We start from the raw sequence: 288,358 nt of genomic DNA on the forward strand, positions 1-288,358 counted from the left end.
TTAGATGTAAAGTTGTGTCGAAGTGTATTTCGTGCCTTTTTCTCAGGAGGCTGCTCAACTATCCCTCTAGAGGTCTTCTCTAACCATCCTGTCCTGCCGAAGAGGTCTCGCTCACGTAATCTCTCATCACCTTATGTGCATTTCCTGCGAAGCCTTACCACAATCTGTCATTAACTTGTTTGCCTGAATCTGTCTACCCCACTAGAAGACAATCTTCTCAAAGAGCAGGACCCTGGTATTTCTCCAGTGCCTTGAACCTGGTGGATCTCGACAGATATTTCGGAATTAATGACAGGTCCGTGTCTATCTGATATTTAACGGACTCTATATTCCTCCCCCCTCGCCCCAGCATTCTTCCCGGAAATCATTTCAAAATCACGCGTATGTATTTTGGAAATAAGGCTTTCAAGCATTTCAACCACACCCGCTCACCCGCCGTTGGCTGCCACTAGGGCCCACTTACCCAAGCCCACTTGGCGGAACAGATTAGAGGTGACCGGGACAGGTGCAGCCTTGAACGGGCACGCGCATCAATTTACATTCTCGGTCCCTGTCCTGGGGGCGGAAGGGCTGGGCAGGCCTCGCGGGCCCGGAGGAGCCACTCGAGGCTGCCCTGGCCTCCGCCCCCACCTCCGGCGCGGTCTGGCAGCCCGCGGTGTGGGAACAGGGTGGCAGGGGACTCTTCCCACGGGGCAGCGCGCAGCTGGCCGCGAGAGAACCGGGTACACCTGGCCCTCAGCCTGCCCGAATCAAACCCGTCCCGCCGCGCGCGCCGCCGCGCCCACAACTGCTTCCGGGTGAGAGGGTCGCCGACCCTGTGGCCCCGCCCCTCCTCCGCCTCCGCCTCCGCCGCCTGCCTCTCGGGCTGCGGCTCCTCCCGGGGGCCGGTTCCCGCTGTCTCAGCCGCGGCGCTGAGGGGACACCGGCGTGACTGACTGACCGGCCGCCGGCGCCGGGATCCGCCACGTCCAGCCCGGCCTGCCTGGCCGGGGACCCGCGACCGAGTCCGCCCTCCGCGCCCCTCGCCCTTCGCCCCGGCGGGCTCCGGGCCGGCGAGCCCCGGGCCGGCGAGCCGCTCTCCGGCCCTTCCCGGGCGGCGCCGCAGCCACAGCCCGCGCCCGGAGACAGGTAAGGGCCGCTCCTCCCTCTGGCCCGGGGGAGAGCAGGGAGCGGGACCCCCTTCCCGGCCTCTGCAGCCTGGCGAGGTCCGCGCTGTCGCCGACCCCTGCTGGGGGCCGGGCCCTCGGCGGGTCCCGGGGTCGGGCTCGCCCCCTGCCTGCAGCGTCCTCCGGCATCACTCCCGGGCTCCAACGCCCACCCTCTGTCTGCCAGAGGAGAAGCCGTTCCTCCTATTGTGGGAGAAATGGAATTGGGCCGCTGACCCTCCGCTTCGGGTGCTCGAGGCTCCTTCTTCCCGAACGCGGCACTCCCTTGGTTCTGTCCTCGGACCGGCACCCTGGAGAAAGGTGTCAGACCGGTGGAGGGCGTAGCATTTTTATGGAATTTTTTTTTCCCTTCCTCCTTGACCCGAACTGAAGCGCGGGCATAACAGGCGTTTGCTAGGAGTGTCAGGGTTAATGCTTGACTAATACAAGGTGTTATTCACACCCAGATTGTTAAATTACATAGCTCCAGCCGGGCCTGCTTCTCTTGCCTGTCGATATCCAGCAGGAAGCAGGAGGACCTGAGGAAACCCATCTCTTTTTCTTTCTTCGGAGGGAAAAAAGTTCAAGTGTTTGCTCTACTTTTTCCACCGTGGGAGATACAAATATGAGGCTGCGGCGACCTGGCTAGGGAAATACTGTATCCTAAACTTCAACTATTTGAGCTCGTTTTTGCTGTTTCCATTTAATGATTCAGCATTTCTGCAGTAAACAGAAAAACTGTAGAGTAGGTTCATTGATTAAAAAGATGTATATTAGGATAACAGTGCCCATTACATTTTTATGGTCTCACAATGGGAAGAGAATGTGGATGCAGTAATGAAACTAGAAAGACGGAGAGCAGGGTGTGGATGGATCAGTTCTTAATCAGAGTTTGAAATAACATTATTTCAAAATATCATTTTAAGTGATGAATCTGTAGGGAAAGGTGCAGTTGTTGGAGAATGCAAAGTGTAACAGGTAAGAGTTAGTTCGCAGGGACTTGAGATTTACTGTGGTTTGAAGATCTTGCAGAATTAACCTCGTTTTAAGCAACATCATGTTCTGTTTAACACATCTGTAGAGATGATGACCCAGTATTATACCCAGTAGGGTAACAATTTCGGAAAGTGTGATTCATTTAGGAAGTTAGGTCACTCACTTTGTGAATCATTGATATGGATCTTAAAATTGGAATAGAGGGAAGCTAGAAGTTTGTTACTGCCTGTTTAATTAGATGCCTTCACTCATGGAAAGTGTTGTATTAATGCTTTCTTAGGTTCATTGCTGGATATTTATTGTCACTAAGTATGGTAAGGAAATAAAAAGTGAACTTTGGCAAAGTGGTTGGATTTGAGAGTTTGTTAGTTCCTAAGCGGGTTGTTGTGATTTTACCCATTTTTTGTCAGACGTAGGAGGATAAATGAAGAAAGATAAATGTCTAGAAACAAACTAAGTGTCAGTGAAAAGGAGAGCTACCATCATTAAGGAAGGAAAAAAGTTCAATAAAGAATCTGTGGTACATGAAGCAGTCTTTTGAGTGGAAGGCCTTACCCATTTTGCAAAATCTATCCTTAAAAATGTGGAATGAGACTACACTGAGTTCATATTTAAATTGTATTATAGAGGAAAGTGTGTATTGAAGTAGCGATTCATTACTGGAATGAATTCATTTAAAACTAGAAATAACTTCATTGCTGAAATGTAATTTGATCGTGTTTGGCTTTTCAAGTGTTGTTATGCAAAATGACTTTGAATCACAGAGTTCTTGATACTCTTAGCCTTGTTTTCTTCTTCTTTTTGGAATTGAGCTTATTTTTAACCTTGATTTTGATTTATAAAGAACTTTAGTTATCAGTTGTCAAGTAATGGTGAGTTTATTCTGTTGGTCTTGCTTACTAAATTCCTTTATTCTTTGACTGAATTTTGGTGTCTTATTTCCTTGGATATCCATTCTTATATTCAGAGCGTTCCTAAATGTTGCTTTTGATTTTTGTCCAGCTAGTAGTGACTTAAGAGTTTCAGTTCCCAGTAAACAGAGATTCCCCTTTTGGAAAATCCCTTGTGGAAACCACCTGAACTGACAGTTTTGATGGCTGGATATGCAAGAGAATCCTTCTTAGATCAGGATTTACGTAACTTCATGATGAAGGAAAAAAGTGATATGGAGAATATATTTGGCAAAGTAGATTCCTTTTCTCTCAAAGTGAAAACAAAAACAGATCTTTACTAGAAATGAGAGGGAGGGAGGCATATCTTACAAAGCTCTTTGTGAATTGTTTACTCTGCTCCTAGTGTGAAAAGGAACAGAATTGATAATATATAGAAAAAAAAAATTTCTCCCTGCAGCGTACTGGCAATGTTGATGAGGATCATTTTAGAGGAAATAAAATCCTTCTGTCCTCACCATAGAAGCACTTTCCATTGTACCCACAAAGTGGACGCTATCTCATAGTCTTTTCCTTTTAGATAGTTGCTTTCTCACTGGAGAATCTGAATGGAGAGATGGTCCTTTAAGTGGAAAAATGTACCACCTTATCCAGTTTGCAAATAAAGACTTTATGACCATCATTCAAAACTTAACTTTAAAAACTTCAGAAGGAAGGAATTGAGCAAAATTTACCCTGTGAGTAAAATAACTTTGCCTTTTTCTCCATTTTCCCCCATAAGACAATAGATGACACTGTTAGAAATGATTTTTTTTGTGTTGCACATTGTACTTTCACTTTAAAAACTGTTTGGCCTGCAGTGAATTAAGCCAGACTTAAAAGGAATCAAACATAAGGCTGCAAACTGGTTTTGTTGTAGGTTAATACTTTTTCATTTGTTCCATTCTTTCTTTCTTTCTTTTGGTGGGGGGATGGAGAGAGAACTCTATTTCTTGGCGAAGGTCTGAGATTTGCTCAATATGTAGGCTTTTGTTTTGGTCCAGCTGTAGGACGAGCAGTTGATCAGATACAAGTGGTGAAGAGGGAAGAAAAGGCACACACAGAAGAATGCCTACTTCATGGCTTCAGTACATGTTTGTGGGACTTTTCAAAATTGATAACACATTTAAAAAGAAGATGTAATATGGTGAAAAGGAAGTTTCCTTTCCACAATAAACTTCTAGCATTCCCCCACACCCTCCATAAGCCAAGCAACCACTGTTAATGGTTTCCTGTGTATCCCTCTCTGGATTTTCTCTGACATATGTAATCCACATACGTATGTTAGGGAGAAACGTCCTGTACCTTTCATTCTTACCCTTAATATGCCTTAGAGATCATTCTATATTAGCACAAACGTCCATCCTGCCTGGTGTAACCATAACTTGTTCATTTTACATAATTTATTTTAAGATTCCCTATTAACAGATATTTAGGTCATTTTTAGCTTTCTACTAACACTGCCATAATGAACAACCCAATATATGTCTTTGCACTAGTGTGGAAGTATGTATATGGAATATATTTCTGAAAGTGTGATTGCAAATTAGAGGCTTTAATTGTGAAATTTAAAAAATGTATTTCAGTCCTATGTTAGGATTTATTTTATAGTAGAAGTTAATTTTTTTTCTTAACCTTGTAGAAGGAGAAAAAAGCATTTAGTTACTTTATAATCTTTATCCTACTTGCAATTAAAAATATGATACAAGTGTATTTTATAAGGCAATTTTAAACGTTTTTGAGTGACAGCTAGGTAGTTTTATTTGTACTGGTAAGGGTAAAAATACTGTACCTTGAAGACTGCTATTATAGATGAACTACTTCATTTATATTTGATAATACTAGTTAAATGAGTGCATTTTGTAGTAGCTTGATTGTTTCAGGATTTTATGACCAATATCAATTAAACCATTGTATTGTATAGTTTCACTTCTTGCCCTGCAGAATTCTGCTGCTATATTATTAGTCACATGGGAAATAAATAGCTCATCTCTCTCTTCCTTTATCTTCCATATCCCAATTAATTCATTAAAATAAACCTCTGTGGAGTTTGAAATCCAAAAAATCCTTTTGCAAACCAGAGTGCTATTGATGGATTAATTTCTCAAGGCAGAAGGTAGGTCCAAATTCAGTCTTTATTATGCAGAGTGTTTGTGAGCAGAATGAAGGAGGTTTAAATTTTTAATTTCAGTGTTATACTGACCAGGAGGAGGTTCAGGAATCTTTGCCCTTTTAAAATGAGAGAGACTAGAAGGAAAAAAAAAGTGCTTAGGGACTCATACATGAGGATGAAATTGGAACTTGTGAGTGGCAGTTTCCCTGGCCGGTGCCCAGGGTCTATTTTGAGGCCTTGTCAAAGCTCGCCTGACAGAACCTACCACATAACCATAATCTGTCTTGGCACCACTACAAGTCAGGAAAGCCTGCGGTTTAGGAAAGGTGGCAACCACGGAAGAGGGAGTTGATAAAGGACATTTACCTTCCGAAGATTAAGCCTAAGTATTGGGGTGAAATTGTGCTTTGCATGCATATCCTAGGATCCAGTTTTTTGTCTTCCTTTTTTTTTTTTTTTTTTTTTTTTTTTTTAAAGGAGTGAGTGTGATTGAGGAAAACTAACAAGGAGAGTGTTTTAGAAAAATGTGCATGAGGAGGAGCACAGGATTGTACCAGTATTGATGTCATGTCTGGTTCTGAGAGTATTTGGCAAGGATCAGTCAAATGTTTTACAACAGGGAAAAAACATTATTGTTACCCACATGGGGAGGCCGTGCCCCTAGTTGAAAATAGTCTAGTCCAGAGACCTTCACACTTGTCACTGGGATCAAAAGGACAGCAGGAATGATGGGCTGTTTTGCAGGATTATTCTGAGTTCATACTGAGAAATTAGCTTCTTCCCAGATCCTCATTCTCTTCTTCTTATTGAACTGTACAGTATCACGTGTAATATCAGGAGGTTATCTCTTTAAACTCTTGGTTATTGCCAGATACCGTCTCCCAGCATAGCTGCCTTCCTGTACCATGTGCTTTTTCATGAAAACTTTGGTGTTTCCTATGAGTAGTAAATAAAGTGCTTGAGTTTAAAGTTCTTTAACTGACTCACTTCTTAGCTAGAAAGCTGTTAAAGAGCTTAGTACTTCATTCTTTTGACCAAGGTTCATGTCACCATATTTATCTGCAGCCTAGTATTAGAGTGGAGTGTATAGAGTGGAGTTTGAAGAATTCGGTATACAGACTTAATTTATGGATGCCAAAGCTACAGATGGTTTCCTTTCTTTTGCTTTAGATTAGGTTGGCACTCCAGGAAATTTGATTTTTCCTTGCCCTTAGCATTTGATGATGATGATGTATTTAGTACTCAGTGTGAGGAGGAAAAATAACTGAGTATTTTTCTCTCTTTATTTCTATTATCTGTTTTATTTCTCTTATCTTACTATGTCCCTTTCCTCCTCCAAAAGCAGAATGAGATTAGAACAGAGCACAGGAGCAAGAGCGGAAAAGAGGCTGGGAAAATCTTGGAGTGCAAGGGCTTGTCAGGTGTTTTTATTTTCTCAAAAGTAGATTATTAAAACTCTTCTTAAAAAATCAGTTCATTTCCCCATTGTTTTCAATTTGAACCTTCTATATCTTAGTTTTCCTTCATTATGAAATACCAAAATTTTAACTGGTTTTGATGTAAAATATCTTCACCTGCTTTAGGAAATGAATTTAACTTTTAAGTTGCTTGTTCTGATCACTTTGTTATTCTTTCTACATCTCCCACTTTCCTCAGTAGAAACATTTTAACATCTAGAAGCAATCTTTTGACTCTGATTTCTCAATTAAATAGAGTAGGCTGTGGGCAGAGGATTAGATGTTAAAATATTTCTCTGTTAAATGGTTTAGCCATTTACAATAACAATGTAATTATTGTATTTATTGTAACTTATTGTCTTGTTTATTGTATAATTATGGTATAATTAGTAAGCATACAGGTTGTTGCTATTAAAAAAAAAGTACTCCATTTAAGTGGTCTAAGGATTATAGGACTAAAAATAGAAAAACAAAATTCTATTTTCGATTTTTTATTTTAGATTTTTTTTCCTCCTCCATGGATATCACTATGTCTAAATGAACAGTTAAGATAATGAGAGGGTCACTGTCCTCCTGTCTTACTGTATTTACCCTTTGCTACCTATATCTAAAGGTTTTTTTTTTTTTGGTGGCAAAATATACATGACATAAAATATACCATTTTCAACATTTTTAAGTGTACAACTTAGTGGCATTAACTACATTCACATTGTTGTGCCACCATCACCACCATCTACCTCCAGAACTTTTTCATCCTCTCAAATGGAAACTCTGTGCCTATTAAACAATAACTCCTCATTCCCCCCAGCCGTTGGTAACCACTATTCTGTCTTCTGTCCCTGTGAATTTGACTACTCTAGGTACCTCGTAAGTGGAATCAGGTAGTATTTGTCTTTTAAAACTAGTTTATTTCCCTTAGCATAATGTCCTCAAAGTTCATCCATGTTGTAGCATGTATGAGAATTTCACTCCTTTCCAAGGTGGAATACTATTTCATTGTGTGTGTGTGTGTGTGTGTGTGTATAAAACATTTTGTTTATCCATTCATCTAGTGATGGACATTTGGGTTGCTTCCATCTTTTGGCTATTGTTCTTTTTTTTTAATATTTGATGTTACATGTTATTAATATTTGAATGTGCATTCAAATAAACACATACAGACTTGGGTCTATGGAAATGAAACTAAAACATTGTTCTAGTTTAAATCTAGTCTGCTCTTTTCACAGTTAGTAGCTAGGCATCTTTTTAAAAAATATAATATCTGTGTGTAGCAATCATGTGTATTCTCTTGTTTCTAGGACTTAACAACTACTTTACAAATCCATATATGTAGTGAACTTCATTTATTTGCACAATCATTCATAGTGAATATTATTCATATAATATTGTTCAAAGGCATTCTTTGATATAATCTTGGTATAAATAAAGAAATAACAAGAAATAGAAATTATGGGTTTTACAGAGCTTATTTTCAGATGACATTAACATATGAAATAATTCATTAGGACATTGTATCTGACATGTCACTCATTTGTGAACTATCTTCATGAATTATTGACACTCTATTTTTATTTTTTATTTTCTTAATTTTAAACATTTTTTATTGAGTTATAGTCATTTTACAATGTTGTGTCAAATTCCAGTGTAGAGCACAATTTGTCAGTTATACATGAACATACACATATTCATTATCACTTGTTTTTTTTGCTGTGAGCTACCACAAGATTTTATATATATTTCCCTGTGTTATATAGTACAATCTTGTTTATCTATTCTACATTTTGAAATCCCAGTCTGTCCCTTCCCACTCCCCTGGCTATTGTGAATAATGCTGCTATGAATGCAAGTGTATATCTGTTTGAGTTCCTGCTTTCATTTCTTTTGAGTATATACCCATAAGTGGAATTGCTGGATCATATAGTAATTCTATGTTTAATTTTTTTTGAAGAATTGCCATGCCCTTTTCCATAGCAACTGCACCATTTTACAGTGTATAGGGGTTCCAGTATCTCTGCATCCTTGACATATTTGTTATTTTCTATCTTTTTTATATAATAGCCATTCTGATGGGTGTGAGGTGCTACCTCACTGTGGTTTTGATTTGCATTTCCCTAATGATTTGTGATGCTGAGTATCTTTTCACGTGTTTGTTGGCTGTCGGTGTATCTTCTTTGGAGAAATATCTATTCAAGTCCTTTGCCCATGTTTGAATTGGGGTTTGTTGTTGTTGTTGTTGAGTTTTAGGGGTTCCACATATTAATCCCTAATCAGATACATGATTTGCAAATATTTTCTCCTATTCCATTGGTTGCTGTTTTACTCTGTTGATAGTGTACTTTGATACACAACAGCTTTTAATTTTGTTGAAGTCCAGTTCATCTTTTTCTTTTGCTGCCTGTGCTTTTGGCATCATATGCAAGAAATCGCTAAATTCAGTGTCAGAAAGTTTTTTGTGTATGGACAGTTTTAGCTCTTACATTTATCTCTTTGACCTACTAAGAGTTAATTTTTGTATATGACATGAAGTAAGGGTCCAGTTTTATTCTTTTGCATATGGATATCCAGTTTTGCCAGCACTGTTTGTCCAAAAGACTATCTATTTCCCATTGACTGATCTTGACACCCTTGTTGAAAATCATTTGACTGTTTATGCAGGGTTTTGGAGGGCCATCTGTTATGTTCTGTTGGCCTATATGTCTCTCTCTATGCTAGGAACATATTGTTTTGATTACTGTAGCTTTCTAGTAAGTTTTGAAATCAGGAAGTGTTATGCCTTCAACTTTGTTCTTTTTCAAAATTGTTTTGGCTGTTTGGAGTCCCTTGAGATTCCATTGGAGTTTTAATGTTGGAATGGGTTTTTCTATTTTTTTCAAAAAATGTCGTTGGGCTTTGATAGTGAAAGCATTGAATCTGTAGATTTCTTTGGGGAGTATTGACATTTTAACAATATTAGAACTTTTCCAATCCGTGACAGGAGGTGGCTTCCCATTTATTTATGTCTCCTTTAATTTCTTTCAGCAATGTTTTGTGGTTTTTAGTGTGTGGATGGATCTTTTGCCTTCTTAGTTAAGTTTATTCTTAGTATTTTATTCTTTTTTTCTTAAATTGTAGATGGTGTTGCTTTCTTAATTTCCTTTTTGGTTTGTTTATTGTTAATATATAGAAATGCAACCAATTTTTTTGTGTTGATTTTGTATCCCTGCAACTTTGCTGAATTCATTCATCCACAGTTTTAAAAGCAGTTGTATTTGTTTTCTATGTTGTATGACAAAGTACACAGACTTAGCAACTTAAAACAACATACATTTATTATCCTATAGTTTCTCTAGGGCAGGAGTCTGAGCACAATGGAATTGGGTCCTCTGCTTAAGGTCCCATGAGGCTGCAATCAAGGTGATGACTGGGCTGAATTCTTACCCTCAGAATCAACTGGGGAGAAATTTACTTCTAAGCTCACTTAGGTTTTTGGCAGGATTAATTTTCTTGTGATTTTATAACGGAGATTTCTTGCTTAAGAAGTTACTTGGTTATCCAGAGGGTATCTTCAAGCTCCTGAAGGCTGCTCTCAGCTTTCAGAGGCAACCTGAAGTTCTTGACCCTCTGGTTTTTCCTAGTATGACCACTTTATCAAGCCATCATGGAGAGTCTAGAACAAGTCTGCCAGCTAGACAGTCTTACATAATGTCACATAAACATGGGAATAATATCTGATAACCTTTGTCATATTCTATTGGTAGAAGCAAGTCATAAGTTTTGCCCGCATTCTTGGGAGGCACTTACACAAAGGTATGAACAGCAGGAGTGGGGAGGTCATGGTGGCAAGGCCACCTTAGAGTCTGCCATAGCTGTTTACAAAATAGCACATATTTTATAAACCCATTTTTGTGTAAAAAACTGATATGTGCACTTGAGAGTATCTTAAGATGGTGGCTTTTATCGTTATTTTATAGTATTTCTTCTTTATTTCCTGCCACTTTCTCTCTCTGCCACTTTCCAGTTTTGCAATTTAAATCAATAGTTGGTGTTTTCATTATAACTAAATAAATATTGCTTACTACTTAGCCAAGAGTTGTTCCATGATTGTTTCCTTTCTTAATATTCATTTTTTTCCAGGAGGTTAACAATTGCCTTTTTTTTTTTTTTTTTGGCTTAGTTTTCTATTTACCTTATTTTTCCCAAATGCTCCAACAGATTTTTCAAGTGTCCACTCTTTCTAATTTATTTTGAGCAAAATAATTAATGGTTTACTTGTAAAATACATATAGAGAAATAGAAAACAAAAATACAGTTTCAGGAAGAATAATAAAATGAGCACCTGTGGTCTCATTACTTAGGTCAAGAAATTGAACATTACAATATTCTGAAACTTTCTTGTGAATATCCTTAAATGGCACCATTTTCCCTTCCAGGTAATCACAAGCCCATTTTACATGTTAATCACTCTTTTGGGACCATTCCCTGCCTAATCTTGCAATCCCATCCCTCTCCCCAAATATGTATTCCTAATCAATATGTGGTTTAATTTTGAGAAACCGAATAGTTTGGCCACCTTTTCGTGTCTATTAGTTGGGATAGGCTAACCTGCTGTAATACACAAACCCAGGTTTCAGTAGTTGAACATGTTAAAGCTTATTTCTCACTCACATCTCTGCTGTGAGTTGGAAGGCACTGGCCAAGGAATAAGTAATTGGTTCCACCAAGTCACCCAGGGACTCAGCCTCCTTTCATCTAGTGACCTGGGGCCTCAGTGATTTTCACACTTCAACTGAGCTCTGTGCATCTGGCTGGCAAATTCAAGGGCAAAGAGAGGGAGTGTGGTAGATTCCATAAGCAGTTTGATGGGCCTAGACTAATACATACATCACTTTTGTCCACATTCCATTGGCCAGCATTTAGTCAAATGGCTGCATTTAATGCAAGGAAGGCTGGAAATGTGGCAGAGCTGTAGGCAGAAAGGGGAAATGACTTGGTGAACAATAGGCCAGTTTCTACCATAGTATGTATTCCTAAGCAGTATACTTTTTTTTTTTTTTTGACAGTTTTGAAAAACTGAATAGCAAGTAGAAACCTAGCTGTGAACAGAAAGGTCCACATTACCACTATTAAATGAAGGCTCACAGGAGAAATAAGTTGAACAGAGTCTTCCTTGAGTCCCTTCTGTTAAGTCTTTGGGAAAGTTTCCTAATGAGTCCTGGGAAACCATAAAACTCCTGACAGTCAGGGCATCTGGCAGAGCTGAAGTCTTGATGAGGTACTAAATATCCAGAAGAGATACAGTTGGGGAGGTACATGGCTCTTTCTGAACTCTTCATGCTCTCACCATCAGGAATAGGTAAAAGCCAAATACGTCTGTGGTGTGAAGTAAGTCCTCAGCCAGTCTCAGCAGCTGGGGAAGGGACAGCAGGAACTTCGTCAACGTGGGGTCAAGACAAACTGAGTTCAGGTGAAAACCTGGACCAGCTCACCTCATATGAAAAAGATGTCTCAAAGGCTGTGGGGATTTTGGTGATGACAGCACTCTGTTACGTCTCTTGAATCACATTGCTTCAGTGTGTAGTTTTCTTCCTGGAATGTCTGTGACCCTTGCTGGGGATGGATCCCCTTTGCCTCTTCTGTGTTGGATTTATTCCCGTGTGCTAAATTTCCTCTCTTTTCATTTTCTCTTTTATTTGATGAGATATATCTTCTAGTAACTTATTAACAAAGGGGGAAAGAGGCAACTTTTGAGAACTTGCACGTCTGAAGTGTCTTTTATAATCACGTATGAGAACAGAATATTTTGACTGGGCATAGGCTACTTACAGATTGTCCGTAATTTTCTTTTAGGAATTTGAAGACATTACTCTGTTGTCTTCTTGTTGCCAGAATTTTGTTTCCGGAAGACTGAAGCCATTCGAATTGTTAATCCTTTGTACGTGACCTGATTTTTCCACCCCTGGAAGCTTGTAAAATCATCCTTGTCCCTGTGTTTGAAATTCACTATGGAATACCTTGCTGTGGACTCAGGACTTGTGTTGCACCTTCTGTAGGCTCTTTGAATCTGGCAATTCATGTCCTTAACTTCTGAGAAGTTATTTTATTACTGATTTCTTTCTCTTTGTTTCTCTGTGTGTGCATGTGGTGGGGGAGGGGAGGTAGTGGATGAGCAGGTATGGGAGGGTCAGTTTCTCTTTATTTTTATAAAAAGGAGCCACTAAGTGTTGCTATTAGGTCTTCTATGAGCAGAAGTAATGTGTCTAGGGTGGAACTCATTTCCTGTGTCTCTGGATTGGAGTGGCTCTTAAGTTAGCTACTCTCACATTTGTGCTGTCAGCTCTGCTCTCTTCGCTATCATTCCCTCATGAACATTGTACTCATATTGCATTATATCTTGTTGACTTCTTCCTTTTATGAGCCTAATTGGTATTTTGCCTACCACTGCAGGGCGTTATTTTGCCCTTTCTATCTAGGACAGGTTTAAGTTACACAAACGTGACCAACGTGGCTCAAGAGAAGGAAAATGTTGACATCTTTCTTTCTGCTATAAAAGTACCTCATGTCACTATTTTTTTCCCCAGTGGGTGAGCTACATGAGTGGAAGGAATCATAGGTTTTAAGTGAAACCTGAAACCTTAAAAAAAAAATTTGCTCTGATAATAAAAACTCGTAGACTTGAACATTAATGTTTTTTCCAAGACTTTAGAGGACATTAATGGTTGCTTTTTGATTCTAATTTTGACCTGTTGATTGGAGTCAGAGTTTTAATTTAATTTAATTTTATTAACATTTTTAAGGTTAATCTAATGGTGTTCATTCTTTTTAAAATTAGCAATGTGTTTTTCATTTTCTTAGGATTCCATTATGTCTCTAAGAGTGATGGCTAATGTGAAATTTGTTAGAAAATTATGGTTTTACCAGAGATGACCAACATAAATTTTTATCGTCCTACTTTGCAGTTGCTCTGATAGACTAAATGAATCTTTCCTCCTTATCAGCTTAGTATACCACTGTCAATGTTGGTTATTTTTACAAGTTTTTATTTTCACACTATGAAATAACCCCATAATTATAGCTTTTAGTTTAAATCACTTTTTGGTAAAATGATTATCAATGATTTGGTAAAATGAATATATAGCTTAGGAAAAAAGAAAAAAAATTCACATTATTGCCTTAGTCATTCATTATTCATATGCATAAAATTTTACATATTTGCAACCACAATTTACACACCACTTTGTCATCTTTTTGTACCTTGTAGGCATATCAAACTTGTCCTTGTCTTTGCTTGCTTCCCATGAGTTTTCTAATACCACAGTTTATTGTATCTTGTTTTTTTTTTTTTTATAATTGTTGCTTCTTTTATTTATTATTTTAAATTTTATTTTATTTACATGTTGTTGTGTGGGAGGTAGTTAGGTTTATTTACTTTGTTTTTTAATGGCGGTACTGAGGATAGAACCCAGGACCTTGTATGTGCTAAGCACTTGCTCTACCACTGAGCTATAATCTCCCCAGCTGTTGCGTCTTATTGATTGGCCTTGACTTAAAGCTATTTCAATTTGGGTCATTTCAGCATTGTATTTTGTTTTATTGTAGATTAAAAAGAAATTAACATGATCATATTTATTCATGTAATTTTTTTCTTTTGTTGCATTAAGTTTTATTTTTGCTGCTATTAGAATATAGTTAATATGTGTGTTGTCAGTAGAGTTCATCCCCAGTCAGGAGAACCTAAGGTCTAAGGCTAATTTTTTTTTTCATTTGGGAATCAATTCTGATCCCTTCTATTTTATTATTTAGTTACATGCTTCTGTCATGTTAGTTTTAATCTTCATTTCTTTTCAGGAAGGAAGGATTTCAGTAATAATTTCACATGCGTTAGAAAGAAAACATACACTTGTACAGTTCAGTAAGAGAAATTACAGTCCTTTTTAATTTTGCTATATATGTAAGTAATTGGAAATAGTGAAAAATGCCTCCCCACTAAGTATGTAGGTCTGGTGTTGGATTAGATTTGGTGTTTGAAAATGTGCAATCACCCACCCATCTACCCACCTACCTGTGGCTCATCTAAGATTAACTTTAGCCACAGGGTTTACTTCTGAGTGTTACTTAATCACCCCTGTTGCTATTGTGATTTCAGATCTTTTGTTTTCTTGGTGTCAGTGATACCATATATATCTGAAGCATTTTACAGTTTATAGAACCTTTTTTTATCCACTGGATTTTTAAAATGACCCCTGTGATGTGGGAATAAATTTAATAAAAGAGATTTAAGACTTGTTCATTGAAAATCACAAAACACTGTATAAAGAAGTTAAAGAAGATCTATGTAAATGGCAAGACATACTATGCTCATGATGTGGAATCTTAATACTGCTAAGATGACAGTACTCCCCAAATTGATCTATAGATTAGATGTAGTCCCTATCAAAATCTCTGGTGCCCCTCCCTTTTCTTCCTGCACCAACTTTTAATACAGAAATTATCATGCCCATCTTAAATTGTGTATAGAAATATAAGGAACCCAGAATGGGCAATACAGTGTCAAAGAAGAACAAAGTTGGAGGACTCATTCATCACAATGTAAAAACACTACAAGGCTACAGTAATCAAGACAGTGTGATACTGGCATAAGAATATACATACAGATCAGTGGAATAGAATTGAGGGTCCAGAAATAAACCCTTACTTTTATGTTTGATTTTTGGCAAGAGTGCCAAGACAGTTCAGTGGGGGAAAGACTTGTCTTTTTAACAAATGGTGCTGGGAAAAGTAGATATCCACATGCAAAAGGATGAAGTTGGATTCCTGCATCACAGCATATTAAAAAAAAAAAAAACTCAGAATGGATTATATAAGAGCTAAAACTATAAACTCTCTGAGAAAACATAGGAGTAAATCTTTGTCACCTTGGGGGAGGCAGTGCTTGCTTAGATATGACAGCAAAGGCCTTGAAACAAAAGAAAAAAACAGGTAAATTGAGTTCCTCAAAATAAAAACTTTTGTGCTTCAGAGAACACCATTAAGAAAGGATATGTGGAAAATAGTATAAATACTTTCTCTGACTTCTTTACCATTTTTATTTTCCCACTGTACTCCTTGCCTACTTACCAGGTAATGATTAGTATGCACTTTTAGTGCCTTGCAAATTCTTAGTAGATATTTGTTGAAAAGGGAAAAATTAAAGTTGTATGATTTATCTTATTAAAATTTCCTAATTTTAGAATCTCCTTTATATTTAATTACATAAAAAATCATATCCTTACTGCATACTTTCACATTTCTCCCTTGTTTATTTTACTTTTGTTTTTTTACCACCTGAACTTCTATTGTTAACCTTAGTACTTCTGCTATTTTCTTGTTTTCTGCTTTATTTCACACTTTTAGTCTGACCTATCTTCAGCAATATGTAATTTTCTCTCTCCCTTCCTTCCTTTTTTTTAAATTTATTTTTATTTTTTAAAATTCTTTTTTAGCCATTTTTAATTGAGTTATAGTCATTTTACAATGTTGTGTCAAATTCCAGTGTAGAGCACAATTTTTCAGTTATACGTGACCATACATATATTCATTTTCACATTTTTTTTTGCTGTAAGCTACCATAAGATCTTGTATATATTTCCTTGTGCTATACAGTATAATCTTGTTTATCTATTTTCCCTTCCTTTCATTCTCTGAATGTATGTCCATGCATTTCTGAGATACTTTAAAAGTCATAGGGAGAGGAGGCCATTTGAATGGTACCAGGAAATGGTTTAGGGCATACTGAGAATGCAGTTGTTGGTAAGAGTACATCTTCCTAATTTGGGGTCTGCACAGTTGATGAAATAATACTGTAAATCATATTGAACATACAGCCCATTAGAGTTCATTTATTGAATAGCATCGTTAACAAGGAAGGAAGTGCAATCACTAGCATGTCATCTTATGAAAAGAGGAAATGGAAAGATTATCAATTGTGTTGGGTATGTAAGAATACTATATATTCAAATGTGAGACTTAAAAAAACACGTTTGGTAATTCTTAGGACTACCCAATATGAAAGTAGATGTGGTTAAATTAACTGTTACAGGTTCTGATCCTCTCCTGAGATTTACTTTGTGTTTTGCACCTACCTTTCCTTGTTCTGCCAGGCCCTCCAGTTTTGCCTCATATGTTTTTTGCCCCATATATATATTTTTCATTTTTCATTTTGCCTCGAGTTCTAGATGCACCTTTTGTCTTTTTGTAGGTTCTGTTAATGATTTATTCATTTTGTGTGATAGTCTCATGTAGATATTTGCAGGATTGATATCTTTAACTATAATCTCTCCCATCCTCACTCCCTTCCTTTCTTTTTCCTTTTTTTCTTTCTCTCTCTCTCTCCCCTCCCCTGCCCTTTACCCTTCTCTCTCCTCCATTTTTTTTTCTCCTTTAGTCCAGGAATTTCTGTTCTCTCCTTTTTCCATAATCTTTCTAATGTGTACATAACTATTGGTATTCTTCTATTTGGGAATACCTCTGCCTTCCTTTTTCTTTTCAAATCAAGATTTTTTTAAAATTGTGATACCCAGTTCCCATGCCCTTTGCTCACTTAATCGTCTACCTTTCTCAACCAGTTACTTTTTCCCTAATAGTTTATTATGAAAAATTTCAAACATACAGAAAATTTGAAGGAGGTCTGTGAACACTCATGTACCTACCACCTGGATTCTACTATTAATATTTTATTATATCACATAATATAAGTTGTCACCTGTTTATCCCTTTATCCATTCTCCTATCTATCCATTATTCTATCTTTTTTTGTTTGTTTTTGGATGCATTTCAAAATAAGTAGCAGATATCAACACACATCAACCCTAAATATTTCAGCATGTGCATTGTTAACTAGAGTTAAGTATTTGTTTAGAGGTCTTTTTCTTTTAAGGTGAAATTTACGTAGAAAGATCTGCACGGATCTTAAGTGTCCCATTTAATGACCTCTATCTTGTTTCCTTCTAAGTCATTTGTGTTCTAATAAGTTCTAATAAGGGGCCTATTACCCATTATAAGGCTATACTCCCAAACTTGTGTATTCATTTGGATTTTCAAAAATAGACTTTGAATACCACAAAGTACCTTAACATTTTTTTCTTTTTTCTTTTTGTTTTTATTATATAAATGTGCTACAGTATAATGATTCTGGTTAAAGATATTTTTATATTTTCCTTATTGTTCTATGCTTCACCAGAAATTCTTAGCATGGCCAATTATATCACATGATGCATGCTGGAGGAAATTGAGGATCCGTTTGTTTAGTTAAAAGTACGTAATTATAAAGAAAAGCTAGGATTGCCCTTTGTTAACTTTTATAAACTAAATATGTAAAAGAGCTAGTTAATTTAAGACACTTTAAACATTTATGGAGTGCTTTGTGGTTTAAGTGCTTGCATTTATCTTAACTCACTTGAGCCTCCCGTTAACCACGTTAGAGAGTTGGGACAGTTGTTATTTCTGCTCTCTAGATGAAGAAACCAAGGCTTATGCAGGGAGAAGAGCAACACAGCAATTGGTCGTGCAACCAGCTGAACTCATCCTCTCACTTTAAATTTTGTCCAGTGGCACCGACTACAATCACACTAATTCTTTTATTCAGATGCCGTCCTGGATCCTGGGATTTTTGCTTATGAATAACTACCAAGTGTTTTATTGGGCAGACTAGGGTTAACTGTAATGACAATGCTGAGGCAAAGACTTATGCCAATATTTTGAGTTCTCTATGATGAAATACTTGGGTATAAGGGAACTGCAACTATCAGGGTCCAGACAGAACTAGCTAAGTGTGCTATATTTAGAACATGGCACACTGATACTCTGTTCTTACAGAAGTGAACAATATCATGATTGAAATGCCACTTAATGTGGCAAAATGCCTATTTTTCAGAAATGTTTTATGTGAGAAGCTCACTGGAGAAGAGAAAGCCTTATTGATGTGTCTGTTTTGGAAGGTTTATATTCCACAACATCTCTTCTTTCCCTTAGGTAGACAAATACTTAATGAAAAAACCATCTGGAGAAAATCAGCTTGACATTGTCTGGGTAAAGGACATAACAAAAATGCAGGCAGTTTTGTTCTTGTCAGTGGATATAAAGGTTTAGCTTTTGGTTTGGTTGATAGCACTAAGGAAAAGCTGAAAGAGATGAACATGGCTCCTGAAGAAAAGTGTTCTTGAGAAAACCTCCTTAGAATAGAAACTAACTGAAAGTCCTTTGGAATCAGAAACTGGAAATAATCTATTCGAGGTCACTTTTGAGTCAGTATCTTTATTTTTGTCATTTTATTGAAAAGCAGTTTTCTATTGGCTGTGCCAGGAATCTTCTTTTCAGGTTTCCCCTGTCACTGATATACAATGTTCTGGAGTTTATTAGAAGATAGTTGCATAGGAGCTGAAAGCTTTAAATTTTTCTAATATTAGCAACGGTGTCTGCCCACAGAAGGCAAATAATAAAATTTAAAAAAAAAGCAGTAGGTTGTTTTTTGAAATAGTTAATGGTTGGTCTGCCTCATGTGCAACAGATAAAGGTGACAGGCCCTGGCTGGTCATTGACGTAAACACCTGGGTACCCTTGTAACTAGGACAAGAAGGACAAGGGAAACAGACAGAAAGTTGTTCCCATTTCCTGCTCATCCTGTGCCCCCATCCCTTCTGCTATCATCTTTCTCTCAGGGCAGGTCAGCTTGGAGCTTGTTACATAGTTTTGGTTTTTAGGCACTTTTAAGAAAAGATAATCCTATATGTAAATCTGTGTGCTAGGAATATCCTCGCGGCTCTAAGGTCTAAGGCAGTGTTAATTGAGAAAGGAGGAGGAAATGGATTATGGGGAAAGAGAGAACAATACTAGATTTAAAAAAGTGCCAGCAGCAGTGGCTTCAGATAGTGCATCTCAGCTGTATAGCTTATTGTGCCTAATTTGAGTGTGATCCACTTTGAGGCCAGTTTATTCTTTGATCTGAATGTTTTTATTTACTTATTTTTAAATGCATCTCTCTTTCCCCAGTGCTATTGAAATTTTAGAGAATCGAGAAGAAGGAAAAAAATGCATCCATAATCTCACCCCCCTAATGAAACTATTGTTAAACTTTTGCTACACTTCCAGCCAAACCTTTTTTTTTTTCTTCTGTAATTATTTTTATGTGTCTCCAGTTAGAAAATGCCTATGTTTTTGTATCTTGCTTCTGTGAAATGTCTTTCAGTGAGTCCTTGGAATGTTGGCTGAAGGACAAATGTTGGATGATACCACAGTGCGTCAGCTAAATGGTCACTCCAGTCGGAAAAGGAATTTTGTATGGCATGCTACTTTTTTCTCAGTGGGTGACCATTACTATTAAATAGGTGAATGATTTGTAAGATGATGCTGAGGATGATGGGAGACTTCTGGAAAAACTACTCAGTGCTTTTCAGAAGCTGTCCTAATTTGTGGCTAGGATTTATCAGCTGCTGCTTTCAGATATACCTTCTTTTTCCCTTTCCATTTCCATTTAAATGAGTCCTTTTCTAATATACAAATATATTTTCTATGGCAGAATAACAGACTGTCATCAGTCTTCATTCTGATTGGCAAACATCACAAGCCAGCTATGTTGGGAATAAGAAATGGTGTCAGCTAAGATGGGAATGGCCTGAATTTTCATTGGAGAGAACTTTTTTGGAAGAATGGATTGATGAAGTAGCTCTGTTTTATTTTGCTTGAATCAAGTCATTTCTAGTACATTAAAGCCACTTGTAGATTTAATATAGTTCATTCTACTAGGACAATTGTAACAAGATTTTGTGACTCCCAGTGTAATAAAATTTCACCTGTTTATTTTGTTAAAACTAGGGAAAAATTAAATTAATGGATTATTTCATTAAATGAGCTGTACTTCTCAAGAACGTGTATAGGAGAGAAAGAGATCATGTAAATCAGGATGCATTGTCTCATGAGAATCTCTAATTTCAAATACTATGTGTTGTTAGAAAGGTTAGATGGTCTTTACCATCCTTGTTATTTAATCCTAGCAGATGAATTTTTCTTCTCTTTTTTGTAAAAATACATCTACTTCATAATAATAACACTAATAATAGGTCCATATTCTTAATCGTTGGCCTATATCGCTACTGTTTTGTTTGTCACTGTATCTTCGGCACCTCTCATACATAGTACCTCCCTGGCGATAGCAAGCACTAAGAATTTGTTGCCTAGATGGTGTTCTGCTAAGTGCAGAATAATAAACTTTTTTTTTAATGTGGTAATGGTTTAATTAGAATTGTTTCTTAAATTACACTAAAAAGCCAACTTACCTTTGTAGCTTTAAGGCTCTATGTTAAAATTTCTTCATATGTTCTCTCAGAGCTTTAGGCTGAATGACTTTTCTGAAATGTTTTTTACTCTAGAATGGAAATAGATTTTAGAAATAGCTACAGCAGTCTTAAACTATTACTGCTGGTTGCAGTTTCCTGAGGTTAATATTATAGCACGTTCTCATAGGTTGACCTGGGTAGCTTGGTACAAAGAGTTAGGAGGTTTAGCAATTAGTATAAATTTAAATATTCTAAAATTTATTGAAATATGTTGATAGTGGAGGACAAAGTGTTTTGTGACTAATTTCTTTAATTTATACATAAATACCTATATATAATTGATCTTTGTTAGAGGTATAAACAAGCATTAAAATTGCTGAAAGAGAAACATTCTAAATTATTCTGTTTCTTTTTTATTTCAGGGCTGAAAACAGTGAAGTCACTTCTCACAGTTAATAGACTATTAAGAAGACAAGATGGGGACTCCTGGTTCTGGAAGGAAAAGAACACCTGTGAAAGACCGATTTTCTGCAGAAGATGAAGCTTTGAGTAGCATTGCCAGAGAGGTATGTCTGGAAAGCCCCTTTCAACACTGAGTTGTACAGATGAGAATGCTGTGAAAATGCTGGGGAGGGAAGGGGAGATATATATATATATATATATATATATATATATATAAAAAAAATAGACATTCATTCATTGAGCTGGTTTCAGAATGCTTACTAGATGGCCTCTAAAATTCTGTATTAGAATAAAACACAGTAATCGTCTCTTTATTCAACTTATCTAAAATTTATTTTTAATTTTTTGTAGATTAGTTGACTTCCAGGAAATTTGTCCTAATTATTGAAATTTATAATTAGTCTTCATTATTGAAACTTAAGGTAATGAGAATGTTGAAGATATGATAACTGTATTATAGAAGGGCACATTGGGCTATACAGTTAAAATATTTCAGGAAGCACTGTATGAATGTTGACAGAAACAATACTTTGGTGTCTGCTCAGATTCATTGTCTTAGCTGTTTTTGAAATACTGCAATGGAATTTTTATGTTTAAGTTTTAGCTAGTATTAGAGCTTCTGGAGCATTTTTGTTTTGGTTTGTTGACAACTCGGAAAAAAAGAAAGAGGGGTCACCTGTTGAATCTCTGGCAACATTTCCTGTTACATATTGGAGATTTAACATAACTCCCAGCTGTGATTTCTTAGGTGCCAACTTTGTTTCAGATTCTAACTCTGTCGGCAACTGCAGATCTGACCATAAACCTGGTACAAGAACTGTTCAGAGTGTTTTAAAATTATATTCTTTGGGTGAGAATTATTCCCTCATTTCCTCTTTGTTATTCTTAGTAAATAACTCATTTAGCACTAGTGCTGTTTCCTTTTGACATATTACACAGTCTTTTTTTGGACCAGCTCATTGTTACGTTTTTCCTTTTGTAAGCTACTCAACTTTTGAATTAGAAGTCAGATTCTGTAGGAGGATATTTGAAGCAAAGGAAAGTTACCTAAAAACTGGTGACAAAATTGTGATAATACTTTAACAAAATTACGTTTAAAAATCAGTGAGATATTTTTAGATAAAAAGCTAAAAGATATTTAAAAGTGAAGTAGTGGGTAACACTTTACAGTGATCTTAAGTAGTTATAGGAATGAAGTATTTTCAAAGCCACATAGTTTTAGTTGAAAATTGAAACTACTCAAAATGTTTACTTCCAAAACTGGAGTGATTTACCCAGATTTCTGTAAGGAGAGAAAATGCCAATATATTTTAGGCTCTTTTTATGCTGTCACTAAGTATTTGAACTGTTTTTTTTGAATATGATGTTTCATTTACAAAATTGAGTAGCATTCTAGAATCCAACACTTCAAGTGCTTCCTATGTAACAAATACTATTTTAAGCATTTAAAATGAATTAATTCATTTAATCTTCACAAAATTCTGAAATTGGTTCTATTATTGTCTCCATTTTACAGATGAAGAAATCATTGCGCAGAAAAGTTAAGTAACTTCCCTAAGGTCACACAGCCAGTAAATAGCAGAAGAGTCAAACATATGAAGTCTGACTCCAAGGTCTCACTATGCTATAGTGATTCTCAGTCTTCTCTAACTCCTCCATTAATAGTTTGTATTTCTATAGCATTTAATGATTTTGAAAGCACTTTCATATCTTGATTCTCATAATAACCTTATGAGTTAGGTAGGAAAGTTATTGTTATCAGCCTTATTTACAGATGAGGAAACAGATGAAGTTGAGAGATTAATGTCTAAAAGATATCAGAACTGGAACTCAATTCAGAATTTAAATTTGAATTTAAAGCCATTGTTCATTCTTCTGTTTCATCCTACTTCCAGAAGAGCAGGGCTTTGGAAAGTTTTAAGTGTGGCTTTGAATTCTGGCTCTGCTAGTTGCTGGTTGAGTAATTTTGTTAAGAAACTAATGGACTTCAATTTCCTCACCTGTAAAATGGGAATAATACTGTCTTTCCATATTTTAAGGCTGTTGTGACAGTTAAAGGAAATAATGCATGTAAACTTGAGCATAGTGTTAGGCTTATAGTAGGCTATTTTGTTGCTTATTAATATGTTGAAGTAGAAAGTGAGAATCGAAGTAAAATATTCTCTTTTTGTTAGAAGATATTTATTAAGGTAAGTGTCCTAAAACATGGTGGATCATCAGAATCTCCCAGGTTGCTTTTTCAATGTACGGATTCCCAGGCCTTACCCTATACTTTCTAAATCTGAATCAATGGGATTGAGCTCAGAAATCTGTTTTTAAAGACACACACACAGACACACTCACTCACACACTCCTTCCTAGAGGATTTTGACGGCCAACCATGAGAACCAGGAACCAGGGTACACAGAAGATCCTGTGGATGGTCAGTTTTTTTATACTTACAGGTTGTTTTCCTCTGTGTACATTATTATTTTGCTGTGAAATAACTGAGTTTAATCCAGTTATTATATTACAAGTTATAATAATTAAAGTTATTATTATAAAAGGTTTTAAAAGGCCAATATTTCTGGTTTTTATTTGTATCTTCAAAACTCTGAATGAGTATTCCAACTTTAATAGCCTGGTCAAAAGGCTCATGGAACATGAAAGGGCTAGTGTTTACTAAAGATTCAGACTTTATTTGCAGAATAAGTGCCTAATATGTGTTACAGTAGTTGTAAAACTTTAGAGGAAATAGATTTAGTAATTCTTTTATGTATTCTTTGTGATTTTTTTCTCTTTGCTGTAAAGTTTCATAGTCAGTTCTTAATGGTCCATTTATACATTAGATGGTCAACATTCACAGATAGTCTCTAATACTTATTTTCTCTGATAGGATCATCCCTTTCACACACACACACACAAATTGCCTTAAGTTAGGAACAAATAAAAACTAACAGAACCCCCATAACAATTAAAAAGGACAAATAGCTTAATCTTGTTTTTTTAAGTTAAATCTTAAGAGTTTATTTTTCCTCACTTCAAATTGTTTTTTGAGGTAGGCAGGGCATGCCGTAAATAATGAAAAATAAGCTCATTTTCCTCATGCTATCTGTTCAGGTTTCCGTGCTTCTCAGTTGGTCCTAAATCAGGCAACTAGAGGGAATGAGGAGGAAAAGAAACAAAAGACATCAGTATATTCTGTAAGCTGGATAACATGGAACTGAGTGCATTTTAAAAATTGTTGTAAGATACACATAACAAAATTTACCATCTCAGCCATTTTTAAGTGTACAGTTCTGTGGGCTTAAGTACATTTACATTGTGCAACCATTATCACCATCCATCTCCAGAACTCTTTTTATCTTGTAAAATCTATTTGCATTTTTAAAAGATTTTGAAATGTTTGGAGACTGCTCCGTGAAGGTGCAAATGCGGATGGTGTAGAAGTCCTGTCATGGCTGTAATAGGCATGTTGCTGCTATGCTGGGGGAACATGTCTGTCACAGCTTTCAGAAGAGCTCATAAGAGCAGGTATTGGTGGAGGTCACCAGTACTTCCGAAATTTGCCATTTTAACCATTTTAAAGTCTACAATTCATTGGCATTAATTACATTAACAATGTTGTGTAACCATCACCACATTCTATTTCAAAAACCTTTTCATCACCCCTAGACAGAAATTCTGTAACCATGAAGAAATAACTCCATTGCTCCCTCTTCTTGTTCCTGATAACCTCTGACCTACTTTATGTCTCAATGAATTTGTCTAATTCTAGATATTTCATATAACTGGAATTGTACAATATTTGTCTTTTTGTGTCTGCCTTTTTTCACTGAGCATAATGTTTTCGAGATTCATCCATGTTGTAGCATGTATCAGAACGTCATTCCTTTTTTCTCTCCTTTTAAATAACTTAATTTTCCTTTTTTTAAAATGGCTGAATGATATTCTGTTGTATATGTTTATGACATTTTGTTTATCTGTGTATCTATGAATGGACACTTGGTTGGATTTTATTATTTTGTTGCCTAAAGAGGTAGATTTCAGGCATCTAGTAGTGAGAACCAGAAGTTTGTGGTTTTGATTATGGATTAGCAGCCTGAGAAGAAGGATACAAAGGGAAGAATTGTACTTAGTTTAGAAGATACTGTCCAGTTGTATTGTTTTATGGAATAATAATCATATTAGCTTCATAGAGCTAATTGTCTTCTCATAGTTATTTTGCTGTTTTATTTGAGCAATTTATTCATTTTTAGGCCATGGCAAATTAAATATAAAAAACTTCTAGCAAGGGTAGCAGTTTTTAAAAATGCAAAGAATTGCCATAATAATAATTACGGGTCTTAAAACCATCTTTCATTTAAGAGTAAAGTTTTTTTAAAACGTGAATTTTGAATGTCATTCATTGAGTAAATGTTTATTGAGCATCTGCTCTCTGTAGGTGCTGTGTTAGGTACAGAGGACATGGAATGGACAGATCTAACGTGGTCATTTCCCTTTATGGTGCTTAGATTCTAGAGGGAGAAACTGATGCTAAAAAATAATTACATAATGGACTAGTTCTTTGATTTTTCAGCTTCTTTTTTCCTTCAAAATTAATGTCTATGTTTAACATGGTAATTTTTTTTCTGTCTTGAAAGCTGTGATTGTCAGTGTATGTCACAATCAGTAGCATTCTTAGAATTGAGGAAATAATATATTTATTTACAACTGTGTTGAGTGCTTTGAGTGAACAGGAAATGATTTTGTTAAAGAGTGTGTGACAGGGGGACTTGACACGTTTGGAGCTTTGGGAAGGCTTCCCTGAGGAAGTGCCCTTTCAGTTGAGTTTTGAAGAAGGAGTGGAATTATTGAAAGGAAAGAGTTTTCAAATAAGAGGAAGAACTTTACAGTCAGAGGGAAGAATGTGTGACAAGCTTCTGAGGTGAGAGAGTGTGGAGAATTCGAGGAATAACAGCAGCAACAGCTAACATTTGCTGAGCTCTTACTGTGTACCAGGCACTATTCTAAGTTCTTTAAATGAATTGAATCCTCTTAATAACTCTCTGGGGTGGTCTACCATTCTCATTTTATCCACGATGAATCCAAGGCATGGAGAAGTGAAGTAACTTGCGCAAAGTCACATAGCCAAGCAGCAGGGCTGAAATTTGCACTTAGGCTCCCACATTCTTAAATGTTGTGCCTCGCATAATGTCACTGTTAACTCTAACATAGACAGCAAGGATGAGAGTAGCCAGAGAGTTAGGCAGGAGCCAGATCTTATAGGCCAGTGGTTCTTAATTGAGGGTGATTTTGTCCTACAGGGACGCTTGGCAATGTATGAAGATATTTTTGCCTCTCACAACTGGGGGAGGGCTGTGCTGCTGGCATTTGTGGGTAGAGGTCAGAGATGTTGCTAAAAATCCTGCAGTGCACAGGACAGCCCTGTACAACAAAGAATTATCTGGTCCAAATGTCAGTAGGGCCAAGGTTGAGAACCCTGATATAGAATTTTGGTCTGTGTCCTAAAAGCAATGGGAAAACACTGAAGCTTTTTTCTTTTTTTAACAAAATAGGTGAATATTTTATAATATCAGGGTAATATAATTTATATATATATAATTTATTTAATATTTTACAGTATTAAGACCCTACTGGCCATTTTCCTTCATTTTTGAAATAGAGGTATCCTACATCACACAGAGAACTCAGTGGTAGCAAAAGAAAAAAATGAAAGTATCACGATAGCCAAAATATCATTGAAGGGTTTTGTGTAGGGGTAGGACATGATCAGATTTGTGCCTTAAAGGATGACTTTACTGCAGGTTGGAGATTATATCAGAAAGAGACACTAGTGGACGTGGGGAGATGAGTCATGAGACTTGCAGGGCACTGGTGGCCTGGTCTAGAGTGCTCTAGTAGGCATGGTGAGAGTGGCTGGAACAGAGAAGTATGTAGGCGATGCTCAGTGAGCAGCAGTGGTCGGGGAGCAGAGAGGGGAAGTTTTGGGTTGTGCATCTGGGTGGATGGTAGACAACATTAGGGTGAGAAGGAGATTTGGAGAGGGAATTTGTGTTAGTGTGTATTTCATTTAAGGTGCCTGTGAGGCAGCTAAGTAGAGGTTTTGAAGAAGCAGTTTGGGGATTTGGATGAAGAGCCCGAAGGAGAGGTCTGGGCTGATACGCATTTCAGACTAGTGAGCATATAGAAGGTAACTGAAATAGTGAGTTGTGGATGAGATTGTCTAGGAAGAAAGTGTAGAGTTATGGATAATCACTCTTCAGGCTGAACCCTAAGGAACTCCAGGATTTCGAGGTCATGACTTGAGTCTTGCTTAGTTTTGACACTTTTTTGATCATCCTTTTGTGTTTGGTTCAGATTGTTATGTTATGATTGGATTTGTCTAGAAAGTTAACTCCACAGGAGACAAAAAATTACTCTTATTTAAAATATCTTTAAGTGTTCTCTGTGGTGGTACACAAAAATGTTTAAAAGATTTTGAAATGTGAGTTAATTTTTCAGAGTTATGAAAAACATTTTTCTTTCCATTTCTATCTAGTTAAAAAAATTTTTTTTTTAAATTCTCCCCCTTTGTGCTTACTGTTTTTATTAGACAAATTCCGTGAAAGAGCAGATCTAAGTGGTCGTTTTTTAGTTATTTAGGACTCTTTCCAGGGACATTAGTGCATGAATGCAGCCAATTCCCTTTGGGTGCAGACCTCTCCATTTTTTTTCCCCTATTTACCCACTGGAACTAAGGCAAAGGAGGGTGGGAGATGTGGTTGGGGCAGCCCCCACTCCTCACAGTCCAGAGCCCTAACTCTGTGCTGGCCAGCATTACTGTCAGTATCACACTGTTCCTTGATTTGTCCCTCTAACGAGAATTAAGGGAGGATTATTGAGCCCTAAGACTTAGTTTTGTGTCTCTGTGATTAAAAAATATTTGGTATAAAGTTTACTGTCAAGATCTTCACCATTCCTGTAACTTACAGGAATTTGGAGGAAGAAATTCAAACAGCATAATATCATTATCCTAATTCTAAAGATGTTACTAGTAAAACCCACTACCCACCTCCACACACACACACATACACACACACACACAAACTATTTCTATTAGAACTATGAATCACATTTTCCCCTTTGGTTAGATATATCATTGCTGAGTCAAAGTTTCAGTTTTCCTGTGCTATTTTATTTATTAGGTTGTATTCAAACTTTAGTAATAAAGTCTATAATCTTAAATTTCTTCTCATTCTAAAATAATATTTTGCTATCAAAAAAATCTTTGAATAAAAGGAACGTATAGTTGTTTGACATCAGAAGAAAATGGGTTAAAATCCCTAGATTTTATCTAATACATATTTGTTTTTATACTCAGAAAAATTTATATAGTTAGTTTTCAACCACCAAAAACTTTAAAAAATTGTTAAACGTAATTATGTTGTAAGACCTAATTGAGAAAAATGGTACCTTTGGTTTTCTACTAGGGGGAAGTTGCTGGGAAATTGAGTAGTGGTTTTTATTTGTTAATTTGGAAACCATAGCAACACAATAAATATTATGTCTCTTAATTTGTCTTTCAGTACTCAGTTTCAGTTGGCGTGAGTGTCATGGAAGAATAAACAAAATTAAACACAGTAAACTGAGTCTTAGCTACCTGAATTAATCATTTTCCTTGAATGTTTCACTTTCCTAGAATCTTGTATTTCAGATTTCTTAAAATTCAAGCATGATCTGTACAGATCCAGAGTACACTTATTTTTCTTTCTTATGCCAGTTGCATGGGTTTTATATTCTGGATATACATGTAGGCTGGCAGTTCCACATTTGGCTCAGTTTGGTTCATTTTTGTCAAATCATGAAATTTTAATTTGCCTTTAAAACTTACATGATCACAGTAGTATAAAAGTTTAAAATCTAGAGGTGTCCCTTCTTTTAAAGGTATTTGAGTGTGCCTTTTCATGTACTGTTCTTTTTGAAAAATACTAAATGCAGAAAAGTTTTGATCATACCATAAGTACCCATGAATCTACATTAACTGATGCTAACATTTTGAGACAATTGTTTCAGATCTTTTCTAAAAAAAATAAGAAAGAAGGGAGAAGACCTTATAAACCAAGTTTAGGGCCCTTTATTTTACCCCCCAGGCATATTTCCCCTTCTCCCATCTCCAATAGGGAACCACTGTAATAAAATCACAAGATATCCCTCCTGTTCATGTTTTAAAAGTTCTAATATATTTCACCATAAACAGTATTGCTTTGTGGGTTTTTGTGTATCGCTTTCTAAGTGTTCTCAGGCACAGGGGTATGGAGCAATTAAGAACATGTGGCAAACTGCCAGAAAACTAGCTCAGTTTGGCTGGAGAGAAGCTGTGGGGATGGGAGGAGATGATGGTGGAGAGACCATAGGGGCCAGTCAGGAAGGGATTTATGTGCTGAGGAGTTTAAATTTGATTTTGGCAGCTGTTGGGGAGCAACTGAAGGGTAAAACCCTTTTCAGACTTGAATTGTGATATAATTGCTTTAGCCACTGTGTGAAGAATGGCTGGTAGGGAGAGGACTAGTCAAGAAATTTTGTTGTCATCTTGGTGAGAGGTGATGAGAGTCTGAATTAAGGCAGTGATAGTGGGAATGGAGAAGAAAGTTTGGGTTGAAGAAATAGCACAGAGACAGAATTGACAGAGCTAGTTAGTTGAGATTTAGTGACTGGATGTGGAAGGAGGATAAAAAAGAAAGAAGAAACTTACGATGATCCTTCATTTCAGTTTTTAGGTAGTGAGACAGCTGATGAGGAATGTAAAGAGGAAGATGAACTTTAAGGGAAAGATTATAAAGTTAGTTTGTGATATACTGAATCTGAGGTTCCAGCGGGACAGCCTCAGTGTCTTAATAGCCAGTTAGGTCAGGACTGTGAGAGAAAAGTCTGGGTTGGACGCAAAGATTTGCAGACTATCGCTATCACCCAGGGAAAGAACATAGAGTGAAAAGAGTGAGATGAAGCCTGGAAGCTTTGACTATGTTAAAAATTAAGGAGCTGGCAGAGAAAAATGAGCCCATGAAGGATTCTGAGGAAGAGAGGTCAGGGAGTCAAGAGGAAAACCAGGAGAGACTAGTATTGCGGGAAAGCCAAGAGAGGAGAGTTGTAAGAAAGAATTGAGTGGCAGTGATGTTGGAATCCCAGAAAGGACAACTGAGATAAGAACAGAAAAATTCTGTTGGGTTTGGTAGTTAGAGGTCATTAGTGACTGGCGTGAGCAATTCAGCGAAATGGTTGGACAGAATCCAGAATGCAGTCATTTGAAGAGAGTAGGGAGTGAGGAGGGAGGTGTGAGAAAAGTTGGCTGTAAAGAGAAGATGAGGCAGAATTGAAACAGGATGGGACTTTTTTTTGTTTGCTTATTTTTTAAAGATGAAAGAGACTTTGAACCTACTTATGATGAGAAGAACAAACCAATAGAGGGAGTCCTGCTGTTTTTTTAAGTGAATATAACTTTTTTCCCTCCAAATGATAGTTCCAAATGAAATTTAATGTGTGGATTATATATTCCAAGGAAACGGTGGGTTACTGTCCATGGGATCAGATAGATCCTGCTTTACTTGTATACCACTAGACAGATAATTATAATAGGATTGGCCTTAGTTAAGTTTTTGATTTGCAGTGCCACTGGGGGCCACAGTGAGTTTATTTTAGCCCATTCTCCTGTGTTTATTTGACTTAAGCAGTAACAGAACCCAAATTTAAAATTATGAAAGTGTAAGGATGTTTTTGGGTATTGGACATCATAAAATGTATTATGGCCAATCGTTTGTTCCTTGGAGTTTCAGGCAGATTAATTCAACAGTGTGTAATACAGAATAGCATGGATGGGAGGAGGAAGAAAGTGAAGTTAGAATTAGAACACAAAGTATTCCAGGCTCATGCTTGGAAGAGGGGGAGTCTGTTGGAATGGAAATTAAAGGTTGAATTTAAAGGGGATTGTAGAGAAGGTTTGGTTAGGAAGTAGAAGTCTCTGAGACTTTGAGTTTTCAACAGGTATGACAAGGATTCTATTTCTGAAGATTGAAAAATAGGGAAGCAAAGTGTATTCACTGGGGGAAGATGAGGTTGCTTTTATTCACTCTTAATGTATTACAAAGGATCCACTAGACATTTAGAAATGTAGGCTTTGATTTTGGTTAGAGCTTGAGATGCTAGATTTGAGTCATTCTCATTGGCTGATAGTTGAAAATATGGAGTGAAAATGAGAGGGAAGGCTGAGTATAGCAAAAGGAGAAGATTAACTACATTTGGGGTGAAGTTGTGGTCAAAGAAATAAGAGAGCCAGAATGGTACAGTTTCATAGAAAAGAGAGTATCTATGTTAAATTGAAAATCATAGGCTAATTCATCCAAAGTAAACTTTGATTATTTGTCTAAGGATATGGTTCTTGTACTTGGGATATAAAGGTATAAGTTGTGGCAACATAGTTAAGAGCATTAACTGAAATCAGATTCTTAGGCTGTGGATATCAGTTCCAGTACTTGCTGGCCAGTTACTTAATTTTAGGTAAGTTACTTAGTCTTTTTATACTTCAGGGGGTTACTTTGTGGATTAAAGGAAAATAAGCACCTAGATTTGCTAAGTGCTCAAATGATGGTAGTAATATTAGTGTCAGGTCTCCTCTTTCCTGCCATCTTGAAAGTTTGAGTTTTGATTGTATGGGGATTATTCTCAAAGCAGTGTTTAATTTTATAAATATTAAAAGCAAAGATAAGTCCCCCCTTAACAGAATTAGTACGGTTTGAATTGCGTCCTGATATACTACCATAAGATTAATCATTATTTCCCAGATGTGTTCCCTGGAGCATGATCCTTGAAGAATTACTTAGGGTTTATTTAATAATGTGGTCAGGTAAGTGTGAGAAATGCTTTTATATTTTATCATTTTCTTGGGGATTAGTAATGTGTATTAAGATCCGATTAAAAAAATTTTAACCTGGCATTTTCTAAACTTACTACAGCAAGAGATTCCCTTTCTCCCATTTTATATACTGAAATTTTTGTGTTGGAATTTTACATATTTTACTATTTATTTAACTTAGGCATATTTTTTATGCACTGTCTTATTTATTTAAAAAAATTTAATTGAGATAGAATTCACATAGCATAATATTTACAATTTTAAAGCATAGTGTTAATGGTGTTTAGTATATTCAGAAGGATATGCAGCCATTGCCACTTCAAAAAAATTTTTTCTTGTTGTTGGGGGAGGTGGTAATTAGATTCATTTATTTATTTGATTTTTCAGTGGAGGTGTTGGGGATTGAACCCAGGACCTCAGGCATGCTAGACATGCAGCCTACCACTTGAGCTACACCCTCCCCCCTCATTGCTACTTTTTAATTGCAGAACATTTCATCAGCACAAAAAGAAATTCCATCCTATTAGCAGTCACTATCTTTCTCCCCCTTGCTCCAGCCCATGGTAGTCAATAATCTACTGTCTGTCCCTGGATTTGCCTATTCTGGACATATAAATGAAATCCATGTAATTTGTGGCCTTTTTTGTCTGGCTTCTTTCACTTATCATAGTGTTTTTAGGGCTCACCCATGTTGTAACCTATATCAGTACTTCGTTCCTTTTTATGACTGAATAATATTCCATTCTGCGGATGATACCACATTTTGTTTATCTATTCATCAGTTGATGAACATTTGGGTGGTTTCCATTTTGGGGGCTATTGTGAATAATGCTGCTACGAAAATTTATGTACAGATTTTTGTGTGAACATATGTTTTCATTTCCCTTAGGTACATAACTCGAGATGGTCTTATGACTGTGTTTAACGTTTTGAGGAACTGCTAAACTGTTTTCGGTAGCAGGTGCACCATTTTACATCTCCACCAGAAATGTGTTCTGACTTTTCCACATCCTTGCCAATGCTAGTCATTTTACATTAATTTTTTAAAAAAAATTATAGCCATCCTAATAGGTATGAAATGATATCTCAATGTGATTTTGGTTTGCATTTCCCCAATGACCAATAATGTTGAGCATCTTTTTGTGTGCTAATTGGCCATTTGTGTATCTTCTTTAGAGAAATGTCTATTCAAATCCTTTGCCCATTCTAAAATGGAGTTGCATTTGACTCTTGAACAATGTGGGGGTTAGGGGTGCCTACCCTCCCTGCAGTCAAAAACCTGCCTGTACCTTATTGTTGGCCCTTCATATTTGTGATTCCTCTGATCTATGGATAATATAGTACTGTTGTATTTAGCATTGAAAAAAATCTGTGTATAAGATTCAGAACAAACAGTTCAAACTCATGATGTTCAAGGGTCAGCTGTATTTATCTTTTTATTGCATCTCACATATTTTTGTTTTCTTAAATTCCAAAACAGTGTAATACAAAATTATAATGGTAGAGGAACATTCCCTAATGTAGAAGTGCTCACATAGTACGTGTTTAGTTCTCCTCTTTTGATTGTATGGTTCCTAGTTACCAGCTGAGTGATAAAGTGAACATTCAACGAATTTAGAAGGTTTATGATTTAACACAATCTAAAATATTTGTTCCAGGGGTGATCAAAGCCTCTGATTTTTGCTTTCACTTTATTTTTCCATTTGCCCCAAGCACTTAATGGGAAATGAATTTAAACCTATCTAAATATGTCTTTATTTTTTGTGTTATCATTTTCACTGCTCTAAGAATACATTTCTATATCTATCCAATTACATATTATTTCCTTTAATCAGCCTTTACATGCCTAATATTTGAAAGCATAATGATCAGAATAATGTTTAGAAACCTGGTCCAATACCTACTGGATTTCACAGGTAATTTACAAACCTGAATTTCCAGTTCCTAAATTTTCCTGTTAACTTTATTTAAAAGTTTGGGTCATGTCAACCTGAAGACCATACAAATACTTAAATGATTTAGGCTCCTAAATACTTCTGATTTCATTCATGTCGTATACCAGCTTTTAAATGAACTTTTTTTGTGTGTGGTAAAATAAACAACATAAAACTTACTGTTTTAATCATCTTTAAGTATACATTTCAGTGGCATTAAGTACATTTAGATTACTGTGCAGTCATTACCACTATCCATTTTCAGAACTTTTGCATCATCCTTACTGAAACTCTGTACCCATGATGTAATAACTCTCCATTTCCTCGTCCCCCTAGCCCTTGGATACCAGTTGTACTTTCTGTCCCCATGCTATTTGACTGTTCTAGGTACTTGAATAAGCAGAATACAACATTTGTCCTTTTGTGTCTGGCTTATTTCACTTAACAGTGTTGTCTTCAAGATTTATCCATGTTGTAGCATGTGTCAACAGGTCCTACCTTTTGAAGGCTGCATAATGTTCCATTGTCTGTACATAACACATTTTGTTAATCCGTTCTTCTGCTGATGGACATTTGGGCTGTTTCTACCTTTTGTCTGTTGTGAATAGTGCTGCTGTGAACATAAGTGCATAGATGTCTGTTTGAGCCTACTTTCAGCTCTTCTGTATGTACCCAAAGTGGAGTTACTGGATCAAGTGGTGATTCTGTGTTTAATTTTTTTTTAACCAGCTTTGTTTTGAACTTAGTTAAATCCTTGTGGATTTATTGTTGTATCTTTTTATATCTGTGAGGGCAGGTTAAAACAAGTCCACAGTAGCTCTTTCATGCAATTGTATTCTGAGGGGGAAATGCTAGTGTTGCTACTTAAAACTATTTAAAAATATATCTGTATAAAAATAGAATACATGTTTTGTCTACCAGATTGGAATCGCTGTTAGCTCCTTGCTACTCTGACTCTCAGGCATCTGGGAGCAGTGTATAGAAAAAACCAAATAAAGTAGTTTTAAATCCTCTATCTTTTTAAAGCTTGTTGTTTAGTGGCCCTACTCGGTACCATCTCCAAGGGAGGTAACATCTGAGTTTTGCATAAAGTTGGCTAAGTTCCAAAGGGAAGGATGTTTGTGTGGCTCTGGAGCCCATGTTCTTTTTGTTACACAGAAGTTAGGTCCCTCCCCTTTTGTTGTGCAAGAAGTCATATTAGAGAGTAGATTTCAATAATCTACACTTTAGGTTGGGTGAGAGAAGTCCCATTTTAGCAGAGGTTGTGCAGAATTGGCCACAGATCTTAGAAGGATGAAATTGGCATCACTGATATATTTCTAAGGGAGGCTACAAGCACAAAGCCAATATATAGTAGAAGTGAAAATTCCTACACATTGCCATGGCTTTCATAAATTGAAAAAAAAAAAAAGAGGTTTGGAAATTTTCCCCAGAAGAATGATACTTTGTAATTTTAAAATGTATTTGTTATCTGCTGAAGCATAGCTTACTTAGCCTTGAAGTCTTTTTCTATAAAATACAAAATGGTAAAAAAAAATGGTGTCCACTCATAGTCAGAGGGGTAAATAAAATGGAGTGTAGATTTTTTTAAAGCTAGAGGTCAATGTAAAATTCATGTGAGAAGACTAATTGCTCTGGCCATGTCAGGGTTTAGAGCCTAAGGTTGGTCAATTTCAGTTCACTTTGCAGGGTTTTTGCTACCAAAAGACCATTTAGACAGACTGGGAAATTGGCAAAATTGGGGTAGTTGAATAAGCAGTGACTATTAAACTGTCTCATCTTCTTAGAAGCCTGCTGAGACCGTGCCAGCAAAGTCATTGCTCCTTCCTGCATGCTTCCTTCTCTTTAAGTGCTGTGTTTATCTCCCTCGGCCAGATTGTGAACCTCTTTAGGGTAGAGATGTCATGTCTTATTTTTGGCGCTTAGTATAATTGCTTACACACAGTAGACCCCCTTCAAACATTGGCTGAGTCTTTTCCTAGTGTTAGACTTGAGCACAAATATAACATGGGAAAAAACAACTGTAGTTATCAGAGAGGGCATCTGAATCAGAGTTAGAATGTGGCCAAGAACCTGGGAAACCACCATAAGGTAGAAACCAGAGAGCTGTTTAAGTTTCATGAAGTACATCAAGCTATTTCCTTGGCTCATTTTCTTGCTCCTTTGGCCCATGGCCTGAAAAGTCTTTTGTTTATTTAGCAGACATTGAGACATGGAAGTTGTGGGGTGACAGAAGCATGTAAGTTGAATACCATGTAATACATTTAATACAATGTAATAAGCCACAATAGGGGTACATGCATAGAGTACTACTCTATGAAAGAGGACTGGAGGAAGTCTTCCTAGAAGGTAGTATTTTAACTGATTAAGAGAGAAGGGAGACTACCTCCTGCCAGGCAAACAGTCTATGAAGGGAGGCTTAACACTGGAGCACAGCAGAATCTAGGAATGGAGGGTGATGGAGGCAGCTGGTGGAGGTTGGTAAGTCCTGGGCAATAAGGCGGAGATCGGACTTATTTCTGTTTCTGCTTTTCTTGTCCTCTCTCCTCTTTGTACTTAGGCTAAGGAATTTTTGCTTTAACCATAAGTGGTGGGGAGCCGCTGGAGGATTTTACATGGCAGAGTGAATGACGTGATCAGAAATGTGTTTTGAAAGGCAGACTGGCAATCCTGTAACCATGTAGAAGATGAATTGTAGGGCAGGGTCTGGAGTCAGGAAGATGGGTTTGGGGGCAGTTGTATGAATTCAATTATATGAAATGTCCAGAAGAGGCAAATTCATTGAGACAGAAAGTAGATTAGTGGTTGCCAGGGGCTGGGGTTGGGGGGTGGTGGTGGGCAATAGGGAGTGACTGCTAGTGGGTACAGGTTTTCTTTCTGAGGTGATGAAAATATCCTGGAATTAGATAGTAGAGATGATTGTGCAACCTTGTGAATATACTTAAAAACCCAGTGAATTGTGCACTTTTAAGCAGTGAATTTGATGGTATGTAGATTATATCTCAATTGAAAGAGAGAGGGAAAGAGTTCCTGAAACAAGCAGGAGCAGTAAGCATAATGAAAGCAAAGATGGGTTGGAGAGAAACTCGATGGTGGAGAATTGACAATACTTGGAGGCCGAACATTGGCAGTGTTTCAAAATGAAATAGAGGCTGCTTCTGCAGTTTCTAATTTGTGTGATTGAATTGACAGGGAAGAAAATTCTGGAAAAAGCCAAGCTTGGAGAAATATAATGAATTGTGTGAAATGTTTTGAATGTGTAATGAAGGCAAGCAGTTGAAGGTAGAGGCCCAGATTTCAGGAGAGACTCTGGGACTAGCGAGAGCAATGAGTATGTAGGAGGTGTTGACTGAAGTCAGTCAAACTGCTGATGGATGCTGAATTGTCCCCCCACCCTCTTTGGAAAGTACTGTCCCGTTTGCTCCTTATCCTCAAAGCTGGTGTAGAGGTGTGGTGGTGGTGGTGGTTTTTAAATAAAGCTGAGTCTTTATATTACTTTTCAGGCAGAGGCAAGGCTGGCTGCAAAACGTGCTGCCCGAGCAGAAGCAAGAGATATCCGCATGAGAGAACTGGAACGACAACAAAAAGAGGTAATTTGGGGGGTGTAACCCTAATTTCCGGTTAGCCTCAAAAAAGAGTCAATACTTGGCTAGTTTCCTTCTGAAGTAAATCTGGTTCCTTTTGAAACACTAGGAATAGAATAACTTGATGTGTGTATTTTAACAAGCCATTCTGTGTCAGCAAATTGAATGCAATATTTAGTTTTCAATTGTAACAGCAAACACATGCATAGCTCTTCCTTGCTGTAAGTTATTATAGTGTTATAAGTGCTTTATGTATAATAGCTAAAGTTGGCTTAGAGATGACAAAGTTATTTACTGTAGTCCTAAATGTCCTAGAATTTTGATTAACTGCATTATGGTATCTACATAGTAAAACTCTAAAATCATATAGCCTTATAGTTTGTAAGCATATTTAATAATAGAGGAAAATATTCATATAAGAAAATGAAAAAGACAAGTATAAGCCTGGTAGGACTCCAGTTTTGTGTCAGAAAAACTAGTATCCGTATGTAGGTCAAAAACTACTGGAAAGAAGTGATTACTGATAATACTTAGGTTTGTCTTTGGTGGAATTATGATTGGTTTTATGTTTTTATGCTTTTCTATAGTTCATACATTTCAATATGTTTCTATCATCAGAAAGAAAAACAAAAAATTTTTAAATAGGCATTAGAAATTGGATTGCTTTAAAATGAAACAAATACTCTTTTTTACTCTTTCCTTCTGGCATTAATCTAGCTCTGAAAATTCCTATAAAAATAATTCTGATGTTGTATTATTATGAACGGGGAAAAAACCTGCAGGACAGCATTAAACACTTTGAGGTTGGTGTTGGAACTTCCGCTAATGGGTTAAGGAGATGTGTATAGAGTCCATATTGTCACAACTCAGAAACAAAACCAAAAACAGTTGATATGTTGCTAAATTTTTTTAACCTCATACATAGCTTCAAATATTGGATGCAGTTCTTGGCTTGAAGTGAAAATGTTGCAACATATTATCTTTTATACTCCTACAATTATAGTAAATTAGAAGGATACAGTTATTAAGTATAAGTTTTATTCATAATCCTCTAAGCTACAGAAGAACATGTATCTCTTTATTATTGAACATATTTAGCTTAATAATTTTCTGTATTTTCAATGTGTAACTAAACTTTGAATTAACAGTCATTGCTCTTCAGGGCAAATGTATATGATTAAGACTGACAGCGTGCAGTATGTTGGAAACTGTTTAGTTTATGAAACTTTTGCATTTGTAGTACTCTCATCCTTCCTTTGATCGGAAATGGGGACAGATTCAGAAGTGGCTGGTAGGCCAGGATTGCCTGTCCTGCATGTTGTGATCAGTTGCTGAAATAATGCAATTGCGAAGTAAAACATTGACTAATAGTTTGCAAAGTAGGAGTGTTTGGCATGTTTGAACCTAAAGGTCAGAGAGTATTGTGCCTATAGTGGACCAAGTGTGTGCTTGGAATCTGACCATTTTCTGTTATAGTTACAGCTTCATACTCGCCTCGGGAATGCTCCTGACCAAGAAAGATTCAGTAGATGAATATGTTTTCTTTCTGTGGGTTTGTTCTCCCTTCCAAATTTGTCCCTCTCCCCCTCTCATTCCCCTTCTCCCTCTCTGTTTCTCTCTCCTTCCTTCCCTCTTCCTCTCTTCCTTTCTAAAAACTAAGTCAGCAGGGTCTTCATTGAGAGGTGACCCAAATCATTCTTTCATCTCCTCTGAAAATTTTATTTTTTCAGTTCTCTCAGTTCCTTTTCAAGTCTTCTACCACCACTCCCAAATGTGTTAGCTACAAAAGCAAATTGCAACCAGTGGAGTATTAGTTACTGTGAATCATTCCTAAATTTGAACCTTTTTCAGTGTTGTTAAGTTCCCCAGCTATCTCCTGCTGCAGAGGTTCTTAGCTTGGTTGTGAATAGGCTTGCAGGAGGGGGCATGAAACCTTAAAGTCTCACGCAAGGTTTTGAATATATGTATGTCTTTATGTGAAATGCCTACAGGTATTTTGATCATCAGATTCTCAAAGGAGTCTATGATCCCTAAAACAGATCTAATTGATGCTAAACAAGCAACTTTTATAAGCAAATTCCCTCTGTAGCAGCATTTTAAGGTACAACCAGAATTAAAATATTTATGGCTGTATTGACCTGCAAATTTAAAACTTTATCATATATCTTATTGTGGTATTTGAGAAAAGAGAGAAAAAAGATACTTGGTTGCTTAAAATTGGGCGACTCCTCGTGTGTGTGTTTGTTACTTTGGAGTGGAATCTGTCCTTGCTCATTACTAAAGCTAGCTTAATTATTGTTATTTAAAGTGTGTTCTGCATGTAACTGGCTTAATATTACTGATGATGCCTTAAGAATGTTTTGTGTGAATAAAAGCAATCATTTTTGCTTGCAAAAGTAGAAATATTAGTTTAATTTCTTATGCTAATTATGTATTATAGTTCTAAAATTAAATTGCCTAGGATTTTAACATCTTAGGGCAAACCAGAACATTAAATAAGAAGAAAAGCCTATGTAAAAGCCACATGTTTGACTCCTATATTCAAAGGCCATGAAGATAGACATTTTTTTTTTATCTCTGTGAAATGTGTGCTGTTCAAGCAGTGAATGTGCTAGATTTTCATGGAAGGGACAGCAATTTGGGTTAGAGGCTTAACATGCAGGTGATAAGTAACCCAGGTCTTGAATAATAGCTAAGATTTGGACATGCAGAAAAGGCGGGGTTTACTTCCAGCAGGGAATAATTAACACTCCAACCCCTTCTGACACCTGGTTTTTCAGACTGACTTTTCCTCTCACTTATCTTATCCTTGTCTCCTTGGCTGCTTTCTGTGAGCTTGTAGTAGAAGTTGGTATGTGATAGTCACAATATAAAATATACATTAGTAATAAATTTATAATAAAATGAATAATGCATACACAAATAATTGGACTGTCAATTATTAGAAGGAAGAATCTTCCCATATTAAAAATTTCTCCCAATTTTGGTACTTCTTTGTCTGGGAGTGAGATGTTGGGATGTGAATAGGGAACACAAAGGGGTGAGGCTCAGGAATGAAGCTGACTTTGAGTGCATATCTGTATGCCGACGCTGCGCTAGTGCATTTTACATATGTGCTCATTTCTCATTATGAGATAGGTACACTATCTCCATTTTACAAATAGGTGATAAAGGACTGGTGAAGTAAACAACTTGCTCAGGCATTGGCAGAGCCAGAATTTGGAGATATGAGAGAGTGCCACACATGCTAATAATGGATTGGAAGGTGAAAGGCTCAAGAAGAAAAGACCCTATGTCTTTCTGGGCCTCCAAATAGTCTTAGATTAGCCAGTGCTTCTGTTTTTAAACTGGATGGCTGAATCAGTGGCATGTTGATGACCTGAAAGAGTAAATGCAGTTTCTGAAGTTTTCTAATTTAAAACTGAGGTGATGGGGGGACAGAGTTCAGTGGTAGAGTGCATGCTTAGCATGCATGAGGTCCTGAGTTCAATCCCCAGTACCTTCATAAAAAAAAAACCAACCCTAAAAACCCCCCCCCAAACCCAAAAAACAAAAAAACAAAACCCCAAAAACCAAAACTGAGGGAATGGCTCCAGACTTGAATTAAGTATTATTTGTTGACAGAGAAGATGGCTGGTTGTATTCACAGGGCTGTGGGCTTTTTTTTTTTTTTTTTTTTTAATAAAACTCCTTTGTTCTCTCTTTCAGTGAACTTTTAAAAACAGATTATGTTTCATTTCCATTAATTTAATTTAAATGTATCAAAACATAATTTTCCAGAAAGCCTTACCAAATACACATCCATCTTTTAAGGCATTGTCCTGTTTATTCAGCTTTGGATCCTTTATACTTATAAGGTCTCCTAGGACAATGAAAATGTTTTGTTCTCCTGACTATGGAAGAGAGGAGTACTCTGTCTTGTAATTTGTACCCAAAAACACAGTTTGCTGACATTTTATCTATTGGCCTCTGGTGCTATTAATTCAAGAAAAGCCGATTGCCAATTTAAATACTACTTTAGAAATCTTGGGAAATAAAGCCTTTTGTTATTCCAGAGAAGGAGAAAGCACTGAGTAAAAACCATGATACCTTGACATTTTCTTCATATTCTTCCAATGTAATCAGTCTGGATTTAGCCTTTGTAATACAGTGTCTTCATTGGTTCAGTGGTCTTGGTGAGTCAGAAGGTCTGAATGCTAGTCCCAGCTTTCTGACTTTATTGATTCCTAGTCTTTTTGTGCTGTAGTTTTCTATACTGTAAAATGAAGGGTGATCTCTCAGGACCCTTCTAGCTCTTAAAAATAATTCTAGGGTTGGTGCCGGGGTCTTTTTATACAAGGGTTGCCTTCTGTTTCTTCGTATTTGCCACTATGCAGAAGTATTCACGGTAGGGGGAGTACTTAAAAACTACCTAAAAACCTGCCTTTCTATGTAGGCGTGGTGCTACATGGCAGACTTTTAGTAAAATATGTGCCTTGGGTCTTTTTTGGTGTAGTAAAAATTTGCTTTGAGGTTGCCTTACTATTTGTACATTAGCCACTAGCCATTTTGGGTAATTAGATTTAGATTTGAATTGATTAAAATAAAAATTTAGTTCCTCAGTTGCACTTCCAGCATTCAAGTGCTCAGTAGTCACATGTGGCTAGTGGCTACCATATTAGACAGCACAAACGTAGAACATTTCCATTGTCACAGAGCGTTCTGTTGGATAGTGCTGGCTTAAGATGTAGTTTATGATTATGGAATAAACTATATTCTCTTGGTTTAAGTTGACTGGCCTGTATGGAATTTACATTTTATTCTGTAGTTTTCTGAAGTCTTTTTAGACCACTTTTTTAAATGGAGCTAAAAAGAAAAGCTGTGTAAACATGGAGGTATATCAATACTTAATAAGATATTGTTATTTAGAATTATTTTTATAATAGACATAATTGAGACTAAATATGAATTCATTTGTCTTTACTACATCTTTAATGGGATATGCTCTTTAGAAGTAGGTTTTTAAAAAATGCTCTTGTGTGGTAGGTGGAATGAAAAGATAGGATAGAATAAAGGGAAGATTGAATATTAAACCGTGTATGTCACCCTAGTATCCCAAATAATACTGGCAGGGGCATGTAGAATTAACTTGCTTTTGTAGCACGAGGCTCCTGAAGGTAACCAAGCAAAGTAGCATAGAACTGGTTACCACTAAATAAACTGTATCTACCTTGCTGGGCTAGCACACATGCCCCCCCGAGCTTTTGTGGTATATATAACATCTGATAGTCAAAGAAAGGGAAGAAATTTGCTTGGCTTCTTACATGTGTCTATTACGTAACAAAAAAATGTAAATCAATAACGAATTCCTAAAGATCAGAGCACTATATTGGATATTGAATCATTGAATCATACTGATGCTTACAACAGACTTCTGAACAGATTTGATCAAATGCATCTATGTACACAGCAGATGACAACCAGGAGTTCTTTTGGAATTATACTCAAAGATCATGACCAAAATAAAGCATTAAATTGTGGTGTTTCAGTTGAATTGCTGTTTCTGTATTTGAAATGAATGGTCAGACATAGCCACATATTTTTGTTCCACTTGTGTAATAATCATGCTGTTTTGTCATGGGGTGTTGAAGTATTGATTCATTTTGGAAAAAGCAGTGTTGATTAACTGTGAACCCAGTTGGATGGTTGTGTGTAGATTCTTAGTCAATGCAAATTACCTGAACACTTTGGACTTTGAAATTCTGAAAGATCAGAATTACAGTTGGTTAGGTTCTAGGGACTAGTCATTTAATGTCACCTGACTCAGTACTTAATGCTCCAGTGCTATTAGCTGAATGTGGACAAGTTTAGAGTTACATTTAATTTAGTCAGCTGTTAGTCTGTGGTCAATTTTTTTTCTTTATTATTTTTTACAATCTTCATAAGGGATAACATTATGAACTCTTTATTCAATTTCTTTTAATTATAAGTAGTTTTTCATATTAACAAGATACAGAGGCTATTTCATTTAGTTGTTTTTTTTCTCTTCCAGTTAGAGTGGTGAAAGAAAAAAAAAAAGAAATTCTTTGCATTGAGCACAGAATTATAACCCAAATCTTTTCAAAAGCAATACACTGTCACTTTAAACTACATCCGTAATAAAGTAAACATTTCTTCCTGCCTTGCAGAAACTAACATTCAGAATGAAAAGAATGGATGAAAGTCTGCTTTTTAGCTGACCTCCATTTCTGTTTAAGCATACTTGCTTATTTTTGCCTTGGTGTAGTGAGCTCTCTTGGTTGTATGTTGATTGCATTCTCCAAGTGGTCAGACATACATGAACCTGTTCAAATAAAAACATTGCCAGGGTTATTTCTGCTTTCTTTCCACCTGAAGCATGTGGCTGCCCCAAACTCCGCATTTGAGCTTGAGTGGTCCACAGCTGCTTGCTGTAGTGAAGGTGCTGCTGTGCTCTTAACTGATTGTTCTTTGCTCGGTTGTTCTGATAGACAGCCCTCTGTTCAGTGATTAACTCTCCATGTACTTTCTCCTTTACCAGGAAGATTCGGAAAGGGCCAGGTATTCCCACCGGTCCAGTCATCGTCGTCCTTATCTGGTTTGTAATAACCTACAAACTTGCCTCTAGTACTTTTCCTCATCACCTGTAGTCACCCACAGGCCTTTACTATGTTTGTTTTTATTTTTATCAGGGAGTTGAGGATACATTGTCCATTCGAAGTTTTGGCAGTCACAGGGTTGGTATTTTAAGTTATTTACACCTCGATTTCAAATGTTGTATGTATTGATCTTTCTGCAACACATTGGCTGAGCAGTGTGACAACGTATATATCTCTGCCTTTTTTTAAAAAATACAAAGTAGTGACAAAGTCCTTTCATTGGAAAGTGATGCTGTCTCTCAAATTATGGCTAAAAATAAATCAGTTCTAAAATCATTGTAATTTTCATCTATTAACATATATATTTACTCTTTTTCTATAAAAAGACCTTTGATTTTGGAAAATCATCACAAAATAATAAGGTTGATTTTACAGAATAACATCTGCGTGGTTCTAACTTTCAGATTTTTCCTACTTTCATATTTTTTAAAATGACAATTTATTAAATAAATAAACTTTATTATTTTGGGGTTTGAGTGACTGATTATAGTTTTATGACATGGAGAAACTGAGCTGCTGATTTTAAAAATGCCTGTCTTGTCATATTTATAGAAATTATCATGCTTCAACATTTTGATTGACATTTTGTAGTATGTCCCAGATTTTTAGCATACATTGTTGTAGATCAAGATTAATGAGAAGTTGCTTATTAAAGTCTTGTTTGTTGTGCCAAGACACTGATCTCTCTCTTCTTGAGGAATTGTGCTTTAGACCTTAAAACAGTACTTTTAATTTGCACATTGATAATATTGTTTATATATTTACATCTAGATTTTTCATCGGTGAAATTATCTTTCTTGTGAAGGTCAATATTTGTTAATTTTTCCGAAGTCTACTTGTTTCTTCCTATCCTATATAGTATATGAAAATACACTACAATAAACTGAGTGTGTTCTGATGTACTAGTTATTGATGTGCTTGTGTTCTTAAATAGTCTTTTGCTCTGGTTACATTTCTTATTGGTGAATGTAATCTACTGTCTTTTTAGAGTAAGTTAGTAAACTCGTTCTTGAATCATAAATATGTCGACTAATTATAAAAGTATAGATTTATAAGAATATTAAAAATCCTTTATGGAAATCTAATCAGTAGTTTAAGAATAATTTTTCAGGAGAAAAACTTTAAGTAATGGATTTGTCACGCTTCTCCCTGGAGATGTTTTGGTTTTTTCTCTTTAAGTACTTTGAAAAGAATTATACAGGGTGTTAGTCAAACAAAGCTTGAAAGTTGAGTCTTGAGGGCTTTGACAATAATCCCATCTCCCCTCTTTTTAAAAATGTATGGCTTTTCCCTTTACTTTTCATTGCAGTGTTCATAGTGTGATATTTCAGACAGTTGTTATCAAGCTGGTTATTTGTAAATTTGTGTGGGAAACTTGATTATATATTACTTAACCTGATGGTATAGCCATCCAAGTTCAACCTTTTTTTGGAGCCTTTAAAACAAATCTGCAAACAAACAAAAAAGAAATCTGAAATTGAATAAATAAGGAATTATTTACCCAGTGTATCTATAAAGTAATGAGGTTGATTTTCCTTTTATGTAAATTATATCATTAAATAAATTTAAGGTATAACTAGAACTCTCACCGTATTTTATTTCATTATGATGATTATGAAAATTTGCTATTATGGGTAAAAGAGTAAAGCTCCTAATATTAAAAAAAATCAGTATGTGAACTTAAAGATTAATAAAAATTTTACACTGTAGAGGAGACATTTGTACTTTACTGTGTCTGAGTGTACGTTTAGCACACTTTAAATATTTAGACACCTGGAAATAAATCTGAAAGCTCACAATAACATTGCTTAAAAGAAATTTAATTGAGATATGTTTTTTCTTTTTTTCTTTCAATTAAATAATACTGGGAGTTCTAAGTTTTCGTCAGATTATTTACTTTTTAAAATAACTTTACCATCTACATTAAACTGAATAAGTTGACAGCTTTTGTTCTCTGTAAAAACAAATGTGATGGCTTAAAACACTCACCTAAATTTTATTGGTGTTTGCTGTATTATTTGGGGGTTTTGGTATTTTTCTGCCAGTTTATATTTTTAAACTTATGAGCTGTATATTTAAACGTCTAACACTTCCGGACCTTGTATTTGGTATATGAAGTTTAATAGTACCTGGATATGAAACAGGTGTATTTATGGTTTTATGCCACGTTCCTAGGACTTTGATCTTTCCTTTTGTGAGATTAACTTTCAGGTACTACTTTCTTTAAAGGTATCCTGCCAGAAGCTATTTGGGCTGGAGATGGTATCAGTGCTATAGAGAATCTGTATAAAAATAAAGAGAGCAAAGATAGTTCAAGATTGTGAATGGCAGATTTGGGGAAGGAAAATTAAATCAAAACCATGAGTTTAGAATGGAGAGAATCTGTTTCTTTTAAAAAAAAAAATCTGCCATTAAAAAAAAAAATCTTATAAATGCTTGGTCACTACTTTATATAATGAAATACAAGAAGACTATAAGGTAGAGGTCCAAAATTAGAAAATGAGGTGATCTTGCATCAGAGCAGTAGGGATACACTGCAGTTTTTCACTGGTGGGGTTTTTTTCTATTGTTTATATCAGTTCCTATTTATGTATCAATGGCCTTAGTATAATTTTAATGAATTTAATTTTAATACGCTTGCCGGCTTTGTGTTTTGTCATTCACTACTGTTTAATTCCATGGACGAACCCATCAAAGGACATAACTGGGACACACTGGAGCAGAGCCAGTACACCCAAAAGGAAAGACATCATGGTGTGTAGCCCAGAAAGATGTGCAACTTTGGTATTGTGCATTCACTGTTGACTCACAGAGTTCTGGGGGCTTGAGTAATAGGTACATTATAACAGAAATTAGCACTTTGAATTTTGTTTCCATAATCTGTTTTTGCACTTTTAACAAATTTTATTTCCAAATGAAAACTTTGAGGCATCTTTTTCTGAGAGTTAAACATTGTTTTTAATAGATTATAGCAGCAAACTTCTAAATGTTTTGGTTAGCTGGAGCCTCTGATGTTTTCAGTTCTCCCTCCTTTGATGAATCATTTGTTTTTAAACAACAGAAATACTAACTGGTGTGTGTTAGGGGGATTCTTTTTGTTTATCCAGTTGTTCTAGTAGCAATTGGGGCGTCCAAATAATGGATTTCCCTACCAGATTCAGCAAATTTTTTTAACCAGCTGAGCTCTGCATTGTATTTGGAAAAGGAAAATCAAAATAGCTCCATTTCAGTACAGCTTGTTAAATCCTGTGCCTTTGCAAAATGCCCTTGGTATTAAGAGAGGATGAGAAGAAATAAGACATTACCATTCTCTTCAGTGAACTTATTTCATGCAAGAATGTGTGGCTTGAATAATACATGTTTTGGTCTTTTTTTTTTTAAAGGATATTTTGTTAACTGAAGAAAGATGAAAGTGAAATTTCTATAGAGAAAGAACTTTATTTTCAGGGAAATGTCATTCAACACGGTGACATTTTACCATTGCACATTATTTACGACCAAATGCATACCTTTAGGCACTTTATAAAATTTGGATAAACAAGATTTTTTTATACATGTAGTAACACTCTTTATTGCTTGCCTTTTACTTATAGAATATATTTTGGAGGGTTTCTGCAATAACTGGGCTATTAAAATAGTGCTGGGTTTTTAATAGTTTTTTTTTTAATTTTTACTTTTTCTCCTCTTTATATTTCTGGTTTTGGAAATACAATCAACTTCCACCTTTTTCTGAAATCCAGTATGATGCTGTCAAGGATAGATCATCAAGATTTTCATCATTAGTATGTAATGCATGTCTTTGTGTTAAGTGTAGAGTTTTACTTTGTAAACACCTGATGATGTTAGTCGTAGATTAAGACTAACTCTTTCACAGATTTGATGGTGAAATGTGTGACTAATAAAGCAGAATCTGTTGTTCTGCATTTGTAGCACAACTTAACATTTGAATAATTTTTCTCTTAGAATTTCAGGATCATATAAAAATTTTTTGCTTCTCTATTCAGGACTAAGACTGGTAGTAATCTCTTTTCTTAAAATGATGAGCTACCCAGCTGACACATACTCATTGCCCTGGAAGCCCCGCTTGTAGCAGTGTTTTGATACACACTGAACTACGACAGTGCAGGCCCTACTGTGTTTCATGTCCTGGGTCACAGGATAGCAAGTGTGAAGTTGCTAAACAGAAAGCATCCAGCAGTGACAAATGACATCTGAAACATCACTTATGTCCACTCATTTTTTTTCTTGGTTTGTTTTTTATGGTGCATCATTTTGGCCAAGGAAGTTTAGTTAAAACATGTTTTTTGGGGGTTAGTATGTCAATAGAATGCCTGAGTTTCTAGACCATAGAGACAGCCCTTAAATGTCCAGGATAATGTATAAAAGAAAGCATGTGCATTTTCAACAAGGAAAGTAAGCTTATAATCATTGATTCAGGATCTAGGTGTGCATGTCAGATGATTTGCCTAGAGCAGTCTGTTGATAGGTAGGACACTTCTGGCCACACTGCCTCATTTTGGCGAGCATACCTAGATTGGATTTCTTGTCTACCCTTGACCTGTTGAGTAGTGTTGCTGTCCTGTATCCCCTCACATACATTTGGCTCTGTACTGCTTGGAGAAGTTATGTATTGAGACAGTGCTTTCTTCAAAGGACTTGCATGTCAGGTTACTGTCTAATAATGCTGCTGCTGCTGCTCAGGGCAGTGTGTACCATGTTGGCTGTTTCCCTCTGAGCAGCACTTGCTGTGGGACCACTAACTTGGGCTAAGAGTACTGTCTCGGGCAGTTCAGTGTTACATTCTTTGTTCTCTCAGTCTTGTTTTGGTTGATGCAAAGGATGGCTTTTTGGCCTTTAGGTAAGGAAGACTGTGGAAGAAAGTGGACTCTCTTGTCCCCCATAAAGAAGATAGACTCAAATGAGGTGTAGGGTGAAGGTTCCCACAAATATTCCGCCTGGGTCAGAGTCCTAATTTAAGTTTTCTAGTTGACTAGACCCTGAGCTGGATGCCATGGGGAGGTGGAGGGGAATGCAGGTGTGTAGAGAGGCTGTGTATCTTAGCCAGCCAGGTGCAGTGAGTCACTTACTAACAGATGGAAATAGAGTGCATGTAGACTACTCTCTATCTCACACGGACCTTTCTGTGTATGATTTTAAGATGATCTTGATTAAATTACGTTTAAAATTTCACTGTATGGTCATTAAAGTTAACTTCAGCTATTTACTTCCAGAATCATTCTTACAGTCACTCTTATGGAATGAAGAAGAGATCTTCTGGTTCTCATAAAGACCCACTGGTTAGTTCTGTTGTGTCTCATCACTGTATCACGTGTGGCTGTAAAATTCACTGATTACTTTTAGGGAACTTAAGAATTATGATTGTGTTGGTGTGCTTCTAAGACATTATTGAAACTTGATAATACACTGAAACACGATTTATGAGAAAGTTATTTAAAAATAATTTCGTTTTTATTTACAAGATTTGATATCAAGTTAATATATGCTAATCCCAGTGGCTAGAATTAGGAAAGTGTCACATGATCTTTGTTAACAACGTATTTTTATTTATGAACTGTCCTTTGGAGGAATATGCCTTCAGAATAGGTTTAGTAGGATTCTTATCCTTATTTTAGAAATTTGAATTGATTTAATTTTGATATTATAGGCAGTATCAAACTCACATATAGGTTTCATTCCGAATGTTTGTTTATAGATCGAATTTTGGGAACTTGAAATTAATTTTCTAGTACAAACAATGAAGTATGTGATGGCAGAGTTCCCATGCTGTCTTGCAGAAAACTCTTTAACTTATAATTAAACTGCAGAACTAATAGTGCTCTTCATTCTGGCAGACCTTGCTGAACAACATTTCTGTGGAGGGAAAAATGCGTAGAATGCCCATTTGGGATGCTGGGAACACCTCTTTCCTGTTAGGTTGCTACAGCAGTGACAGGTTACGTGCAGCCCCAAGCTCCCTGCTCACTTACGGTTCCTGTGAGAGGGGCTCTGACCATCGCTGAGGTGGAGAGAGGGCTGGGGGTCTTCGGCTGGTAGAAGTGAAGAAGGGGGAAAGGATGAATGGAGAGGACATTAGTGAGAGGTCCTGGAGGGGGAAGTATTGGGAGCTCTGGGGAGAGGTGAGTCACAGTGCCTCGTGGAGGGTGTGGTGCAGAAAGGCAGGGCCAGGAGTGGCAGGGGTGGGGTGGGAGTGGGGATGTTCTGGTTCGATAGTGTCAGCAGTGGAGGAGCAGTCTCTCAGTGAGGGATTGTCTGAATTTCCTTAACCTGGAGTAAAAAGATGGCTGGAATTTTGTAGATGATTTTTCCCCCACAAGCAATCCCAATATATAAAATTGTTTTTGATGTGGTGAAGATGAACCTGCCATGGATGTTTTTGACCAAACCATATTTAGTGCATGCTTATACTCTCTCTTTGGTAATTTAATTTGATCAGTTTATGTTGATAAAGAGTGGAATTAGGAGGAGTTTAGAAAAAAAGAACCATTTAATAATTTCTGTGGCATTGCCAAATGTACTATAAAAATGACAATTATTCATTTTTCCTGGACTTTTCTAGGTCATTTCTAAGTATGACATGAGAATAAATCCCTTACTATTTCCATTCCATGTTGTTTGAGGTTTTATACTCTTGGTTTTAAAGTAAAAAAATTGGTAATGACTTGGCTTGAAAACAGTTCACCTTTAATATTAGTCTTTTTAGAGAGACTTGAAATAGTTGTTATTTTGATTTTTACTTAATATGATTCAATGCTTTAAAGTCATTGTTTTGGAGGAGAAGGCTTTTGGCAATATCAGATTTTGACTTTGTGTGCTGTTAGGTTAACAACATTTAATCTAAGAAAACTGTGTTTAATTTTGCTTTTTACAGAGTGGCCTCTACTTTGACCAGAGAAACTATAGCAGTCTTAGAAACTATAGCAGCAAACCCACCTCTGCCTACTATACTCGGGTTTGTCGCAAGTTTTTTGGCTTTGTTGTTTTATCCAACATTAACACATTTCTAATCCCCTATTTTGCATTCTGACTAGTTAGAACTAATCTGTGAATGGCTGTGTTTATACTAGTTTGTGATAACTGAATTCATATAGTCTGTGTGAGTTTATCTGTAAAGATGAGAACTATTGAATCACCACCATGTTTATAAATGAGTACTTTTTTCCAATTTTTTTAATAAAAATATTTAACATACAAAAAACTTCAAAGAACTGTATAGTAACCATCCACGTACCTACTACTCACATTCTACCATTAGCATTTTACTGTATTTTCTTTATCATATAATTACCTATCTGTCCCTCTCTTCATCCATCAGTCCATCTTTTTTGGGGAGGTGCATTTCAGAATAAGTTGTAGGTATTCATACACATCACAGTGTATGCCCTTTTAATAAAAACTTGCATGTAAAAATTTATAAATGGGATGAGAAGAATGTAATTATTTGTGTAATGTTAGAATCTCTTGTTTTTACAAGACATTTGGCACACCATACATTTAAAAAATATTAAATATATGGCACACAGTACATTTAAAATAATTCACTTGTCAAAACCTACACACATAACTTATATACTCTTATTCTCCATGTCTAACTGGGCTTGGTAAAAAAAGAAGTGAAAATTGTGTCTTCAGATGACATCAGGAAAAAGATTTATTTTGAAAAAATGCCATGCCTTGTTATTGTGTGGACTCGTGATCAGTACAATTTACCTGACTAAACTAAGGCACTTTGTCTATGGTTTGTTTTTGAAATACAGATTTTTGGTCTATCTGGGAAAGTATCTTTAGCAGTAACTCAGAGCTCATTTCCCCAATAATCATTGTAAGTCACAGGAGCTGCTGGGGACTGGGATGTGGCCACTGTTTGCCACACTCCCTGAGCCATGGCCCCTTTGTCCCGAGTGTTTTCTCAGATGGCCATCCCATCTCCTACTATTAATCCTCAAAGACTAGTAGGACTTAAACACATTTTTTGAAAACTCTTTCAGGTGTTTTTCTTTCTTATCCCTTAGAATTGGTATTCAAAGGATGTCTAACAATTTTTTTCTCACTTTATGTGTCATTTAACTACCTTAAATACTTGGGAAATGCTAATGAATTATGGAGTATAAAATAAATGTAGGTCTTCTGCTCTTATGATGGTGAGACCAGTTCTCCTTTTTTTTTTTTTTTTTTTTTTTTTTTTTGGCTTAATTTGCTTTCTTTTTGTTTCTTAGCAGTCTTCTTCCCTGTACAGCGACCCTCTGGCGACATCTAAGATTAATAGGGTTAGTACTTTCTGAGGAGTGTGTTGCATTCAGAGCTACCAGTTGCTTTTCTTTGGGTTAAATCATGCACTTTTTCCATAGGCCTCCCCTATTGCAAATTCTGGTCTGCTGAGAAGTGCCAGTCTGGTTTGTATTCTCCTCTTCCAACGTGTGTACCCCTGGTGGGGCCATTGTCATGGTGCTGACTCTGCCTTGACATCTTTCCTCCCAAACAGTCAAGGACACATGGCTTTAGTGCTATGTGTACTGCAGAATGTGTTGCCTGTGCTGCAAATACAAAACTTTAGGGTGGCAAAACTAAGCATATTCTCTTCGCAGTGGTAGATACTGCTGGCTGTTGGGAGGCCCTTGCTTAGAACTGACTTCCTATAGAGGAGCTATTTTTGCATGGATTCCACTACACTTGCGTACTTTTGTGAGATGGCTGCCCATGCATGGGACGTCCCAGTTTTTAGAGGGACAGCTGTGGCTTCGGCCATGTTAATTCTAAGTTCTGATGAAGCTAGCTGGCTAGAAAGCAAAAACAATAGCTCTGTGTCATGTGCGAGTTGTGAGTTGGTTGCTTTTAAGCTGTTTGTTGTGTTGTGGCCTGTTGTAGTATAATGGAAACCTGAGGGTTTGTACTTAATTTTGTCGTGACAGTGGGCAGAATGCTTTCTGTACTTCACTTTCTTTTCTGTTCTGTTTCCTCTTTTAGAGAATAAATTCATAAATGTTAGTTCTCCTAATGTGATAACATGATGATGAAAGGAAATGCTGTAACCAATAGTGCTTTTTAAATGAAATATGAGCTTGAAGTTTTAATGAGACTGATGCAGGAATTTATGCATATATAAATGAGTGTTATCAACCTTGGGAGGCTGTACACTTACACCATTCTTCAAAACTTTTTTTGGAACTGAGTAGTGCAAAGAAGTTTTCAAAATAACTTCGATGCTGGATTGATAAATGGTATTTCCTTTGTTCTTTAGGTATCATTGTATGATGGTGGATTATATAACCCTTACGGTTCTCGCACTGTAAGTCTAACCAGGGGAGGTGGTGAGGAGGGTGATGTGTAGGTGGGCACAGTTTCCTAACAAAGAAAAAGCCATTTGATCTGACCTGTAATTACTCTACAAACTGTGACCCATCAGCTTGCCAATTGTGACTCTCACCCAAGCTGTGAGAAAGCACCTGCTGGAAGTCCAGTCTTAAAGTGTGAGGGCAACATAAGCAGAGAAACCTCTTCTCTTGCTCATTAGTCCTCAGGCAGGGGATGAAAATAGTGCTTCTTGGGCATCCCCTTTCTCCCCTCTCCCTCCTGCCATGGGCTAGTGGACTTTGAGGGTGGGGGTGAGGCAGAGTTCCAGGACAAGAAGTAACAGTTACCTTCACCTGGGAGCCAAGGTAAGTTAGGTCAGGGTCACTAGTGTATTCCCAGCTGGGCAAGGAGCTGATCATTATTGTAAAACTGTTCTTCTGGGAAACTTTATAGCCGTCTGAATACAGTTATTACTCATCAAGAACAAGTTCAGCCCGAAGCAGTCCTGTGGTGAGCTGTCTCATCTCTTTGCATGATTTATAGACACTTTTGGTTGTTTCATTAATCTGTACTCACAGTTTAGACCACTGAGGATGTGGTGTTTCACTCTTTTGTGCATGGTTAATGTTTTCCTTCAGTACACAAACTCAGGTACTAATTTATCCTAATTGGTAGTTTCTGTGTGAAGATAACGTAGCATGTAATTTCTTTAATGAGCCTGGAACCAGTGCCATTAGAATTTTTAAAAAATTTATATGTGTCATTTGTGTGGAACTTCTTGTCTGTACAGTGGTGGTAATTCAGGGTATGAGTTGGCTGCCCTGTCCTTTCCCTTTCTCCTTTTCTCCTTTTCTTCTCTGCTTCCTACGTTGAACCATTTCACTTGCTTGCCAGTGTTTCAGGCAGTGGAGTGGAAGGAGAAGAAATAAAACAAGTTGACTTTAACAAATTGTTGCCTAAAAAACAAAACTGGGACCATTTTAATCACCCAATTTTTCTGAAGTATTAAAACTTTTTTTAATTTATGAAAATAGTATTAGCTTAAGGAAAGTGCAAGGTAAAAATCCTCTAACACTTTCCCCCTATTTCCATTCCCCAAATGTGACCTCCATTCTTGTATATCCTTTCAGAGGTATTTTATGTATATACGAGTATCCTGTATTTGAACAGTATGTTAATAATTCATACACATAATGGTCCTCAACTTGTTTTCTTTACTCAATGTATCTTTTCAAATCAGTACATAAAGATTTATTTCATTTTTTTGACATTTAAAAGATTTACAAAAGAAATAATAATAAATAAAGGATTTTAAAAAGTAAACCATGTCCCATAATGAATGCCTCTTGGAGATAATTTTATGTCAGCACAGTTGTGTGTTTTTTTTTTAAATGGCAGTGTATCATTCCATTACTGTGTAGGCTGTACACTTGAAAAATAACTCCCTTCGTGATGGACATTTAGGTTGTCAGATTTTTTTCTACTACAGACACTTTGTACAATGAACATGCTTATATAAGTATACTTTTGTGTACTTATATGAGTAGATCTGCAAGGTAACTTGCTAATCATGAACTGATGGAGATAAAAGAGTATATACATTTTAATTAGTATATATGTATGTGTGTGTGTATATATATATATATATATATATATATATATATATATATGGAGAGAGAGAGAGAGCGAGCCATATTACCCACCAAAAAGACTATATTTACATTTTCAGTAACAGATGATGACTTTAGGAACAACCTTGTTATTCTTGACAGTGTCAAAATTGGAGAAATTATTAAGCAGTTTCTTAATGGTCAGCATAGGTTACTTCGTGGAATGGGATAGGTGAGCTGTGTGGACTTTCTTTTACATATATGTTTGGCCCAGTTCTCCTGCTATTTCCAAGGGGCATTTATCAAGAATTCCACTCTTATAGTTAATGAAAAATTATTACAGGGACGTTTAAGGAGATAAAGGCTTTTTTTACATAGATAGAAAGTTTACTTTAACCCACCTGGGAATAAAATTCCACTTGGCATTTTTAATGTTCCAACTGTGATGGTCCCTTGCAAACAAAATTATAGTAATATTTTCAATCAAGTATAGAATCTTGTCCTTGTGTGCTGGGCTCAGAGTTATTATCCTAGTGATGCCAGAATGGTTTCTTAGTGATGTCAGAATGGAGGTAACCTACACATACTGAAAATGAGTCTTCCACTGCTGGTGAAACAGGAGGAACACTGTAGGGTGTTGTTAGAAATGTCTCCACCTGTTGCATAGGAATAAAGAAAGGAAAATATGAATCATCGTTTCAGTGTCCTTGCTGGTAGGAAATTCTGTCTTTGACTTATATTATTTCACTTAGGAAGATTCTTTTATTTTCTCTCTCAAACTAAAACATTAAATGCATTTATTGACCCTGATAGGATCCCAGAGGGCCTAGAGGTTTAAAAAGCATAAAGTCCCTCGCTGGTTTTAGCTAGTATACTTGTGCTCCCCCCTCTTTTTCCTTTAATTTAACTTAAATAAAAGATAAATTACTGTTTTATTCTTTGTACTTTTTGAAAATGTCTTTTGATTTTTATTCATTCATTACGGCTTGAAACAGCTTTTTGGTTAAATGGTGCATAGCAGATGGTGCCGATTTTCATGCTCATAGAGAGTATTTGTGTGCTTCCCAAAGCCTTACTTAGTGTGCTCACAGTCAGGCAAGACCTGTAGTGAAATTGCATCCTTTTCATTATCTGCTTTTACTATCTGTAGTTTATCGACGATGACACTGCAAGCGTCGCGTCTTCTGGTCGAGCCAGTCGTGGGCGAAGGGAGAGTGTGGTGAGCGTGGTTTGCATGCAAACATGTACAATAAGTTGTAGAACTGCAGCACTGTGTGATCACATGAAGTTGGTTGAAAAATGGAATTTGCACTTGCAAAATGAGTATTATCTTCAAATTTAGTTTATATGAATAATTTGCCTTCAGAAATGTATTCCTGAGAATGTATATTCTCCATGGGCTATGTAAGCTTTCCTGGTAACACGTCTTATATGCTAGTTGTTGTGTACTTAAGATTTTCACTTTTTATTCTTTGTTGCTGTTTTATGCATGTGCATGTGTGTGTACAATTCACCAAAATTTTTTTTCTCAAGCAAAATTAATGTTTCCACATTGTTTAAAACTCATTACTATGGATTACAAATAATGCTGCCATTTATTAGTTGTTTTCCTCACTGTGTATTTAAATTTAACCATTTTATACATCTTTTAAGGCGTGTGAATTTTTTAAGAGTTGCTGATGGCACAATTTAAAATTTTCTCATTAGAATTCAATTGTAGAGGTAATAAATACCTATGTTAGAATACAGATTATATAATTTCAGGTTATTCTTTTGATGAAGCAAGAAATTTCATAGAGAGCTGATGACATTTTTGCTATACTTAAAAACTGATTAAAAAATTACATTGGTGAGGATGGTATGTCAGCTTAGAGTGAGAAAAAAAAGCCCAATAAATAAGAGGTTATAATTCCTTTAACAAAAATAGAAAGTCATTTAGTACAAGCCATGTTTTATGAAAGATTGTAAACCCAAAGTTTTCATGAAGAGGAACACCAAGAGTTTGCGAGCTTCATTGCCAGAAATTCAGTGATCTAATTAAGACAGTTGTGGTCCAGCCACATATGGCAAGCCAGTTAATGCTCATACTCACAGCTGAGGAGAAGAGAAGTCCACGACACCTGAGGGCTCCTCGGAAAGTGCTGGAGTGAAAAGGGCAGGGGCTCTGAAATAATGATGCCTCGGATCTGAACCATTTCTACAACCTCTTAGTTGTGTTAATAACGATTTCTTTATTTGTACAACGAGGATGTAATGACTGTCTTTGTGGGTAAGCTTAATATATGGATTAAATAACTATTAAAATTCTGACAGTGGGTACCCATATATTATTAGATAGATATAAATCAAAGTTGTATTACTGTTACTGTGAACAAACATACCATTGCTTAATCATATCAGCTTTTAGCAAAATTCTTATTTCTAAGCCCTAAAGAAGACATCTCTGTGGATGGGCTTCCAGACTCCTTTCTGGAAGGGAAGAGTTTTTGAGCAAGGTAGTTAGAGTTGAGGTAAGGAATAGCTGATGAATGAGATTTTTAAAAAATCATTATTTATTAATTCAACAAATGTTTATGGAGGGAGTACCTATTCTATATTTAGTGCTGGGAATAATGTGGTAAGCCACACAGACCAGATTTCGGACTTCATGGGGCTTATATCCTTGTGAAGGAAATAGAAAATAAACTGGTAAAGAAAGGGACAAAAAGAGAGAACCCAGGAAAGGAAAAGAGAAAGAAGAGGACAAGCAGGTGATATGATAGAGGACACTGAGTGGTGTGTGTCTGGTGTGTCCCTTTGCATGGGGTGATCAGAGGAGGCTTCTCCAAGCGAGGTGACCTTTGAGCTGACACTTGAAGAGCTGGGAGAAGAGCTTCCGAGGTCAGTACCCGAGTCTAAGGCTGGAAGAGGCTAGGTGTGTCTGGGGAACCAGAAAGAGGCCAGTGTAGTTCTTTTGTTATTTTGTTCTGCAATTCCTGATCTTGAGGAATTTGAAAAAGAGAGAACTGGGTAAATTGGGTAAAAAGTGCAGTAAATACTATGCAGATAGTTCTGCATTCAGGATATATGTGCTTAACCTATTGATGGCTATAATGCGTTGTAAAATTGTGAAACGTAGTAGAGGCCTTAGGTAAATGCTGTCTGTCCTAGAGCCCCTCGTGGTGAGGGCGATGCCAGTCCTCGGGCAGTAGAGGACCTTTGTAGCGCAGAACTCTAGTTAAGACGGATGATGAGAATATTTCAGGGAGCTGTGATTTCATTTAGGAACCCCTTTACATTTCTTTTTTACTTTCTTGAGAAGATAAATCGCAGCAGTTTCCTTGTTTTGTTACATGGTACTTCATCACAAACCGCTCCCTCCAAATCCCCCCCTCCATATGCCAATGTTCTTATCTTTTATTTCTCTCTTTTCTTAACTATTAAAGCATCTCATTTTTTTCTGACCGAAAGGTTTCTGCCGCTGATTATTTTAGTCGCTCCAATCGTAGGGGGAGCGTCGTTTCCGATGTGGATGACGTCAGCATCCCAGATTTGACCAGCGTGAGTGCATCGCATGGGAACTCATGTCTCAGGCTTGTGACTAACAGCTAACACAGTAGCTATTTTAAAATTAGGAACTCAGTTTAGTGCCCAGGAAATATTTATTTGAACACACTAGCATAAAATAACAGTTTTTTAAAAAAATATACATATTGATAAGTTCTGATTTTTTAAAAAACTTTCTTCTGTGGAAAATTTCCCCCATAGAACCCATCAGCAACTTCAACAGTTATCAATATTTTGCCAATTTTGTTTCATCTGTTTCTCCCTTTTCCCTCCTTTTTTCCTGAATTGTTTTAAAGCAAATCCCATTCATCACATCATTTCCCAATAAATAGTTGAGTTTTCATCTCTAATTGAGAATTTTTTCATATTTACTATACTATTATCTTACCTAATCGAATAAAAAATAATTCCTTAAAACCGTTTAATACCTAGCCCCTATTTAGATATTCCTCATCAGTCTTAAAATCCTCCCCCCTGTTTTTAGTGAATCTATAAACTTATAGGTAAATTTTGAACATTGAACAATAAAATCCACTACTTAGTAAAGTGGTGCTAATTTATAGTAACTGGGAAGAATCTGAATAGACTTTGAACTTTTGGATTATTGCGTTGTTTTGAAGACATGCTTAGGCATTGCTTTCACTTTCAGTGGGAACTGAATTTAGGGAAGTTTGTCCAGTAGTAATGCCTTGAGGCATTTACCTTAATGAAGGAACTCAAACCAGCAGGTATTTACCTGCCTGGTATATCTAACAGCTTGGCTTTCTGTCTGTGACACCTTCTCCTTGCTGCTGGCATTGGTGGTGGTTTGCCCTTGGACCAGCTCTGTCCTGATTATCAAGCACTTTGAAGCAGATGAGACAGTGTTTCTTAACAAAAAAGTTAGAAAGTTTTTTAATGAAGAAATAATTATTAATATTTAACACATCACTGATTGTATTTAAATAACTGTTTCTGAATGACTTTAATCCTAGAAAATGATTTTTAGCGTGGTTCTTAAGTCTTCCAGATTGATCTCTCTCAAAGCTGGCTGACATCTTGTGTTGGGTCAGATCAAAGAATCTGCACATGAAGTTGGAAGACTGGCTCCCAAGTCCTTCCCCTGAAATATTGCCCATTTTATTAATTTGCTTAGTAGCCTGTTTTTTTTTAAAATAGATATAAACAGTTTAATTTAATTTATTGTGTATACCTTTTCTCTTAAAACCTTTGAATTCTCTTAGCCTCTAATATGATGTCTGAATTGCTGAGTATGTCCTCCTTACATTTATTTCTTGACTATTTTAGTAACTGCACAGAAGTGAAACAGTTGACAGTTTTTAAAAAGTCTTCCCCTGCCTCTACTAATTAGATAAAACTCTTTACCCAAATAGTTATTTTGATTTATCTACATATTTTAAAATAAGTCCTACCTATTTAAGGTATATAATGTAATGATTTGATATACATATATGTATGTAAGCACTTGATATACATATATATATGTCAAATCATGCTGTACACCTTACAACATAAGCAAAAGGTTGTCTAGAGCAATGGCTGGCGAATCTGGCCAGCCCCCTGATATTTTATAGCCTATAAGCCAATGGTTTTTACATTTTTAGATGGTTATCTAAGTACCTATGTAATATTCTTAATTTTGCCTCTTGGCAAAGCCTAAAATAACATGCCAGTCGCCTCTCTAGAGCAAAAAATTTTCTCTAATATTATTTCTTTTAAAGGGTATACTATAATTCAGCTCAGTGTAGACAAATGAAAAGTGGACCTGATGTTGGTATGGTCTCTTTTCCCCTACACACACTTTTTAAAAAGATAAACTGAAAGTCTGCCTTTTTATGTGAAATACTCTGATTTAAAAATACTGACAATGAATTCAAAATTTTAAAAGGTACTTTCTGGCTTCCCCATTGTGGGTTAAATACAAGTATACAGTCTGCTAGATTATAACCTCTGAGCTAGAAGGTGCTGAAAAAAGTGCCAGGCCCTGATTTGGCAAGTCTCTGAATACAGTGTGGTTGGTCTAGCCTCTTGTCTTTTCTTCTGCGTTGTTTTCCTTTCTGTTCCATAGGTCAGGCTAGAGTAAAGGAAAAGAATGTACAGGTGCTAATTAACTTCTGTTTTACTGGTTGTTACTAACTGGACCGTTTCTGAATGGACACCAGTTTTGCTTTAGGAGATTATTGAAAGTAATTCTTCCCTTCCCTTCTGTGGTGGGGGAATGAGATATTCTGTTTTCTAGTTTTTTTTTTCCTCCAAACAGAATTTTTGAATAGCATTATCAAATCAGTATATACATATAAATTAGAAGTTAACAAAGGATTAGAATCCAGTGACTACATTGAACAAACTATGCTGTAAATATTTCATTAGATTATAATTTTATACCTTAAAAATAAAGTTTATTCAAGTGCCTTAATATAATACTTTCATCTTCTGATCACACATCATGTAAGATTTATGATACGGTTGACAAAATGCCATGTGCTGTAAGTGGCTACACATCAGATACGCATAGCTCAGTTATATCAAATCTCCAATATCCTTTGAAGAAAACATATAATTTGGAACAAAATGCAAGTCTTTATTTCTAAACAACTCTTTGAAATGATGGTATTAAAATGTATTCACAAACTAAAATGCTCCGTTTCCAAGCAAAAAGATTCAGTTTGTATCGTGCCATTTTAGTCAGGTAAGATGATCTGTCAGACTAAGTAGCCATATGCTGAAACTGAGGTCAAAGAGCCTCTAAATCAGAGAATAAGAAATATCTTTCTTTTAAGAAGAAACAGCTTCAGAGATTTGACAAGATAAATATTCTACCTTGTCTTGGTTTTTTTGGAGGGGAGCAGTTATTAAGTTCATTCATTCATTCATTCATTCAGTGGAGGTACTAGGAATTGAACCCAAGACTTCATGCATGCTTGGCATGCACTCTATCACTGAGCTATACCCTTTTAAAGAGAAACAATATAATGTCAAGAGTAAAGCATTTTCAGATGTCCCAGACATAAATAAGGCAAAGGCATTTATCACTGAAATTTGAAATTCTTGAAGCAGCAATAAAGTTTGCCATCATGTACTCTTCTTTGCACATTTAGTATGAGTATGAAATATTATGAGACTGTTAACTAATTTTCAGATCCCAGCTATCAAGGAAACCCTCTTCTTGATTGGAAAATTATCTATTTAATTATTTAAGAATGTAATGGCATAATACTTACTTGAAAGTTTTATGAGTATAGTAGGTTAGGGTCAATATTCATGAGCCAGTCCTGAAGGCTATACTAAGAAAAAAAAAAAGCCTTGTTTCTGTTTTGTTGTTGCTACTGTTGTTTTATAATTTAGTCTACTACTGTGTTGAGCCACCTTTTTTTCTTAGCAATTTGATGACAGTGTTTTTCCTATCTCAGTTTAATTTGCTTATTTTACAGAATTGTGACTACATAGCACATGCAGCTTTTGTTTTCTGACTTTTCGTATTAGTGCATATTCATTTCTTTCCATGTTATTCATGCTCAACAATTTTTTAAAAACAGCTGTAGTCACCATGTTTTGTATTAGATCCTTGACCTTATTGATCTGATAGCTGGAAGTTTATCCCCTTTTACCAACATTTCCCTCTTTTATGCCTCAGTATATTAAACATGATTATATTTTATTCCACTTAAAATCCTTTTCAGGATCTGGTGGACTCTTTGAGTCATCATTTTGAATATTAGCTTGTCATTTTTGTGTAGCTATGTAGACCTCCTGGGGCTTTTAAAAGACCAGGTTTCAACTAGCTTTTTGTCTAAGTGGAAGACTGCACATAACGGCATGAGCTGAGAAGTGGGAACTGAGGAGTCTCTGGCCAAGTCCTTGCAGCATTTTTGCTGCCTCCACAATCCCTGAAGTTTGGCACATGATCAGCTTGGGTTGCGGCAGTTGGGATCTGTCAGAAGATAGTGAAAGCAGTAGAGACAACATTGCGGTGGACTAGGTCAGTGATGCAACCTCTGAAACGTAAGATTGTTCCAAGGTGCCTGTCTGTTAAAAAATGGGTGGGTTTGGGGGTCATTCGTGTGAGAGGGGGATAAGAGACAGAATTTCAAATGGACCTGGAGGAATGTTTCTGAATGTTCTGCTCGTTTTTCTCTTTAACTCATTAGTAGAAGAGAATTGGAAGATACTCTGAGGAAAACAAGGCAATTTATTTAGATATAGTATTTCTTTCACTCTGGGGAATAAAATAGTCAATATTAGGCAATATACTTTACTAGGACAGATGTAAGGAAGATAATTCCTTTTTATGGCAATAATTGCCCATATTAAGAACTATTGTCATTGCCTGTTTGTTTTAAAACATTTCATATGTGGTTTAAAAAAAATCAAAATGAACTAAAATCAATTCCTTTTTAAGAGTATTGCAATAAGAAGTAGCAAAAAGAATTGAAAGTCTGAGATAATACTTATATTCTGATTTAGTACTTATAATAAAAGATGTTTACCGAGAGAGAAAATGAACATGTGGGTAATAAAAAAAAAAACTTTTCAAGTATGAGGAAGTTAGAGTGAAGAGATCTGAACTGAGCCAGAATTAATGATGTTCTGTGTTTTAATAATTAACTGAGAAAGGTTTTCAAATCTCTTCTCTAGACTGGTCTGGGAGGGTTGGTCTAGGAGTTGGAGTCTGAGTATATTGCCATTAAGTTAAATTTCTCTGTGACCTTTTCCCCTCCAGTGGTAATTAGGATAGTATATACAGGTAAATGATGTGAAAAATTCACAAAACTGAGATCTGGATCCAGCTCTTGACATTTAGTAATTCTTCATCCTCAGCAAGTTCTTTCACCTCTGAATTTCTCTTTCCTCAGCTATAAGGTCAGGGTTTTAGATTAGACCTTAAGGGTACTCCCTTCTTGAAACACCAGCTAAAACAACTGTAAGGCCTATCAGTAGAAGATAAGATAGCTCAATTATGGTATGTCCAGGTATAGGATACTATGCAGCTATTTAAAATAAATGAGGCGAGTCTATAGTACAGTTGGGGTATAATTCACTTATTCATTCATCCAGCACGTTTTGAGTCCTTCTATATGCCTGGTGCTATTCTTGGTAGTATACAGGAAAGAGCATACAGACATAGAGCTTACATTCAAGAGAGAGATCAGACAGTAAATAGATTAATATCTTGGGGTCAGGGAATGATAAATGCCACAAAGAAAATAAAGTACTTTCTCTGATCTCTATAACTTGGTAAGGGGAAAAAGAAGATACAGAATGTATTTGGGACACTCCTGTTAGAGTTTTTTAAAGAATTCTTGGAGGGAGAATTGGAGGTCAGGGTATGGTACAGTAGGGAGAGAGGCTGACTTTGCATACCCCTTTGTGCTGTTTGTTGTTTTTTGTTTTCCTTTTTGCTATGGGTGCATATATTACTTAAAAAGCAAAACCGAAAACCAAACAACTGAATCCTTAATGCTGTGGGAAAATTTTTTTGACGATATGTTTAATATGTTCTAGTCCAATCTGAATTCTTTTGGCTAAGTGTGCTAGTCTTATCTATGTGTCCTGTGTCCTAATAATGTTTAGATAATAAAATTTTTTGGCTTTTGGTTTTATCAGGGTTTTCCTTTTGATGTGTACAAGTTTTTTTAAATTAACATTTACAGTGCTGAAACTTACACTTGTATACAGTTTTCTTTAATGTGTTTCAAATACCATGAAAAGAAAATCTATGAAAAGTTCTAAGTTTTTTCATAAGGACATTGTGCTTACTCCGTGTCTTCCTTAGATAAGAATTAAAGTTCTTAACATTTTGTCTTATGTGTCCCAACTTTTATTTCAGTTTTAGTATGTTTACTTTTAGGTTCCAAATATTAATTGAACTTGGAGAACTCAGATGAGGTCGCTTCTTTTTTTCCCCTAAAAAATCAAAATGCTAAGCATCTTTCCTGATTTTTATCTCTGTTCTTTTCTAGTTGGATGAAAAATCTGACAAACAGTATGCTGAAAATTACACAAGGGTCAGTATATAAATTCCTAAGAAAATTAAGTTCTCAGGGTCAATTTACTTTCCACAACAATTTTATCTTTTATTTTACTACAGTTAACTGATGAGCTACTCTTCCTCTCTTCATCTATTTCCTGTCCTTGACCCCCCAAATTCCTGTGAGGTTGAATCATGTGAAGCACTGGGAAGAGAAAAGACATTGCATTTTATTTCCTTGAATGCCACCTCTTAAACTTTTGGCTGCTCTTTTGATTTTCATTCCTCTAGAATTTAATCCTGAGAAGCAGCCGTTAAACACTGAAAATGAAGAAGTGTCTTTAGGAATGGTAGTGACAAACTCTGAGGGTTAATTTTTTTTCCTTTATAGATAAATTACTTCTTTGAAGTAAAGTAACTCTTTTCTGGCAGTTGCTTTGTGTTTAAAAGCCTCTAACTTTCTTCTAAAAATATTTTTAGAAAGTCATCTTAGGGAAACTGTTAAGGTTGATTTTGTGCTATGCCCTCAAAAGATATACCAGTTTTATCCAACAGAAATATAGTACAAGTCGCAAATGTAATTCACATATGTAAGTTTAAATTTTCTAGCAGTCACACTAAAACAGTAGAAAGAAGCAGGTAAAATTAATTTAAATAATATATTTTATTTAACCCAAATATCTAAAATATTTAAACATAATCAATATGAAAACTTATTAATGAGATATTTTACATTCTTTTTTTCCACACTAAACCTTTGAAATCTGGTGTGTATATTACACATTAAAAAAATTCTCAATTTGGACTAACCACATTCTAAGCCCTCAGTTGCTCCATGTGGCTACCTGGCTGCTAGATTGAACAGCACAAATCTCTGCCATTTATTAATCCAATAGCATAGTCTCACATTTAAACTAATTGTGGGAAGAGCAGTCTAAATTCATAATGATTTACAGTATTATTGCTCTCAGTTGCAAATAGTATCTCCAATTTTATCAACAAAGTATTAGGAAAAGAAAAGATCCTAAAAAAGTAGCCTCAAGAACTAAATAGGAGGACTGCTAATTAGCATATCACAGAGAACACACTAAAACTATTCAGAATCAATCTGCGGCACTCACCCAGCGCTGTTTACAGTATAGCAAAGAGAAACTTAGACAAACTGTCACACCAACTGTTTCCTTCTTAGTTATTATGAATTCTGGATTCCAGCAAAGTGAGTGAACGAAGTTACGCTGAGTGTGCCTGGGCCCTTTTCTGGATACCCCCTCCCCAAAGCCAGTTTAAATTTTGGTCTATGGGTTGCATTTGGTAACTTCTCAGCCACACTGCGTTAGATCTCTCCCCACTGCCCCACTTTTAGTTTCCACAACAAATATGTTTTTAAAGAAACAAGTCTTAAAGTGTCGTATTTCTTTTTCTCTAGCCTTCATCTCGAAATTCTGCCTCAGCAACAACCCCTCTAAGTGGAAACTCGTCCAGAAGAGGAAGCGGGGACACCAGCAGCTTAATAGATCCAGACACCTCATTAAGTGAATTGCGGGTAAACCGCAACTTTTGGTTTGCTTTCTATAAACAGTTTTTTGGCTTCTTTGTAGTGTGGTAGTATACTGGAACTATTCAACATTTAATGTGACTTAGTAGGAAGAAAAGAAGTATGAGTTCTTTACAGAAATTGTTTGTACATTTCAAGAATGTGACTCGGGTCTGAGAGGAAGGAGATTAGTTAATTCTTTTTCTGTTCTCTTTCCTGAACATTTGATGATACTGGAATGAGTTCTGCTAATTTACAAATGCCAAAAAAACTTTAATATAGGTAAAAGTAATTCTCTTAAATAATTGGCCATATTTTAAATGGAAAATATGTGGTTGTACAAGGAACCAGACTCTGGGAATTGTTAGTTTTCTGGGCCATTATGGTATTATGTGGCTACTTGAATCCGTTTATCTCTGTTTTTCATGATAAGACACGTATAATAATATTTAGGATAACAGAAATACTTCAGTAATGGAAGCTCATTTAACCCATTAGTTGAGTCTCCATCCTTATTAATGACGCTTTCAAAATGTATTTGAATGTCTATTTGCTGAAAGTGCTTCTTGTGAGGAAAGGGAAAAGGGTAGTAATACAAATTGCATTTATTCACTTATTAAACATTTATCGAGCACCTGGCCGCACAGATTTAGGCAGTACACACACTTCGGACTTAAGGAATTCACTGTTTCACAGGGAAGACAAACGGATATAAAGCAGTAAAAAACCAGGTGGTGTGGTACTACAGTAGTAGCAAGAAGGGAATTCAGAGAAGCATCATGTAAAATAGACTAGAAGGAGGTAACAAAAAGCTTTCAGAGGAGACAAACTCTGAGCTAAGGGGTGAAGGAAGGATAAAAATTAACCAGGCAAAAAAGCTGAAGGAGAAGGCTTTCTCAGAGTGTTAACTTCAGAAAACCAGAAGGGTGTGTGTATAGCGAAGTTGCCAGAGAGCAGGAAGAGAAGTGAAGACAGGTAGTGGGTGAGAGAGAAGGGTGGAGAAGTGGTGATGGACCAAGTCACAAAGCACCATGTATGGCTGCTGAAAGGAGTTCAGGTTTACCCTGACAGCTATGAGACATCAAATAGGGGGGTGGTGCTGTCTGAGCTGCATTCCTAAAGACTGACCGTGGAATGGAAGAAGCGTTGGAGGCAAGAACAGTTACCCGGTGGTTGAACAAGAGGATGAGATGAGTGAGTCAAAACTCTGATGGGAGAAAATATGCTCCGAAGAGAATATTGGAGGTTGGGAGTTGGTTGGTGGATAGAGATAGAAAGTTAAGGGAGGGTTCTTGTTTTCTTTTAAAGGTGGCATTAATTATTGTTTTCATTGGCTGGATTGAGCCAGTAGAGAGAGAATTTAAAGCTTGAGGGAGGAGGCGGGGTAACTTGACAGAGCAAACTGCCTGTGGGTGAGAGGAATGTCCAGGGATCAGATAGGTGAGGGGTGGCCATCGCTTCCCACAACACAGAAGAGGAGGAGGTAGGGACAGGTGGTGACAGTAAGACTGTTGGCAGTGTAGGAGGAGTAGTCTGTCTTGTGACTTGGGCATTTTATAAAAGTGGGCAGAGGGTTAGAAGAGGGTGGAAGGGTTGAAACAGTGGCAGTGGCACTGCAGAAGGAGACCCAGCTCAGCCTGGCTATGACTTCGAAGGGTCATTATTTATTGAGCTCTTGCTAAGTACCAGGCGTAAGTGCTGAGGGTGTGAAGTTGAGTAAACTAACTCTTGCCTTTAGGTGCCATTTGCTAGAGGGACAAAAGAGAGGATGAGGCCTTCCAGCCTCAGACTTAGCTTGTGATTGCTGTTTAATTGTATTTCTTCTTTGAGAGAATGACCTCCTTGAAGGAAGTGAGATTTCGTGTCCTAGCATTTGGCTCCTAATAGACACTCAATACATGTCTGTTTAATGACTCAGTGAGTAAAAAAGCCTACCAAGGAGGGAATGAAGAGGGCAGGGGACATATAATACAGAATAAACTGTGTATAATAGGCCTTTGATAATTGATCCTACCTGTAATTGCAGAATTATATTTAGGGCCTGAAACAGTTATTTTCCACCTTAATCAACCATCCAGAATAGACCTAAAGTAGCAAGGTCGGGTACAGGGAAACAATATTTTCCATTTAAAATGTGACCTGCTTCTTGACTTTTCTTATAAGGACTATGGTAACATTTGGAGCAAAGGCTTTTGTCATCATTTAAATGGTGTCCTCAGGATAGACTCTCTCATTTGACACTGTGTTTAAAATGTTTGTGTTTAACTTCCCTCCCTTTATTTATCTTTCTCCCAAATTAATTGTGATCAGTAACCAAGTCATCGAGAGGCAGCCTTATTCATATCTAGGTTTACATTTAAAAAAAACTTCTCTATGAGTCAGCAAAATTTGCTGCTTATAATTAATTTGCTGCATATTTTACTATTTCTAGGTGAAGCATTATGCTAAAAATTATTTAAATGATTTATACAATTTTTTAAATTTTGTTAAAAGACATTATAACATACAGCTTTTTTCCATATGCAGCCCCACCCCCATTTGCAACTATTGTTTCAGCAAAGTGAATGCCAAGAAAATGTTTAACATGTTAGACTGATTACTCCAGACCTTCCCCAGCCCGACCATCACCTGGCCTGTTCCCATTTTAGTGGTTTGGACTGGCAGTTACCTTTGTGTACTTTGATTTCTCTGCTTTTGGTCTGGAATATATGAAAGTAATTCACATTTTCATCTGAATCCTTTGAGACTGAAGATATGTCTGTGTGTGGTTTTATGCAATGGTTCATTCCTATGTCCTGCAGGATATCTATGACCTTAAGGACCAGATACAGGATGTAGAAGGGAGATACATGCAGGGGCTTAAAGAACTAAAGGTATCAGGGCCCGCTCTGCAGCCCACGCATGCTCTCTGTACGCAGAAGCGTTGGCAATGGTGGTCTCACAAGCTCCGTTAACCCCACTGCACATAGCTTTACTAACAGTGTTTGTCTTTCAAGCATGTGCTTAACCTGCAATGCATAGGAAAGGTGAACTTCCAGTCTCTGCTTATGTTTAAATGTGTGGTACAGTTTTTGGAATATTCAGCAAAGATATTATACCTTATAGTTTTAAAACCTGTTTATAAAAGACTTACATGTCCCTTGCATCTTAGCCTTACAAAATTGAATTGGGCAAAAACCTAACAAGTGTTCTAAGGATATTTTTAAATTGAGAATTAGACCTTAAAATTCTTCCAAGCTTTTAGCTTGAAAGAGCACTGCCTATTTCTGTCACCAAATTCAGTCAATATTAAGAACAGGAGGAACAGACATCTAAGAGGGAGAGCATCATTGTAAATATTCCCTCTGGAGGAAGGACCTTGCAGCATGAGGACTGCGTTTTCTTTTTGTTTTGATTTTTTAACGTATAAGTCAAAAAGAGTTACACAGATTCAGTGCCTTAAAGAAGGCACTGGAGGTAAATTTAAATGGGCCTTATTTTCCCTGATCAAGGATGACTACATTTTCAATGTAAATGTGTGAGGCAGACATTTTAGTTGTAAATGGTACTTGATTACCTGTGTTTTCTTACGAAGTTCAAACCTAACATTATGAATTACTGGAAGTTTCTCTGAACACATGTAGGTCCCTATTTGAAATAGAAATACACACCAGGTCTCTAAAAATGCTTAACGAAGGCATTCGGAAAGGTGACTTGGGATATGCTCAAACGACAAAGCTGCCCTGACGTGATTGGACTTAGCCCGGCTCCCAGCCAAACCCTTCATGCAAGCGATTGTGGTCCGTAAGGAATATGGTTAAGACTCGGGACCAGAGTCCTACAGAGAGTGCCCCTGAGGGGAGCCTGGACGCTGCTGACAGCCGTGTGTGTTCGCCAGGAGGCATCAGAATTCCAGAGTTGGTGTGATGATGGGCTCCTCTAGTCTTCCTGCTCTAATTGTCAGGATTTAATCCCCCTTTTCAAGTTTTAGAGATAGGACTTTTGGAGATATCTTGGATCAAGGGAACAAATCCAGTACATTAAATAAATGCATTGATTTTAAAGTCTTGTACGTTACATAATGTATCAGGGAAGCAAGCAATTCAGAGGCATTCTTACCTGTTTGATTTTAAACATTTTCCTCTTACCTTTTAGGCCTACCATTTATTGCATTCTTTGTAGTATACAAAAAACAAATTAAAGTTATTTGAGACTTTGAACAGATAAGATCCCTTATCTTGATTCACAGTTATAATTGAACTTGACTTCAGATTATGCTTATCCTTGAAATGACTTTTAAATGGAAGGAAAATCATTTAAAAAATTATCTGGTTGGTGGTTGAAGCACAGTGGTATGATGTATCCATATCCTATTAAAAAAGGATGCTGGGTCAGTGCTTAGGGCATTATTCTTAAGCATGTCTGCCTTTGAAGTGCTTTTCCCACACTCTGTTCTCCATCCAGAGTCACTAAGGTCTCATTAAAACACAGACTGCTGGACCTTACTCCCAGATTTTCTCATTCAGTAGGTCTAGGATGGGGTTGTTAAAAATTTGCGTTTTTACCTAGGTCCCAGATAATGCTGTTACTGCTAGTTCAGAACCTACACTGAAAATCACTGCCTCAGATGCATTTAAATGTAACTAATTCCTTATGAGTATCATCATGTGAGTTAGATTAAAATCACTAAAACTACCTTGACACTTAAATTTAAAATAGTCTTCTGTGGTCTATTGTTTAAAGGAAGAATACATTCCATACATTTTATGTCAGTTTTATTATGTTATGTATTGTGTTCTTGCAGCTACTTCTTGAACTGGCTTAGCTTCATGCAATTGTGTCCTGTGTTATATGGGACTGAATTGTGAGGAGGACCTTTTTTTTTTTTTTCCTGTTAGCCTCTAAGATGGATCAGAATCATTCTAAATTCTGCATTATATTAAGATACTACTATATGTAAGCCATTATACAATTAACTTTGCTTATATTCCTTATTTTGGTTATATTTGTTCTCAATCTTAGTATAAATGTTACCTGTTAATACATTCCTGGTTTGTGAAGAATTAATAAGTGTATGTATAATGTGCCATTATTGAGATATAATTCAGATACCATAAAATTTACCCATTTAAAGGGTACAATTCAGTGGTTTTGTGCATAGTCACAGAATTGTGCAACCATCACCAATTTTACAACATTTTCATTACCCCAAAAGAAACCCCATACCAATCAGCAGTCATTCCCCACTCCTCCACTCCCACACCTAACCCTGGCTAGTCTATGTTCTCTTTTGTAATTGATTTTTTATTTAACATAATGTTTTCAAGATTTATCCCATGTTGTAACATACATCAGTGTATGTGTGTGTGTGTACAATGGCTGGGTAATATTACACTGTGTAGATTTTATCCATTTGTCAGTCGATAGGCATTTGGATTTTTTCCACTTTTGCGCCATTATGAATAATGCGGCTGTGGACATTTGTATACAGCTTTTTGTATAGACATATCTTTTCATTTCCCTTGGGTAGATTACCTAGGAATAGAATTGCTGGGTCATGTGGTAACTCTGTTTAATATTTCGAGGAGCTGCCAAACTTTTCCAAAGCAGCTGCACTGTTCTACATTCTCACCAGCAATGCATGAGGATTTCTAGTTTTTCCATATCCTCACCAACACTTACTATCTTGTTTCTGGTTTTTTAATTATAGATCGTAGCCATCCCAGTAGGTCTGAAGTAGTATCTCATTATGGTTTTGATGTATGTTTCCCGCTATTACTGATGATATTGAGCATGTTTTTATATGCTTATTGACCACTTGTGTACCTACTTTGGAGGAGTATCTTTTCAATCCTTGCCCTTTTAAAAATTGAATTATGTGTCTTTTTATTATTGAATTATGTTATTTATATATTCTGGATACAAGTTCCTTATCAGATATAAGATTTACAAATATTTTCTCCTGTTCTGTGGGTTGTCTTTTTACTTTCTTAATGTATTGTTTGTAGCATAAAAGTTTTTAATTTTGATGAAGTGTGTTTTTTCTTTCATTGATAGTTTGGTATTGTACCTGAGAAACCACTGCCTACTCCAAAGTCATGATGATTTATTTACTCCTTTGTTTTTTGGGAAGAGTTTTATAGTTTTAGCTTTTAATTTAGGTCTCTGATCCATTTTGAGTTAATTTTTGTGTATGGTGTGATGTACCATTCTGACTTTCATTTGCGTGTGGATTTCAGTTGTCCCAATACCACTTATTGAAAAAACTATTCTTTTCCCACTGAGTTGTCTGGGAACCCTTGTCAAAAACAGTGGGTCATGTAAGGATTCTGGACTCTCAGTTCTATATCACTGATCTTGATTTGTTAAACATTTCCATTAATATTTTTTGAATTTATTTCCAGAAGCAATGAGTTTTTCTATGTGAAGTGTTTTTCTTTTTAGTTTTAAAAATGTTACTAGGAGGTAGTAACCTACCAGAATAAATATATTAATTAAAAAACAGACTGTAAGCTATTTTAGGTGGGTAACTTTGAAATATATACAATTTTAGGCATTTAATGATAGCTCTTTTTTAAAAATAATCATTTTTGTACTGCTTGCTTTAAAATGACTAATATTTGAATAATTGCTAGAAAAAGTGTGTATATATTTACATCAACATTATTATGCAGAACAGAAAAGTACTGAAAACACACATCCAGGAAGTGGTGATATTCAAATGAGTATGCAATTTACTTGTGTAAAGAAAGGCTGTATTCTGTTATATCATTGCATTCAGAATAACAAATAGCTTGTTGTTCAAAACCACAAGAGTAACATTTCTGGAAACATTGATGTTTCTTCATTTTATGATTTTTATACTATAACTCTTATATGTTGTCTGCACACCTTTTCATCTTTCAGAGGCTACATTGCTGCTTGATTTTATTTTCGTGGATAGCAGAGAGCCCATAAAGGTCTTACAATGTCACTATTGGCTTATTGTCATCCTCCTGTTATGTGCATGTTACTAAACAAGGAGTTCCCCAAACTGCTTGTATTTTGCAAAAATGCATCTTCATGTGTGTGTGCTGGTGCTGTAGTTTCCTGCTATGTTCACAGCATATAGACAATGAACATATTTTAGATAGTAGGCTGATGACTTTCATTTCCGTTTAGGAGTCTTTATCTGAAGTGGAAGAAAAATACAAGAAAGCCATGGTTTCCAATGCACAGTTAGACAATGAGAAGAACAATTTGATATACCAAGTAGATACCCTCAAGGACGTCATTGAAGAGCAGGAGGAACAGATGGCCGAATTTTATAGAGAAAATGCAGAAAAATCAAAGGTAATTGCTCATATCATACCTTTCTCTTAGGTCATAAAATAAAATCTGCCATTTAAAAAGCTGGGGTTGATGGAAGAGTATAGCAATATCATTTGATGGAATGATATTTCCATCAAAACTGGAGCAAGGAAGTTGACAGAACATAAGATGTCAAGTGTTGAAATATTTTCCTTTTTAAATTTTTGTAAGATTTAATTTATTTTCTTAACGAGAAGCTTACAACCTCCTTTAGTTTCTGAAAATAGAATACAGCTCAAATTTTATCTTTATTTTCTATCTCTTAATTGGGACAATTACAGTGAATCACTTCTTCCTGTTATAACTGGCTGGAACTCCACAAAGCTCCAAAGACTTTCAGTGAAATGGTTCATTTTTTCTTTTCTTTTTCCCCCTATTTTTCAAGAGAACTCATTTTCTAAGTGGTTGGAGAGAAGTCTTTAGCCAGTTTTTAAAAAAACAAGCAGTGTGGAGACGTGGTTCAGAAATCGACAGGTTTTTTTTTTTTTTTTTTTTTTTTTTTTAGAGGTTTGTAAGCTGTATTGTTAAAATGTGCAGATGGAAAATAAAAGCCACTGCCGAAAGTCCAGATTTGCCTTTTGACAACTGCGGAAAACAAGTTGGTTCTCTTAAAAGCTTATTGGATTTTTTTTAAAAGTATTGAAATCAGTCCAAGCAGAGGACAAATGGATGTGACTGTCAGAAAATGAGTTGCTACTACACTGCAAAAATAAAAACCCCAGAAAATACCTTAGGAAATGTGCCTTGTTAGAAACAACAACAATCTGAATTTGTACGTAGCAAAGGGAGAAAAGCTGTTAATATAACATCTAAAGGACCAGCATTATTATCGTAGACTCTGCAGGGATTTCTTTCCTTGAGGTCTGAAAATGCTCATTCCAGTCTGTTTGGTCACCTTTAAGAATTGTTAGGTAGTATTTGCAGAGGGTTTGGGGGAAGGAGGGATGAAGAGGCAGAGTGCAGGGGATTTTTAGGGCAGCAATACTATCCTGTACCATAGTATATTGGTAGATCCATTGTACATTTATCAGCACCCATAGGATGTGCAGTGCTGAGAGTGAGCCCTAATATAAATGATGCACTTTGGGTGATAAAGTCACTGTAGGTTCATTGGCTCTAACAAACCTACCACTGCTGTGCGGGATGTGGACAGTGGAGAAGGCTGTTTGCGGTGGGGAGCAGGGGTATATGGGAACTCTGTACTTTCTGGTCAGTTTTGCTGTAAACTTAAAACTGCTCCAAAATAAAGTCTATCAATAATAATTTTTTTAAAAGGATAAGAAGACTTTAGATAGGTGACAAAAGAGGCTTCTGTTGCATTTTCATATTGATGACAGTGGCTCATTGAAGATTTGGTGACAATAAGTGGTTTCCTCTGTATCTCATAGGCCAGCTTTGGATATTCTGAGCCATCATACTTTTCCTAGACTCCTTGGCCTCCTTTTTTGCCTTCCCACACATTTTTCATATTTATTTTTGGCTCTTTGCTTCTAACAGATTAGAGGAAAATCTCATGCTAAGTATTTAACGGTCAGTACTAAAACGAGTTCTTACCTTTCCATCTTCTCAAATGTCCTTGAACATTTTTAAAATAAAAATAATCCCTGTGAGTTATTTTAACCAACTTTGTTTCTCCCTCCTGTCATTTTCTAAGATATAGAGATGTCTTAGTATACATACAGTTGTGACTTTTCAATTTGCTTTAGTTTTTAAATCTTGTGCTTTCTGAATTGGGAAAGTGTGTATCTGAAAAGAATTTACCCTAGAAATCTGCTTCTGGTATGAGATGCAGAAAGCTTTGTGATAGTGTCTCTCTCTGATATGCCTTCACCCTGAGCTCTCTTCTTCTAAGCACATATTGCCTCATGCAAGTAGAATGTTCATGTTCAGAGACATACAAAGAGGTCAGGTACTCTGGCATGTTTCATTACTATAATACAGATAATACAAATGGTGAGGGTGGAGAAGGACCATTCAATTACACAGTGACTTATTTTTTAACACTTCTATTGTGGCATAATTCCTGCACAGTAAACCACACATATTTCAGGTATACAATTTGATGAATTTTGATAGATGTATACATCTGTGAAACCACCACCACAATCAAGACAGCTAACACTTCCATCACTCCCCAAGATGTGCAAATTTCAAACTCCTGATTTATCCCTTCCTGCCTTCTTTACCTGCTGGTAATTGTAGGTTTGTTTTCTATGTCTGTGAGTCGGTTTCTCTTTTGTAGATAAGTTCATTTGTGTCTTTTTTTAAGATTCCACATATAAAGTGATATCATATAGTATTTTTCTTTTTCTTTCTGGGTTACTTCACTTAGAATGACAATCTCCAGGTCCATCCATGTTGCTGCAAATGGCATTATTTCATTCTTTTTATGGCTGAGTAGTATTCCACTGTATATATATACCACATCTTCTTTATCCAGTCATCTGCTGATGGACATTTAAGTTGTTTCCATGTCTGGGCTATTGTAAATAGTGCTGCTGTAAATATTGGGGTGCATGTGCCTTTTTGAATTATATTTTTCTCAGGACATACGCCCAGGAGTGGGATTGCTGGATCGTATGGTAAGTTTATTTTTAGTATTTTGAGGAATCTCCATACTGTCTTCCATAGTGGCTGCAACGATCTACATTCCCACCAGTAGTGTAGGAAGGTTCCCTTTTCTCCACACCCTCTCCAGTATTTATTGTTTGTGGACTTAAAAATGATGGCCATTCTGACTGATATGAGGTGATACCTCATTGTAGTTTTGATATACATTTCTCTGATAATTAGTGATATTGAGCATATTTTCATGTGCTTCCCCCACTCACATTATTTGAAACAAGTCCTAAATATCCCATATTTTAATATGAATTTAGGTATGGCTCTCTAAATGGTATGAACTTTCTCTTTTTAAAAATACAACACAAGACTATTTCACATCTGAAAAATTAAGAATAACTTCTTACTACATAACCTGTCATTGTTAAAATTTCATTTGTCTCAAATGTTGTAAATGACTTCTTTTTTGCACTTAAAAAAAAACAATCAGGATGTATATAAGTTCCATACATTGGAATTAGTAGTCATGTCTTATAAATCTCTTTTTATTTAGATTTCATCTCTTTTTCTCCCTTACAATTTATGTGTTGAAGAAACTGGATTGCTTGTCTTAATGGTTTCTGATAGTCTTAGGGATTTTGCTATTTCATCACCATGGTGTCTTTAAGATATTCCCTTTCTCTCTGTATTTCCTATAAATAGTTAAGTTTAGAGGATTTATGAAATATGGTTTTAGTCCACTTCATAGGTTCTTTTCCTTCTGAAGCCCAGGTATATGGCATCTTTCTTTGTAGCTGGAGACTTAGATGCGTTAGTTGATTAAGGATTACAAAATGATATATTCTAATTTTATCATTACTGCTTTCTTTTATTGTTTTAAAACAGCACTATTGAGATATAATTCACATACCATATAATTCTTCCCTTTTAAGTGTACAGTTCAGTGGTTTTTGTATGCTCATAGACATATGCAACTGTCACCACAGTCAGTTTTGGAGTATTTATTTCACCACATCAGCAAGAAACCCTGTACCCTTTAGCTATCATCTCCCTATATCTCGCTCCCCTCAGCCATAAGTAACCACTGATCTACTTTCTGTCTGTGTAGATTTCCCTTTTCTAGACTTTCACGTCAGTGGAATTGTATAATACGTAGTCTTTGAAGGTTGACTCCTTTCACTTCAGTTAACAGTTTCAGGGTTCTTCTGTGTTGCAGCATGTATCACTACTTCACTCCTATTTATGGGCTAATGTATAGGTATGCCACATTTTTTTTTATCCATTTGTATATTGATGGACATTTGATGTTTTTCCACTTTTTATCTGTGATGAATAATGCTGCTATAAACATTTGTGTACAAGTTTTTGTGTGAACATAAGTTTTTCTTTCTCTTAAATATACACCTAGGAGTGGAATTGCTGGGTCATAGGGCAACTCTGTGTTTAACCATTTGAGGAGTAACCAGACCCTTTTCCAAAGTGGCTGCACCATTTTACATTCCCTTTAGCGGTGTATGCAAGTTCTGATTTCTCCACATCTTCACCAATACTTGTTATTATCTGAGTGTTTTCCCTAGTCATCCTAGCAGGTATGCTTTTGATTAGCATTTCCCTGATGACTACTGATTCCAAGTATATTGTGGTATGCCTTCTGACTATTTATCCATCTTCCTCAGAGAAATGTCTGTTCAGATACTTTGCCCATTTTTAAATTGGATTGTCTTTTTTGTTACTGCATTGCTAGAGTTTGTATATTCTAGATACAAGTTCCTTATTGGATACATGGTTGGCAAAAATTTTCTCCCATTGCATGAGTTGTCTTTTCACTTTCCTGTGCTTTATTTATTAGTGTAAATCCTCATTTAAAGAGGAACTTCCCCTTGTCTCTTATTACTCAGATGAGACAGTCTATATAGGAAAGGCACGATAAAAGCTTGATTCTTTTCCTTTGTTTTACAGATTTTCAGAATAAGAAAGTGACTGTTTAGCATCCTCTCAGTGACCGATTATTATTATTTATTTTTTATTATTTAAAAAAATGGGGGGGGTTAAGTTTAGTTGTTTATTTATAGAGGCAGTACTGGGGACTGAATCCTGAACCCTGTGCATGCTAAGCTTGCACTCTGCCACTTGAGCTATACCCTCCCCCTATTATAATTACTTTTAAATAGTGATGAATGCAAGAATTCAAGCATTTGATCATTTCAATCTATTGTAGCTTTTATTCATATTGATTTTCAAGTCATCTCACCTTCAAGTGTGAACTACTTCAGGTTGATTCCCAAGTAATTTTGACATAAGTCTCATGGGTTGTGATAGCTTCTTTGCTCTCTAGCATAAGAAAGTGTTGCCAGCTCATCCAGTACATTTCCTGCTTTAGACCTGGAATCAGCTGTTTGTCCAGGGAGCTCTGGTTCTCTTTTAGTGGAGCAGTGTGTGTGCTAAGGGTACACTTGCCCCCAAGGTGGTAACTGTTCATAGGCCTTTTTAGTGAATGTATCAGGGAATATGTATATGGGGTATTTTTTTGTTTTTAAAGTCAAAATACGTTTTGAGTTTATGCTTATAGTTGTAGGTCGTATTCAGGATGTAGGGTTTTTACTTAAGCTCTTCTGTCTTATATATGTGTATCTCCTTTTTCCCACACTGCCATTCCCAGTTCATAAAGTCACTAGGGATGGTAGTAATTATGTTACATTCTATTTTCATTGCTTTATCCCACAATACCCAGAATAGCAATGCCAACATTACCACGAATGGTATAATTACTGAAAATAGTTAAAAGTTTTTTTGTTTTTTTGTTTTTCTGTTTGGTTGTTATTTTGCCACTAGGCTATGTATAGTCCAACCATTGTTTTTAAAGTTACTTGAAATAGTTTCTCTGTGCTTATGCTACTAACTGGAGATAGATATATATATATATATAGTTAGATTCATTACATTTTATTTTCAATATTTAGGAGTTGCTTTTAAGATTTTTATAAAATTATTTTTATAAACACATCTCCAGAACTTTTTCATCTTGCAAAGCTGAAACTCTGTACCCGTTAAACAACTCCCCTTTTCCTCCTCCTCCCGTCTCCTGGCAACCAACATTCTACTCTGTGAGTTTGACCACTCTAGGTACGTCAGTTAAGTAGAATCATATAATATTTGTCTTTTTGTGACTGGCTTATTTCACTTAGCATAATGTCCTCAAGGTTCATCTATGTTGTAGCTTGTGACAAGAATTCCTTCCTAAATAATATTCCACTGTATTTATGTACATTTTGTTTGTCCTTTCATCTGTCGATGGACACTTGGGTTGCTTCCACAATGAGTTGCTCTTAAATTTACTTTTGTTTTACAATTATGTGAATTATTTACACTGACCTGAAGTCAAATCAATAAGGAAAATATATTTAAAGGAGTAAATCTTTTGTCTTTCTCTTCACCCGGTTTTCTCCTTCCTTAAGGAATTTTTTTTAACTAAATGGTTTATCCTTCTATTTTTTTTAATCTTAAAAAGTCTTTTTTGCCTGTCAAAAATATATACAAATATATGTATTTATTTTCCTCCTTTCTTAGAAAATGGTAGCGTATGATAAATACTGTTCTGCATCTTGATTTTATCACCTTATGATTGTAGGGTAGCAAGCTCTTCCTCATTCTTTTTCATCACTGTATAGTTGTTCCTCTGTGTGGATGTACTGCAGTTTATCCCACCGGTTCCCTATTAATGGACACTGGAGTTGTTTACATTCTTTTGCTGTTAAAAATAGCCCTACAAAAACAATGTACTGTGTAGGTCTTTTTTTAATTTTGCTGATATCTGTGGAGGTCATAAAAGTGGGTTTGCTGGATCAGAAGTTCTGGTAATTCTGCTAGATATAATGAATTCTCCTTTGTAGGAGTTAAACAATTTTGCATTCCCACTAAATTGTATGAGAAGGCCCGTTTCCTTCTCCGTACTACTTTCCCTTGAATATATTGTCAAGTTTTTGGACTTTTACTAGTGTTTTAGTGAGAAATATGGTTTTAATTTACATTTCTCTTGATCTGGGCATCTTTTCATATTCAGAGCAATTTGTTTCTTTCCATGTCTGTAGCCTATTTTTCTATACAATTGTGGATTCTTTTTTTTTTTTTTCTTTATTTCTAATTTTAGAGGCTCTCTCTATGGAAAGATGGTAACTTTTTTCTCTCTGATATAAATTTAAAAACTTTTTTGTAATCATTTTTTTTTTTACTTTGCTTACAGTGTTTTTTTACCATTCAAAAGTTTTAAAGTTTGTGTAGTCTAACTTGTTATGCATTCCCCTTCTGTTGGTAGATTTTTGAGTCATTTTTTAGTAATGGTTTTCCCATTTGTTGGTTACAACAGCTCACTCATCTTTTCTCTGGTAACTGTTTTCTTCCTTCTCTCTCTCTCTCTCTCTTCTTTCTGTGTACTTGTCCTGGTGTGTGGTATGAAGTGTGCATCCAGTTTTCTTCTTCCATGTGGATATCCAGTTATGCCAACATCACTAATTTAAAAGTCTATCTTTTCTCATTGATTTGAGGTGCTTTTTTTGTTTTGTTGTTGTTTAATATATTTGTGTATGTAGTTGGGTCTATTTCTGGATTTTCTAATTGACTCCATTGGTCTGTATTCATGAGCCATTACAACACTGTTTTAATTATATAGGCTTTATAATATGTTTCAATACCTAGTAAGGTTAGCTTTCTTCTTTTTCATCGTGTTTTTTCCTAGCTATTTTTTCTTATGTTTTTCTTCCAAATAAACTTTATAATCAGCTTGTCTTGCTCCGATAAGAAAAAAGCCTGATGGTATTTTTATTTGGACTGCATTACATGTGTAGATTAATATAGGGGAGAACTGACATTTTTAGGATGTTAAGTCTTTTTATCCAAGAAGATGATAGGCCTTTCCATTTGTTCAGTCCTACTTCTCTGTGTTCCAAGAATATTTTATATCATTTTTCTCATACAGATTTTGAGTCTATCTTATAAGTTTACATGTATGTATTTATTTTATTTTTGATATTATGTTTATTATATCTTCTCTCAAGATTCTGTTTTGATCTGTGAAGATGATTGAATTTTGTATGTTAATTTTATAACCTGTTACTTTACTAAGTCATTTCTTCATTCATGGTGATTATACTATTGAATAGTTTGGGTTTTCTAAATATATAATCCTATGAGATGAAAACTGAGGAATTTCTGGACCTTTTGTAGAATGCAGAATTAGCTAAGTTCCAGTGCACTGGCAGTGCAGGTATGATTCTGGAGTCCACGCTTAGCTTCTCTGTTGTTTTATCATAGATGTTCCAGGCTATTGTGTGCCGTCATCTGAGTTAACCGTATTATTTGTTTAATAACAGGAGTTAGAAAGGCAGAAACATATGTGTAGCGTGCTACAACATAAGATGGATGAACTTAAAGAAGGCCTCCGACAAAGAGATGAGCTCATTGAGGTAGGTACACGAAATGTGGGAGTACTTAATTTTGAAAAAAATACATTGAATAGATTGAAGGCGTGTGTGTTGGGAAGGAAAGGAGTTAAAATGCCACAAACAGCTTGCTTGTCTCCTCACATTTGACTGTATCCTAAAGTGTGCAGACATGCAACATGAAGGCAGGCTTAAAAAATTACTACTGTGTGCAAAAAAAAAAAATTAGTACTGTGACCCTTGTAACATTCCCCCTCTTAATAGCAGAAGGTTTTGTAGTTGTCTTTCATTCCTAAGCACATTCTCTCCTAAAGATACCTTATGAAATGGGTGAAAAGAAAAATTACAGAGTACCATTATTCTTTGGAATGTAGTGAATGCTTTATTTTGGGACATGATTCTTAGGGAATAAGAAGTTGGGTCTTCACTCAAGTGGGTACGTTTCTGAGATGGCTAAATGAAAAGAAGACATTGTCCATATGCCTGTAGTGGTCAACAGGTGACGGCTGGTCAGCGCTGAGGCTCTACTGGTGGAGAAGCCCTGAGTGCCATGGGAAGCAGTGTTGGTCTACCGAGAAATCTTTGCAAGGATTTATCCTTTTGTGCCTACTACCTTGCTTGCATCTCTGCTTTTCTTTAGATGTGGTTTTCGTCTTGAGGTTGTTGTTTTTTATAAGTATGGGGTTAAGTTGTTGGGAAGGGAGCCTGCTGTCTTAGTGTGGTTATCAGGCAGGTCTGTTGTTAACTTGTGCTGATGACCTGTGGTGATATCAGGAAGGTTAAGGAGCCCGAGAAATGCCTCATTTGCCACGCTCACCTCATCCACATCCCTGGTCGTTCAGGGCCCCCACCCCCACCCCTTTTCCCTCCCTCTTTTTCCGCTTCCCCCATGAACCTGCCTCACTTAATCTCTCCTCCTGTAAGTGACTTTAAAAATCATTTAATAGAGGAACAGAAATGATGATTTTTTAATTTGTAGATTTGTGTTACTTTTCGTCATTCTTGAGAATAATTGAGTTGAACATAGTCTGCTGAAAGCAGGTAGAATTTGTGAATTCTAAATGCAAACATAGATAATTCCTTGCAAATATCATATTACATGTGAAGTTAGTTCTTAGTTTTTCCATATATGGCAAGAAGCAGATTATCCAGACTCTGTATCCTGCTGGTATTTAATAATAATGTGAACCCTTCTCTCGTTTTGTCCTCTTGTAATTCTGTGTGTCACTATGCCAGCCACTTGTTACTTCTTTTTCTGATTAAGATACATACTTTTCCCCTTTATGATTTCAAAAGAATAACAAAACTGCTTTGGGAGCTGCTTCTCAAATTCAATAGTTTACATTAGAATTGGTTAAATGTTCTAGTCTTCAATGATTGCATTTAAGAGGAATTTTAGTGCTTAATTTTTTCAATTTGTCAGTATGGTTTCTAATTTAAAAGCCCAGGGTAATGGGTATACAAACTTTAAAAACCTTAGTTTTAGGTGTTTTTTACTTTTAGAATTAACATCTTTTAAATGTTAATATGCACATTTATTTATAAGTGAAAAATCTTCTATATGACAAAATAATGCTTTTTGGCCTTTAGAACTGAAACCCGCAGGATGAAGTAGATGAGGAGTGTGTCACAGGGAAAGGAAGAGATGATAATTTACCAATAATGCAAAAAAGAAAACCTACTAAATATAAGAGGATATAAATTGAGCATCACTGACTAGTCAGAGGAGCTGTTTAAGAACTGTTAAATGCTAAAAGTCTAGTTTTTCTAAAAACTAACGTGACCGTTCATTTGTAATTTATGATGTTCTGTCATAGATTGTGCTAACAGAAATCCAAAGTGATTAAGCTAAGAGACATCTCTCTTGTATTATTTTAGTTCCACTTAAAAAAATAGAGTTCAAAACTACTGCTCATCTTCTGTGATAAGGATCATTTGTTCATAAGCAAGTCTGAGTTTCCCTCCTAGAAATGTAGGTTGTTCCATGTTTGGGGAAGAGGCATTTATCTAGGAGGAGTGCACTTACGGAGCTGGATGTACACAGGAGCCCTCGCTGGCTTGCTGCCACATAGCTGTGGTGGGAACAGTTATTCCTCGCGCCCCCAACTCACTTCCATCGCAGCAAGCCAGTGAGAGCCATGCCGCCAAGACCCTGGGCGTCAGCTTTCCTTTTAAAAAGCAACTCTTGCTTTTGCTGTTCATCACAGACTTTCTCCTTTTAAGTTTCTTTATCAGATTTATTTTTGTTCTGTTTTCCTCCCGCTAATGCCATCCTCTTTTTCTTTCTTTCTGCTCTTTTATTACTTCTCTTCCCCTCTTCCTCTGCAGGAGAATCAGCGTATGCAGCAGAAAATAGACACCGTGACAAAAGAGGTGTTTGACCTCCAAGAGACACTGCTTTGGAAAGATAAAAACATTAGGGTATGAGATGAAATTGGGCTTTGTCCTAAAGTTCACTGATGAGGAATAGACCAATATAAGTTAACTTAGAGATTCCTAAAAACCTGTCCTCATGATTATTTTTGAGCATTTACATGGAGTGAAATATGAATAAGCAGAAGATAGAAAGAAACTTCCATGGGAAAACCTGATCCTATGTTGCTAAGAACTCTTCTCTCCATCTGAATCTGGGCTTGTGAAACCCACAGTTAGGAACTTTCTAAGGAAGTTGTTCTTTCTTTCCCTAGGATTCTTATACAGAAACAGCCACAGGCATTTAATTCAAACTCTGTGGGTAATTTGATATCCTTACATTGCAAGAATTTGGATAAGAGGCAAGAGGATAGGGAGTGGCAGTGGAGGACAAGTTATTAGCATCCCATAAATCTTTGGTGAATAAACTAAGAAGAGATTAAAATCATTTTAATTACGAAAGTGGTTAGGAATGTAAGATTTGCCGCAGCAGCCAAACTGTGACGTCATCTCTAATTATATCCTCATAACTCCCCAAAGCAGGGGCCTAGATAAGGAAACAGCCTTTACTGCCTTTCTGCTCAGCCCTTCAGGAAGATCCCAAGTCCACTAGAGGCTGAAAAAATTCCCGCCGGTTCATCCCATGAGGCCCTTTGACTGGCAGCTACCTCCACCTCACGGCACATGAGCTCTCTTCTGCAGAGGCTCACCTTGTCAGGGAGGGGCTATGGAAACCCTTGGCCTAAGGCACAGTGAGGAAGTCTTGTTGTGCTTGAGGTTAGGTGGGGTACGAAAAGCTGGCCCAAGTCCCTGAGAGCACCTGTGACAGACATGCCTGGATGTGAAGCCCTGACACCCTCCTTGGGTAGGGCATCCTGGTATCCAGGTCTTTTCACACCTCCAGGACCCCATCCTCTCAGTAAACACTTGGGAAACAAAATTACTTGGTTAAGAGTGTGGTAGACAGAAAGTTAAAAAACAAAACAAAAACACTACCTTTTAGAATTTCTGATACTAAAATACCTATTTTCTAAAATTCCATCTAAAACTAGAGAAGCCTTCTGAGGTATAAATTAACAGCTTTGTTAAGAGTTTTGAATTGTGACTGTGAATGACTGATTTCATTTATATTTTTACTTGAGGAATTTAAAATGAGATGTGAAAAAACGTACAGCACAAAGTAGGTAATTTGTAAGGTTAGGCTGAAATCTGGTCACTGTGTGGAACGGGCTTCTTTTAGAACTTTACATAATTTTCTTTACTACGGATCTGCAGGTCCTTGATTTCTGTTTTGTATAATCATCTTAGTATATTAAACTAATTATTTTGGGCCAGTCATAGAAAACCCCCAAATCTCTCAGTCCAATAAAATAGCTATTCAAAATAAAACAAAAAATTTTTCCTACCAAAAAGGTGAGCTGATGGTTACAATATGAATTACTTGACTTTTAAATTTTCTTGGCATTATTAAATGAAGAATTTTTTTTTATGTAGCAAATAATAATGTATTCCTTTGGCTTTTTTTTAAATTGAACTGTTAAAAAATGTTTCAGATCATTATAGATTCACATGCAATTGTAAGAAATAATACCAAGAGATCTTGTGTGCCCTTTATCCAGTTTTCCCAAAATGTAACATCTTGTAAAATAGGATATTGACCTTGACATAGTCAGGCTACAGAACATAGTCATCACCGTTAGGGGTCTCTCCTATTCCCTTCTGTAGCCGTATCTACTTCCCCCTCTTCCCTGTCCCAAGCGCTGGCAACCACTAAGCTGTTCTGTTTCTATAATTTTGTCATCTTAAGAATGTGACTAACATTTTTTAAAAAAAATGTTGTATAAATGAGATCGTATAGTATACAACACCTTGAAGTTATATCCGAGTTGTTTCATGCATCAATAGATTGTCCTTCCTTCAACTTAAAAAAATCTTTTTTTAAAAAATTGTGGTAAAGTTCTAAATAACACAAAACTGACCGTTTCAATCATTTTTAAGTGTAGAGTTTGGTGGTATTAAGTCCATTCACATTGCTATGCTACCGTCACCACCATCATCCACAGAACTCTTTTCATCTTGCGAGCTGAAACTGCACCCATTAAACAACATCTCCCCAATTCCTTCTCCCACAGCCCCTGGCAACCACCGTCCCACTCTCTGTTTCTATGAATTTGACTGCCCTGGGTACTTCATTAAGTGGAATCGTACAGTATTTGTCTTTTTCTAACTGGCTTATTTCACTTAGCATTTATCCTCAGGATTCAGACATGTAGCGCACATCAGAAAGTTCTTTTCTGAGACTGACTGATGTTCCAGTGTCTGTATGTACTACATTTATTTATCCATTCATCTCTTGATGGACACTTGGGTTGCTTCTACCTTTTTGCTATTACAAGTAATGCTGCTGTGAATATAGGTTTGCAAATCTCTTGGTGACCCTGTGCTCATTTCTTTTGGTATATAACCAGCAGTGGAGTTGCTCCATTGTATGGTAATTCTGTGTTTAATAGAGGAACAGTCATACTGTGTTCCGTAGCAGCTGCACCATTTTACGTTTCCACCAGCACAGTGGAACAAGAGTTCCAGTTTCTCTACATCCTTACCAACATTTGTTTTCTGGGTTTTTCTTTTTTTGGTTTTGTTTGTTTATTTTGTTTTTTGATAGTAGACATCCTAATGTGTGTGAGATGGTCCTCCCTTGACTTTTAAAAGACAAAATTTTTTTCAACATTACTTTTTTGGAAAATTGAAATATAGTTGATTTACAATGTTGTGTTAGTTTCAGGTGTACAGCAAAGTGATTCAGTTTATATTTATTAATATTATATATATATTAATTTACAATTTTATATATATATAATCTTTTTCAGATTCTTTTCCATTATAGGTTATTACAAGATACTGAGTGTAGTTGCCTGTGCTTTACCGTGGTCCTTGTTGGTAGGCCCTTCTCTATTTTATATGTAGGAGTGAAAAGACACACTTTAAATATGATCTGTGACTACCTAATCCATCACTTATCTCTAGCTTCATTATCAAGATTTAAATTTTGTAACTCCATGAAGGGACATGGCCATTATTCTCATATTAAAGTTCAATTTTCTTTGGTTCTTCTTTCATTGATCCCAGTGGTCACGCCTCCAGCACCAGTGTAGCTGCAGGCACCCAGTCACCCTGTGTAGAACCAGTATGTGTGAAGGACTTGTATATCCCTATAGCCTCGCACAAGACTCACTCCCATTCTAACTAAAGATATTTGTGCCTGTGTGTAATTATACATACAGTTAACCTGTTGCCCAGAAGTTCAGCCTTTCACGCTTCTTGGCACTAGAATTTGAGGTTAGGTCAGGGGTAAAGAATTATTTCGGTCTCCACAAGCATGTACTTTTTACCCTAAAAAAAAATCTTCCGTAGGAGCAATTACTGAATACAAACACAAAGGTAGTGATTGTATGGTTAGGTAATACAGAGGATTTCAGATCCAGTGTGAATACATTTGGTCCAATTATAAGGTATTTCAGTAGCCTTCAAATTTTGTGGTAAAATGGGAGAACTTGCAGGATGTATTTTATTTTCCCATCCATAATTATGGTAAGGTGAAATTAAAAAGTCTAAAAGTAAAGAGAAAATCTGCCGTAAGACGGGGATGAGGAGCAAATGGCACGTACTAGCATTTGCTAGAATTCCTAGTTTCACATTGGTCTGTTCCTAAGGGATCTTTTATCTCCAGTGGTGGTGTTTCTGTAGAGCATGCTGTGACGTGACAGCGGTCACTGACCCAGTTACGCGTGGTGATGCACGGCCTAACTATGCACGCAGATACCAGTAACCAGAATAGCCAGAGATTAAAGGGGCTGTCAACAGATGGGAGAGTACTGCTTGGGCTTTGCTGTCCTAAGGTTACATTTGTTATTAGTGCAATGGAATGTTAATATTAGCTCGAAGTGTTTGAGTAAATGCCTTATGGTGCTGGAAACTCAAATTATTAATTTACAGTTAGACTCTCGACACACAGGATGAATGTGAGTTGTTGAAAGGAAGTTAGATATTCACAGTGCAGTTTGGATAAGTAAGGAGTAGGCCTTGCCCTGTGAACTCCTTTTCCAAAAGTGGAATGACAAGAAGGGAACACAGTTGTGGCCTTCCTGGGATGACAAGAAGGGAACATAGTTGTGGCCTTCCTGGGATGACAATATAGAAAGTATGCAAGGGCTTTGGAACCAAAAAGAACTGGATTCATTTTCTGGTTTTGCCACTTATTGTGGCTTTGGGTAAAAAACACAGTCTTTATGAGCCTCAGTTTTCAAATCTGTGAAATGGACTAAGACAAGTACAGGGTATGTAAAGGAGAAATTATATATAAAAATATACTGTATAAGAGAGAGAGTATATGTATCTACAACAGCTGCAGCTACCCAGATGGTAGTTGTTATCATCCCTTTTTTACTTATTCCCTGTTTGGTTGCAAAATAGGATTATAATGATTTTTAAAAAATGTCCAGCTATTCAGCAATCAGTAACTAGGTAGTTAGCCCCTTCTAAACTCTATAAACCAAGAGGAAAGTTACCTGTTGTAGTTTAACTTCTTGGATTACTGGGAATGCTGGGAGGAAACCTTAAATATATGAGCAAATATGCAGAGAAAAGATTTTTCAAATAGCCCAGCTGTCAGATACCTGCAGAGACTGCTTAACTTGGGTGGATTTTGAAGTCTGAGGTGTTTTATTACATAGAGTAACAATTTGTCAGCGTTGACCAGACGTGTCTTCCTGCCTCTGCACCGCTGTCCTGAGCTCTGACGGTCGTGGGATGTAGGCAGTGGTGGGGAAAATTAAAAGGGAAGCCAGGCTGGCTTTCCCCGAGCCTTCCCTGCCCTCTTACGCTGAGTCCTCCTTTACGCCTGTCCCCTTGGGATGGGTGCTGTCATACCCCTCTGGTATTCAGTGAGGAGACTGAGACATAGATGAGTTCATAGGTGCCAGGACTCCAAAGCCTGCCTCCAAAAGCCATAGTCGGCTTCCTTCCCCATAAATGGGCTGTATTTGTCAGTGTTTTGTTTTTCACATTTTGAAGATATATCAGAAAACTAAATGACCTGTAGTTGCATTTAATTAAATTAACAAAAACAGATCCTTGAGAATTTTGGAGGGAGATCAGCTATTTTTTAATTAAGCAGTATTTGAGGAATATTTTACCATACTACTTGGAGAACAATTACTGTGGCCAGTATTTACTTAAAACATCTTATATATGTAATAATTGTTTTCTTCCAGGACCAATTTTTATTTTTTAACAAATCAAGTATATTCTTGAATAAACTAGTTTAGTTTAACACGAAATGTGGGGTTTTGGGGTCTACCAAATAAAAACATACTTAGGAGGTTAGTAAGGAAACTTTTAATATCACTCCTGTCTTCATCTTCCTTTTCTTGCTTTTTTCATTGACTGGAAAAGAAAGATTTGTTTTCTTGCCTGATGTGATAAGCATGCTTTGCCAAATTTATGCACAATTAACCAGTTTCTATTAAAACTCCTGTCTGGAGATGTATATCCGTGTAACTTTGTATTTCCTCCCATATCTAACTGCTTGTTCCTAAGCTTTTAATGCTAACACTTCCCTGTCCTTTATGCCTGTCTTTTTTAAAAATTTGAATTTGGTACTTCTCTGCTCCCTTTCACTTGCTCTTTTTCTGTGCTATTCTTTCTCTTGCTACCCTGTCTAAACCAGGCCCTAGAGAAACAGAAAGAATACATTGCCTGCCTTAGGAATGAGCGCGATAATCTCAGGGAGGAGCTGGCTGACCTGAAGGAGGCGATGAAGACGGGAGAGGTACGTTGGCATCAGCCCGGAGCGCCAGCCCCTCACTGCTTTGTTCTTCCCTCCTTTCGTCCTGTCATCTTTCCTAGCTTGAATACAAGCCACAGTGTTCATTCTCCGGTCGAGATTTGGTAGGTGTAAGTCCTTTCTCTGCAGAACTATGTTCTGTTAACTAGTTCTGACCAGGTTTTACCTGGGGCAAGCGTATGTTGTCACAGGGTCACCTCACAGAGCATGCTGCTTCCGTGTGGGCCATCTTTTGTGATGGTGGGTTTTTTCCTTCCTCCCAGAAACATGGCTTAGTCATCATCCCCGACGGCACTCCTAATGGCGATGTCCACCATGAACCAGTGGTCGGAGCCATCACTGTTGTGTCTCAGGAAGCCGCTCAGGTCTTGGAGTCAGCAGGAGAGGGGCCCCTAGGTAAGACACCGGCTGCCTGCGTGCTGACTTCAGTTAGCGCTGGGCTTGTCCTCTTGGGCTTCCAGCTTGCTCACATCCTATCTTGGAAAACAAAGACAATGCAGGGCTGTCTGAGCCTTTCTCAATCCCTAATGGGAAGAAGTCTGGTGAGCTGTCTTCAGGCCCTGGGAAACCATTATCTGGATCACTGTCAGGCAGTACGTGTAACCGTAAGGCCCCAGTTGGAAGCACTGTGTGTGTATATGTGTTGCTTTTTCACTTAAATATAACCTTCTGCAAAGAGATAATCCAGCACATCCGTCCCGGGAAACCCGTCCCAAGTACGTGTTAAGTCTCTTCTTCCGGGAGCATCTGGTTTTATGTTCTGCTGCTTATCCCGGGATTCTGTAGCTTTTTGCCACTGCATTTGTTAAGGCAAGAAACAGACGACCGAGAAGAGATCAGAGGAGTGTTATTCCAGAGCAGGGTTTCTGAGCTTCTTAAGGTCTGAGCCTCTTACATTTAACCCTTTGAGAAATCACACAGCTGCCCATCTGTTGCCTCCACTGAGAGTCCTGTTCTGGAGAAGAATGGCCCAAGTAGATATTGTGTCCTCAGTGGACTTTTATATTTTCAAATATGTGTAGATTTTCCTAGCATGGGCTGTACTGTAAGGGAGGGGGAACCAAAAAAACTCTTTAAAAGCACATTCTCTGAAGTACAGAGTTCCAGAAACGTAATTGTAGAGCCTTTGACAAAGCAGAGGGTGCTCATTGCTTCCCCCGCCCGATACAGAAGTGCTGACACATTTGGCTGTGGCCTTGGTTGGTTGAGGGGAGCACTGGCCAAGTGTCAGATGCTTTTTAAAAAACTCATCTGTGGGTATCCCCTCTGCCCAAGGGGTCTGTTTTAATGCATGTTCGGAAGAAGCAGCTCTCGCTCCCCACAGGCCAGGAACCAGCCCTAGTGATCCTGCTACCAAGCCTCAAATGAGCTCCAGGCGCCCCACATCTTAGAGGTGGTCCCCTTCCCTGCCCCACTGGCTTTCGTGGGCCTTGGCTTCTTCCATCATTGTGCTCTGTTTTCTTTGCCCCAGCATCCCCTCTCAGTCCAGTTCTTAGCTCCCTATCTTCTCTTCCACATTTTATTTTCTCCTGCTAAGGGCTTAAGCCTGTGGGAGTACCCTTTGCATTTGAGTTGTCTACTGGTAAAACTTGCAAATTTGTGAAACAAGGAGATGATCTTTGTACTTTAGTTTGTCTTTGAATGGAAAATCACTGCTCTTGGGAGCCAATGTTATGTTTAGTGCCCTGATAAATATCAGTTATGTGGAAATGTGTGTTGAACAATTAAGTAGTTTTCCTTTACACCATTAAAGCCTTCATGTCTTTTGACATTCAGAGCTGTAAGCTGTTTATCAGATAATGTTCTTGTTTGTGAATTTGAGGGAATTAGTTTTAATTGTTTATATACTACATCATTACAAATTCAAGTTACAGCCTTTTTCATGTTTTAGATGTAAGGCTACGAAAACTCGCTGGAGAAAAGGAAGAGCTCCTATCACAGGTAAGGGCATTCTTCTCATTGGAAGGTAATGTTCATTGTAACTGACTCAATCATATGGTAAAATGTTAGCAAAGTGAAATGTACACTAGAAAGAAATGTGCTTGTTTCAAACATCACTACTCAAGTAAGATTTGAAGGATAAATAGGTAATTCATATTTGACCTCTTTGTTGTCTCCTATTCTTTAAAGAAAAATTACAGGACACTAAGTGTAAGCAGTCAGGTAGTTCAGCACAGCTCGTTATGAAGACAGGCGTTCCCTGCCCTGCCTGCCCCCTCCACCTTCACCCCGACCATTCCTGCCTGGTTCTTTTAGCTGATTGCTCTGGGGTGTACTGCCCTTGTGAGCTTCTGAATAACACGCTTCTGTTGCTTCTCGATGGTTCTGTTTAAGGCAGCAGTGCTGACACCCCTCTGTGGAAGACGTGGATGTAGCTGTCGCTCATCCCCTCTCCCCAACACATGTACGCTTCCCATCCCCACATTCTGCTAGAAGGGCAGTGTGCCAGTCTGTCTGCGCTGTCAGGACGCTGTGAACACTACTCACAGGGGAGCCGTGGAGCTTTCTAGGATGGCCTCTCATCTCCTTTACACTCTTTATTTCCCCTGAAGTTAGTGTTGTGGTTTTTCTTTTCAATTGCTTGGTTTCCTACGTATTGATTACTAATCTTGCTGCAGGCTCTCCAACAGTGATTTAAATCCACCCTTAGTGGTTTTCAGATGCACGAAGTATTCCCTCAGTTCCATCTTTTTGGTTCTTGGAGCATGTGACACATCTCTTTCAGAACTTAATGGCTCATTCCCTCAGTACAGAGATGTGACCAGTTTTCATCATCATCTAGAATTTCCTTTGCCTGTGGTTCAGATTGGTTTCCCTTTTCGCAGTGTCTCAGGCCTTCCTCCTCCTTTATTTATTCTCTTACTTTGGGACATCCCCCAGTACTTCCTGAGAACATGAGAAAAGAGTATGTGGACCAAAAATTTTTCTTAACTTTGCAGGACTGAGAATGTCTTCATTTTACCCTCTTAAGAGACTAACAGTTTGACTGGGTATAGAATTCTTTGTTGTAGTCATTTTCCTTCATCTTTTTTAAGTCAAGAAAGTGCTTCATTGTCTTCTAGCTTCCTGTATGGCTGTTGAGAATTTCAAGGACATTTTGATTTTTGGTTTTTATATGAGTATGACCCATTTTTCCCTTCTCTAGAAGTTTGTATCATAGTCTCTTTTCTCCCCAGTGTTCTGAAATTTCACAGTGACGTGGTTCGGAGTTCTGTGTGAATGCATTTATTGTATGTTTCTCCAGTCACATTTAGCTGCACAGGTGTAGGCATGGGGTGGATGGAGTTAAGAGTTTGCCAGGTGAGTGTAGCAGGGCAGAGGAGGTGAGGGTGTGTGCAGGAGAGCGATGATGGACCTGGATAGTAGAGTAGGTAAGGTAAGGAGGGCTGAGCAACATCCAGGAAAACATCAGGCACAGTGGATCCCAGGTGCCAGTGCGGCTGAAGGATTTTTAGAGTTGGGTCCAGAGAGAATGGGCTGGAAAGATCAAGAGTAGCAGTTAGAGAAAAGAGACACAGAACTGAATTAGGTGGGCCGCCCTTAAACAATGATGAGACGCAGAGTAGGACCAAGGGAGTGAGTTGCTGAGGGCGAGATGGGGCAGATGGCAAGATCCTTGTTCCAGAAACTGAGAGGTCAGTCGTCAGAGAGATACTCTACTGAAATGTATCTTGATTTGCCAACAATTAAGAGAGGAAGAGCCTTGAGGGAATGTGGAGGTAAAATGGTGAAGAAAGAGTAGGATGATGGCAGTGAGGGGGGGCCGCTAGTATATATAATCTGAAGAGATGTGACTAGGAACGGTGAATTTTAGAGAGGATGGTGGGAGAACAGTTTGGTAACAGCAAGGAAAGCAAGAGGACACCTGTTCCATTGTCAGGCCTGGCGGCAGGAGGCTGTGGGAGAAAAGGACAGCCAGTACTCCCGACGGCTGCAGGGAGCAGGCCTCTCAGGGAGCGTGGTCTCTGCTAGGTAAGGGGAGGGCTCAGAGAAGAGACTGAGGATGCAGGGGTCTGCTGAGGACGGAAGGGTAGTGCAGAGGGCACAGTGGAAGACATGCAGGCTCTGGGGGAGGTTAGGAGATGAAGACTGAGTAGGGCTTGTGCAGGAAAGCGAGAATGAGCATTTCGAGATGGACGTGGACAGGGGTGTTGGGGACAATGAAATTAGTCCTGGATGAGCCAAGGCAGATAGTGATGTTGTGGTTGAAAGGGCAGAGTTGTCTGGGGAGCAGCTGTGCAGAATTCACCCTTTCTCCAGTGGGGGAGGGCAGACCTGGTCCCAGTGCCTGGCCTTCCCTTGACACCTGTTGATGGAGGACAGCTGGGGAAGCCACCTGGGACTCTGAGCATGCAGACTCACCTCTGATCGCCGGGAGTGAAGGATGAAGGAAGCATGGGGAGGCTTGGTCTCGGGCCCCCTTTGTAGGGGAGGGGGAGACTTGCTCTGGTTGTGGTGCTTCCTTGATCTCTGATGATGAGAGTTGTAGGCATCTGGGGAAACATGACTTTGATTTCTGATGGGGAAAGCGGGGCATTAGTCCTCGGGTTTCTTATTGTTTCTCTCCTGTTTTCCCATCTCTTTGACTCTGCTTTCTAAAAGATACTCTCAACTTTATCTTCTCATTTTTATTGAGTTTCTATTTCTGCAGTCAATTCAGGGATACAGATATTTTCACTTATCTTGGAGAATTTGATAGGCAGGTTGGTTCGCTTTGTGTTCTTTTTTCTGTCTGTGTAGTTTGTTTCCTTCCAGATGCTCTTATGTATATTTATTTGGTCTTCAGTTAAAATGTGGAGTACTCTAGTGCTGGTTGGCAGCTCTGAGCATATGAGTGAGGCTCGTCTGAGTTTCAGTGAAGACTGATGTGGCTGGGTGTTTTCTTGGGAACCCTCAATGTGGGAATGTTGGTCTCCTTTTTAGGCTAGTCAGAGAGTTCTGGAGAGAGAGGTCCTGTGGTCTTCTTTCTGAGGGTACAGGCCAGCTGTCTGCAGTCTGGGAACTGGGAGTGGACCAGAGGCCTGAGCTTGCAGTTCATTTCTGTTCACCTGATCCTGTTTTCCACACATGGGACTCCTATCTTCAACTGGGCCTTCTTTTTTTCCCAACCCAAAGTCTCTTTTAATTTTATTTTTTAGTTTATTTTGTAAATTTTTAAAAAAACCACCTTTTTAAGGTTATAATTGGTATAGAATAAGCTGCACGGTGTGCAGATGCTCACCTTGTATTAGTGTCCTAGGACCACCAATGGGGTGGCATCGACCAACAGAAATGCACTGTCTCCCAGCCTGGAGGTGAGGAGCCCGAGATCCCGTGTCAGCAGCGTGGGTTCCTCCCGAGGCCTGTGGACGGAAGTCTGTTGCAGGCTTCTCTTCTAGCTTCGAGTGGTTTGCTGGCCACCTTTGTGCCCCTTGGCTTGCAGACAGCACTCTCTGTCTCCACACTGTCTCTCCTCTGTCCTCATCTGTCTCTTTGTATCGCATTCTTTTTATTGTCATACTGGATTAGGGGCCCACCCCATCCCAGTGTAACTTCACCTCAACTCAGGGCGTCTGCAGTGACTGTTCCACGCCGGCTCGCACTCCGAGGTACTGGGAGTTAGGACTGCGACAAAGGAATTGCACGGGGGGGCAGGTGAACCCATGGCCGTATCTGTGAAGCCAGCACCCCAGTCAAGATGGTGAAAAACCCACAACTCCACAAAGTTTGTGTCCCTTCGTCAACTTTCCTTCTTCTTCCACCTCTCTCCCCCTCTGCAGGCAACCGCCAGTCTGCCACTTGTCACTTCAGTTCGCATTTTCTGGAGTTTTATACAGTTAGAATTACAGAGCACGCGCTCTTGTCTGGTTCTTTCGTGCGGCATGATCTTTGAGAGTCAGCCGCGTAGCCGCACGTACGAGTAGTGATGCCACCGTATCCGCGCACCAGTTTGTTTCTCCTTCTGTTGATGGATGTTTCGACTGTTTCTAGTTTGGGGCCAGTGTGAATAAGCTGCTATGAATGTCTTTTATTTTGGGTAAAATAAGGTAGATTATGTAGCTAAACTGAAACATGTATTTCCAGTTATTTCTGTATATTTAACCTAACTCTAAAACAAGAAACATCTACTGCCCATGGAATTTTCCATTTTTAATAAAAAATAACAACAAAAAATACCCCAAAGATGTGCTTTTCCACAAACCTAGCCAAATAATAAAAGATGGCTGTTTTTATTGGGACACCTGGTCCTGGAGCTCGCTTCTTTTGATAATTTGCTCATAGCTTATCTCCAGCATCTGAGCAGTGTGTCTCTACAGCAGGCCCTCCAGAAAATTGCTCTGAGCGACTGATGTGGGGCTGATGGTGGTCTGCCTTTTCTAAGATGCGGCCAGTGGGCCAGGCATCGTTTGAGAGACAGGATCTCACTGCTGAGCCTTTACTTCCACTTCAGATTAGAAAACTGAAGCTGCAGTTGGAGGAAGAGCGGCAGAAGTGCTCCAGGAGTGACGGCCCAGCAGGCGAGCTGGCGGGACTGCAGAACGGCTCGGACCTGCAGCTCATCGAAATGCAGAGTAGGTGCTGGGCCCGGGCCGCGGCGAAGCGGCGTGTGGGCCGTGTGCGGGGGTGGGCTGCCAGCAGGCCGCTAGAGCCTTGTAGCTCACCTTTCTCAAGAGGAGCTATGGTACAAAGGTCGGGTAGCCCTCGGCCAGACCAGAAGAGTTGTCCCGGTCAGTAAGGGAACTGAAGGCTTCTGCCGGCCCGTGTGATCTGGGGGGTGGCGAGCGGACTGACGGCTAGTGCTCTTCCTCGTCCTGGGCAAAGTGAGTTCCAGGAACATTTTGCAAATAGTGACATCATGACGCTGTCCTTCCCCACATATCTGTGACATCTTTAGCCTCCTGTCCTTAAGCCCCCTTCCCAGTTACATGGAATTTATCTTAGTTCCAAATATATCTAATTATCTAACTAATACTAATGTTGAGTAGTTTCAGAATTTTCCCAGAAGTATTCTTGTTAACCCAAATTAATCTTTATTAGATGGAATTTAAAGCAAGGCCACAAAGTAAGCCTATTCAGTTTACCTAAATTATTGGTTTTTCTCCCTTTCTACTTTTGACCCCATATTATTGTAAAATGCCTACTGTACTCACAGTAATTTCCACAGTAAGGAGATTTTAACAGCCATTTGTATGCAGTGAGATAATGTATAATTCATAGAAGAGAGACTTTTATTTTTCCAATTTGAATAATGGCTTTTCTGATAACTTATTTCAAAATATTGGTTCTTCCATGGCATTTTCATCTAAATATTCTGAGTTTGGACACACTGACTTTTGGATCAAGGCTTATTAAAACTAACTTACTAACTGTTGAGGTTAGTATCATTTCCTCTACTAGCTATCACTTAGGACCCTGGTGGTACTTCCTGATAAATGTTTCGTTCTAGAAATACCATTTGGCATGGAGGGAAGAGGAAGAGAGGAGCATGACAAGAGCTGGGTGACTGAAACAGTCGGAGAAAGAGGGCAGGGCACAGATTGGGAAAGGTCTGTCCTAGAGCAGCAAATTCACACCAAGGCAGATTGAGGGGAATGGGTGAGCAGTGATGAGAGAAATCTCCTGGAGCAGGCGGGCGTGGAAGGCAGGGAGACTGCCCAGGGTGGAGCTGGAGAACCAAGTGCTCAAGGCAGGGCTGGGCCTGGCTTGGTCAACGAAGCAGGTGGCACCGAGGCCAGGACAGAACCTGGAGGCTCCACTCTGGACAGTCGCCTGGGCTATAAGCAGGGTGTTCTGGGATAGAATCTCAAAACATGCATGGAATAAAGGGGTGAGACCAAGGACTCCTAGTTCTGAAAACAGGAAAAATGAATGCTTTGATAGAGAAGGAAGCAGTGCATTCTGATAATAAGTTGCTGAGGTTAACAATTTAAAAACAAGATCCTGAAGCTTCAGTTTCAGAGCCCAGAAACGGGAGTTGTTCTCTTTCGCTGCCAGAGGTGGCTTCTAGGGTGAAGGATTTATAAGCCCCCGACTTTTAGGTGACAGTAAGTATCCAATTAGAAAAACCTCTTGCATTAAAGGTAGTTGTAACCTTGGTTATATGGAAAAGTAGACAAGTTCGTAAGTTAGTAGGGTAGATTTGGTTTGTCTCCTGCAGGTCTTATTATGATTCCTGTCCTGTCATTTCCGAGTGATTGTTGTTAAAATTTGGATTGCTGGAGGGAGTATTTTACCCCCAGCATTTCTAAACTTCTCATTTTAAATGGTTTGCGTCTTAGGTCAGAGACACAGCTAATGATTTATCCTCTACCTGTCATAAGTGACTGCAACAAGTTACTGAAAAGCACTTATTTCAGTAAATATTAAGCGTACATTATGTGCAAAGCACTTGGCTAGAAACAGGTAGATTCAAGCAGCTGAGACGGGCCCCTCTCCTCACTTAACTGTATAATCATGTAAGGAAGCATGGATGAATGTCACAGAAGAGAGCGCGGATAACAGTCATGAAGGAGGTGGACATGGTGTAGGACCATTAAAGGCTGGCTGAGACTTAGATCAGAGGTGGGGAAACGGGGCTTGGGGTGTGGAAGAGCAGGATGCGCGTGAGGAGGGAGGGTACCCGGCGGGGTAGGGAAGCGGGGAGTCCAGTCTGTGGGCGCGGAGGCTCCCTGGGCCATAGGGCTGCCAGTGAGGTTGGCAGGGGCCCCGCTGCGCCGACAGGGCTCCCTGCCAAAAGCTATTACCTACACACATCATGGGGTGAAGAGAATTTTCTTCTAAAATGCTGTTCAACGCAAGTGCTGGCGCTTCTCGTAGTTTACACCTTCCAGAACCTGGGCCGTGGGCTGCACCGTCCTCTCCTGTGCTGCAGGAGGCGACACCGCCTCACGGGTCACACGTTCACTCCTGCGACGCGAGTCATTATTCTCTTTTGTTCTAGGAGATGCCAACAGACAAATTAGTGAATACAAGTTTAAGCTTTCAAAAGCAGAACAAGATATAACCACCTTGGAGCAAAGTGTAAGTCCTTCTTTCCTATGGTACCAAGTGACTTAAAGCCCCTTCACATCACACCTGCTTCCTGCATCTGAGGGGCTCACCCGAGTGCGTGCGTCTCTCTGGGCCGCTTCTGCCACTGAAGCTCAGTGAAAGCTCTACAGTGACGTGCAGAGGCCAGCAGAGACCCGGCAAGGCCCTTCACCTCTTTCTGTAAGAATGAAACGGGAGCTATTAACATTCTTTCCTGTGGCTATTTCAGGAGAGTTTGAGAGTATCGTAGTCTGTAGCAAAATCCCTTATTATACATTTCAAACAGTCTAAAAACAGCCCAACATTTGGAGAGTCTCCTGCAATGTTCCTTTGGCACTTAAACACTGTGGTCCTCGTAAAACTTAACATGGGAAATTGGCCCTGTAATGAGTCTACAGCTGTCATCCTCTCTGGGGACAGATCTTGATTTATAAATAGCACTTGGGTTCTGAGAGGACCTATGACTCACCGAGGAGGGACTTGTTAGTGTGAGATTACTTTGAATCAGTAATGACATCGTATTTCCATCTTGGCTGCAAAAAAAGTGGTAGCTCCTAGCACCCAACCTCAGGGGCCTGTGTTCTCGTGTTTACAGATTAACCGCCTGGAGGGGCAGGTGCTGAGATATAAAACTGCTGCTGAGAATGCGGAGAAAGTTGAGGATGAACTGAAAGCAGAAAAGAGGAAGCTACAACGAGAGGTACTTACTTTATTATGCTTCACAGAATACATTCCTAAACAGAAAAAATCCTTTGGAAATAAATTCTTTGCTGCGTAAGGGATTTCATCCTGGGTCCGGTCTTGGTGCAGTAGCAGCGGAGTTGCTTACTTGCTTTTCTGTGTTGGTATTTGACTTGCATGGTGACTGCCATTTACTTCTATGTTTTGGCCAAGTAGATAATAAGAAAAAAGGACAGTTGTTACTTTCGTTTTAGATCGGGTCTACTTCTCTAGCTTCTGTATGTCCTTTCTGTGATTAACACTCTGCACCGTTGGGTACCACCTCTCCTGACTGAAAAAGGAGCCGGTGGGATGGGGAGCAATGCTGTCACGGCCGGCAGTGCTCCGTTTCCCAGAAGGTGGAAAATAAAGTAGCACCATGTTCATTTCTGGCCCCTTGAGGTGACCGAGCTCTTCCTGTCTGCAGTTACGAACGGCACTGGACAAGATTGAGGAGATGGAGATGACCAACAGCCACCTGGCCAAGCGGCTGGAGAAGATGAAGGCCAACAGGACAGCACTACTGGCCCAGCAGTAGGAAGGCCACCCTTCCGTGAGGCCCCTGCCCAGAGGGACTGCCCTTTTGTCCACTGACTCAGACCCCTTCCAGTACTGTTTGAGCTCTGTTGTTAAAATAGCCACCTTTGTATTTTATAATTTATGAGAGAATGAAACAGGTTTGAATCTTCATGAATGAACACTTTGGATTCTGTCCGTAGTTTGATTCTAGGTTAAGAACTGGTCCATGCTGTTTTTATTATTTCCCTAATTTTAGAATCACATTTACTCACCATTTTCCCCAGCTGCCTCAGCGACTGGGCACTCGGAGGCTTTGGCACGGGTTCTGGAGGCCAGCGACTCTGTGCTCACTGAGATACTTCCTGGAGACCTCAGAAAACACAAGTGCCTTCTCCATGGTGCAGTTCAGACTTCAGCGATCTCCAGTGGTCAAAAGACATTTAGCCTTGATATCAGATGACATTTATATTTTAGAGAAGAAACAAGTGCACAAGTGGGGAGTATATGTTTCACTCAAATTTCTATGTTTGGAGGAAAAAGCCTTTTTTTGTAAAATATTTAAATTTATATAAGAAAATGTTAGAAAAAGATAGGGGGGGAGTGTATATAAAACCTGCTTGACTGCATGGGGCAGGGAAGTCCCAGGCCTGTTACTCTTCAAGTAAGAGCAGGCTTCTTAGTCTTCACATCAACTGTGCTGTACCTTGTAAAGTATTTCGTCTGCTGCTTATTTGTGGGATGAAACCTCAGACCAGCCCGAGGGTGGGGGAGGGCAGGGCAGGCAGGGGGCAGTGGTCCTGAAGAGTCTATTAAACACACCCTTTTGCTGACTACAATTGGCTACCGATACATTCATTTTGTCAGAGGAGCCTTTAAAACAGATCGCAGCAATCATGCCCACCCTAGCTCTCCCCTCGTCTTTTCTCTCCAGACAAAATAATCTTAAGGAAAAATAATCTGGAATGTAGAATTTTTTAAGAATTTTAATTTCATCTTGAAAGGTGCCGGTTAAAGAGGAGTTTATCACTGAGTATCCATTTTGCAGTATTTGTGATTCTCTTTTGCTCTCAGAGTCAAGGTGGTTTTATGGAAATGATTATTATATCTTCAATGTGTTTACAAAAAAAAAGTACTGGGGAAAAGGCTAATGAATCAAGGCCACATAAGATAAGATAAAATTAGACTTGAAACTAGGTAATAAAGTTAACTTAAATATGAATAAAATCTCTAATAATTACTCCCTTCTTTAGAGTAATTAGCCCTTTGTTTTTAAAATATGGAAACCAATCTCCTGAACTGAGATGATTTCCTATAAATTTTCCTTCTAGTAATAATAGGTGCTGGGTGGGAGTGGGTGGTGGGGAGGCAGGTTCTAAACGCAGATTTATCCTAGCACTCCCCCCGCTGGGACGACCGCGTCTGGTCCAGCTCGTGAGGCCTCGGAACCCCCTCTCCCTCCCGACTCACGGTCACTCACCTGTGCCCCTCCCAGGCTAGTGGAATCTTACCTCTGAGAGGCCCGTCTGCTTTTGGGAAGTTCTAAGTGTTAGAACCCGATCTTGCCCCTTTTCTGACACAAAAAAAATGTCTGTTTTGCTGTCCCGATCTTTTCCAAATGGACTGGTTCCACTTCTTGTAAGACAGTCCACAGAACTTTCTTCATTGAGCCGTGTGACCTGGATTTTACCTCAGAACTATAGGCTGTGCTGACCACACATTTCTATTAATACAGGCTGATATTAAGGCAGCTTATTTCAATGGCACTGATAGTTTAAGCTTATATTTTTACAACATCCTTTAAACAAGAATACCTAGAAATTCATTTATCTTAAGCTGGCAGTATTGACAGCCATTAGCAACGTGGGCTAGTCTAAAATTCATGCTAGTTATAGATTGCAAAAGGACTAGTTTCTTCTCTCAAGTTTTTTTTCATTAAGAATAAATCACTTAGCTTTGGTTATTGAAGGTATTAATAACTGTCAATTCAGCTTTTTCCATAGTCAGTGTCATCAGACCCTCTTACAGGTTCAAGATCTGTTTTAAAAGGCACTTGACCCAACACAGTATCACCTATTGCTAGAATTTCACCGGGACATGGAAAGAATCAAATCAAAGCACAATCTGTCCAATCTTCAAGGCCTTTTTAGAATTCTTAGCGGATGTCCAGGGGGCTTTCAAACTCCTTTTGGGATTCTTCAACATAGTGAGGTATACACTGGGTGAAAACAGATCTAGGAAAATTTCAAGAGTAATGAAATTAAGTAAGAATCACGTTAGGACACATCTGACAATTTATTTACAGTCAATGCACCATGCGTGAAGGAGTGCTACTAGTTACAAGGCAGACGTGAGTCTTCTACCTTAAGCCCTACGAACGTCAGGACACAAAGGAGGGACCACCCATCCCAGAGTCCGTTCGTGACCGTATTTAACACCTCTCGAAGACTTTGTATAGATCGGGCAGGTTAGCAAGCTGCAAGATATTTCCATCCTCTGTGAAATGTTTCGGAGGCAGAAGGTGTGAGCGGAAGGCTTTATAGACAACGTGCTCCACAGTCCACTTCCAGGGGTTTGGAGTGGAGCCAGGCACTTCGCTCTGGAAGAGACAAGTTAGGTGTCATGGGCCTCACCGTTCACATCACCGTCTACACCAGTTTCCTGCGTGATGTGCACTGGGCCTAGAAAGGCTCGGTGGTTTACAGTGGGCTGTGTGACCTGATGCTTGTGAAGTATCCTTTCTAGGCCAACCTCAGGGATCCTACAGGCCTGCACACAGGAGATGAGGTGGTGGGAAAGAATCCCCCACGAGTTTGTGGCCCTTTCCCCTGTGAAAGCTGTTTCCACTTGGCGTGTTTACTGAGGCAGGGTTGAGCACGATGTCTGGTCCTGACAATGCGGTTTGGCATGGCGGACGCAGGAAGTACCTTCCTAAATGACTACTAACTTTGGGGTCTTAATGTGGCTCTACTTTCCAAAAAGCTCCACAGGTAAGAAATGAAAATAAACATGACGACTGTGCTCCACCCTCCCTGTCCCACACCTAAGCCTTAGCTGCCTCATGTACGAGGAAATACGTTCTCATCCATCCTTCCTTCCCTTGAAGTAAATGTTTCCAATCCGATGAGATCCTCTCAGCACTGTCCGGAAAGTGTGCCCTCCTGCCGCCTCCACCACAGTGAGATGGGGGGTTGTGGCAACCCTGCGTCGAGCAAGTCTATTGGTGCCGCTTTTCTAACAGCATTGTTTTCTAATTAAGGTCTGCATTGTGTTTTTAGAGATAATGTTACTGCGCACTTAACAGACTATGCAGTATACCTAAACCTAACTTTTATATGCACTGGGAAACCAAAGAAGTCACGGGACTCACAGAACCTGCACCGTCTCTGAAGTATTTCAGGCCCCTTCCCCCACCCAACCAGACCCTCCGAAATACTTGGTGATGGAAAACCTCACGGAACCCAAGGAACCAAGGCTCTTTTGTGTTAGGCTGAGTTTCCGTAAGAAGAGCTGGGGATCTGACCTAAGTCCAGCCCTGCTTTCCTGACAATGCAGTGGTCAGATGTGGAGTAGGCACGAGCTGGGAGGGACTGGGGAGGCTGACCCAGACCCTGAAGGCGGTGGCTACACGCGTCCGGGCTAACAATGGGAGATCTGGGCCCACTAGCCCTGGAAAATCCAACTCAGCCTCCCATTTCTCACTGCAGTGGCACCTTCTGGTATTATTTCAGAAGGAAATAAAACTCATGAATAAGAGCTGAGCACCGTGTTTAAACCTCACGTGCAGTGAAACCCTAGGACCTTAGAAAGGGGCAGGTTTCATCATCTGAGGTTGTGTGAGAGCCCCTCCCAGCCCAGGGGCGCCAACCTGCATCACTGTGGTACCTGCTGGCTCGAGAGGGTCGACTCCTCGGATACGTACTGCTTCCGGATGGAGTAAAACAGAGCACATTCTTTACTGAGGCTTTCAAAACATTCCTTTTCTTCATCCCAATTCACCTGGTCCAAAGAGAATATAATACATCAATGTAGGTATGTGCTTTAAACACACTTCATTTCTAAATGGAGATCAAAGACTTAAAAAGTCAATGTGACTTTTTAGGCATTTTAGCTATAAATTGGAACTGCTGAATACGGCTGGGGGAGGAGGCAGAGGAGGAGGAGACGGGCCTTGGGCTGTTTTACCCTTTTCATCTTTGTGATTCCAGGTGAAGGTGGGGCCGCGTGCCCTCTCCCTCCAGCACACACTCACATACTGGCTTCATTACTCACCTCGGTGGCCAGTCGGAGAACGAAGATAGGCAGACCCTCCAAAGGGGGCACATAGTTGTCGATCAGAAGGGGTAATCCAATCAGGTTCCCTTCCTGCTTGTGGAAAAAGGCCAGGACAAAGGGACAAGAAATAATGCTGTTACTGTTTAGTTTGAACAAGTTCCACTTCCCTGGTGCTTCCGCCAGCTCTGGTCCTCACACCTGCCATTCCAGGAGACCAGGTGCTTCACTAGGCTGGGCACTGGGGGCAGGAGAGCTGAGCACTTCAAAAGAGCTTTCTGTCCTGATGTGCAGCAGAACCACCTTTTCTTTGCATCTGCTCACCAACCAAAGAACACATAAGGCGAGCCCCAGAGAGCTCAGGATAAGAGGAAGACACAGGGGGAGCAAGTGGCAAGGCAGAACCTCATTCACTATGGCCTGCGGGGATCGGGGGTTCCGCTCTCCCTCAGGTGGGGTCCTGCACTCTGGTAACAGGAATGGGCACCAGTGGATGACAGAGCAGTGTGGGCCTAGAAATGCAGACGAGGAGTGAAGAAAATGTCACCTAGGCACACGCTGCTTCTGAGAGGGGCCCCAGCCATCTCACCCTCATCTTGGACCAACTACAGAACTTGACTCTGATTTGAAGAATACAATGGAGACATAAAATAGCTCACACACTTCATCAATCTCCAGAGAGAAGTAGTCCGCAAGCATCTCGGCCTTCTTCTTCAGAAACTCAACAATGTATTCGGCAAGTCCTTCTTTGGGACCATCTTCCTCTGTCCAGCCGCTCTCGGGACTGTCTAAGGCGAGCATGGCGAGGTCAAAGAGCGATGCTGGCTCCTGGGAAGGAGCAAGGACATTCAGCAGCGAGCAGACCAGGGCATCCGAACGAAGCCTGATTCCCCACAAAACCATCATCACAACAGCAGGGGAGAAGCCACAAATTTAACACTCATCCCCCAGCCCCCAAAGAAAACACCTGAAATTCCACAAAAGAAGGCCAGTTGAACAGAGAAGATGTGGCAGACAAAAGTCCACGGAACAGGTGGGAAGAGTGAGGTAGTGAGGAGGCCCTTTGCTTTTGTGCAGCTTTCCTATTTCTACAAAAATCATTAGGCAGATCGTTCATTTCTTTCTACTGCCTTACGCTCCCCTCCCTCTTGCTTTAGTTATGGGTAAAGCGAATAACATTTCAGGTAAGCCATCTGATGAGGAAGATTGAAATCTATTGTGAAAAATGGCCTACATTGCCTTCCATTCCATTTCTCTTTCTGACATTGTTACTGTAGTCACACATTTTACTTCTAAATGTTGTAAACCCACAGTATGCTGTTCTTATTTTTTCATAATAACAGGAGTCAATGAACAAAAAGACCTAACAATTCTGTTTATGCACTCAATAACAGAGCTTTAAAATATAAAAGGATAAAACAGAACGTGAAAGAGAAGTAGACACAATTACATTTGGAGGCTTCAAAGCCCCCTTCCCCGGTAATTGATGGAACAAGTAGACAGAAAATCAGGGTACAGAAGACTTGAGCCTCACTATTAACCTGATATACCTGCCATTACAGAACATTCTACCCAACAAGACCAGAATACAAATTCTTTTCAAGTGCACATGGAACATTTACTAACACAGATCATATTCTGGGCCATAAAACAAGCCAGTCTCGATAAGTATAAAAGGATTCAAATATGTTCTCTGACAAAAATGGAATTAAATTAGAAGTCAATTAACAGATCTCTGGAAAATCCTCAAGTAATTAGAAACTAAGTAATATACTTGTAAAAAATGTGAGGGTCGAAGAAGAAATCAAAAGGGAAATTATTTTGAACTGAATGAAAATGAAAACAACTCATCAAAACGCGCAGGAAGCTGGCAAAGGAGCACCTGGGGAGATGGTGAGCACGCAACACCCCCCCTAGGGAAGGTCTCAGAGCAGGGACCTCAGCTTCTCAAACAGAAGAACAAATTAAACCTAAAATAAGTAGAAGAAAGGAAAGATCAGAGCAGATATCAATGAAATGGAAATCAGAAAGCAACAGAGAAAAATCAATGAAACCTGAAGTCAGTTGAGATCAGATTCACAAACCTTCAGCCAGAATGATCGAGTTAAAAGGAAAAGACATCCATTACCAGTATTAGGAATGAGAGAGACTACATCACCACAGAGCGACAGACATCAAAATAGTAATAAAAATTATGAACAATTTTATGCCAATAGACTTCAAACCTAAATGGACAAATTCCTTGAAAGAAACCCAATACTAAGGCTCACTCAAGAAGAAACAGTTAACATCAACAGCTCTTATATCTATGAAAGAAATTGAATTTTAGTCAAAAATATTCCCAAGAGGGACACTCCAGGCCTGGATGGCTTCACTGGTGAATTCTACCAAACATTTAAGGAATAAACAATTCTACACTAACTTTTTTGGAAGACAGAAAAGGAGGAAGTATTTCCCAACTCATTCTCTGAGGCCAGCATTACCCTGATACCAAAGCCAGACAAAGACAAGAAACCTACAAACCAGTATCATTCATGAATATAGATGGAAGAGTTGGAAACAAAATTTTGGCAAATCAATTCCAATAATACATAAAAAGCACAATATGCCATGTACAAGCAGAGTTCATTGCAGGAATGTAAGACTGGTTTAATATATGAAAATCAATCAATGTAATTCACTATATTAACAAAAAAAGGAAAACCATACAATTATCTGAACAGATGCAGAAAAACCACCTGAAAAAATTCAGCATCCATTCCTGAATAAAAACTCCAAACACACAAGGAATCGAAGGGAACCTCCTCAATCTCATAAGGTTCACAGACAAAACCCTACCTACCTACGGCAGAAAGTGTACTTCATGGTCAAAGACTGAACACTTTCCCCCTGAGATCAGGAATAAGAGAAGGATTTCTATCCTCACCACTTCTGCTCAACCTTGTACTAAGGTCCTTGCCAGTGCAATCAAGCAAGAGAAAGGAAGAGGCATTCAGAGTGGACGGGAAAGAATAAAAATGTCTTTAGTCACGGATTCTATGATCATCTATGCAGAAAATTTGATAGAATCAATAAATGAGTTTAACAAGGTTGCAAGATACAAGATTAATGTACCAAAACACTTCTATTTATATATACTAGCAACAATTGGCAATTTTTAAAAAAATGCCATTTACAATAGCATCAAAAAAACTGATATATTGAGTGATAAATGTAATAAAAGATTTTCTCCCCAAATTGATCTACAGATTCAACATAGTCCCAATAAAAATTCCAGAAGGCTTTCTGTAGACTATTTCAAACATAAAAAGATCTGAAACTACATAGGTAAGCAGTAGGGTTTTAACTCTGAATTAAAATTGGGCAATGACAGAGTCTTGAAAGAAATGGATTAAAATTGTTAGCTGGGGTTGTGTTTGGGTCATGGGCTCTAGAGAATGTTTATTTCTATTTTTATCTCTTTCCCAGTTTTCTTAAGTAGATATGTATCAATTTCTATAATAATAATAAACATTTAAGTTGGCTACCAAATGACTGTTCTGCTTTGTATAAAACCGGATTATAAAGATACCTCCATGGGCAAATCATACAGAAAAATGTAATACACCACAAATAAGATATCAAGGTAGAGCTATTATTTTCAGAAATGACCAGCTGTTGAAATTTCAGAAATGAGAAGCAGGAAATAAACTTACCGAGAACCTCAGAACACCAAAATTGGCAAAATCATAAATGAGAATCTGGTAGAACAGTTCTTCACTGAAAATAAAAACGAAGTGACGTTAAGGAAGAGCTAAGTAATCCATGCTTGAGAGCCAAGCAGGAGGGACAAGACGGGAGAGAGAACCTGACACGTGGAAGGGACAGAGATGTTCTGCCTCATTTGGGGCCTTTCTAACCATCCACCGGGACTTCCTGTTCCACCAGGAGCCGGGCCTCCAGCGGGGGCCCCGGCCGGGGCTATGGTGGCTGGTCTCCGCCTCAGGTCAGAGCACTAGGACTACATCTGGCTTGTCACCACCCATGCTCTGTCCCCACCCCCTGGTGCTGTGAAAGGTTTTGACACCCAGTAGTGATAAGGTTAAGTTTTTGCTTGCTTAGCTTTTCCTCACTTGAAAAGAATCCCATAAATCACTTCTTCTACAACTCGCCATTTAAAAAACATGGGACTCACAGGGAGGGGAGGGAGATGCCTATGTAACGAGAAGTGAACATAAGGCAGAATGAGACGACTCTGGTGTACGGTTTATGCACTGGCTGGCAACGTTCCAAAAGCAGCTGCGAAGTATACAATACACTGAACTACTTACAAAAACTCAGAATCGAAGTGATACTCAGTGGCTGTGAAAGTGATCTGAACCACAGTGGTCCTGTTTAAAGCCTTCTTTTCCTTATCAAAGGAGAGAAAGCGTCAGCTCTGGGTGCGTTACAGCAGGGACACTGAGACACCCACGCAGTGACTGCCGCGTCCCGGGGCAGAGTCAGGAAAGTGGGAAGGGCAGGAATTCAGTCTAGAGACTGCACTCTCAACCTGGTTCACCGTCTCCTTGGGAAACTGTTCACACTGTATCGGGAGCTGAGATTCTGGGACTGGCTTGGATTTGTACCTGTGAAATAAAGGACCTGAACAACTGCGATGTGGCACCTTGGAAATCATGCTCTTAGACGCACTGGGAGAGAAAAAAGGGGAGCAAAATTCCCCAACAAATCAGTAGACGTCAGCTCACTGTGCAAGCCCCCAGGTTCTCAAGGCAAAGACGATGCCCCTGAGCAGAGCTGCACCAAAACGGTTTTTAAGCCTAGGAGGAAGGAGTCCCGAACATCCTGCAGGTAGGTGTGCTGGCACTAAGTTTCTGGAGTGGGCCAGGTTCCAGGTTAGGGGGTTGAAATGGGTTTTTAATCCCGTGTGCCAACTCTAAGCAATGTACGGAGGCTGCCCCACTCACAGGGCCAAGCAGCACTGTGAGGCCACAGCAAGGCTTAGTGGGAAACAGTCCCACGATGGACAAGTGACAATGTCCACTGGACGCCGGGTGGCAGCACCCTCTCATCCATACTACTGATTCAAAAATGCATAATGTAGGTTCTATACTCGACAGGAGCCATCCACCAAGGTCCCTGGAAACAGTCAGTGGAGACATCGCCGGCTAAGTGCTGGTTAAGTGCTGGGCAAACAGCACTGCGGGGCTCACCCTTTGTGCGCTCATCAACCCCGCTGGCTCTCTGGCGGCTGGAACAGGCCTCCACTACATCCCCAAAGCCAGGCAGAAAGGAGGCATCAGGTCTCCTTCCTCCTGCACCCCCACCAGCCCCCTGCTGTACCCCGCAGATGCTAGAATTCTCCACCAGCACCAAGTCCTCCACACCCGGTTCACAGCAGCCAACATTTACTGAGCTCCGGGCACCTACCAAATCCTAGGCGTCTCATGTCATTTTATCTTTACAAAATCCTGCAAGTTAAGTCGTAATACCCCAAATTTACAGATGAGAAAATCTGAGAAGCAAGTTAGGAAAGTAACTTGTCCACGGTTACATCAATGGGAAATGGTTGAGCCCAGATGTGAAACCACATCTGTGTGACTCCAAAGCCAGGGCCCTTTCCAACTACATCATCTTGCTCTCCCCACTTTTCCCGCCTGTGCCTCCAGGACCGCTCCCTAAGAGCCCTGCCTTTTCCACGTACGCGCTGATTTACCTAAGTCTCGTGGTGTTGAGAAGGTATAACTTGGTCTGATGTTGTGCCAAGGCCCACTGAGGATTCACACAGCCCACAAAGGAGTGGTCACGCAGCATCTCCCGGAGAGCTGGAAAACAAGGCACGGGTCAGTAACGGCATCCCACCCACGCCTCTCCGCCACCCAGAGCACCAAGCGCTGTGACTAGAGGGGACAGACAAGCCAAGATGCCCAAACTGAGCCTCTTGCTGAAAACAAACACAAATGAGGAGTAAGTCAGAACTCATCTTTCAAATGCAACCTGGAACTACCAGAAGATTAAGGAACACTCAAAGACTGCAATCCAAGACAAAGCAGGAAGCCAGAGAAGTAACGAGAGCTCTGAAGCCAGCTGTATCTAAAGACACCAGAGGAACCACAGGAATCATGAACTTCAGTTTCTGCGGACTCTGAGGTGTAGAAAGCGAAAAACAAAAGCCTAGGGATGGTGTGAAATGGTGACTGTGATAGGAGACCACTGGCAGCCAGAGTTCACGCTGAGCAGGTTGCCTGAAAACCTCAAGTGGAGATTTCAGTTTAAGCTGACTCCAGGCTCACTGTTCCTGATAGAGTCAAATGCAAATTCACTCTGGAGAAATTCGTCTTTGATTCAGACTTCAAATAATTCTTCACAGATAAAGTACCAGGAACTAGTGGTCAAAAAACTACAAAACACGCAAAGAAACTAGGCACCAAGAATCAGAATCCGGAAGAAATCACAGAATTGTACCTGCCAAGGTTTTAGAGACTGGAAAAATCAACAAAGATGATAAACTAAGTATGTTCTGTATGCTGAAGAGGTATTAAAACATTGAGAAGTAGCAGGAGACTATAAAGAATGATCAAGGAAAGACAAATATTATCACTTATATGTGTAATCTAGAAAGTAGTACAAACGAACTTACTAAACAGAAACAGACTCACAGACACAGAAAACAAACTTACGGCTACCAGAGGGGAAAGTGAGTAGGGGCATAAAATAGGAGTTTGCAGTCAACAAACTACTATACAAAAAATAGATAAAGAACAAGGATTTCCTGTATAGCACAAGGAACTATATTCAGTATCTTATAATAAACATAATGGAAAAGAATCTGAAGAGACTATATACATATATATAAAAAAACGGAACCATTTTGCTTTACACCTGAAACTAACACAGTATCGTAAATCAACTATAGTTCAATTTAAAAAAAAGAAATAACACCAATCTTACATAAACTCTTTCAAAAAATAGAGGAAGGAGGAATAATTCCTACCTCACAAGGCCAGCACAACCCTAATACCAAACCTAGGAAAACATTTTAAAAAAGGAAAACTTTAGACCAATATCCTTCATGGTCATAGATGCAAAAGTCCTTAACAGAACATCAGCAACTTAAATCCAGCAACATTAAAAAGAAAAAGAATACTGTATCTTTACTAAGTAGGGATCGGGCCAGGAATGCAAAACTGATTTAGCATTTGGAAAAATCTCACCATATTAACAGAATAAATGAGAAATATCATATGATCATTTTAACATTTTAATGGATTTAGAAAAATTGTTTGGTAACAACCATTTATAATTGAAAACTCTCAGCAAACTAAGAATAGAAAATAACTCTCTTAATCTGAAAAGGGCATCTATGAAAAACTTACAGTGAACATCACGACTGGTGGTGAAATACTGAATGCATTCTTTCCACAACGGAGAACAAGGTAACAAATGGCCACGCTTACTCATTCCATTTGACCTTGTACTAGGGGGGCCCAACCACTGTAATGAAGCAAGGAAAGGCAACAGTATAAAAATATGAGAGGAAGAAAGTGGAGATGTCTCCATCTGCACCTTCGGCAAGGTCACGTGACACGAGGTCTTCTGTATTTTAATATACTAATGGGGATCAAAATTTCGTGGTAAACAATGGGAAAAATAATTTTATTTTGACTCAATCTTAAAAATTAAAACAAAAACAACAATAATTTATATTAAAAATGATCAAAGAGATTTCCAAAAGAATCAAATAAAATTTCTAAAAATAAAAAGGATAATAATTGAAATTAAAATCAAGATAGACTGACAGAATAGACAAAGTTGGCAAGGTAATTAATGGGAAGGTAGATCTAAAGAAATTATCCAGAATGCACCACAGAGACAAAGAAAGGGAAATAGGAATGAGTGCTTACTAAGCAACGTGGAGGCTTAGTATGTAACTCATACTTAATATGTAACTCAGGTCCCAGAAGGGGCAGGGCACAGGGGAGAGACAATCACTGAAGACTCTCAAGACAAAATATCAGAGAATCCCAGCGGTGATGACAAGGTACCAAGCCTCAGCTCTACAAAGCCCAACAAAATCCACATCTGCCACACAGAGAAACTGCAGGGCACTAAAGAAAAGAGATCTGGAAAGCACTCAGAGATAAGAGAGAGAGATTACTCCACAAAGTACCAAAATACAAGACTGACAGCTGAATTTTCAGCAGTGAGAGCAGAAGCCCAAGACCGACAGAATAACACCTTCAATGCACTAAGAAAAAATAACTGCCAGTCTGGAATTTTAAACCCAGCAAAGAAACTTAACAAAGTAAGGATGAACTGGACAAAGCAAAACCCAGTTTGCCATCCCAGGCCCCATCCCATGAAAAGTCTGAGGGAAAGAATCACGAGCAAATGACAATGGCTAAATCCAAACAAGCTGACAATAACCACGTGGAATGGAACAGTTAGATACTCACATGGAAACTGCGAGTTTACCACCACACACCAAAAATAAATTCCAGGGGGACTAGAAATTTAAATAGAAGCATTTTAGGTGACAATGTAAGAGCATATATTTAATTATCCCAGAGTTAGAAAAAAACTTCCTGAGTAAGATTTAAAAAGCCAATCTGTAATGAACTCAAAATCTGCCTACATTAAATCTAAGAATTTCTTTTCATAAAAAAAATACCACACGAGCCCTAAACTGAGGGAAGATATTTTCATGTAACTGATTACTACCTAGAAAAAAAAGAAAAACGAAAAACAACCTCCTGAAGTCAGAGACCAAAAAGCCAACAGCAAAGGGAACAAAAAGCTTGAACAGGCACTTAACAGAGGACATATACTTACTCAACTTCATTAGTAACCAGGGAAACACAAATAAAAACCACCATCAGATACCCTTCCACCAACACCAAAGTGGTAAAAAGTCTGACAATATCAAACACTGGAGAAAAAGCAGAGCAGAGTAACTCTCTGCACTGTGGGTGGGACCACACACTCAGCAACCCCTCTTCGGAAGACAATCTGTCATTTCACAAGTCAGCGCAACTCTAGGTAAGCGGACTCCCTGCACAGAGCCTCCTGGCCAGGGTGCCAAGTTCCTGACCCACTCAGGTCTGGGGAAGGGGCAGGGAGGGCAGGGCTGAGGCCACCTGAGGCCCCCACATGTCCTTCCACAGCAGAATGAATGACTGAACACGTGGCAGAGTCATGAAGTGGAATCCACCACAAACAGAGAAAGTAAACCAGAGCATATGTAACAGGATGGATGAATTTTAGGAACGTGTGTGTATATTTACATACATTGCAGATAAATACAGTGTAATTCCCTTTATATAAAATTTAATACTTAAAACTAGATAATAGATTTCATAGGGCTACATATGCATGTGGTGAAACTATAATAAAAGGAAACAACAGTCACAAAATGTTGGGTCGTAGTCATCCTGAGGGAGGTGGGAGGGTCTAGGACAGGGAAGGGGAGCACAGGGCTGCACTGGGGATGACTCGTGCTGTTCCTTTTTCTTTTTCTTAATTAGTTTATTTTTATTTAATTTATTTTTTGAAGAGGGGAGGTAACTAGGTTTATTTATTTTATGGAGGTACCGGGGATGGAACCCAGGACCTCGTGCACGCTGAGCACGCGCTCTACCACTGAGCTATATATACCCTCCCCTCTCTGTGCTGTTTCTTTAAGCAGGTATTCTCATGTTTTCTCCTGTAGATCCCACTTATGTTTTATAAACATGATTTTGCATCTACTAACATATATCTGCACATGTGTGTGTACGTGTACATACACATACACTTAATGAAAGAAGTAAACACACCAGCACCACAGAGGGGACGGGGGCCAAGGTTTGGAGACAACGGGGCCAGGGTCTGGGACAGCAGTAAGCCTGTACATCACATTTTCACTATACTTTTTGTCAAGGTTGGGCATCGCACGTGAGTTCTCACATTATTACATAAGTTCTGCAAGTCTCTGCTCCCCCCTTAAAAAGAGGCTTATTTTTCTCATTTTTTAGAATAAGTGTTCCCCTCTGTTCCCACTGGAAACTCAATGTCTCTACAGGATGTTCCGCGTAGGCGGAAAGTGATTATTTTAAAAGCTGGAGGACATCAAATAATCTTGAATAATGAGGCACTGGAGGAAAGAGAAGCGATGTAATCCACTAAAAAAGGGTCAGAGATTTTTTCCATGCAGATTTTCCAACGCAGCTCTGATGCGCCCACAGCCACCGAAGCGAAGCACAGCCTGGCCGGGGGTCGGGGGAGGCGGAGGCGGCCGCTCCCCGCACGGGGCTCCCTCCAGGGAGGGAGACAGAGCGACGGAGCGCAGGCGGGGCTTTTCCTCCCCGGGCTCCGCGCGGCTCCACGCACCCGCCACGGCCTCCGACCAGGACCTCAAGCACCTGTGCTTCACTCCTCCCCTGACTACGCACTGGAGGTCGCTGGGCACCTCCCCGTCGTTCTGCCAGCAGCAAAACAGGACAAAATCCTCTGTGCTTCCAGGCCAAACCCCATATCGGAGTTCATGATGAGGCCGTGGGTCTCAGCACAGTTTTCCGAGAAGCGGCAAGTAAAGCCGCCTCGAGGAAGGGCGGGCATCCTCTGGTTCCTGACGGCCCCATGCGCAGCCCCCGGGCACCATGGCGTCTGGCTGTAGCCTGAGCTGACTGAGAAGCCCTCCCAGGCAGATGTCACCCCATCACCCTGGCTGACGTAGCCTTCTGTCTCTGTCCTAGAACATCTCTCACCCACCTTATGTTACAGCCGGCAACTCACTAAACAACCCTCACAACCCCATGGCATTCTTCAAGACGGGGGTTTGAACCCACTCAGTGCATTTTCTGCCTCCAGGCCTGGTACAGCGCATTTCTGTACAGAAGACACTCGACTAACGCTTGCTGAATTCATCTTCTGCACCAAAAGAAAGTGTCATCTAGAGACAAACCATAGGGAATATGTACATTTAAGCCCTGGTTTGTTCACCAAAGACCAAGAAAATATAATAAAATTGAGAATAAAACGTTAAGCACATTTTCAGATTCAAGTGATAGCAAATAATTTACGACATTCCTCCTCTTCCTTAATTAACAGATCAAAATAATGTGACTGGCGATAAGTAACTTGGTCATTACTAATCCGAGATGAGCCTAATTCCATGGAACACGTGACTGGACACTGGGCCAGATATTAACCTTGTTTGTTAATCGAAAGTGTGCCCAGAGGAGCGGGTAAATCCATGGACTCAACAAAGGTGTCTGATAGAGGTTCCGACTCTGATATCTCTTCAGAATAAAAATTCCCGGGCTCGCCCTCCCAGTCACTCCTTTAGCAAAGATCTCCTGCGTCCCAACGCAAGGCTCTCTGCTGGAAACCACGATGAAATAATCACACAAGTGAGAGCAACTAAGAGTGTCCTTAACAGAAAGCATCTTACTTCTATTCTGGGCCAGGGGCACAGCTCTGTGAGGGAGCAGCCAGGTTTTGGCCCACCTCCCCAAATCCGAGCTTCAGAGAAGTCCCCGCATGGCATTCAACTCAGACCACCAGCTTCCTGCTTGGGGCTGTGGGTATAAACAGGTGCCGGTGGGCAGGACCTGAGGCAGGGGCCCTTCCCCTCAGACACGGGTCTCAGGTGCTCATTACAACAGTCCAGTAAGGGCTGCAGAGGAGCATCAGTTTACAGAGCAGGGAAATGATATCCCCAAAAGATGAACACATTTCCCACTGGCTGCTGGGAGCCTCAGCAGAGTTCTCCAGGCTTCAAAGAAGTGCTCACTCCACTCCCCACACCCAGACAGCGAGTGACTCCCTCTGTGAGACCCTACACTGCCTGTCTGCAAAAAGCCTCAGCCTAAGGGCTCAGTGCTTGTCCCACAGCAGCAGACCTCCGGCTGAGGCCACTCCAGTAATGACCCATCTTGACAAGGCAGGTACCCAGGCCTGTTTTTCATTGCTAGGAAGTTCCCATTAAATTGCCAGGAGCCTCTGAGGCTCATCTCCCATGCCATTTCCTTATTTTAAAGCAGAGATAGCAGTAACTGCTCTGCCTCCCTCCCTAGACTATTTTAGAATTAAATGAGATAACATGCATGAATACACAATTTTAGAACATTTAGATTATCAACCCAGCCTCAGCAATGGACTCCAAACCTGACCAAATTTGGTGCAGGTTAGTCTTATCCTGCACTGAAAATGGTTGGCAACTATTCTGAAATTTATTGAAATTATGACTTTAAATATCCTGCTGTGTGTGAGGACTACAAAGCCTTAAAGAAAACATTCAATTCCAAATCTGAGGGAGTCTGTCAATTCAAGCAACTGTGAGGAAGACTGCTAAACACATCAAGTAATAGCCCCCTCTTCCTTTTATTATTTTAAATGGTTTTAAGAGCTCCCAGCCTGAAAGCCAGTAACTGAGGGAAGGAGCAAGGGGAGTGAATCTTCATGGAAACAGAAATCAGAAGCCAACTGGTCTACACCAGGCAAGACCTTAGTCACAGCGAGTGTGTACCCTTCCCATGTAAACACATATGCCTTGCCTCTCCCCACCCGCACACGAAGGCCCGGAGTGCAAAGGAAAGAAAGAAGGAACGAGGAAGGGCCATCTGAGGCCTTCCTGGAAGCGTCCAGACACACGGTGAGTGAGACAAGAAAAGGCGAGGGGCTTCTGAGTCTGAGCAGCTGTTCAGGAGGGTACGGATCAGCAGAGAAGGTACTGAGTTGCTCCCTGGCCGCTCATTTCTTTTGACATACATTTTATAGCAGTGTTGAAATTTAACTTGTTTAATTAAGAAATGGATAAGAGGAAGCAGGTGCCAAGATGGCGGAGTGGAAGGACACTTGGCTCACCGTCTCCCACCAATACACCAAGAGAAGAGGTAAAATTGTCACTATATGCAGATGACATGATCCTATATATAGAAAACCCTAAAGGCTCCAAACACAAACTACTAGAGCTGATAAAAGAATTCGGCAAGGTAGCAGGATGTAAGATTAACATACAAAAATTAGTTGCATTTCTTTACACTAACAATGAAGTAGCAGGAAAAGACAGTAAAGAAATAATCCCTTTTAAAATCACATCCAAAACAGTAAAATATTAGGAACAAATCTGACCAAGGAGGTGAAAGACTTACACGGGGAGAACTACAAAACACTTTGATTAAGGAAATTGAAGATGACTTAAAGAAATGGAAAGATATCCCATGTTCTTGGACTGGAAGAATCAATATTGTGAAAATGGCCACGCTGCCTAAGGCAAACTCCAGATTTAATGTAATTCCTATCAAACTACCCATGACATATTTCACAGAACTAGAACAAATAATCCTAAAATTCACATGGAATCACAAAAGACCCAGAATTACCAAAGCAATACTGCAGAAAAAGGATGAAGCTGGAGGAATAACCCTCCCAGACTTCAGACAATACTACAGAGCGATAGTAATCACAGCAGCATGATATTGGTACAAAAACAGACATATGGACCAGTGGGACAGAATAGACAGCCCAAAAATAAACCTACAGACTTATGGTCAATTAACCTTCGACAAAGGAGGCAAGAATATACAATGGAGAAAAGACTGTCTCTTCAGCAAGTGGTGCTGGGAAAACGGGACAGGAGCATGTAAATCAGTGAAGTTAGAACACTCCCTCACAACTTACACAGAAATAAAAATAAACTCAAAATGGCTTAAACTAAGACATGACACAATAAACCTCCTAGGAAAAAACATAGGCAAAACACGCTGACATACATCTTAGCCATGTTCTCCTAGGACAGTCTACCCAAGCAATAGAAATAAAAGCAAAATTAACAAATGGGACTGAATTAAACTTACAAGCTTTTGCACAGCAAAGGAAACCATAAGTAAAACGAAACGACAACCTACAGAAGGGGAGAAAATATATGCAAATGATGCCACTGACAAAGATTTAATTTCCAGAATATATATAACAGCTCATACAACTTAATAACAAACAAACAACCCAATACACAAATGGGCAGAAGACATAAAAATGCAGCTCTTCAATGAACACATAGAAACGGCCAACAGGCACATGAAAAAAAGGCTCAATATCACTAATTATCAGAGAAATGCAAATCAGAACTACAATGAGATATCACCTCACGCCAGTCAGAATAGCCACCATTCAAAAGTCCATGAACGATAAATGCTGGAGAGGCTGTGGAGAAAAGGGAGCCCTCCTACACTGCTGGTGGGAATGTTATTTGGTGCAGCCATTATGGAAAACAGTATGGAGATTCCTCAAAAAACTAAAAAAAGATGTACCATATGATCCAGCAATCCTGGGCATTTATCTGGAGGGAACTCTAATTTGAAACAATACATGTTCATAGTAGCACGGTTTACAATAGCCAAGACATGGAAGCAAACTAAATGTCCATCGACAGATGACTGGCTAAAGAAATTTTGGTATATTTATACAATGGAATACTACTCAGCCATAAAAAAGAATAAAATAATGCCATTTGCAGCAACATGAATGGATCTGAAGATTGTCATTGTAAGTGAAGTAAGCCATAAAGAGAAAGAAAAATGCCATATGATATCACTCATATGTGGAAGCTTAAAAAAAAAAAGAGGACACTAATGAACTCATCTACAAAACAGAAACAGGATCACAGACATTGTAAACAATTTTATGGTTACTGGGGGAAAGAGAGGTGGGAAGGGATAAATTTGGGAATCTGAGATTTCCAAATGTTAGCTACCATATATAAACACAGATAAAAACCAAATTTCATATGTATAGCACAGGGAACTACATTCAGTATCTTATAATAACCTTTAATGAAAAAGGAGATGAAAATGAATCTAAATACATATATGCATGACTGGGACATTGTGCTGTACACCAGAAACTGATACATTGTGACTGACTGTACTTCAATAAAAAGAAATGGGTAGGGGATGAGGAGTGGAAAGGCTGGGGCTAAACTGCATGGACAAGCATGCAGAGCTACCCTCTGGAGCCCCAGCAATGAAGGCCACTTGGAGCATCACTGACTCATCAAGTGGGGTCAGTACTGCTGTTAGGACCATGTCACCGTCACACACCTCAGTCCCTGCGTCACTTCATCCCTGGGATATGACGAGCCTCCTTTTCATTCCTATAACCACAAGTTACTTTGGGAGTAACAGTAACCCAGATGGACTTCTATACTCAGGTATTCTGAAAGCTGCTTCTGAGGAAGATGATAATGGTTTTTTTTTTTTCACTTTGTCTTTGGGATATAAAAATATCTATTGACTCCTTACTATGTAACAAGTGTTTTACTTACCATTTTCTCTCTCATCAGCACAATAAGCTTCAGGGGTAAAATTAATCTCAATTTACAGATGAGGAAAAACTGAGGCACACAGAAAGGTTAAGTCAGGAGTCTAAGGTCACACAGCAGAAGCAGGAGTGCCAGGGTAGCAACTAGGGCCCTCCCAAGCCTGTGCACTTTCAGCAACAGCACACCCCAGTCAGGCCACAGGATTAGAAGTGTGCTATCATTACACTTTTAGCTCAGACAGGAACAGACTGGGGATTACTTAAATGACCACTTTACTCTGACTTCTGTGGTCTAATGAGAGTACCGATTAATTCTAATTTAAAGCCAGAGACTACTTTTTCCCTCCTTCCCCGAGCTGAAAATTATCTTTAAAGCTGCTGCCACCACGGGTTAATATGGGAAGCAAGGTTTGCTCAGCACAGAGGCCATCCCAACATGAATGCTTTCTGCATTTCCAAATATTTCATTTTAGCAGTTTTGGCCCTGGAGGTCCCAGGCAGCCCTGGGCATTTACGTACCCTCATGTCCCTGCTGGTTAATTTCTTCCTGGAGACTCAGAACGCTGGTGAGGTTAATGATCCTCCTCCGGGGGGTACAAGCTGCGGTCATTTCCTTTTGGGATGCATCATCCACCGTTTCCATGTCAGAGCCTTCCCGATGTCGCTTTCTGCAAAGCAGATAAGGAACAGGCAGCTCATTACTGTCTTAAAAAACTTTCTTTTATTGCTGTTTTTTTTTAAATTAAAGTAGAGTTGATTTGCAACACTGTTAGTTTCAGGTGTACAGGCATAGTGATTCAGTTTTACATATACATATAATATATATTCCTTCTCATGTTTCCATTATAGGTTAAAAAATACTGAATACAGTTCCACGTGCTATACAGTAGGACCTTGTTGTTTATTTTATGCATAGTAAGTAGTTTGTATCTGCTAATCCCAAACTCCTAATTTATCCCTCCCCTCTCCTTTCCCCTTTGGTAACCATAAGTTCATTTTCTTGGTCTGTTAGTCTGTTTGTGTCTTATAAATCAGTTCATATGTGTCATTTAAAAAAATTCAGGGCAGGGGAGGTAATTAGGTTTACTTACTTGTTTGTTTTTAATTTTTTTTTTAATGGAGGTACTGGGGATTGAACCTCGCACATGCTAAGCATGTGCTCTACCACTGAGCTATATATGATCCAGCAATCCTGGGCATATATCTGGAGGGAATTCTAATTTGAAAAGATACATGAACCCCAATGTTCACAGCAGCACTGTTTACAATAGCCAAGACATGGAAGCAACCTAAATGTCCATCGACAGATGACTGGATAAAGAAGCTGTGGTATATTTATACAATGGAATGCTACTCATTTTAGATTCCACATATCATATCATATTTGTCTTTGTCTGACTTGCTTCATTTAGTACAATAATCTCTAGGTCCATCCATGCTGCTACAAATGGCATTATTTCACTCTTTTTTATGGCTGAGCAACACTCATTGGATATGAGGTACATATACCACATCTTCTTTATCCAATCATCTGTCGATGGACATTTAGGTTGCTTCCACGTCCTGGCTATTGTAAAGAGTACTGTGATGAACACTGAGGTGAATGTATCTTTGGAATTTTGTGTCTTACATGCTGGAGAAGAGAGCAGCTTCTCTGTGCTGGCTCTGCACACCTGGGGAGGGCTCCCCGTGCTGGTGGCAGGCCAGTGAGATCAGCCTGTTCTCCCGAATATCGCTCATCTGACACCTCTCAGGCCCGAGCAGCTGGACTTTGGAACCTGGCTCAGCCCGTAGACCTGCAGGGCCTTGGGCAAGTGGGCTAACCTGGCCAAATCTCCTTCACTCAGCCTTGCATCTCTCCATCCCTTAGGCACTGTCAGAAGGCCAACCTCCTATGGCCATGAACGAGCCCACAAGGTGCCTGTCCTCACCATGCTGACTTTTTAGGGGGTGAGTCAAACAACAATGGAAACAAGGTCACTTTAAGTAGCAACGCGTGCTGTGATGAAAATAAAACAAGGTAACATGATAGAATGATGAGGAAGCAAGAGGAGAGAGAACTTTAGATTACACGGACAAAGAAGGCCTCTGGCAACATATGATATGACATCTGAATTGAAACCTGAGTGACAAGAAGCTGGAGTGTTCCTGGGCCCAGGGACCAGTGACAGCAAAAGGGAGAGAGCTCAGTGAGGTCAGGTCGCCTGCAGGGGCAGCGCGGCCAAAGTGCCTCCACGGGGAGGAAGGGAGTGGACTGGGGGCGGATAGGCTGGTTTCACCCCAAGAGCAGTAGGAAGCGCCAGTTTTCAGCAGAGGAGCGATATACTGATTTCTGGTTTAGAAAGATTTCTCTGAATGCTGGGTGGTTAGTTCGCCAAGTGATAAACAGAAATGGAACACTTTCTGGCCAGGCTTTTAAGAGCATTAAATGAGATCATGCACGCAAGGTGCCCGGCACACATGGCGGATGCTCGATAAATGTCAGCATCCTTTATTATTCTCTGGACACAAATCCTGTAAGTCGTCTTGCTAGGCTGGCTTGGAAATGAGCAAACTGGAGTTAAGAAACTTGCCCGAGTTGCAACAGGCAGTTAGAGCCAGTGTTTTGGGGGTCAGCCATCAGGCAAACGTGTGGCCTTGGGCAAAGGACTTCACCCTGAGCTCCGCGGTCAATACCTGCACATAGAGATTTCAATGATGTGCCCTTAAAGCACCTGCAGAGGGTGCACTGAAGATGCTCAAAATTAAACAACAGTCACTAGTACAGCTGTGCCTGCCCCTCTCTAGCTCTTTCACCAGCAGCTCATGTGCTTCAGGGAGTTTCGTGCTTTGAAGTGAAAAACTGTGCTTCTGAAAGGAGTGAGAGCAGCTTTGAGCAGATGAAAGAATCCTCTGGATATTTTAGGCCCCTCTTTCCAGCCACCTCTGCTGTTGAGGCTTTGTCAAAATTCATTACTAAAATTAAAGGATAAATCTTCTGATTTTTCCTTCTGATGTATTTTTATATAATGTTTGGAATCATAGACATTTAAGGTATTTCAAAGGCCACTGTGATGGGTGACTCTCAAGCCATGGTCAAACGCAGACAGTGGACCAGGCCCCAGCACCATCCCATCAGAGGGAGAGGGCGAGTCAGGCAAGGCCGTACCTGGGGTTCTCCGGGCTGGAAGGTGGCCCTCTCTTCTCTGATGGCTCTGAAGCCTTCTTTGTTGCATCCCCCTCCAGGCCCTGATGACTGGCAGCTGCTTCAGCAGGAGCTGGGAGTTCAGGCATTTCCTCATCCTGCTGCCTGGCCCCGCTACTAGAAGCATCTGTCCTGTCCTCTGGGACATCAGCCTGGGGCTGACTGGACAGGGCCCTGCTCACAGGCTGCAGGAAGGCATCGAGCTTCTGCTCCCGGGAATCTGTGCGGACCATCTGGTAGGCGTAGACCTTGTCGCCACTTCCAGAAGCAGCTGAGGAGGTCACACCCGCTGTAGATTTAACCACCTCCCCAGAGGGGCCAGCAAGACCTGGTAGTAAAGTCTGCCAAAAAAGAAGACAGTGGAAAGATTCAGAATATGAAGTAACAAAGTGCAGGTCCACAAATGGAGCAGAAGCCAGAATCAGGGAGAATTACCATTACAGAATTATTCTCTGACCAAGATTTGACTGACGAAATAAAAGATGTAAAATTATAAAATTCAAAAATTCAGCAAAATTCTTATAATTTAAAAATGGGTTTGATATAGAAATACTAGTATAAATTCTCATATTTGTCTCTCTCTTTCTGTTTTGTTGCCATAAGAGATTTTATTTTTTTCATTGTGGTAAAATACATATAGCTGTTTTTTTCCTTAACTGAAGTACAGTCAACTTACAATGTATTAATTGATTCAGTTATACATATATATATATTCCTTTTCATACTCTTTTTCATTATAGGCCATTACAAGGTATTAAACATAATTTCCTGTGCTATACAGGAGGACCTTGTGGTTTATCTATTTTATATATATATATTTAGCCATTTTTGAGAGTACAATTCTGTGGCATTAAGTACCACCATCACCACCATTTATCCTCCCAAACTGAAACTCTGTACCCATTAAACAGTAACTCCCCATCCTCCCCTCCCTGCCAGCTTCTGGCAACCACATTTCTTCTGCATCTTTAAATATATGTATTTCCTAGCTTTTTCCACTGGAGAGGCCTGAAAGCAATGACCACCGGTAGCACTGAGGACCCCTGATCCCAGATTAAAGTCTCTAAATACCATTCCCCACTAAAATAAACCAGAGTTCCTTGGAAAAGTGGCCAATTCCAGGGCACAGGCTGGGAAAGTACAGAGTGAGCCTACAAACATCCTGCTTCACCAGAAACAAAGAAATTATCAAAGACTAGTGGAATTGGGTCAAAGGGACAAGAGCACCAGCCCGAAGGGGCTTCCACTGGCTAAAGATGGAATAATTTCAGAATTAATAAGAAAATGACTACAACTGATTAAATTAAACTGCTTTAACAGCTATGACAAAATTACTAAAAGAGAGAAGAGAGAAAAATGGAGAGGAAGAAGGGAAAGAGAGATGGTGGAGGGAGAGACAGAAAGAGAAAACAAGTCATTTAATGTTACTGAAGACTGCTGGGACGCCCACCCATTTCCCTGCAAACTGACAATCAAAGGCACAGAACTCAGCATTTACGCCTACTTTCTAGTATGCACTGTACTTCAGGATAACCAAACAGCTCTAACAAATGAGGGAAAATTATTCCACCCAGAAAAATTACAGTTCATTAATAAAGAAGAAATGGTAAAATCAGGAAAAAATCACAATCTTGCAATCCTAATGACATAACTGACTCAGACAATGGTCATCAGTGAATGGTGGAACCATTACGCTAAGTATCGATGGCGTGAAGGAATCGGGCTCTAACCAGCTGAACTGGAGGATAAACCTCATCACAGGGACAGAACAAGTCAGGCCATCAGGCACCCCCTGCTGGGATGCAATAGAAAGTACATGGCATCATCCATCATAAACGCTCGCAAAAAAATTTTTTAATCTGAATATAATCATGCCTCTAGATCTAATTTTTCAGTTTATAGGAAATTTAAAGGATTCAAGCACGTCAAAGGACACTAAGCAGCAGCAATCAGCCAACCCTAAATGTGCACTTTCCAACTAGCTTTAGAATAAGCTAGTAAAAACAACAACAAAAAAAGGATGACTTTCCTGGTTTCAAGGAAACATAGCAACCAAACATAATGAGTAGAACTTGACTGGATACAGATTTGAACAAAACTACTTTTATAAAAAGATCTTTCTGGGTGTCTGAATATGGACTGGATATGTAAAACAAAGATGGCGAAGTGTCGATGGCTGTTGAAACTGCGTGATAGGTACATGGAGATCTGCTGTATCATCTGCTTGTATGTGTGTTTACAAAGATTCAATAATAAAGAGTTAAATAATTAAAAGTTAAAGTAGCAAGTCTACTCAAAAAGGAAAAACCCTGGACAGTTTAAAGCCCTTGTAATGTATTTACTTTCATTTGCCTATGCAACAGCCAGGTGGGTTTTGGGAGGTAGAAATTAACAAAACTACTTTGCAGGTAGTAATTTTACTTTATTTCATTTTATTTTAACTGAGGTACTGGGGATGGAACCCAGGACCTCACGCATGCTGAGCATGAGCTCTACCACTGAGCTATACCCCCCCACCCTGCAGATAGTAGTTTCAAAGTCCAGAAAAGTGAAATACCTTGTCTAGTATGCTAGAGATGGAACAAACCACAAGAGCCACCAGGGTTCCTGATTTCCACACCAAATGGCCTCACTGCAAACCAGGGCTGCTGCTGTACTGCCCCCCAAGTGGAGCACAAGGCACCAGGTGGGGAGCAGGAAGGTGGCCCCATGGCCAGAAAGTCAGGAGCCAGGGCAACCTGCTGCTGGCAGGGCAAGAAAGGATTCTGATGACCCCACAGGAGCAGGGACAGCCTGAGTCTGGACCCCTCTCATTGCTCTGTCTAAGCAATGCACTGACAAGAGGCAGGCTCTGTGATCCAGAAACTCACCTTCCTTCTTTTTAAAAAAAATTATTTATGCATTTATTTTATAATAGGGACAGTATTTTAAAAGTTGAAGTATAGCTAGGTATACAGTATTATACAGGTATAATAATATATGCATGTAGGTATACAGTATAGTAATTCACAATTTTTAAAGGTTATACTCCATTTATGGTTATTATAAAATACTGGCTCTACCCCCCATGCTGTACAGTACATCCTGGTGGCTTATTTTACACCTGATAGTTTGTACCTCTTAATCCTCCACCTCCATCTTGCCCCTCCCCCTTCCCACTCCCCACTGGTAACCACTAGTCCCTTCTCTGTATCTGTGAGTCTGTTTCTTTTCTGTTATATTCACTAGTTTGTTGTATTTTTTTCAGATTCCACATATAGGTGATATCTTACAGTATTTGTCTTTCTCTGTCTGACTTACTTCACTTAGCATAACGCCCAAGTCCATCCATGCTGTACACCAGAAACTAATACAATGTTTTAAATCAACTGTACTTCAATTAAAAAGCAAACAACCAACCAACCCATTTAAAATATTGACAGAAGAACTGAACAGACACTTCTCCAAAACAGGAAATGGAGTTGGCCAACAGGAACACGAAAAGCTGCTCAGCATCACTAGTATCAGGGAAATGCAAGTAAGAATCACGATGAGGTATCATTTCACCCCTGTCAGAACGACCATCATCAAGAAGAACACAAATAACAAATGTTGGCAAGGATGTGGAGAAAAGGGAACCCTTGTACAATGTTGGTGGAAACGCAAATTGGTGTAGCCACCATGGAAAACAATATGGAGGTTTCTCAAAAACCCCAAAATAGAACCACCACATGGCCCAGCAACTCCATGCTTGGGCATATACCCAAGGAAAACAAAAATGTTAATTCAAAAAAATACATACACCCCATTATTAACAGCAACATTATTTATAATTGCTAAGACATGGAAGCATCTGAAGTGCACATCAACAGATGAATGGATATAGAAGATGCAGCATATATACATAATGGAATATATAATTCACCCACAAAAAAAGATATTTTGCCATTTGTGACCCTCCATTCACTTTTTTTTCCACTCCCAAAACCAGAATTTTATAACTGGCATAAACATTTCCATTGCCTCAAAAACAAAATAATACCTAGAAATACACTTAACCAAGGAGGTTACCTATACTCTGAAAACTGTAAGACAATGATGAAGGAAATTGAAGATGATCAAAGAAATGGAAAGACATCTTGTGCTCTTGGATTGGAAGAATCAACATTATCAAAATGGCCACACTACCCAAAGCAATCGACAGATCCAATGCAACCCCTGTCAAAATACTCACATTTTTCACAGAACTAAGACAAACAATTCCAAAATGTATATGGAATCATAAAAGACCTCCAATTGCCAAAATAACCTTTTGTAGGTTTTTTTTTCCCCTTTCTCCTTTTTGCTCTCTTTTCTTACAGTTTGATGACTAGAGAAGGTTCTTTAACATTTGTTGTAAAGCTGGTTTGGTGGTGCTTAAATCTTTTAGCTTTTGTCTGTGAACCTTTTGATTTCTCCATCAAATTTGAACAAGAGCCTTGCTGGATAGAGTATTTCTGGTTGTTAAGTTTTCCCGTTTCATCACTTTAAACATATTGGGCCACTCCCTTCTGGCCTGTACAGTTTTTGCTGAAAAATCAGCTGATAGCCTTATGGGAGTTCCCTTGTATGTCATTTGTTGCTTTTCTCTTGCTAATTTTAATATTTCCCCCTTATCCTTAATTTTTGTCAATTTGATGACTATGTGCCTTGGTCTGTTCCTCTCTAGGTAGATTCTTTGTAGAACTACCTTCCTTTTGAAGACATACTAGTCAGGACCCTGCAGTTCTTCTGGGAACTAAAATGTAATCTAGATAAATGAATCTGGCTGACAGGATAAGACAGGAGGGAAGCCAAGAGGTTCTTCTCCCGGGGGAGCCACAGACACCCTCCTGGGTCTCTGGCAAACCCTTGCCCTAGGACCTCGATCAGGACAGCTGCCTAACCTACAACTCACACTCTGGGCTTCTCCTCCCACTGCCAACTACCCAACCTATTTTCAGGGCCTGGCAATTCCAGATTTTCAACTATTAGTGAACAGAACCCCATCCTCTGCCCAGACCTGCCCCCTGGCCCTCAACTTCTCCCAAATCACTGCGGGTTTCCATTTTGCTCCTCTCCAACCCTGCCGTCTTCCACGCTGCAGCCAGAGCACTCCTCACAAAATGCAAACCAGATCCCGTCAATTCCTCTCAAGTTGAAGTCTAAGCTCTTCAACGTGCTGCTGCAAACCCCTCTATCTGGCCTGAACTCTGCAGGGAGCGGAGGCCTGCACCACCCAGGCCCAGCGTTGCTTACCCCTGGCTGCCCCCAACAGCACCCAGGGAAGCTTTCACAAAGTATTATGCCCAGACCCCGCCCCCTGAGGTTGATTTATTGGTTTGGGGAGGGCCCCGGGAAATCCTAAAGTCCCCCAGGTGATTCTCGGCAGCCATTAGAGACAGCTTCCGAAGATTACTGGACTCACCATGCTCAGTTTTCAGATCCTCAAACACGTATTGCCTTTACCCTAGCCCTTCCCTCTGCCAGAAACACCCTTTTCCTTCCTCATCCCCTTTTGTCCACCTAGTTTCTTCTCAGGCTTCAGGTCCCAGCCTTCGCCTTCCTCAGGCTCAAACCTGAGCCAGGAGCCCCTCCACCCTCCTCCCTGTTTGTCTCTGTCGTGGGATGTAGACTCTAGGAGAGCGTGAGCTCTCAGTGAAGCCAGGAACCTGTCTGTGCTGGAACCCCAAGCACCCACAATGCCCCACCCATTGGGAAGCCTCCGTGCATATCTGGGGAGGGAGGCAGAGGATGAGCACTACAGGGTGCTGAGGCTAAGTGAGCAACAACAAGGGATAAAAAAAAAATCCTAACAGCTACCGAGCACTTCCCTGTACCATCAGATCCTGCTCCGAGGGCTCACACTCACACCGCCCCCACCCTCAGCCCCAACAACCTGCAGGTGCACGGCCCACCCTGCCTGCGTCCCCTCTCACTGCCAGTGCCCCGCAGTCTCCCATCTAGGCCCCTTCCAGGGGGGTAACCATGGGAAGTGCTTTTGGGAAGCACTCATCTGCTTGGTAATTTAAAAAGTTTTCTGAGAAGTAGGACTCACAGAAGTTGGCTTCCCGCTTGCAGGACCCAGTGCAATTTAACGGGGAAGATGTTTCCATTTGCATAGTTTCGGTGTCTGCTGTGCTTCTGATGAACACATGCTCACTATGAATACAGGACTGGCCAGAATCACACTACCTCAGAACTGGGACGGGACACTGGACATCATGTTATCAACCTGCTTATTTCACAGATGGAAAAACTGAGGCCCCAGAGAGAGGGAGTAGTTTAGAATCAAAGCACTTAGAACCTGGTTAAGTGTAGTTAGATGAATGGTGCCAGGCCCTGGACTAGACTATGCAATTGCTATTCACTAACTACTTGGAACTGTCCATGGCTGTCAGGGTGACTGGTTCCCCCTTTACTGAGGGAGACATGGAGGCCAGGGAGGGTGAGTCACACAGCAGTAACCCAGGTCTGACACCAAAGGCCCCGCTCTGGCAATGGCCTCCCCGAGCCAGCCCCTGCCCTCTGCCCTGGGTACGTGGGATCAGCCTCTGAAGGTCTCTGAGGAGAATGCAGGGGAGAGGTGCCCTTCTCTGTAGTAGACAGCTCGCCTTCCTAGGAAGGTGGTCTTGAGGACCAGAAGGAGGCACAGAGAAGAGCTCAGGCCTCAGGACTCCAGGTCCAGACACAACATTGTAAAACCTTCACAGTTGGGTTCAAAGAAGGAAATGTTGCTGAAAGAAAACTACCAAAGTAATAATGACAAAGTCCTCAAGCAACAGTCAAGAACCTGGGCCCTCACGTGTGGCGGGGCATGTTTTAAGGTGGCAGATGAGCGGGGAGAGGCGCCCTACCTGGGTGAAGTACGTCCTGGAGGCGTTGGAGCCCAGGAGCTGGTGCTCAACGTGCTGCTGCACACGCTCCAGGATGCTGTCTTCGTGCAGGAAGTGAACTTCGTGCTTCGTCGGATGCACGTTGACGTCTACATTCTGGGGGCTGATTTCTAAACTGGCAGGAAAAAGAGAGAACAATCACCTCAGATGGTGGGGAATGTGGGAAAATTCACTCACAGTGTATGTGGTGGCCAGCAGACACGGGGAGGCCTAATGACACAGTGGTCAAGCCTTCAGGGTCAAGTCTGCGTGACCTGGGTTCAAATGCCAACTCTGCTACTTAATGCTGAGTGGGCATGGCTAAGTTGAAGCATCTTTCTTTGCCTGGGTTTCCTCACCTGTGAACTGAACATAACACATGGTGGGGATTCAATTCGTGTAAAGCACTTTGCATGTACCAGGCAGTTTATTATACATTAGCAGTTATTACCATTACGTGGAATTTCTTATTACATAACCCAGGGCAAGGTGCTTAACTTTTCCAGATCGTGGTCACGAACCTATCCCCTATTGACTGTTCAGTATTACATGTAGATCAAAACATGAGTTATGCTGTACACCAGAAACGGACACATTATAACTGATTATACTTCAATTAAAAAAAAAAAGGAAAATATGTGAGAGAACTTCTATCATTAAACTGGAGCACAAAAGTCAGGCTGGAGGCTGTACCAACTACCAACTTGCTGGCTGAGCTCCAAATCCATCATACTTCACTGCTGGCTCTGACAGTGGAGTTCTGCAGTGTGAGGCTTTGTTGGTAGAGGGCCCTGGATGGACCCTCAAGATGAACGGTTTGTTTGCCAGGTTCAGGCAGGTTCTGCGTGGCTCAGGGACAAGCCATGTTATTCAGCTTTGTTTCACTGACACAGCCCCTGGCACAAGGGAGGCCCTCGGTCAGATTCTGTGGCAGGAGTGAATAAATAAAGGAGAACTCTGCCTTTCCCCTGTAGAAAGGGATGAATATCTTTTGCCAGTGGGGTAAGGGATACACTCTGACTGGGCTAATTAGCAAGTCCATCTCTTTCAAAGGAGACAGCTGGACAGAATTTCTCTTCCTTGTGAGTCTTGGGCGAGGAGTTTGGTGCTGCATTACCTGAGGTACAGGAACGGGTGCGTGTTTTTGGGCAAATATGCAGCATACACTGTTTCTATGGCTTTTCTTAAGGAAGGTGACTCTACCAGACGATCTAAAAAATAAAAGGCACCAGCAACTAATACAACATTGTAAATCAACTATACTGCAATTAAAAAAATAAATAAAAAAAATGTAAAAGGGAAAGCAATTAGCCCAGATCTGTCCCGAGAGGTGAGATGGCAGGTACACATTCACACATACCATGAAATCAGCTCAAGAAGAATGTCTCTGGAGTGACAGCCACATCAGTCCCCCAGGGAGGAAGGGCCCCCTCTACGTCACGACTCCCCAGCTTCTCCCTGGGGACTCTCGTCTCACCCGAGCAGCAGAGGTACAACAGGACAGTCAACTTGCCCCCCACCCCCTTTCCCCAGCCAGCCCAGGTGGACCACGTGCCCTTGCTCAGACTTTTCATTCTGCAAATCCATCCTGGAGACCTACCATGTGTGCTACGAGCTGGGAGACAAACGCTGGTGGATAAACTAATTCCAACTCACGGTGGAAGGACCATGAGGGAGACGCGTGTGCTGAGTGATGAGGAGAGGGAGCAGCTACCTCAGCTTAGGGAGCCCCGATGGGGTGGGGGGGGGGCAGACAAATGGAGTACTTATGGGGAAGAGCATGTTTTCCAGGCATTTCAGGTGGGACAAATAACTGAACACACACTGAGGGTAATTTAGGAAATGAGGCAGGCTTGAGGGGGTGGAAAATGACGAAAGCTGGGAGATACAAGGCTAAAATCAGAGGAAGATCTATTTTCAGACAACCACAGCTCTCCTTTCTCCCCAGACGGATGACCTGCTGATGATCTGTCGTCCTGCGTTGGTGCAGCCAGGGATATGTCACATTTTTTCATTCCCAATGAGAAGAGAGACCGTAATTCTATCAACAAGGAGTGCTCATACATCCACAGCCGCCTCAGTAATGTCGCTGGGCTGTGTAACCTGACAAAGGACAGCTGGAGTGTCTCTGCTGAGATTTCTGAACTTGAGACATGCCAAAGGAGTGTTCTTTGTTCCTATCATCTGAGTGAGCCTGGCCAGTGTGAGGTAACTGGATGACACACATAAGAGCCTGCTGTCTCTCTGCTACTGGGAACTTGGCATCATGACCAGATTAGCTAATGTTAACGCAGAGCTGGTGTGGTAAAAAGCCCCACCAGAGGCATGGGAGTGAGCCACCCAGACGGCACTTACTCTGATTTCTGCTTGTCTATTCTATAGCCAACATGTGTGTTACAAAGCAGTTTCTCTTCATGGTTAGGGGAAAAAAATAAATGAAAAACATTTTCTGAACTTTGATTAAAGTAAGCTTTGCTGCACGTCAGGCTCAAGTCCTTCCTAATGAAGTGGGAAAAGACCTTGCCAATAAGTCAGTTTAACAGAATGTGTCTGCAGAATATTGGCTCCCTCTTCACTGTTTCCACATTGCTTTGAACAACTGCTGTAAAATATGCTTAATTTGGGACATCTCTAGCTGGTTATCACTAGAAGTGGAAGGCGGGAGAATATGTCATTTCCAATAGCAATCACACAAAACAAAACAAAAATTAAAAAAAATACAAATTAAACAATAAAGGTAAAGGGACCCATACGATTAAAAACGGTAAGAAATGAACAAATGGAATGATGTGGTGTGTTTCTGGATGAAAAGGAAAAACTTGAGTCAGATGGTGTTGGGACTGCTGCCCTGTCACTGTCTCTCAAGACCACGCAATGTGCAGTTAAGCAAAAAGCAGCAGAATGCAAAGTAGTATTTACTTAATAGGTAGCAATCATTTCAACACTATGTCAGCAGAGAAAGCTTGGAAAGGAATCTGAGGAAATTCCAAATCGATTTGAGTTTATTTCCTCCTGATTTCTAGTCCTGCTCTTTGTGCTGTAAATAACTCATTCTTTAAAAAGAAAAATCTCAAAGGGCCTAGCATTTCCTTTCTTCACTTTAACAGTAATGTATCATTTAAAAAAAATTTTTTTGGTGGGGGGGGTAATTAGGTTTATTTACTTATTTTTTAGAGGAAGTACTGGCAATTGAACCCAGGACCTCATGCACACGAGGCACACACTCTACTACTTGAGCTATACCCTCCACCCCTATGGAATAACATAAAGGGTGCCAACATATGCAAATAGGGATCCCAGAAGGAGAAGAAAGAAAAAAGAGGATCAAAAATGTATTTGAAGAAATTATGGCTGAAAACTTCCCAAACCTAAAGAAGGAAACATATCCAGGTACAGGAAGCACAGAGCGTCCCAAACAAGATAAGCCAAAACAGACCCACATCAAGACATATTATAATTAAAATAGCAAAAGTTAAACATAAAAAGAGAATTCTAAAGGCAGCAAGAGATAAACAGAGTCAGTTACAAGGGAGCACCCATAAAGCTATCAGCTAATTTCTTTTTTTATATATATCTATATTTTTTATTCTTTTTCATTATAGTTTATTACAAGATATTGAATACAGTTCCCTGTGCTATACAGTAAATGTACTTTATTTTTTCTCCATCATTTTTATAATTGAAATAATCTACTGAGGTGAAATTCACAATTTAGAAACTAACCATTTTAAAATGAACAACTCAGTGGCATTTAGTACATTCAAAAAAAAAAAAAACAAAAAACTGCCTGCACCTGAAGGCCCCTCTCCCTGTTGCCCTGTTGTGCAATTTCCAAATGTGGCCCTTGATCTCGGGAAAGAACAAAGATCTGTCCGGGGCCTGCTGGGAAGGCGCTGACGGCAGCAGATGAGGGGTGGGTCTGGCTCACAGGGGCCTGGGATGCCCTCTCCTGGGCTCCCTCTCAGAGGCAAGAGCCAGACTCCACAACTGTGAGCCAGCAATGAGCACAGGTGGGAGGGCTGAGCGGATTTAGGGGAGGAATTATAAATACTTCCTAATTAAACCACATTTTGGTGTGAGGTTTCCCTGGGTATGATCACACCTGTGAATGAGGAATACTTCCATGGTACCCCAAAGGTCCCTGTGCACAGACGTCCCCACTTGGCTCTTTCTCACTTACGGTTGATGAACAGTAAGAAGATACACTTCTTCACTGAGTAGTTTGCGTTGGATATGTAGCCATTCATTTTGAAGGCGAGGGTTTTATCCTCACATCTCACTTCTATCAATTCTCTGGTTGGAAAAAAGAGAAATTTTGAGGCTTTTGAAAAAACTGGACAATCCAAACATTCTAAAGAATCAGAGCTGGAAAAATTAGGGCTCCTTCTCATACACCAACTCTGCCAAACGAGGACCCTGAAGACTTGGTTTACTGAGGTCCTCTGAGCTCGCCCATCTGTCTGTCCAACCACTCATCCACCATCTGTCCAACCATCCATCCACCTACCCCACTAGGCAGTGTTTTCAAGCCCTCATGCTACTAGCCAAGCACTGCTGTAACTGCTGGGACACGGCGAGTCCAGGCTCTGAGAACTTATTTTGCTGAAACTTCTATGTATCTTAGTAACTAGGAGCCCAAGGTGAGAGTCCAAAGAACTTGTCTCTGCTGAAGCCCTTACTTGTTGACAAGCACCACGAGAGGAGACTGACAGGTGAAAGGAGGTCCTCACACAAGCCACATTCATTTCTGCCTGAAGGCCTCCCCGAGGGCTTGTCCCTCTGCCCCGTAAGTTTCTATTGCTGGTGAGTTAATTCCACCTTATCCCTAGGATCTCAGCGCTCACTTCCTCAAATCTTCTGTGAGTCCCTGTCCCTGACCACCAAAGGATCCCTCTACCTTATGCTTTTCCTCTGAGGCATCCAGCACAGTCAGTAATGCACAGAACAGCATAATTCTTTCTTGGGTCTCCAACTAGAATATGAGTCCTCCAAGGGTATGACTCGTTTCTGCTTTATTCCCTACTACGTATCTCTACCATACAGCACAGCACCCAGCAGACAGCAGGCACCCATTAGGCACTTGTGGGCTGGAAAGTGGAAGCTTTTCAGGCAGTGAATGATGTGTGTGCCGCGAGTCTCTGAGCAGGCGGTACAGCTCCAGAGCTTCCTGCCCCCACACAGTGAACCAGCAAACCCTCTCTGCCCAAAATGTCTCAAGAGGCTGGTGTTCTGGAAACATGTTTTGGGAACTGCTGCTCCATGGAGCTGCCAATCTCTTATAGTCCCCAGGAATTTCATAATAACTAATTCTGAGTCTTAAAATTTGGTCAAGAGGTCCTTAAAAGTTTCACTGTACAATAGAGCTTTCTCTTCATTCTGAGAGCACAACTGAAAAAAAAAAAAACACAATTTCTTAACAATTAATAAGAAAAGGGTAACTGAAAGCAAACTGTTCCCTAGTTAGGAACCTGGTCTTGTTCAAAGAGTAATCTGTCCTTCCAAGTAGAAAACTGGATTCTGGGACTACTGCTCCTGCCTATGGGTTATTAGAAAAAGGGAAGTCAGTGGCTATGTCATTCATCTGTGTACCCCAGCGTCCAGGGCATGCCTGGCACACAGAAGGCCCTTAGTATTCTTCAACTCAGATTATGACACAGGCACTCTGGGTCTTGCGAAGTCCTGAGATTAAACTACAGATCTGGGATGTAGTCTGCATTTTCCCCCGCAGAGGGGAGTATCGAGAAAGTTATAATGCAAGCAATCTTCCCACTTAGGGTTTTCCTTGACAACGAGGATTTGGTAACACTAATCTGCTCACCACCAGACAGGAAGGTCTTTAAGGGCAGAAATATTTTCTTTGTCTTTATATCCTTAACTTCTGGCACAAAGCCTGAAAAATGGGAGGTAATTACTAACTACCAAATGATAATGCATGCAACCCTAAAGTGAAGATAATGAAAATACAAGAAAAAGAGGGAGCACTCCTCTACACTACAAATATTCTGAAGACAGAGACCTAGAGAGAATGCATTGATTTATAGCCAGAGCATCTGGGAGATGATGTGCACCCAAGAAGCACTGATACCCGAAGTGATCTGAAGCATGCCCACAAACCTGCATGTTCAATTAAAGCAAACTTTTAAGGCAGATGTTATCTGGACAGATCCCTAAATAATGGGATGGAATGCAGAGGAGTTTAAAAAGTTATCAACATACCGGCTAACAGCATTTCCAAAGATGGAGCGAATGTTGTCCACGGTCGTGGCACCGGGCAGTGTTCTGACGTCAGTCGCCGTCTCACCTTGCTGATGAACACAACAGGAGATCCAGCTTACTGTCTCACCGTGCTGACTGAGACACCATAACCTTGCCTCCCCGGCCAACGATCAAAAGTCCTTTTGCTCTTGTAACACATAACCATCCCCTGTAAATCAAGAACTTACTTTTTTCACTGAGAAACTAATGCCTGAATTGTGTATTGCATACCTGGCAAAGAAAAAACAAGACAGTAAAAAGACTGGCCAAGGCACAGTACATGTCAGAGCCCCCTTTTAGTTATAAAAATTGGTGGAATTAAGTGGTCTGAACAAAGATATAAACAAACAAAAATACCTTCAAATATCATAATTTGTCCATAGGGAAATAGGCCAGCAGAGACTGCATGGAGATACCAATGCTAAATGTGGCAGAACTGAACAAAGCCAGGGTTCCATTTTGCCCCTGTACGTCGCTGGCTAGACTCAGGGTTATTTCAATACCATCTCCTCCTCGCCTAGTTTTATTTTCACAAACTCAGAAGGTCTGGGTTGCCTCAAGAACATCTTGAGAACGCAGCCTGAACACCCCCTGCGCTCTGTTATTCTCTCTCAGAGCCCCCCCACTCTCCCACCACACCGGCTTCATCCTCCACCCAAGGTCGTGTTCAGTATGGCCCAGCCTTTTCTCAGCTGGCTGTCATTTACATTTACTGCTTCTCCCTCGTGGGCCCCACGAACTGAAGGATTGTGTCTAGTAAAATGCACTTACTCATTAACAATTAACTCACTTACCACACCTAGAACCCAAACAGCCAACTAGAACTCCTCTACTTCCAGGAGATAATTAACATCTGATACTGATTTATATGATTCCAGGGGAAAAAAGCAGAGAACTTGATGTATAAGTCTGTTCCTTTCTATTAGAGGCAAATGTTTAACAGATTTTAGATTTTTTAGCAATACTGAGAAACAGTTAACACAGCTCTGCTACAATTCAAGGACATGCAGGCTCAGAGAGCCATGCTGGGGCCACTGTATTAGCAGACAGTCTCTCCTGGACATAATGCTGTTTTCAACTGCCCTGTGTCCCTTCTCCTGTTAACAGCCCCAAGTCCTCCTCCGGGTCACTACCTCCTCCCCATTCCACTTGATAGATGCAGACTGCCAATCGAGAAATCTTCTCGAGACGTGGGTATGTGCTAAGGGGACTATCATGTACACCAATGAGATGTACTCTCCTGGGAAAGACTCTTGAGTAGAGTCAGGAAAGCAATGGAAACAGGTGGGACAGGGTCACTACATCAAACCCCTGAAGCCACCCTGCTTCTGGTTCTCCTCAAGGAGCAGCTGTCCACACTTTCCACTTGGTGAGTCGGTCTTATAAATTTCAATAAGTTTCAATAAATTTCTTTACGACTCAAGTTAGTTACAGTCAGTTTCTGCTGCCCACCACAGAAGAACCCTCACTGATACAGAGACCAACTGCTCTCTTCTGGGGACATGGGGGAGAAGCTAGAATTGGTGGCTAAACCTTGACCAGAAATGATTTGTAGGCTAGTATTGCTATTTACCTAGCTCAGCAACCATTCTCAGTTTCTAAGCACTGGAACACATTTCTTTGGTGAGAGACTGATTCAGAGACCCACGCCCAGATTCTGGAAGGTACCTGCCAACAACTTCCAAAATTTTTCCATACTCTTCACTTGGATTTTTTAAAGCTTTCCTCCTCGTGGATATGTTGTAAAAAAGGTCCTCCACCTGAACAGAAGATTGATTTTTCTTGTAAATCCACAGAAGTATAAAGAAATTAAGCTGGGTCTTAAGGCAGAGAATCCAACTATATTTACCACCAACACAGTTGTAAGCAGCCTTAACAAAAGAAATAAAAGGGTATTTTCTTGCCTCCCACTTCACTCTGACTTGTCAGCTAGGTACTGGGGGCCCTCTCTACATCAGGCTCTTTGCCTTGTGCTGGGAATACGAAGACAAATAAAGCACAGTACTGCCCAGGATAGCACAAGAGTTAGTGGGGCAAACATAAACTCACAAATAATTTTAATACCACATGGTATTCAGAAATAGTTTTCACACTAAGAGTAATTATAAAATTTCTCAAATCTTCTAGGGGTTCTTGGAAATCACACTGTGGTCACCCTGGTACAGTATTCCCCTTAACATGCACTGTGAAGTACACATTCATTTCTGCCGCTGCCTGCCCATCAAGCCCAGGGGTTAGAGCCTTCGACGAGACGTGCTCTGGCCAAGGCTGGGGCGGAGGGGTGGGATGAGTTAACACGGCAGTGGCGTGCTTGGAATGGGAAGAGACCAAACATGGCACCATAGAAATAAGGCAGCGCAACAGACCTTCTCCTGACTAATGATACAATCGTGTCACTCCAACATCCTTTGAGTGAGTGGACAGGTATTTTTCACTCCATTATTCTCTGACAGATGAGCAAGTGAGATTAAGAGGCATTAAATAACTTTCCTCTGGATACACAACCACTGAGTATCAAGGCTCAAACTCTGACTGATGTTTTCTGGAGACAAGCTTAAGGTTCTTTCAATGCCAGCTACCCCACCACCGATTTCTGCCATCTCAGTAGAAGAATCTCCCAGTCTCTTAAAAATTAGGATGTGGTGAGCAGCCTGCCATGCCACAAAAGCCAACAATCATTTCTCTTCCTTACAGGGTGGTATCTTGGGATTTCTACGACCTAGTACAAATTCATTTTATTAATACTTTGAGAACTCAGAGACAATTTTGGTTTTTATTTCACTATTCATACAAAGCTCTTTTTCAATAATTTCCCGTCCTGTGTACCATTCTCACCGTGATCTGGGTCCCTTGATTGCCTGCACATGGTTTGGGAGGTGCTTTCAGCTTTCCATCTGAGTATTGTGCTCTAATCAGAAAATATAAGAGATGATTAATACCTAATAGAGGTAGAATACTTATCTAAAGGGTAAAAACTGGGGAGCTCTCCTATAGCTCAAGTGGTAGAGTGCACGCTTAGCATGCACGAGGTTCTAGGTTCAATCCCCAGTACCTCCTCTAGAGGGTAAAAACTGAAATTACATTAATGATAGACTAAAATATAGCTATGTTGCATATTGACTTAATTACCATTTTCCTCTTTATTTTGCCACTTCCACAACTATTCTAATTGGATACAAAAGGAGGGGGGAATCCCTGTTCTTTTAGCAAACATTGCTTTTTAGTTCCTGAATTCTGAGCTAGGAACAATAGTTTTGCCAATGCCTAAGATGACAGTAAAATGTTTTCAGTAATGCTGCAATCATTTACTTGAGGGGCTACCACGAATAAGGCCTACAGAAGCCCTGGTAATAAAGAAAGGCCTAGGAAAACTCTTGACTTAGTGAGGGCACAGACTTTTACCTGCAGTGCAGAACAACGCGCTAAGTGATCTGGAAAAGGAAAACATCCAGTCTGGGGTAGGGGTGGGGGAAAGTGTCACAGAAGAGATGACAATTCACCTGGGCTCTAGAGTGGACCAGTTTCAGGTGGAGAGAGCAGAGAAAACCATCCAGGAAGGGAAAAACATAAACAAAAGTATAGAAGCTTTAGACTACGTGGCAGATAAGGATGTGTGGAGGGGAGAAGCTGGAAAGGTGAGCACATCAGGAGGGTGCTGGTTGCCACGGTGATGACTCTAGATTCCATCCTACCATGGAAGGGGAGCCACTAGAGGGACATAACACCCCAGAAGAAATGGAACTTGTGTCCCAGGCTGTGTAGGAAGACATTCACCAACAAGGGTCTCCCCAGTTTGTGAGAAGGGATCAATCAAATCAATCTGAGGGCTACTATAATTTGCACCAAGTCAACCCCCACCAGCATCAGTGCTATACACTCTGAAATGCTCCACCTTCCAAAACTTCACGTTTGTCTGTTAAAGACTGAGAAAAAGGCAGAACTGCCGTTTGCTGAAGTCATTTTCTATATTAACTAACAATCTGTATGATAAAATAAATTCTCTTTTTTGGCATGAATCCTTGTCTTCCACTAGTTAATGGCCAGAGCTTATAAAAACCGAGGTGTGATCACTATATATATATATCATAGATAAACAACAAGGACCTTCTGTATAGCACAGGGAACTAAATTCAATTTCTTGTAATAACACATAATGGAAAAGAATCTGAAAACACACATACATATATATGTATGTATATGTATAACTTAATAATCGCTTTGCTGTATACCTGAAACTAACACTGTAAATTGACTACACTTCAATAAAAAATAAGAATTAAAAAAAGAAGAAGAACAGAAAAGCACAATTAAAAAAATAAACAAACAGGAATCTTGCTGGCACTTGTAATCCATTACCTTTTAGGAGTTCATGAAGTAAGATTATTACCTATAATCGTTCCCGTGGATTATCAACTAATGCAAAGGGAGGAGAAAAGTTTTACCTAAGATCTCAGCCAAAAGAGATAACCCTGGTGTTTAGATAGGATTACTTTGAGACGCAGATAAAAACACATTTCATGATGAATACATACGCAGAGCAGAAGACAGCACTGTACCTGTATGCGCACTTCCCATCGGTTGTTTTGGTTGTAATGGTGACGTGAGCCACATGGCTTATGCTGGCCAAAGCCTATGGAAGAAAAGAACACGGAGGGAAGGAAAAACCCATCACTGGGTCACCACTGTCACATCATAAGGGAGAAGTTATCTAAATTGCCGCTTCTGTTTTGTATTAACAAATGACACTCACTTTGCTCACTCACTTTGATGACATTAAAAAAAAAAAAGGAGGATATCAAATTGAATCTGTAGCATAATTAGAACAAGGGAAATTTATATATACATAAAAGTCCAAAAGGAAAGACACCCTAGCATTAATGTTAACCTTAACAGCAACTGTGCTCAGGTGAAGAGTTACAGCCATATTTAATATTCTCAGTAATTTGTCTTCTAACAATTTTCAAAGCTTGCCTTCAGAAATGGATAATGGAGTCACCCCAAACAGACAAGGTTGTATGGTGTTATTCAAAACTGTTTTCTGTAACCAATTATATATTTAGAAACATAAATTTTAAATTATGCAATTAAGACAAAACAAAAGAAAACAAACAAACAAAAATGACCACTTTTCCCCTTAACATCAGGATTGGTTTGCTAGCCCTCTGGAATCTGTATCTTCTTTCACAAGGACACCATAGCATATAAAAATGAAACCCAGGCACTGTGATGGGGAAGGGGGTTACTAGCTGTGTGCTCTGGTCACCTTTCTTAAACTCTCAGTGTCAGTTTCCTCATATGTAAAACAGGGTGCTAATAATAGAAGCTACTTTGCAGAGCTGTCAAGAGTGAAAGCGTTAATACATACAAAGTGCTGAGAACCATGGATGGCACACAGCATTCCCTCAATAAATCTTCCCTGTTTAATCACGGTTTAATTACAACCCCAAAGATACCCTACAACTGGACTAAGGCTCCAGGAGGTCACCGGCTTAGGAACTGACTCAGGAAGCTGCAAAGTCGGAATGGCACTGCTTTGCTAGGGCGGACCGGGGAAACACTTAAAGCCGGGGAGCCTCAGGTTATACTGTCTGATGTTGCCCGTACCTGGACCAACCTGGGGCTCACTCTGAGCCATAGGGTGCTTGAGGCCAACCAGGTTTGATCTAAATTGCAGTAAGTGGGCCACAGCTGCCTTTTAATTAAAAAAAAAAGTTGAATGAAAGTAAAATATGATAAAAAATTCAAAAACTACAGAAAGGCCTAAAATGAAAAGTAACTGGCTCCATTGCCCTCCTCCAGCTTCACTCTCATTCCCCTACTAATAACTACTCCAGTTTCTCTGGTTCCCCAGAGCTTCTGGAAAGGAATACAGTCCCGCCAACACATGTGGATTTTAGTACACTGAGACCCAGTGACACCCATGTCCTCTGATGTCCAGAACTGTAATAACAAATTTGTGTTGTTTTAAACCATTAAGGTTGTGGTCATTCTGGGGGACAGCAATAGGAAACTATAAACTGCTTTAAAAGTATGCATGTGTTTACTCATGAATATTATTTCTATAATTTTATCCAAGGAAATAACTGAACAAAACACACACACATACATGAATATTCATCAGAGTATTAAGCAGTTAAGAAGTCAAGAATAAACACTTAACCAGGAAACCATTTAAATAGACTACAGTACACACATATAACAGAACAGTATGCAGCCATTATAAATTTATGCAGGCCTATACATAGTGAATGAAAATATATCCATAGGGTATTGTCATAAAAATATAAGATCCTATTTTGATCTTAAAAATATTTTTATCCATTTTCTGTATCAGATATTCCTATGATACATCACATAATTTCATTCACAGATATTTCAGAATATAACTTAAAATATAAGGACAGGAAGAAAGGAAGAAAGGAAGAAAGGAAGAAAGGAAGAAAGGAAGAAAGGAAGAAAGGAAGAAAGAAAGAAAGAAAGAAAGAAAGAAAGAAAGAAAGAAAGAAAAGAAAGAAAGAAAAAGAAAGCAAACCATGAGAGGGGTGGGTATAGCTCAGTGGTAGAGAGCATACTTAGCATGCATGAGGTCCTGGGTTCAATCCCCAGTACCTCTGTTTCAAAACAACAACAAAATTGATGCTATTTTTATACCGAGATAATAATTTCTCCTTAATACCATCAGATAACCAATCTGTGTTCAAACATCTGTCTCAAAAAATGTTACAGTTGGCACAAATCAGGATCCGAGTAAGAGCCGTACATTGGAGCTGGTTAATGTGTCTCTTAAATTCTTTTTAAGCCACAGGTTCTTGCTCCCTTCTCTACGTTTTTCTTCTGCAGTTTACCTGTTGAAGGAAACAAGTCTTTTCTCATGTGGTTCCCCAGTCTCAGGACCATTTACCATGCTCCCTTGTCCCCTGTATCTTCTCTGTACTGGTACTTAGATCTAAGTATTGACCAGATTCACATCTGAGTTTTGGACAAGAAAACTTGGTAGGTGGTGCTGCCTTTCTCCATCAAGAGACGTGGGGGGGGGGGGGTGTCTCTGTATCTAGTTTATGGTGTATAAAGTATTTATGAACAATTCTCAGTTTTGGCACACTGAATTTAAGTCCGTTCTCATTTGCTTATATTTACCAATTAAAAAGTATCATGGCTGGTTGACCTGCTGAGAAACAAGCTGACAAATGGCAGAACCACCATCACAGGAGGATGTTTTCCAAGTCTCTTTAATCCTCAGCTTACCTCGCCCCGAAAGCCATAGGTAGAGATGTGAGCTAAATCCTCAAAGGACTGCAGTTTACTTGTGGTGAACCGCTCACACACAATATCCAGATCTTCTTTCTAAAAAGTACAGAAAAATGAGTAATTATGTTACTCATTTTCCCAAATATTTCTGAATTACCCTCTTGACTGAATCCAGGAAGAAAACCCTTTTAGGGGAAGAGTTCTAGATCAGCAGGATCCAGAAGCCCACATGGCCCTGGCGCCCCGTCCTCTTCGTTGCCTGGTTCCTCAGTCTCGTTTGCTGCTTCCCTCAACTCCGACAGTGGATAACCCACAACTCTGTCCCCAGACCTCTGCTCTGCTTACACACACTCTTTTGATGATCTCATCCAGTCTCAGAAAGTTTACAAAAATTATTACTGTATTAGAAAACTTCTTTATTAAAAGTCTATAAATACATTTTATAGATATGTTGAATTGTAGTAAAATATATGTAACCAAATTTACCACCTTAACCATCTTTTAAGTGTACAGCTCTGTGGCATGAAGTATATCCACACTGGCGTGCAACCACCAACATTCCATGTCCAGAACTCTTTCATCCCCAAACTGAAAATGTACCGGTTAAACAAAAGCTCTCCATTTTTCCTTTCCCTAAGCCCACGGCAACCACCATTCTACTCTCTCATTCTACGAATTTAACTACCCTAAGTGCTTCATATAAGTGGCATCATATAGTACTGTCCTTTGTGATGGGCTAATTTCACTGAGCGTAATGTCTTCAAGATTTGTCCACGTGGTAGCATGGGTCAGAATTTCACTCCTTTGTAACACTAACATTCCACTGTACGTATCCAGCACATTTTGTTTATCCGTTCATCTGTTGATACTTGGGTTGCTTTCACCTCTTGGCTATTATGAATATGTTGCTATGAACATGGGTGTACAAATCTCTTCAACACCTAGCTTCCAACTCTTTTGGGTGTGTATCCAGAAGTGGAATTGCAATCATATGGGAATTGCTTAATTTTGTGAGGAATCAGTATACCATTTTTCCACAGTGGCTGCACTATTTTATATTCCCACCAGCAACATACAGGGTTCCAATTTCTCAACATCCTTGCCAATATTTGTTTTTATGTATTAATTAATTAATTATAACAGCCATCCTAATGGATATCAAGTGATGTCTCACTGTGGTTTTTACTCGTATTTCCCTAGTGACTAGTCATGTTGAGCATCTCTTCATGTGACTCTCATGGCTTTTAACACTATTAAAATGCAATACACCAAATTTCTGTCATCATCCCAAACCTCTACCCGGTACTCACATCTGTATCCATCTAACAAGCATCTTAAGTTTAACATACCCAAAAATGAATTTCCCATCTTCTCCCAAACTTGTCTGTTCCATAGCCTTTCCCATCAGCAAATGGCAACTCTTTTTTTCTATTTGCACAGCCAAAACCTTGAAATCACTCTTGATCCCTCTTTCTCTCACACCCTGCGCCAGCAAATTCTGAGAACTTGGTTCTTCACAATCAACCCAGAATCTCACTGCTTCTTACATCTCTACTGTGACCACACTTGCCCAAGGCACCCTCACTCCTCTGCTGAATCGCTTCAAGAGCCTCCTCGATGCTTCTGTCCTGTCCTGCTAGTCTATTTTCCACACCATAGACAAAAGAGTTCTTACAAAACTTGCCAAACCATGTCACCTCTTTGCTCAAAACACTCTAATAGTATCCCATCTTATCCAAAGAAAAAGCCAAAGATTTTACAATGTCCCATAAGGCCCTACATGATCAGCCTGCTTATCCTTCAGACCTCAACTCCTGTTCCTCTTCCACTCTTCCACCCTGTTCTAGACACATTCCCTCCTTGCTGGTTCTTAAACATATCAGACAAGCTTCCATTTTGTGGCCTTTACAGGTATTGTTCTCTCTGCCCAGAACACTCATCCTTTAAACAGCCTCATAACTTGCTCTGTGACCTCCTTATCCCCTTGAACAGTGCCTAGCATGGAATAGGTACCCAGGAGATTTATTGTTGGTGCTGAATTTTTCAAACAATTCCATGCACAAAAGCCCAAAGTTTCCAGAACAAGAAAAAGTGCTGCCACTTCCTGCAGATGCAGCACACGAAGCACACAAACATCCTTCTCCTCTGAGTTTTTACTTACCCTGATCCCAGTGCCATTGTCTTGGATCTGAATCAACTTCAGGCCTCCCTCTTTAACAACCACTTGAATATTTGTGGATTTTGCATCTAAACTGGCAGATCAAACAAAAATTAATAATTTAGTAGTCTACAACTACTCTAATGCACATATTTTATTTTTGTTACCCTCCTCCCCTTCTAATGCACAGATTTTAATATGAGCCAAGAGATAAGAACAAATTTCAGATAAATTAAATGTGTTTTTTCCTTTGTTTTACAGGCTCTGTGACTACATTGTTATCAGTTGACATGTTGTGACAGAAGGAGAAGGAAGAGAGGGCCAGAGGGGGCAACCATCATTTCCAATAAGACATTCAGCACCATGTTGGTTTCTCTAGGAAAGAAAGGAAGTTAGAAGTGGGACCTTTTAGCACATGCTTCTTTCTTATCTGCTTCTCAACTAATTCTACCATCTGTTACTCAAGCTTTATTCAGCCTCAGGTTCCTAAATGACCCTTATAGAATGTTATTTTAAAATTCTACATTTTTTTCTACTATTCTCTTTAAGCAAATATATTTATGTTGGGAGAAACAAAAACTTGCAGAAAGTGCTTTAACAAGCCAAATACATCTTCTATACCTTCAAAGAATAACCCAGGAGCACAGGGCACCTATAGAGCTTGAGAAAATAAATCCAGCCTGGGGCTGTGTGAGAAAGAGAAGTTAACTCCTCCTTACACAGAAAATCCTTTATACAGAAGTAAGGTTATGTTACCGAAATATTAAATACCTGTCCCCAGAGCCCCTGAATTGAAGTTGTCCTTAGTTATCTTGACTTCCATATTAAAAAAAGCGTAACTGGACCCCATACAAAATCTCTGCTTAGAGTTATAAGCCACTGAGCTAATGTGTGTAGTTCTGTTGTACAGTATTTCGGCACAGTACAATAACAGACCCAGATTGTTCTGTCAGTTAATTCTAACATTGCAGAAACAAAAGCCAGCCTTTGCGAACTATGTGTTATCAAGTTAAAAGGAGAAATCACTCCCAGGTTCTTTGGCTTCCTTCTAATTCCCTTTCTTCCTTTCAGTGGTCCTTTCTGACCCACTGTTAAATCTACCATTCTTCGCTGGGGCATGTTTTTTCCTTTTAACTTATAGATTTTATTAGCATCAATGGATTTTACTACAAAGAATCTGACAATGTTTAGGCACATTATGAGACTCTGTCCTTTTTGAAGTTTACAGTTTACACCCATCTTTCCACGTTTTTCACCTTGTTCCTCCACAATGTTTGTGGGACAATTCTAAACTTCAGAATTCACGAAATACTCCCATAAAAATCAGGTATCTTCTAAGTGTCCTCACAAAAAGTAAAGGGCAGGAAAACACGAAGTGAGGTCACTAACTTGGCAATCAAGATCGCAAGGTGAATCGTAAGTCCATCGTCTTGTCCTAAAATGCTGACAATTCACTTAGAAAAAAACTCAAAATGAATTCCACTTTTGAATGTATATGGATGACTTCTGGAATAAGCAAGCAACTGATAACACACGGTCCCCTGTGAAGGATAAGGGGAGTTGTTTTCCCTTTTTAAATACATAAAATGTTTACACATTTAAAAATCTGCACCTTCTGCATGTATAATTTTGAAAGTATTTCTCTTATTTAAGTGCACCGTTAAAACAACACTGTGCAGCCCTCTATTTGCGCCAACAACCCTAAAATCTCGCGAGGGCAATCGAGAACACACGGAACCCGAGAAGAGAGAAGAGAGGACCCCTGGCCTCCGCTGCCGTGAGTATGCGCCGTACACGCCTCCGCTCAGGGCAGGGAGGCGTGTCCGCACCATGCAGAGCAGCGGCCCGTTAAATCCTGGCCTCTAAGGAAGCCCAGCGCGACTCCTTTCGTACCAGTTTTCAATCATTTCCTTGATGGCATTAGCCGGCCGCTGGATAACTTCCCCTGCCGCGATTCGGTTCACCACTGTCTCGTCCAGCCGCCGGATAACTCCCGCTACAAGCGACATTTTGGCGCCAGTGGAGCCCAGGTTACCGCGAGATGACCGCCGGAAGTGCCCTCAGCCAATCACCTTAGGGCTTCCTGCCTACGTCCCTCCATCAACGCAGCTGACTCTGTTTTAACCTACCCTCCAGAGGGAGCGCCACTTCCGAACCAGGGCTTGCTACTGATTGGGCAGCTTGAATGCCAGTCAAGTTTCTAAAGTCCGTAGGTGCCGGGTCTCTTTGTCCCTCCCTAACGCGGCTTCGGTCCACCAAGTAGCTGGAAGGATGTGCGTCTGCGCGCTAGAAAGCTCTGTCCTCTCTTCCTATTGGCTCATGCCTGAGGAAAACGAAATCTCCAGCCAATAGGGATCGAGGCACAGGAGCTGGAGGTTGGTGTGCCGCGCTGAGGTGATCTGGCGCAGAGCGGAGGAGGCGCTTGCGGCTCGCTCCTGCTCCTCCCCTCTCCTCGCGGCCTCGCCGAGGTCGGCCCAGCTCCTGCGGCCCCTCGTAAAATGTGGATGACGCCCAAGAGGAGCAAAATGGAAGTCGACGAGTCTCGAGGGTTCCGGTCCGAGTGGACCCAGCGATACCTGGTGGTGGAGCCTCCGGAGGGCGAAGGCGCCCTGTGCCTGGTCTGTCGCCGCGTCGTCGTCGCTGCCAGCGAACCCGACGTCAGACAGCACTACGAGGCCGAGCACGGCTACTACGAGCGGTATGTGTCGGAGGGCGAGCGCGAAGCCCTGGTGGAGCGTCTGCGTCGGGGCGACTTGCCCGAGGCCGCCCCGCTCACTCCCGAGGAGAGAGCTGCTCGTGCAGGCCTCGTGGTCGCCCGCCTCTTGGCCTTGAAGGGTCGCGGCTGGGGTGAGGGAGACTTTGTGTACCGGTGCATGGAGGTGATGCTGAGAGACGTACTGCCCGATCACGTAAGCGTTCTGAATGGCGTTGATTTATCCCCGGAGATCACGCGGCAAAGGGTCCTGGACATTCACGAGAATCTACGCAGTCAGCTTTTTAACCGGGCTAAGGACTTTAAAGCCTTTTCCCTTGCCTTGGACGACCAGGCTTTTGTGGCCTATGAGAACTACCTCCTGGTCTTTGTCCGCGGCGTGGGCCACGATTTGGTGGTGCAGGAAGAGCTTCTGACCATAATCAACCTGACTCATTATTTCAGTGTTGGTGCCCTCATGGCGGCAATCCTTGAGGCCCTGCAGACGGCAGGGCTTAGCTTGCAGCGGATGGTTGGACTGACCACGACTCACACTCTGAGGATGATTGGTGAGAACTCAGGACTGGTGTCATACATGAGAGAAAAGGCTGTGAGCCCCAACTGTTGGAATGTTATCCATTATTCAGGATTTCTTCACTTGGAACTGTTGAGCTCCTACGATTTGGATGTTAATCAGGTCATAAATGCCGTATCTGAATGGATAGTTTTGATTAAGACCAGAGGCGTTAGGCGACCGGAATTTCAGGCTTTACTAACCGAGTCTGAATCAGAGCACGGTGAAAGGGTTAATGGACGCTGCCTGAACAATTGGCTTAGAAGAGGGAAAACTTTAAAACTAATATTTTCCTTAAGAAAAAAGATAAAAACATTCTTGGTTTCAATAGGGGCGACCACGATCCACTTCACAGACAAGCAGTGGCTTTGTGATTTTGGCTTCTTGGTGGATATTATGGACCACCTTCGAGAACTCAGTGTACTGTTGAGAGTTAGTAAGGTCTTTGCTGCTGCTGCCTTTGACCATATTTGTACCTTTGAAGTTAAGCTGAATTTACTTCAGAGACATATTGAGGAAAACAATCTAACACACTTTGCCGCCTTGAGAGAAGTTACTGATGAGCTTAAAGAGCATCTTAAAGAAGATGAAAAAATATTTGAACCTGGTAGGTATCAGGTGGTGATCTGTCGCCTCCAAAAAGAGTTTGAGAGACATTTCAAAGACCTCAAGTTCATTAAAAAGGACTTAGAGCTTTTTGCAAATCCATTTAGCTTTAAAACTGAGTATGCACCTATTTCAGTAAAGGTGGAGCTAACGAAACTTCAGGCGAATACTAACCTTTGGAACGAATACAGAACCAAAGACTTGGGGCAGTTCTATGCTGGATTGTCTGCTGAATCTTACCCAATTATCAAAGGGGTTGCCTGTAAGGTGGCATCCTTGTTTGATAGTAGCGAAATCTGTGAAAAGGCTTTTTCGTATTTAACCCGAAACCAGCACACTTTGAGCCAGCCGTTGACAGACGAACAACTTCACGCCCTGTTTAGAATTGCCACCACTGAAATAGAACCGCGTTGGGATGATCTTGTGAGAGGAAGAAATGAACCAAATCCATGAACTTTTGTAGTACAACATTGAAACACTCAACAGAAATCCAGTTCTAAAAGCAAGAGTTTGATTTTCACGTTCATTAATTTGGATTGTGAGAAAGCACCACATTTATTCATCCAAATTGATCACAAGTCAAATTCTTCAGACAAATTTTTTTTCGTCTCAAGAGGCAGCATGGGACTGAAACATGCAGACACTTTTTAAAAAACTTAATTCAGTGGCAAAGTCATTATCCTTTGCTTTTATGATATAATTGTTTTCAAAGAAGTGTACTACTAGTAATGTGAATTGAATTAGAAGTCTGCTTTTAAGATGTTCTGAAGAAATTTTTGCTCTTGTTTTAACAGTGTTAAAATTCTGATGCATATAGTCTGAAATGATCCAGTCCTTAAATGTATGTTCAAGCCAGCCTACAGAAACTCATTAGCAAGCGCAGAAGTTTCTGAAAAGGAAGACCTTTCATACAGTGGAGGTACTTTGTCTAACTATCATAGTGTTTGAGACTATTTTTTTAGACATATTTCTGAGTCTGAAGTAAATATTGACGTATTCCCTCCCTCTCACTTCCCCCCTCACCTGCCCTAGCGATAATGACATTACTAATAGAGAAAATAATCAAATAACATTTTAGTCAGAGGAGCAAGAATTATTTTTAAATTGCTGGTTAAGGAGGCTTCCTGCAGTTTGGAGATCAGCCTAACCAATTATTGGAGGTTTCCCCTGAATTTTTCACAGTTGGGTGCTGTTTTATCAGCTTGCCTACCAAAGGACTACGGTAAGTATAGACCCTTAGGGGTTGCCCCTTAGTAGTTCTTGTTTCTACTTTAGACAGAAGTTTGGTCCTGTCAGAAAGGATGAGGAAAAAAGATGTTTACCTCCCAGGATCAGGAGGTGTGAGGTATTTTAGCTTGTTTGTCCTATCTGCATGGGTGTTAGAGCTCTATAAAGAAATCCTGCTTAAAGGAAAGCCTTCATTTTAAAGTCATACGGTACCAAATTTTGTTTGCCACTGAAAACAGATTCATTACAGAATTTGAAACTCCCGCACATTGTGTATTTAAGACAGTGCGCACATGGAAGTGTTTAACTCTTGAGAAGCTGCTTTATTCACAGGTTGTAGCACTTCCATATTTCTAGTGAGACATCTGCTTTGTGCTAAAGCAGTAATTTTCAAGCTTATGTTAACCATGAAAAGGAAATCTTACAGTCAAGACAAATATGTGAAATGATTTAAAAGCAGGACCCAGCTTAGAGATCCTCTCAAGAACAGTTTGAAAACTAGCGCTCAAGTCCTGTCTTTGCTACTGTGACACGTTTCTTTGCTCACTAATTCAGCAAATTCAAGTAACCAGGATACAAGCAAGAATTTAGAAGGAACTAAAACCTGAGCAATCAAAATAGAGGCCATAAGAGCCCAAGAAACAAAATTGTGCCAGTGGTTCTCAGCCAGAGGCAGTATCTCCTCCTTCCAGAGGACGTCAGGGAACATAAAGGGGACTCTTTCGGTTGTCACATTTATTGGGGGGTTCTGTAAGTGTGAAGGACCTGCCCTCTCCCCAGCAGTGCAGAGGACAGCATGGCACAGTGAATTACCCCTCCCAAAGTGCCAGTAGATCCCTAGTGTGGATGATCTTATTTCAAGGGACAGGGCAAATTACTGGTAGAAGCAAAACTGGAAGGGCAAGTTGGGCAAAACTGACGGTACTTGATGGGGAGACTAATTGTAGCATTCCAAGTTTGGCTGGTAGGATGCAGTAAAGGCCGTGATAGGCTCTGGTAGCTCACAATAGCATGTGTAAGTCAGCAGTCGGTATTGAATCAGATGAAAGGGCTCTGTTCTGTTTTGCATAATTAGTTTAAGGCAGAAAAGCAAGTATTCTGTATAAATAAGATCTTTAACAAGAATGGTCAAGTTGAGATTTTGGTTAAAGGGAGTAAGCTTAAATATCTGGAAAGACACCATAGTGAAAAAACAGCCAAACAGCAACAGAAAATCTACCAGTGATTTCCCAAGAGTTTGGAGTATTGTTTCGTGGCAAGTGCTTTATTGAAAGAATGACTGAAAGCTGTTTCTGCTTTCTGACCCCAGGTCCTCAAATACTGAGGCCTTGTACATTTTGTGAAGTTCTACTATATATTTTGCTTAAGGTAGTAATAAAATTAGTTGGCACCATATAGACACTAGTCGCTGAATGTGGGACAGATGTAAGCCAAGGATTTAAAATTCATCTTGGACAATAGAGAATTTGCTATAAACTAGTCTTGTTGTTTTAAAAAAAAAAGGAGAAAAAAGTGTGTATTTTACTGTTTTCTGTACTAAGTAATTCTGTAACTGCATGGCAGTCTTAAAAAACTTCTTTTTGTAAAGTAGTTGTTACTGGTCCTATTGTATCAGTGAATACATTTAAAATAAGTACTATTTTTTGAAAACTCGTATGTCCCTATATCTCCCATTCCTAGTAGTTTTCTTAAAAGATTTGTCTGTATCCCCACTCTCCTGTATTGCCAGACTGCTCTACCAAGCTCACTAAGTCCTTGTCAATATTCCTACCCTCTCTGACACCACTGGCCACCCTCCTTGAAGTACTTGTTTAGTTTGGCTTCAGGGAGATCCCATCTCCAAGTATGTTTTCTTGGTCTTCTTTGCGGGCATCTGTTTCTCTTAAATATCTGTATCCTTGGAATTTTTATGTTTTGTTTTAAGCTCTTATTCTATGTCATCTCCTTAGCCAATCTCATTTCCTTTCACGGCTTCAGTTGCCAGCTCTATGAAAATGACTCCCAAATTCATATCTCCTTTCTAGACCTTTCCTAATTTGTATATCTCACTGCTAACTTAAGTCCGCTTTGCTGTCTCATAGGCACCGCTATATGGCATTGATCTTGTCCCCAAACCTGCTCCTGGTTTCATGATCCCTCTTTCAGTAAATGGCACCACCACTACCAGCCGTTCAGTGGCCCTGGCCCAAGCCCCAAACCGAGTTATCCATAGCTTTTCCCTCTTCATCCATGACATCCACTCACAAAAACCTTTCTGTTAAGTCTACTGCCTAAATTTTTCTCAATTCTCCAGTACTTCTATCCTAATTCAGGCTGTCAGCCTACCTCAAGCCTCCTCGTTAGTCTCCCTTTCTCTGGTTTTGATCCCTTTCCACACTGCAGCCAGGTTGTTGCAAAAGATGTATCTGATCGTATCACTCCCCTGCTTTCACCATTGCTCTTAGATTAACGTACAATTTCTGTTCATCTTTCAGGTTTCAGTTTATATGCCTTGATGCATACCCTCTAACTAGGTGCCCCTACTGTGCACTCCCTAAATAGCCTCTTCTTCCTCAGCTATAGACTGGGCGCACTTTATTGTTCTTTCTTACTGATCACTGCTAGGCTGTAAGGTTTATAAGGGCAGGGACCGTATGCCTTGCTCACTGCTCTATCTAGTGCTTAGCACAATGCCTGACATTTCAGTAAATGTTTGGATAAATAAATACTAGTGTAGTGTTTTACGATCTTTGAAGCCCTCTCATAGTCTCATTTGACCTTCACAGTGGTCCTGCTGTAAACTGCTTGCCGGGTAATTGTTACCCACACATTACAAATTAAGAAATGAAACTAAGTTCTTTGTGGCTGGGGAATTGTATTCGTAGAATTTAGCTCAGTGCTTGGCATGTGGCTAGCTTGCAATTTGCCCTAATAAACATAAGTCGTAAAGTCGGGTATACTCAACATAAATCCGTGATGTTATATTGTCTTTAGTTACTTGATGTAGAAGTCTTAATTAAAAAAAAAATCTGGCAAAGGAACCTGGATGAGAAAGATTGGACAGCTAGCTATTTAGTTGACTAAAACAGTACTTCAGTAATTGAAAAACTTGGCATTCAGGTTCAGAAAAAGATAATGCTACGTAAGAGTTAATTTCTATTTGGCTTTAGTAAGCATCAACCCTAGGAGAAAATGGCGTACTATTTACTTGCTATTTTCCTTTACAGATGATTTCTGGCTCTTCTGGGATTTTAAAGTAAGTAAATTTAACAAAATATTAGAAGAATGACTCAGCCCTTCTGGTCACTAGATACTCAGTTCACTTGCTTTCCTACCTGCAGAATGCCATCACCTCCACAAGGAAGGTAAAACAAAAGTAACACCTAGACGATGTGTAAATTCCTAGATTTACTGTATCTCTCTGCTTTCTGGTTCACATGTCTCTCTCAACTCAGTTTCTAGGCTAGCTTGGGCTTTCGGGCTTTGTGGGAGAGCCATTTTTTTCCAATTTAAGGAAGTTACCAGCGTTAACACTCTTAGTTGGACTTTGAGTCTGAGGCCCATTCACTCATTCAGAGATCTTAAACAATAGGTGTGATAGTCATCCAGTGATTTGATCCTTGCTGCAAATCTGGGTTTTAATCAACCTTTGGAGTAAAGGATTTCTTGTTTTCATCTCTTTCTAGTTGAGAAGCAGCTTCTTCCTACCCAGTAATACTTGAGTTTGTGAACTCTCTTTATTCCCTTGTATTTCTGCTGGCAAACTGATGAATTCTTTTCTGAGTTCATCTCTTTCCTATGTATTTTGTCAAATGGGGCTGACAGTAACCAAAAAAAATTTTTTTTCCTTGTCTTTCTTTTTCTCTGATAAAGGATAGATATTCTGCCTTCCAGATTTTCTCAAGGGACAGTCTGACCACTCTGTAACATGCATTGCCCCTGCATAAGTTATTTCCTCCATCTTGCAGTAGCAGTTTCCTGAATGCCTGCCATCTAAGTGAATGTTTAGTACGCTAGGTTTTTTGAAAACAGAAGCAATTTCTGTATCAGAATGGACTTGGTTGCCATGCAGTAAGAACCACCAAAATCTCAGTGTCTCACACAACCTTTGTCATGCAGCTTGGCTAGGGCCTTTGCTCTAAGTCTGGGGTTGATGAACTATGGCCTAGGGACAAAGTCTGTCCTGCTGCCTGTTTCTGTAAATAAAGTTTTATTGGAAGATGGCCTTGCCCGTTTGTTTCTGTATTGTTTTTGGCTGCTTTTGTTCTACAGGGGCAGAGTTGTGAAGAGAGTCTCTGGCCTACAAAGTCTAAAATATTTGATGTGTGACCCTTTATGGAAGATGCTCTCTGCTCTGAGTTGTCCTGATTCTGAGATGTAGGCTGACCAAGAGGTATCATCCAAGATATGGTTGCTTATTTTGGTAAATGAAAAAAGTATGACAAATCACTTACAGGTCCTTAAAGCACTTTTAATTGGCCAAAGCAAATCACACGTCCACACCAAAGTTCACAGAGGAACAAGTAATCCTTCCTTGGATTGGAGGAGACCCAGAAATACTTTGAAGACAATTACAACCAATTAAAACACAGCTATATGTCTCTATAGAATTTCTCTCAAAATATTTTTTCTTTTTTATTGAGGTGAAACTTACATTCAGTAAAATGCAGATATTAAGTGTACATCTCAGTGGATTTTTATATACACCCTTGAACCTATCACCCAGGTCAAGACTGAACATTTCTAACCCCTAGTAGGTGCCCTGTGCCCCCCTCCCACACACAGATAACCACTATTCTGACCTTTATCACCATGGATTACTTCTGTCTGTTCTAAAGATTCGTGTAAATGTAGTAATTATATGTACTCTTTTGTTCACTTTGTGTCTGTAGGTTATCCGTGTTGTTGCCTGTAGCAGCAGTTCATTTTTTACTGTGTAGTATTCTGTTGTATGATTTATACCACAACTTAATAATCCATTTTCTTGTTGATGGACATTTTGGTTGTTTCCAATTTGTGGTTATTACAAATAAAGTGACAGTAAACATTTCAGTATCTGTCAGTGAACATGTGCACCCATTTCTCTTGGTACTCTCTGGTATACCCCCTGCTTCCATACTTCCCTCATAATTATTCACACAGCAACCAGAGTGATCCTTATTTGAAATATAAATCAGACCATGCCAGTCCTCTGCTGAAAATCCTCCAGTGGCTTAGTATCACCATTAGAATGAGATCCAAGGTCGTTATGGATCGTTATGGTCGTTATGGGTCGTTAAACAAGGCCCTGCATGGTCTGTACCCACTCAGGCCCTTTTTCATCCTACTACATCTTACATCTTACCCTTTATCCCTTCCCCTCCCCCTGCTTGCTCTGCTTTGCAGTAGACACTGCTGGTAAACTGGGGATTCACGATACATGAGTTGATCCTGTCTTAAAAGCGGTTGCAGTCTACGTGGGTAACTTTAACAAGCCATAACACTGGTTTACGTTATCAATTACTAGTTCTGTAGAGAATAGAGGCAGATACGCCCTATGATTAAAATAATCCGGGTAAAATAATTTACAATGTTTAACTCCTAGAAGGAACTTAGAGAAGACTAAAATGTAAAAGCTTGATAAATTCAAGAAATATGTAAGGTCTTGCATTTTAGTTCTAGTGGTTATTAGAGCTCACCAACTTGGTTACGCTATTACAATTTACTATTTATTATTACATGTTCACTTCCATGAGTGGGGATAGGTGAGGGCTGAGAGGGGTGAAGAGGGGTGAGAAGGCATTGGGATAAATAAAAAAGTGCTGATATTAAGCACAGTCCAAAATAGCAGTCATAACAAAGGGCCTCCTTAAGTGCTGTGCCATCATTGGAACTTTATTGGTTATTACAAAATAACAGAAAGAGTTCAACTTAAGCACTTTCCACATTTGTTTTTACAACTTTACTGATGTACAGTGAAGTACAATGAACTGCACATACTTAAATTTTGATCAGTTTTGACAAATGCATGAAACACCACAATCAAAACATTTCATCGCCTCCAAATGTTTGCCATTTCATTTTGGCTAATGGGAAGGGAGAAGATGTCTCTCAGAACCACCCTTGTCAGTTCCCGTCTCTGCATCTTTCCTATCCCTTTACAGCCAGCCTTGCACACCTCCCCGTCTCCCCATCACAACCCCACTCCAGGGCCATTGGCCTGACCCAGTCTCCCCATGTGCCAATTCCACATTCCCGGGAAGGAACTTGTGTCAGTCCAGTCTTTGATGTCTTCCCTGAGGCCAGGCGTATGATGAGTGATGGTTATGATGGAAAGGGTCCCATAATGTGTTTGATAGGGCTTTCAGGTTGTAGGAAACCACACTGGCTTGAAGGGAAACAAGGGAGTGAGTAGAGAAATACAGGAGTATCTTATGGATGCCATTTAGGGGAACTGAATTCAGTGTTCACTCAGCAGGTTTTTTGTTTGTTTTGAGGAGATGGTAATTAGGTTTCTTAATTTAATGAAGGTACTGGGGATTGAACCCAGGACCTTGTGCATGCACCCTACCACTGAGCTGCACCCCACCCCCACCACCATTCAACAGTTCTTAACGAAGGTTCACTGGAGCCAGGTGCTGGTCTGGCACTGGAGATTCAGATAACCAAGCCAGATAAATTTCCTATAATCATGGATCTTGTCTATGCCTTCTTTGCACATTAGCTTTATTATTCTCTCTGAACACCAGCGTCCCCTGCTCATATGTATATTTTTTTAATGGGAGAACATTGTTATGACTGGAAAGATGATTTTTCTCAAAAAGGGGTATATAACACAGCTACAGGACCCCAGCCCTGCAGTTGGGGTGGGTTGAAGAGGGCGACTATAGGAGTTTGGGCTAGGCAGACACACCAAAAGTTGTCTACCAGCTCTCTCAGTGGCTAGCAACCATTGGTATTCAAAACCACTCCACGGGGAAGGGTATAGCTCAAGTGGTAGAGTGCATGTTTAGCATGCATGGGATTCTGGGTTCAATCCCCGGTACCTTCTCTGAGAATAAATAAATATGTAAGCCTACATTACCTCCCTCCACCAAAAAAAATTCCGGTGGGTTTATTGGCACCTGTTATCAGAGTTGATTCAGAGTTTCTCCTGAAATCAGAACATACAGAACCGAATGTTAAAGATTCCATAAAAAGATCATTTATCCCAACTCCTTTACAGGTAAAGAAATTGGGTCCCAGAGAGAGGCTAAGGTTATTCTACACGGCAGAACCAGGATGAAAGCTGTTTCCTGACTCCTGTCTCCTTTCCCACTCCACCCTTGCTGTCATTACCAGATTGGCCTCATTTCTTCATTCCTTTTAAGGAGCTGCCTGTTTGCCAGATGAAGGACCCCAGAATCCTTAGTCTTGCACTTTGGTTATGGCTAATAGTGGTTGAGACAGGATATCTCTCAGTGCTAAACAGAATGCTTTGGGAAATCTAGAATTCAACATACTGTTAACATTTGTGAAATAAAATTCAGATTTTATGGCAAGACAAGAAAAATGTAAACATAAAAAGACTTTCTCTGCACTTTGGCCCCTTCCTCCACCCAGCCCGCTGTGTATTGTGTATCTGCATTATGTCTGGACCAAACCTTCTCCGTCTGCAGAAATATCTGCTCAACCATAAACAGCAATCAGTAAGTAGTCTCGTAGCATCAATAAGACAACTCCTTAAAGATAACATTCCTTCTTGATCTTGTAAGTAGTCACATGGTATTTAGATCTGGATTATGTAAATTGTCGATAACACATCATTTGATGTACAGCCCTCTGTCTCAAAAAACTTACGGAACAGTGCCTTGACTTCTAATGGGTGGAACAGTTCTCAGAGCTTTCTGAGATGCTCTTTCTGGGTTATAAACCTCAGATTTACCTTGGATGAAATTTTCCATTTCTTTCTTAGATCAACTGATTTTTGTTGACACATTAGATATGTAACAAAATTATAAAATTTTCATATTTTGATGTGTATTCTGAAACAGTTTTAATAGTTTACATAGTACCTGTTTGTGGAGGGTTTGAAAAAAACTTGTTGGAAAAGAATGGGACAAGTTCCACTATAGGGAGTTCTTTAACAATTTTTCAATTTCCTCATGTCTTTTGCTTCTTGAGTTAATTCCAACTTTTTGGATTTTCCCAGGAAATTTTCCATTAAATTAAGGTTTTCAAATTTATTAAGTTGTTGATAGCATGTTTACTTCATGTCCTCTTTATCTTTGTTTATACTCTCTCTTTCATTCCTAATGTTCGGGCTTCCTCTTTTTCTTAATTAGCCTCACTACAGATTTTTAGTTTTTTGTCCTTTTCAAAGAATTTGCTTCTGTGTTTATATATCAGTGCCATTATTTTCTGATTCATTGATTTCTGCTTTTATTTCTCTTTAATTCATTCTTCCTATTTTCCGATTCATTTTTTCTCAATCTATTTTTCCATATTCTTGAGTTGAATAGTTCTACACTTTTTTTAGTAGTTAACCAATCCTCATTGTACAGTAAGCCTATTATCAATATAAAAATAAGCTTCTAAGGCCTATATTATGCCTTTTATTGCCTTGAATTCTCATTTGACTGATGTGGATGCTGTGCTGTGCCACTGACACACCTCTTTTAGCCCTGAAGTTTCTATTTCATCTCTAAAAAAGCAAGTATATTTTCTTCTATAATTACAATGCTTGTCAAACCTAATAATAATTCTTTGACAAAACCTCATGCCTAGTCCGTATTTTGTTTTCTCCAATTGTTCTTAAAAATGACCTTTTATACCTGATTTCTTCAAATCAGTATCCAAGCAGTGCCCACACACCATATTTGTTTGCTGTGTGTTTTAAATCTCATTTAATCCAGAGGAGTCCCTCTGCCTGCTCACCATTTTTTTCATTCCATTGTCTTGTTGGAGAAACCAGGTCAGTTGTTAGATGGAACGTCCCACGTGCTGGATTTAATCTGATTTCTTCCCTGTTGTGTTGTTTAATGTGTTCTTTTATTCTCCACGTTTTGTGTAGTCTTGCAGTTACTTCTAAAGGTTTGGTGAGACCCGGGTTTAACAACTGTGACTCTTTGCAAAGGTGGTCCTTGTACTTCTTATTACCTGACATCAGGGTCACAGACTGTCTGGTCATCCCAGGCTTAGTAATGCTCAGGTTGGTCAGTGGGCTCCAGTGGTCGCAGCCTGATCCTGCCATTGTCAGGCTCCCTGTCAGCCTTCCACCTAGTGGTTTTGATCTGTTGATCATTGTCGCCTGAATCCATTATTTCATTAGGACTTGTGACATAGTAATTTTTCTAACTCTATCATGCCTTCTACACTCATTAGCTGGAATTCTTCCGTAAAGTAGAACTTTTCCATAAAAACTGGGATTACTTAGCTTGAAATACAGTTTTAAGCAACCTGCCAAGGATTCACAGATAAGATCTATGAGGGTAGCAATTTATTTTGCTCTATTGATGAGTCTCTGGTACTGAGACCAGTGCCTGACACTAGTAGGCCTTCATTACATAGTTTGAAGACAGAATCAGTACTTAGTTCGTCCCCTTTAATTACTAATTTTCAGAATTAGGAGTTGGTGTCTCCTTTTTTTTCATTTGTGGACTTTCTACATTTTAATAAAAATTTTTCTTTATAAGCCTGTAGACTTTTATATTTTTAATTGTTTCAATTGCTTTGCAGTCATTGTCCTTTTTGATGCTCATGTTGCCCTGTCTTTGACCACTGGGAGCTTCTTTGAGTTGGCTCCTGTATCCTTTGCCATGATGCCATTAGCCTCTGACCTCGTCCATGCATTTCTGCATAAGGTGTTCCAGCTCACCTTACATTCCTCCCCCATACTTGGTTAGGGGCCCCAGTTCCCTGAAATAGCGAATGGTAGTTACTGGTCACCACTAGAATGTTGGTGTTGCTTGTTGTTCATTGGCCATCGTTGCTTCTAGGACTTTCCAGTGCACAGAGCTAAGAAATACACATTTTAAGGTCCTATTGGTATTTCCAATTCAAATTTAACATTGTAGAGTTTTTGTTTAACTTCTTTGATTTTGCAGTGGTATTTCCTTTCTTTCGTTTAAAATATTTGTTTCTAAAATATTAGCATAATAACTTATGTTTATCTACAGTATACATAAAATACTTTTAAAATAACATTTAAAATAATTTAGTAAAATTACAGTAAGATTGCCAAATTAATCTGAGATTTCTGTGCAGTTCTGGTTTTCTTTACAGTGTATTCCACTAAGGATGTATAGTCAAAAATACTGTTCTGTGAAGTCAATTGAAATAATTATTTCTTTTTTCATTTTTTAAATTGAAGTACAGTTGGTGTACAATATTACACAAGTTACAGGTGTACAACATAGTGATTCACAATTTTTAGGGGTTATATTTCATTTATAGTTACTACAAAATAATGGCTATATTCCCTGTGTTGTGCAGTATACCCTCGTAGCTTATTTATTTTATACATAATAGCCTGTTCCTCTTAATTATTTTTATGTATGGTTATATCACTAAGCAGGTTTAGGATTGGCTAGTTTCAATTATCTCAGCTGGTTCTGGGATACTGGGGCTGTCTCTGGTTGTCTGGTACCTGGCTGTGGGATGATTAGGGCAGAGGACTATTGCCTCCTGGAATGTACGAGTCAAATAGAGGAGGTGGTTCAGTTTACAGGCTCTGGATTAATTGATTTGTATATGAAAGGCATTGCTCAGAGGAGAGTAGTTTGCTAGGTCTAGAAGTTAGCCAGCCCTGGGAAGGGCGTTCTCCTGTGGGCTAGCAAGGCTCCAGATGCCAGAGGACCAAGAATACAGAAAATAAGAAATTATAGTTAATACAGGGGGTACGTGTCATTCCCGATCCCATGATTCCTGGCAGGGAAAAGGCAAGTCCCAGCTCAGGGATAACTGACTTCTGCTTGCAGATATTCAGGGAACTCATTTCAGGAGTTTCCTACTCAAGGGGACATTGATTTAAGAGCAAGTCAGTGGCTTGAAGGAGAATTAAGTTCTGGCTTTTGTGCTTAGCTTGGATTCCTCAAGTTCCCATATAATATAACTAGGAAAGCCCATCAGCTCACTAATACTGTCAGAGTAAGTATTACCTACAGCATCTGGTTTAGTCTCCCTCTGGTGAATCACACGAGTCACCAAGACAAATCAGAGCCTCAGCCTCCTCCTATAAAAAGATCATGTTAGTTAGAATATGAAAGGTACATGCAGAGAGGGTATGTGTGGGCTAAGTGATGGTGAGGGTTCCTTTATGGTCCATTGATGTGATCTTCCTCTGCTGCTTCTTTACCAAGTATACTTGACTGTTATTCCTTATTTTGAACACAGGCAGAAAGACTGGACACCAGTGATTCATTCCTACTGGTCAGGCAGCCTGCAAAATACTGTCCTTACTTGACAGTTCTAAACAGATCTCTGTCCCTGCTTTCACAGCTACTCTAAAGAAGGTATGTCCTTCCTTCTCTATAGCGTCCCTCCCTACCCGCGATCAAATGTCAATAATTGTTAAGGCTTGTGGGTATGTATCTGGGGGTCTTTCATATTTTATGTATGTTTGAAAGTTCCATACCAGAAATGTTTTTAAAAATGAATCAAGTTTACACCCATTAGGATGGCTACTAAAAAACAACAACAAAAGCAAAAACAGAAAATAAGTATTGGCAAGGATGTGGAGAAATTGGAACCCTTGCATACTTTTGGTGGGAATGTAAAATGGTGCAGTCACTATGGAAAACAGTATGGTAGTTCCTCAAAAAATTAAAAATAGAACTACCATATGATCTAGCAATCCCACTTCTGGCAATTCCAAAGAAGGGAAAAGAGGGACTTGAAGGGAGATTTGTACATTGAAGTTTATAGCAGTATTATTCACAATAGGCAAAAGATGGAAGCAATGGATGCATGGATAAACAAAATGTGGTATATATGCACAGTGGAATAATATTCAGCTTTTAAAAGGAAAAAAATTCTGAAATATGCTGTAACAGGGATGAATCTTGAGGACATTGTGCTAAATGAAATAAGCCAGTCACAAGAAGACAACTACTATTGATTAGGCATTAGAGGGTCAAATTTAACACAGAGAGTGTGAAATTCATAGGACAGAAAGAAATGTGGTTGTCAGAAACTGGGGGAAGGGAGAGTTGGGGTTATTATTTAATGGGTACAGAATTTCAGGTTTGCAACATGAAAAGAGCTCTGGAGATGGATGGTGGTGATGATTGCACAACAGTATGAATGTACCTAATACCACTGAACTGTACTCTGAAAAATGGTTAAGATGATAAATTTTGTTATGTGTATTTTACCACAACATAAAGAGAGTCAAATTTGACTACCCTATGAAGTTAAACGTAAACCTGCCCCAAGTCTCGACAGTTTCCCTCCTAGCTATTTACTCAAGAGATACGAAACATATGTGACAAGAATGTTGAATGTTAAGGTATGTTCATAGCAGCTTTATTCATAAAAACCAAAAACTGGCAACAAACCAAGTGTCCATCAACAGAAAATGGATACTCAAAATGTTTTCTGTTCATATGGTGAAATACTAATCTGGAACAAACTACTGATACACAGAACAACAGGATGAATGTCAAAAACCTTACCCTGAGCAGAAGAAACCAGACAACTGGACACAAAAGGGAACATGCTATTTACATGAAGGTCAAGAAAAAAAGAATCCAAACTATGGTGATAGTATGGTGATAGAGGTCAGAGGAGTGGTTGCCTGGAGGGGAGAGGGACACAGGGAGACCAGGGAGGAGTGTGTGTGTATGTGTGTCTGTGTGTGTGTCTGTATCTGGGTTATTGACTAAAAAGGTCCAAGAGGGAACTTTCTGGGTTGATGGAAGTATCCTGTCTTGCCTGGGGTGTTGGTTCTACAGGTGTAAATATTTGTCAAAACACATAAAACTGCATACTTAAGATCTGTACATTACTATATGTTACTTATACTGCAACATAATTAGTATTTAAACAGTCGTGTCTCTGCTCTCCCCCTGGGGTCAATGATGCAAGTATGGGAAAAGTAATGTAATTTTTTTTTACTCTCTTCTATGCTTTGGTGAATATCACTTAAAAGACGACTGCTACTCATTTCTCATGAGCAGGTTTGCTGGTAACAGAATAGGGCAGTAGGTCATCCTGACTGGCATAGCCCCCTTCGCCTGTGTCCCAGGCCACAAAGGGGGAAGTGAGAGATAGCAGGTGTAAGCTTCCCACAGCTGGACAGCTTCACACGGGCAAGAGAGTTCAGGAAGGCAGCATGGCTCAAGAGGAAGGTTGCTTGGTGAGCATCATTTTCATTGGTATCAGTGAAAAGCTGGTTTCCTTGGCAACCAGGGCCTACTTACTGAATGGTGCTGGGCGCAGGCATATGCCCGTAGCACATGTACACAGAGAAAAAAACACCTCACCAAATGCTCCCTTTCAGTCTGCATCCTTGGGTCTATGGATGGTTTTATTTAATTAATTTATTTAAATTGAAGTATAATTGATTTACAATTTTGTGCAAAGTGATTCAGTTTTATATATATATATATTCTTATATATATATATATGTATATTCTTTTTCAGATTCTTTTCTGTTATACCTTATTAAAGATATTAAATATAGTTCCCTGTGCTATACAGTAGGACCTTGTTGTTTGCCTATTTTCTGTTTTATAAATAAGTTCATTTATGTCTTTTTTTAGATTCCACATATAAGCAATGTCATATGATATTTGTCTTTCTCTGTCTGACTTACTTCACTTACTATGATAATCTCTAGGTCCATATGAATGGCTTTAAAAAATCAGAAAATGCCAAAAGACATAATAAAAAGTTTTGGTGTCCTCACTCCTCTCCCCCTTCACTGCTATGCTGTACTAGTAACCACTTGTAACTTTATCTTCTGTTAGTTCTTTTGGTTCAGATGTATTTCTATATATCATTAACTCCACTTATCAACTCTAGACATTGTTTCTTTATCGCCTACTATGATATATACAGACTTAGCCAATTCATGCCACCCCATTTCTCCTTTCCTTCTTGCCTCACTTTTTCATAGTTGTATCATTGTTTTTGGTTACTTTTGCCGATTTTGGTTCTCTTCTTAAACTGTCCTCTGTCAATATTCACCAGTGTCTCTTGGCTCCACCCCACCCTTGATTTTGTCCCTCCTCCCACATCTACTGCCTAGTCCCTCTGACCATCCAGTCTGGGGTTAGAGTTAGGGGACTCTGATTTTATATTCACATTGTCAAGACTGTAATATAACTATCATCCGGGACACAAAATAAAATTTCGCTAAAACCCTAGAAGTCTATACCAACACTTAACTGCTCCCGCCCCTGCCAACTCACATGCCCTTTCCCGGTCACAATGCTGCCCTTCCCAATTAGAGATATCCATAATTCTGACTTTTATGGACATAATTTTCTTGCATTCAAAAAATAATGTTACCACATAAGTATGCATCCTTAAAACTAAGCAAAACAGTTTAGTGTTGCATATTTTTAAGCTTCACATAAATAGAATTATACAGTATGTAGTATTTTATGTTGACCTCATTTGCTCAGTATTACATTTTGAAATTGACCCATGTTGCATGAGGCTGTAGTTCATTTTCTTTGCTGTGTATTATTCCATTAGATGAATCTAATACAATATATTTATCCCTTCTACTGCTGATAGACATTTAGGTTGTTTCTAGTTTGGGCTATGGTGAATAATGCTGCCACAAAACATCCTTATACGAGTCTTCTGGTACTGACGGGTAGGAGAATTTTTTAACCAGTTGCTAATACACCATTGTTAAAATCTCCACCAGCATTATGAATATCTCTTTGTGGGTTGGACAACTTTTGCTTTTTACATAAGGAGGTAGTTACTTGGTACATACACATTTAGAATTAATTCTTCCTGATGACTGGTACCTTTTGTCATAGTGAAGTGGCCCTCTCGACGTTTTTTTGACCTAAATTCTATTTTGTGTGCTATTAATAAAGCTAGACAGGCTGTCTTTGTGTGTGTGTGTGTGTGGCAAAATATACATTATGTGAAGTTTCCATTTTAGCCACTTTAAAATGTACAATTCAGTGACATAAAGTACATTCCCACAATCACCACTGTTTCATTTCAGAACTTTTTCATCATTCCAAACAGAGACTCGGTACCCATTGAACAACAGCGCCTCTACCTCTTTCCCCTCAGCCCCTTGTAACCACAATTCTACTTTGTTCTTATGAATTTGCATATTCTAGGTACCTCACAAAAGTAGAATTATACAATATTTGCCCTTTGGTGTCTGGCTTATTTCACTTGTTTTTGGAGCTTTAAACAAACTTGTTATAAGATAGCATCTTCATCTAAATGCACTAAGCAGAGATTATTTTTTTAAAACACCTGCAGAGTATAAGTCCTGTAGGGGAAGCAAAGATTAATCCTGTCCCGAAAGCGTTTACAGACTAGTTAAGAGGAAAACAGGAGACAAGGAGTAAGCCTCAGGGGGGGCATGATTGATTGTGAGATCAGCAGCCTTCCTTTTGCTTGACCTCAGCAGATGTAAAGAGACAAAGGTGGACGGTGCTTATATGTCATTGAAATTGCGTCCCTAAACGTGCTGAGCCCGAGCGGTTTCCACTTCGTGGAGGCAAACCCCGAACCCTCCGCCGGGGCTGAACTGCGCGCTCTGGCCTCACGGTGGCGCACCCGAAACCAGCCGGGGCGCTCCTACAGCCCAGGGAAAACAAAACCGTTCACCAGCCCCGTCGCTGTCGTCAGGGTGCGGGAAGCACTTCCTTATCCCTCCCACGCCACCACCCCTGTTGTCCCTACACAACCCTTACCCTACAGCCCCCCTTTAAGAACCCTCCATTACAATCACTGCCTTTCACTTGCCGATTTCCTGGCGCCCCCTGCCATCCTTACCATCAGAGCCCACCAGGGCTTGCAGTCCTTTGAGCCTTTACTTTAATTTCTGGGTTTGCTCCTCCCCCTGCCTCATGGGCATGGGTTTCCCAGTTCCAGTACAAATAAATCCCTTGGCACAATCCCTCTGAACGTTGTTGTTGTTGTTGTTGTTGTTGTTATTTTGTCCCACTCTTACTTATTAAGATGATGCATTTATTGTCACAAATACCAACTGTGAACTATACCCAGCGGCTTCGTGATGTCCTTTTCATTACTGACATGTATTGTTTATTCATTCATTCCACAAATGTTGTGTCATCTAAGTGCCAGGGAGCTGGCAGCACACAAGGAACACGATCAAATCCTAGCTTTTGAGGTGTGCCCTGTCTAGGGGGTAGATGAGTAAACTGTTGTTTAAAAAAAAAAAGCATAAGGGCTGTAACAGGGAATCAGGAGCAGTGAGCAGGAAGTGGTGAATGCGGGGAGGTGGGGCTGGGTGGACTTCCGACCAGGCTTACATGGGAGATGAGGACAGCAATGAGTCACACTTTCGTTGGAGTTGACCAGATGGAAGAGGGGGAAGGGCCACATCAGGCTGCAGAAATAACCCATGAAAACAACATTAGTTCCTCATACTGCCTGGAGTTCAGTGAGGTCAGGGCAAACGACGTGTAGGGGAACTCCCTGCCAACCTCTCTGGCCTCTGTGGCTGGGTTTTGTTTGGTGGGCACTGTAGTAAAGTTTTGAATTAGTTAGGTAGGAACTTGACATAATAAAATCAAGATTTCTTGCTTCTATTTCTTTAAAAAAAGATCTTTGACATCAAGCTCGTATTCTCGATGGAACAATCAGCTGGAGCTACTTTAGAAGGAGCCTTGATGTCCCGGTTTGTGGCAGACCTTACCTCTCCCTGGTACTGACCCCTGGCCAGACACGCTGAGTGTGCTGCTTGCCTTGCCCCTGGACGGGCAGCTGAACCTATAACCCCTGCCTTGACATCCCACCCCAGCTACAGGTATGGGCCAGGGTTCTTAAGAAGCCCATGCAGCCTGTGGTAAGGAAGAGGAGGGAGGGAGGGGGCACCAGGGCTGATCCAGCCACTGAGATTGGTGGTTTAGAGGGCCAATCAAAGGTCCCACCTCTGCAGAGACAGGGATCAGAGCAAAGGAGGAGGAAGGAGGCAGCAGACCATTCTTGTGGCCAGGACCTGCATGAGGAGCCAGGATAGTGGTGAAAGAACATGCCCAGCCTTTGGACATCAATCTTGGTCTGTGAGGATGGGAATGAGGGGTCTAGCCCTGCCTGTCATGGGGACCAGGGCCATAGTCCAAATGGAGATCCTCAGCCCACGGCCCGCCCTCTCCTCCTCCTAGTGCCATCTCTGTCCTACAGCACAAGGAGAATGTTTGTGTGGACACCCAACCCACAAGTTAAGTTCTGTCCACAGCTTCCCGTGCTCCTGGCAAACAGCCACCCATGGCCACCTCTTGGGCTTAGAGGTGTGCACAGCAGAAGCTTGGTCCCCTGTCAAGACACGCAAGAACCAGGCTTGGCCAGACCCAAAAAATGGCTCAGAGCCATTTGGACAGGGAAATTTGGTGCAGATCATGGTCTACAAAAAAGGTGTGGGCTCTGGAAGGGCACATTCTTTTGGGCCAGGAGACTCCTCACCCCTTAGAAAGGGACGTGGTCAGAGGAGAGCCAGTGTCCTGGAGTCTTCTACAGCCCCTGGCCAGGGCTGATGCATCTGGGACAGAGATGCACTTGGGTTCCTTCAGATAATGAGGTCTGCACTCGTTTGCTAGGTCTGCTGTAACCACAAAGCACCACAAACTGAGCAGCTTAAAACAACAAACGTATTCTCTGTCATTCTGGAGAGTGGATGTCCCACAAAATCAATGTGTCAGCAGAGTTAGTTCCTCATGCAGGCTCTGAGGGAAAATTTGTTTCATTTCTTCCTCCCAGCTTCTGGTGACAGCTGGCAGTCCTTGGCTCTCCTTGGCTTGAAATACATCACTCTAATCTCTGCCTTCCTCTCCCTGTGTCTCTGTGTCTTCAAATGGCCATCTTCTTATAAAGACACCATTGGATTAGGGACCCACCTCCCTCAGTATGATCTCACCCTAACAAATTACATCTACAACAACCCAATTTCGTCTGCAACAACCCCAGAATGTGAAGTCACATTCTGAGGCACTGGGGGTCAGCACTTCAATATATTCTTTGGGGAGGTCCATGATTCAGCCCACTACTAGGTCTATCATCAGGTCACAGGCAGTGACAAGGGAGGTAAGACTCACAGGTTTGCAGAAACTACCTTTCAGCCAGGATTCCTGCAGGAATAGGGTGGATGCTTCCTCAGGATAACTTGGTTCTCATTGACCTTTGTTGACAAGAATTTACTAGTGATCTAATATTATGGCACCCCTGTCTCTCTCTTTCTGTCTCCATCACTCCCACGGCTTTCCCAACCAACTGCCTTCACTCTGTGCATCTCTGTTTCTACCTGATGACTTGGACTGGCTGTTCTCTTGCAATATTTTCCACCTTTTGCTTCCATTACCAGTTGCCCTGGCTGTCCACTCTAACCTCCAGTTCAAATCACTGGTTGGCCCTTCCAGGTGAATGTAGTCAGTGGTCAGGACTGTGAGAATAAAGCCTACCGATTATGTATCTGCCTCTGCAGGACTGCCTCAGAGGCTGAGAGGGGCAGCTCTTGCTGTGGGCAGGGGGTTGGATGGTGTGTCAGTGGGTTCAGTTGTGAACAGCTGTGCTCAAAGTGGGGAAACCAAGACAGTATATTCTGTGTGTTTGTGTGTGTTGTGTGTGTGTGTGTTGTAGCTGCATGGATTTAAATGAGCGTGTTCATTGGTTTATTTACAATTTGGGTATCCATTACTGTGAAGGTGCAGTTCTCATTGTGGTTGTAGGTATCTGTGTCTTGAGGTTGGACCGTACATAGTCCATACGGCCTCTCCTCCTGTGTTACCAAGATAGATTAGTGCCATGTATGAAACTTAGTTGATACTCTCAGAATGCTAAGGATCAGCTATACTGAAACTGAAATGAAAAACAGAATTTGCCTGGATTTTTCCTATTGTGGTTTTTCCTGTCATGTAGACCTTTCTGTCTCTAGGCATGTGCCATGCATAACGAATGGGTAATGCCCTCAGTGGTCTCCAGGGACATCATGCCTCAGACCAGAATCCAGGATGGACTGAGCTCACGGTCTAAGAAGCACAGCCAAGTCCATTCTGAGCTCATCTGTCTTTTCTACTCTCAGCCCTTTGACCAGCTGGTTGTACAACAAACTGCTTAACCTTTCATTTCTTTAGTTTTCCTTTTTGTAAAGTGGAGATAATTAATATTCTTTTTAGGGGATTCTCTTGAGAACTTACATTATCATAAAGACTTAAAAAAATAGTGCTACATAAATGTTGACTGAAAATAAATTGTACTTCCTCCTCTCCTTGGCTTTTGCCTTAAAAAAAATCAGCTGACATTTATTTATATATTCTATGTCCCTGATAATTTATCTAAATATTTGTCTTTCTTACGTGGTTAGCTATCTGGGTTGGATCTGTAATCTTCACTTGATACAGTGGCCACTAGTGACTCAATAGTCATTTGTTTTCATGATGTGTTTGACAGTGATGACTCTGGCCTGCCATCTGCCCGTTCCCTAGACTGTCTATCAGGTTTCAGTTATTCAAGGTCATTGAAATGAGTTCCTGGACACTTTTAAAGGAGAAGAGCTTGTATGTGGTTGCAAACAACCATATATGAAAAGAAGAAAGATATATGGGGCAAGGCTCTGACCCTGAAAACACTACAGTAAGGGACAGGCCACAGACTCAGAGGAGAGAGACTCATGGATGCTCTTGCCAGGTGACTTTCCTGCTTTTTCAAATTAATATTCTTTTTTTTTCCTTCCAGTTCTATTGAGGTGCAATTGACAAATAAAATTGTATGTATTTAAAGTGTACAACGTGCTGATTTGATATATGTATACTGTGTGAAATGATTACCACAGTTAACACATCCATCACCTTATGTAGCTACGTGTGTGTGTGTGTGTGTGTGTGTGTGTGTGTGTGTGTAGTGAAAATGTTTAAGACCCATTCTCTTAGCAAATGTCAAGTGTTCCATACAGTATTGTTAGCTACAGTCACCATGCTGTACACTGTATCTCCAGAACTTCTTCTTCTTATAACTGAAGGCTTATACCCTTTGACCAGCTTCTCCCCAGTTCCCCTATTCCCAGCCCCTGGTAACCACCATTCTATTCTCTGTTTCTATGGGTTTGGTTTTTCTCTTTCAGCACTTTTAATACATCATCCCACTCTCCCCTGGCCTGCAAGGTTTCTGCTGAGAAATCTGCTGGTAGCCTGTTGAGGGCTCCCTCATATGGGAGAATTTTTTTTTTCTCTTGCTGCTTAAAGGCATGTAGAGAGGAAGAACTGGAGCGAGTAAAATAGCAACAAAAGCCTGGGTGCCGGAAAAGTGTTAGAAGAGGGGGAAATAATAATAATGGACATAAGAGAAAACACGGTAAGCCGGTAGAAGGGAGAGCGAAGGGCCAGCTCATTTTACACAGCACAGTCACCGAAAGTCTCAGGAACTATTGATATAACCAGATATTTCTGCAAGAGAGAGTAAAGAAAGGACCTAAAAATAGGGAAGCTTAGTTAAAAGTCCAAGAAGTGCAGGACCCCTGGATCCCACCCCAACTCAGCATAGCTGCCTGCTTGCTGTCTCTTCCTTACCTGGCAAAAGGGACTCTGTTCCCTGGAGGAGATAAAAGAGCAGGTGTCAGGAATGGTGGGCATCAGACACAACTGAGGAGAAAGGTACCATATTTCAAGCAGTCAACACGTGCATAGTGGGTGCTGAGGTCCCTAACTCCCCTACGTCTCCTGGTGCCCATAACGCAGGCAGCCAGGCTTTCACACTCCAGAAGGGAGATTGTCTAATCTGACCAGGCCCAGAGGGACGACCCAAAGACCCTGACATCAGAGATTTCTCATCCCAGTGATTCACTGACTGCCTGCAAGTTAATCTCACTCCCATGTTCTGAATTTCCAACTGGCTTTTTTTTTTTTAAACATTTTTTTTTTTATTGAGTGATAGTCAGTTTACAATGTTGTGTCAATTTCCAGTGGAGAGCACAATTTTTCAATTATACATGAACATACATATATTCATTGTCGCATTCTTTTTCGCTGTGAGCTACTACAAGATCTTGTATGTATTTCCCTGTGCTGTAGTATAATCTTGTTTATCTATTCTACATATGCCTGTCAGTATCTACAAATTTCGAACTCCCAGTCTGTCCCTTCCCACCCCCTTCCCCCTGGCAACCACAAGTTTGTATTCTATGTCTATGAGTATGAGTCTCTTTCTGTTTTGCATTTATGTTCTTTTTTTCCCCATATATGAGCAATCTCATATGGTACTTTTCTTTCTCTTTCTGGCTTACTTTACTTAGTATGTTCCTTAAATCTCTACTGGTTTGTTTATAATTATTACCCTTTCCTTACCCACTCCTAATTTCTTTATCGCCACCTTCTGGTTTTTGGTTTTAGGTTTAAAGATCAAGTCAGTTGCCCTGTAGGTTTTAGGTTTAGAGGTCAAGTCAATTGCACACTGGGTTTGTCTGATTGCATCCTCAGTATGTCCTTTTAACCTGTATTTCTCTGTCCTCTGTGCATAGATAGACCCAGAGTGGGAATTCTTAACCTTTTGTGTGCCATGGACCCCTGTGGCAATTGACAATGTCCATAGCCTCCTTCTCAGGATATTGTTTGTTTGCTTGTTTGTTTGTTTTATGAGGGGAAGGTAATTAGGTATATTTATTTATTTATTTATTTATTTATTTATATTTGGAGGAGGTACTGGAGATTGAACCCAGGACCTCATGCATGCTGAGCATGCACTCTACCACTTGAGCTATACCCTCCCCCCTTCTGAGGATATTTTTTAAGTGCATAAAATAAAGTGCATAGAATTATAAAGAAAACTATTTATATTAAATGAGAATACTCAATATTTTTAACAACTAGTGACATAATAATATATCCTTTTAATTAACACATTAAATAACAAGACCTAGCAGCAGGTCTAATAATGACCATAATTGTGAAGTAGGTATTAGCAAAAACAATATTTTGAGGTATCCACAGCAACAGTAATGGGATATGAAAGAATTCATGATTTCACTGTTAATGAAGCTTTAGGTGCTGCTTTTATTGTAGTTTTATGTTTTATTTGCAATTGCCTACATTCATAATTGAAGATGATGCTAAATTTAAGTTAAGTTTAGTGAAAATTAAGATGATAATTATGTTCTTGTTCACAGACTTCCTGAGTTCTATCCATGGATCCTTGTTTAAGAATCTCTAGTTTACAGACTAACTTAGGTTCAGATTCAATTTAGATTCAATTTTAGGGATAAGAGTTCTTCATTCGAGTTGCTGTGTCTTTCCTTTTGCATCATGTCAGGAGGCACATTTAGTGATGTTAGGATTGATAAATGGGACAAAAAAAAATAGCCAGATCCATCCTTCCTCCTAGTGGATCACCACTGACCACTGATGATCACATCTATGATTGGCTCCCGCTGTTCACATAGGGGAAAGTAGAACATTAAGAAGAAAAGTAATTGTAGTGATTAAAGGACACTGAGTATTAAAAACAATTCATGAGCTCATTTAGACATTTTATTCGTTGCTAGGGTTCCAACTCATTATTTTGAAAACTGGTAAATAAAAGGGAATGGAAATAAGCATCCTGCTTTTTCTATCTGAACTGTTTTTCAGAGCAACCAAATGACCATAGATAGAAAGTTCTTTACTGAAGAATCCCAGCAAATAAAAAGAAAGAATGATAGAATTAGAAAAATGATTTTTTTTTTATGCTTAAAGTTCCCGTGTTTGAACAGTGGAAGTCCCTTTAGGTTGGCTTAACACAACCCCATTATTCTTTGGTAGCTTCTTTGCTTTCTAGAACAACAAGATATCCCAGGATCAACTTGCACATTTCTGCCCCCAACATGGAATTAATGATTTTTTTTTTAAACTGGGGATTGAAAATTTTCTTAAAGAGTCCTGGTTCCTTATAGAAAGGAGAGGTGTTTAGAGATTACATACTGGGTGCCAGGGATCCATGCTATTATTAAACCCAGCAGTACTCCATCACATCAAGAATGAATAGAATGTACAGAAGTAGACAATAAACTTCAAGTTCATACTGATATTTCTAATTCAGTTTTCAGTGTGGGATGGTTAGCTCAGTGGTAGACTGCATGCTTAGCATACACAAGGTCCTGGTTCAAACCTCAGTACCTCCATTTTAAAAAATTCAGTTTTCAGATTATAGACTTTTCCCTAACTTCTTTGACTTTATATTTGTATTTTTTTTCTCTTACACTGAAAATCTTAATTCTGAATGAAGTTATTCTAATTGATTATTTGCTTATTCTAATTTATACACATTACTGAGTAATAAAAATATTGCCAAGTAATATTTCCCAGTAAATGTTCTTAACAAAGTTTGTAAAACATACCAATATTAGTATGTTGTAACTTAGTAACCATAAGACTGTTAAATTCAAGATTTCTCTGTTCCCTTTTCCCTTAGGGCATATCCCTTTAGTAAATAAAACTATGATTTAAAGTCACTTGAAATAATTTTTATTTGGTTACACAATCCACTTGACATATAGTTAAGTCTATTTCAGCATGGTTTCCATTTTAGGAGCTACTCTTCAGAAATTAGACTTAACTTTTCAATTATATTAAAGGTTCTCATAGTTTCAAAGTCAAAACCCTAAAACAAGTTATATTTAAAGAACCCTAGCTTCCCTATCTTTCCCCTTGCCCTTATTCCTTATTAGAAGTAACCATTTGTCTTAGTTTTTGGTTTTTCTTCCATTATTCCTGTCCAAAAATATAAAGAAATGCATAAAAATATCCATCTCTCCTTAGTACACTAAAGGTAGCAGGCTATAAACACTGTTCTCCACATAACAGTATTTCCTGCCCTTTAGCCCACAGTTTTACACAGTGATCTGCCTTATGACTCAGTTCTCTGTGGTGTAGGTGACCATGGTTTAATCAGTCATTCTCATTAATGCACATCTGGTTCCCTCAGTCTTAATCCTGAGCAGATAACCATCTGAGGAAAATCCATCACAAGGAGAACAAAACAAAAAATATAAACAGAAAAAGAAACCCAGAGAACAGAGCCAATATATAGAAAACAAAAACTACTATTAATACTTGCAGGGAAATTAGAAAAGGTATGGAACCATGGAAAAGAGAATGGGGTACACCCACAAAGGAGAGCCTACAGAATAAGAAAGAGCTCTTGTAAATATCAAAGTATGGTATCAGAAATTAAAAAAAAACCAAAACCCAAAAACCTCATTAAGAAGGATCAGAAGTTGAAGAACTCTTTCAGAAATCAGAGGAAACACCCAAAAACTAAAACCTCAGAAAGATAGAAAAAAGGAGAGAAGTGACTTGAAATTCAGGGAAAATCAGAGACACCCAACCTGGAAGTCCCATATTTGAATAACAGGATTTCCAAAAAGAGAGAATAGGGAAAATGGAGGAGAACTTAAAAAAATTTTTTTAAATAATTTAAATAACCAAAGAGCTTGAGTTTCAGGACTAAAAGAACCCACTCAGTACACACTGGAATGGATGAATGGACCCACATCAAAGAATAGCATTGTGCAATTTCAAAACACTGGGGAGAAAAAGAAGATTTTTCAGGCTTCTTAAAATTAAAAAAAAAAAGAAAGAGGTCACATAAGATGGGTAACTGAATGTTTTCAGAATTCTCAACAGCAGTAGTGGAAGCCAGTGGTGATTGGAGTAATAGCTTTAAAATCCTGAAGAAAAATTATTTCCAACCTAGAATTTTATACCCAGCCAAACTATAAGTGAGGGTGAAGGTTTTCAGACAAGCACATCTTAAAAAAAAAACCAAAAACCTGATGATGCATAAAACCGGGGGAAAAAAAACCCCAACAAGAGTAGAGTGTCATTTAGAGACACAAATAGAGCCATCAAAATGATCAGCTAACAGAGGAAAAAGTGGTTGCCTGTGGGGAACAGATTGGGTGGGAGGGGGGACTGCTCTTTTAACAGTGAGAGGGAGTAATTTTGATAAAAATATAAAAATAGCAGAAAGAGAAGAAACAATCTTAAGAAAGAACGACTTGACTGTTTTAAGAACTGTAAGGACTGTTTCAAGTTGATCTGACTGTTTTGAACAAGACTATGATGAAAGACACAGAGGAGGAAATATGACAAAAAGATTCTGAAATTCTTATGAAAACTGGTCAGTGTATCAAAGTTTAGAGATACCTTTTGAACCATCTGCACTTGGCTTGTCCTCCTTGATGTAAAAATGTGTCTAGGCCATCTGGAAAGAGATTCCTTGCAGTTGGCCAAAATCAAGAGCATGCTGGAACAGAGGGTGTGGGTCTTTCCTAAGTATAGGTGGGAAATGTTGCTAAAAACATTGGAGAAAAGATATGTCAAGTTTTTTTTTTTTTTTTTTTTAAGGGAAAGGACCAATAATGTCTAGGAAATGGCAAGCAGCTCTAAGTTGGAGAATAAGGGTGTTTCCCAAACTTTGCTTCATGTTATCATCACTTGGAGGATCTGTAAAAATCCTAACAGCCATGTCATACCCCAGACCAATTAAATCAGGCTAAGTAGGAGTAGGAACCAAATATCAGTATTTTTGAAAGGCCCTGCATTCCAGTTTGGGAACCACTGGGGAGAATGTTTGCATGAGGAAGCTGAAACAGGAAGGGGAAAACTGAAAAGTTTCAAATGCCCAGCTATTTAAGGACAACAGAGGTGCCACTGAAGGCTTTTGAACTGGAGGTGACGCAATGTGGTATTTGGGTAGGATTAATGCACAGAAGAAATGGGAAGAGGTGAGATTCCAGAAGCATGGAGAACACTGACTGGACTGATAGGCTAGTTCTCGGCTCAGAGTCAGCAGCAGAAAATACACGGCTGTGTGCATTAGGTGTGTCCATGTGTCGTCACCTTATCCTCCCTGCCTCCTCGGAAACTCGACTGTTTCTCTCGCCCAAGCTCTGTGGCGTCCTCTCCACCCAGGGATCTGGTGTGGTGGTCCCCCAGATGGATGCGAGAACCACCAGGAGGCAGTGTAGGCCAAAGCCGGGCCCCAAGAGAGGGCTGCGGGCTCCGCTCTCTGGTTGGACCGAATCCCTGACGTGAAGGAAAGTCACCCCTGTCCCAGAGAAGTTGAGGACCAAGCCCGAGCGGTGGGTGAAGGTCTTCCTGACCGGAACCACTCACCACTGTCCTTCAGGAGGTCCCTTGCTTTTCCCGCTGTGGTGAGAGGCTCACTCCTCCGTCCGCGCCATGAACAAGCCTGTGAAGGTCAAGAAGTCGGGGGCCTCACCGGTCTTTCCCGACCCGAATCTCCAGCACCCCAAGAATGGAGGGACGAGCCCACAGTAAGTACTCGAGAGCCAAGGGAAGACTGGACGAAGGCGAAAAGGATGTGGGGACTGAGAGGCACGGTGTGCGCTGACCCTTAGTTTCTTTGTTGGCGGGAACGGGAGGCCAGGAGCAGAGGCGGACCAAGGCTGTCTGCTATTTCCTCAGCTTCCCCAACAATCGATCGCGGCGACCAACTAGCGAAACAAGTCACCGTGACCGAAACGTGGCGGAGGGGTGTGTGTGTGTGTGTGTGTGTGTGTGTGTGTGTGTGTGTGTGTGTGTGTGTGTGTGTGTGTGTGTGTGTGTGTGTGTGTGTGTGTGTGTGTGTGTGTGTGTGTGTGTGTGTGTGTGTGTGTGTGTAAGAAGTGTAAGAAGTCAACGTGACCCGTGGCGGAGGGGGGGGGGGTGCGCGCGCGCTCGCCTCGTCCCTCATGGTGACCCGCTCGAAGCACTCGGTTTCCAAAGGCGGCCGAGAGCCATCCCATTAGAGAGCTAGCCTGCAAGATGGGAGACATCGAAACGCCTCTTTTGAACACACGGTGACAAACACCCCCTCCCACTCAGCGGCGACGTGCACGTGACAGTTTTCGGGCCCTCGCAACTACGTGGAAACTAGGAATAGGTCCGCGGCTGCACACAGCCGGGCGCCGGGGTCCCCGCGCCCTCGCCCCGCTCGTCGCGGCCCGGGGGCCGAGCCACCGAGAGCAGGGGACCCCGCCCGCCGCGCCCGGCCCCCGGGAAGCGGCTCCTGAGGCGGCGGCGGCGGCCCCGGCCATGTGGGACGCGCGGGTAACTAGGTGCGTAGCGACGAGGGAAGCCCGAGGGGCGCCTTTGGCCTTCCGGGCCCCGCGCCTCTTCCCGGCGGGAGGCGCCGCGCGCGGCGGCTGGCGACCCCTGAGGCGGCGGCCGGGCGGGCGCTGCCCTCTCATTCAGGTGCAGACCCGGGCCTGTCGCGCAGGGTCGGACGCAGGGGGCAGCTCCGGCCTTTCCAGCGCCGGGGGACGGGGCAAGCGGTGCGACAGGACTGCGGCGGCGCGCGGCCTGCCTCATCCCCACCCCGGGCCGAACCTGCGGCTCCCGAGCCTGCCTCCCACCTCCTCCGGGGGACCCCGGGGCCGCTAGCATGTTGCGATGAAAAGACCAGCGGAGGCGATCCCGGGGTAGGCACCGGGCCAGCAGGCACCCGGGCGCCGGACGCGATTTGCGGGGAACTTGGAGAGTGCTGGCCGCTTCCCGGGGAGGAGGTTGGCGATTCCAGCCCCCGGCAGGCCTCTGCCCCAGCCCGCCCAATCGCGAGCTGGGCTTGCCCAAAAGAAGCTGCATGGCCCGCTGTCCTCGGCTAAACGAGCCTCGGGCGGGGCAGCAGCAGGGCCCCGAGGCTCGTAAGAGGAGTTCCCAGAAACCTAGGCTTCTGCTTCCGAGCATTTGCAAACGCGGGCTCGGAGCCCGGAGCCTGGGAGGCGCACTCCGCCCCCTCGCCGTGCGCCCACTGGAAGCCCGGCGCATTTGCAACCCGGCTGAAACAGTACCTATCAGCAGCTCTGGCAAGCTCAGCTCCCAGCTGGGGGCATTTCTGGAAGGCTGCAACCTTTGGTGCTTGCTAGAGAAAGATTTTCGGGAGATGAGCAATTTGAAAAAAAAAAAAAATTAGAAGAAAGAAAGGGGGCTCCGAGGTCTCTAGTCCCTAGCCCGTTGCTGTTGGCCCAATCAGTCCTTCCACAGGAAGAAAGCGGGAAGCCAAGGGCTTGCGTTCCCAGCACCCAGGTTCTTCCCCACCGCCTGGTGCTGAGTCTCCCGGGTGCCAGGCACCTTTCAGAGGCAAGGCTGTTACCCGGATGTCTTGGTCTATTGTTGAGCATCCTGTTTTGTGCTTTATACGAAGTGCTACCTTGTAGGAGAGTCAGAAGTTTGCTTCAACTGTTGTGCAGTCGTCTCTGTTTTGTAGAATTGCAGGATGGATGCTTGAGCTCTAAGTACCCTGTGCTGGCCTTTGCGTCCCTGTCAGGGGTGAAGGTGAGATGGGTGTGTGTGGCATTCGTCCCAGGAGTCAGATCCCACTGCTTCAGGCCTGTGAGTTTCTCAGTCTTTTCTTGACCAAGACCCACCATAGAGACCCACACCCAGCCACATACATATATAAGGACAAAACTGCAAGAAGAGAGAGGTCACAGGGTATTTATTCCCTCTACAGAGTGAGGCACAGTGCCATTGTCTACTCTGCTCTATTTTCTGTTTTTTAAAAAAGCTAGTCATAATCTGTAAATGTGATTTTATGACTGACTAGCCAGCTTAAGGTGGCAGCTGGCAAGCTCTCTTTGGGGGCACCCCCAGAGGGGCTGGGGAGAGCATCAGCATTTCCCTGAGGAACTAACTTTGGAAGGGCGGAGCTTGTGTAGGAGACCTGAGGGAAGCTGAGATTCAAACTTGAGTAAGGAAATGCATCCTTGAGTAACGGGAGTACTCTAAGTTGTGGCTACAGAGACAGGCTGAGGCTGAGGGATACTTCTGGTTACTCCGGTTCCATCTGTCTGGCTGCACCAAGTTGGCTGTCTGCCCTGCTATGAGCAGGGTGGGGCCTTCTGTGAGTGCTAGGGAATAATGGCTTCTTGCCATTACGCTTTTTTTTTTTGTTTGTTTGTTTTGGAGGAAGAAGGAAGGAGAGTGCTGAGAGGCAGCCACAAACTCTGGATTCATAAATTCAAAAGGGGATTTTTGAAGTCTGCACAGAATTTCAAAGCTGCAGGGTCAGGAACAGGGCTGTGAACATTCTATAGATGGGCTTGAAGCCCATCACTTGTTAGTCGTCACAGCTAATTAGTGATGGATCTGGGGTTAGACACCACTCTCTCAGGCTCTCAAAAGAGACTGCGCCTTTGTGGAATTCTTAAACTTCTCTTTGCTGATTAGTTCTGTTTTCCTGTGCTTGCTACCAAGGGCCCACTGCTATGCTGTGTACCCTCTTGTTATTTTATTTTTTAAATTAATCAGGTTATATGCCAATGGTGGTGAATATCAGTGTGCACCTGCAGCCCCCACGGCATGTTTGTCTGAGCTCCTGTGAGCCTGGTGGGCGGGTGGGCCTTCTGTGTGTCTGCTGGAGCGAAGACAAGTCTGGGTTTAGCTCTGTCTGTATTTGATGATGATGTCTAGATTGAGATGTTTTTGTTTTTTGTGCACTGAGTCCTCCCAGCAATGGGGGAAGCATTTGGAAAGAACCCTAGAAAATGGTGATGACCTTTTGGCCGTGTAGGGGCAGAAAAAATTTCCCTTCTTCCCTTTTAGGTTCTTTGGCTGGTTCTGATAATTAAATTGACATAAGACGGATTAACAGGAGAAAAAGAAATGTAATTTCAAGCCTTTGGGAGCCCTGTAAAAATATGAGACTCAAAGAAGTGACCAGAACAGGAAGAAGCTTTTATACCTTTTAGACAAAGAAACAATAAATTTGTGAAGACTTGACAAGACAAAGGGTTTGGGCATGGGGTAATAAATTGGTGAAAAAGTAACAAGGGTTGTTTATACAGCCCTCTCAGCCCTGAATACCCTGCCACGAGTGATAAGGATGTCTTCTACCCTCCTAGTACTGGGAGGGTGCCTTCACATGGGAGATTTATCTCCTACTTTTAAAGGGAGGGGGGAAGGTCAGAGTGTCCTTTTTGCACTGGCTGTTTCTCAAGTACTTGCAATTCAAAATAATCAATATGCTAAGGTGGTATATTATGGGGTGGCATATTCAGAGGAAACCAGGCCATTTGGGGGAAAACTGCACAACACAGAAAATACAGAGAATTGCAGGGATATACTGTGCAGTCTGTTTCACTGTGAAGAATACTCAGATCATAGCCTTGAACTAGGATGAGTTTCGTGTCCAGCTGTGGCCTCCGGGGCTCTCTCCTTTGGTCACCCTGGGGCCAGCTCATCCTCCACCCTTCAGGGTCCACCCTACCTGGAGGCTCAAAAATGGGTGATTTCCAGGGCTGACTCAAGTCTGGAGTCTGAATTTATCGGCCAGGAACTAAGTGTCCCCATAATCTGGCCTCAGACTTTCTCTCCAATATGCCCTTTCTTCTCCCCTCAGTGTCTTGCCTGATCTTACCTCTTCTGCGTCTTCGTTTTTCAGTGCAGTTCCGCTCCTTGTATGTCTGAGGGCCCTGTACTGGCTGGAGGAGAATGTACACACGTGAGATGTAGGCGCTGCTGACAGTGGTAGAACATAGTGCCAGGCAGCCCTGTGAGAAAGGTGGATTGCAGTTGTAGACGGACACTCCGGGAGGCTTCCAGCTCATGAATCCTCCCTCAGAGGAAGTCTGGGAGGTCTGTCTTGAGCGGTGCCTACACAGACGGCAGGACTTTCCAGCAGGCGGACTGAGGGGTGCCAGGAGGGAGAGGGGGGCATTCCAGGTAAAAGGGGTAGCTTCGTATTAAGAATAATGGCAAGCACCATTTCCTCATATACAAACTAGAAGTAATAAGACCTTGAGAACGTGTTTGGAGGTTCTGACGGGGGGAGCCCAGCTGCTTGCACACCCTTGACTGAAGAGTAGTCCTCTATGGGAGAAGGGCGGCCTCTCCCACTGGGCATGTGCAAGGCGCCTGTCTGGTCCTTCGAATCAGGTGAACCAACCCTGACAATCAGTGAGGTGACTGATATCATTTAAGGATATAGTCTCACAGAGGGAGAGGGTATAGCTCAGTGGTAGAATGCGTGCTTAGCATCCACAAGGTCCTGGATTCAATCCCCAGTACCGCTATTAAAAATAAATAAATAAGTAAACCTAATTATCTCCCTCAAACATAAAATTTTTTTTAAAAAGGTAGAAACTTACAACTATTAGATAAATAAGTCCTGGAGATCTAACTTCTGGAGATCTAATGCACAGCATAGCGATCCTAGTCAACAATACTGTATTATTAATCTCAGAGATGCCAATAGACTAGATCTTAATTGTTCTCACCACAAAAAGAGAAATTACACTTGGATGTCATAATAGAGATATTAGCTAATGCTATGGCGGTAACCATCATGAAATATATTAATGTATAATCAACCCATTGTACACCTTAAACTTAAAAAAGGTTATGTATCAATTCTATCTCAATCTCAATACATTTAAAAAAAAAAGGAAAAAAATAATGGTGAGCAGAAGAACTTATATGCCAAATACCAATATAATAATAATAATAGTAATAATACTGGTAATAGTGGACTCTATGTCAGGCTGTATGTTAGATGTGTTTCATATATTACCTTGTTTAATTCTTTTTTTTTTTTAACATTTTTTATTGATTTATAATCATTTTACAATGTTGTGTCAAATTCCAGTGTTCAGCACAATTTTTCAGTCATACATGGACATATACACGCTCATTGTCACATTTTTTTCTCTGTTAGTTACCATAACGTTTTGTATAAATTTCCCTGTGCTATACAGTATAATCTTATTTATCTATTCTACAATTTTGAAATCCCAGTCTATCCCTTCCCACCCTCCACCCCCCTGGCAACCACAAGTCTGTATTCTCTGTCTATGAGTCTATTTCTGTCCTGTATTTATGCTTTGTTTTTGTTTGTTTGGTTGTTTGTTTTTTAGATTCCACATATGAGCAATCTCATATGGTATTTTTCTTTCTCTTTCTGGCTTACTTCACTTAGAATGACATTCTCCAGGAGCATCCATGTTGCTGCAAATGGCGTTATGTTGTCTGTTTTTATGGCTGAGTAGTATTCCATTGTATAAATATACCACATCTTCTTTATCCAGTCACCTGTTACCTTGTTTAATTCTTAAAGGAATATTACAAGCAATTCCTATTTACAGGTCTCTCTGCACTAGAATGTAAGCTTCATGAGGGCAGCAGAGTTTTGGGTCAGGCTCACCTGTTCACATGTCCCAGCACCCAGTAGAGCACCCCACACACAGGAGGGGTGGAGTCTAGGAGAGAGGGAGTCCAGTCGTGTAGGTGATACTGTTTTCCACTAAGGACACTGAGGCCTAGGTTTATAGGCATTGGCTACCTGACACCAGGCCTGGAAGAGGTCAATAGGACTGGATCCCAGGTTTCTGGACTTTCTTTTCTGTGAAGAGAATACATTCCTGACCTCCTCCTGGTGCTGGTGCCTGCACACACTGTGCAGAGGCATATGAGAGGGAGGGAACCAGATGAATGTGGGATCCTGTGGTTACAACATGGGGGACATAGCATTGGAAAAGTCTGGAAAGGGAAACTGAAGGGTGTGTGTGTGAACAGCTTTGTGTTTTATTTAGACAGTTAGGAGTGTGAACGAATACATCTTTGCAGCCTGGCCAAAGTCTATACTTTTTTCTTTTATTCTTTCTTTTTTTAATTAAAAAAATTTTTTTGCAGGGTAATTACTATTTATTTGTTTATTTGTTTGTTTGTTTGTTTGTTTATCTATTTAATGGAGATACTGGGGATTGAACCCAGGACCTCGTGCACACTAAGGCGCACTCTACCACTGAGCTCTTCCCCCAAGTTCATACTTTTTTCAAGGGCAAGTGCAAAGCCCTGTGTTTAAGGAATCTGTCAGCTGGTGTTAGAACTAGAGCTAGACTTCAGGTTCCCCCCAGCATGGCTAAGGGACTTCCTTTCATGGGGGTGCCCTTCAGGAACCCCTGTTTTGGAGAGACTCTTATTTATGGGGAGCTCCTTGGCACCTCTGGACCTCCCCATGCCACAGGGGATGGGGTTTTAGCCTCTCTGCTGGATTTGTCTTGCCTTTCAGACAGAAGGGGAAGCAGGTTGCTTTGGTCTTAGGGGCGGGAGGTGGAATGGAGGCCCTTAAAGTGCATCTAAAATATTACAGGGGGCTTGGGGAGGGATCTGGGGGAGAGGGTATGTGGGATGCTATTGTGCACCTGTAGTTCTCCTTTAAATGAGAAAGCATCTTTGTTCTAGGGCTGTCCCTGGAAGGTCTTTCCCCTTCTTGGGGCTACTCCCAACCATCAATAGCTCCCAGGTGCTCTGAGGGACAGTGGGAAGCCTAAAGGACCATGGCCGCAGTTGGGCAGCCTGCATTTAGCGCAGGTACTGAGTCAAGATTTACGAGCAGCCTGTGCTGGCCAGTGCGTAACTTCCTCCATTGTCTTGAGGCAGAGTGTAAAATGCCAATTTTTTCCAGTTTTCTTTGAGTTCGATTTTGCAAGGGTTTGATTTTAATTTGAAAGGCTTGTTTCTCCCTGTCCCCCTCACCCTTTGTTCACCTCATCTCTGGCAGGGGAGAGGGTATTGTAAACACAGATTTTGGTATCAGACTTGGCTTTGTGCCTTGCTTGGAGAAGTCCCTTCTCTTTGATTAAACTTGACCTATCAAATTGGAATCATAATTATACTTCCCCCACCGGCATTGTTAGGGACATTTGAAGAGAAAACGCCTGAGAAGGGCTTAGCACAGGGCCCGGCACATAGAAGGTGCTTAATGAATGTCACCTGTTGTCACACAGCTGCCCGGGACTACTCTCATTCAAAAAGGCCAGTCTGGAGGAGCGGACGATATAGCTCAGTGATAGAGTCCATGCTTGGCATGCACAAGGCCTGGATTCAATCCCCAGTACCTCCATTAAAATAAATAAATAAAAATGTAATTACTCCCCCCACCACCCCGAAAAAAATAAAATGGTAAAAAAAAAAATAAGGCCAATCTGTGACATACACCAAGCAGAAAATGTGCCCACCCCTGGCCACCAGCTGGGAGGGAGGCCTCCTTCTGACCTTCTTCTTTGGAGATCAAGTGATTGTGACTCTACTTCAGAACCAGGAGTTGAAATTGATCCATCTTTGCCCTTCAGCAATATTTCTTGAGCAAGTTTCTAGCGGCCTGGTGTGGTTTTAGGGACTTGAAACTTCTGCTTTTCAGGGCCAATACCGTCTGCACATTGTCCAAGACTAAAATGTGCTGGAAAGCTCTCAGCTCATCCTTCCGTTGAGAATGGGTTTCTTTAGTCTGAGTTTACATTCTTCCACTTTTTTCTGGAGTTAAAATATTCCTTCCTTCTGTGAAATTATGAGGACAGTAGATGGTACACTTCGAAAAAAATGTTCTGACTTGGCAAATTAAGGAGTTGGCAACCTTATTTAGGCTCCCTTCGATTTCTTTTCTGTGTGTAAATGTTACCATTTGTCAGTTCCAGAAGTCTAAGAACCACTGATCTACAGGATTATTCTTTGCTTTTACCATTTCTGAATCTCTGGGACTTTAATTTCACATGGGGATGTGTGACCCTGTTAGCTCACTGTTGAATTCTCAACAGGTGCTTATATATTTGCAAGTATCTTTCTCTTTTGTTTTCCCCAAGTAGCCAGCAGCGTTGGCAGTTTTATTTTAGTTGGACTTATCTGGTTGTTTCTGGTTTGTACTTTGTGTGGTTGGCTTTTATTAAATTTGGGTCCTTCTCCAAGGGAACAGCTGACATTTCTTGGCTTTCCTGGAGATGACCAGAAATCCAAACTACCGGTGAAATTGTCTAGTTTGAATTAAACCCCCCAAACCTGTTTTCCTCTCCCATTTCTCCAACTTAGTTGTCTGTTTCTGATGAGTAAAGGAAGAGCCAGAAAATCATTTATTCAGGCAACAACACTGAGTGCTTAGTTGCAGAAATAATAAAACTTAGTAAGACTTAGTTTCTTCCTTAAGAGTTCAGTCTCCTGGGGAAAGCAGAAAAAGTGTCTAGCATGGAGCTTTTGAGATCTTAGCACAGGACCTGAAGCATAGAGGTTATGGGGGAAGTGTATGTTGAAAGAATGATTTGATCTGTTAAGTGGTATAAAAGCTACACACAGGGCCTTATAGAGGCATTCAGAGCCACAGTGGTGACTTCAGCTGGGGTGAGCATGGCAGGTGACAGGTTTACTGGGACTCAGAGTATAGGGAGGGAGAAGGACCCCAGAATCTTTGGAAAGTCCTTTGGAACTTTATGGAAACCATGCTTGAGAGGAGATGGGGTAGGGGGTACCTCGTGATCTTGGAGGCTTTTCTAACCGGGACACAGCACATGATCTGATGGATCGGGGGACCATCTCACCGATGGTGATGAGGAGGCTGAGCTGGAGCTGAGTCTGGGGCAAGGAGAGCACGTGACAAGGTCCATGCTGTAGTCATCTGGGCTGATGAGGACGAGGTCTCAGGAGGGTGTGTGTGAACCCAGCTTGGGGACAGCTCTTCTGGGGCCTGCATGCCTCTCAGGGAGACAGAGCTGATGGTGAGATGGGGAACACCTGACCTGCTTTGGCCGAGTTAGGACACTTTGGGCCTTTGTGCTTGGATGCACACAGTGATTTTGGCCCAAGTCTTTGTTATGCAAACTGGGAACTGCACATAGGATTCATTTGGGGCATGAGTGTGTGGCCACCTAGAATGAATGTTGTGGAAAGGATTCTGAGGCCTTGTCAGACCCTGTGGGAAGGAAAACTGTGACCAGAGATGTTGGGGTGAGAAGGGGCAGGACACCCCGATAAAGACCCTCGTCTCATGTGAAGTTATGGAGAGGGATGAAATAGGCAAGCCAGTCTCGCTTCCTCCCTTTCTAGTGAATGAAAGAAAAAACAATTTGCTTAGGCAAAAGGAGGAATGTTCTGGAAGGCTGCTGCTTCTTTGGTAACCAGGGAAGGGGCAGGGGATGATCTGGGCCTCAGAGGCAGGGGAATGTGGGATGGTGGGGCCCCAGAAGCCCCTCTTTCTGCCTCTGCTCTCTCTGGGAATAGGCGTTGTAGTCTCTCACCCACAGTGGCTTCTTCTCAGGGTTTGGAGGGGTAAGGACGCACCCCTCTGGAGCCTCCTAACCCAACGGCCACCCCCAGAAGAACTCTTCTCAAAGTCCCATCCAGAAGCTCCTGGGGAAGGGAGCTGTCAGAGAACTCTGGCCCGCAGGCCTGGCACCCAGAGCCCACGCAAGGCCCAGGGCTGTCTCTGTGCACTTTGGCTTCCGTGGTGAACCATGTTGACTGTCCTCCCGCTGAAAAGGTTAATTAGGGCCCAGGAGCCGGTGCTGGGCCCTCCCTTTCAAATGAACAGTCAGAGGAGTGAAAGATTTGGGGCCATTTTCAGAAGTTACAGTGCTGACCCCTCCACACACTTCATCAAAGGCCTTGAATCATATCTTCTTAGCTGTAGCTGCTTTAACTCACTGCTAATTTCTGGAAACCTCTGTGAATCGGTCAAATCTTAGGGCTACGCTTTTAACAAAATATTTTCTCTTTGCTGAGTAAACAAAGCAAAGGTTCTCTAAATGTTGCAGGGATTACACTCAAATAACCTGCAGGGACTGCCACATCACTGATCTGAAACTTCGTGGACTAGGGGCGAGACTGGGTCTGGTTCCGGCTTTCTTGCCCACCCACAGGTGGTGTGGACCAGGGCGCCGCGCAGCAGCGAGCCCGGTTTCAACCCTGGTGCTCACTCCTGTGTGACTGTGGTCAGGCCCCTGAATATCTGAGCCTTGGGCTCCTGGCTCTGGAAATTTTAGCCCAACTGACTCACTTTATTAAATCCTTTCTATTTATAGAATCTTGTGAACATATTCAGAGAAGTGTTGTATTATTTTCCTTGGGGCTGCAGTAAAAAATTGTACAACCACAAACTAGGTGACTTAACAGAAATGTATTCTCTCATAGTTCAGGGGCACCCTCCCTGTTTCCAGATCTACTCCCCAAAGATTACCTAAGTATCCTTTCCTAAGTATCCTTCCAGAAATTCTCCCAAGAGATCAAGTAAACATATACACATACACAAGCCTATCCTTAAGCTCTCCAGGTTGCTCTACAGATTGTTCCCCGGCTTGCTTTATTCACCTTAATTGCGTATTTTGACATCTCTTCCTCTTCCTCTAGACCTGCCTTTTATCTTTAACAACTGTAGTGTTCTGTGCTAAGCAGTACTTTCCTTCTATAAACATCTCCGCTTGTTGGACTCTTGGATTTGTATCATTTTTGCTTTGACAAAGAATAAGGCAGTTAACATCCTCAAGTACTTGAATGAAATGTGTCTGGAGAAGAAATTCCCAGCAGCTGGGTGGAAAGTTTGTGCATTTAACATTTCTGTAGACAGAAGCTGCACCCCTCCTTAATCTTGCCATCAGCTGTGTGTGAGACTGACTCTCCACCCATAATCTTGCTAATTTAGGGTGTTATTAAACTATTTTCAGGGCTTTCTGCTGTCCAGAAGTTTTAGATTTGTAATGAATTCATGGCTGTCACGATATGGTTTCTGCTTTTGGTATTATTAGAATGATCTTCTCAAATGTGAAGATTACGTAGTTTTTTTTTTTTTATCACATTAAAGCCTTTTTGAATTTATGTAATTCAAGAAGGAAAAAATGCAAAAAGTTTACAAAGAAAAGGCAGGATTAGGTCCCCCTTCTCCCCTCTCTATCCCACACACCAATAAGGGTAAATCGTTTTATTTCTGGTGCATCCTTTGAGAATTTCTTTATGCATATATAAGCAGATGTAAATATAGATTCTTTGCCGTCCCCTTGGTGTTTTAAAAATTTTGCACCAAAGGGAGCATAATGTACACACTATTCTGGATTTGCTTTTAGCAAATATATTTTGCAGATTATTCCAGATGAGTAAATGCAAAGCATCTTCATTTTTTTTTCTTTCTTTTTATAAACTTGTGTTATACTTCGTTGGGAGGGGCTGCACTAGACTTTATTAAACCCGCCCTCTATTGAGGGCCATCAGAGCTGGTTTCAGTCTTTCATTATTACAGATAATTTGACAGTAAACAATCTTGTCCATCTACTGTTTCCTCTGTGTGCAATCAGTCTGCAAAACTGATTCCTGGAAGTGAAACTGCTGGGTCAGAGGCCATGTGTATGTGTGACTTGATTAGATCTTATCAGATTTCCTCCTGGAGCAGTTGAAGATGATCTAAGATTTGTACTTCTATTTTCTCTTACTGCTTTTATGGTTTCTTTTTTCTCAATGTTTTAAAAAAATGAGATATTTGCATGTAATAAAAGGCACAGATTTTAAGAGTACTGTTTAATGAGCTTGAATAAATGTCTATATCTGTGTGGCCACCAGCCCAATCCAAATAGAGAACATTTCCATGCTCCAGAAAGTGCACTCGCTCCCGGCACTTCCAGCCAGTAGCCCTGCCTCCCTAGGCAAACACTCTTCTGGTTCCTTAGATTTGCCAGTTCTAGGGCTTCAGCCAAATGGAATCACACAGTCTGCACTCTCTTGAGTCTGGCTTCTCTTGCTCAACATGTTTTTGAGGTGCGTTAGTTACATTGGGTGGGTGCCAGCAGCTGGTTCCTTTTTATTGCTGTGGTGTCTTTTTTACGCTAGCGCTTTTTCCGTTGCCTTAGAACGAATTTTGGTATATGATGTGTATTAGTTTTCTGTTACCACCATAACAAATGTTCACAAACGTAGTAGCTTAAAACCCAGCGGATTAATTATCTCACCATCTGTAGGTGAGAAGTCTGGGTTCGCTTAGCAGGTTTCACAAATCTGAAATCAAGGTGTTGACTGGCTGGGCTCTTACAGGGAGGGGCTGCAAAGAATCCTCTTCTAACTGCATTCCTGTTGTTGGCAGGATCCAGTTCCTTGTGGCTGTAGGACTGAGGTCCGTGTTCCCGTTGCCTCCCCCCCCATCTGCAAGGCATGCTGTGATGGGCCTAGTCTTTCTCATGTATCACATCTACTGCCTCTTTCCTACCTTCCTCAGGGGCTAGGTTGTGTGTGTGTGTGTGTGTGTGTGTAAAAGAAAATCCAATATTATATGCATTTGTATTAGAAACCAATGTTCCTATTTCTGTAAAGAAAAGTTTGACCAAATGCTTTGGAGTTGATTTTTCCTGCCCTTTACTAGCATGAAGTCCTTCAGCAACTCTTACTGGCTCTGCCTCCTAAATTTGAAACATTGGCCTGTTTCTCTCCTTCTTGCTCGCAGCCAGTATTTTAGCCAGTCAGTTCTTGTTGATCCCCAGCTTAAAACCCTCCTGTGCTGTACTGTGTCCAATATGGGAGCCACTAGTCCCATGTGGCTATGTAAATTAAAGTTAGCTAAAATTAAATAAAATAAAATTTTAAAATAAAATAAAATAAATTATCAAATCAAATTAAATATTTTATTAAATAAAATAAAAAATTCAATTCTCCAATTGTACTGGTCATATTTCAAACTAGCCATGTGCCTACCAGCTACCATATTGGACAATACAGAACACAATGTTCCCATCATCACAGAAAGTTGTAATGGACAGTGCTGCTTCCCCAGTTGCATTTAAGATGAATTCCAAGACCCTCTGATGGCCTCCAAGATCCCAGGTCATCTGCTCTTGTAACCATTACCTGCTCCTCTAGCCTCATTTCTGTCTTCTACTCACCTGACAGTTCTTGAACTGTGAGGTTCAGAGTCTTTGCGTATACTGTTCCCCCTGTGCTACTCTACACTGGGTTAATGACTCATTTTTTGGATCTTGGTTCAAACGTCACTTCCTAGAGAGACCTGCCTTTCACCTTATAATTTAAGTTGTATTTTCTTTTTATATGATTTCTTCTCCCCTCTACTTTTTCTTAGGGAGAAAAATTTGTTAGTTATAATTTTCATTTGATTATTTATTTAATGCCCATTTCTCTAACAGACAGTAAACCCCTTGGAGGTGGGGATAGTGGTTATCCTTTCACCATCAAACTCCCGATGCCCAGTGCAGTGTCTGGCACAGGGCAGATACTTTGTAAATGTTAAAATTAGGATATTCGGAAAGTTACAGATCCTCTTGGGGGTTGGGTGAGTGTGAGAAACTTTCATCAAAAGAGGCATAGATTTAAAAACAGTCAAGAGACTGCACATATTAGAGAGATACAATTTATGGTGTTTACTTTTTGCAGGGAGTATGACTTTTAGGATGTAAATTTTACAAGGGAGATTTGGAGCTGGACTAGTCAACTAGTTTTATAATCACCATCTTGCTGTTGGTGTACATGTAGTTGGAGGTAAATGAGGCTGCCAGTTAAGGTGGAATAATTTAAAATTGATGGCCAAAGGGGATGGCTTGGACTGGGTTTACGGCAGCCCACTGAACTGGGCTTTGGTGGGTTGGGGCAGGTGAGACAGCTGGGATGGGGTGCCACAGTGATCTGGTCTTTCTCATTTTATTTAAACACCCAGATAGGGAAGGCTTGGAGCCACCACTTCACACTTTCCCAAACGCCTTTGAAAAGTTTTGAGTGAGTTCTTAAGAAAATCCCTACTCTTCTCTGTCCACGTTTGCACCCCTCCCCTCAAGGGAAAAAAGAAAGAAAAGCAAAGAAAACAAATTGGAGTTCCCAGAATGAGTTCTGACTTTGGATTCTTATCCTGCTGTCTGTGCCCGCCTTCCTGTGGGAGCAGGGAGGAGTCAGTTTTAAGAATTGCTCTCTCTGGTCTCAGTTTGGAACTGTCCCTATTCCCAGCTTTCCAAGAATTGATCTTGGATCATTGATTACTTTGGGGAGTATTTTGAAAGGATTTTATTTAAAAAAAAAAAAAAAACAAACCACCACCACCAAAAAGCAAAAAAGTAAACAAATTTGCTGTTAAGATGTCAAGTGGTACCCAGAAAAGGGATGGAGGGTCTCCCTCTGCCCCTTTCAGCTGCCCCGAACCCACCCCTGTTTGCAATTTTGGTCCTGTCAGTTATAGAACTTCATGTGTGTTTACCCAATGGAATTATAATGGAAAAGAATTGAAAAAAATATATAGATATATATGTATAACTGAATCACTTTGCTGTATACCTGAAACTAACACAGTATTGTAAATCAGCTAGACTTCAATTAAGGAAAACAAAACAAAGCACAAAAAACTCAAACATATACACACAAAACTACAACAACCTGCATCTGCTAAGTTTCAGACTTGCTGGTTTCAGAACCTCCTCAGTGTGTTTGCATTTTCCCCGCATCTGCTTCCTGTGTTTCTCAGCAGCCCTGGCCACCTCCCAGCAAGTGGACCTTGAATCCTCCTAGGGACATCGTGAACCTGAGCAAAAGCTGACCCCGCCCCTGTGAAACTGTCTTTACATCCTCATCTTTTAGCATTGGCAGCACTGACAAAACTGGAAGTGCAGGATTGTGACTGCTGTGGCGTAGCCCGCTGACAGCTTAGCCTCTGTCTTGGCTCTTCAGAGTGTAGTCGAGCTCCCAAAGCCAGCCCACCTAGGTTTGGATTACAGCGCTGCCACTTTCCCTGGGATGATGGTAAGGAGCTTACTTACCTCTCCTGGCCTCACCTTCTCCATATGTGGAATGGGGACACAATCAAGGCTACCTCCTGGGGCTTCTTGCAAGAATAAAATGACATGATGAGGTAAAGCACGTAGCAGGTGCTCACGACATATTAGTTCTAAAGGGTATGGTCATTATGGTAAATCATTACCACTTGTATTTAGCAGTTTCATCCTATCAGTAGTCTGCTGGCTCGTTTAAAAAAAAAAAAAAAGATTCAACAGTTGAGCCATAAGTGTTCTGAGGCAGAGATATAAAGCATTCTTCCCTGTAATGAGGATGTAACTGTCAATTTGCTACTAAGAAGCAAAAAGCTTTTGTGTGGTTGGCAATCCTTCTTTCCCCTATTACTTGACTGCACCAAGAAAAAGCAGGGGGGAAAAAGCAGCAGAAAAAAAGCACCAAGAAAAAGCAGAAAAAGTAGATGGATACATTTGATGTTTGCTCACATAATATTAAGAGCTCACTATTGGTTTCTAATTTTTTTTTTTTGGAGGGGAAGGTACTTTTTAAAAATTTTTATTTATTTTTAATAGGGGTGCTGGTGTTTGAACCCAGGACCTTGTGCATGCTCACTATTCATTTCTAGAGGTGTATGAAAAAAGTTCTGACATGAATACTTTTTATTGTACTTGTAAATACAGTGGAAACATTCTGTGTTTGTTTTCTTCAATGAAGCCCTTAAAGAGTCTTGTTCTAGTGACATTTATGGTCTGATTATGAATGTGGCACAGTCTCAGGCAACTGGAAATTCAGAAAAGCACAAGGAGGAAAGTGAAAACCCTGCCTAATCCCAGTGGTGGGGCTGTTAACATTCTGGCATGGTTTCAATACATTGGATGTGTTTAAAATTTAATTTGAGATTATATGCCTTTTTATGTTGCCTCTATCTTTCATTTAGTAACTTAGCCTATCATTAAATGTTCTTTTACAACATGATTTTTAAAATAACTGTGTGGTATTCTACCATATGGATGTTCTATAACTGACCCAAATTCGTTACACATTATGAAACATTTAGGGTTGTTTCTGGTGTTTTACTGTGGCGAACATCCACAAGGCTCAATAAATCTGCGATGTAGCATATTTCCCTGTAAGCAGAATAATATGACAGTGCCCAATATTTGGCGTCATTCTTTTAAGTATTTTCCAGTGATACCTTGTTGTTTTAATTCTTCATTTCTTTGCGTACAAGTTAGGGTGGTCCTGGGTATCCACTTTTCATATATTAAGCAGTTAATTATATTCCTTTGTGAATTTTCTGTTTAGTACCTTACACATTTTGGTCAGGGTGTGGATCCTTTCTTGCAGTGAAAAAGGATTTATAAAACAAGGGTATTAACCCTTTGCCAGTTGTTATAGCGGTTCCTTTTTCTAGTTGTCTGATCATGGCCAGTTTATAAATTATTTATGGGATACCTGGCTAACAGTGTTTGAAAGAGAAAGATGTTTTCACTCCCTCATCTTCAATTAAAATTTTTTTTCATGTTCTCCTCTGTCATCTCAGTATAAATGTGAGCCATGGGATTGAGAGATTATTTAATTCAAAGACTGGGTTGGAATTTTGTATTTTGACTTGTTTAGCGATCACGCACCTCCTTCTGGTACATCTCTGCTGGAAGTGTGCAGCACAGTTCAAAAGCCCAATAAGCTCATGTGGGTTTACAATAAGCCAGCACTTCTACCTGCATGGGTCTGCTTCCCCTGCCCCCAGCCCCTTCAGCAAGATTTAAAATGATACAAACAGTAAGAATGATTATCTATGTAAGGGCCGTGTTGGTTAAGAAGACCCCCAGTAGCTTGTATGACCCCACAGCTGTGGGGCCTTTGCAGCTATCTGTCCTCACTTTTGAAACAAAACTTAAAAATTAAAGAAAAAATTTCTTTTTTAAATTGAAGTATCGTTGATTTACAATGTTGTGTTAGTTTCTGGTGTATAGCCTAGTGGTTCAGTCATACACAAGTATATTCCTTTTCATACTCTATTTCATTATGGGCTATTGTAAGATATTGAATATAGTTCCCTGTGCTCTACAGCAGGACCTTGTTGTTTATCTATATTATATATAGTAGTTTGTATCTGCTAATCCCAAACTCCTAATGTATCCCTCCCCTACCCCCTTCTCCTTTGGTAATCATAAATTTGTTTTCTGTGTCTGTGAGTCTGTTTCAACTTTGTAAATAAGTTCATTTGTATCATTTTTTTTAGTCTCCACATATAAGTGTTATCATGTGGTATTTGTCTTTCTCTTTCTGGCTTACTTCATTTAGAATGATGATCTCCAGGTCCATCCATGTTGCTGCAAATGGCATTATTTCATTCTTCTTTACGGCCGAGTAGTATTCCATTGTGTATGTATATACACCACATCTTCTTGATCCATTCGTCTGTCAATGTGGACTGTCCTCCTTTTTAAGACCCTCCCCACTGCCTTGCATTTCCTGCTGCCACCTTGGGAGGAGAAAATTGTAAGCGACATCTCTTCTGACCTCCACCTTGTCCCTGCCTCCTTGGCAGCTGCTTCTTGAGGCTCTCCAAGGCCTCTCCTCTCCACTACCTTTGTTCACAAACGTGTCCTGCAACCCATCAGGTGGGCAGGGCTCCAGGCCCTTCTCTCCTGCTACCCAGACCGTACCACAGAGAATCAGTAACGGGCAGCCTCTCTGGGTCTGGTATTCAAGGTCATTGCACCACAGATATTTAAGTACCCATCGGATGTTAGGCCAAAAGGCTACCAAGTGAATAAAACAAGAGTCATGAAAGAGGCCAGTGCTTCTTGGGAGGGGGGTGCAGAGGTAAGCAGGCAATGGCGATCTCAGGGACAAATATTCTGAGGCCTATTTTACTAGTGTTTTTAGGAAGACAGGAGGGCGGGAGAGGTCGTGGTTGTGGGTGGCCCTGTGTCCTAGCCTCTTGCATACTTTAACCTTTAGAACCACTCCACCCCTCCCTCTTCCCACCTTCTAAGAGAATGGAAGAGCCATCAACTCCTTGTACCAGTAGGTGATGCGTTACAGGGTCAAGAGTGGAAACCTGGAGTTGGGATCTGTCTAAGCAGGTCCTTAGGCAAATGACTTGAACCTCTTTGAGCCTCAGTTTTCTTATCTGAACAGTGGGGACAGTGCCTCCTCTGGGTTGCAGTGATGGGTCCATGAGTGCGGATCACGGGGTGGTGGTGGGGGGGAGGAATAGCTGCCGCTTCTCCAGTGCACGCTGCCGGCCAGGTGTATGTTGTCTTGTGCACGGAAGCAGCCTCCTTTCTCAGAGCCCAGCTGATCGTTAACACAGAATAGATGGGATCGTTCTGGCCGCTGCCCCTGAGGTCAGAAAAGAACTGAGGAAGAAATGGTCTCAGCAGATCAGCCCCGCGTCGGGTTCCCTGGTGGTGGCGGGAGGCGTGGTCAGGGTGTGCTCCCGGCCGGTGGGAGGGGCCAGAGTGAACAATCTGCCCCTCCGGACTCGGAGCCTTGCAGATATGCAGGGGAAGGAGCCCCTAGCGGGCGGGCGGCAGCCAGCCTTTCCTCCTTGTTCTCGCAGGATGGACCCCATAGCTTACGCTGAGCTGTTGAAAGAATCTGGCAACCAGGTGTTTAAGAACGGGAACTTCTCTTTGGCCATCAGAAAGTATGATGAAGCCATCCAGATTCTCATGCAGTTGTTCCAGTGGGGGTAAGTGTTTGGATTTTCTCCCCGCCTTTTAATTTTTTTTAAGTCATGGGGGACTCACTCGCTTGCTTTTGTTTGCTTCTCTTTTCATATCACACCACCTAGTTTCTGTTTTCTTTTCCCCGTCACCACCCCTTCTCTCCTACTTTCTGTTCATATTCTCTGCATTGTCAGCTCAGAAGCTGAACGGAGACTACTGGAGGAATTCAGGAAATAGAAAGTGAAACACAGAGGACTGTTGATAAATATTGCAAAACTTCCCCTTCTGTCTGGTTCCAGGATCAGAGTTCTTGGGATAACTGAAGTCCCGGACCCCTCAGTTGTCATTCATTTGCATCTTGTTTATCCATCAACAACCTTGCCCCAGGGCACACGACTGGGAACTAAAGCTCCCCCCATCCCCTGCCCCTTTACTGCTAGCAGACCTGCTCCCAAACAGGTCAGTATCATGGTCTGCTTACTAATTGTGGAGGACCTCAAAGAGCTGTTGTTGATGTAGGTCACAGCTATCAGTAGAGTCCGTATGAGAACTTAAAACTGAGAACAATTTAAAATATGCATTGATTTACCTCTTTTTAAATATCAGTAATAAACCCATGACATGTTAACATAAGTAACATTTTAATGAAAAGTGAGTGTATTTTTCACAACCAAAAACTTAGTGAGGAGAGTTTTATTTTACAGTTTTGCCAATCTCTTGAATGCGTGTCTCACCACAAGACATCTGGCTTCTCACATCTGCTTCAGCATTGAGTCTGTTGTGGTGTCACATGTCAGATAGCTTCTGCAAAGCTCCCCGTCCCCATGGCAGAGAACGAGCATGAAAAAGGCACATACTGTCTTGGTATTGTTGGATTCGTTAACTGTTGTTGTTATGAGAAATGACCACAAACTGAGTGGCTTAAAACAATACAGATTTACTATCTTACAGTTCTGGAGGTCAGAGGTCTGAAATGGCTCTCATGAGGCTAAAATCCAGGCGTTGGCAGGGCTGTTTCCTTGTGGAGGAGCAGTTTCCTGGCTGCTTTCACCCTCGGGTGACGGACACCTGTATTCCCTAGTCTGTGGTCCTTTCCTCCACCCTCAAAATGCATCCTTCCAGTCTCTACTTCTTTCATCATGTCTCCTCCTCCTCTGCTGTGGCCATGTCTCCCTCTGTCTCCCTTTATAAGGACCCTTGTGACTGTATCAAAATCCAGGATGATCTCCTCCTCTCAAGATCCTTGAGCTGATCACATCTCCAAAGGCCCCTAAAAGGAAACATTATTGGGGGGAGCATTATTCAGCCAACTACAGTTGTGAAGATATTCTGACCTTTTGGACCACCTGAAATGGTCTTGGGGACCCTCAGAGATTCCCAGATCATCCTTCGGGGACACCTGTAGTAGAGGAAGCAGAGGTGGGCACTGGTAGGGTGCACGCAGCCTAAACTTGTGCTGAGAAATGGCACTGGGTTAAATTCATGAAACATGGCTCCTATCACCTCCCTCCTGTCACCTTGGTGTCTCTACTCCAGGGGGACTTGAATTGGCTGTCATTGGCCTGGGCCCATAGTTTTGTCCTTCTGCCCTACCTGGTTCAGATCACAGCTGTGTCAGAGCTGGGCCTAGAGCTCCTCATTCAGGGGAAAACAGTGACCTTCCTTAAAAAGGTAGTGTCATGTAGTGGTTGTGACCACAGACTGACCCCACACTGGGAGTGCTCAAATCTCAGCTCCCCCGCTTCCCAGCTGCCTGATTGCTAATGGGACATCTGCCTGCACCCTCAAATATTACTTTTCATGGGACCTTCCTGACACCATTCCCTGGGCCTTCCTGCCACTCCAGCTGACACAGGGATTTGGGTGCATGTGGTTCCCAGAGCAAGTGCTCTCAGGAGAAGGGGACTGAGGAAAGCCGGATGGGGCTGGGTGGGGCCGGAAGGCTCTAAGCAAGGGTGGTATCCCAGCTGAAGTCAGCCTCATCCTGATCCCTGGGGAGCTCTGGAGCCTGCATCGTACAGCAGAGCTGGTCTCACTTGAGGACAAGGAGGCTGAACTGACCTTTTGATTTCCATGTCAGTCAGTCATCAGTTGTAGGCTGTCTGGTCCCCAGGGGTTGTCCGCGGGAGCTGGGCTGGATTAGTCAGCTCGGGCTGCAGTAACAAAATACCATTGACTGGGTGGAATAAACAACAGGAATTTACTCTCACAATTCTAGAGGCTGGGAAGTTCGAGGTCCAGGTGCCAGTCAATTCAGTTCCTGGTAAGTGCCCTCTTCCTAGTTTGCAGACTGCATCCTCACCCGGTGCGGGGGGAGGGGGAGAGAATGGAAACTCTCTGGTGTCTCTTCTTATAAGAGCCCTAATCCTACTGTGAAGGCCACTTCTCATGACTTATGTACACCTAATCACCTCCCCAAAGGCCCCCATCTCCAAATATTATCACACTGGGGGCCAGGGCTTCAAATATGAATTTTGGAGCAGGACACAGTCCATAAGAGGGGTGTAACTTCCTGGGGAGATGGCAGCTCCCATTAGCCTGAGGATAAATCTCTGGAGCATGAGGCCCTAGGAGCCCCTGGTTGCAGCCAACACTTCATTTCTGCTGGGGACGGCTGCACTGGCCAGGGTATCCTCAGCTCCACACTGAGGTCATAGCTCCCTTGTCAGCCACCCGCTGACGGCCTCACTGCTCCTCCTGTGCTTCTGGGTCCTCCTCCTTCACCTCGAGGGAGGGGTGGGCAGTGAGAGGAGCCCGATACACAGCACTGTGGGTGGGGACGCAGTAGAGGGGAATTTTACTTTATTTTTGTGGGTATTTGTATCACCTATGTTTTCTATTTGTATTATTTTTACAATTAAAGTTTTTTTTTTTTTAAAGAAATGTAAGCCTTGCTTTTGCATCTTGTGTGTCTTGAATTCATTAGCACCTGGGCTCTGTTGACATATTGTGGTATATTTTGTGTTTCCCTGTGGTATATTTGTGTTTCAGCACTAATCTTGCAGCTGTATGACCCCTAGACCCAGACAAGAGGGGCCCTGCCCTGCCCTGCTTTCGAGGCCCGCTTTGGCTTTCCCCCAGCTGTACCCTCCCCACAGGCAGGGTCTGGGGCTAGGGGCTTTACCCACCCAGAGTCCTTGCGTTCCCTTTGGTCTGCACTACTGTTGCACGGACCCAGGAATTTCTGCCCCTGGACCCTGCTCCTAGGGCCTGCACGGGCCTCTTCCCCACAGCCTATTCTTCAGAGGGCTGGCCAAGGTCAGGGGCATGGACAGAGCTTGGAATTTTTCCTCCTGCAGTGCAGGATGAAGGCTGAGATGGAAAGAGAAGAGGGAGAGGGCAGGGGCACAGGCCCGGCTCACCCTGCCCTGACGCAGTGCCTGCAGTTCCAAACTTGAAGCTTGCCTTTCAGTTCTTATAAAGTAGAAGGAGAGAACATTTTTATTTACATTTCTAAACTTGATGCATGGCCTTCAAATACTTAAGACTAGTGCTGTCCAATAGGACTTTCTGAGACAATGAACCTGTTCTATAAGAGAGAATGTGGCTATTGAGTCCTTGACAGGTGCTCCATTCAGGAACTGAGGAATTTTAAATGTTACTTTATTTTAATTGATTTAAATTTAAATTACTACGCATGGCCAGTGACTACCATATCGGACAGTAAATTAGCCATATAGTGTGTGAGCCTCTGTTTGCTTGCTGGCCCTGGGTCCTGGCCCACGGTCGGGTGGCCCTATCTGTCTAATAGAGCAGTGCTCATCCTGCATCTCTCACTGGGGTCCGTGGGACAGTGTGGTCCCATTCTGATAAGCTCTGCCTCCAGTCAGCCCAAGCGTGCATGTGGGGTGGCTCACACGGAGTCTGCACTTTGCTCAGGCTCGGTGGGAACTCCCGTCCTCTCCATCCTTAGGACCAGTCATGTTTTCTGCAGCATGTTCACTGATGGTCTCTAAAGAATAAAAAGACCGGTGGAGGTCGTAGGAGGTGGACCCAAGGTGTTGAGAACATCTGTCATTAAAAGGCGGGAGTGAGGAAGGGAGATCGGGATGTTGCAGACGCCTCAGTCTTTCTAGGCTACAAGGGTCAGATGTGATAGGCATAAATGGGACATTTCCTGCTGAAACCCCATCGTGGTGGCAGCAGCTGGCACCAGAGTGGTGGCCTTCAGGGATGGTGTTCTGTATTTGCAGAAAGATAGAACTGTTTACCAACCACCCATTTGTCCTACCTCACAGGGTTCCCCCCAGGGACTTGGCTGTGCTGCTGTGCCACAAATCCAACGCATTTTACAGCCTTGGGAAGTGGAACGACGCATACGAGGCTGCCAAGGAATGTCTCCAGTGGGATCCAACCTACGTGAAGGTATGGAGACAGTGGGGCACCGGGGCAGCTGCCTCCTTCCTCTTCTGCCTCCTTCCCTTCCTTCTTTTTGAAAAGGAAATGCCAGGAGTGCTTCTCATTCAACTCTCTTTGCACCTGAGACTGATGCGCACAGAGCCTGTGAGCAGAATCTGGAGAAGAGTAAGAAAAATGGTGGCCAAATCTTGAAAGGCATTTGCAGGGGTGAGCAGAGCGGGGCATTTTGGCGGCTGGAGTCTGGTGGAGACCCCAGTGGAGCTCATTTTATTCTGATGTAGTTGCACCAGAATTAACCGTCTGTTCCTGTTCTTTGCTGTTTGCAAGTTTCATTTCAGCAAAGCTTTATTCCAAATGCAAGCTGTGTGGAGTTCTTCAAAAAGCATTCCTTACAGCAGAAATCAGCCCTTCTGGAGGGATCTGGGAAGTTTGAGAGGCCAGCAAGCCCCTTTAAGGTGGTTAACAAAGGTCAATAGGTAGTCATTTGATCATCTTTTCAGCCAGGATGCTCTGAGTGGCAGCTCTGCAAGGCGCCTTCTTGATGCCCTAAGGCAGACAGAGGGTGTGTAAGACAGCAGCCCAGTCCTTGAGTGATTCAAGCGGGGAGAGGAAAAACATACCCGAAATATCTGAGGCCTTCATTTAAATTGCATTTCTTGAGCCAACTGAGGCAGCGGAATGTCAAATTCATGGTACAGACAGACAATTTATAGAGACGCTGCATCCATGATGAAATAGGAATAGCACAGCCCTTTCTCCCCCATGCCCTGCCGTGTGCTGATTTCAAGCACTTGGATGAGTGAGTTTTCTCTCTATAAGACTTCATTTCCCCAACTGTAAAAATGAGAGAATCCTAGTGTCTTAGAGTTGCTTCAGGGAATAAGGAGGCATGAAGTTGTTGACACTCAGTAAATAAGAGTGTGTATTATATCTGCGTGGTCTGTGGTTCATGGATGACTGCTAGAAACAGAACACAGTGGAAAGTAGGGGAGGTTTGACCTGAAGGGAGGGCACTGTATATTTAACATTAAACCTCGTCTATTGGAGGATGGATACACTAGAAATTATTGAATAGTTTTGAAAATGGGACTGCATTCCTGAGGAATTCTCCCCAAAGACATTTTAGGATTGTCTCCATTCTCCATCTGGGATAGAGTGGGGAGTGTTTGGTGTTTGCCCACATCCCTCAGGTGGAGGGTATGGCTGTGGCCAGGGGACCCAGAGGGTCCTGGATGATGCTCCCGGTTTCCTCTTTGAGTGTTCCGACCTGTAGCAGCTGCTGACACACAGCATAGGACCCCTCTGCATTCTTACCTGGAACTCCTGGGTGTCTCCCTCTCCATCTCTTGCTCGGCCCAGCCCTCCCCCAAGTGTCCTCTGTAGGGAAGAAAGACAAACTTTCCTCTATACTCTTTTGTTCAGTGCCTGAGGCCCTGCAAACTAAGCTGACAAGAGACAAATTAACAGAAGGAAAGCATACAAATTTTATTTGATATTATTATGTGACTCAGGCCTTCCTAGACAAGAAGTGAAGACCTCAGAGAAGTTTTTTAACAAAGAGAATAAATTGCAGAGAAGAGACAAGACTGAGGGAAGGGTTTTTAGATTTTTAGGGGCTGTGAACTGAGGGAATTTAAATATATGGGGGAAATGAATGGAAAATGAGGGCTGTCTCAGGAAGGTTGGCTTGCCCTAATCCATCTTGGCATCACTCTGTCTTTTTTGTGGCATGAGGGTTCCCCGGGAGAGGAGATTTATGGCAGTCCTCATTTCTTGGAGTTTCTGCTTTTTAGTCAGAGAACGGAAGCTCCAGGAAGACTTATTTCTGCATCCATTGAATCTCAGATGCCTTCAGCTCAAAATAATCTTTTTACCAAAGTGTCACATTTGGGGGTGGTGTATTCTGGTCCTCTTCATCTTCCTCCAAAACGAAAGATAAAACTTGAATCTGAGGAACAGACTTACAGACACAGAGAATAAACTTATGGTTTCCAGGGGCTAAAGGGGGTGGGAAGGGATAAATTGGAAGCTCAAAATTTGTACCTCTTGGGGAACGATGGCAATGTTAGCTATCTTGATTGTGGTGGTGGTTTCATGGGTGTATACATCGATAAAAATTCATCAAACTATACATCTGAAATATGTATAGTTTATTGTATAGGAATCATACCACAACAAAGTTGTTAAAAAATTTTGGATCTGAGAAAGGCAGAGAGATGGGAAATTCTGTTCAGCCAGCTTTCCCAGAGCACAGAGCGCCTCATTCCTGACCTCCATCCTGAACTCCTTTCAGCGTGTGTTGGAGGTCAGTGGCTGCAGCAGCTCACAGTTTAGTCCAAGCAGAGTTAGATGGCAAGTGCCAACGTGACCCATCCTTGTAGAGGCAGGTGGCAGGTGCCAATTTTTAGTTAGCATATGTCATGGATTGGAAAGTGATTGTTTTCTTGCCAGTTGAAAAATAACAAGAAAAGTGTGGCACAGAATACAATACAGGAAAACCTGTAACCAGAGCTTGTTAGACATCTGTATTTGCCCAGAAGTGCGCCTCCTCCAGCCTTTCTCCATCGTGCTGTGAGTCTTGAGAAGAAATGGGTGTATATGGTGTTGCCTTTTTTTTTTCCTTCGTTCCAGGGATATTACCGAGCTGGTTATTCTTTGCTGCGTTTGCTCCAGCCTTACGAAGCTGCTCGCATGTTTTTTGACGGCCTGAGACTCGTGCAACGCAGCCTGGACCAGACCCAGGTTGCTGATTTCCTGGTGGGATTCTTTACCACCATGGGCAGTAAGTCAGGAGCGGGGCGGGGTGGGGGGCGGTGAAGGGGGGTGGGTGGGGTGGGGAGGCGGGCCCTCTTTCTTTTAAAAGTCCATGTGATTTTTATTTGAATGGCTCCTGGAGACTGAGGCTTCTGGGGAGATAATTACAGGGTGTTTGTGGCTTACTTTTGTTTGAATGAAACTGGTTTTTACATTAGAAAGCATTTGGGAAGCTTTGGTGGCTCAGGCCTTTTTAAAAACAACTGGGTCTTTTTGCACAAATCCCTCAAGGCTGTTGCAACTTTCCAGTTTTGCTAGGGACTTCTTAAGTTTTCTGGGTTGCTATCCGTAGAGATTTCCCTGCATGTGTATTATGTGTTTTATGTGATTTGTGCACTTCCCTCTGATGTTTTTGCTTGTATTCTTCCAATATGTCGAGAAAGTATTCCTGTTTGCTATGAAAATAACCTGAATGGGCCGACGGAAGGTTCTGGGGAAGCTGACTGGGGGCGCTGGAGTCAGGGCTCCCCCCCACTCCCATCCCCCCACCCCCCGCCATGCACCCAGTCTAGGAGGGGTGGTGGTAGGGGTGGGGCTTTTGCATTGCTCATTGGATTATTAGTCTGAAGACCTGGCCTGCGAGGTGGCTTTGTCGGTGGCCTGGAGTAGGCAGAAACAGAAAACCATGAAACATACGCTCCCTGCCGGAGCAAAGGGGCTCATTCCCTGGTTATCAGTGCAGTCCGAAGTTCAGCCAATGGCCAGGCCATTGTTTTCAAATACTGTGTTTGATCAAATTTCAGATTGTGCTGGTTTAAGATGGGCTGCTAATTTGTATCCTGCCACTGAGAGAACATTGATCACAACACGTGTGCTGATTCTAGAGATGTTAGAATGTGAAAAACGGCACAGGTTATAATGGCTGGAAAGTGGTCTCAGCTTTCAGAAGTGGGGAAACTAGGGCTGACAATCGATACAGCTGTTCTCCTGGTGACTGTGGGAAAGCAACTTGTGTGGTCTGTGAATGGGATCCTATAGATTGGCAAGTTTGGCACAGAGTAGGGGTAAGAGCAGCGTCAGGCAGTGCGTGGGGAAGAGGTTAGAGGTGGACTCAGCCGTGTCCCCCAACAGAGAGGTAGAAGGTGTGCAGACAGGTGCTAATGGGTCACAACTCTCCAGTCAGCCTTTGGTGAACAGTGACTAAAGCCCGCTTCCCTTTCCTCTGAATCTGAATGGCTTGACCCATCCCCTACACTTCCTCATTGTCCCAATATGTCCTTTAAATTGTTTTTTTTTGTAATGGAGGTACTGGGGATTGAACCCAGGACCTTGTGCATGCAGAGCACACACTCTTCCACTGAGCTATGCCCTCCCCAACTCTGTCACTCTTCTACATGGAAAATAAACTGACTTGATACCAAAGGAGAAAGGTGCAGATACGGGGTAAGTTAGAAGTTTGTGATTAACAGATACACACTACTATATATCAAATAGATAAACGAGAACCTACTGTATAACACAAGGAACTGTATTTAGTATCTTGAAGCTATAATGCAAAAGAATCTGAAAAAGAATATATATATATGTGGCTGAGTCACTGTGCTTGTACATGTACACCTGAAACTAACACAGCCTTGTAAATCAACTATACTTCACTTAAAAAAAGAGAGAAAAAATATTTTAGGAATTAATAAAAGTCACTGTTCTATCAGAAGCCAAGCCAGAGGTATTGGAATTCCAGACAGCCTCCTCGTGGTGACTGCCCCTCTAAGAAGTCTGGATCCTGAGTGGGGCCAGTTAGCGGGACTTCTTGGGGCAATGCATCCCAGACTTTTCTACCAAAGTGCGCCTGTTTGAAGGATACATAGATGCCCATGGTCCAGTTTCTAAATTTTGAAAAATATATTTATGGAACTTTGGTATCCTTTTGAGACAATATATTTTTGTTTTGGTATTTACTGATTTTTGGAAAATTAAAAAAAATTTTTTTGAGGAGGGGAAGTAATTAGGTTTATTTATTTATTTATTTATTTATTTATTTACTTACTTACTTACTTACTTAATGGAGGTACTGGGGATTGAACCCAGAACCTTGTGCAAGCTAAGCATGCATTTTGTCAATTGAGCTATATCTTCCCCACTGATTTTTTTTTGGAAATTGACAACCTAGAAGAGGTGCCATGTTATTCTAGCACCTGACCCATCCCCCTGGATGTTCTCATCCATAAGTCTGGAGGATCACGAGATACGAAAGGTTGAAGGGCCACTAGGTTGGTAAGAATGTGGATTGACCCAAAGAGCTGGTAGACCTGGGTTCCGCCGGGCTTGGTTTTGGTCATGAACTAGATACACGATAAGCCATGAAGCCTGACCTCACTCGTCGTAGTTTCATATCTACTGAGTGAAAATATTTGTCACATCTGTCTTAGAGGAAGTGAGTTTGGTACCTTCCCCTAGGCTTCCATTTCCTCCTCCGTAAATGGAGAAAGGCACTACCATATTGGTTCTTTTGAGGGAGTAATATAAGTACACATCACTGGGCTCAGAAGCCGAGTGAATGTTAGTTCGTGTTTTCCTGCCCAACTCTTAGGGGACTGATTTTCACCCAGACTTAAGATGATTGCCTATAATTTGACACAACATTGTAAAATGACTATAACTCAAAAAAAAGGTTAAAAAAAAAAGATGATTGCCACTTCAATGATATAGGACTTTACACTTCGAAAATGCCTTTCTTTCTGATGTCTTAAGTTTACCGTTTTTCTCTATGTGCGGTCCTAACAGGAGGACCTTTTCCTAAATGTTCTAGACTCTGCCCAAGTAAAATTTCTAAACTCTGGAACTTTCTTTCAGATGACCCCATTGTTTTGCAAAGTTTCTCGCCCTGCTTTGATCATATTTTCACTACTGGATTCTCAACTGAAGTGTGGCAATCGGTAATAGAAAAGTTGGCAAAGAAAGGATTATTGCATGTAAGTAAAAGGAGAGGGGGAAGGACATTCTTGACTAAATGATTTCTTTCTGCTGGCACTGGGGGATTATAATTTAGTACTTACTTATCTTGATGCCAAGGTAACTTTTTTTTCCCTAATAGAGGTACTGGGGATTGAGCCCAGGACCTCATGCATGCTAAGTATGCACTCCAGCACTGAGATATAACCCTCCTCTCAAAATAACTTTTTAACATCATTAAAGATGGAAAGTCACTGAGATGTGTTAGTTCCCCAGTTTCCATTTTTTTTTAAGCTAGGAAAAACACTCGGTGGCAACCTCACTGCTTGCTCTGTGTCTCCACTGTCATCAAAGAAACGTGAAGCCCCACAACATTATAAAATGACTATAACTCAATTAAAAAATGTTAGAAAGAAAGAAATGCAAAGCCCAAAGGCTGAGGAAAAGTTCGTCTTTATAATCCTCTTTATACGGTGTTTGCTGGCAGGGGGCCCTGATGACCTGCCTGTGCTGCTCGGGGGGTTTCTGTATGACTTTAAGGGACATCTATCTAGTGACTGTTCACTGAGGGCTTACAGTGTGCAGACACTGAGCCAAAGGGGTTTTATCGCACCTGGCACGTATATGCTCGGTGCCCAGTGACTAGTGGGTGTCATTGATGGTGGCCTATACACACTGTTGAGAATGGGCTGGCCAAGGCTGGGAGTTTGGTTAGAAAGGTGCTGCAGGCTTGTTAAAGCTGAGCAGTCCAAAAGGCAAGGGCAGCCTATAGGGGACTCTGGACTCAGGAAGCTGAATGACATTAGAATACAGGATGCTTACATTTTTGAAAAAGTCATGGATGCTGTTAAGAATCTGATGAAATCGGTGAGACTCCCTTTGCAGATACACACAGTGACGGGTAGAGCTTTAAGGAGCTCATGGGAACCCCCTGAAGTCCAGCCACGGGCTCCCTGAAGCTCACTCCTCTGTTACAGTCTTGAGAAGGCAGCAGCAAGGGTGAGGAAAATGGGCTGGACTCTACAGGAACCAGGAAGCAGACATTCAGGGCCCTGTTAACTAGAGATCTGGGATCTTTTCTTTTCAGATAAAATGGGTGAACAAAGAAGAGGTTTTTCCAGTTCTATTAAAAAAGTTCTGAAATTCTGTGATTCCAAGTGTTAGGGTAGATCTGTGGGTAGGAGGCTCTAGGCCTCATTAGCAGGAAAGTAGTTCCGTTTACAGCACCCAGGAAAGAACCTTTTATGTCCCCTCTTCCCCATGTGGGATGAATGTGGATGAATGGAGCCCCGTAGCCTAGGTGGGGAAGGAGAGAATGGGGCCAGATAGCTCCTAATATGCTGTCACCCAGCCAGACAAGGAAGAGCCGGGAATCCAGCCAAGGTGGTGGTCTCATATCCTGCTAGCAGCGAGGCCCAGGTCATTTTCAAATACTGGAGACAGATGAGTCTTACAAAAGCCAGGCCAGCCATCAGGACTGTCAGAGCCCTGAGATTGAGTCTGGAAAGTGGGGCCTGTTCAGGGTGAGCAGTTAAGAGTAGGTGTCAAACTGAAAGAAACCAGAAACAAGATGTGGCCACAGGATTAGTTCTTGTGGTCCCACGGCTCCTGGCAAGAGCATGCATGAGGGAAACGATTCTGAGACCAGGTCTTCAGTCATGGCCATACCAAGCCCAGAACTCCTAGTCCAGCTGTCATCCCTGGATGATCTCAATCGGGGCCTCTCAAGGTGCGCTGTGTGACCTGGGGAAAGTTGCTTAACCTCTCTGGGATTCAGTTTAGGGTCAGTGGTTTAGCAGCAGGCTCTCTGAAGTCCTGTTTTGTGGCATTTGCTAATTTCCATGGTATAAGTGCTTTTAATTTCAATGGCCAATGTCAAGCTTCTAATTCAACTGTAAGACTTAGAGTTGGGAAGAGAATTGCCCAGTCAACTGACTGTGACAGGAATGGCCCCAGCAACCCACTCAGTAGGGTCTCATGGGCTCCAAATACGTGGGGCTTATGAAGCACTAACGTGCTGAAGAATTACTTGGGATGAGCTATTTGTAAAAGATTTGGTTCTTCTGCTTGCTAAGCTTTAAGAACTTTGCAGGAAATTATGTTTTCATCCCTTCTGCCACTGTACTCCCAGGGCTGCCCACTGCCAGCTGCCGCTGTCCTCAGCAGGCTTTGAGGAAATATGGAGAGAGCTTCGCTCTCCCCAAGAACAGGAAGTTGACTAGACAGAGACACTTTGATTATCACGGCTCAGGCCAAAGAGCTTGGTAGGTAGCTTAAGAAAAGAGACAGGGCTAGAGGTTGTCTTGTTTTGTTTTTCGTTTGTGTGTTTTAAAGCTTAAGATTACTTTTGTTCTAGTAACCTATGTGGAGAACTGTCCTGTTTCAGCTTTTTCTGTTTCTCCTCTCTCTTCAGTCATTTCTACTTTTATTGGCGAGAAAAGACCGACTCCCGAGAAACATCCACGTCCCAGAGTTATCGCTAAGAAGTCTCTTTGAGGTAAGGTGGCTTCTCAACACAGACGGTTTCGAGTCAGGCCACTTCCAGCTTGTACTTGGGACAGTCCTCTTCAGCTGCCTCGCTGGAGATTTGTTATTTCTGGTAATCTCAGGCTTGGGCCACAGCGAATCAGGGTTTTGCTGATTCTGAATAACTTTATAGGTGGGGACAAGGGCAGGGGAATTGGATGAAGGCAGTCAAAAGGTACAAACTTGCTGTTATAAGATAAATAAGTACTAGGGATGTCATGTACAACATGGTAAATGTAGTTAACATGGCTGTATGTAACATTGCATATGAAAGTCATTAAGAGAGTAAATCCTCAGAGTTCTCATCACAAAATCATTTTCTTTTTTCTGTTTCTTTTATTTTGTATCTACATGAGATGATGGATGTTCACTAAACTTGTGATAATCAGTTCACAATGTATGAAAGTCAGATCACTATGCTGGACACCTTACACTTAGATGGTGCTGCATGTTGGTTATATCTCAATAAAACTGGAAGGAAAAAAAAGTACCCAAACTTTATGGGGAAGGAGCTTGAAGTTTCATATTGATGCGGTAACTGTCTATGATTCGTCCTGTGGTTTTGTTTTGTTTCGTTTTGTTTTGCTCCTAGAAATATGTCTTCATTGGACTTTATGAGAAAATGGAGCAGGTGCCCAGATTAGTCCAGTGGCTCATCTCCATTGGGGCAAGTGTCGAGACCATAGGACCGTACCCTCTCCACGCCCTCATGCGGCTCTGCATCCAAGCACGTGAGTGTTTCGCCGGCCCGATGCCCTCCAGCTCAGACCTCGGAGACTGCTTAGCTCAAGTGAAACCAGAATGTGGCCACTTGAATGTGGACTATTTGGTGATTTGAATGGTCAGTGATTTAGTTCTTCAAATGAATGAAGGCAGCAGGAAAGCAGCATCATTTTTATTTCTCCTGCAACCTCACAACTACGGGAGGCCCAAATTGAAAGGATTCTGTGTTCCCAGGCAGATCCTGGCAGTAGAGCAGAGCCCTGGGACCCAAGGAGGGACTTGGGACAGATAGCCTTGGCTGGGCAGAGCTCTCAGGAGTGCTGTGGAGTTTCCTCTCGCTGGCAAAGGCAGCTGTGGTCTTTTCCTGAGTTCATTTTCTCTCTAGACCAGAGGACCAACTACTGTGGGTGGGGGTGGGGGAATCCCAAGGGAAACACTGGCTGTCACTGATACAGTTTGCTTGTTGTTCCTTTAAAGGACTCATATATATATATATACATACATACACACACACACACATATATGATATGATATATAGATGATTGTTGCATCTCCCAGTTGTCTTCAGACGTTGTCAAATATCTCCTGGGAGGAGGGCAGAATTACCCCCAGTGCTGAACAGCTGGAGGAAACTGTTGATGGGTATCAAATGCAGGTAGCCAGCAACTCAGCCACCTGGCCCAAGGCTGTGAGAAGCAGGAACCTAAATACACTAATATATATAATATATAATTATAATATGTGATGTATTATTTATATCAGTCTTTACCACTTGGCTATAGGGTTTAAATTTTAAAATATTTTTATTTCATCCTTAAAACATACACACATACAATACCCACATTTACACTTTAGCTAGAAGCCTGTTTTTCTTTTCCAAGCACATGTGGCATCATTGTTGGCCTAACCCAGACCATCTTAGAAGGGGCCACGAGAACTTGTCTACACAGTCTTCCTCTTCTAGGCTGTAGCATCTATCTCCTCAGGATGGGAGAGGGGGTGGCCAGGGGCTTGAAGACCTCGGCTCCCATCTCTGCTTCAGCCAAATTTCCCCTGTTATTACCCATTTCGTATGTTGGAGAATCCATAAGAGATTTTACTCTCACACAGGGATTGGTGGATGAAACGGTTCACCATAAAGTCTGATGGAAAGCAATCTAATCCAGTCCTCCCAGTTTCAAATTGGGTGTACCTCTGAGTATGACCATCATGATCCCTCACTGTGTCTGCTTTTTAAGTTTGCTCCTGTGGTTATAGACAGGTATTGATAAGATCAAGTCTTCGAGTTTATTCCTGATTCATTTATGGGAGGAAGACTCTGAGGTGGTGACAAGTGGTGTCCACGGTTGGCAGAAGTGTGTGGCTTCCCTTCATCCCAGGACCCACAAGGAAGGAGTCTGGGAGAAGAACTTAAATACATGTCCTGTTGATAGTAATGCAGTCATGTAATGAGTACTGATGGAGCACCGTTGGTGCCTCACCCAGGTCCTCTTTAGAACCAGTGTCCCCATCCCCACCTGCTGCCCCCTTTGCCAGAGAGCTGCTCTTTGCCAACAGGTACCACCTCCCAGCAAGGTTTCCCCTCAAACTCACCTCCCTCCCCAGAAGCTCCCTGTAGTTCTTGACGGGGGTACAAAAAGTCGACCCCTGCTTCAAGGTGGGTCAATGCTGTGGAGCAGTCCCTGCTCCAGAGCTCCCAGTGGAGTCAGGCTGACGTTGACTCAGCTGAGACCACATCTCTCTTTGCCTCCTTCTCCTGCCCTGCCCCCGTCACTCTCCTTCTCCCAGTAAACCACACGTACCAGAATCCCTCTGCTTCTAGAGAAGCTGCCTGAAGTTGAGTATGAGTAACTTGCTGTAACGTCCTTTCGACTCACAGACGCTATGTCCCCGCACCTGTGTGTGGTCAGTGGCTGCGTGCGTGGGATGCCCCATTTGGTTCCCTCAGGGTGGTACACAGTGATGTGCTTTGCTGCTTTCCTGTGTGTTGAAAGTAACATCAGTGACTCATTTGAATTCCCTCCAGGGGAAAACCATCTTTTCCGGTGGTTGATGGACTACAAGCCCGAGTGGAAGGGTCGTATCAACCAGAAGGATGCGGATGGCTGCACGGTCCTGCACGTCGTTGCCGCCCACTCCCCCGGGTACCTCATCAAGCGTAAGTGGCCATACTAGGCAGAGGCTGGGCTGTGGGTGGGGCGACATCAGGTGCGAGGGAACCCGCACAGCTGATCGCTTTACCCGGTCCATCCTACGACAGTCTCAGACGGCTGGATTTTGCCTTGGTTTAAACACGCAGAAAGGACGTGAGGTCAAAGCCCTCAGCTTTAAGTGGCTTCTGTGGGGTTGAGTGTCTCAAGGATGTGGGCTTCTGGCTGCATTTGCTTCCTCCCTCATCACACTGTGTGTGTGTGTGCTTCTGCTGGCATCACACCTACACCAAATCCAGGCTGGTGATCAGCAGTAAATCATGTACCAGACAACAGACAAGGTCCTCGGACTGCTCAGAAGCTAACACAGGAATTGCATCCTCTCTTGCCTGCCAGGGCCAGGCAGCCCACCTGAAAGAGCGCGGCTGGCCTGGGCAGGGAAAGCTGCTGCTTTTGCTGCAGACGTACCTTGTTAACCTGTGAAATGGGAAGACCGCACCTGCTCCCACACAGCCTTCTGATGCCTCTCATTTCCCTGGAGCCCCTCATACCTCTCAGTCTTTGTTTTCTTTTTTGGATAGAGAAAAGCATGTTTTTTCTATTAAAAAAATTTAGGGTTGCTGTGATGGTACGTGGTGATGGACTCTCAGCGCCAGCAGAAGGGAGGTTATAGGGAGCGGTGGGGGCTTGTGCCTGGCGTGGCTGCAGCCTGGCGTGATCATGGGGACCAGACACAGCTGCCATCTTCGGCTGACAAGTGACGTCAGAAGGCTGGATTTTTAACAAATATGAAAATTTGTGATTATAAAATGTTGGCTTAAAAGTAACCAGGCCTGTGGACTAGCCACAGCCTGAAGGCCACCGGTCAGGGGCCTGTGGTCTGTTGGGGCCTCCTGGGAAATTGCAGTTTCCTCTCTTCAGCAAGTCCCAGGAGGAGCCCTGGGCTTTGTTTCTCTGATGTCACCCGCACTGGACTGGGTCCCAGGAATCCACGTCTGCAGGGATCAGAGAAAGGGTTCCTCTGGATTCTTTTGAGCTTTATTCAGATGCTGTATGATTCACCTGTTTAAAGTGCACACTTCACTGCTTTTTAGCTTATTCACAGAGTTACGCAAACATTGTCACAATCAATTTTGGAAATTTTCATCACCCTCAAAAGAAACTCCTTATCTGTTCAGAAGTCACTCCCCCATTCCCCTTCCTTTCCAGCCCCAAGCCACCACTAATCCCCTTTGTGTCTCTGTGGACTTGTGTATTCTAGACATTTTGTATAAATGGAACCATACGATACGTGGTCTTTTGTGTCTGGCTTCTTTCACTGAGCATCATGTTTTCAAGGTTCATCCCTGTGGTTTGAATCAGTACTGCATCCCTTTTCATTACCAAATAATATTCCCTTGTGCGTGTGTCTGCCACATTTTGTTTATCAGCTCATTAGCCGAAGTAAGTTTGTCTTGTTTCCACTTTTCGGCTATTGTGAGTAATGCTGTTATGAACATTTGTGTTGGGAATGTGTTTTCACATCTTTTGGGGCAGCACACTTTGGTAATTACATTAGTTCTCTGTGCTGTGTAACGAATCACCATAAATATAGTGACCTAAGATGACACTCATTTATTAGATCACTGCTCTGTAGGTCAGTAGTCTGGTATGATGTGACTGAGTTTCAGGGTCACTGGAGACTGAAGTCAAGGTATTGGCTGGGCCTGCGTTCTCATCTGGACCTCTGAGCCTTCCTTCAAGCTCACATGATTGTGGCAGAATCCAGTTTCTTGTGGTTGTAGGACCGAGGTCCCCGTTTTTTTGCTGGCTCTTAGCCAGAGGCTGCTGTCAGCTTCTACATGCCACACATTCTTTGTCAGGTGGCCCCCTCTGTATTCACAGCTAACAGTGGAGAGATTCTTGTGCCTCAAATCCCTCTCATGCTTTGGATTTCTGCCCTCTTCCATCTCTGACCTCTAGACCTTTGACTTTTAGGGTTCATGTGATCAGGCCAGGATAGCCTCCCTTTCTTGAGGTCAGCTGCTTTGGGACCTTAACTACCTTTGCAGTGTCTCATCACAGCAGTGTTTAGATGAATGTTAAATGAATAGCCAGGAGAAGATATGTGTGTCCACCAGGGGTTGGGAATGTCAGGGTCTACCTGAGAATTCTGCCTACCACAGGGAGATGCTTGATGGGTAGGGAGTATGCCTTGTTTATCTTGTCTTATTTTCATAAAATGGGAAAAAAGCAGCCGTGACTGGGGAGGTAGGAAAAGAGAACACCATGAACAGGACGATGCCTGGAGAAGAGATGCTTTGTCAAGGCGGTGAATTTTGGGGAGGCACGGTTATGGGAGTTGGGAATTGGGCATTGATGCATTTGACTCTCCGTGCCTCCAGGGATAACCTGTTACATTCTGAAAGCTGTTGCATCTGTGATCACAGAGATACCCCGATGCTTGGCAAATAGATATGTCAAAGCAGCAAACGGAGCTGGCAGCCAGAGGGTGGGGCTGCGAGGGTGGAAACAGTGACAAGAAGACCCTGATGCAGAAGCAGTAGTCACTTTCTTCTCTCGTCCCCAGATAGGCTTTTTAAAAATTTTTTTTTCTGGATGTGTATTCTGTTTGCTCTCTAGAGAATAAAGAAGTTGAAGTCACAGCTTGCTGTCATCCTTACAGCTGTAACTGTTGCCTAGTAACCAGATTCCCCCTCTCCTTGCTTGTTGCCAAGGAGAGGGGAGAAAGGTAGAGAGAAACGCACTACTGAACCTCTTAAAAGCTATTGTCTTTCCCACTCGACACAGGACTCCTTGCTCTGGGAAGTCGGCTGGATTTTCAGGTTCTGTAAGCAGAAGGACATTGGTCCCCTGGCCCGGGGCCGCTGGGGCCGGGAACGGGAGCAAGTGCACTCGTGAGGACGTCTCCTTACGGCAGGAACCGTGTCAACACCCCCTTCTCGCTCTGGCCCACTCTAGGACAGACGGAAGATGTGCAGATGCTCCTGCACTTTGGGGCAGACCCCACCCTGCTGGATCGACAGTCCCGGTCCCCTGTGGATGTCCTGAAGAGGAACAAGAACTTCAAAGCCATCGAGAAAATCAACAGTCACTTGGAAAAGCTGGCTGCGTGTTCTAAGGACCTCTCAGGTACAGCTTCCAGGGAATGAACTTTTTCGAGGGGGCAAAACTGGTTCTGTGACATTAGATGCAAATCAGTTTATCTTTTCTTAGTACATGAAGACAGAAGTGAGACCCCCCCCCCCAATCTTCGGAAGAGTTGTTTACTTTTCTTGAAAGCTAGAATGAGACAACTCTTATTGAGAGAGTGTCTGCCACGTTGTAGGAACTTGGCCAGGTCCACCTTTGGGCAGTAGGGGTGAATTTTTTTTTTCCATGAATGCACACGTTAAAAAAGAAAAAAAAAAATCAGACAGAGCAGGGGATAACAAAAATTAAGCCCACTCCTCAGAACCAGCCACAGCCCCCAATTTAAAAAATGTATCTCTATTTTCCAGTCTGTCAGCTGGGGACAGCATCTATTGACTGACTGCTGTATAAGATCAAGTGCAACAAGTCAGCCCTAGTTGTTGAATTTTGTCAAGTTCTTTGTGTCATTTACATTCTGTTCCTTAACTCTCAGTTTTCTGTGCTTCATCTATAGATTGATTCTAAACATTGAAAACCAGTAAATGGCATTCACAAGGTGGAGTGATGATGTAAATGTTACACTTTCTAGAACTAGTGGCCTTGCTGGACCCATAAAAGAGAATCACCAGATGCTCTTAAAATTTTGCCCTTTAAGTGTGATACACTTTAAGCATCCTAGATCAATGAAACAGACATATGCCTTATTATATATGTGTGTTTGTGTATGTATGTACACATGCGTCCTTCTTAGAATCTCTAGACTTTTACTTAGACTGTGGCCACAGCACATGCATATTATGCTTCTTTTAGTTCTTGTGACTCCTGTGGCTCAGGCCTGTCTAGATTTATCTCTTGCTCTGCTAAATACCTACTTAAGTAAGTTTTTCATGGAGGAGATACGCCTAGTAGACTTAAGGAGTTTTTGAAAATGTCTTTACTTTATCCTTTGATTGATGGAGACTGGTCTGCATACAGACATTGTGTTTCTTCCATCCTAAGTTGCACTTTCCCCCCACCTTTGCCTTCTCTGACATTGGGATGTGCATCACGATCAGGGACGTGTCACCAGTTAATGGCAGGTGGCTTTTTCTGGTGTGTCTGACAAGCCATGGTCTCAGAGGTTTACGAAATGCACTGTAAAACCTTGTTCCTCAGAACTCTGTGTTCCAGCCTCCCCTTGTTACTGATGAGAAGTCTGATGCCAGTCTCCCATATCTTCCCTTCTGATTTTCTGTCCTTACAGTTCTGAAATTTCCCAGGGATGTGTCTAGGTGTGGGTTCTCATTCATTCTTCTCGCTTGGCACCCGTTGGCCCCTTTCAATCTAACTTTTTATAGCTCAGGGAAAGTATCTTCTATCATTTTGTTCCCTTCCAGCATCTCTTTGAGCTTCCTGAATGTATAACATGTCTGTCTGCATTCCGTAATGTTTTCTGTTTCCCTTTTTCTTTCCAGATCTATGACTTGGTCTTTAGCTTTTCCTTTTATAATTCTGCTTGCCTGTTGCTTTTTTTTTTTTTTAATTTGGAAACTCAGCTTTAATTTTTAAGAACTCTTTCTGGTTCTCTGCTTGTTTCTTATCTGTGACAGCTTGTATGTGATTGACATTTGCCTTTTTTTTTAATTTTATTTTTTATTGAAGGGTAGTTGATTTACAATGTTACTTTCAGGTGTACAGCAAACCAATTCAGTTACACATACACACACATATATTTTCAGGTTCTTTTGCTACTTCTTGAATGGCATTTAACAATATTGAGAATTTTTTTTTAAGGCCATCCTCCTCTTTTCTCTGAATTATTTATGTTTTTAGGGGGTTAGTGGACCTGTCTTCTTGCTTCTCCTTTGTGCACTTGCCTTTCCTATATTATCTTCTGATCTTTGGATGGTTTGTATTTATGAATGAAGGACAAGACTTATTAATACTTGATAGATGGTTAGTGCACGTTTATTGAAGTTACTTGGATGTGTTTCCCCAGAAACACTCCCTCCCTGGAATGGGTGAGTAGGCGGCAAGTTGAAGGCAGTATGTGGGGTGTGTGTGTTTGGGGGAGAGTGGGAGGGACTCTTCCAGGCTGAGGATCTTGGCAATTTCCAGGGTCAGGAAAGCTTTATGTGGGGAAGATTGAAGCTGCTTTTTATCACTGCCCCTCCCCCACTGCCTTCCCCATCTATGTTTTAATTCTTATTTATTTATTTAAAATATGTCCTTGTTTCTAGGAAAATGTGGGAATAAGGGGAGAGAAATGTATCTGCAGAGTCCTGTTTTTCCGGGATGTTCTTTTAAAACTGTGATATATCATGTTTTGTTTTCAAATGACCTCTATTTTAAAGAATTGTAATTTCTTTGGTGAGGTGGTATATTTAATAAGTCATTTTGAAATGCCTCCTGAGAGCTTATCCTGTAATCTGTTTCAGGAGGGTTTCTACTGTTTGAGAAATTGAAAGTAACCAGATTTCTCTGCCAATGAATTTCCAGGTTTTAAAATAACCTTGTAAGGAAGGACCACCAGTTAATGGTAGAAAATGGCTGGTTTGCTTGCAAATTTATCGTTCATTAATTACAACCTTAATTCTTAGAATGCTGTAGATGTATAGATGTATGTTATATTTAGTGTTATGGACTTTAGTATAAATCATGAACTTCTGGTTTCGTTTTTAAAGTTTTGATTTTTTTCATTTTCCTTGTATAATGAATCTTTGAATGTCTGCTGATCCTAAAAACGTCTTATCTTCTGAGATGGTCTTGCTCTCCCTTCACCTGTCTCCTCCTTCACCAACTAGATCTGTGGTCCAGGTTTGGCACCAAGAGAAGAGACTCAGTAGGATCACAGCTAGCCCCCTTTCCAATCATTAGAATTCAGCTGTCAGACGCACCTGGCAGATAAACACATGCGGGAGGAGGGAACGTGCCTGGTTCCAGGCTTGACGTGTGGGTCGCTGGGGAGTTTGTGTTGCAGTGAATGCAGACAAGCCTAAATCCCCCAGTGCTCATTGGTGAACTTACTGGATGTCTGATAACTTTAAAGCTTTCCAGACCATTGACCACGAAGCTTTGCTTGCCACGCTAGAGGGATACTGAACGACTCTAGGGACACACCAAGTCAAAGAAAGCAAAAGAAAATGATAAAAAATCAGAAAGGAAGAGGATGACAGTTATCAGGCAGGGTAACAAGTTGGAGTCTTCCCAGAGAGCTCTTCCCGAAGACTAGCGGTGGAACCCTTGTAGAAGCCAGTATTGGAATATGATCTCTGTATCAAATGTGGCTGTTCGTTTAAGCATCACATGGCTGTTTAGAGTCGTATGCATACATTTTGTTTCTAAGATCTTGCTGGTTGCGCAAACTTTAAAACCTGAGGTGGAGCTGAGGGATCTTTGTAGACCTGTACCATGCAGTATAATTTTCTATACTGATGGAGATGTCCTATAACTGCTCTGTCTGATGTGCTAGCCGTGAGGCACATAGGGCCACTGAGCACTTGAAATGTGTGTGGCTTGTGCAACTGAGGAACTGAAATTTTAATTTGCTTTAGTTAACTTTAATTTTACATTAAGTTAGCGGCCACTGTGTAGGACAGCATCTTTTTAGACTTTAGCCCTAGCACGGGTTTCTGTCCAGAGTAGTAGTTGAGAGGATAGTGGGAGGGAGATGCAAAGAGAAGGCCTGGGGCCATGGGAATAAATGTGGATCTCCAGTCATAAAAACGAAGATTGCATGGACCTTAATCTCTCCCCATCCTCACGCATTACCGGGCCCATTGGAAGCATTATCTTTGAGAAGAGCTCCTGCTATGGGATTGGTACCCTAGTTCTGACCCAAGTCCAACCTGATGGGTTCTGATTTTCACATCTGTGGTCCTGAGTAAAGCACCAGTAGGACACTAGCTTTTGTACCCCGATGAACAAGCGCTCCAGTTTATAGACTAGGATAAGAGATGCTCTCACCTTTCGCTCCTTGGGAGGTTTACTGTGCCCCATTTTGATGAAAATGGAGATGGTGTCTTTCAGTGGCTTTTGCATCTAGGTGAGAAAAAACTTGAGAAACAAAGAGTCTCACTGAAAGGTTCTGCTGTTCTCCACACCAGAGCTTCTCGATGTTAATGTGCACATGAAGCATTTGGGAGCCTGTTAAAATGCAGAGTTTGCTCTCGCAGGTTCAGGGCAGGACCTGAGATCCTGCCTTTCTCACTAGCTGCCTTGGAAGCTGTAGCCCAGCGGGGGATCCTGAGTGGTCAGGGTTACCTGGCTGTCTTCCCTGCTTCTCCCGGCCACCACTAGATGGCAGCACGTCCACCTTCTCTGGCAGCTGGTGCCCCAAAGTCCTCAGGATCAAGAACAAAATTGCAGCCTTTGTTTTTCTCACAGTTGTTTGTGATCTTCGGGGTCTGCTGCTGGGAGACCTGTCTGATGATGGGATGCTTTTATTCCCCCTCATTTTCATAGTCCATCTCCTTTAAAGTGCTCCCGTCCTGTTAGAACATGGCATGGAACACACATTCACCTCTTCACAATGTGATAGCACGTATGCCGTGGGCCAGGCCTGTCTCACTGGGTATGAAAACACATGTCCAGTTATCTGTGCAGTAAAATTCCATTTTAACCAGGAGGGCTTTTTGAGTGTATCATCTGATACCAAATAAAACATTTACCCTTTTTCCAGCCTTCCTTCAGTGGGTGATTTTGAATCATGACTCCTTTCTCAGTAAACTGAAGCAAGGGGATAGTGTCTGCCCATTTTTGCCCAGAGAGCTGGCTCCTTAACTCTTGGCTTTTTCCACTTGTCAGTAAGGTGCGTGGGCAGCTGCCACGTGGCTGGATGTTGCTGCTGCGCTAAGCCATCCTCCTGCTGTCATGTCCCTGAACCATTATATCAGTTACCTACGGCTGTGTAACAAACGACCCCCAAACTTAGTAGCTTGAAGGAGCAAACACTTAGTTAGCTCAGGATCCAGCAGTTGAGACTGGGCTATTCTCACAGCCTTAATGGAACTCCTTCAGGTGTCTGCCTCTTGCTGATCTTAGCTAGGCTCTTTCACATCCAAGGGGCCTCAGTTTGGATGACTGGGCTGATGTTTCTTATCTAGCCTAGACCTGAACAGAACTCATAAACAAGGCCTCTCAAATCCTAGGCTCAGAATTGACACAAAAATCACATCCACAGTCTTCTCCCAGTCACGGCAAGTCTTGAAGCCAGGCCAGAACTGGAGGTTAGGGTGCCGGAGGAGGCTGGGGCGGGGTCCTCTAGTGGCTGGCACTTCGAAGTCACATGGATACGGAGAGGGATGGAGAGGTGTGGTCATCTCTGCCATTTACTGCTGCCATGATCTCTGCAGTCAGAAGCAGCACCTGGGGGTGTTTTGCAGGTCTGAGCAACGGTGAGGGACCCGCTAGCGAAAGCGACATTTTCCGGAAGGCCTCCGAGCAGCTGGTGACCTACATGAACTCAGGAAGCCGGTTGCAGAAAAACTTTCTGAAGCAAGAAGTGGTTCAGAGGTTCTTACGCCTTCTTTCTTCACTGCAAGGTAACTTTCCTCACAGCCTTCAGTCATGCCCAAGGATGATTTAGGCTCCTTAAAACCCTTCTCTCATATCTTTTAAAAAAAATTTATTTGTTTATTTAATTATTTATTTTAAAAAATAGCATCACTTTATTTTATTTTAATTTTATTTTATTGGTGGAAGGGGGGAGGTAATTAGATTTATTTTATGTTTTGATAGAGGTACTGGGGATCGAACCCAGGACCCTTGTGCATGCTAGGCACACACCCCGCCACTGAGCTATCCCCTCCCCCCTCTAAAACACTGATTTTGAAATAATGTCATGATCTACATGTAAAACATTCAATCAACACAGAACGTTCTTCAGTGAAAAATCTGTCATCTACCCCTGAACTTCAGTCCCCACATCTCATCCCCAGAGGCCAACTCTGTTACTTGTTTTTCATGCATCCTCCTGGAACTGTTATTTGCATATATCATCCTTTTTCAAAAAATGCCACAGATGTTTCTTTCTTCTGTTGACTAAGGCTCTACTTCCTTAAGGTATTTCCAGCCTTCCCAAGGAGCTCACAGGGCCGGTGCTGGCCCTGAGGTTCACGTGTGGTTGAGTAGCATGCCCGAAGTAACTAAGTACTTGTTTATGGTTCCCCGGGACCTGAAAATACTGACCAGTAACTTGGGGTATTTCTGTACCGATGTGTTGGGTTGTTGTTGGGAGCAGAAACCACATAAACCATCTTTGGAGTGTGATGTATTCTTGTTTTTGAAAGAAATTCCTCCTGACCTGGTCTATGACATTAACCGCGACTGTGCCAACACCTTCATCAAGTCTTTACTGGAAAAACAGAGATGGCCCGAGGTGCTTCTGCTGCTGACCCGCAAAGCGAGCGGGGAGCTGCCGCTCGGGGACTGCCTCATCAAAGACTGCGACCTCTCGGACCTCGACCTCTGTGTGGTCTTCCCCCACCTCTGCACCTGGGACCAGCGGAGGACCCAGCTCCTGGGCCACCTGATAGACCGCGGAGGTGAGTCCTTGAAGCTGAGTGAGCATCCGGGGGTCATCCCAGGGGAGTCCAGGCCATCACAGGACTTCCTCTTGATTTCCCTTTCTCCTTTAAATTCTGCCTCTTCTATTCCTCCCTCATATCTTCTCATTTTGAAGCAGTGATGGGGTCAGTGCATTTTTGTGAATTCTCCCCTTGCTCTCTTGTGTAAGGAACCTCAGGCCTGTGGGAGGGGCCTTGGCCCCGGTTGTAGCCACAGTGGTCATTTCCTCCTGACCTCCAGCTGGACTTTTCCCTGCACTCAGTGTGCCATGTGGGTGCTTGTCAAACTGTGTGGCCTTCTTTTCTGATCCACGGGTTGGGATTTGAGATGTTTGTTTTTAAAGAAACGGCCAGATAAATGGGTGGGTGGAAACATCTGCCGCTTTAATCAGCACAGTCACACTTGGCTGGATGTGTGTCTGGAGTGTGCACACATCTTGCTGGACTGGGTTTTATTTTAAAACTAATTTGGAAACACCAACCTCCTCCCACCCCCTCTCCCCAGCGCCCCCCAGTAAGGCCACTACTAACTGTGTGATCTTGGGCACGCTACTTATGCCTCTGTCTCCTCATTTATAAAATGGGGGTGAAAATAGTCCCCCTTAGGTCTGTTTTGAATATTCAATGAGCTCAGAGATGCAGGCTCTTGGAAGAGTGCCTTGGCTGTGTGCTTTTCTGCCTGCCTTGTCGTTTAAGGGGAAATGACCTTCAGAAGGAGTGATGACACCTTGGTCCCAACCCTCAAAGTGCCATACAAAGCCCATGGGTTTCAGGATGTAGATGGTACGCCTCCATGTTATTTCTGCTTTAATTCTTCAATCCATTCCTTGTGTGGAGCATTGCTACCTTTGCCCATAAATGAAGGCGCTTATGGCATTCCTGTTTTGTTCCCGATGAAGCAGGCACTTATCGAGTACCTCCCTGGGGTCAGGTGCTAGGACCCAAGGATGGAGAGTGAATACATGGCTGCGGGTGGCATTGTGTGCAGGAGGGTACAGGGCTGCAGGGGATGGAGGTCAGGGAGCCTGCACTGCAGAGGGGAGGCATGGACTGAGCTAAAAGGAAGGTGGTGTGGGGGTGGAGGAGTGTCAGGGAAGATGACAAATGAGGGCAGAAGGGCATTTTCGGGAAGGAGCTTCCTAGAAGCAAAGGATGTGTGAAACACGCCTACGTCTTGATCACTGTGTGTTGGGGACGGTGCTGGGAAAACCCTGGGAGTTCAGTTGTTTGTGCCAGTCCCTACTCCAGGGCAGTGCTGATGGCGGTCCTGTGGCGGGATGGGAGGGGGAGCTGGAGAGATGGGAGAGGAGGCGAGGCCCATGGACAGGGCACTTGGAGGAGCTGGGCTTTCCCTCTGAGGGTGCATGGGAAGCCCTTGCCTCCCAGAAAGGATGCTGGCGGGAGGGCTTGGAAGTAGGGTCAGCATCAGCTCTTGCTTTGGAATAAAGAGCAGAAGCGGTCCCAGCCCCGCAGGGGTGCAGGGCTGTGCCTCCGCTCAGGGATGCAGCTGACTGTGCCCTTCTCTCTGCCTCTGCCAGCCTCGCCCGAGGGTCTCCAGGGCAGCCAGGAGAGGCCGATCACCACGTGCCTGAAGCATGAGGACTTCGAACTGGCCTTCCTCCTCTTGACCAAGGGTGCAGATCCTCGAGGCATTTCTCTCACCGAAGGCGACACTCCTTTGCATGCTGCACTCCACATCTTTCTAGAGATCAAAGGTAGGCCTTTATTTTGTAAGCAGTCTTTTTCTTGAGGAGGAAACTGGATATCAGAACTGATGCGATGCTCTTTGGTCTTTCCTACTGGGAAAACCAACTGTCTGGAAAAGGCTTGTTTCTTGGCCAGGCGCGTATCTCCTGGCCCCTCACACGTAGCTTGATGGGAAGGAGTGAGCATCACAGTGAATGGTCAGGGTGGGTTCACTGAGAAGGATTCTTAAGTTTCGAAGTCCATAGCTGCAAATATTTTCCATTTACTTACACCATTTTCAAGGGACTTGACATAAAGGATCTTACTGGAATATTATAAGGTGATTTCAGGGTTTCTCAGCCTTGGCACTGTTGACAGTTGGGAGGGATAATTCTTTGTGTGTGTGTGGTGGGTGACCTGTGCATTGTAGGATATTTAGCAATCTCTGGCCTCCACCCACTATATGCCAGTAGTACCTCCTAAATTGTGACCCTCAAAAATGTCTCTAGACATGGCCACATGTCTGTTGGGGACCAAATCGCCCCCAGTTGAGAATCACTGGGTTATCAAATCCTTGGGGAAGTTCCGTGTTCTCGGGACCCCTGGCTGGCATCTCTCTCAAATCCACGGGGTCTGTGCTCCCCAGAAGAGCTGTTGAGCACTCATCAGGGTTTTTGTGTCTTTCAGCTGACGTCGGTTTTAACTTCCTCAATCACCTGTTGAATCTGTTCTGGTCCAAGCCCAGCGAATTTCACTACCTCAACCCCAACAACCAGGACAGCAGCGGGAACACGCTGATGCACATCCTCTTCCAGAAGGGCATGCTGAAGCGCATGGGGAAGCTGATAGGTCTGCTGGTGAAGTTTGACATCAACTTCAACCTGAAGAACAAGGAAGGCAAGGACGTGCGGCACCGCGTTAAGAAGAACGACGCGCTGCTCCTGGCCTGGAACAAAGCCCTGCTGGAGAGCAAGCGCAGGGGCCGCCAGGACACCGCCGCCCACGCGGGGAAGCCCCTGCGCTCCGCGGCCCCAGCTCACGCGTCCCAGATCAAGGGCTCCTCCAAGTTGCCACCCTGCGGCGGCGGTGCCCGAGCCCCGCCCGGAGGAGCCGTGGTCCCTGACAGCTGGGAGACCCTCCCAGATGCCCAGGCGATGAGGCCGGAGCCTGGGGTGTCCAGGCCCAGCTCACGGAGAGACTGCCTCGTGCAGGACATCACAGCTTTGATTCGGCAGGTGGAAATGGATCCATCCCTCTCAGAGGCCTGTCCCCAGGCTCCTGAGCCTCTGGAGGCGGGAGCTGGCCCTGAAGTGGAGAAGGAGCCTCAGGGCGCCCCGGGGGCGGGGGCCTCTGACAGCAGTGGGAACAACCCCGGTGACCTTGAGGCCGCGGAGGGATGCGTCCATGGGGGCCTCGGGGCCCGGCAGCCCGTGCCTGCTGGTCACAGGGGGACAGAGGGCAGTGACGACCAGGACGACCAGAGCCTGCCAGAGGTCGAGGCCTGCCTCCTGGACTTCGAGAACATGACATGGGAGATCGAGTGCACTTCGGAGATGCTGAAGAAGCTATCCAGCAAGATCATGACCAAGGTCATGAAGAAGAAAATCATCCTCGCCATCCAGAATCTGGGCAATGGCGAGTGGACGCGGGGCCTGCGGAAGCGGCTGAGGAACCTGAAAGGGAGCATCCAGCTCTTCGAGGCTAAGCTGGACAAAGGGGCCCGGATGCTGTGGGAGCTCGCCATCGACTTCTCCCCTCGGTGCAGCGAGAACCCCGAGAAGATCATCGCCGCAGAGCGCGGCGCGCACCCCTCGGAGAAGGTGGGGCGGGTCTACACGGAAATCATCCGGATCTGGGACGTCGTGTTGGATCACGACAGGCTGCCGGACTCCATCCAGGCCATCTGCAGCGCCTACAACCGGGGCTTGTCCTGTGTCCTGCGCAAGAAGCTAAAGGGTATCAACAAGGGCCAGGTGTCGGCCAACAAGAAGATCCAGAAGTGGATTCCCCGCTGCTACGTGGAGGACACGGAGGCCGAACAGAGCGGGGCGCGCGCGGAGCCCGAGTACTTCCCGCCGGCCAGCGCCGTGGAGACGGAGTATAACATCATGAAGTTCCACAGCTTCAGCACCAGCATGGCCTCCAACATCCTCAACGACACGACGGCCACCGTGGAGTACCCCTTCCGCGTGGGCGAGCTCGAGTACGCCGTGATCGACCTCAACCCCCGGCCGCTGGAGCCCATCATCCTGATCGGGCGGAGCGGCACCGGCAAGACCACTTGCTGCCTGTACCGGCTGTGGAAGAAATTCCACGTTTACTGGGAGAAGGCGGGGCAGGCGGGGAGCCCGCTCCTGGCCAGACAGATCTGGCTGAAGAGAAGGTTGGAAGTAGAGCCCCGAAAGGAGGGTCCAGGCGGGGGAGAAGAAGAGGAGGAGGAGGAAGAGGAGGAAGAGGAGGAGGAGGAAGGTTCCCTGGAGGTGGAAACACTGGACAGCGGAGAAGAGGAGCAGGAGACTGAAGCCTGTGCCCGCGGGGCCAGCGAGGAGCCTGGGGGCCCTGGGCAAGGGGCGGAGGGATGCACCCCAGAACAGCCCCACCAGCTGGAGCATTTACATCAGATCTTCGTGACCAAGAACCACGTCCTGTGCCAGGAGGTGCAGAGGAATTTCGTGGAGCTTTCCAAGTCTACCAAGGCCACCAGCCACTACAAACCCTTGGAACCCAATGTCCACAGACTCCAGGACCTGAAGGATGAGAACTTTCCACTGTTTGTCACCTCCAAGCAGCTGCTCCTCTTGCTTGATGCTTCTCTGCCCAAGCCATTTTTCCTGAGAAATGAAGATGGCAGCTTGAAGAGAACCATCATAGGATGGTCCACGCAGGAAGAGCTGACCATCCCCAACTGGCAGGAGGAGGAGGAGGAGGCCGAGGCAGAGGAGGGCTACGGCGAAGAGGAGAAGGCTGCAGAAACGCGGCCGTGTGACAGCGACCCCCGGGTGTTTGTGACATATGAGGTGTTCGCCAATGAAATATGGCCAAAAATGATCAAAGGGAAAACCTCCTACAACCCCGCACTGATTTGGAAGGAAATAAAATCTTTTCTGAAGGGATCTTTTGAGGCTCTCAGCTCCCCCAAAGGGAGACTGACAGAAGAAGCATATAAGAAATTAGGGCGGAAGCGGTCCCCCAATTTCAAGGAAGACCGGAGCGAGATCTACGTCCTCTTCTGCCTGTATCAGCAGATCAGGTCTCAGAAAGGTTACTTTGATGAAGAGGATGTCCTCTACAACCTGTCCCGGAGACTGTCGAAGGTCAAGGTGCTCCCGTGGTCCATCCACGAGCTCTATGGTGATGAGATCCAGGACTTCACCCAAGCCGAGCTGGCGCTGCTGATGAAATGCATCAATGACCCCAACGCCATGTTCCTCACCGGGGACACGGCCCAGACCATCATGAAGGGCGTGGCCTTCCGCTTCAGCGACCTGCGCTCCCTGTTCCACTACGCCAGCAAGAGCACCGGTGACAAGCAGTGTGCCGTGCGGAAGCCTAAGAAGATCCACCAGCTGTACCAGAACTACAGGTCCCACTCGGGTATGTCGGTGCCTTGGGCTTGCCTGTGAGGGAGGTGCTTGGGCACTGACCTTGGGCTGCTTTTGAAGCTGTGGTCCAGCTTTTGTCAGGCCCTTGACCCAGCTGGAATAAGGACACTGTTTTGGAGTTTGTTAGTGGTTACCCTCATGAAAAAGAGATCTTATGATTTCTGCCAGTACTTACTCTTAGGCTGATCATTTAAGCTGTGGTTAAATGGAAGTGGACCTTTAAGTTATTACATCTTAAGGTGTTGGCCATGGTATGAAAACATCTCAGGGGAACGTTTAAACTGCTTGAGAACTTTTGTTACAGCACTTTGGAACTACGTGCTTATGCAAGATAAAGTAATTCACCAATTACAAATCATTAATCCTGAAAGCAGCTTTTCTCCCAAGGAGAAGCAAGAAAAGGCAGGTGGGAGGTGGTGGGAGATGACACACACTCAGGCGCTTTTGATTTGCATCTCACTTGTGCCTCTCCTCTGTGCCAAGCACGATGCTGAGCACATATAGTACCTGCTTTTAATCCTCACAACAATCCTACAAGGTAGGCGTCATTCCCATTTTATGAAGACACAGAGGGTTGAAATAGTGGGACACTAATGCCAGAATATTTCCTTTATCATTTATAGAATGCTCACTGTGTTCTTATGCTGCTATCGTACTATCTTACTGTATTATCAGACTTCTCCAGTGACTCTTTGTGCTTTTGATTGGAATTTCATTCAATTTCTCAGTCTTTGGGAAGAATTCACATCTTTACATTATAGGGATTTCTGAACCTCGGCATATTTCTCTATTTAGATTTTTTTTTTTACTGCCTTTTGTGATACTTTATAATTTTCCCCAGACATTTTCCCCAGCAGTTAGATTTGTCCTGGGGACCTTATACTTTTTGTCATAATCATGGCTATACCTTTTTTCTCTTTTTATATTTTCCAGTCACGTCTTACTGGTAGAGAGGAAAGCTGCTGGTTCTTGTATGTTGATCTGGTGTCTCACAATCTTGCTGAACACTCCTCCTACTTCTGCCTCTTAGAGGTTGGCATGTTGGTGCAGATAAGGGCAGTTTTCATCTTCTTTCCTATACTTGTCATTTCTTTTTCCTGTCATATTCCTGTGTTATTCCTGAAGTTAATGGGAATATTTCTAACATTTCAGTATTTATGCCTGATGTAGGTTTTTGTTGTTGTTGTTTTGGGGGGTGTGGGTAATTAGGTTTATTTAGTTATTAATTTTTAATGGAGGTACTGGGGATTGAACCCAGGACCTCGTGTATGCGAAGCAAGCACTCTACCACTGAGCTATACCCTCCCCCTGGTGTCTCTTTTTCTAGATACATTTGGTAGGCTATAGTCTGATGGTGAGAGAAAACACACACATCCCAAACACACATATACGCATACACATACACACTCGCCCACGTACATACATCCAGTGTAAAATTAGATTAAAATTCTGATTTGTGTAGCCAAGGATTCAGAAAAACGGTCAGAAGCCAGGTGGCCTCCCAGAGTGCAGCATGTACCACACAGCTCAGCCTGGTTTCCAGGGCTCTCAAAGTCTCCTGATGTTGCTTGTCCATCACAGGGTCTGGTTGCATCTGAGCAACTCAGCTTCGTGGCCTTCTGTGGTCTTCCACTTGTGTTGTGTGGGAAGAACTGGCCCAAGGAACTTGATGCTCTTAATAGGAATTTTTAGTCGCCGCCCTTCTTTCATCCGTTCAGGAAGCATTTATAGAACTCCTATCCCCCAACACTGTTGGAGGGGTCGGGTGACCAAAACCCACATTTCTCTGTCCTCAGGACATGGCTCTGGAAGGCACCCCCTTTTTCGTTGTTGGATCCTGTGGAGAGGACCTGGCACGAGCAGTTGAATGAGCCCCTTATTCTGATGTGTACCCCTGGTTCAGCACCACTGGTATAGGGACAGCAGCCTTTATGATCAGCAAAGTAGAGAATGGCGAAGGGAATTGTTCCTGCAAACTGAATTTTTTTTTTAAATTGCTGTGCTAAGCAACCCACACAGATGATTACTGCGTAAACCCCATCTCCCACCTCCTCTCTTAGTTGTTGTTTTTGGTGGCTGGGAGGTAATTAGGTTTATTTATTTATTTTTAGAGGAGGTACTGGGCATTGAACCCAGGACCTCATGCATGCTAAGCGTGCACTCTGCCACTTAAGCTATGCCCTCCCTCCACCTCTTCTCTTAGGATGGAGGGAAGGCTGTGTGATTTCTGTGTATAGAACCAGAAAAAGCCCCAATAAGATGTGCTAGAAAACACATAAAATGTTAAAAAAAAAATTCAAGCTCCCTGTAAGGCTGCTAACAACTAACATTTTGTTTTATTTCCTCCTGATCTTTTTACTTATACATATATGCATTTATCACACGCATGTATGTATTTATTGATTATGTAGTGAATATATGTTTAGTGAATATTTCCCCATTTTTTATTCTTTAAATTGAGATTCACACAGCATAACATTCATCTGTCTAAAATGTGCAACTTGGTGGGGTTTTTTAAATAATATATTCATGAGATTGTGCAGTCATAACCACTATCTAACTCCAGAACAGTTTTGTCACCCCAAAAAGAAACCCTAAAACCATTAGCAGTCTCTCCTCATTCCCCTAACCCTGTGAACTACCAGTCTACTTTCTAGATTTGCCTATTCTGGACATTTCTGATAAATGGAATCATGCAACATGTGACCTTTTATACCCATCTTCTTTCACTTCACATCATGTTTCCAAGGTTCTTCCGTATTATAGCCTGTGTTAGTGCTTCAAGTTTTTTGTGGCTGAATCATCCTTTATTCTTTGAGTATGTTTATATAAAATAATTTATGTAGTTCCCTAGAAGGTCCTTTAAGTGGATTCCAGTTTTTCACCACAGTGAACACTTACGTGCCTTTTTCTGATTCTTTCATTAATGTAAATCTCTGAACCACAATATCAGCTGAGTTAGATCAGATTCAACAGTTTCAACTTGTGCTTTCAATTTCTTTAAACTGTGTACTTTTGATAATAGTAGCCCTGGATGATGAAATTTCCCTTTACTCCTTGATAACTGCAATGGGGACACATGTGCCCATTTCATAGTATTCTATCTGGTGTCGAGCAAACGGCACAGGGCCCCTGAGAATAGTGGGAGACCCAGGATGGTCTGTGTTCAGACCAGCTTCAAATCCTGACACTTGGAGGTGTTTCCTAACTTCTCGGACCTCAGCGTCTCTGTTTGCAAAAGTGGGGTTGTCTGGTCTGTCTCATCGGGCTGTTGGGAGGATTAAAAAGGGATGATTTTTAGGAAGGTGCCTGTTGTACAGTCAGCATCACTGTCGATGTTACTTCAGTGCTTAGACAAAAATGGGACCCAGGGAGAAAGCTCAATGGAAAGTTCTTTATCCAGTGTGACAGTTTTTCTTAGTATAGTCCTGTCTCGGCTGGGAATACACCTGGCAGAAAGGGTGATGTCCCAGCTAACATCCAGCACTGCTCTTACCAGGTAACGTCTCTGGTGCGCTAAATACCAATGACAGGGGATGGAATAACTCTTGCTTTTTTACCGTCTACATTAGCCGCCTGTATTGGCATTCTAACAGCTCTAATTGTTTAGATTACATTTCCGCCTTGACTCTTCTTCATGAGGTAATTTTCTCTAACACGAATATAGGTCAGGAATGAGATTGTACAAAACCTTCGTGCTACAGCAAACATACCTCTGTCTTCATCTACTGCACCCAGAATAGTACAGCTCGGCGCCAAAGGGATCATCTAATAGGATCTGGAAATGGGCTTGCAGCTAGCTGTATGTACCATCAGGACCAATGCTGCCTCTCAGGAAAAACAAAACAAAACCAAACCCAAAATAAGAAAACAAAATACAAGAAACCCAGCCATGCTGTCATGTTGTATGTTACATGTTTTTTGTTTTATCCCAGGAATCCTCAATCTGGCATCTGGAGTGATAGATTTACTTAAGTTCTATTTCCCGGAATCTTTTGATCGCCTTACAAGGGATTCTGGCCTCTTCGATGGTCCCAAACCAATTGTCCTGGAGTCTTGTAGTGTGAGTGACTTGGCAATATTGCTTCGAGGCAACAAAAGGAAAACCCAGCCCATCGAATTTGGAGCCCATCAGGTGAGTTTCTTGAGATTGTATGTTTTTAAATAAAAGGCGAAGTGGGGAGGGTACAGCTCAAGTGGTAGAGTGCATGCTTAGCGGGCACGAGGTCCTGGGTTCAGTTTCCCAGTACCTTCTTTAAAAATAAATAAACCTAGTTACCTCCCCACCTCCACTAAAATAAAATAAATAATTTTTTTAAATAAAATAAAATAAAAGGCAGTTTGTGATTGAAAAAAGTTTTGAGAAGCTGAGTCATTCCACCAGGTAGAACTCAATAGCCCCTGTTCCAAAATGAGGAAGTTTCCGGGATGGGTGAGTGACTAATTGTTATTCACAGTCCCACCAGCCTGGCTGACCAAGTCCACACCGGTACTTCTCTTCAAAGACATTCTCTGCCTCCCATAGAAATCGACTCAGTGTTACTAGATTTCTCTTTCTACAATTTGATGTTTTTTCTCTTCTATTCCCTCGCTTTTTTTTCCCCCCTCAGGTGATCCTTGTAGCCAATGAAATGGCAAAGGAGAAAATTCCAGAAGAGCTGGGGTTAGCACTTGTGCTAACAGTTTATGAAGCAAAGGGCTTAGAATTTGACGATGTCCTCCTTTACAACTTTTTCACTGATTCCGAGGTATGTCATTCTGAGTTCTTTTCCCACGGTGCATGTATCTGTATGAGCTACCCTTCCACTCCTGGGAAGAGAATTTGGAGCTGAGTCGAAAAGAGTTTGTCACAGGTGCCTGTTTCTGTTTTGGACCATTGTCCATTTGGTGTGGGGCTCTTTGTGTGTTTGGATGTGGGTTTTGACAAGGGCTGTGGGTTGCTCCGCAGTGTCTCATGACCTGGTTCTTCCCGTGCCCTGCCCTTCCCTGCTCTCTTGTATTCATCTCTTCTCAAGGCCTGGTACCCAAGTGCCAGCTTCCGGTTTTCCCTACGACTGTTATTCTTGACTCCCGAGGATGCTCGAGTTGGAGCAAGCTCTAATGAGAGCCTTACAAATGAAGGCAAGGTTAGCAGTGTCCACCTGGCGAGGACAAAACTGGGCAAGGTCATCCCTAGAGAGAGTGAACTCCGGGAAGACAAATGAGCCTTGGTTCCTGCCCCCGGGATCAGGTAACGCAGGAGACCAGAACAGCCGCCCCGCCTGAGCTTCCTTCCGGCATGGCTTCGCCACCACTGCTTGCAGGCAATGGCAGCCGGAGAGTCCCTGGACTGACAACTCAGTGACCTCTGTGCCAGCCTGTTGTCTCAACTTGGCTCCTGAGTGCTGGTGACAGTCTTTCTCCTCCAGCTCAGTACATTACGGGGAGAGCCACCAACTCAAGGCCATTGTCCTCAGTCTCCTAGCCACTGGTGTCTCTTCACCACCGTCTTTGATGGGGCTCAGGCTGGCTGCTGACTGTGCGGTGGGGTCTTCTTTGGGGACCTAGTTGGCTGTGCCCGGGTCCTCGTTGCAGATGTCCCACTGCACATGGCACGTGCTCGAAGGGGCTATTTTCATACCCAAGTCAGGAGCATTCTTAGCTTTGACTCCCTAAAAATCTGCCCCAGAACTAACCCTTTGAATGGAGTCCATATTTTTCTTTTGTCTAGTCTTTTAAAAAATGTCACGTTTGCCTTGATAATACCTACAACTAATATTGCTACGGGCACTTTACAGTTTATAACGTGCTTTTTTAATACATTGTCTCAGTTCATCCTCCACTGACCCTCTGAGGTTGTATTTTTATTACCCCCATTCTACAGATAAGGCCAGGGGTCATGGACATTAAGTAAATTGCCCATAGTCATAATGTAGGTGCCAGAGCCTGGAGATGAAGTCAGATGCTCTGAGTTCTAAATCTCATGGTCTTTCCCCTAAAATTCCTTCCTTTTAAAGCCCTGCATGCAAATCGGCTGCCAGAACCTTCCACAATGAATATATCATGGCCATCCCTTAAGTGCATTCCTTTTCTATTGGCTTTTGCTAATAAAATGAGATACATTCTCATTAATCCTGGAACCATTTTTAATCTCTGAGGACTAACTTTTTTTTCTCATAATACATCCATTGGTCATGGTTGGACCGAGGCTCTCCTAAAAGAGGAAGGGGTAAGACTTTGTTGTTCCTGTCTTTTATGAAGTGCCAGTTGTATGCTTGTGCTCGTTAGAAGCTCCAGGAGCTCTGGGCTGATACATTGGTAACTTGTGGTCAACTCTGTGTGTGAAAGAAAAATCTGGTTATTCTCTCTAACCTTGACCCTAGCATGGCAGAGTCCTGGATGCCTTGACCCTAAGCTCCCACCAATGGCTCAGTGAGTTGCATGAAATTAAAACAATGACCAATTGGATCTTTTGTAACATCCCCTTCATCCTATGTTTATAATCTCGATATGATGCTTCCCAGTTGCCATGGGAGTAGAGTCATGCATTCCCCAGCGCAAAGCACACATTCAGTTTATCATTTACAACCCCAAGACCAAAAGGCATCAGTGCAAATGGAAGTAGATGCTTTAGTCCAAGGAGAGGAGAGACAGAGGTCACTGAAGTCCCCAGTTGTCCTGGTCTGGCTGCTCACATGGGGTTTCTTTCAAGGTGAAGGCTGCTGAACAGTTTGCTATTTGAGGCAGATGGACTGGGGCAAGCACCTCTCTCCATCCCTGGACTCGTCTTCCACCCATGTGTCTAGCAGGCTCACTCTGTGCGTGTGTGTGTGTGTGTGTGTGTGTGTGTGTGTGTGTGTGTAGGGGCTTCTTGTTGCCCTGACCTGTGAGTCTTCTCTTCAAAGGATCCATAACATCGTGATCTATCCCCTAATTAGTCAGTAGGAGAACCGTTCCTATTGAGGAGATGGTGTTTAAAGCACTTAACCTAGTGTTTATATAGTTTAAGTTACAGAATAACTGAAGGGAGGTGAAGAACTCTACCTACCCCGCCTTTCCATCATCCTTGAAAGGCTACAGAGGTGGAGAATAGCATCATTTTATAAACAGAAAAGAACAGACTAGGAGAGCTGACCACCTACTCCCTCCGACACACTAAAGTATGAAATCTGAAATTTCATGGGAATCCTTGACTCTAAACACTGCACGTCCTCTGGGCACTTTTGCCTCCTTAGGGTCTGCAAACTTAAGTCCTGGCAGCCAGATCCAGCCCGCTGTCTATTATTTTTGTGTGGCCTGTGAGCTCAGAATGGTTTTTACATTTTTAAATGGTTAAAAAAGAATCAAAAGGAAAATAATATTCTGTGGCATGTGAAAATTACATTCCATTCAGTTTTAGCATCAAGAAATAACGTTCTATGAGGTCCCTGCACGCCCATTCATTTACTACGGACTGTGGCTGCTTTTGCTCTACAAAGGTGGAGTGGAGTAGTTACAAGGGAGACCCTACCCACAAAGCAAAAAGGAGTCATTATCTGACCCTTGACCAAGAAAATTTGCAGACTCTGGTCTACAAGTCACAGTGGTTCTGTGGCTTGATTTGGATAAAGGGAAAAATGGCTAAAATATGAAGTCTTTCTCAAGCATGGTGTGGACACTTCACATTGATTTTCTCCTTTCATTTCCCAACAAACCTGGGTCATTCTATCATCCCGGTTTTACAGAAAAAAATGAGACCTAGAAGAAGCAAATAAATGTTTGGTCAAAGTCACATAGCTCATAAGTAGGTGAACTGTGCCATGCTGTGTTCTCTCTGAGCCCAGAGTCCATCTTGCATAGTGTACCCCAAGGCTCCCGAATTTCTCCATCCTTGGTTGAATCATTTAGTTTGGACAGTTTGTCCCATGTGTCTTAATGACTGAGCCTTAAACATGTTGTGAGAAGAGGTGAGGACGCTGGTTTCCTCTCTCCATCTGCTTGTGGAAATGCTTGCAGCGAGCACTTTGGGCCCTGAGCCTTCCCCCTGGAAGTGAGCACGTGTGCCTGCTTCGCGGCTGTCTTGGCCCAGCGTCTGGGGCTGTCTCCCCGGTAGCTGCCCTGATCCCTGCCTGGGCCCCGACCCCCACTCTGAGGCCACAGGACCCCCCCTCCTCATGGCTGGGGCTGAAGGCCTGGCCCCCATGTCAGGAAAAGGGGGCTCAATTCTCCGCAAGGCCTGGGGAGGCTGGGTGTAAGCTTCAGAAGTGTATTCTGCTGGTCTTTAATGTGTCTTTGTTATTCAGGCTTACAAGGAATGGAAGATCATTTCCTCATTTACTCCTTCATCCTCCGAGTCCAGAGAGGAAAGCGGGCCACTGATTGAAGTGCCCCTGGAGAAACGCAGCTCCTCCCCGGGGCGCCATCTCACCATCAATCCAGAAATGTACAAGGTGATTATCTGCCACTGGTCCTCACACTTACTTGACAGGGAGCCAGTAACCGAGACTTGGACAAGAAAATGAGGTTAGAGATGGAGCCTGTGCTGTGGGTCTTCCTGCTCATCAGCACTGGAGGGTGGAGGACAAGCAAGGGAACGCGGGCATCTTAGCGTTGGGGACCCCTCTCCTCAGCAGAGAGCCGGGCTCGATTGATAGAGGGGCCCATGGGTAGGCTGCACCTCTGTTCACCTCTGGAACTTGGCTCTGTTCAGAAACTGTGACTGTTGTCTCCCAGCCTTGATTGTGCAGGGACCCGGCTCCCGGTCCCCTTGGCATCCCAGCTGCATCCTCAAGAAGGAGGCCAAAGCTATGAAGTTCTGTGGAGCTCTTGCCTAAGGGAGGCAAATGGGGGCCTTGAGTGATCGCAACATCACAGAAAATCAAACCAGCAAAATCAAAACCTTTGGGAGAAGCTACTGTCCTAGTTTTATGTCTTATACAGAGTACAAAACAAACAGAATAGCAGTTATCAGGTTATTTCTGTCAGTGCCAGGAAGGCTCTGCAGAAATAGATGTCAAATCACCGCCAAGCTATGCAAACCTCTGGATAGCCACAAATCCGTCATTGTTTTGAAATGTGCATTATTTCATCAAGGAGGCCCTCCCTGAGTTCAGGTCATCATCCCCTGAGACCGTCAGGCCTCCATCGTCCAGTAGGTCAGGAGTAATTTAGTGCTGATGATAGTCACAACAGAGGAGACTGCTCCAGTTTTACAAAAGAAGTTACAGTGACTGAGTGGGATGTAACCATGGGGGTAAACGGAGTGAAAAGTTCATGGGACCTGTCTGCACTATCTTCCTATGAATCTATAATTATTTCAAAAGAGACAAGCACAGCAGACCCCACGGTGGGTCTGGACTCAGGGCGCCCCTCTCTTGCTAGAGCTCCCCTTACCTGGGCTGCGGCCACAGTGAGCTCTCTGGTCCCGCTCATGCCTGTGCTGTCCTCCGTAAAATGTTGCACTTCTCCAAAATCCGAGTAAGCCTTTGAAGTGAGTCACACCGCACTCTAGACAGAGGGCTCACATCTTTGTCCTGTTCTCCTCTTTAGCTCCTGAACGGGGAGCTGAAGCAGCTGTACACGGCCATCACCCGGGCTCGGGTCAACCTCTGGATCTTTGACGAAAACCCAGAGAAGCGGGCTCCTGCTTTCAAATACTTCATGCGAAGGGATTTCGTCAAAGTTGTGAAAACGGATGAAAATAAAGGTCAGAGGTCATGAAAATATTCTGGTTGTCAGATAGAAAGCATGTTACTCTCAGCCACTCCAGGATCAGGTATAAAAGGGATAGTTTTTTGAAAGCACTATTCTGTCCACATTCTTCTGAGAAATGAGAATTTGTATTTATCACTAAGGTGTGTGGGAGGCAGAGGTGGAAATGGGATTGGGAGGGTTAACTCCTTCAGGGAAGGTCTTTTATCTGTCCTTTGAAGGTGAGCATCCTGGACAAGGTTAGAGAGAATAGGCTCTGTTGTGGGGAGGCAAAATGGTGTGGGCTCTTGGACAGCTGATAGGTAATACCTATCCGGATAAAAAATGTACGTGCCTTTTGACCCAGTAATTCCACTTCTAGGAATCTATCCAGAGATACTAGAGTATTATCAAGGATACTATCCAGAGTATTTCAAGGACGTGTCTCAAGGAGACGTGCATGAGAGGGTTCACAGCCCTGTTTGTAATTATGAGAAACTAAAAACGGCCTAAGTGTTCATCAAGGTGCAGCTGTTTGCAGGGACTCCTCTGGTGCCGGGATGGGCGGGTGTGGGGTTGCTGATGAGATGTGGGCACTTTTTACCCTCCTGTGCTGTTTGCCGAGTTTCAAAAAAAAACACCCAACATCATCATGAATTGTTTTCATAATTTGCAAAGGCTAGCTAATTAAAAAATGGAATGACGTTCTCCTGATAGCATAACTAGGGGAGAAATAATCAGCTCTCATGAGGAGATAACTGTTCTCTTTCTCGTGGGTTGGCAGTTGAGTTGGCTCCTCCAGGCCACGGTGAATTTCTCCAAGGATGAGGGGAAAGCTCAGGGCTCCGCGGCTGCAAAGAGGTTTGCTTGTTTCCTGAGCGTTTTCCAGCCAGTTTTAAGGAGGCTATTTCTGGTTACAGCCAATGGCGCGGCCAGGGACCAAGATCAGATGTTCTGTTCCTGGGACCTGACTGTATGGGCATAATGGGAAAAGTCAAAGTCTTGTGTTAACCGGGCTTCTCGTTAGAACTCTCCACCTGTGCAGCCACAGGGCATCATTCAGGGCCCACTTTCTTTCCCTGGGCCTCCTCTTCCTCGTCTAAGAGGAGAACGAGGGGGTGGCCTCCCGAGCTTGTTCTCATTCTTTCCTGCTGCTCAAACCTGTTTTATTCTTGAACTAGGTTCTGGCATTCGTTATAAAAGGTCATCAAGCTAAGCAGTTTTTGTTTTTTTTAATTAAAAAGTCACAATGGAAAAAAAAACAAATTTCTTCTGTATAGCACAGGGAACTATTCAATATCTTCATATTGAATATGACGAGAATCTTCAATATCTTGTAATAACCTTTAATGAAAAAGAATATGAAAACATTTATGTATATATATATGCATGACTGGAACACTGTACTGTTCAACCCCAGTACCTCCATTGAAATAAATAAGTAAATCTAATTATCTCCCCCACAAAAAACAGCAACAACAAAAAGACACAAGAAAAAGTATAGTGGTAATTGTGAGTCATGAGTTGCACAGGGTAAAGTCTTTGAGGACATCTGTTTCCATGGGGAACTTGGGGTGCGTGGAGTGACTATGTCATTGAGGGTTTCTTCCATGTGGCACCAGCAGAGGTCACTGACCTGAGGCAGAGATACTTCGGGGCTTTGCTGTGGGAATAACGTGTCACCAGGGCACTCAGTGCACATGGTGTCAGGACAAGATGCTGCGAAGTCAGTTTTGCACACAGAGGTGGTGGACAGCCAGCAGGGAGGGTCAGGCTGCAAGGATTCGTGTGTGTTTTTGCACCTTCTAAACAAAGCTGGCGTGTCCGCCTGGCTCCTCCAGTTGGCAACCCTTGGCCTGGGTGTCTCTGATTCGGCATCTGTGTTGTCTCGATACTCAGTCTTTCAGGTGTTTCATGAAGCTGTGACTCAGAATCTGCAGGGAGTGTCACCACTGCTGATGACACTTAGAGGGTCTCAGGAGAGCGGGCCAGTACAGTCACCACGGGTTGGTGAGAATAGCAGACGGACCAGCAGCAGGTGATTGTCATGGTCTGTGTCCACCAACCAGAATGTGTCAGATGGCTTCCTGCAAGGAGGACAAAGTCTGCACATTTGGAAATACTGTAAAATTTTATCACCTTGTCCCTTGCTAAGGCCCTGGCATGGGAGTTTGTCAAGAGCTACATGGCTTTGGGTTTTCAAGGAAGAATTAGAACTTGGTCTGTCTTCTAACTCATAGCCATACAAAAGTAGACCAAAGCTCAAATACCAAATGGCATCCTTTCTCACACCCACCTCCTCCTTCCAAAATGCACCAGAACCTGGCTGGATAAGCTCTCCTCTATCTTACATGAATACTAGACAGACAACATGGATGTGTTCTCGGGCTGCCAAACAAAGACTGGGTGGCTTACATAACAGAAGTTACTGTCTCACAATTTTGGAGGCTGGAAGTCCAAGATCAAGGTGCTGGTGGTTTGGTTTCTTCTCACGCCTATCTCCCTGGCTGTAATGATGTGTATGTGTTAATCTCCTCTTCTTATAAGGACGCCAGTCTGATTGGATTAGGGTCCACGCAACTGCCATGTTTTAACTTGATAATCTCTTTAAAGACCCTGTCTCCAAACACAGTTGCGTTCGGAGGGACTTGGGGGTTAGGGTTCAAAACTTGAGAAATTTTGTTGAGGCAAGGGTAAATTCAGCCCATAGCAACAGGTTTAAGTGAAGGATGCTCAGAGAGGCAAACCCACGTTTCTTTTTCATTTTAGACCTTGATGATAGCATGTTTGTTAAGACCTCAACCCCTGCAGAATGGATCGCACAAGGAGATTACTACGCTAAACACCAGTGCTGGAAGGTAAGGGGTGAGGTCTGCCTGCCCTGTGGCCTCGTCAGGCCTCCCAGATAGGGTTCTCATCACGGCATGTGTCACCAGGATGGGACAGGGGTCACAGTGTTTGTGCTGCTGCTGCTTCTGAAACATCCGGGCCTGTCCCTCTGTCTCCTAGGAAGCTGTCATCATCCTGCATTTTAAAACAGTAACAGATTGGTCTGCCCTTTGTTTCTCAAACTGATCAGGCATGGACCTCACTGCCAATCTGAGTCTGGCGGGCACAGGTTAAGCTTTGTCTCCGGAACTGAGCTCACCGATTTCAAGCCACCTGCCATCTTAGCAAGCCCATGCCGTCTTCTTACGGGAAATGTTCTCTCCGTTAGTCCTCTTGAAATACCGACACCAGCTTAAAGAGCCCCACAGGCAGCACCCCCACCCCTCACACGGTCTCAGGTGGGGCACCAGGCATTGTGTGTCTCCTGTGATGGAGCAGTAATGATGTCTTCACCTGCAGGTCACAAAAACCCCACAGAGTGCAGGAGGGTATAGCTCAGTGGTAGAGCACATGCTTAGCATGCACGAGGCCTGGGGTTCAATCTCCTGTACCTCCATTAAAAATGAATAAATAAATAAAAACCTGATTACCTCCCACCCCCCAAAAAAATAAATTAAAAAAAAAAGTGAAATTGTTGAAAAAAAAAAAAAGCTAAAAAAAAAAAAAAAAAAACCCATGGAAAGGGGTATGTTGTTGTTTTTCATCCAACAAGAAGAAGTCTGGTCTCAGGGTTGGTTCTGCAGCTGAATCAAGTCTCACTCCATGTCTTCCCTGTGCTGTTTGCAACTTACCAGAGCTTTCCCCTCCTGGCTGCATAATGGCTGCAGCAGTGCCAGGCACCTCACTCCCCTCAGCAGCATCCCAAGCAGGAATGAAGTGCAGGCACACATGTTCCTCTTGTGGCCTTTAAAAAAAAAAAAAAATCATGAGGTCCCCAGTGGACATCTTACCTTTCCCTGGTCAGCACTAGGTCACCTGTCCCTCCCTGACTGGAACGGATCTAGGAGAGCAGAGCAGTCCCCTCTGGTAGTTTCAGCCCTTCATGGGGGGGCAGGTTCTGCCATCAGGCAGCAAAGAGAGGACAGGGTCCTGGGGGTAAGTAACCAGCAGAGTGCCACACTGGCCAGGACCGCACAGAAATGCACCCTTCCCGAGACTGACTCTCCGGGGTGCCTGGGACTGCTCCATGTCTGCAGCTGTAAGCGGTGCTTCCTGAGAGAACAGCTGGAGCTGAGCTTTGGACCAATCCTTGCTTTCCTGTCCCTGCCTCCACGCTCACATTAGACTTATGTTTTTTCAGACTTAGGTCCGACTTCTCACATGTTACAGGAAAAGTGTCTGCAGTTTCTCTTGCCACTTCTGAACAGGTGTTTTAAGACGGTGATTTCTCAAAAGGACTCGTCCTGCTGTTTTAATGATCTACTTTTCCTTGGAATAGGGAGGGTACTGGGAAGTGATGGACGCAGTGACACAGCAAGTCAGAACTTAAGGGAAGCGACTGCTTGAGGTTCTCCCATGTGACAAGCCTGGGGAAGAGGAATTCTCAGTGTTTTCTTATTCCAAGTTCTTAGGAAAGTTTTGTCTGCTGTGGCAGGGAAAGTGCTTTTAAGTCTGCAGCAAGTCACTCACATCTGAGAGTTAGGAACTTTTGCTGCATAACAACCCCCAAAACAAGTCACTTACGTAGCTCACAGTTCTGTGGGTAGGCAAAGCTGAGTCCATCTAAGTAGTTCTTCTAGGCTGGGTGACTTAAGCTGTCCTCAGCTACCCGTCAGCGAGCAGATCTGTTTCTGGGGGTTGGCTGGCTCTTGGCTCAGGGGATGGCGGTGAATGGGGTTCCTGGTGTGTTCACATGATGCCCGAGCAGGTTGCATGAGGGCACATGAGGCCTCGGCCTGGCCTGGGAGCTGGCCCAGTGTCACTTCTTTCTGCTGCATCATGTTGGCCAAAGCAGATCACAGCTCAGTTCAGGAGGGAGGGGAAACAGGCCACACTCTCCACAGAGAAATGGGAGAAGCTGCACAGTTACTCTGTAAGGGGGTGTGGATGGATGCAGAGCCAGGTGACGGACTGGGGCAACCCCTGTAATCAGTTGTGAGGGAGAGGAAAACAGAATTTGCACTGTTGTGTGTTTGTTTGTGTCTGGAAAGTGTTTCCATGAACATGTCGCAGTGGTGGAATTTGACCGAGCTCCCACAATGTACTCACTGCCCACCCTTGTTGCAGTTGGAAAGAAATACCAAACACTTGGCTATTGTTATAACACCAAGAATTTTTTTTTTTTTTAGAAAGGGGGTTGGGGGCACAATATGGGCAGCAGGTATGGGCATGAAATAGGAAAACTGTATAGTCTTTCCTTTTCTCCCTCTCAGACGGGACTGGGGTGGGACCCAGTGCTCCATCCATGCAGACACGGAATGCATGCTTTCCCTCTCATGCTTCTGCCACCTCCATGACCTAGCTGGAAACAGAAACCTTTGGCTTATTCCAGGTTGCAGCCAAGTGTTACCAAAAAGGAGGTGCACTGGAGAAGGAGAAACTGGCTTTGGCTCACAACACCGCCCTGAACATGAAATCCAAGAAAGTCAGCCCCAAGTAAGAGTCTTGGGTGGAGGTTGTTTCAGGTTTGCTCTCATGAGAGCTGTGGGTTATAAATATACAGGTGGCACGTCAACCTCCCATGGAAGCTCTGCTTTGTTTCCTCCTCCCAGGGAAAAGCAGGTGGAGTATTTGGAACTGGCTAAGACCTATCTGGAGTGCAAGGAGCCGAAGCTGTCCCTTAAGTGTCTGAGCTACGCCAAGGAGTTCCAGCTCTGTGCCCAGCTGTGCGAGAGGCTGGGAAAGGTATGCCTGTGGCTGCTCCTGGGAGAACTGGGCTTCCCTGGGCAGACAGAAGGGTGGCCCCCAGCCTCCGCCTGGGTCAAGACGGGGAGGTTGGCCCTGTTGACTCAGTGGGTGGCCCCTCTTTCTCCACTCACTCCATTTGTGTGTAGATGGATGCATGGACTCTGTGTGTATGCCCATGTCTGTGCCAATGTTTGGGGTTTTTTTTAATTTTTAATTGACGTGTAGTTGGTTTCCAATGCTAGTTTCAGGTGTACAGCAAAGTGATTCAGTTATACATATACATACATACACATATTTCTCAGATTCTTTTCCATTATAGGTTATTACAAGAAATTGAATATAGTTCTCTGTTTTGTACAGTAGGTCCTTGTTTTTTATCTATTTTATTTATAGTAATGTGTGTCTATTAATCCTCAGCTGCTAATTTATCCCTCCCCGTCCCTCTCCCCTTTGCTAACCGTAGTTTGTTTTCTATGTCCGTGAATCTGTTTTTGGTTTATAAACAGAATTTGTATCTTTTTTTTTTTTTTAGATTCCACATATAAGTGATATCATATGATATTTGTGTTTCTCTGTCTGACTTGCTTCATGTGTCAATATTTGAGACCCAATATTAACTACAGGGAGGCTGAATGTTCACATCAAAGGGAAGATGGGTTTTAGATATCCCTGCCTTCTCTTTCTCTGTGTTCAGTCTGGAGTCAGCCTGGGGGGACAGTCTAGCATTTACATGGTGGTTTCTCTGTGTTCCCAGCAGTTACCCTAGGTCCGCACCGACCAATCTGACAGCCACTAACCATGTGTGGCTACTTAATTAAACATTTTTAAGTTAATTAAAATGTAATAAACTTAAAAATTCAGTACCTCCGTCTCATGAGCCGCGTCTCAAGTGCTCTATGGAATACAACATTTCCATCATGGTGGACATGCTGGTGGACGGAGCTGCTGGTCCAGAGCACAGCGACTCACAGTGCAGTCAGCAGGCTGGCTCCGGCCACAAACAGTTATTACCTGCAGCGAGATTAACACTCAGGAGGAAAGTAAGCCGTTCATTGCTGTGACATCCCAGTGGTGACAGTTTTCTTAGTGATTTGTTTTTCTTCTTCTTTTTTTTAATTGAGATATAATTGATGTATAACATTATATTGGTTTTAACTGTGCAACATAATGATTCAATATATGCATCTATTGCAAAATGATCATGGCAGTAAGCTTAGTTGATGACTATCACCACCCATAGTTATATTTAAGATCACTTTCCTTTATATGCAGAATCTAAAAAATAAAACAAACAAGCAAATATAACAAAACTGAAACAGACTCACAGGTACAGAGAACAAACTGTGGTTACCAGAGGAGAGTGGGAGGGGGTCGGGGCAAAATAGATGAAGGGGATTAAGAAGTACAAACTACTAAATATAAACTAAGTAAGTTACAAGCTGTAATGTACAGCACAGGGAATACAGCCAATATTTTATAATAACTTTGATGGTGTGTAATCTATAAAAAAATATCAAATTACTATGTTGTACACCTGAAACTAATATAGTATCGCAAGGGAACTATACGTCAATAAAGAATAATAAAATTAAAATAAATAAAATTTTAAAAAGATCTACACTGTTAGTAACTTTCAGATATACAATACAGTATTATTAACTATAGTCACCATGCTGTATGGAAAGCCGTTCATTTTCAAGATTTTAATTAAAAACAATTTTTTACTGAAATATAGTTGATACACAGTAATATTGTATGTTACAGATGTACAATATGGTGAGTCACAATCTTTAAAGGTTGTACTCCATTTTTAGTTATTATAAAATATTGGCTGTATTCCCCATGCTGTACAATATATCCTTGTAGCTTATTTTATACCTGATAGTTTGTACCTCTTCATCCTCCACCTCTATCTTGCCCCTCCCCCTTCCCTCTCCCCAGTGGTAGCCACTAACTAGCTGTTCTCTGTATCTGTGAGTCTACTTTTTTTGTTATATTCACTAGTTTGTTCTATTTTTCAGATTCCACATATAAGTGATACTTACAGTACTTGTCTTTCTCTGTCTGACTTATTTCACTTAGCACAATACCCTCCAAGTCCATCCATGTTGCTGCAAATGGCAAAATTTCCTTCTTTTTTATGGCTAAGTAATATTCCATTGTGTGTATGTGTATATATACGTATGTATATATGTATATATACCATATCTTGTTTATCCATTCTTCTATTGATGGACACTTCACTTGCTTCCGTGTCTTGGCAATTGTGAATAATGGGAAGCAGTTCATTTTTACTGTATCAGTGGTTGTGGGTTGGACAGGCAGCTTCTGGCCCTCACCACAGGGTGTGTGAGGGCTGTGCTCTAGGGTGCCCAGCTGCAGCTGCTGCATTTCCCCCTGGGTCAGGCTTTAGGACCGTCCAGTAGGGAGAGAGGAGTAACTCCTGGACCCTCACAGCACCCTGGGCATTGGGCTGCAGGTCAGTGTTAGAGGAGCTAAGGCCCTCCCCATGCTGCCTGCCCCACCCCATGTTTACTGAGAGATGTGACTAATCAGGATATGAGAGGAGGGGGTGGAATGGAGATTTCAGTGTGGGTGGACGTTTGGGTCCTAAGAGTCCCAGAACTAGAGTGGTTTCCAAACTCCACATTCCTTCGTCCTCCACCCTCCAATCTCCAAGGCACCCCCTTGGGCCCTAAGCAACAGGGGACAGACCTGAATTTGCCACTGTCCCTTGTCCCGTTTGCCTGCTAGTGCCCATCCTGACTGAGCCAGAGACCACTTTGTCGTCTGCTCACCTTGCCTCCCACCGCCTGCTGAGCTCTGCCTCTGAGAGCAGAGTAGGGCCCAGGAGGCTGTGCATCTGGCCCCCATGCCCGTCTCCATGACCTTGGTGCCTTCAGAATGTGGAGGCAGCCCTGCTCCCGGAGACATAGCCTTCCCGCCTGCCTCCACTTCCCCAGGGTTGACTACTGGGGATAACTCCTTCTGTCTTTCACAACACATTCTAGCAGCTCTGAGCCCCCCTGGGGAAGAGTCTGGTCCCCTTCTCTGCTCAGACCCCTTCCTTGAAGAGTATTCAACTTTCGGCCGGCTTCAGACCTCTTGTGGTCATCTCACCAATCTAACCAGCATGATTCAAACAGACCAGACTTTGCAAAATCCTTAGGCCAAACCGTCTGCCTGTTTCCAGCCCCCCAACAGGTGCTAACCCCCTAGGAGAAGTGTTTGTGAGGAGCCTAAGCTTTTTTCCAGGGGTTCCTCCACCTTGCCTGTTTGCTGCCTCTCCAAATAGCATCACGGTTTCCTGGAAACATCTCAGGACTCTTCCTCCAGGTGGCAGGAGCCAAGTGACCTAAGCAGGGGGACTGCTTGGAGCCAGCCCTCTCCTCTCTTGGTCCAGTTGGGCACACACTCGCACCTGATAGGGCCTGTGTTCACACAGGGGTTTTCTTCTGCGTGGTCAGCACTGTCAAGGAGAGGAAAAGAGACATGGTGGTGAGATGTTCTGGTTATGGGTTTGACTGACGTGGCAGGATGCAGCTGGTAGCTAGCTCCCTGGTCCGTGAGGTCTCTGGATGTAGAATAACCACACTCCAGTCTTTTTTGTATTTTGGCATTTTGTGTAGCTTGTCTCATTAAATAAAACCCAGCTAAGATTTATTAGAGGGCCTGGCCCAGGTACTTTGTTTTTGTTTCATTTTCATTCTGTTCTCTCTTTGGACCTCAGGTGCAGCCAGTTGACTTAGGAAATTCAATATTCAACATATAGGTAGACCCCCTAGCCTGTGCCAGGCATTGTGAGCACTGGTCCTCCATATCTGAGGTTCCTCTGTATCCTTGGTTCCACATCACGAGTTCAACCAACTGCAGATCATGTAGTGCTGTAGTATTTACTATTTTTTAAAAACCCACATATAAGTGGACCCATGCAGCTCAAACCCGTGTTGTTCAAGGGTCAGCTGTAATCAAATCCATGTTTCTCCCCTGAAGTTTGTGTGTCTTGGGTTTTGTTGAAGACTTTCTTTACCTCAAGGTTGCAAAGATACTCTCCTACGTTCTTCTCCAGTAAGCTTTCACATTTAGATCTTTAACTCATCTGGAGCTTACATTTGTGTATGGTGTGAGGTTGGGATTTCACTTAATTTTTTTCTTGTAAAGAATTAGTTTTCCTAATATTCCCTATGTTTTAGTGTTTTTCACTGGATTCTAACACATAGCAGATACACAACCATCCTCTTTATTATTCATAGTATCAGTTTACTTTTAAGATTATGTTATGAATATTCTAAGAGTAAAATTTTACTCTGTCCTAGATAAGAGATGCCGCCTATTTCTATAAGCGAAGCCAGTGCTACGAAGATGCTTTCAGGTGCTTTGAGCAGATTCAGGAATTTGATCTAGCCCTCAAAATGTACTGCCAAGAGGAGCTATTTGAAGAAGCTGCTATGGCCGTGGAAAAGTAGGTGTTTTCTCCTCTTCCTCCCCCACCTGCCCCTACCCCACCCTCCTGTTGCTCCTTGGGGACAGCCTGCCTTGGGTGGTGGTACCCTATTCTTCTAAAGTGACTTGACCATGTCACTCTCCTTGCACTTGAGTGGTAGCCTTGGGGATAGGTCAGGAATTCCTTGAAAGCTTTGATACTGTCATGAGGAAAAGGGGCAGAAGAAGAAGATAAAGGGTGTGTATGTAACCCCACACATACCTGGCAAAAGAGAAAAGTCACAGGTTGGACAATAAAAGACTAATGTGTGTGCAAGCCCCCGTCTCCCTTTTCTCAATAACCACATATCAAATGGAACAGGGTTGTATACCCAAAACCAGTAGCATGCTGTTACGAAATTTAAGGAATTTTTTTTCCAAGGATAATTTTGCTCTGCATAATTTTTGCCCTACAGACTGACTTTCAAACTTAACTGTCACTTGCTTAGATTCCAACTCTACTCTGCTTCATTAGTTAGACATACAAATGCCTTGTTCCTGTGAGAATAAAGAATTGTATCAGTGTAAAATGAAGCCTTTCTAAAGATGCTGGATAACTTTAGGTTCTATTTTGAGGTTCATATTGACATGTGGGCATTTCATAGTTGCTCTATGCTCTGTTTTGTCAATTACCGATTGGGTGATAATGAGCTGACACTGGTGTTGCCTGTCATTGCAGGTATGAAGAAATGCTAAGGACCAAGACCTTTCCCATCTCCAAGCTCTCCTACTCAGCCAGTCAGTTTTACCTGGAAGCTGCAGCCAAGTACTTGAGTGCAAATAAGATAAAGGAGATGATGGCTGTGCTCTCGAAGCTGGACACAGAGGACCAGCTGGTGTTCCTCAAGTCTCGGAAGCGGCTGGCGGAAGCTGCAGACCTCCTGAACAGGGAAGGTCGAAGAGAAGAGGCTGCCCTCCTGATGAAGCAACACGGCTGCCTCTTAGAGGCGGCCAGGCTCACCGCCGACAAGGACTTCCAGGCCTCGTGTCTGCTGGCGGCCGCCCGCCTCAACGTGGCCAGGGATTCGGATGTGGACCAGACCAAGGCCATCCTTAGAGAAGCCCTTGAGCTCTGCCATCAGACCAATCAGGCATCCGGCATCGCGGAGGCTCACTTCCTGCAGGGGGTGATCCTGAGAGACTTTCAGAAGCTCAAGGACGCCTTCCTGAGGTTTGACAAGCTCAACCACTCCGCAGGAGCGGTGGAGGCCCTCTCCGAAGCCGCCAGCCAGTGTGAGGCTGACTCTGACAGTGTCCTGGCCCTGGCTCCAGGGGGCTTGGAAGTCCTCCTCAATCTGGTCAGGGCCCTCAAAAGCGTGACCAACAATGCAGAGAAGGAAATGGTCAAGTCTTGCTTTGAGTTTTTTGGGATTTCCCAGGTGGATGCCAAGTATTGCCAGATAGCTCAGAACGACCCTGGACCCATATTAAGAATAATTTTCGACCTGGATGTGAACTTGAGAGAGAAGAAAGTGAAAGAGCATTTCTTGATTATGACGGACCAGGTGAAATTAGCCATCAACAAACACCTTTTGAGCAGGCTGTGTCAAATCACACGGAGCCTCCTTGGGAAGACCTACCCGAGCGTCTGCAGGAGGTTTATCGTCGGCTTAAAGTGTGAGGATGAAGACTGTGAAGATTTCCACAGGCCTCTGCGGCGCTGTGAGGCCAAGTGCGTGGTTCAGACAAAGATACACCTAGTGGCGATCAACGGACTGCTTTTGGAAGCCAAAAAAGTATTCCCCAAAAGCTTAGCTGAAGAACTTGAAGAAATCGATTGTATTTTGTCTACGGATAAGTATGGCTTTTGCAAATCCTTCCTGAATGTCCTCTTCCCCAAGCATTTCCATCAAAGAGTGTTGTCGGAAAACCCCATGGCGTGCAGAGAAATCCTCAAGCCGCATTACAAGTCCTTCCGCTCCTACAAGTCTGCCCTGAAAGAGTACGTCCATTTTGTGTTTCAAAACGAACGGCCCCGGAGCCGCCGGGAGTCCACGGACCTGTGGCTGAGCGCCATGCAGGCTTTTCTCCTCTCTGCCAGCTATCCTGAGGAGCTTGAAAAGCTGCTCCACCGGGAGGAGGACAATTACAACAGGGAACTCAAAGCCCTCCAGGCGGACAAGGAGGAAAGGGGAAGCGGGAGGGGCAGCAGGACGAAAGGAATAGAAGGGAAGTTCGGCATGCTGGCGCCCAACAAGGATGCTGAGAGTGCGGAGAAGACCCATTTGTGCTTCATCCGGCTGCTGGAGGATTCCATCCAGCAGTTGTACGTGCACAGGAACCCCGAAGGCTACAAGAGGCGCTTTTTCCGTTTCATGAACGTCCTTGTTAAGAGGTGTAAGGAACCACTCATCCCTAGCATCGGGAACACAGTGGCCCTGCTGGAGTTACAGTTCGTCCACTGTGGGGCAGTCCTGGCCCGTCTTTGGAAGAAGGCCATCCTGTGCCTCCCCAAGAGCTACATCGCGCTCTTGCACTACTGGGAGTTCCTGTTCAGCAAGAGGGAGCCCGGGGACGTGTTCTCCATCATTCAGGAGTACAGACCGAAGGACGTGACCAGAGCCATTCAGGCTTTCCAGTTACACCTGTCCTACCTCGTCAAGGTGCTGTGCGGCTGGGAGAACGCGAACTTCAACGTCCTGCTTGATGCCTTCAGTGAAATAGACTATGTGGTCTCCGGGGAGCAGAGCGGACCCTGGTGCTGTGCCTGGTGATGCTGCTGAATGCGGAGGAGTTTCTGCAGCCGTCCTGCAAGCCTCTCCTGTCCCGCCACTTCCAGAAGATCGAGGCGAGCCTGCAGCTGATGAGCACGGACTGCCCGGACCAGGTCCCTGAGAGACTCCTCAGAGTGGTGAAGCGCGTGCTGATGGCGGGCAACGTCAAGTCCGTGGCAGAGGCGCTGCAGGACTTGCTCTTTGAGCGGGACGAAGAGTACCTGATGGACTGCCACTGGCGATGGGACAGCGGGCACCCCAAAGGGGCCGGGGTGTGCGGCCTCTACCACGAGGAGGTCAGACTGAACCGCCTACTCTCTGTGGACCCCGTGGGCTACTTTGCCGAGCCAGAGGGTGAGTTCGGTCAGGACGAGACGGAGGAGCTGGCCTCTGAGGACCGGGACCACCACCTCCTGGCCGCCATCCTCTCGCAGAAGCAGCGGAAGGCTTCCATCCAGCGGAAGCTGAGGAGGGCATGCCTGGTGGTGTCCTTGTGCATCAGCTGGAGGAGGAGGGCAGGGGCGCAGACCGAGCGCTTCCAGGAGGAGAGCGGGGAGCCGGTGGCCCGAAACTTCAAAAAGGCCGACGTGGACCGGACCCAGTGCGACCTGTGCGGAGTGAAGTTCATCGAGGTCCCGAGAACTATTTCAGTCCAGGGAACTACTTTGGCCCGGATCAGGCAATTCAGGGAGCAGCTTCTGGGGCTGTGGCCCTTTCCGGGGCTGAGCTGAACGACGAGGAAGGTCGGGAGAGGAACAGTGAGTCTTACGAGGAGCACATCCGCCTGAAAGGCCACCACAAGCAGCAAGTGGCCTACCAGAAGTACTGGAAATTTTTCCGCGAGAGGGTGGACCCGGCTATTGAGAAAGGCAAGCTGGTGGTGCAGGACATCGAGCAGAGCGTGTGGGTCCGCAGCCACCTGGGCTCCAAAGAGCAGAGCCACATGCTGCAGGGGAAGGTCCAGGAGAACATCAAGAGGGTTTTGGACGCAGTGGAGGATCTCTACAGGCGGAAGGCCTGGGCTGACGGTGAGGGTCCTCGGAAGTCGGGCCCAGATGGTCTTAGAACCCAGGCTTTGAGAACGCAGGTCCCAGTCGAGTCCTTTGTGCTCCAGGTCTGACCTGGGGATGGTGGAATCTTGGCATTGGCAGAAATACAAGTGAGACAGTGGATTTCCAACTGCAGCAAAGCCCCGTGGTTTGGACCACCCTCCCCAATTAACAGGGTGTGATTGTCTTGGGCCAGGATAGTTTCCTCTGGAGCGACAGGCAAGAATTTACTCCCCAACTCTATGGAATGGATTTGGGGAGAGTGTTTTTGAGTCTTGAGGAAACTCTTTAAGTTTCCCCCATTCATTTAGTCAGTGATCATTTCTTGAGTACCTACTATGTGCTGAGCCCTTGACTGAGATCTAGAGGTGTGGGTAGCTAGTCTCTTCCTTTTAGGAGGGCTCTTATGCCACACCCAGTGGGGGCCTTTAAGAATTCTTATGTAGGCTTTGAATCAGATTTCCTTAGAAAGTACCCCAACTAGAAAGCCCGCCAAATGGTGTGGGCAAGTCTGCCCCAAACCTGTGGGTCCTTGCCTGCCAATAGAGAAAGAATTCTCAGTGGAAGTAGAGGGACAAAAGTGAAAATAAATAAATAAATAAATAAATAAATAAATAAATAAATAAATAAATAAATAAATAAATAAATAGAAGAGAGAGCTGCTTTATTGCTTAGAGAGAGAAGTAAAAAAAGAAAACCTTAGAGAGGGGAGCCATCAGCTGGTCCAGACAGCTCCAGCCCCTGATCGGGCGGCAGGGTCTTTTATTGGAAGGCTCTGCCATCTTATCTTCATTCCAGTGGTGCCAGTCATCTTCTATTACTGGCTCTTTCCTCCAGTAGAACTCAGCCCTAAAACAGAAACTTTGGCAGGGGATAAAAAAGAACAAAGAAAGAGATACTGGGGTATGTCCTTGGGATTGATGCAGCAGTGGTGGAACATAAAATGTCCTGGTGTTGGACTGTGTCCTTGGAACCAAGAAGCCAGCTGCAGGATAAGAGAAACAATCTGTTTTTTAACAGCTTGGCACTTGCTTTCCCTTGTTTATCAGCCAGAGTCAGTAAGCTTGTCATTACTTCCTCATTAGCCATGTCTTAGCAACACTGGGTGGAAGTTATGTGTAAAATTAGTGAAGTTATGCATTTTTAAATCATTCTATACTTCAGACACTTCATTTTTTTGTTTTGTTTTGTTTTAGTACATGTTAGTTGGTATCACTTTTTTTGTTTGCTTTTTCTTTTGGGGGGAAGTAATTAGGTTTATTTAATGGAGGTACTGGGGGTTGAACCTAAGACCTCGTGCATGCTAAGCATGCACTCTACCACTGAGCTATACCCTCCCCCTCCAGTTTTTTTTTAAAATGACATTTTGAACGAAAGCTCCCTTGAAAGGCTTGCCATTGGCTGTCTCTACAGACACACAGGACTGTGTCAAGCTGGCTCTGATGGTAGTTTCTGCTCATGGCGGTAGATGCTTCTCCTCTGGGAGGCAGAGACACGCTCTTGGGAGACGAGGTTTTGGCTCTAGTACTGAGTTTCCTGGTCCCTGCAGCGACCCCCTCACTCAGGACCCTGGTTCTTTGGTTCCCTAGCGGAGGAGGTCATGGCACGGCTGGTCAACATCCTGATCCCGTCCGTCAGTGATGCGCGGGAGTGGCTGCGGAAAACAGAGATGCACTTGAAGGAGGAAGGTGAGGAGCCCTTCATCCCAGGGCGGTGCTCTGGGTCTCATGGTTCTTGGTTTTGCTGGGTCCCAGGTCAGTGTGAGGGGCGCTGCCTACGACGTGAGCAGTGGTCACTCACCACCATCTAGGAGCATGGCCCCTGGGTGAGTCAGATTATTGACAACCTAGTGTCTGAGTTCCCCATCTGACTGTGAGGGTTATTTGGGGCTCATGCCAGCTGCTTTCTCAAAAATTTTTGCCACTCATGAGCTGCTAATGAAGTTCCATACAGTAGAACTTCCTGCTCCATATGGTGATTTCCAGGATGGACAAAGTGTCTCCAAGCCATCCCTTGATAAATGTTTGCCTGTGCAAACCACTCATGTAAGTCAGTATTTATTGAGTGTCTGGAATGTATCAGCACTGTTCTGGGCTTGGGGATAGAAAACAAATTTGTGAACAAAACAGACAAAATCATTGGGGAAACATGCATGTGTCTTCCTACTGAGGGTTGAAGGCTAGTGTAGAGTGAGTTGGGTTTCTTTCTTGACAGTCAGACTTATCTTGCCAAGTTCTCTGCGGTCTGGAGTCTTCCCTCCTGCTCAGCCCAATGGCTGCCCTTTCTTGGTGGGACCTTATTTTTTCTTCCTCCAAATATTTCACCTGCCCTGGATGCCATTGTGTGAGTCTTTGTAATCCAGATGCTACTGGAAAATCCAGACCCTGGAGCTGGAGGAGACTTGGACAACACAAATGTCTGTGCCAGTAAAAAACAAAAAAATCTTTAAAATATAGCCCCTGGTGGCACTGTGATTTTTGATTGTTTCATAAAGAAGACAGCTGGTATCACAACTCAAGACTGCAGTCGAGTTTAGGTTTTGTTTGGCTTCTTTTTCATATAAGGGGCCTCTAAAATAAGGCCAGAAGAACTAGCCTATAAAAGAACATTCCAGAGAAGGGTGTTTACTTTGGCTCTGGCTTTTTTTTTTTCTTTAAATAACGATTATAGAGACATTAGGTTTTACTAGGATGTTATATTTTGCAGTGGAGTGAAAAAAAGAATCATTATTCTGCACTGTATCTGTTTCTTACTTTTTAAACAGGTATCGTTCAGGAAGAGGATTACGAAAATGAAGCTGAGGACTTTGATGAGCTCCAACCTAGGAGGCGTTTTCAGAAATGTGCGAAGCAGAGAAAATACTAACATCCACACAGCTGCTGCTTCCTAAACCTTCAGAACATTCCATCCTGACTTAGAATTCCGCATCTGGGGCAGAAGAGGAAAAGCATGTATATTAGCATAAAAAAGTGGGGGTGGGGTGTCTAACAATGCCTTTGCTCTCTCTTCTTGTTATTTCTCTCTCACTGGTGGCTTAGGGTCTGACTGCTCCCTCAGAGCAGGGGCCTCTTTATAGAGTTTTCCAAGTTCAAGTCTAACAGGGCTACTTCCCCCTAAACCAGGCTCAGGTGAGAGGAGGCGCAGCTGGAGGGAACCTTGGGCCTCCTCCCCCCCAGGCCCCCGGGTTCTCTGGCTTGTTTTCACCATGACGTGGGTCAATAGCAGGGACGCCCCTCACCTCCGAGTTGCCGCTGCCCTGGCCTGCGAGCCACCCGCTTATCTCCTCATCTCTGTTCACACCGCTGCATCATCAAGTAGTCCAAGTGCTGTGTGTGCCCAGGGTCCCTGTGGGCCCTGCCGCTGGCCACCCCTGACCCCAGGCCACACTGATCATCTCTGGGCCCACTGGTGGCGTTGTTCCTTCTGTTATATGTGTTAGTTAGCCTTTTCTCTCTGCGGCAGCTTTTCTGCCTGCCCTCCCTGCATTTTTGGAGACCATTCTCAGCTACCTGTGCAAGTCACAGTGTGACTACCTCAGCATGTAGTCAAGAATCCTCCCAACGTCTTTCCGGCAGCCAGCCTCAGGACCTTCCTTCTAGAAGGAAAGGCTGGGGGATGTTGCCGGGGGTACCCAGCCTGTCTCTCCAAGGTGGTGTCCTCTGCCTTGTCTATGGTGCAGATATTTCAGAAAGTGTTTTGTATGTAGCCTTTGGTGTCTGCTTGTCTTGGGTCTCCCTGGCAAGTTTACCATGCTTATCTGGCTGTTCCGATGAGTCCCCCACCCCCGAGCTCACTGTGGGGACACCATGACCTGTGGACCTGGTTGGGGACACCATGACCTGGTTGGGGACAGGTAGACAGAGAAGCCAGCCTGACGGTGCTGGTCCTTAGGGATTTGGCTGTGAATCACTGCCCCGTGGGTTGTGGGCCTGTAACATGCAGGAGGCCATTGCTGCCTCCACTGAGCCATCAGTATGTCCTTTTTGGAAAGCCCTCCTGCCTCTCTCGTGGTCACTGCCCTCCCTGTCCCCCATGCCCCAGCTCGGCCTGGTGCAAAAGGTCAGGCTCACACTGGTCCATCACTGTTTTGTCATCACAGCAGAACCAGCCTTCTCCCCACATTGCTGCTGCTTTTGCTGCTCATTGTTTTTCCTTCACTGTCTTTCTAAATGACTCTTTCTCCTTGAAATGTAAGGTTTCTAATTTTTATTAGACTATGGTTCTAATTTTTATTCTAGGTGTTTTTATAAACTTCACTTACCGGGGTGGGGGGGGGAATCAAATCTTGCTGTAGTATCACATTTTTATAAAATTAAATCATTTCTCTTACATGTGGCTGTCCATTTATTTCCAATCTCAGCTCAGAGAGCAAACGAGTGAATCTTGGAGATGGTTCTTTCCGGTCAGCTGGTAGATACTGACCAGGCCAGAAGTTTGCTATGCCTTCTGAAACTTAGAAACCCTGGGACCCAGAGACCTGTAGCCGTTTGCAGTGTCTCTTAAGGGCCTGCTCGTGTAAGCTCTTTGCCATTGGATGTTCTTGTGCAGGCAGGGTGTGGACTGGAAGGGGCTTTGTCAGTGCCTCTAACAAGAACATTTCCCTGGGAGGCAGGAGACCTGGAATCGAATCCTAATCCTACCCCAGGGAGCTGTTATAACCTGGGACAAGTTAGACCCATTCAACACTCCCCGAGGGCACCATGTGGCACCACCCCTGGGGAAATCAGGGTCTGGTGTGGGAGAGAGATGGAGACAGAGGTGTGTGAAGCATGGGTGGTTGCAGCATTTACATAACCCAGCTGGGCCTCGCTTTCTCCTAGGAGTGGTCTGAGATCCCAGCCTGCCCTGATGCAGAGTGCTTTTGTAGGCTGTTGCCACGGGTTGGAACCCCCTCAGGTCATGGGTCTGTGATCCTAGTGTTTGCCTGTGCTGGGCAAGCAGGACAGCTGAGTCTTGAAAAGCAAGAGTCCAATCTTGTGCTTCAAGGTCCAGGAGGCTCAGACCTGGGCTGGACGGTCCCAGTACCTCCTCCACCAGCGCTCACCAACAGAATGACCTGGAGACAACCACCCTGCTAGGGTCCTTACAGCGTAAGCATGGAGCATATGGGGAGGAGACCAGCATTTAGCAGCAGGAGCCGTCATTCCCATTGATGACTTAAGTCCTGAGTCCCAGTCCTGCACGTGGGGCTTTGGTGTCCCAGGTCTTGCCTGGAAGTCAAGGGTGAGGGAGGGTTTCAGGTGCTCACGACGACTCCCAGGTTTGGTAGATCACTAGGAGAGCTCAGCATACACTTGTGCTCACTGCTCTGATTTATTACAGCAAAAGCATTAATACCAAGCACCACTGGCAAAGGAAAAAGGCAAAGGGAAGTCTGGGGACACCAGCTACAGGCTCCCGAGGGTCCTTTTCCTGGTGAAGTCACACATGAAATGCTTCATTCTACCCCTCTCTCCCCCCAGCAACTATCTGTGACGTGTGAAATGTGGCCAGTAAGTAGCTTATTGGAGACTTGGCACTCAGGGTCTTCATTGAGGGTGGTTCTGTATCAAAGCCCCAGAGTCTCTGTGGAAAATACCATAAACCACTTGGTGGAGAATTAATAAAGCATTATTGTTTTATGCTACTAAGTTTGGTGTGGTTTGTTATGCAGCAATAAGTAACTGAAAAGGGCCTCCTATGTGTCGGGTACTATTAGGCATGTTGCATCTGTGCTAAGTCTTAAAACAACTCTCCCAAATAGAGTCCTAATCGCTAATTTATAAGTGCGTAAAGTGAGCGGTCTGCCTGAGGTCAGCAAGCAGCATTTTCTGTTGGGAGCCCCTGTTGTTACAGTTTGCCGTTGGAGAAAAGGGTTTCATCTATCTTTTCCTCTGGCCTGTTAGGGATCCTAGAACCCTAATACTGGTACCTAATACCCTGAGGGGTCCTAGCACCCACCCTTAGAACCAAGCATTTGTCACATTAGCTATGTCCCTCCAGGCCTTGACATCTAGCTGTCTGTGCAGGCTTCCCCAGCAGCTGAGACTTGGTTGCCAGGGCAACCTGCAGGCGGAGTTACTCTGATCACTTAGCTCCTGGGTTTTGGTGCCCCGGGGACACTGGCAGCCAGCACTCTTGGCCTTAACATTGTGGGGCCTGGGGTGAAAATATAAGAGAGGCCACTCTCCCCATCCCTTCTCTTCCTGCCCTTTGCTTCATCCTGGACCACGACGGGCCTCTCTGGCATGTGTGGACATTGAAGCCACACAGCCAGGGTCATGACATATCTGCACCCTCTTCTCCCCAAACAGCCGCCCTTGGCGACCTCAGTACATCAGCAGGGAAGAGGCCCAGGGCTGTCTGGGCGGGGCGCTCGTTGGTACAGCAATGTGACCCGGAGGCGGCTGTGGACTTGAACTCTTTTTGCAGGTTTGGAACACAATACTTAACTATGGACATACCACGGTACCACTTGTCCTGGTCATTTCTCCTCATGCGTCTTTCGCATTCAGGGTCTTGGCAGGACAGGAATCTGGCATTTGCGGGTTTTCCAGCCACGGCAACATTATAATCACCTCAAAGCCCAACTCCTCTCGCGCTCTCACCTGTGCGCATGCGCATGGACGCGCGCGCGCAGACGTGCACGTGCTCGCACTCCCCACCCACCACAGTTCTCCTGGCCGCATGCAGCCGGCTGACCGCCGTCTGAGGTAGCTTCAAAGTGTTTCTGGATCAAGACCGCGTCATTGCCGGAAATCTGTGTCCCCGAGGTTGTCCTTCAGGTCCTGAGCCCGAGGAGGGGTAAATCAACGCAGGAGGTAACTGCTCTCCCTCTGCCATAAATACCTTTCCTCAGCCCTCAGACTGTCTTTACCTGATCCTGTCATTCTAAGCATACTTCGGAGATTCCGCCTGTCGAGTGCAAGGCGGGGGGCGGGGGGGGGGTGTGCTAGGAGCCGTCTCCCCACCCAGCAGCCTCCATAACAGCACAGAGGGTAAGCGTTCACGAGAAGCCTCCCTGTTCAACCTGACAGACCTGCACGCCTTCCCCCGGCGGAGACACCAGGTCTGCCTCGTTCCCACCCACCACCCAGGAAAGTGTGTCTCCACACTTGCTGAGGGGGAGGGAAAGCCATCAGCAAGGTACCAGGCATCCTTTAGGTGGGTTGTTGAGAAACCCGTCTCCTGGTTCTAAACAATTCTAACCCTATTCAGAACCCTAGGTTCTCTGCTGTAAGATGCCGTCTTACCCTCCTCAGTGGTGATGTGACCCAAATATCTGATAGGACCTTTGTGGGGGATGGGCTGCACTGGGGAAAGGAGAACTGTCGAGCCGAGCCATATGGTTGAAATCTGACTTCTGATACTGGCTATAGGAATTCAGGCATATTATTTAAAATCTCTGAGCCCACTTGGGCATTTATACAATGGAAATAATGACACAAGCTTGGAGCTTGGTTGTCATTGCATTATCCTCCCTCCTCCCCTGCCGCCCTTCCGTAGAGGGACCAGGAATGTGAAAAGATTCCAGGGATCTATTTCCAGGGCAGGGAGGGATGGTCATGAAGGATGACGAGCTCTGGGGACAGAGCTGGGTCAGCTTTGTGTGGCCTGGACGGAGGTGGGGACATTTCTAAGAGGGCTTTGTTCCCGGCGGGCCAGCCTTCTTTTAGAGACTGAGACTATTTTTAATCCAAGTTTTCATGATTCTGCAGGACAGCTGTTTCAGGGAAATATGTAGGCTATTCTGTGATATTTGGAGTCATTGTTTTAAGGTTAGGGAGTGGGATGGGGGAAGTGAATGAGAAAAACTCCCAAGTTTCTGGGAGGATCCACAGAGAGCTACACCTACCCTGCAGAATTCTGCAACCCAAATTTCCTTTGTGGCTACACTTGAGTGTCTGAAGAGGTCGAGCTGATGGACATCTTTTTATTACGCTTCAAGTTGAAGGTCAATGTCTGTCTTTTTTCCATTTTTTAGCCATTCCATTTGCCAAACCCAAATCATGATGGAGAAAAGATTGGCAATGCCTGCATTGGTGAGGCTGTGGGGGCAGGGCACTCACACATACGCCAATGGGAACAAAAGCAGGATGATCTTCTTGGAGGGCATGCTGACAGCATCTATTAAAGTTAAAAATGGACTCACCTTTGGACCCAGCATTCCTATATTTTGTGTTTTTTTAATTGTTAGAATTTTTAATTGTGGTAAAATACACATAACATGCTACTCACCATCTTAATCATTTTTAAGGGTACAGCTCAGTCGTGTTACGTCCATTCACACTGTTGTGCAACCATCACCACTCTCCATCTCCAGAACTGTTTTTTATCTTACAAAACTGAAACTCTGTACCCATTGCACAACTCCTCAGTTCCCCTCCGCCCAGCCCCGGCAATGCCCATTCTACTCTGTGTCTACGATTTTGACTAGTCTAGGGACCTCAGATAAGTGGAATCATACAGTATTTGCTTTTTCAAGACTGGCTTATCTCACTTAGCATAATATCCTCAAAGTTCATCTGTGTTGTAGCATGTTGCAGAATTTCCTTCCCTTTTCAGGCTGAATAATATTCCATTGTATGTATATCATCAGCATCCCTACTTTTAGGGATTTATATTAGAGAAACATTCTGACAAGTGTCCAGATAAACATTCACTTCAGGAGTCTCTGGGAGAGCACAAAATTAGAGACAACTCAAGTATTCAGCAAGGGCATGGCTGAACACCGTGAATGTGGTTCAGGTTCAGGTTTTAGAAAGATGTAAGCATGTTGGCATAGAACTGTGGCAAAGATTAATTGCTCACTGAAAATTCCAGCTAAAGAGGAAGCTCTATGGTTCAATCCACTTTTGCTTAAAAAAAAAAAAGAATTCTGAATTGTTGGTGGTGACCTTGAGTACTCTGTAAGACTTGGAATTTTAAAAATAGTTTGGAGTCTATGTGTGGTCACAAAAACCAATAAAGATATCTTTAGATATCAAAATGGAGAGGAGCAAGGAGACACAGATTTGCTGCTCAAAGAGGTAGTTAGAGGAAAACGTGCTCCATCCACTCAGGTGCTTACAAAGCGATGTTATGTCATGTGTTCCATGATGGTGATGATTGGAGCAGAGTTACCTTGGCTGATATGGACTTTACAGAACAGAGTAAAGTCAGTTAAGTCATGCCAGCCACGCTACCCTAGACCAGGTAGCCCGCAGCCAACCTATCAGCTAACTGGAGGTGCACGAGAGAGCCAAGAAAAAAGGAAATGCCCATCTGAGCCCAGCCTAAATCATTCACTCATACAATCATGACCTAAATAAGTGATTTTAAGTGACTACGTTTGGGGGTTGTTTGTTACACAGCAAAAAATAACTGACTTCCCAGCTTGCAGCAGTGTGGTATAGTAAATGAGCATAGGTTTTGGTGTCAGACAGACCTGGGTTCAAATCCTGTCTTTGTTGATTATGATCTTTGTGGTCCTGGAGAGTCACTTCATCTAATTCATTGCTGAAACCAGCATAGCAATTTCCACACATAGGTTGTGAGGGGTAAATAAGATCATTTGTATAAAGCTAGCAACCTAGCACTTAGTGCATAAGAGATGCTCTATAACTGAGGTTCTAGCTAAGAACCAAGGTGATTCCTTTTTAAAGTTCAAGGTGTAGGAGGTGCCACCTTTCTTGGAAGCAAGTCTTCTGTCACTCATTATGTGTAATTTGCTTTCATTTTTCAGAGGAAGCATTCTTTAAACCATATCTTGACTTTTTCATTACCAGTAACTTCCATTTGCCTTCTTCAACTTCTGTTTTCCTAAAAACGAAGATAAATAGTGTCTGTTCCTGCAAGACATTTGATTGATGGTAACCTTCTGCACTAGGGCTGTCTAGAGGTCTGAGGCACCAAGCTCTGTAAACATGAGGGAATACAATGAATGCCACCCATGCCTTTAAACAAAAGTTATCATGCTGCCAAGTTCTGTGGAATTATATAATTATCAGTTTTGCTTTGTTAGATAATTGTGCTTTTTCAATGCTTTCCTGAAAATAGCTTTAAAAAAATCTACATTTTATACCTTCTCTGAAACGTAGGGATAATTTGAGGGGTTTTTTTGGTCTGATTTTCTTCTTCTAAAATACTGCAAGAAATGACATTCTTAACCATGAACCAGAACAAAGTTAGGGCATTTTTTTTCATACTTATTCTCTGACACAGATGAGCCTGTTTCATTTCCCTGAGTCTCATGGTCTCCACCCACTCCCTGTGTAAGTGGGATGGTCTGAAGATTCATGGAACACTTGCAAAATTTTTGAAATTTCAAACTGGGAAGGTTCTATTCAAGTGTGAAAAACAAAGGCAGGGACTACATGCAAGACAGTGGATATCCAGACACAGCCACGGATGCCCTGCTTTCATACTGCAAAAATAGCTACGCTGCCGTTGTTTATTGTTTTTAACATGCTCATTTAGGAATTTATTCTGTTTTTAAATTTAGACCACTCATGGGGGTTTGGATCGCACCATTTACGAACTTTAGGTTCAAAAACCATCACAATTTTCAAATATTACAAAGCATAACATTGAAAAGTCGAGATTAATAGCAATAGTTTCAGATCATCTAGGAGAAGTTGGTTTGTTGGTTTGTTTTTCACCAGTATGCCTAGATCTGCCAGCTTGAATAGCAGGCCAGGCTAACTCTCTAGCTGTTTTCTTTCCTAACTCTCCACTTCTATTAAATCACAATTGTAGGCACTCAGAATACCAGTAGGTGTTTGATAGCTCTATTAGTTGCTCTGGATATTGGGCAATTTCATACTGAAGGCCACACGGCGAGTCCTCTAGGTTGACAGTTAGAGCCCCGGAGGGTAAATATTTGAGCCTAGAAGGGAGCACTACCTGCATTCCTGTTCTGCACTTGGTTGACTTGGTCCAGGAAGGAATTTCTTCATGGTCTGATGCAGTGTTTGAATGTGGCTTTTAAACATGCTCAATAATTTTATTTATTTATTTGTCTGTTTGTTTATATTGAAGTATAATTGATTTATAAGGTTGTGTTAGTTTCAGGTATACAGCAGAGTGATTCAGTTACACACACACACACACATTCTTTTTCAGATTCTTTTCCATTATAGGTTACTACAAGATATTCAATATCAGTAATATGATATGGATTTCTTTCTCTGAAGAGTGAAGAAAGTGTTGGGAAAAAAGTCCTTCTCAGTGAGAGAGTCATTTATACCCCAGCTCAATCTCCCTGTGAAATTCTGTTAGGCTATTTATTTATTTTTGATATTTACAACTGTGATATATTAGCTTTGCAGTTATAAGCTCAACCATCTCTAAGATACTGAACGTGTCATTGACACTTGCCACTGGGAATCATAAAAGAGGTCTTTTATTACATTATCAGTGACATGAAGAAACCATTTTTATAATCTCATCCTTATCTCTGTAATTTAACATAAGCACATTTCTTCTGAACTGCAGTCATACTTGAGTGGGATTCATACAGATCATGCGAAACAGAAGTCTCTTATTGCCTGTTTCTTCCTGCAGCGCGCTGAGAGGGCTTAGTCACTTTGATTTGATCATGTTTGTGATTTTTCACTGGACCTCCCTGACATGGCCCCACGACCAGAGGGCATGCTGTTGGCCACTGCCTCTCCTCTGCCAGCAGAGCTGTGTGTAGGTTAGCCTTCAGGAACTGGCTTTGAACTGTGCAGAAATAATCTCTTTTGTGTCATGAGTGGCTGATGCTCTGTCAGCCCCAACCCAGCACTTGTTTTCTGGTTTACAACACAGGTGCCCCCAGATCTCTCCTCCTGGTCCCTGAATGTCATTGAGCGCTACTCTCTCATGTACGTGCTATGCCTGTATCAAGGGTTAGATTATATTTTGCAGTGTTGTGTCCCAATTTAGGCTGAAGTAACCTCTACCATACAGACACACACACACATACAAGGTTACTCTTTCCTCTTGTATATCCCACTGATTTTACGTGACTTCCTATATTGTTATTTGGTAAGGACTTTTGCCAATAACCCTTTCCCTCTAGGGCATAACTTTGTCCTGGCTGTTGTGGCTGGTTTTCCCAGATGCTTACCCCTGTTTTTGCTGGAAGGAGTGCAAATTGGACTGATACACCAGAGTCGTAGTCTTTTTTTCAGCCATGTATTGGTAACTTGTCAGTTTGATGCTGGATCATGTGACTTATTCTGGGGGCAGTGGGGAGAATTTGGCTTACCTGTAACTGTGGTCCTGTCACTCTGCTTAGTTTGAGAATAATGAATGTGTAGATGACTTCTTACCGTCTGTGTGACAGCTCTTGAGCGTTGGGGTTCAGTAGATTGCTGATTCAGTGATGGTCAGATTTCACATCGTCATTGCTTTGATTGTCCTACTTGCTTTTTTATTTTTTTAAATGGAAGTACTGGGGATTGCACATGCTAAACTTGTGCTGTACCAATGTGCTATATGCACCCCCAACTTGCTTATTTGCAAACAAACAAAACCTTTCTGACTGTGAAATCACATATCAGTCCTAGCATCATTCACTTGTCCCAGCACAGACAGATTTACATTTGATGCTTCTACTGGAATCTTCACTGTTTACATTTAAAACATTATTTAGAGTTGCAGTGTTCATAATACTATTTTCTTTACCACTTTTTGGCTTCTATGAAAGACTTCATTCAGCTATGAAGATTCAGTGGAAAGAAAGAATATTATCATCCCTTAAGTAAGCAGAGCTGCTGTTGGAAATTTAAGATGCTCTATCAAGATTGCAGGATGAACTTCCAATTCTTTATGCATGAGACACACAAAAAATTGCCCAAGACCATATTGAAAAAATGACACCCAAGTTAGAGGCTGTGACATAGTGAGCCATCACAGTCTGGTTGGTTCCATTCCAACAGGACACCAGAATTACATCTGCTATGGAGGTTAATGGAAATTCATAGGTATTTTAGATATTTAAAAAACTGAATTTGTTTGAGAAATTGCTTTAATTCAGGAGCCAGGCAACTTCTCTGATATGATGTCAGCAGCCTAGATACTTTGCTTATATTTCAGGGTCACAATCGAATTCTTCAATACTACATCTTTTAGGAAAACATAATCATGGAACTGTCTTTCATAAGGATATAGTTACTCTTCATTTTAGATTAAATTAAAGATTGAGGGGATTCTGAGGTGGGGGGGTCACATCAATCTTACTTGAAATATGTGTTACCTTAGTGTCCATCCCTCGTTGTTGTTTATGGTCTTTGTGTCCTCAGTGTCTGGCATAGTTACTGAACATAGCAGATACTCCCAGTGTGCTCAGCGATTATTCAGTGGATGGATGCACTGATTGGGCAGCAAGGCATGGTGGGTGGAGCATCACACACCTGGATTCCAGTTCTGCTTCTGCAGCTTCCTGGGTGTTGTGTAAGCTGGGATGAGCTTCTCAAGCTCTCTAATTCTCAGCTTTTTCAAGTGTTTAAAACTAGAGACAGCCTCAGAAGAATGGCAAGAATGACCCTATCTCACAGAGTTATGAATTTTAAGAGCCATCTCCCTTTGTGGAAGGTCATGATAAATAGCTCAGAAATGTTCATCCTTCCTCTCGTCTGGGGCTTCTCCACTCGATAGAGAGTTTGAGAGTGTTCAGCGAGGGAACTACATCTACGAATGGGTTGGACCCTGAAAGGGTGAGATTAAATCAAAATGACTGTCTTGAGCCAAAGAATAAGAAACTTTAATTTTTTTTACAGAAAAATTTTCATCATTTTTCAACATGAAAAGAAGTAAAACTTTTGGTGGCTTGCTCTTTTCCTTCTCACCCAAAGACAGAACACAGAAATGTACTGACACTACAGCAGGGTCTGCAGACTTTTTCTGTCAAGGGCCAAATCATAAATATTTTTGGCTTTGTGGGCCACATGGTCTCTGTCACAGCCGTTGAGAGGCAGCACAGACAACATGTATATGAATAGGCATGGCTGTATTCCAGTTGAACTTTACTTACACAGATTGGCAATGAGCCAGATTTGGCTGTGATGTTCATATAGTTTGCAGACCTCTGCCCAAGAGCAGCAGTTTTCAGCTAAATATGAGAATCAGAAAACATCTATCCACTTTTCTCTCAGTTTATCTTCGAGGATAATATCCATATCCAAGGTGACCTTCTATCCCTTATGTGACATTAAGATGAACAGGAAGACTTTATTCGAGGCCAGCTGACTCACTGGTAAATTTATTTCAAAATTTTATGTAAGCGAATTTGAGCCCCTAACTTAGCAATTGTTTTTATAACATTCTCAGTTTCAGTGTGTCCCACATAGGCATGAACCATATATTATAATTTGCAAATATGTCTGTGCACATTATGTATGTCTCTAACTTTGGGTGCTTACATGTCTTATTCTGGAAGCTTGGGACTAGATACCATTTACTTACTCTCTCTTCTTTTTTTGAAGGGCAAGTTTGGTAATTCAATAGAGATCACACATATTTTTGTACTGTAGTCTAGCTTTTTCAGACTTAAACCCAGTTCAGTTTTCTAGCTTTTATACCTAATTATAGCCAGTGTTTTGAGAAATGCTGATCAATTTCTAAGAGTAGTGGAGTGTCCTACGATACTTGAAATCTTGCCCTGATTCTGCTACTCTACTGTAAGGGCTGGAGAATATTTTTGACTTTCCTTTTATTACCATTCCACACTGGAAGATCAATTAGTAGTTTTGCCAGTGCGTTTGTTTTTATTGCTGTAATACAGAAATAATTATCTGCGTCTTGCTTTTACAGCTCTGAGTGCCATATTCTTGGGCATCAGGAGGGCCCAGATGGCAACTTTAGCAGACATTGGAAATAAACTGGCTCATTTAAAAGCAGGAGCTTGCATCTAGGAAAAGTGGTATCATGTTTTAGATATATTCCTGAAATCATGTCTACACACAGCTGACACACAAGGTATCTGAACCAGAGTGAGAAGAGAGATTATATGCATCAATGTCCTCCACAGGAAATCCTGCATTTTGTCTTAGGCACTAGTTTTGACTTCTTCTTTTCTGATATACAAAGTCTACTAGAGTGGACTTGGGTCTAACGTGATGAGTTAGCTGAAGCAGACTGAGGCATTTTGACTGACCTCAAGGTAGACAGTAATCACTGGCTGAAGGGCAAATGCCACTGGCTGGGTCAGCTGTTAGTACTGGAAGGAGATCGGATTGAGAGTGATGCTGAGATTTCAAACACCTTTCCTTCCTACCTTCCTGCTGGTGGGGAGGGCAGAACAGTTAGGACTTGAATCCTGAGTTGGCAGTTTACTTACTGTGAGGAGGTGATGCTTGAGTCAGGGCTGCACAGGGCAGATGGAGCAATGAATGGAAAGAGATGGTGGCCAAGACAAAGCAAGGAATTTGCACGAGCTGAAGTCCGGTGTTCCACAGCAGGGATGGCAGGAGATAAGGGTTGAGAGGCAAACAGTGAAAACGAGCCCCCCTGAAATGGAGTTCCCCTGCCGAGTTCAGGATTAACCTCTCTGTCCAAAGCTTTATTCCCTTTCTTGTCCCACCCCTGTTCCCCTCAGGATTGAGGACAATCAGAGAAAAGGAGGGCTTAAAACTGAGCAGGACCCTGTAGTGATTTTCCGAATACAAAAGCCCCTCTGTGTTCCCTGTCTATAGTTTGTAGAAAAAAGGCTTTAGTCCCCTAGGCTTTCCCTGAGTTCCAAAGAGGAGACTCAAGCAATTATTAATTAAGGATATGAGGGAATGCAGAAACAAAGGAAAAGCAGTCAAGCAAGAAAAGTAATGATAGCTTAAACAATGGTTGGGTGATCAAACAGCCCTAGTTCCTCCTCAAGGGGTATAGACAACAATCTGATGCATATCTTTGAGTAATTTTGCAGACACTAAGTCCCTTATCCAGATGGAGGATGGTCACTTCATGCTGACCACAAGCACATAGACCCCAGACCGGTTGGAACCAGAGAGTTGACGATTAAGATTCCTGAAACATCACCCTTGTTACCTCACCACCAACCAATCAGAAAAGAGTCCATGAGCTACAACTCTCACCCTAACAGTTGCCTTTAAAAACTCTTCCCTGAAAATCCTCAGGGAGTTGAGGTCTTTTGATCACGAGCTGCCCATTCTCCTTGCTTGGTGTCCTGTAATACACATGACTTCCCTTCACCACAAGTCAGTGTCAGTAGATTGACTTCACTGCATGGTGGGGGCTAGCGGACGCCAGTTTGGTTCGGTAACAAAGGGAGGCTAGGAAATCTATTTATTCCAGGTTGCAGTGTGCTCAGCTAGAAACTGGGGTCTGTTACTAGGTCAGAAAGAGAGAACAGGTATTTAGGAGGCAACTAGCCATGTCTTCCACCAGGTTCAACAGAGTACATCATGTTTTTCCCTCACTGTTGGGAGGTACTCTGATAACTTGAGTTAAGGTGTTCATTGTATTTGTTTAATGTGTATATCTAATTAACATATACATGATTATCTAGCCAGTAATTAGACACTACTGGACTGCTGCTTTTACAAGAAAGAAAATACAAGTCATTTGAATTCTCTTCCACAAAAATTAAACCCTTTTCTAATAATCAGTTTAAAAAACTGTTGTCTGCTTCTACAGGATACGCCCAGGAAGAATGGCTACAAAGGCTTCTAAAAAGGAAATATTTAAGTAGCTGAGGGGTACCTAACCTCCAAGAGAAATTTCCAGGTAGTTTCTTCCCTCAGGCTTTTGCTCAAATGTCACCTTGTCAGCAAGGCCTTTCCTGACTACCCGACTTAAAATAACAGCAGTCCCCCCTCCCCACACCCCTCTGCTTGCTTCATTTTCTCTGCACCATTTATCACCATGCTTGCTTGCTTGCTTATACAAGGGGAGTGACTTGGAGGCAGGTGGTTTGTGATTTTGTTCACTATTGGTGAACTGGATTGCTGAAAACGGTCCTTGGTGGTCTTTGGGTTGTCTGACCATTAAACCAGCTGGAAGCAGAAGATCCTTTTTACACAATGGCTTCATGAGGCTGTTGTAGCCATTTTGTGACCCTGAGGCAACAGTCTCTGAGTTTGAGGAGAAAAGGCAATATGTTAAAGGTGGCCATGTGGAAGGCTGGAAAAAGATCTGGTCCTAAGGCCACCCCCGAGAAGCCAGACAGCTTTCTTCTAAACTTCTCGTTATGTATGAGAAAGAGAAAGACAGACCCTGACATCTGGGAACAGGCCTGGTGCTACAAGCTCAGCTTTGGTGTTCTGCTGGACATGAAAAATTTCACAGAACACCACCATCAGACAGGGCCACCTTGTGACCTGATGGATCAAGGCAAAATAAAGACCCCTCCTGTAAACTTGTCAGTGGCCACGTGGAGAGGTGGGTGACGGGGAGGAAGAAACTTTCCTCAGTTCTTCATGTTCCTCTGGCTGGTCTGAGAATTAAATTGACACGAGGAGATTAACAGGAGTAAATAAAACAAGTTTAATAACATGATTACATGAGAGAGACCCAGAGAAACAGTAACGTTCCAAATGGCTGAAGCCCTCACCTTAAATGTCATCCTCAGCTAAAGACAAAGAGGGTGTTGAGGTTACCAGGAAAAGCACAGTAAACAAGGGTAGGTTTGTGATGCAGACTTGTGGTTGCCTTCTCCGTTGATAAGAATTTCTAGCGATTTGGTCCTTCTCTTCCAGGTACTGTCAGGGAGATACCTAATAAACGGAGATTTCTTTTACAAATGTAAATGATTCTTACGAAAGGGTAACTCCTACTTGCTTTCAGAGTTTTTTCCATGTCTGCAGCTTCTTAGAAAATAACCAGCTAAAAATAATATTCCAAAGAGACACGGTTTGGGGGGCCACTATTTGAGAATATGGGATTGTGACTGCAGACATGGAGTGGGGGAGGTCTGCAAGTACAAGGATTAGGCGTGTGGTGTGCTTGGGAAGTGTGTAACAATGCAAAGGGCATGGAGCAGCGTTTAGGTATCACCAGGAAGACACGAGGCTGGAGGGACGTTTGTCTTTGAGGTCATAGGTGTGGACAGAGTGTGAGCAGGTCTCTGAATCTGGGCTGAGGGGGACAGCAAATAGGATACAGGGCATCTGCGAGACCCTGAGTCAGTGCGTGAGAGTAGTGGGAATCGGGTAGGAGGAATAGAGCGGTGCGGGATGTCTTATTTCTGAACTGCCCGGAACTGCGAGGATTGCTGAGGTCCCTGGGACGCCTTTGGTCAGCCACCCACAGAGAACGTGGGCGAGGCTCAGGTTCAAAGCCCTACCGTGCCTGGCTCCACGGCGCGCCAGGCGGGGAAGCAGCGCGGAAAGGCTGGACCCGGTGGGTCGGGGAGAGGCGAGGCTGCAGAGGGGTTCCCGAGGGCCACCTCGGGCGCTCAGTGTCGAAGAAGAGGGTGTGGGCTCAAGTTCAAAGCCCGCCCCGCCCGCAGGGCCCAGCGCAGAGCGCACGGCGGGGCGGGCGTGGGGAGCGAGGCGGCAGGCGCGCGGTTGCTAAGCCGGGCGCCCCCGGAGACGTTGCCGGTGGCTGTCGCTGGGCGCGGCACAGGGCGGGCGGCGGGAGGGGACAAGGAGAGAGGGCGGCGCGGAATCGTCGCCGTTCGCGCCGCGCCCGCCCCGCCGTCGAGCTGCGGCCCCGCGCTCCCGCCTGGCGCCCGGCGTCCCGCGCCCCGGCCTCCGCGCCATGCCCGCCGCCGCGCCCGCCCCGAGCCCGCCGCCGCCCCCCCCAGCCCGGCCCGCCCCTGGCTGTCCAGCTCGGCCAACCCCGGGTAAGTGCCCTGCTCTCCGGCGTCCACCAGGTCCCGGCTGCCGCCGGGGTCGGGGGTCTGGGGGCGGGATGGGGTGGGAAGCCGTTCTGTTGCCCGGCCTCGAGACCCCGCTGGGTGCGCGGTGGGATGCGCAGTGCCAGCCCCGCGGTGGTGCCCGGAGCGCGTTGTGTGTGCGCGGGTGTGTGTGTACGCGCGCTCGCGCTCGCGTGTGCGTTCACACCAGCTGAAACGCGGGGTTAACGCTGTCCGAAGCTGGATTCCTCTCCCTCACTGACCCCCCCCGGGCCTGCCTGGGAAACACGTGGGCGTCCTGCCAAATGCAGTGGGGCTTCGGGAGAGGGAAGGCGCCCGCGAGGCAGCCGGCGTTTATTGAGGATGTCAACGTTTCAGGTGCTTTGCCTAGAGTTGACCTCATTTCGTCCTGTCTAAAGACCTGTCAGGAAGGTTGAGTTATCCCCATTTATCAGATGAGAAAACAGAGGTCCCAGAACTCATGGCTTGCCCGAGGTCCCATGGCTTGATACCGGTGAAGCTGGGATTTGAACCCAGGTGTCCACAGCTCTCTGACCCAGCTAAAGGAAAGGAAGCTGTCCCTAGAACTAGATAAAGAAACATATAAAAGAACTAAAGACTATCGGGAAAAAGGCTAAAACATTTGGGAATTAATAGAAAGAAAAAAAAAGAGTTTGTAAACTATCCCGTCAACTAGGACTGCACTTAAGTGCTTTCCGTTTCTGGCTCTGGGGGCGAGGTGCTGTGAGGTGGGGAGGAGACTGTCCCAGTGCTGGGTGGAGGCATCTGGGGACACCTTTTCTGAGTAGCCACCTGCTGGGAGGGGAGGATGAGAAGTTGAGGAGAGAACTCAGTTGTGATTTATCCCCAACAGTTAATCATCCCTCCATCTTACCCCTCCCTCTTCATTCCCTTTCCTTTCCTCCTCTCCTTTCCCTCTCCTCCTTTCCCTTCTCCTCCCCTCCCCTCTCCTCCCCTTTCCTCTCCTCCCCTTGATGTATTGTCCAAGATAACAACTGTCAGGTTGAAGCTGGGTCCTACCTTTCTGATTGTCTTGGCATTAGGTGCCTTGATGATTGTGTTAGGAGCTGTCAAGTTAGTCACTGCTTACAGAGGTGGTCAGCTGGGCTAGTATTGAGCTACCAATCACCAGCACAATGAATGGGGCATCTGGAATAGTGGCCAAGCATTGTGCTCATCCCTAAGGGACAAGGTAACAAGAAGCTAGGACCCCAGGAGGCAAAAAAAAAAAAAAAAAAAAAAGAGGAAAAGAATGTTGTGTTTGCCTGGCAGCCCAACTTCAGAAAAGCATTTCAATTTAATATTAGGTGGGGAGGTATAGCTCAGTGGTAGAGTGCATACTTAGCATGCACAAGGTTGTGGGTTCAATCCCCAGCACCTCCACTGAAAAAATACCAAATAAATAAACAGATGAATAAACCTAATTACCTTTCCCCCCAAAAAACAAAACAAAACAATCTAACATGAGATTGCTTTGGGTGGTGCCAACAAATGCTTCACTGGAGAAAGAACAGAGGCTAAACATGGTTTCTGAAAGATGCTCTGTAACTCATTCCATCAAGGTTTGAAAGGGCTTTGAACTGTGTACTTTTATGATGAGCTAAAAAAATGTGAGAAGGGAAAGAGTCCCTGCATGCAAACCCCGTGAGGTCTCAGAATGTGGGAGGCAGAGTCAGCGTTATCATGACCAGGCTTTTGGGAGAAAGGACTACTGGACTCTGGACTGTCACAGGTGCTTCAGTGCTACACCGTGTCCCCTCGGAGGTCTTTGCCCTCTTCGTGCACACTGGTGCCCTGGGTGCTTTCACTCCCGACTGCCAGCCCCTCCTGTCTGTTGGAGGAGGACCCTGGGCCTGCTGGAGTCGGCTTGGTCTGTAGGAGCTGAGAACAGGGAGTGTCTGGAAGTTGCCATCTCCCTGGGGGCAGCCCCTAACCAGTGGTTGATTGATGCCAGCATGTAAATCGTCCCGCTCCCTTGTCCTTGACTGGGACACATTTTGTCTCCAGAAATCCACTGTGGAGTGGTGTCACACTGGCTTCCATGGGTCTTTGCTGGGCTTGCTTCTCTTTTTGGCCTGACGACTTCACTCAGCAGGCAGTTTTTTCCTGGGAATACTTCCTAATAAAACACTTTCCTAGGAATTCCTTTCTTAGGGTCTGATTCTTGGGGACCCAACAAACACACCAACCCTTTCTCACACTTAACATTTCTTTCCTCCCATGATATCCAAGAAGGGCTGTGCCATTGGTACCCGGCTGCCTGTGCGAGCCTGCAGAGAGCCTTGGTGTGAATTCGCACATGGTGCCTCCTGGCAGATGGAGTCCCGTGCCCAGGCACAGGCTTAGCAAGCAGGGGTTCAGTGTCCATCAGTCCCATCTGGGTGCCTCCGGCAGTGCACACTTGTGCTGAATGGGTGGCACGGTGCATGGGCGTAGTACTCAGAAAAACAAAACAAAATGAAGAGTTGCTGCATTGTCCCAAGATCTCACTCTTGGCTTCTCTCATCCCTCTTTTAACCAGTTCAAGGGAAATTTCCCTCCCATGTCTTCTGAAGTATTCGAATATTGCAGGCAGATGTGTTGCTTTTCTCTGGTTACATGTGGAGTTGGTTAAATGTCTTAGCCTCTCTCTAAAGCCAGTAAAGAGAAGGAAAGGGCTTTCTTGGCCAGTGGAACCACAATACCACAGGTACTACTCGGCCAGGGAGGGTGGGGGCCGTCTCTGCCAGCCTGACCTCCCAGGGTGCCTCTGCCCTGACAGGGAGGTCATTGTGAGGGGCTTGGATGGGCTGCGTTAGTCGGAGGCTCTTGCCTGATGATGTTTCCTTTTCTTGCATCCAGGGGGCCATTGTATCTGATACCCAGAGTTCCTCACCGTTTCATTTGGTGACCTCATGTTTCTATCTAAATTTGGCCCATCTGGTGGTAAAACAGAGCCCCTTTTGAAGATGAGTATGCGGGAGAGTTCTTTGGAAAGGATATTTTTAACTGTCTGGTAATGTAGGTCAAAAGAGGGAGAATGGAAGGGTGGAGCAGAGGACATCTGTCCTGGGAGTCAGAGTTCTGTTCCACTCCCAGACGTCTGAGGCTCCCTGGTGACCTGGGGCAAGTTATTGAACTTCTCTGGGAACCTCAGTGTTTTCCCCTTTCTTTACTTAATCATAAGTATTCAGCCATCCTCAGAGAGTTGTTTGATGATCAAGAGGGAAATATTTTCATTGACTCATGAAATGATTATTGAGCAAGTCCATAAAATCCTTCCCAGGGAGATCTGGCAGCGTCTTGGGGACAGTGGCGTATGTGGAGGGATGGTGGTGTCAGAAGTAAGTGATGGAACAGAGAGAAAATACTGGTTCGGTGGCTGTGTGATGGGGCATGGAGGTCTCCAGAGCTGGTCTTGAAGGCTAAGGGTCCACAGAACTTAGCATATGGCAGGGTGCTGTGTAGTGTGTGGTGATGTGGGTTAGAACTCTTGAGTCCAGCGGAACTGCCTTCAAATCCTGGCTCTGACTCTTCAAAGCCCTATGATGGTGGTCAAGGTGACCAACCAGCCTGAGCCTCAGTCTCCTCATTGATAAAGTGGACATGATGGAATTGTTCTGAGGACTGAGTGATGGAAAGCTCTTTGCAGACATGATTACAAATACAAAGTGTTGTTATTAAAGTTACCTTTCAGGATGAAGAGATTCTGTTTGGGCGTCTTGGGCCAGTGCTTCTCAAAGATTATTGCGCATATGAATCACCTGGGGCACCTTTCTAAAATGCGGATTCTGAATCAGAAGTCTGGGTGGAGCCTGAGATTCTGCTTTTCTCACTAACTTTTCAGTTCTTAAGTGTGGACCGCTGCCTCTCCAGGTAAAGTCTGAGTCCTTCATGGGGGCTGAAGAGCACTGTTTGGGGAGAGGATAGGGATGGCTCAGGCTTCCTAGGCAGGTCTGGCCTGGGACTGGGGCAGAGAGAGCTGAAGTTTGCTGGGCTTGCTGCTGTTGGATAAGATGTTTACTCTGGAAGAAGGGGAGGTAGTGGATTTAACTCAGCTTCCTTCAAGTGCCTTAGGACCAGTCCCCTGGAGGAAGCTCTTCCTGGCCAAACAGCCCAATGCTGCCTACTTCTCCTGCATGCTGGTCTTGACAGTGTGGAGATGAATAAGCCACTGACCCTGCCACGGTGTAGATGGGGATGGGGTGGGGACAGGCATGCATACCTGTAATTATTACGTGTTAAGATAAGCACTCTGTAGAGTTCATGGGTAATGGCTATGGGGGTAAGAGGGTTGGAAAAGGGAGGAGAATGTCCTGGTGGTAATTATATCTGAACTGGGTTTTGAAGGATGAATCACAGTGATAGGCTGGAGAGCAGGGCAGAAGAGTATAAAGAACAGCCTTCTAGGATTAAGGAACAGCATGCGCAAAGATAAGGTGTCATGCAACAGGCTGGTGTGTTCAGGTCACTGAACTAAGAATTGTTTGGAGCACAGAATATGATGGGAAGAGCTTGGTTCAGGGAAGTAGATCTCCGTTCGTGAAGATGTATTAGTCAGGATAGGCTAAGCTCTGCTGCAGTAACAAATCAACTTCATCATTCAGTAGCTTAACCCAACCACGGCCACTTCTCACTCATACTGTGTGTCCTTCATAGGTCATTGGAGGATCATGTTGACAGAGCTTTCTCATCTTACAGACACACCATTTGGAAAAATTGGTTTATGGAGTCACCAGTGCAGTAGGAGATTGTGGGAGAGCTGATCTCTGGCTTTTCCGTGCTTCAGTCTGGGACGGATGCATTGTTATGCCACAGACCATTCGCCAGAACCAGTAGTGAGGGGGCTGGGGAAGCGATGCAGGGTGTGTGGATGGGAAGTTTAGAGAACATCACTGTCTCTCCCACATATACCTTGTTATGTAGCTTAAGCCTCATTCTGAAGGCCAGAGCTTTTCAAATGGAAGTAACGTGAATTTCTTTCAAGGAAGAAAAGTCTTATAGAGTCTAGTGGTGGCCTGAATTATTTTTATTATGGTGCAATTCAAATATGGAATAGCCCTAAATATGTCTAAACTCTATATTTAGAGCTCCCCTATGACCGTAAAACCAAAACAAATATACAAATAAAATATCAACACAGCTACAAATCGAGTAAATTCAGATTAACTGCATGAATTTAACATGATGGATGAAGTCATTTTTGCTAAAACTAGATCATTGTTTCTGGGTCTAAAAAATAATGTTTGGGATGCTGTGTGCCACAACACATAAGTTGGATGATGGCTTAATTCCCCCCTCAGTTTCCTTTGGGTTTATTAAGTCTGATTTGTTGCTTTCTCTTTAACCTGTGATAATTAAAATAATAGTAATATTTCTTTTTGCCAATGACATCACCAGTGCAAGAATACAGACAGTGGAATTATGTGGCCTCACTTGGTCACAATATGTTGGTTTGGATGGTCCAGAATATGTTTCTATTTATTTTCTTTCTTTTTTTTTTTTTTTTTGTAATTAATGGAGCTACTGGGGATTGAACCCAGGACCTCATGCATGCTAAGCACACGCTGTACCACTGAGCTATACCCTCCTTCCTGATTTTCTATTAATAATCTTAAAAGAGATAATCATTAAAGTGAAAGCACAAAGTTAAACAAAAAATATTTTTGGAGAACTTGTGAACCCTGTAGAATATGTCTGAGGATTCCCCCAGAATCTGAGAAACAGGTGGAAACCCACTGGTGAGTTTAGCTGGTGTGGGGGGAGAGAGTTGACCAACTTGATGCTTTAGAGCCGTCACTTTGTCCAGGTGTGTGGGAAGGCCAGAGATGGTTCAGGTCCAATATGCTGAGGGTGGACGTTCAAGCAGGAAGTAGTTCAGGGAATGGAGAGGAGGTGCCCACTTTGAGAGACATTTAGGAAGTGGGATCCCCAGGACTTGGAGATGGAGGGGAGGAGTCAAGGCTGGCTCTTGGTTGCGGGGATCGGGCAGTTGATGGAGCCACCGACCAGCGGGAGGACCACACGGGTCCACGGGAGGAACAGAAGAGCTTTAGGCCAGAGCTGTGTTCAGCCATATTCACCACCCCACCTCTTCTAACTGGCTTGAGCCCTCTAGAACCAGTTTCTGAGGAAATGTTGCATCTTGTGGTGTTTTTTTTTTTTTCTCTCCAGGACATTTACTTAGTGTTCATTAGACTATTCTGAATGGCTTTGTTAGCCTTTCTGCTTTGCCTGCTCCTTCTGTCCTCTTGTCAGGGTTCTGGCAACGTTTTGCCCGATTGAGCGTACCTTTGTCTCCTATATATTGTGAAAAATACTAGAGAAGATGGCGAATGGTTCTGAAGTTGAAGCCATCATCCCAGAGGCTGTGAGATTAGTTACCTGCCTTCAGTTTTTAAGAGCACCAGCAATCAACTTTCCACTCTGTTTTTTGTAGAGAGAGGCTCAAAATTCTACGAGGAGAGATCAGACTCGGTGCCAGTTAAATGGTCTCTAGGTAATTATGTGAGGAGTATGAAAACTGCAGTTTGGGGAAGCGGAGGGCAGAGGGCACAAGGCCTCACAGACACACAGACAAAAATGTTCCAAAAACACATCTGTGGTGGTTAGAGTGAAATCTTGTGTTCATTAAAGTTTTTGCCCTTAAGTAATTAAAAATGTAATATATTATTTCCTCTGTCTATGAATTTTTTTTTGGATTCTTTTTTACTGAAGTATAGTTAGTTTACAATGTGTCAATTTCTGGTGTACAGCATAATGTTTCAGTCATACATATACATACACATATTCCTTTTCATATTCTTTTTCATTAGAGTTTATTACAAGATATTGAATATAGTTTCCTGTGCTATATAGCATAAACTGGTTTATCTGTTTTATATATAGTAGTTCGTATTTGCAAGTCTCAAACTCCTAATTTATCCCTTCCCACCCCCTTTACCCACTAGTAGTCATAAGTTTGTTTTATATGTCTGTGTGTCTGTTTCTCTTTTGTACCTAAGTTCATTTGTGTCTTCTTTTATAGATTCCACATTTAAGTGATATTATATGGTATTTTTATTTCTCTTTCTGGCTTATTTCATTTAGTATAATAATCTCCAGATCCATCCATGTTGCTGCAAATGGCATTATTTTATTCTTTAATGGCTGAGTAGTATTCCATTGTATAAATTTACCACATCTTCTTAATCCAGTCCTCTGTCAATGGACATTTAGGTTGTTTCCATGTCTTGGCTATTGTGAATGGTGCTGTTATGAACATAGGGGTGTGTGATTTGTATGTGTGAATTATTAACCTAACACACCATCTGGAGGAAGTAATGAGAGCAAGCTGCCCAGAGTGGCTTTCTCCCTGCTGGTCCTCACGCCTGACAAACTTCCACTTGTCTCTTGGCCCCTGCATAGTCATCACTTTCATGGAAGCACCTCCGAGGCCCTCCAGGGACACCTGTAGCCTTCCCTGCTGTACCTCTTTGTAACTTTTGATAAATGGTTTGTAAGTGAGTGCTTACCAGTCAGCTCCAGGGACCACACACACATGACTTCAGGACAGACACCCTGTCTTTTCACTTTGGGATTCCCCTAAATAGTGGAGCATGTTTCCTACCAGCCATCTCCACACCTACGAGCTAGTCCAGGGCACCCTTCAAGGAGCATCTTTGGACCTCAGGGCAGGTTGGAAGAGCAGATCTCCCAGCCATAATATCCCCGGTTTACGGAGTATCTTTCCAGGAAGGGTTTGGATGAAGCTGGTTGTTCAGTTTAGTTCAGATGTGTTGATTTCAGGCTGGCTACAGCCAGAGTCCTCTGGAGCTTGGGTCTTTACATCGGTGGCGAGACAGTGGGTGCTCTCTAGATAGCCACGTGCTTCTGTTCTTTAGCAGATGCTTTCCATCCCTGTCCACAGTCCCCGTTCTGACGCTTTCCCTGAAGTCCTCTGCAGCCCTATTTGGGGGCTTTCTCTGGCTGCAGGGGCATGGTTGGCCTATTCTTGGGGAAAGCCAGAAGTGCTGGGCAGTTAATGCTCCTGCGAGCTGCCCTGAACCACTGGTGAAGGGGAATGGGTGGATACATATCACAGGTTCCTCCCCCCTGGTGGGACCACCCCTGGGCACACTCTACCCATTCTGCCCTGAGCTTCCCAGCAGAACGCTGCCCAGGCTGCCCACAGCAGTAACCCGCTCACTCACACAGCTGTACTGCCTCATTTCTTCAGTCTCCTCTAGTACGTCCCAGGATCACCTCCTCAATAAACCCAAATCTTGCCCCAGGATCTGCTTTGGGGGAGAGTCCAACCCAAAAGGGTCTTGGGGCCACTGGACTGTGGGTGGAAGTGCTTTCTCCTGAAAGCAGGTGGGAGCCAGGGCACTGCCATTGTGTCCCCCACCACTGCAGCGACGTTGGAGGACCTGAGATGTAGGAAGGCTGCTCGGTCCACATGGAAATTCATATGCGTAAGAACTTTTATTACAGTAGCCACTGAGTTTCTTGGCCTTCACTGGTTGAGGCACCTACCTATCTGACACACAACATCAGCTCTGTCCCCTTCGGATGCCGGTACTTAAGTCCATCCATCCTATGTTTCTCCATTCTGTTCTGATACATGAGAACTCTTGAGATTGTTTTTACCTGAGATCTCCTTTAGTGTCTCTAATTTCCAAACTTATTCTCTCTTCAGGGGCTTGATTAATATTAAAGTAAAATTTATTTATGTTTTTCTCTGGCTTTTTACCTAATTCATCTGGACTTTATTTTGGTATATACTTGTCAAATAAAAATCCAAGTGCATCTTATTTCCAAATTATTATCTAGTAGTTCCAATATTGGGTAAAAATTACTCTTCCCTTCCCAGTTACTTTGTAACGATCTATTATGGTACATTAAATCCCCATGTGAAGTAGTATCTCTTTTGGGGCTGCAGTTTTCTTTTTCCTTAAATTCAGCTATTTTTGTGTAAGTACCAAGATGTTGTAATTATAGCTCTCTAATGTATTTTACAACCTTCATTACTCATTTCCCTCCTGTCTGTCTTCAAAAATTGCATGAGTGCTTACACTGCATCAAACCTACAGATTCCAGTTGGGAAGAACTGATACGTTTAACTTACTAGGACTTTACGTTCTGGAGTGGAGAGGTGTTTAAATGGATCTTCGATTTCCTGTCTCAGTTTTGCAGTTTTCCTTACGTTGATCTTAGACATTTCTTGCTAACCTTATTCCTAGGAATTCTATGCACGTTGACATTATATATGTTCTTACTTTTAAAATTATATATTCCAACTGATTATTGCTGTTTTCTAGGAAAGGGGGTCAGAGTAAGCAAATAGATACATCCTAGAATTGAAATAAATTCAGGGATGGAGAGAAGGTGGGATAGAGAGAAAAGGTGTGCAAAGGAGTTGGGCATGTGGTAACAGTCATTGGCCCCCACCCACAGTCCAAGCGCAGATTTCCAGATGCCATGAAATGAGCTGCTTGGGTTCATTGTGTGTTTTCTCTTAGAGACATAAAGCTCTCATGAATTTAAAACTTGCTTGTAGGTGTCTCTGACTGGTCCTCAACATCACTAGTCTGAATGTCATAGTCTTCTCTTCAACAGTTGACACTTGTTAGTAATAACATGTTTATATTTCGAATCTGGATAATAAAAGATGACATCAGAAGATGCCAACAGTGGCACTAAAGACAGGTCTGGCAGTTAATGTAAAGCAAAATAAAAGGACATCACAGCCCTGGTCAGGGTCTCAATGAGGTAAGAAAACCAAAATCACTGGACAGATTAAAAAGAAAAAAGGAACAGGAGGAACCCAAGGACACTAGATTGAAGCTCCTTTTTCTTTGTGCACTGGCTGCTGGAACTTTTAGTGCTTTTTCTTTAATGCCACTAACATTAAATTTAGAATTTCAAGGAATTGATCATTTTCTACAAGAACGGTAAAACTGAAGAGGTTTACTGGTTTTGAAGATGGTATTTTCCAAAGATGTTCTTTGGCCTGAAAGGAAAACAGCTCCACACTCACATTAAGCAGAAATGGGGAATAACTAAAACAAAACAAAACGAAACAAAACTGAGACCCAGTTGAAAGACCCCTGAGGTTTCCATGTTCTCAGGAATGTTTGTTACTTATTTGTTTGTTTTTTCAGTTGCTTTGTCTACATTACAAAGCAAAGACAGCAGTGGCTGCCTGGTTCTGTGTGTTTAGTTGTGCTTTCTTTATCAGAGCAGAAAGCTTTGTTAAGGGGTTTTCTTAGAAAGGAAAATGGAGTGTTGTGTTGTGGTGGAGAGGGGTGGTTCAGGAGGCAGCCTGGTATCTCTTTATCTTGCCCCAGCTTGTTAGCACGGCCATAAACACAACGTGTGGGCTTTTAAGTGCTCTTTACTGAGGATGTTAACAAAAGGAAAAAACGTACTTGAGGGGTTTTGATTCTATGGGGAGGCGAGAATGGGGTTTGAATATCTGCCCATCTCAAGGGGGAAAAAAGGAAAGTTTCGTATTTTCCATGCTGCCTTGAGTAACTGTCAAAATTCTCAGCAGTTTCTGGCTAGCTTGCTGTCCCCATCTGGAGGCTGGCATTGTGTTTTTTTAACCTACAATTAACTACTATTCGCTAAGAATTCAAACAGTAATAGTCATATGCTTTCATAGCTTTTTAGGGAACTTTTTCTTAACAGTTCTCACAGTTCTTTTCCTACCCTTGAGAATATCAGCTTTTAGTGTAAAAGTTACAAAATTAGATATTAGGAAATCACTGGTAATCACCAAGAACCATTCTTTCATTCACCCAAATGTATATTTATTGTCTACTATATGCCACTGTGGTAGGCACAGCAATTTTTAGTCAATTTAAATTTTTTTTAATTTCTATTTTTTTTTGGAGTGGAAGGAGGTAATTAGGTTTACTTATTTATTTGTTCAGTTACTTATTACTAGTTTTTAATAGCGGTACTGGGGATTGAACCCAGGACCTTGTTCATGCTAAGCACACACTCTATCACTGAGCTATACCCTCCCCCCAATCAATTTAAATTTAAATTTAAAATAGCCATGTGTAGCTGGTGGCTACTGTATTAGACACTGCAGAGCCAGAGAGTTGGGGAGACAGAGGTTAAAGCATCAAATAGATGTTGTACCAGCAATAGTAGTAAGTTTCTATGAAGGAGCAAGACAGGTGAGTGAGGGAGACGGAGTGGGTGGAGTCTTCATACAATGACACATGCATGTTCATATATATTGAGAATGGATTGACTGACGGCCTCTCGGACATTAGATCCATCGCAGACCTGAACAAAGGTCAAAAGGATATGTGTGAAAGAAATAGTCTGAAGATGCTCCAGGCATCTCTGGGTCATTAATTTCCTTTTGTTTTTTAATGAAATACGAGAGAAGGGATGCCTTCAAATTCGGAAAAATGCCACAAAGTGCAAAATGCTTAATGCTTGTTCTTTTAAATTTTAAAGGCCTTTCATAATTTGGGGGCAGCAGTGTGGATCTATGTTCCCTAGAAGCAGAACCTGAGATAGGGATTCTCGTGCCTGTGATTTTGGGGGAAGAGCGGTCAGGAGAAGGGAGGTAGTGGAGCAAGGTAAGCAGAGGATGCAGCTAAGCAAAGATGTGGTCCCAGCTGGGAGTTCTGGAGCTTGTCCCACCTTGGGGTAAGGGGTCTTTTGTACCCCTCCCTCTCTCCATCAGTCCGTCATTGATTAGGGGCTGCCCCTGTGAAGGTAGAGTTGGGTACGTAACCTTCTGGGTGGAGTGGCTTCAGTCAACAGAAGGTCATTCCTGGTTGAATTGAGCAGTGGTGGCCCTTTCACAGCCAGCATTCCTTAGAGCTGGTGGGTAAGGGGATCTAGGTGGGCCCCTGCATGTCCATGACTGTGCTGGCCCTATCGCATTGTGATGACTGAGTAGCTTTAGGTAGATTTGGGGGCAGAAACAGATGAAAAACCCTGAGTACAGGATTGTTTTCATCACCCAGCACATTCTGATGATTGTGAACTCAACTCATAGGCTGTTTTCATGAACGTGACTGTGGATTCATTGGGTTCTTTCCTGCAATACTGTTTATGGCTGGTCTACCACATGCCTGGCATTAGGTCTGGGGGTTTGGAATCTTGCCAAGCAAGGCCCATCTATTTAGTAGACTCCATCCCCATCCCTGAAATGACGTATTTTGGAAGATTCCAAGAGATAGCATTGCAAAGAACCCTGAAGAAGCTTAACCGCAGCTCCTAGATAAGCCAGAAGCTGCCAAGGTTTACCTCTGTCAAGGCTCTGAAGGCAGCAGTCTTTAAAACATTTGTAAATGGTGCTCTCAAAAGATCTCAATGAAGCACTTGGGCTGTTTAAGGGAACCGTCTAAGTTTCTATACACTGAGGTTGGCTTCTTTTTTTCTCTTTAATTGAAGTATAACCAGTTTGCAATATTGCGTCAATTTTTGGTGTACAGCATAGTGATTCAGTGTATATACATATATTATTCCTTTTCATATTCTTTTTCATTATAGGCTATTACAAGGTATTGAATATAGTTCCCTGTGCTCTACAGTAGGACCTTGTTGTTTATCTGTTCTATACATACTAGTTTGTATCTGCAAATCATGAACTCTCAATTTATACCTCCACCCCACCTTTCTCCCCGGGTAACCGCAAGTTTGTTTTTTATGTCTATGAATCTGTTTCTGTTTTGTAAATAAGTTCATTTGTGTCTTATTTTTTAGATTCCATATATGAGTGATATCCTATGATATTTGTCTTTCTCTTTCTGGCTTACTTCACTTAATATGACAATCTCCAATTATATCCGTTTCCTGTAAATGAGACTGGCTCCTTAATAGAGGAGCTGGCTTGCCTTGGTGCTGCTGTTGTCAATCTGATTTAACCACAAGGTACTGCGTCCTTGCCATATGCAGGCACCCTTATGCCTGTCATCTTGTTACTGTCTTTTCCACCATCCTGGGAGGTGGGACTGGTGATGGCCATGTAGGCACCGCCAGCAGTGAGGACCGCTGGATCCTCTGCCATCAGAGGTGTAGGTGAGGCCCCTCTTGGCTCTGGCACTCCTGGTGGGCCCTGGGGCCACTGCTGGAGCTTTATGGTACCTGTTGGGTGCAGTCAGGGTCTTGGCACTGTGACTTCCCTACCTTGAAATGAGAGGAAAAGCAAACCCTGTTTTAATTCCCTAAAGGAAGAAAAGTTTATACTTTAATCTGCTTTACCTCAACATCAATCACTCTTTGTTTGGAATCTTAATTCACTTCAGTGAGTTGTTTTTTTTTTTTTTAGATCATCCTGTCTACGGGGATATCAGGGATAAGCTCAGTTGTTTACTGCCAGCTGCAGGAACACTGGGTGACTTCCTTCTGCCCTGTTGGGATGCTGGCTGGCTTAACAACTAGGGCAGAGCTAAACTGAGGCCACTTTGCTTAGGTATTGACACCCATTGATGAGTCTGAGTCCTCCTCCATTTCCTCTGGATGATTCTGTGAGCTTTGCTTTTACTCCATGATTACAAATGATATCCCCAAAACATGTCTGAGCCATTGTTCAAAAGGATTCAGGATCTGTGGAAGAATTACTTCAGTTCTTACAAAATAGCTGTGTGGCCTTGGGCTACTTGTTTACCCTCTCTGGTGTACAGTTATGTCTAAAAATTGAGCATGTTGGGCTACTGGCCCTTTCAGTTCTAATGTGCAAAGATTTTCAGCCACACAGCTTTTCCGTCTAACATGTGTCTCCTTAAAATCCTCCTTTGCATCTTTCTCAGTTTGTATTCATAGCATTGCTTTTGTTTACAAAGGATGCATATTTCAACATAAGCAATTTCTGAGAATTTTTTAGCCAGTAAATTCAATCGATCATGTAATGACCATGTCTTGAATATTTATGTAAAGTTCATCCTCAGTCTGGTATATCTAAACCTCACATAAATAGCACAGTGGAACTACTTAGGTTATTTACTTCTTCTTGCGTGAACTGTGGCAATATGTATCTTCTGTAGAATCCATCCATTTCATTAAGTTGTCTTATTTATTGGCACAAAATTATTCGTGATGTTCCTTTGTTATTATTTTCCATAAGCAGCCCCGGTGTTCTTCAAATGTGTCATTTCTCCTGAATATGAATGAAAACTATATATTTGGGGAGAATATTTCCTCTTAAATTGTTTTACTCACTTGCTGTACTAATTATATATTGTACATGGAGGTTGTCTTACCAAGAAGTTAAAATCATTTAAACACTGCTTTCTAAAGAACCTACAGGCTCTTTACCTCCTCTGTCCTTACGATGATGGACAGCAGAGTTATGTGCCTGCACCACAGATAAGCATCTGACAATGAGAGGTGAGAGTCTGCAGGGAGGCACTGATGGATGGGTCAAATATTCGAAGTGTCTTTACATCAATCTGTGGTCCATCCAACCAAAGCACGGAGACACAGAAAAATGAGATAGATGTGCTCAGTCTCTCTAGAAAAAAGAAGATGGAGGAGTTTGCTTTTCGAATGATTTCTGCAGCCTCACCTGTAGGGAACTGGAGCAAGGTGAAGCTCTGTCCAGCCCAGGTTTGAATTATGACACAGGCTGGTGGAGACCAGGGGGCCGGTGAGGGCCTTGGGGTGTGATAACCAGACAGAAAAAGGAAAATGTGACGTCTTGTAGGCATCAAGTCAGCTGGAGACTGGTCCCAAGGTGGGGTGTACTTTCTTGCTCCCCTTCCAAATAAACCCACCTACAGAGCCTCCCTGAACAGTACTGAGAAAAGCAAAACTCAGCCCAAACCAAGGTTTTTGTGAATTTGTGAGCTGCAGCAGGCTATTCGGATTAAAAATTCAGGTCATGGGAAACAACAGCCCGGCCTGGGAGCTGTGCCGTCTTGGAATTTTACTGAGTGAGAGGTGATACCCCAGGGATGAGATCACGGGTGAGTTGGGGAGTGTTGGGAGGAAACATTAAACCCGGGAGTGAGACTGAAAGATAAGCCATCCCCAGGGGGAGCCTCAGTCAAAGCAAAGCGGTATCACATGTCACAAAGAAGGACACCGTAAGGGACAGGGTGGCATGAGGGGAGGCTTTGCAAACAGTGACACCCGGAGCCTTAGGCAAATAAAGGAGCATCCGGGCTTCCTGCGAAGGAGCCACTGGGAGAGGGGAGAAGGGTTCATCTGGAAGAACATTGGTCGAGAGGAGGTTATTACTGTGGTCACTGGAATGTCTGAGGCCTCACCAGCCCTGGGAGCCAACCAGGCTGTGTTAATATTAATGCCCAGTGTGGAGTCCCAGCAGCCCTGCCTGCTCTCACAGGACCTCAGCCAGCATCCTTGGAGTCCCCAGGGGAGGATGTCACCTGTGCTCAGGTACATCCGGGCTCTTGTTCTTCCTCTAGTGGTGATGTCACTCCTCACATCCCCCTCCCTTGCTGTCTTCCGGCTGCCAATATGTCCCCAGGGTCCCACATTGCCCCCTTCTGCTGTGCTGGGGAAGGCAGGTGGCTGCTTCTCTGCTTACTCTGTTGTCCCTTGTCACCTGGGTCCCAGGGCCTCACACAGTCCTTGATACACAGCTCCTTCAGCGTCCATCCCTAACCCTGTGCTCCAGGGATTGGAGGGCAGGGCACATGTGCCAGGCTGTCCCCTCATTTGTCCTTGCCCCTCTGCCTGATCTCCCAGATGCCCATGATGCCTGGATGCAAAACACCTCCTTTCCCCTCCTTGGCCCATTCCCTTCCTGCCCATCTGGCAACAGGTGCAAATAGGTCCCAGCACTGGAGAAATAACCCCAGCACCAGGCCACTGGCCAGCCCTGGATCCCAGTTTGGATTCGGTTGGGTCACGCTGTCACGCTTACAGGGTTAATCAAATATATATATACTAGTTCAAGGACCTTCTGTTCTCTCTCGCCGTGGTCTGCTTATTTTGGTTCTACTAACCAGTTTGATGAAGTAAGAGACAGTCTAAAACTTCTCAAACTTGAATGGGCATCAGATCATCTGGGGATCTTGTTACAGTGTAGAATCTGACTCTGCAGATCTGGAGCAGGGTCTGAAATTCTGCATCTCTAACAAGCTCCCAGTGGATACTGATGCTACTGGTTCACTTTGGGTGGTCAAATTCTAGATCACACCGCTCACCCCCATTTCTGTTGGCTGTACTTAAACAAAACCCTTTGGCAAGGAAATCATGACTGGACTTGGTGTTTCATTGCACTGTTCATGTCATGTTTTGATTACCTAGCACATATCACTTATTCTCATTATAGGATTAAAGATACTTTTAAAATTTGTTATAACACTGCTTTAAGGAAGCAGTGTATGGGTCACTTTTAAATTGCATATGGTTGACCAGCACTCCCAGAAAGACACTCGGGAATTTCTCTCTTTAACTTTGCTTCTCAAAATGTGGTCCATGGGCCAGCAGCATTGGCATTACCTGGGACCCTATTAGAGCTGCAGAGTCTCGGCTCCACCCTAGATCTGGACTGACTGAATTCGGACTGGCACTTTAACACAGTCCCAGGTGGTGTGTGTGCAGATTAGCATTTGAGAAGCCTTGCCCTATAGAACATAAGAACATCAGAACACTGGAAATTGGGGCCTCTGGTTTTGCCATTTGAGCGGGATGGTCAAAATCAGAGACAACAGGAAAAGTTCATATTTTGGTCATTGGTCCTCTGTCCTGGGGTGACCTGGGATGTCTGGGGAGAAAGGAGAATACCTTCTGGCTTGCGTGGAGCATGAAAGTTCTTCAGACAAAATAAAACCAGTGGAGGAGGAAGTGGGAGCTGTGATGTGATGGTGAGATGGGTCATATATGCGGGCCCAGATCAGGGTGAGCAGGAAACTGAGGCAGGGAGGATGAGAATTATTGAGGGGGTCAGAGATGAGCTTTAAAAATGAGGAAAGACATGCAAGCTTGTTCACTTTAGAATATCCTTGTAAACAACAGAGGCCATACATAAATGCATCACAATTTCAAGGCAGCTAGGACAGTAAATTTCATCTTTAAATCAGCGAGTAGCTTAGGAAAAGTCTGTCGGGCATGTGTTGTAACAAGGACTGGCAAACATCCCTTACTGAGACCGTATGGGGCTCTTGTGCCAATATGCTGGGAGGCACTTGGGAAATTGGCATGAGTTGGTCAGCAGATAAAAGACAAGCCAGAGCAGGGGCACTTCTGAGGTGACAGCGGGAAGAAATCTTTTTAATTACTGCTTCTGATGTCTCGGTTGTTGTCCTGCTGATAATCAAGAAGATGAGGTAGTGATGGTGTTAATTACAGACTGAAATGTCATTAGCAATGGCAGGCAATAAATAGCTCGATATTTCACTTTATTACCTTACCTTTATTAATTGCCCCAGTTTTGATCAGTATAGATGTTGGCCAGTCTTCCTAACTACATAACTATCAGTTTTAAAGCTTAGTGAAAGGCTGCATTCCAATTTTTTATTCGTTTAGGAAACCCTCCTTGGGATGTTTGCATAATCAAATGTAAGTTCGCAAATGTAAGTTCGCAAATGTTTCTCCTGCCTCCTATTTGCATCTGAGTAAAATGAGTTTGTTCTCAAACAGCCCTTGGAAAAAGCCCAGGATAAATGATTACTCAGTGAAAAGGAAAGTGATTTCAGCCAGTCCTGTTCTATCTGCCACAGAAGAATGGAAGTGAATTCTCTTAGCACTGCCTACTGAGGCCACAAGTGATCAGTCTGGTGACAACACCCAGAAATAGGAGGCTGATAAAAGGAAAAGTATTTCAAGTGAAGCGTCCCTGCGAGGAAGGGGGATTACATGCCACTAGAAGCATTGACTTTTATTTTCCAGGGGTTTTCGTGTTGTTTCATTGCCTATTTCCAGATGTTTTAAAACACCAATCTCCTGTTTCATTAAACTCATAATCTGTAAATGCTTAAAGAGTGATTATGTATGACTTATGTCCTGTAGCAATTCGGGTGTGATTCTCCCATTTCTTGTATATATATATATTTTTATTGAGGTAGAATCAGTTTACAATACTGTGTCAATTTCTGGTGTACAGCACAATGCTTCAGTCATATGTGAACATACATATATTCATTTTCATATTCTTTTTCACCCTAAGTCGCTACAAGATACTGAATATAGTTCCCTGTGCTATACAGTATTAACTTGTTGTTTATCTATGTTACGTATACTAGTTAGTATCTACAAATCTCGAACTTCCAATTTATTCCTTCCCACCGCCTTCCCTACTGGTAACCGTAAGTTTAATTCTCCCATTTCTTTTTCTAGTGTGTTATTCTAGGGGCCAAGGCGAGAATTCCAAGGTTAATGCTGACTTAGACATAGTCTTTCCTTGTGCTGTAATTAGACAGATGGATTATGGTTTAGAAATGACTAGGAAAAGGTACACTCCCTTTGTTCTGCTTACAGAAGATGAGTAAAAGATTAATGTTAGAAGTATGTTTTTAATTGTGTTTTTCTTGATCTTAACCTTGATGCATCACCACCTGAACAGAGTGATAATAAATGATTAGGAAGGCGGGTGGGTTAGCCCTTCTGGCAGCCCTTTCAGTGTAATAAGGTGGAGCGGGGACCATTGTGGAATTGGGTTATGTTAATCCATCTGAATTGTGGTGGCAGATAGAAGGCACAGTTGCTGGGAGCCAAAGCCATTTAGAGGTAATAGCAGCAAAATGCCTGGTGCAGATACTGTGTTTATTGGCTCACAGCAGTCAGAGAATCCTGGGATCAGTGAGCAGGAAGTTTATCTCCCCGCAAGAGCCATTTGCTGAGATTTGCCTGAGTGTTTCTCTTAATATCCTGTCCCTACTGGTTTCTTATTTCAATCGCTACATGAATGACAAATTCAGCCCGCTGTGTCGTATTTAGCATTGTGACCTCTTTGCCCTTGACATGTACATGGATTTGGGGGACATTCAAGGTTACAGGACCCGTTCTGTTGGAGAGGGAAGAAAACAAACACAGTTTGAGTGCCCTGCTCTGTGCTAAGCAGCGTGCTGGGTGCCCTCAGCAGGAGTGAGAGACTAGGTTTGGCCAATGTGGAAACTGAGGTTCAGAGAGGTTACACGGCATCCCAAGGTCACACAGCTATTCAGAGCCTGGTAGAACCAGGTTTTAATGAACCCAAATTTGAATGAGGGTTTCTGACTCCATGTTCACGTTCTTTGCATAGCTCTAAAATGATGCTTTCACAGAACTCTGGAGGCAGGTACCTGTGTCAGCTGTTCTTCATAAATGCTGCACTGGCACATTTCTTTGGAGTCAATGTCTGTGATCGTGTTTCCTTTCACGTCACTTGTTTCATCTAGTTCAGGTCTGTTATGGGGTGTGTCCCGGTGTGGAAAGCAGTAACACTCAATCATTTACAAGGAAAACTGGACTGAGGCTTGATATACATGTTTGATGTTAGGGTTGGGAATGGGTTTCCCAAATCTCGAGTGCTTACTCTATGTGGTAGACAGAGTAGGGGAGTTGGCGTAATCCACGCTCTCTGCCTTTGGAGAGCCTAAGTGGAGTTGAGAGGGAGAATATTTACACCTCTGAAGATGGAGTACTGATCAGCTGGGGTGTGTAGAACGAAGGGTCTCAGGCATTCATGCCAAAGGCTGGTTTAATGAGTGACCGGGGGTTCAGAGGAGGGAGCTCTGACTGTGACAGGGTCGGTTAGGTTTGGCGGTGGATACCGG

At 42.2% G+C, this 288,358-nt stretch overlaps 4 protein-coding genes and 2 non-coding genes across 32 annotated transcripts; 3 read left to right on the forward strand and 3 right to left on the reverse strand.

The window, feature by feature from the left end:
* The first annotated feature begins 849 nt into the window (after positions 1-849).
* On the forward strand, positions 850-100,397 carry LRRFIP2 (LRR binding FLII interacting protein 2). 20 transcript variants are annotated; one of them, XM_031469910.2, is made up of 29 exons: positions 863-1,128; positions 21,348-21,491; positions 37,692-37,778; positions 39,013-39,063; positions 44,311-44,367; positions 44,462-44,506; positions 47,126-47,182; positions 48,169-48,210; positions 49,660-49,725; positions 51,318-51,398; positions 52,663-52,713; positions 52,795-52,839; positions 53,685-53,732; positions 54,191-54,247; positions 56,498-56,566; positions 58,798-58,887; positions 64,854-64,898; positions 66,288-66,404; positions 69,197-69,268; positions 73,536-73,706; positions 81,653-81,745; positions 84,050-84,142; positions 89,862-89,963; positions 90,242-90,374; positions 91,870-91,919; positions 96,409-96,529; positions 98,899-98,978; positions 99,583-99,687; positions 100,135-100,397. In XM_031469910.2, exons 2-29 carry the CDS (start codon positions 21,402-21,404, stop codon positions 100,243-100,245), a joined length of 2,229 nt encoding a protein of 742 aa, XP_031325770.1. In that variant the 5' UTR covers positions 863-1,128; positions 21,348-21,401; the 3' UTR covers positions 100,246-100,397. The 20 variants fall into 20 exon arrangements, with proteins under 20 accessions (XP_031325790.1, XP_031325770.1, XP_031325772.1 ...); XM_031469912.2 differs by having other exon boundaries at positions 52,666-52,713; XM_064496745.1 differs by lacking the exon at positions 863-1,128 and adding an exon at positions 2,106-2,123.
* A 2,102-nt stretch (positions 100,398-102,499) lies between these two features.
* On the reverse strand, positions 102,500-147,598 carry MLH1 (mutL homolog 1). Of its 4 annotated transcripts, none has more exons than XM_010982038.3 (19): positions 147,385-147,593; positions 145,495-145,585; positions 143,331-143,429; positions 140,642-140,715; positions 138,921-138,993; positions 137,754-137,845; positions 136,274-136,316; positions 136,047-136,135; positions 134,011-134,123; positions 130,948-131,041; positions 129,813-129,966; positions 122,923-123,299; positions 120,294-120,442; positions 110,191-110,299; positions 108,191-108,254; positions 105,159-105,323; positions 104,496-104,588; positions 104,109-104,222; positions 102,500-102,822 (listed from the first exon to the last, which is right to left on the reverse strand). In XM_010982038.3, the coding sequence occupies exons 1-19, from the start codon at positions 147,498-147,500 to the stop codon at positions 102,655-102,657; spliced, it is 2,277 nt and encodes a 758-aa protein (XP_010980340.2). In that variant the 5' UTR covers positions 147,501-147,593; the 3' UTR covers positions 102,500-102,654. The 4 variants fall into 4 exon arrangements, with proteins under 4 accessions (XP_010980340.2, XP_031325768.1, XP_064352814.1 ...); XM_031469908.2 differs by having other exon boundaries at positions 145,495-145,580; positions 147,385-147,591; XM_031469907.2 differs by lacking the exons at positions 102,500-102,822; positions 104,109-104,222; positions 104,496-104,588; positions 105,159-105,323 and adding an exon at positions 107,260-107,449 and having other exon boundaries at positions 147,385-147,598.
* A 262-nt stretch (positions 147,599-147,860) lies between these two features.
* EPM2AIP1 (EPM2A interacting protein 1) lies at positions 147,861-155,621 on the forward strand. Of its 5 annotated transcripts, none has more exons than XM_064496749.1 (3): positions 147,861-150,585; positions 153,797-153,825; positions 154,842-155,621. In XM_064496749.1, exon 1 carries the CDS (start codon positions 147,990-147,992, stop codon positions 149,814-149,816), a length of 1,827 nt encoding a protein of 608 aa, XP_064352819.1. In that variant the 5' UTR covers positions 147,861-147,989; the 3' UTR covers positions 149,817-150,585; positions 153,797-153,825; positions 154,842-155,621. The 5 variants fall into 5 exon arrangements, with proteins under 5 accessions (XP_064352819.1, XP_064352820.1, XP_064352818.1 ...); XM_064496750.1 differs by having other exon boundaries at positions 147,861-150,282; XM_064496748.1 differs by having other exon boundaries at positions 147,861-153,825.
* Positions 155,622-177,557: 21,936 nt separating this feature from the next.
* TRANK1 (tetratricopeptide repeat and ankyrin repeat containing 1) lies at positions 177,558-254,254 on the forward strand. The gene is given in 27 exon segments (XM_064496751.1): positions 177,558-177,780; positions 195,759-195,890; positions 198,086-198,130; positions 200,106-200,232; positions 202,858-203,008; positions 205,834-205,952; positions 208,346-208,429; positions 209,051-209,189; positions 211,208-211,339; positions 214,293-214,463; positions 219,827-219,985; positions 220,733-220,987; positions 222,547-222,723; positions 223,382-226,288; positions 230,232-230,431; positions 230,907-231,044; positions 234,558-234,704; positions 235,804-235,960; positions 238,714-238,802; positions 241,325-241,428; positions 241,545-241,677; positions 245,997-246,142; positions 246,842-248,844; positions 248,847-249,500; positions 249,503-249,904; positions 251,515-251,613; positions 252,690-254,254. Coding segments are annotated over 27 exon segments (8,994 nt in total). The 5' UTR covers positions 177,558-177,757; the 3' UTR covers positions 252,791-254,254.
* TRNAA-UGC (transfer RNA alanine (anticodon UGC)) lies at positions 204,281-204,353 on the reverse strand. The gene has a single exon. It is a non-coding gene; the product is annotated as a tRNA-Ala (tRNA).
* TRNAA-CGC (transfer RNA alanine (anticodon CGC)) lies at positions 227,530-227,602 on the reverse strand. The gene has a single exon. It is a non-coding gene; the product is annotated as a tRNA-Ala (tRNA).
* Positions 254,255-288,358: the final 34,104 nt, after the last annotated feature.

The sequence above is a fragment of the Camelus dromedarius genome, chromosome 17 (assembly GCF_036321535.1).
Source record: "Camelus dromedarius isolate mCamDro1 chromosome 17, mCamDro1.pat, whole genome shotgun sequence".
In the NCBI taxonomy this organism is placed as follows: domain Eukaryota; kingdom Metazoa; phylum Chordata; class Mammalia; order Artiodactyla; family Camelidae; genus Camelus; species Camelus dromedarius.

Excerpts from the sequence above, each read along its gene's own strand:
- LRRFIP2 (XM_031469910.2), top strand. The coding sequence starts at position 21,402 with ATGGGGACTCCTGGTTCTGGAAGGAAAAGAACACCTGTGAAAGACCGA. Across the intron at positions 37,779-39,012 it reads TGGAACGACAACAAAAAGAG|TACTCTCATCCTTCCTTTGA; the intron begins GTAATTTGGGGG and ends TTGCATTTGTAG. Across the intron at positions 73,707-81,652 it reads AAAATGCAGAAAAATCAAAG|GAGTTAGAAAGGCAGAAACA; the intron begins GTAATTGCTCAT and ends GTTTAATAACAG.
- MLH1 (XM_010982038.3), bottom strand. The coding sequence starts at position 147,500 with ATGTCGCTTGTAGCGGGAGTTATCCGGCGGCTGGACGAGACAGTGGTG. Across the intron at positions 136,136-136,273 it reads TTAGTTTCTCAGTGAAAAAA|CAAGGTGAGACGGCGACTGA; the intron begins GTAAGTTCTTGA and ends TGTGTTCATCAG. Across the intron at positions 104,589-105,158 it reads TCTCTCTGGAGATTGATGAA|GAAGGGAACCTGATTGGATT; the intron begins GTGTGTGAGCTA and ends TTCCACAAGCAG.
- EPM2AIP1 (XM_064496748.1), top strand. The coding sequence starts at position 147,990 with ATGTGGATGACGCCCAAGAGGAGCAAAATGGAAGTCGACGAGTCTCGA.